Source organism: Notamacropus eugenii, chromosome 2 (assembly GCF_028372415.1).
Source record: "Notamacropus eugenii isolate mMacEug1 chromosome 2, mMacEug1.pri_v2, whole genome shotgun sequence".
In the NCBI taxonomy this organism is placed as follows: domain Eukaryota; kingdom Metazoa; phylum Chordata; class Mammalia; order Diprotodontia; family Macropodidae; genus Notamacropus; species Notamacropus eugenii.
In genome coordinates, this window is record NC_092873.1 from 20,959,730 (window position 1) to 21,213,011 (window position 253,282).

The 253,282-nt window shown below is 46.4% G+C and overlaps 7 protein-coding genes, 1 long non-coding RNA gene and 1 other non-coding gene across 19 annotated transcripts; 3 read left to right on the forward strand and 6 right to left on the reverse strand.

Moving 5' to 3' along the window:
• Positions 1–1,208: 1,208 nt before the first annotated feature.
• Positions 1,209–46,917, reverse strand: TESMIN (testis expressed metallothionein like protein). Of its 5 annotated transcripts, none has more exons than XM_072639383.1 (11): positions 46,561–46,917; positions 44,312–44,884; positions 37,160–37,318; positions 36,035–36,155; positions 34,580–34,659; positions 26,247–26,338; positions 17,185–17,256; positions 11,560–11,662; positions 9,788–9,925; positions 7,145–7,320; positions 1,209–4,702 (listed from the first exon to the last, which is right to left on the reverse strand). In XM_072639383.1, exons 1-11 carry the CDS (start codon positions 46,915–46,917, stop codon positions 4,510–4,512), a joined length of 2,064 nt encoding a protein of 687 aa, XP_072495484.1. In that variant the 3' UTR covers positions 1,209–4,509. The 5 variants fall into 5 exon arrangements, with proteins under 5 accessions (XP_072495484.1, XP_072495487.1, XP_072495488.1 ...); XM_072639386.1 differs by lacking the exon at positions 46,561–46,917 and adding an exon at positions 46,314–46,420; XM_072639387.1 differs by lacking the exon at positions 46,561–46,917 and adding an exon at positions 45,515–45,603.
• On the forward strand, positions 46,897–49,658 carry LOC140524682 (uncharacterized). Its single transcript, XR_011973797.1, has 2 exons — positions 46,897–47,515; positions 48,491–49,658. It is a non-coding gene; the product is annotated as an uncharacterized lncRNA (long non-coding RNA).
• On the reverse strand, positions 48,758–125,769 carry CPT1A (carnitine palmitoyltransferase 1A). 3 transcript variants are annotated; one of them, XM_072639381.1, is made up of 19 exons: positions 125,474–125,769; positions 95,846–96,000; positions 93,745–93,884; positions 85,388–85,559; positions 80,961–81,062; positions 79,891–80,028; positions 78,832–78,909; positions 76,643–76,750; positions 76,084–76,171; positions 73,774–73,969; positions 65,188–65,376; positions 62,638–62,743; positions 60,934–61,050; positions 59,366–59,530; positions 55,594–55,728; positions 53,630–53,782; positions 52,471–52,584; positions 51,935–52,027; positions 48,758–51,050 (listed from the first exon to the last, which is right to left on the reverse strand). In XM_072639381.1, the coding sequence occupies exons 2-19, from the start codon at positions 95,984–95,986 to the stop codon at positions 50,964–50,966; spliced, it is 2,322 nt and encodes a 773-aa protein (XP_072495482.1). In that variant the 5' UTR covers positions 95,987–96,000; positions 125,474–125,769; the 3' UTR covers positions 48,758–50,963. The 3 variants fall into 3 exon arrangements, with proteins under 3 accessions (XP_072495482.1, XP_072495481.1, XP_072495483.1); XM_072639380.1 differs by lacking the exon at positions 125,474–125,769 and adding an exon at positions 121,721–121,885; XM_072639382.1 differs by lacking the exon at positions 125,474–125,769 and adding an exon at positions 99,596–99,762.
• A 16,190-nt stretch (positions 125,770–141,959) lies between these two features.
• On the reverse strand, positions 141,960–165,102 carry MRPL21 (mitochondrial ribosomal protein L21). Of its 3 annotated transcripts, XR_011973798.1 has the most exons (8): positions 164,887–165,074; positions 162,806–162,863; positions 160,769–160,854; positions 158,755–158,918; positions 153,877–153,929; positions 153,302–153,405; positions 152,659–152,772; positions 150,891–151,014 (listed from the first exon to the last, which is right to left on the reverse strand). XR_011973798.1 is itself a non-coding variant. In XM_072639391.1 (7 exons), the coding sequence occupies exons 1-7, from the start codon at positions 164,987–164,989 to the stop codon at positions 142,390–142,392; spliced, it is 621 nt and encodes a 206-aa protein (XP_072495492.1). In that variant the 5' UTR covers positions 164,990–165,074; the 3' UTR covers positions 141,960–142,389. The 3 variants fall into 3 exon arrangements, 2 of the variants coding, with proteins under 2 accessions (XP_072495492.1, XP_072495493.1); XM_072639391.1 differs by lacking the exons at positions 150,891–151,014; positions 152,659–152,772 and adding an exon at positions 141,960–142,442; XM_072639392.1 differs by lacking the exon at positions 152,659–152,772 and having other exon boundaries at positions 164,887–165,102.
• On the forward strand, positions 165,103–182,588 carry IGHMBP2 (immunoglobulin mu DNA binding protein 2). 2 transcript variants are annotated; one of them, XM_072639388.1, is made up of 15 exons: positions 165,103–165,201; positions 165,345–165,514; positions 166,356–166,545; positions 167,593–167,690; positions 168,940–169,103; positions 171,944–172,138; positions 173,504–173,651; positions 173,795–173,969; positions 174,600–174,782; positions 175,396–175,514; positions 176,957–177,051; positions 177,297–177,420; positions 178,511–179,356; positions 181,442–181,614; positions 182,142–182,588. In XM_072639388.1, exons 1-15 carry the CDS (start codon positions 165,122–165,124, stop codon positions 182,337–182,339), a joined length of 2,958 nt encoding a protein of 985 aa, XP_072495489.1. In that variant the 5' UTR covers positions 165,103–165,121; the 3' UTR covers positions 182,340–182,588. The 2 variants fall into 2 exon arrangements, with proteins under 2 accessions (XP_072495489.1, XP_072495490.1); XM_072639389.1 differs by lacking the exons at positions 165,103–165,201; positions 165,345–165,514; positions 167,593–167,690 and having other exon boundaries at positions 166,379–166,545.
• Positions 182,589–193,184: 10,596 nt separating this feature from the next.
• Positions 193,185–194,932, reverse strand: MRGPRD (MAS related GPR family member D). The gene has a single exon (XM_072639377.1). It carries the CDS (start codon positions 194,910–194,912, stop codon positions 193,932–193,934), a length of 981 nt encoding a protein of 326 aa, XP_072495478.1. The 5' UTR covers positions 194,913–194,932; the 3' UTR covers positions 193,185–193,931.
• A 2,548-nt stretch (positions 194,933–197,480) lies between these two features.
• LOC140530499 (U6 spliceosomal RNA) lies at positions 197,481–197,587 on the forward strand. The gene has a single exon (XR_011975937.1). It is a non-coding gene; the product is annotated as a U6 spliceosomal RNA (small nuclear RNA).
• Positions 197,588–216,601: 19,014 nt separating this feature from the next.
• Positions 216,602–232,852, reverse strand: MRGPRF (MAS related GPR family member F). 2 transcript variants are annotated; one of them, XM_072639378.1, is made up of 3 exons: positions 231,540–232,852; positions 225,396–225,523; positions 216,602–219,209 (listed from the first exon to the last, which is right to left on the reverse strand). In XM_072639378.1, exons 2-3 carry the CDS (start codon positions 225,441–225,443, stop codon positions 218,232–218,234), a joined length of 1,026 nt encoding a protein of 341 aa, XP_072495479.1. In that variant the 5' UTR covers positions 225,444–225,523; positions 231,540–232,852; the 3' UTR covers positions 216,602–218,231. The 2 variants fall into 2 exon arrangements, with proteins under 2 accessions (XP_072495479.1, XP_072495480.1); XM_072639379.1 differs by lacking the exons at positions 225,396–225,523; positions 231,540–232,852 and adding an exon at positions 222,810–225,346.
• A 7,280-nt stretch (positions 232,853–240,132) lies between these two features.
• Positions 240,133–243,455, reverse strand: LOC140523421 (mas-related G-protein coupled receptor member H-like). Its single transcript, XM_072638299.1, has one exon. The coding sequence runs from the start codon at positions 243,192–243,194 to the stop codon at positions 242,199–242,201; it is 996 nt and encodes a 331-aa protein (XP_072494400.1). The 5' UTR covers positions 243,195–243,455; the 3' UTR covers positions 240,133–242,198.
• Between the last annotated feature and the right edge of the window lie 9,827 nt (positions 243,456–253,282).

Below are 253,282 nucleotides of genomic sequence, written 5' to 3' on the forward strand. Positions count from 1 at the left end.
TGCCATTGAGTTGATTATCCATAATGCTGGTAACCCTCTGGTGCTGGCATCTGTGAGCTGTAGGTAGAGTGCTGTCTCATGACAAAAGCTGGGAGAATGACTTTTGGCAAGGACTGATGTACGATTCTCCTGACCCAATTTCCCCAGTATGACATTTTTTCTTGAATGGCAAGTTTCCCACCTGGCTGACTCTAAGCCTCGCTATGACATTTTCTTAAGTGAATTGGCTGTCCATATGATTCTAGCCTGGAAATGACATCAAGTTAGGAGAACATTTTCCCCTTGCTACAGGTATGTTCCTATTTTCTTTTTATGGCAAATTACTATAATCATGGCCGGCGATCAGTAGAAGAGATGAACGTAATAATTTATCTTCATTTAATAGACCATAGCACATCTGAGCTACTAGAAAGCTGAAGGTTATAAGATCTGAGCTATTCAGCCTAGATTTCTAATCCTTTCTATAATCCTAAACAACTAAGTGGATGTGTATTTCACCTTATCATCCTCCTGTTACCCTGTATAAGATAAGGTCCTTTAATATCTCATGATGGCATGAGACTAATTAGGCAATGCTATAAGAATTTGTGAGATTGTAATAGTATAACTATTAGTCAGTGAGGTTACAATCATAAACATTTTCTGTTTTGTGTTAGAGAATTTCAGCACAATTAGTTATCTTGGGTGACAGTGACTTGTGGTCTATCTTGTGTGACCTTAAAGAGACATCCAGCTTTACTCAAGATTATAATTTAATGAAAAATCAACACTTGTATATAGAGCATGCTTTGGAAAGCAAGAAAATTACACAAGAGTATGAGGATTTGTGAGCAGCCATCCATGTGGGTGGAATGCCCGGTTCATTTGAATGTGGTTGGTAACTGAACATGTCTTACTAGAGACAACTCTCTAGACACAATCTGGAATACACTCCATCTCTCTCTTTGGTTACAACTGGAAAAAAAGAAATGTCTCTTAGGTAATTCATTGTGACCGTCTTGCAGAGCGCTGTAACCTATGTGCTCCTGCATGAGATTAGAGCCTTAGCAGAAGCTCATCCTTCTAAGGATGCAAATAAATATCTAAATAACAGAAACCTAAACTAAATAAGGACTTGCCAAACATCAAGCTAATTAGCCTCATAGCCTAGTAGAAATGTTTAATAAGAGAATTAAAATATTTAATATTTGATAATAAAAACACAGTCCTTAAAATTGTAAAATTAACATTTATTTTCTAAATAAAAATACCAATAGATATAATTTTCTCTAGCAATAAATAATTTGAGTCATAGTTAAGTCTAAGGTGTAGATTACAGACCTACTAGGTGTTAAATATTGTCCAAATCAAGAGCACCTGAGCATTCAATCCTAGGTAATTTATACTAGCAACTGAAGCACTAAGAAAGAAAACTGTCTTGTTTTACTTTATTATATTGAGGGGTAGCCCAGATAATAATTTTGCTTATTTAAAATAATATATTCAAAAATAACAAGAACTAACGAAGGAAAAAAACCATTTCAATTAGCTATCAGTAAACTGATACTTTTACCAAGTTAGTAAATAATGGCAGTTACATGGTTAAACCTGCACTAAGAAGAAAGAGCCTCGATGTCGGAAGGATAGCAGAGGCCAGTGTGCTATGACCAAGAGCATGGACAATCTTCTCAATTCAGACAACCACCTCAATTTCTCTTCTGCACGAAAGCAAACCACACTGACTGCTGACCCCCCAAAAAAGCCCCTGGGCCGGGGATGACTTGGTCAGCTCTGACCCTCTGCTATGGTCTGTCAAAGGGGAACTGAGAAATATCCATGCAGACATGCCAGCCCAGGGTCCTGGGAGCACAGCAGCTCTGCTCTGCCCATCCCCACCCCTCCCATCTGCCCCTGCTCCACTCTTTGTACTTTTCCCACAGTGGATTAAGCCTCATTTCCTTTGCAGGGAAAGATAAAGGGAGCAAGGTCTGCACTTTGGGCTTTGCATGGACCCAACCCACCCAGAGAGGAGGATGAGTCAGCAGGGAGCCTTCCTGGGAAGCATGTGATACTAGTGCTTATAGGCGCTTCTCGGCTCCTTCTTTAGGACTGAGATATTGGGGTTCATATGGTTAAGTAAAACTAAATGCAGAGATGATTGCAAGAATGTACGTTGGGAAGGATGTCCTGGACCCCAAACTTCATGCCCAGATGTACTTGCATCCATCACACATGCTCATGGCAGCCCATTTTACCTCCCTGAACACCCAAGGCAGCCAGGAGAACTGAAGGCCTAAAATGAGGATTGAAAGAACAGGCCAGAGCTGCCAAAGGCGGCCAATCCCAGTCTCCTGCCAAGAATGAGTGAAATGTTTGCCCAGAAAGGGAGGGCTGGAGGAGAAGCCTGTCAGCATTCATGGCAGCGGTTCCAAATGTCCTGTCCAGTTCTGGAGAGGAACCAGGCTAGGCTATTGTCTAAATGGGGGTCCCGTCCTCTTCACAATTCCATGTCATGGGTTTACATCACCTGTGCTTTTTGGTGGCTAGTGAGAAAGATGCCTGACCATAGCATGAAATAAGGGCATGATGTTTTTAGTTTTAAATAAAACTAGCAGTTTTCCCCATTGAAAATAAAGTGACTTGTAATTGTAGTTATCCACGATATTAATTTTGGTCATTACTGTAGTATTTCATACATATTTGTATTTAGAGATTTTAATCTCAGATTTAACTTTAAAATAAGCTGGTACATGGCTGGCTCTTGCCTCGTATGGATTCAGTCAGGTTCTCTCTTTCTAGAGTGGTCTGGTAGGAGGGTGCCCTCCCTGAGGCAGAGGAAGATAGCTAGCTCTTAGGCCTTCCCAAATTTTCCAGCTTTGGTTGAGGGATGCCTGGCTGCAGCTGGCATCACAACCACTGCTCCCTGGGTGCAGCTCAGCTGTGGGCAGGGGATGCAGTCCCCAAGCTCGTTCTGAGAAATCCCTGCCCTGGGGGGCTTATGCCTGGAGGAATCCCTATACCCTAACCTGGCCTGGTCTTCAATGTTCCTCCTCTTCCTTCCTGCACAAGGTTGCAACAGATTTCTGTTTGTTGAGCTAAAGACTTTCTTCAGAGAGCTGTGTCCTTCTCTTCTCCCACCATCATGCCACACATGGTCCTATGCTGTGGTCAGAGTGGTCCTTTTCTTCAGTCAATAAATGCAGAGGATGTACCTGGGCCCCTCCCCCCTGGTCAGGGTCCATGGGAAGCCTAGAAGGGATCAGGTGTGAAGAGCCTTCGAATGTGGGCTCATCCACTCCCCCTCATCTACCTTCTGGCCTTCTAAAGGTTCCAGTCCCCCAAACATTATATGAGGATTGGAGTAGGGAAAGGACTAAGTGTTTCCTGTTTCCCTTTAAGGAGTATCTCTTTACTCTTCTCCCTGGTGGAGGGTTAGGATATGCTGTGGAACAAAGAGCCAGCCCTTCCTGTAATGACCAATTCATCTGTTTCTGTGTCCCTAGGAATAGTGGATTGTGAATGTCACTCACTTAACCAGGCTCTCCCCAACAGTCTGTCACTTTATTGAGCAAACATACCATTCTAGCAGCAGATGCTGTCACTAAGCACCACTCACTGACAGAGGGGAGTGGTTCACTACATGATGTTAGCATGTTTCACTATGAGGATGTTTGGGACCTTTCCAACACTTGTGGACGTTAGAAGACCCAATGCTAATAGAGTCTGTCTGCAGTCAATGCGGGACCACATCTTTTATCTAGGTTTAATAAGGAATAATAATGATAATACCATGCAGCACTAACAACACAGAGGTTCATGGGAAAAGGGGTCCTTTCCACAATTCAAGAGAAACTCACCAAGGGTCAGATTTTCAAGTCTTAGAACAAGTCCCAGAGGACAAAGAGGCTGCAGCTGCTACTACATCCACTGCTTATTTAAACCCTTAGAATGAATCAGCGGAGGGCAGGGAGGGGAACCACCTATACTATGGATATTCTCAGGGGAGGCTGACAATTCTCCAGCAATTTTAGCAGTAGCGCAACTGCCCAGGTGGGAAATGCACCTCCAAAGAATTTCCAAAGAGAAGACCATGACCTAAGGTTGTCCAGGCTGGGCAGTGTCTGTCTGTAAGGGAATTCTCTGGAGAGGTTCAGATTGGGAGAATTGAAGTCAACCTTGATTTTTTCATTCAAGGCCAACCCACTATTTGCCAAACTTCTATCTGGTGACTTCCCAATCCAAAGAGCCATCATGGATTTCAGGAATCCACAACCCCCACCCCCTCCCCCAGATAACAGTATTATGGAGACATTTGTTCAAGAGATGTTCAGCTGCTGCTCTGTCCTCCAGAGACTCAATGAATAGATTTCTTACACTCATGGATGCAGAAGGTGATACTGGCCTTCGTGCTCCAGGGGACAATCTGAATTAGACCTTGCCAGCATATTTCCTACAAATACCAAGACACAAATTCCATTCTGAACATTGTCATGGGAGAGACCTCCACATGCATTCCATAGGCTTCCCAGTCTAGTCAACTTTCAGCCCTTTGGATTTGAATTCTGTATGAAGAATCTGGGATAAACACCTCCCGAACTCCTCGAGGATCATCTGCTCTGCCAAGCACTCTGAGTAGTGCTCCTTCTCGGCCTCTTCCCCTTGGGCCAGCAGACAAGCGCAGGCCGCTTCCACCACTTCCCAGGAGATGCACGTGTAAGGTTGTCTGTAGGAGACAAAGAGGTTACAAGAGCAACACTCCAAGAGCTGCTGCTTCAAAAATCCAGTTGATATTCAACACAGAGTTTGAATTCATGAGTCCTACCAATTGTCATGTGGCAAGTGAGTTAAGGCTTGTTCTGGGGCTCCTGAGCCAGCACCATATACTAGTGAGACCCCATAAAGAATCTCACTACAGAAAATAAATCTGTGGGTTTCCTGACCCTGACCCTGGCAGGTTCTAAGCATCCTTGGCATAGTTTTCAGGCCAACTATTTTGCCTCTACAGAGTCAGAGGCATTAAAGTTCCCTGAGGCTAAATGCATCTTTATTGTTTAATCAGGACCTATTGCAAAGAAAGGTTGGTACAACCAGGTTAGTCACCTTTGACCTGAGGTCTTTAGTAAAGTCTATGCCAGAGCTAAAAACCTCAAAACAAAACAAAATCATTGGCAATTCTGGAGCTGTTACTCTGCCACCACAACTGCCCAATCCTCACCCACTCACATCTTACAAGATAGTCTCTATGAGATGCAGCTGGTCCCTAAGCTAAGCTCAGTTGGTCCCCAGACAACAGACCCACCCTCTGCCAGTTGGCTTAAGATAAGCATCTTCCTCACTTATTTGAAGCCCAGGATCACCCACAATGAGACATCCCCATGCCATGCATGCCTCAGGTCAGGGTCCAAGAACACACTGAATCACAGAATGGAGGAGGTGCTGGGCTCAGAATCCAGACTAAGCCTGCTACATTTTAGTTGTGGTCCAGGTCAGGGAAAGGAGGACTACTTTGACTTCCACTCACAGACTTGTAGGGAGAGGCTAATGACATAACACTGGGTAGGCCAGGTGCCCCAGTGGATAAAAAGCTGGGCCTGGAGTCAGGAAGATGTTCACATTCAGCCTATCCTTAGGCCCAACCATGGATTTGCCCAGAGCTAAGGGATGGTTATCAACCAACTCCTGTGCCCAGCAAAAGATTAAGCAAAAATCTGCACGAATGTTTCGCGAGAAGCTTAAGTGGTCTATTATGGTGATGCAGCCAAGCACCACTTGGAAAAATAGAAAAGTGAAATAGACCAAAATCTGCAAACATGGTTAAAGGCGGAGGGGGAAGCTGCTCTCAACAAAGCATTATGGGAATGCAATTCATCAGACAGATTGTGAAGGGGCATTTTATGGCTCAGTCTGGGTAAAACTGGGCAGAGAAAGCCTTCATTCTTCTGCACAAGGGCCTCTAGCAACTCTAAGTCAACAGAATATTAGCTCCCTGAGCAGGGACTACTTCATTTTTCTGCCTGCACCAAGCAGGGCACCTGGAACACAGTAGGTGCTCAAGAAATACGCGTCGCATTGAGCTGCATCTGCCAAGTGATTCCAGTGACAAGATGTCTGCCATGTTCTGGGCCACCACATTTGTCAAAGGACAGTGCTGAGCAGGAGAGCATTCATCAGAGGGCAGTCCCAGTGGTGAGAACAGGGGTTTTTCTAGACGAGGATCAGCTGAGAGATCTGGGGACATTCCTCCAGGGGAAGAGACAGCTCAGAGGCAGCACAGCAGAGGCTGGGGACAGGGGCTCGATGTGATCTGCTTGCACCCAGAGGACACAACTAGGATTAGAAAGGCATGTTTGGACCTGAAATAATGAAAAGTTACTTTCTGTGAGGGTTATGACCAAGTGGAGCACTGGTGTCTGGGGAGGTCGGGTCCCCCTCCAGGCCTTCCCTGAAGTCTTCAGGAAGGGATGGACAAACACAGGGAGGGAGGGTGTTGGCAGAGCAGGCCCTCACGCAGGTTTGGGTGGACGTGGTGACATGACAGCTCCTTAACACCTGATGGACGGCTCTCAAGTCCCTCCAAGCCTTCTCAGTCAAACCCATCTTGCTCCCCTGACTGATCCTCCTGTGACCTGGCCTCCAGGCTCTTCCATAGTCCTGGCTGCCTCCTTTGAACTCTTCTCCAGATGACCAATATCCTCCTCAAAAGTCCTTTGTGGCCCCAGAAGTAAAACACTCCAGAAATGGTCTAAGCACTGGGCCTCTGACCTCCTTGGTCCTGAATAGTTTGCAGCCCAAACCAAATTTATTTTTTAGGGGGCTGCCATGTTCTACTGTGCACACACACTAACTTACAATCCACTAGAACCTCAGTCAAAACAGATGCCTGAGGAGCAGCTAGGTGGCCTAGTGGATAGAGCACCAATCCTGCAATCAAGAGGACCCGAGTTCAAATCCAACCTCAGATACCTACTGGCTGTGTGATTCTGAGCAAGTGCCTAACCCCCATTGTCTCCAAATAAACCGATGCCCTGAGCCCTGCCTTGGCCGCTGTCACTAACATGTGCAAAGACCTAAGAAACACATCCTGCTAGGTCCAGATTAATTCTTGCCATTCACATTTTATTTGTGTTTTCTCTTGACCGTTCTCCTGCATTGTAAAGTCACCTACCTGTCCTTCCTGAATTTTGGCAACACTGCAAACTTTGACGGTGAATAAAGATGGCTGCCTTCAGCCCCTCCGATCTCCACATAGTTGGACATGTTCAGGAGAGTTTTTCGTTCCGGGCTTTCTTCATAATTTTTGCAACCAATACATTTGCAAATGGAAGAACACATAATTTTGGCCTGGCAACAGAAATGCTTTGATTAAAAAAAATTCAATTTAGAAATCACTTAGTAAGTGCTTACAATGTGTAGAAAGAGCTCCATGGATTAAAAAAAAAAAAGTTATTTAAAACTGATCAGCTCCATTTTGAACCTTGAATTGGTGAGTGAAACGTGCAAGAAGAAAGTGACCAAGGAAGAGAACTCTCTTCTGGTTCCACAGAAAACCTGCCGGTTTCCACATAGAAAGGCAGAAGATGGGGAATGGACCAGGACGAGGCAGAATGGGGTGGAGCAGCAGAGCGGAATCATGTTCTCTGTGTGAGAAGATGTTCCGTTTCATTCTCCAGAGCCCTGCATTAGTGGCGTCACGATGCAGCTCCTGACAGTGAAGTGACCACAGATGAGTGGATGTGCATGTGCAAGTGCAGGTGGTGCTTTTAGGGATGCGTTTGCATCAGCAAATTAGTCAAGTCTCAAATAAAGTGAGACAAGGGGTTGTTTGCCCCACTTCTAGAAATCCCAGCCCCCTGGGGAGGTGCAGTGGCCTTTGCCAAGGGGGCACTTGGGAGAACCATCAAAAGTTCCCAGCTGAGTCCTTCCTCACAGCCACAGCCCCTACTCTGCCTATGAACCAAGGAGATGTGACAAATGTCATTTTCCATGACATCCAGTAATTGGGACGCAATCCCAGAGCCAAATTCCACCTTATAAATAAATTTATTTATAAAGTTATAAATGAAATTTATTTTTACCTTTATAAGAGAAAGGTAGAGATTAATTAGGCATTCATAATGAAGATGATGGTTGTTGATGACCAAAATCAACTGGACATAAAATAGAACGTTTTCCTTCATGATCATTTTTAAAATTTTGATCAGAATTTGGCATTGTGAGAAACACATGCTTAATGCCAGCCATTGGGGACCCCAAGAAGAAGAGAGGGCATTGTCAGGATGGTCTCTGTGGGAGCAGCGCCATTCATCTTTGACCTTCTCTGCTGCCATCTCCTCAAAGCCTGGTGAGTCCTTAGACTTTCCTCTGCAGCTCAGGTCTCCAACAGACCATCTCTCACCACCCTGGGGTCCAGACTCGTTAGGAAGGCTGGCATAGCCTGTGCACAATGTTCATAGGTCTCTCCTCCACACAAAAGATGCCAGATAAAGCAAATCCCCTTCTTTAGGTGAAGGCCTGCTTTTAGAGAGGTTTCCTTTTCCTTCATATTTCCACCTCTGACATGGCAGGAGGTAGAAGACAGGGAGGAGGAAGAGGGAAGGAACTAGAGAAGACTGGTGGTCCTCGGCTCTACACTCCTGCCAGTAAAGTCCTCAACCCACAGCTTGGTCCTCAACTGCCCATGAAGAAGCCACCTGGCACCTTCTCATCTTGGAGGTGACAATACGTTAAGAGCTATCTTCAACCCAAGCTCCACGCCAGGGGGCATCGGAGGACCACCCCAGGGCACAGAGTTTTGAATGAGAGCAGACCAAGGAAATCTCTATTTACATACTGATGCTAATTAGCATGAACATAATACTCTCTATTAACACACTTTCACTGCAAGGGATTTTCATTGTGGAATCGCCCTAAAGAAGGTGAGGGGAATCCACAGAAGGAGATCTTTGGTTTCTGAAGGAACCAGTACCTCCGCAGAGGGGATTCCTCAGAATAACTCAGGACCTTGGAATCCACAAGAGGCCAACTCATCATGTCCCAGGAGTCACCAACAGACAAAGAGGGCTCCAACTAAGGCTGGCAGTGTGCCCGTGGCAAGAGCTGTGGTCCCTTAGGCCCAGAAGTGGCACTGCAGTAAAGGGAGGGGGCCCTACCTGAATATCATTCTTACACTGCTGGAGGTACCCAGTGGTCCCTCTGGACCCTCAGTCTCTGCACTGCTGTATAGAGGCATTCTTCAGAAGGCAACATGTGGGCAGTCTAGTGAGTGAGAGACAAACTATTTAAGGCAGCCAGCTAGTGTGGTGGACAGAGTGGGGGACTTGGACAGGAAGACCTGAGTTCAAATCCTACCTTAGACACTTACTAGTTGTGTGACCCTGGGCCAGTCATTTGCTCTCTCTTAGCCTCCATTTCCTACACTAATGGCACCTCCCTCACCTGGTTGTTGTCAGGCTGAGATGAGTTAACACCGAGAATCTTAGAGCACTTCATAGTTTTAGCTGTCTAGACTGTAAGTATTCAAGGGCACAGTCATCTTTCGTTTGTTTTTCTTTGTATCCTCAGCACTTGGGACATACCTTACTTAGTAGCAAGTTGAATTTACTTAATAGTAGATATAGCAGTAAATGTTTGTTGACTGGCTTCCAAAAATTCAAATTTCGTTTGAGAAACAAATATAATTTAGCAGCCTTTTATACGCTGTAGTCAGAAATTAGTGATAGCTTTCTTTTTTAAAAATAGGGCAAACCGGATTATTTGAGTCAGAAAAAGTGAAGGTTTTTGGAAAAGGCAGGAGATGCTAATGACTCACCTCATAGCACTCACAGTAATTCTTAAGACAGCCTGACCTCTTACAATTACATCCTTTGTTATGTCGAGGTTTAATGTCCCCCAATTTTCCTTTCCCAATCTTGGGTTGGAAGGCTTCTGGATTTCTATCAAGACAGGCCTGTGAAAGAGAAGGAAGATGCAGATGAGTAATTTCCCCGAAATTTTGGTATGTATTATTAAATAACACTTTTCAGGAATAAATGTCTCTATGTATGTATAGACACAAGGCATCCTAACCCTTCCCTGCAACACACTCCCAGCAAACAGTCGTGAACAGCCCTGGTAACTACGACAGAACGTTACTTCATCTTTTTCTTCAGTTTTGAATTTGAACCTTTATTTCCACAGTTTCCTTTGCTGCTACATTTCTAAAAAAGTGATTTTGCCCTGAGGGTGGAGTTTACACATAGGAGGCGGGAAACTGGTTACCTGGCTCTCTTTCTGGCCAACTGGTCACAGGAGAATTTGGAGGGTATTTTCAGCCACATTAAGAACTGATTTCTCCACTGTCCAAATTGGCAGTTCAATTAGTTGAAATGACCGTAACAATCACAAACCATGTCAACACATGTCATTTTCTTTTTCACATAATGAGAACTTTATTTTCAGAAGCTAGGTAGAAATGTAATAGGCTCCTAATTTGCTCTACCGTTGTCTAGCTGTGTGGGTAAGTCACCTCCCTCTCTGAGTCTCAGTGAACCTGGGGCTCCTCATTACTGTCCTCCCTACAGTGCAAGGAATGGTGACTTAAGTACTTTGTCAGCAGAGATACTGCCTTTGGGTTTCTGGGCCCGGGACCCTTCTTCCTTCTCTATGCGAGTGGGAGACCAAGGACCTAGGGTAAGGAGGGACTGAGAGGCCCAGGCCTCTGATTTTACAAATGAACACCTTCTGGAGAATAATGATGGATGATGATAATAGATAGCAGCTTTGTTCAACCGTTTTTCAATCCCTGTCTGACCCTTTGTGATCCCATCTGGGGCTTTCTTGGTAGAGATACCAGAATGGTTTTCCATTTCTTTCTCCAGTTCACTTTACAGATGAGGGAACTGAGGCAAACAGGGTGAAGGGATTTGCCCAGGGTCACACAGCTAGTAAGTGTCTGAGGCCATATTTGAACTCAGGAAGATGTGTCTTCCTGACTTCAGGCATTTCATTCTATCCACTGTGCCACCCAACAACTCTAAGAGCGTCTACATATGATTTTAAGGTGTGCAAAGCTCTACATTATCTAATTTGATCCTCACAACAACCCTAGGAAGCAGGTGCTCATTTAACAGATGAGGAAACTGAGGCTGAGAGTTAAGTGACTCACTCGAGGTCACAAATCTCCTTCATGTTCAATGCAGGATTTGAACCCAGGTATCCCTGACTCTCAAATCCAGCTCTCTATCCACCAGGGCACGTAGGTGGCTTTTAAGCCTAATCTCACATCCCCCCCCCCCCCTTTCTCCTCTGATCCCTTTTTTGAGCCTGCAGACGCCCGTATCTAAATGTCCAGGCTCTCCAGGATTGGGGAGGGCACCCACACCTCATGGAAGCGCCCCCTGGGACAGCTCCGCCCGCCTCACTCCCTTCCCATATCGGATCAGGAAGCCTCTGGGGGGCCGCCCTCCTGTCACTTGGGGGGATGTCGGTGAGGAGAGTAGCCCCCTGGCTGCCTCTGGGCGCGCCTCGCCACAGCCGCCGCCTTGGAGCCCTGAGTCCCTCCAGAGCGCACAGCCCAAGGCTCGCGATGCCAGGGCTCTTTACCTTAATGGCTTTAAACCGCTCGATTTCGTGCCGTAAGTTGTTGTAACAGTTATTGCAGTTGCAGTTGTTGCAAAAGTCTCCATTGGCAAAACAATCACAGTACCTGAAAAGAAAGCGGGGGTGAAGATCTCTGCGGCCCCCATCCGCACAGCGTAGCTTCGGGAGCTGGGAGTAGACCTAGAGTCTGTTCTTTTCTGATCCAGAAATGCCCGGACTGCGCGGGAGGGCGAGCCACGCGAGCCCCAAGCCTCCTGGGAGAGACCCTCGCTGCCTGTGCCACCAGAGCTAAGGTGTGGCCGGGCATCCAACAGTACTGGGCACGGCCGGGCGTGCGGCGACCCCGAGCCAGGGACACCCAGGAGGGCCTGTTTGGGCGGCCTGACTTGGGGTGTCAGCAGGGTAGGGAACGTCTAGCAATGCAACTCTACCAGCGCAGACGGGCTTGGGCTCTGGGAGCTCCCTGGGGCCAGGACAACCACCTTCGCTAGTGCCTCACTGCCAGTCTGGCTCAGGGGTGGGACGGGAGCCCGGGGGAGCGTCCAGACTGAGTCCCGGACTAAGGCCGAGGCCGGATCTCTTAGCTACAGCCGCCTAGTGATGGAAGGAAACTTTTCCTGTACTTTTCCTGTTCAGATTACACCTGCGGCCTTTCCAACAGAATCACCCTCTATTCGTCAGTCATTCAATGTCCCAGGCTATTAGCCGCTCACTGGAGGGAGCACCTTCAGGAGCCACCTATACTGCCAGTCCCTTCCCATCATGTTCCCCACGTGGGCATCTTCTGAGCTGAGTCCATGAAGAGGGAGGCCGATTGTGCCCCTAAACTCTCCTCTGTGTCAGTTACAGAGGAGAGAGCCATGACAGACATGAGTAACTTTCTACATGCCACATGATACGAATTCTAGCAGAATGCCAACCTGGCCATTCTGCCCCTGTGATTCTGTGTGCCTCAGAGAGAGGAGAGAGGCCCAAGGACATCCGGCACGGCCCTCTCAGACACATGAGAGCATCACAGCTGGCTCTTTAGCATGCTCCCCTAAAGGCCCAGAGACCCTGCACCCTGGGGCCCCATAATCCCAGCATTTCAGATGGGTAGGAAGGAGACCTTTCCTTACCGGCTGAGTGGTTTGGTGCAGTCACACTGCAGGGTACCCCCATCCCTCCCTTCCTTTTCTCTCTCTCATCTCTCTACTCTTGTTTTCTCTTTCTCTCTTGTTCTCTCTCTCTCTCTCTCTCTCTCTCTCTCTCTCTCTCTCTCTCTCTCTCTCTCTCTCTCTCTCTCTCTCTCATACATACACACACACACACACACACCCCCTTCTGATCTCTGACCCAAGGAAGGCTTTAGGGAACCATAGAATCCCCAGGAGTACAGGAGGCAGAGAAGACCCAAGAGACCCACAACTTTCATGAAAGTGTCACTTCCTGTTCTTAGGGCATTGGATTTGGGCTCTTGTCCCCAGCTCAGCCACAATTCCTTCTGTGACACCAGTTTCTCAAACTGTAAAATGAAAACCATGTCACATTATCTCCCAGGATTACGAGGATCCAATGAAATGATGGCTGTGTAGTGCTCTGTACAAGGGACCGTGCTAGGGTGTGGCCCCCTAGCTCCTAGCCTTGAAGAGATCTTGACTCCCACTCTCTCACTCACCTCCTCTATCCAGTCAGTTACCAAGTTACTGGCTCATGGAATGCTCAATCCCCTGCACTGTCCCCTGGCCCAGGCCAGGTTCTGTAGGGCTTGGGCTCCCTGCCTCTTCAATCCAGGCCCCAGTCTCCAGAGCTAGGTGCCAAACTGTTAGATTCTCCTAAAGTGCCCGTCTGACCACGTCAAATCCCTGCTCAAGAAGCGTCCAGACCTGGCACATTTTCCCTTCTCACCTCCATCTCTTTTTCGAGGCTCCAGAGTCACCCTTGGTCCCCTCACCATGTACTTAATTTTGCATGTACCTTTATTTTGCAGCCTGTTAACATTGTCTATCCCCCCAAAAAACTGTACAATCCTGGAAAGCAGGGGCCGTTAGTGCCTAGTACACAGGAGGTGCTTAATGAGCTCTTGTAGGTTGGATGATTGAACGCTTATTTCACATTGATTTAAGAATCACAGAATCTCACCATGGGAAGGGGCCTCCTCTAGCCCGACTCATCATCCCCTGGACAATATCTCTGCTGAATGGTGTCCAGCCTGTGCTCAGAGTCCTCCTTCGAAGGGGTTCCCATCCCCACCTTCAGGCCCATGCAGCCTAGGCCACCGTGGGGCAGTTCTAGCCTTACTTCAAGCCAGAGGCCAAACGTCCCCCAGAAAGCAATCCTCACTTTACCATCTCTGTGGTCTGGCCCACACTGTCCCCATCACTTCCACAAGGATAGTATGAGAGATGAAGCCAAGCATAGCTCATAGCAACCTCAATTAGACTTGCCAATACCCTAATCACACGGTCATGTATGATGCTACGACATGTGATAGAACATACAACACATAGAATCCTGCTTGGCTCTGAATTCTATTAATGCTTCCTGCCTGTACCAATCAATCAACAAACGTATTAGGTAAAGAAGTTACTATGCACCAGGCTTTCTTGATCTTGACCCTGGCATCCAGTATCAGATCTCCCTCTCAACTCTACATCATCTGCCAATTTGTAAGGCCACCTATATCTTCCTGTAAGCGACGAATAAAACCGACTGACAATGGCCATAGCCATGGCCACACTCTTTTCTCTGCTCCAGGCTTATTAGTTTCCACCTGTCTTTAAAACATGCCAGATTTGAAGGACTCCACTCATGAGCTCCTCGACCCAGAGCTGGGGAGCCCTTGGGGGCCCTCAGAGGCCATCCCTGTCCAACCCTCTCAGTCTACAGATGAGAAGGCAGATGACTCTCCCACCTGGGGCCAGTTCAACACCACCTGACATACTATTTCCCTTCAATCCAAGGCAAGGGAGAGAAGGAATAAATAATCTACAGAGGGTGAAGATTACTTTCTCTTTTGGTACTTTTTTTTTTACTCTGAAATCTTACTATCTTTACTATGAAATCTTATGGCCAATTTTCCACATAAGCAATCTATCTAGAACAAACTTGTCTGTTAAAAATGACAGTGACACTTAGTCTGGCAATAAACATTTAGGAAAGGAAATTATACCTCTGTCTGTGTGTGTCCATTCAGGATGGTCCCAGTCCCTGTAGGTCAGGGGCCTGTGACCTCGCTGCTCTTTTTGATAGCTGTGTTTCAATATAATTGGTTTTTTTTTTTCATTCTACTTCACCAGACTGCCACCAGTGGGGTCCAGGACCCCTTCCCCCAATGGTTCAGAACTCCCCCCGATTCAGAAATGACCTCCTCACACTACAATACAGTTCTGAAGAAAATCCCTAACTAGGAACAGGAGGCTGACAAGATCAAAGCAAGTTCATCCAGCAACGTCCATGCTAAATCACCCCAGAGATCAAAAGACTCAAGGAAGAGACTCTTTTGGAGACTTTCCAATTTCTAACAGGGAAAACTGGAGGAAGACCTTGCTCTTGATTTGAGGCAAAACCAGGAATAACATGAAATTGTAACGTATGGCTATTCTAACTACACTACAGTAATCTATTACCTAAAGCCCCCACATCCTGCAAATAAGGGACAGATGTGGTTTATCTAAAACGCTTACATTCAACCTAGATTTACTGTGAAGTGGCTTCATTGCAGAATTCATTTTTTATTATGTTACAATCAAAATGTGCACCCAAATAGTGAAAAGTCATGAATACAAATGTCCCTCCAAAAGCCTGTGTATCTCAGGATTGTCCCAAAAGTGCGATGCCCCTCTCTTTTTGAGATGCTCACTTTTCAAAGGATTGGGAGACACTTTCTTTGAACTCTGGGGTTCTCACCTCATTAGACTGTAAGATCTTTGAAGGCAGGGAAACAAAGCAGAATTCCTTGCACACCATAGGTGCTTAATACGTCTGCTGAATTACAATGAATTTGCTATCGCCCAAATGGAAACGATAGCTTCCTATTCTGAAAGTGAATTTCACATTAGATGCTGCCATAACCTTTCACCCGGAAGCACCAATATTTAAAAACTTGGAAAAACCTAAAGGAAGGACAGTGCAAAACTTGTATTTTGATGCTGGCCTGATGGGTATTGGGAATAAATGATTCTTTCTTCAATTTTTTTCCCTTTTAAGTTTTAACTGTTATTTTATTAAACTTGTATAGTTTATAGGAAACACACAAATCATTTTTTATAAATTAAAAATATCTACATTTAGTACGAGACAGTCAATAGAAACCATTCTTGCCTCCACCTACATTAAATAGAAATTCCTCATAAAGCAGAGCAAGTGTGTTTTAAATGGAGACCTGCTGCTGCCCCATGTAAGAGCTCTGATTGTAGGGGACAGAAGAAGGAGAAATCAGAAAAAAAGGCAAGTCCCTAGGAGTGTTTACCTTGACCCATTCCCCCCTGGTGAATTCTCTCTTACTGTCTTCCCTGTGACTCCAGGCCTAAAACCCCACACGGGGTATCCCGCTGCCCTTGGATAGTTCCCCTGGATTCCATAAACAGACCAACTGGTCCTCCTAGACCTTCCTCTCCCCTAAGGAGAAGCCCCATGAATCACTGGTTGACTTTTCCTGACCTGTCTCACTCTTTCGTGGCTCCAAATTTTTCATTCTCTCCATGAAAGGACACATTCACAAAGGCTGTGTTATCAATGGCTCAAAATTGCTACTTATCTTCAGTCCTATATTCCAGCATTACTTGTTGCTAATTCCATTTTCCACTAGTAAAAGTTTAGTTAGCAGTGCCTCATGGGCTTTGGAATTTGGGAAAATAAAGACAGTCAACTCACTTTTGGCCCCATCCAACATCCCTTGTTCCCTTGCTCTCTTCCCACCCATGCCCCACTGTTGCACCAAGCAGCCCCCTTTGACTTCTCAAGGAGCTCTGCAAGGGAAAAAGTACATAGAGACACGGTTAGGGTTGCTAGTCACTGGGGCCTTTCAGTCCCAAGCTAAAGACAGGAGGCTGCCCCTGGAAGAGCTGAAGGCAGGACAGGACAGGCAGGGCTGGGCCGGGCCAGCAACAGAAAAAAGTCCTGCGTGGTGTAGCGCTGTTTACAGCAGTATTCCAGGCGCACTTCCTATTTCTGTTTCTCTCTCCTTCTGGCCAATATCTGTGTGTAGGCATGTTGTCCTACCTCTCTGCTTACCCAGACTCCAAAGCTGGTAGCTCGAGGTGGGCAAGGCAAAAATGCCCACTAGTTTTCTAAGAAAGTCCATGCTTATAGTAAACCATGCCACAAAAGTTTCCAAGCCATGTGCTAACATCCAGTTCATCATATGTGACGGGTTAATGCTCAATGCGAATGCAAACGAAAGGCAAAGGAAGGTTCCTCCCCTGGGATGCAGGTGATTCCATCCGTGCCATCAAGTGACAAAGTCAAAGGTGTGTTCACACCCGAGTGTGTCTCGATTCAAGGCCCCCTGGGCACATCAGCCCCACTGCCAAACATAGCCACATGTACACTCCTTGCCAACCTGGCATGGTCTGGACTTTTCTCCATTTACTGATTTCTAAACAACCTTATTTCATATTTAATAATGAAGGATTTTTGATTACTTACAATTTCAGACACTGGGACTTGGTACAGTTACATGGCTTTTTAGACTTTGAGTCCCATGAACTAAGAGTTACTCTACAAGGATTAAAAAAGAAAATGTATTCAGATAGTTAGCCTTTTAAAAAAAGAGAAGTCATTAAGCTTCTGGTGTTTTGTATCTGTGGTAACCAATATGGAAATTCACACCACCAGAGATTAAAGTTATTGGTAGGTGTCTGATCATGGAATCTAATCTTAGAAAAGGAGAGTGGGAGTGATCTAAAAAATCGTGATGGAAAGAGTGGGTTGAAAAGTCAGTGTTGTGGCCAGTGGGTGACTCATTGCTCCCCTTTTGAAGGAAGCATTCATAAATTAATGCCATCAACTGCTTTTGTTTACACCTCTATTCTAGGTGCCCAGACATTGCTGTATTCATTTTATGTCCTAGGGCAATAAAAACCCTCTTTTGTGGTTCTCTGGAGACCAAATAAGTTGAAAGTTTAAATTGAAGAAAGTTAATAAAACAATTATTTTATGCCATTGATTTGTACTTCTAATATGACCCATACTAATAAAGCCTACTGCATGCACTCTTTTGATCATTGTGGATTTTCATCAGATCAGTCAAGACGTCATCTTCAGGTAAATTTAACAAGCATTTATGAAGCACCTAATGTGTTCCTGAGTACTGGGCTGCTGGGTGCAGGGCACGCAAAGATTAAAAAGAAACAGTTTCTGTCCTCAGAGAGCTTATATTATTATTGGTAGAAACAATTTGTATGCAAATAAGTAAATTCAAAATAAACAAAGTAATTTGGAGAGGGAGGCGCAAGCAGTAATTACTGGTAGTATCAGGATGGCTTCCTATAGGAGACAACACAAGAAGGAACCAAGGGTTGAGAAGGAAGAGCATTTCAGGCATGGTGGGGCGGGCTTGGGAAAACTGTCTGTGCAAAGGCAGGACGTGAAATGTTATGAAGAGGGAATATCATGGAGGTGTTTGGCTGCAGGGTTGCATTTGTAAGGGAGAATATCAGTGTGGAAGGACAGGCTGAAGCCTAGTAATGCATGCCATTTTTACCCTGGAAGCAACAGGGAGCCATTGAAGCTTCCTGAGTAAGGGAGTGGCATGGTCAGTCCTGTCCTCTAGGAATGTCACTGGCAGCTGAGCGAGAGTGGGGACAAGGAGAAGGAAGCAGACCCACCAACTGCCACTGCAGTAATAAAGGCGGGAAGCAATGACAGCCTGCACCCGAGTGAGGGCACCTATAGAGAAGGGGGAGAAATGTTGATAAAGAACTGACAAGACTTGGGGACCCATTGGTGTATGGGGGGAGGGGTGAGAGGAAGAGGGACAAATGACTGGATGGGTGGTAGCGTCCACAAAACAGGTAAGTCAGAAAGAGAAGGTTTAGGGCCAAAGATAATGAGTCCTTCTAATTCTAATGACCAAGCATGGCTCCAGAGAAGAGATGAGAAAATACACCCGCCTGCCTTCTTTGCAGAGGGGGACTGCTGTGGAGGACAGACTATCCACAGTCAGACTTTGCAGATGAGTTGGTTAGTGTTCTTTGTTAAAGGAGACTGGAGAAAGGGCGCTGATGGATCCATTCAGATATGGGTGTGATGGAAAACCAAAAGATAATAACAGGCAATCCAAAGGTGATGAGCTCTGCCTTGGAAATGTTGAGTTTGAGATGCCTAGAGGACTTCTAGGAGGAGACATCGCACAACTGATGAGGTGAATCTGGAGCTTGGGAGGGAGATGAAGGCTCATGATGTAGACGGGGTCATCCGCAATAAAGATGATAATAACAGATGATGATAACAGATTAGAGACAGAGACAGAGTGACAGAGACGGAAAAGGGGAAGGAGAAAGTAAAAGTGGAAAAAAAGAGAGAAAGGGATGGAATGAAAAGAGGAAGGGAGGGACAGAGGGAGGGGGAGAGAGATGGAGGGAAGGAGGCAGAGAGTGTCCTGGGATTGACCCCGACAAAAGGGATAGAAAATGAATTATAATTCTACAAAGGGATCAAAAAGACCTGGTTAGATGAGTAAGAGGAAAACCAGGAGGTCACAAAGACGTCACGAAGGGTAAGGATCGAGATGTGGTCATTAGACCTGGAAATTAAGAGATCAAAGATTGCAAGTGACTGGACTGAAGGGAAGGGGAAAAAGTGTAGTTTGCCCAAGAAAGAGAGTGGGTTCCAGGAGGTTGGTGGGATCTGGGCACGTTGGTGGCAGACTGGAAGAAGCCAGTGGATAAGGAGATACCTAAATGAGAAAGAGAATTACTGAAAGCCGACAAGGAAAGGGTTGGATAAAGTGCCTCGCTGGACAGTCTGAAGTTGGGGCAAAGAAGAAAAGAGTGGGGGTGGCATGGAAGGGACACAAGGTGCAGAACTGTGGAGTGGAAGATGGACCTCAGGTTGCTCTGGAGCATATGAGTTGAGGCAATTTCCAAAAGGGAAGCCCCTTGAGGAGGTCTGGAAGAGACCTGGGGCAGGACAGGAGGAGGAGTGGGGGTGGGAGGGAGCAGGAGTCCCACCTGTGAGGAGCTGTGATGTCCAAGGGAAGTCGATGATCAGAGCAATTCCGGGCTGAGGACTGGAAAGGGGGGCAGAGAAGAGCAAGGGGGTCACAAGTGCAGGCCAATGTAAAGATGAACTGGTTAATGACATGGTAGAGATGCTGAAAGGAGGGGCACACACCTGGGAAAGTAGGCAGGGTGGAAGGACAGAAGGCCAGGTGACCATGGATGGCATATGAAAGTGGCGGAAGGAGAGTGGACTGTGGTCAGACAGGGGAATGTCAGTATTCTGGATAATGGGGATAGAACATTTGGGAGCTGGAGGTGAGGACTTTGGGGCTCCCTCTGAGAAGCTGCCAGAGAGTTTGAGCGGGTCTCAGCATGTAGAAAGGCAGGAATAGGAGGAGAGAGGAAGTTGGCCAGCCAGAGACTGACTCTCTGAGAGGGGGAGAGAGAGTCTGGAAGGATAAGACATCCCTGAGTCTCAGAGGGAACAGGGAGTGTGGAAGTGCCTGTGAGAAGCAGTGGGCCGACGCCCATCCCTGGTCCAGAGACTGAAGGGAACCTGAGAGCAAGGGCATCCAGAACTGAGTCACACTCAAGTATGAGTGATTGCTTCATACCTTTAGCTGCAGATCTTGAACTCAGGTGTTCAACACGCAGTAGCAATCAAAAAGAAGAGAAGAGATGTTTACTAAGCAAAAACAAAATGTAGAAGCTGTGAATGTTGGACATGTTTTTGTATCTACACCTCCTAGCCAAGTGCCTTGTACACAGTAGGTGCTTAATAAATACTGACTAAAATGATGATAGTGGTGTGTGTGTGTGTGTGTGTGTGTGTGTGTGTGTGTGTGTGTATCAAAGATAAAGGCATCACCTTGTAAAAATGTGACCCTGTAAATACACGATTTCCAGTAGGATGTTTCAGGTGCTGCCAAGCTGGGACACCATGTTCCTCAGTTATTCTATGGTTATTATATGATTTCCCATCTATCTATGAGACCAATGGAATTATTTCCGTGCTCATTTGGTTATCATTAGCAACCTAACCACTCTACTCTTGTTGAAAGTCAGTCCCCTGTGGTGGGGTGGGGACTAGCTGTGTCTTTCCATTTTCATTCCAAGGGCACTCATGTGCCCCTCTTTTGGTTCTCCTCTCTTAATGGGGGTCTTTCAAATCTCTGGGGTCTGTGAACTTGAACTTGGATGGGAAGAGTACATCTTTATTTCAAACATAACTGGTTTCCTTGGTAATCTTGGAAGCCTTCTTCTAAGAAGGATCACACCATCTTCACCAGAATGCCACCCAACAGGTCCAAGACACAAGATCCTGAGTTCTTGACTCACAGCAGTTCCACTTCTGTGTCCTCGGATTAGCTGATGGTTTGGCTTCTACCCAATTCAATCTGCCTTGCCTCCTTAGCTGTTACCTTCTGGCCAAGAGCCACATCCCCAGTTTCCAAGCAGGACTGTTAGCTACTGTTTAGTGCTAATCTTTTCCCATGGGGCATCACTCCAGAAGAGGCCTTCTCCATTCAAAATCACGGCCCAGAAGTTTACATCAATGAGTTATTTCATATTTGCTCGGTTCATTTCTTTCACTTATGTATAGGAAGGTAATGGTGCTCTGGTCTCCTGGGTAAGGATCCTCAAGCACCGACCAACCCTTAGCCAGAAAGATGAGTGCCCTTGAGAGGTGGACAGTTGCTTAGGGGGTGCTGGGGCCAGTGTCTCCAGTGGCTCTGCTTTACAGGGGGGCCTCGCACTCGGCTCCCATTCTGTATTCTGTGCACCTATGTAGAGGCCTGCAGTTGCTGCCTTCTCTTGGTTATTCTCCAGTCTAGCTCCTGGGAAGGTTTTCCACACATCTCTGGGGTGCAGTGACCCTGCAGTCCCTAAATGAAGGAATACTGATTTCTTCTCCCTTCCAGGAAGAATAGAATGGGGTACTTTGTTTTCCTGCTCAGGCACATATAATGGTTGAACCTTGAGAAGAGGGAAGTAAGTCCAGTGGATATCTACAGTATCACCAAGTCAAACCTATTTATTTATTAAATTTGTTAAATGATTATCACTCACTCACAACACCAAGCTTAGAGCTAGGGAGGAGGGACAGGAGATGTGGCCAGGGCCAGTGCCCACGATCAACAGAAGAGCAACCCAAGGCAGCCAGCATCAAGGGTTTGAGGCCTGTAAAATAGGGTCATTCTTTGGCCTGGAGAGAGTCTGGATGGAAACACAGGCTTATGTGGGGGAAGGAACAGCATGTCAGGTGGGGCAATGAGCCTAAGGCACTAGGGCGAGCACAAGAATACGAAGGGAAATGACGAGAGGAAGCTAACACAACACGTGTATGGAGGGGAATCCTGGGAGGAAAGACTGGTGAGGAAGGCAGACGGTTGGCCAGGCATGGAGTTCGCCTGTCAGGGCCTCACGCTCTTGGTGGAATAGGGATCTGTTCCTTCTCTGCTGCAGAGCAGTTGGGAATTATGCAAGGAACAGGACCCATGGATCTGGCCCTGCTGGTGCCAGCAGCCTCCCCACCCATCCCACTGCTCTGCATGTACTTCCAAGGAGTTAAAAGACAGAAACAAAGACCCCACACCTACCAAAATATCCACAGCCTCACTCTTGTTGGAGACAAAGCCCAGTCCCCCAATATATCAATGGTAAGAAATTCGGAATATGGGAGTTCAGAGAAAGGGGAAGGGAAATATAATCCTTGGAGGAAGCCAGGCACCAACTAAATGAACTGAGAACAAGAAGGGACAATGAAAGGTGCCCACCCCAGCAGAGGGGTGGGGGACAACCAGGGCGGAATGGGGCAGACATCATCAGCTATGGACATTCTTTGGGGGTCTTTGCTCAACTGTTTATTTATAGCAAGGGAGGAAGGACTGAACTGGGTGGTAGGATATTTGCAGAAATGACTACAATGCAGAAACAAAAGGCATCCATAAAACTTTTAAAAATTTAAACAAATCCAACAGAATGAATAGTACAAGGGGAATATCTACAGCAAACATACCCTTGGGAGAAGCCAGCCTTCCTGAGGCCAGTGGCCATTTCTTTTTTGTCTTTGTACCTCCATTGGTCAACACAATATCTGACACCTAGAAGGCACTTCATAAATGCTTGTTGATGAACGGAATGAAAATGGATTCCTTCCACACTGGTTTAACAAAATCTACTGGACGAGCGTCAAGCCCCGGCTGGGCTTCTCACCCTCCAAGCAGAGGGCTTCCCAGTCTCCTTAGGTATGCAGACTTCTCTCTCCAGATCACCAGTTGCCTCATGGACGTCCCACCTACATTACCCATAAGCCTCACAGGCACCCCGGGTATCCAGTAGAACCATCCCTTCTCACTGCCTTGTATCTATCATGGGCCTCTTTCTACTCAAGTTCATAATCTCAAACAGCCCTTTCCCGTGACTCCCACTCCCACATCCAATCAGTCACCAAGTCTTGGTAAATCTACCTTTGCCACATGTCTTTCTGCTCTATTCTCTCCTCTTCCCAGAGACACTGCCTTAGATCAATTTGGGAGTCAGGAAGACCTCAGTTCAAATCCTGTCCCATCTACTTAGTACTAGAGTGACCCTAGGCAAGTCAGTTAACTACTCTCAGTCAGTTAACTACTCCTCGTCTGGCCCCAGGGCCCTTCCCAGCTGTAACTCTATGACCCTAACTCTGACTTCTCAACAGCTCTCCTCGGTAATTACTGTAGGAGCCTTCTCACTGGTCCCCTGCTCTCTGCAGGCTCTTTCTTCTCCTGTCCATCCCCCCCATACCCAAACAAGTGCTATTCCTATTATACCCAGGTCTGAGCATGCCACTCCCCTGCCCAAGAGACAATCGTGGTTCCCTATTGCCTACAGGACAAAATACAGGCTCTTGTTTGTCAGTTAAAGTCCTTCCCAACCCACCTGTGACCCATCTCCAGGCTGATGTCACATAATCTGCATCCCAGCCAATCCAGCCCACAAGCATCCCTTTTCTTGTCTCCCCACTCCCACTCCCTGCCCCAGTTCCTGGAAAGCTCCAGTTTTCTTTAGGGTTCAGTTTAACAGCTGCCTCCTGATTGTGACAGTTAGTAGTCTGGTCCAGCCCACATTACTTTGGATTTATTCTGTATTTACTCATCTGTTTAATGTGCCGTGCCTCCTCCCTTCCCCCATCAGAATGAGAATTCCTTGAAGGAGGGCAGGGGCTCTATCCCCAGGGCCCAGATCACAGCGGACCCTCAATAAATGTTTGTTTAATGAACCCTCATCATCAGCAACGCTCAGATTTGGAGGAATCCCTGGGCTTTGGGAATCTAATGGTAATTGACTACTAATCTACAGATACTAGGGAATCTGGGACGTCAGAGGGAATTTGAACACTCACTGCACACGAAGTCAAGCTTCTGGTCAGAATTACAACTAGGGTCCCACCTACAATAAAATCTGTCTATGATTTTAAGGAAAACTGTTTTCAAAGAAGTTGACTCCAAACTAGCAACATACATCATCACCCTCTTACTGAGTATAAGAAGCAAAAAGTGTCAGAATTCAGTGTCTGGCAAGTAATCAGAGGGTGTTCAGTCATTGTGGCTGGCTGGAATGTCAAATGTTCACTAACAAGATAAGGCAGAAGACGGTTATCATGGTGAGAAGTAGAGGGCTGCCTCATTAGTCACCACCCTCATTCCTTCTCTGTAAATAAAGTTAGACCAGGTCATTGCTCTGGGCCTGAGCTCACATGCTTCTAAGCCACTTTTTAGATCAGACACTTGTGAATCACATTGGGCTGAGACTGCTCTTCTAAGGTCCTCCAGACTAGTCTGGCTTCCAGGGCCAACTTGGGGGTCACAGAAGGATCTCCATAAATATAACTTATTCAAGAGGCAAATGAATACACTAAACCAAACATATGGGTGAAAATTTAAACATAATTAACTTATCCTTGAACAGCTTCCTAAGTCAGCCTCCCAATTACAAACCCTGACAGTAATAGTGGGGAGATGACAACTATGGGATTCCAGCATATCACCAGCATTGTAGACATAAGGGAGACAATGTTACCAGGACTATTTCAGTGTAAACAATCTCAAAGCCAAGCAACTATCTGCAGCAAAAGCAAAAAGAAAAACAGAGTCTATATCACACAGTTCCAAACTGCCTGTGATCTGCACAGTTACTGCAGAGTAAAGATGAGACACAAGAGTTGACAAAATAAAATGTGACGCAGGTTTACATTCAACACAAACACTTCTAAGCTGTGATGACGACTGTGTCTGTGTCACCACGAGAAGGTGAGAAACGCGCCACCCATAACACTCACACGAGCGTGGTGGTCAGAGGCACCATCTCTGCAGAGCAAGAATCAAATTCCCTTACATGGGTTAGACATGGAGAAAAGGTACTGTCAGCCAGAACAAGAGGAGCAGAAAAGAGCCTCCACGCTGCCTTCCTTTATAAAACCCAAACCATCGTTGGGGGCTCAGACACGCCTGTTCTCCATGTTGCTTTCACCATTTGTGTGGGTACCGGGACCATTGTGTTCAGCCTATTTTCCACCCACAGCATGCAGCAAGGATAACCACTGATGGGGGCTCATTCTCTAACAGAATGTCATCAGCCAACTAAGCAAAATTAAAAGGTCATTCTGCTGAGCTGCATCAGCTAAAGCGAGAGAACAGTCACAAATCTTGTCATTAAAGTCCATGGTCTCAGTAGTCACCCAGGTGGAGGACTCACTCGAACTGTGTCTGACATCTGCATCTAAAAGCACTTCTCCTTACACTTAACCAATGCCCCAGGCGCAGATACCTCTTAGGACAGAGACATCAGAATCCTGAGGAAACAGTGATCATACTTTACCACTTTGCCCAGTACCCCCTTTCATGCCCTGGGCCATTAGAACAGAGCAGGATGTGTGCTTATGGAGAACGCTTAGCCTCCAGCTCCACTGTCTCAGGGAAATGACAGGCTTGCAGGTGGGGAGGGCACATTTGAACTAGGACTTGCCACATCCTCCAGTTGGCTTCAGGTTTAGTTTTATTAGTGACATCTACGAACCTTATTTACACATGACAAGAGATTGTCACAGTTATATGATAGGTAACAATAATATAGCCTGTCAATTACCAGATAGCGGGTGATCATAAGAATGCAGAAAAGGCATTCTGATGGCGTCCTGAAGGAATCAGGACTGTGTGTGGACGAGGAGAGACAGCTGCCAATTAAGTGCATTAATAAACAATAAAAAACCAGAGGGGCTCAATGTAGCTAAAATAAAACCAGAAACAGAACCACTACAAACAGCACAAACTCACAAGATAGTGACAATGACGGATAATTAGTGTGGAACAAACGCAGGTCACACCCATCCACCTCTGTGACCACAAATGCCCGGGGGGGAGCAGTTGGAGGGCAGCCTCTTTGAATGCAAAGACAATTTGGGGGTCAAGTCTCAAAGGCTCTACTACAAAGTACATTTTATACTGTCACAAAGATAAATCACATACTATTATATTAAAATAACTTTCTATTATTTTTTAAAATCCTTACCCAGCTAATGTTATTTTTCCTGGTCCTTGAAGATTTGATCCTGAAGGAAAGGTGGTTCCATTAACTACAGATGATAAGGTGCCATTATCAAGCTGTTCAAAATGAAAGGCAAGAATTTTAAAGATTAAAATGTTGACTTTTAAGGAATGCCAATCAGTGAGCCTCTGCATGAAAAGTATTCATTTTTCTGCAAGTGTATGTGATCACTCTTTTCCTTAATAATAATTTGGTTTTCTTTAAGACTCCATGGAACTCTTTTCTATACATTGGGATGATTCTGCTGTACTCAGTGCTAGGATAGGTGACCTGGGCTGTTGGTCTAAAAACAGCTCAGGTTTGGGTTTGAACCAATACGTGTGAGACAACATATACAATGTATTCATTTATTTGAATCACAAGAAAAATGAGTACAGAAGCATCATCGGTTCATAGAAAGTATCACAATCTATTTCTGATAGAATTAAATCAACTGTCTGCCCCCCTCCCCCATACACACAGTGTATTTACTTAATGCTTTGGCTGTGACCTTCACAGGAGGGGAATAGATGGAAATTTACTCCAGAAAATAGTCCAAAAATATGTATAATTATTAGCATTTTGAGAAGTCTTTTATATCTAAACCTCTACATTGGCAAGACTTTTTAAAATAGAACTTTTTTTTCAATCCAACAAACATTTTCATTTAATTCTCCCATGTTCAGGGACAAATAAGCCAGTTTTTTTTTACTTCTTCCTCTGCCATTACGTTGTTCATTAGATCCTCAAAAAGCCAGTACCCAAGGAGAGAATGAAGTAAAATTGACATTCTTTTTTCTGATGAGTAGCTCAGATCAAAGAATTTGGCAAGCACAATTAAGAACTATTAGCTAAAGCTCGTCTTTGATTTATTTGTTGGTTTTCATTATCCACGTGAGCCATTTTCTTCATAAGCATCAATAATTAAATCTGGGTGTATTTAAGAAGCATTTACATAAGCCCAAAATGGATTCTTAAACTTCTTCTTTTTCTTTTACCTCTTCTGTGCTCTCCCCAATTTCCCCTTCTATCAAGACTACCTGAGTGCCCTCATGGGGCCTGACATCATATACTGCAATAGTATCTCTTAGCAGGAAATTATAGAAAAGCTTCAGTCAATGAGTTTTCACAAGAAAAAAAAAATGAATCAGCAACAGTGAGTGCAATCCAAACACTTCTACTTTTACTTAAGACAAAGCAACCAATGTCAGATCTTCCTCTTGCCTTACTGAGAAGCCATTTATTTCCTTTGTTTTAATATGACAAAGGACCCAGAGGTAAGTGTTTGATGGTGATGACAATTTGCTGGAAGGTCCATTTTAATATGCTAACTTACCTTTGCTTATTGAGACTTTCCCCAAATTCCAAAGAGACTTTTTCCACTCAATTTATTTTTGTGTGAATAACAAAAGTAGGAACTCTGAAATCTGCCTCCTCTTCTTTGCAGAAACAATATAAATAATGGCATGGGGGACATCCTTTTTCTCTGGATATAAAAAGGTGGAGGGAGCAATGCACAGAACTGCTTTTCTAAGCCTGATTTTCATCCACTGGGGAACAGCTAGTTACTGGTATGAAAGTGACAAGAACTCTGGGGGAAATGACCACTATGTGTTATGGAGGAGAGGAAAGCCAGGAAGAGGTGGACATGCCCCCTCAACTTTGGAGAAGCAGGTTCAGGGGTTCAGAGGAAGGATTGCATGGCTTAAAATTCCCCAGAGGGATCAGTCCAGAAGGGATGCAAAGCTCCATCCTCAAGAACACCTGTCTGAAGGCACAAAAGAATGAATTCTACTGGACGTGGTTGCAAAGAAAAGTGGGAGAAAGGGCTGGTGCAGGCGATAGCCATTATGATGTGGCACAGTCCTAGAAGAGCATCCCAAGTACCAGAGCCCAGATGAAACTGACGCCAGTGAGGAAAAGGTGAGGGATGGGCACTGGATTTAGGATTTCACTGGGAGACCAAACTCCCACGTGAGGAAGCTCCCTCTACAATGCAGGTGAGCATCTCTAAGGCACCCCAGCCTCAGAGAGCTGTCCAAAGCACTGATAAGCTTAAGAGGCTTGGCCAGGGCCCCACAGCACATGCATGTCCAGGTCTCAGGATTCCCAACCTCACAGTCAGCTCTCTCTCCATTGAGACCTGTTTCCTCTCATACCGAAAAAGAGGAGCATCAAAGAAGGGAGAAGACTGCTGCTCCTTGGGGACAGGTGAGATGATGATGGGAGCAGGTGGAGAAAGGACAAAAAAACTTGAACTTTGCTTCCATCTTTTTTCTGCTAAGGAGAATGACCTTCTTAGGTCAAGAGCAGAATCAAAAGGCCATTTCAGAGTCAGAAGCCAGGCAAAGTCAGGGGGACAGGAAGACAGCAGGTACCTGACCACAATGAGCTCATGTCATCAGTAGCAAGCCCAGGACACCGGAGGAACTGGTCAACTGGTGAGCCACTGGCGGTGATCTCTCAAAGGTCTTGGAGAATGAGAATGGCATTAAAGAACTAGGCAAGGGTAAAGGTTGACCAATGAAAATAAAGGTCTTCAAATGACAGGTCACTGAGCCTGACTGGTAAAATTCTGAGGTGATCCCCAACTGCCATCTTTACCTGAGTCAGGAACTTACAGACCATGAGGGCGATGAACAGATACCCTGGATCACACAACTTTGGGAGTATTGAAAACCTGAAGGTTGCCAGAATGAGTTATGAAAGCAGAAAGAAGACATAAAAAGTCAGGCCAGAATCTCTGCTGTGCCCTCCCACCCCCCAAGGTGAGCCAAGCCCAACAAGAACACAAAGTTCAATGTCAAGAAATAGGTTGGAAGAATGAGCAGAAAAAAAGAGCCTGAACGTAAAGAGCTTCCATGGTGACAGTGAAACTTTAGACTCAAACACAGAAAAAGACAATGGCTTGAAAACACCAACAAGCAAAACCTCAAAGAAAAATGAAGATTGGACACAAGTCCAACAAGAATTTCTAGAAGAGTTCATGAAAGAGATTTTTAAAGAGCCAAAAATGATAAAAAAAAAAAAAAAAAAAAGCAAATGGGAGCTGCAGAAGAGAGAAATGAAAAGAGAATTAACAACCTGGAAAAAGAGATACAGAATCTTACTGAAGAAAATAACTGCATAGATATTAGAACTAGTCAAGTGGAAGCTAACTCCCCATGAAACATTAAGAAATAATAAAACAAAGTCAAAAGATTGAAACAATAGAAGAAATTGTAAAGTACAGGAAAAACAATAGAGACAGGGAACAGATCAAGGTGAGATAATTTGAGAATCGTTGGACTACCTGAGGGCCATGAACAAGAAAGAGCCTAGATATCACATTTTAAAAAATCATAAATGAAAACTGCCCAGACATCTTAGAACCATAATGCAAAGGAGAAACTGAATGAGCCCAATAATCACTTTCTGAAAGAAAATCCAAAACAAAAATTCCCAGAAATGTTGAGTCCAAATCCACAGTTGAAGCAAAAAGCATTGCAAGCAGTCAGAAAGAAAGAATTTAAATACTGAGAAGCCACAGCCAGAATCACACAAGATTTAGTAGCTGCTTCCAGAAGGCTTACAACCAAGAATAAGCCACCTAACAAAACTGAGTTTAATCTTACAGTGGAAAAAAATGTACCTTGAATTAAGTAGAGGACTTCCAAGCACCCTTAGAGACCAAAAGTGAGTAAAAAGTTTGACTTTAAAACACAAGACTCAAGAAAAGCATAAAAAGGTAAACAAGACTGAGAAATCATAAGGGACTGAACAAAGTTAAACTATCCACATTCTTACATATGGGGAGAGGAAACATGGAATCTCTAAGAACTTTATTATCACCAGAAGTCTTAGAGGGAGTCCAACTAGACAGAGGGTCTGGATGTGATCTATTGTCTTTGGATGTTCCCAAAAGAAGAATGGAAAGGTGGGGAAGAGGAATGCACTGGGAGCGAAGGAAGGGAAGAGGACGAGTGGGGAATTTATTGTACATAAATGAGGTGTACAAGAAAGATTTTATGTGATGGAGGGGGCAATATAGAGGATTGGTTAACACCTGGCCTCACTCTCACCTGAACTGGTTAAAGGAAGCAAAAATTCATATATACCCAGGTACAGAAATTCATTTTACCAACACGGGAGTAGGAGGGAAAGGGCTTAAGGGGAAAAGGAATGGAAAATAAGGTGGGAGTGCAGATTAAAGAAGACAGTGGTCAGTAACACTCAAGGAAGGGACAGGGAAAAAAGGGAAGGAAAAATATGGAGAAAAATACAAAGTTGGCAACCATAACATGAATGTGAATGGGATGATCTCACTCATAAAACAGAAGTAGCTAGCAGAATGGTTTAAAAACCAAAATAACAAAATGTTTACAAAGAACACACATGAAATAAAAATATACACATGGAGTTAAAATAACAGACTGGAGCAGAATTATGCTTCAGTTAAAGTAAAAAAGGCAGAGGTGGAAATTATGATTTCAGGCAAAACAAAAGCAAAAATAATTTGATTTTAACATTGATTTTTAATAAAGAAAGAAGAAAATCAAATTATCAGCATTCAAAATGAAAAATGTAAATTCGCAGTCGATGAAAAAGAGATCAAAGCAATTATTAGGAGCAATTCTGCCAACGACATTGTAGATAAATATTTACAAAAATATAAACTGCCCAGATTATCATAACAGGAAATAGATTACTTAAATATCCTTACCTTAGGAAAAGAAACGGAATGAGTTATAAATGAACTTCCAAAGGAAAATGTCTCTCAAAGATCATACGGATTCACAAGTAAATTCTACTAAACATTTAAAGGACAATTCTAATACTACATAAACCACTTAAAAATAGATAAAAGAGTCCTACCAAATTTCTTCTGACACAAATATGGTCTTGACATTTAAAGTGGGAAACAGAAAAAGAAAACTACAGACCAATTTCCCAATTAATAGTGATGCAAAAATTTTAAATAAAATACTAGCAAGGAGATTACAATAATATGTCACAAAGATCCTACACTACGATTAGGTGGGATTTATACCAGGAATTATGGTTTGTTCGATATTAGGAAAACCATAAGCATAAATTGACTCTATTGATAACAAAAACAACCAAATCACTGGATTATTTCAATAGAAAAAGCTTTCGACAAAATATAATACCCATTTCTGTTAAAAACACTAGAAAGCAAAGAGGTAAATGGAGCTTTCCTTAAAATAAGTAGTATCTATCCAAAATCAAGACCAAGCATCATCTGTAAGGAGGATAAGCTACAAGCCTTTCTAAAAAGATCAGGGATGAAGCAACGATATCTATTATCACTATAGCTATTCAATATTGTACTAAAAATGCTAGCTATAGCAGTGAGGCATGAAAAATCAATTGGAGGAATAAATACAGGCAAAGAGAAAACAAAGCTATCACTTTTTGCAGATTATAAGATGGTTTACTTCAAGAAGCCTAGAGAGTCAACTTTTAAAAAATGAAAACAATGAACAACTTAGCAAATTTACAATATGTAAAATAACCCCCCAGAAGTTATCTACATTTCTGTATATTACCAACAAAACCCAGAAGGAAAAGATAGAAAAAGAAATTGCATTTAAAATAGCTACAGACAGTATAAAATACTTGGGAGTCTACTTATCAAGACACAAACAGGAATTACATGAACACAATTACAAAACACTCTTCAAACAAATTTAGACAGATCCAAATAATTGGATGGCAGGGTGAATATCATTAAAATGACAATAGTATCTAAATTAATTGACATTCAGTGTCATATCAAACTACCAAGGGCTTTCTTTTAGAGGGCTAGAAAAAAAATAATAAAACTTTATCCAGAGGAACAAAAAGTCAAGAACATTAAGAGAATCAATAAAAAAAGGGAAGGAAAGAACCTACAAGAAGCAGATCTCAAACTACACAAACAACAAGGGTGCGATCATCGAACAATCCGATCCTCCACTGGATTGCTCAGTGGAACAAGAAGGCACATGAGCACAGTAATCCAGTGTTTGGTAAGCCCAAAGATCCCAGCTAATGGAGCAACGACTCACTCTTAAATAAAAAGTGTTGGCAAAGCTGGAAAGCAGTCTGGCAGAAACTAAGTATGGACCAGCATCTCACCCTGCATACCAAGAGAACCTCAAACAAGTACATGATTCAGACATGAAAGGTGATAGCATATGGAGGAACATGGAAGAAATTATTTGTCTTCTAGGATGGGAAACAGATCATAACCACAATTAGGGAGGAAAAACGGGTAATTTTGATTACATAAAATTATAAAGTTTTTGCACAAACAAAACCAATGTAGCTAAAATTAGAAAGAAAGTAGGAAACTAGTGGGGGGGAAGAATTTTTGCAGCATGTTTCTCTGATCAAGGTCTCATTTCTAAGAAATATGAGGTACTGAGTAAAATTTACAAGAAGAACCATTTCCCCATTGATAAATGCTGAAAGGACATGGTTTCAGAAAAACTGGAAAGACTTGTTTGAGCTGATGCAAAGTGAGGTGAGCCAAACCAGGAGAACAATTTACATAGAAAAGGCAATATTAAGGGAGTTGGCTACTCTGATCAACATGATGGTTCCAAATGATTCCTAATGAAAAGTGCTCTCTCTCTCAGACAGGGCTAATGCAGGAATATGTTTTTTGTAGACTATACATATTTGTAATGAATTTTGTTTTTGTTGCCTCCACAATGGGTGAGAGAATTTGGAACTGAAAATAAAATAAAATTGAATTTTTAGAAAGAAGATGCAAGTTCAAATTCAGCCTCTGACACTTACCAGCAGTGTTACCCTGGGCAAGTCATTTAACCCTGTTTGCCTTACTTTCTTCAAGGAAGTCTCTGACTTAGTCACCTTCACTATAAAAGGGATCTTTCCCTCCTTTTACTTTTCAGTGTGAGCTTTTATAAGGTCTCTTTCCCACTTCTGCCCTCTGCCCTGGGGCTATAATGGAAGAAGGCTATAGAAAGCCTTCTTGCAGACCCTGGGGGTCAGATGACCCTGCCAAAGGGGATGTTATCCAATGGCAGTCAGCCAGTAGGAGGTCCTATGACCCCTCCCCCCCACCTCTTTTACAACCCAGGCAATGACAGAGAATCACAGAATCTTTGAGATGGGAGTAATGACTGAGTTCAGTTTGTCTCTCCAAGTAAGACTCACTTCTACCACATTCCTGGGCAGGGGTTACTCTAGGAAGTTCACTCTCTCACAACCCAGTCTCACAACCCACATCTTCCCTCTTAGCGTTGAGCTAAAGGCATTTTCATTTCTACCTCTGGGACCCGCATTTTCCCTCGGCAGTCACTTAAGAACACATCGTTCCCTGATGGGCTGAGGAGATCCTTACACTACCCAAATGCAGCTGGCCCAACCAACCCAGTTGGTCCAACAACTGGTCATTTCTGTTTTTTAAAAAAGCCAATAAACCAGCTTTTGGATTGAATTGCTGGTGGAGCCCATCAGAATAATTGATTTCAGGACACCAGGCACCAGGGCTATGTCCTTGACATTGTCCTAATCTGAAACTTTGCCTTCTTAGAAAATAAATACATGTTTTTGTAGGAGACCAAATAGCCCTACCACACCTGAGTTCTGTGTGGTCTCCAAGGAGAATGAGACCCAAGGCTCAGTGATATGCTTGGTTTCTATTTTAAAAGTGGCCCGAGGCTTACGAAAGACTTTCCTAACTACCCTGAGAAGTCGGCAGTGGATTTCTATCAACCCCATTTTACAGATAAGACTGATTTGTGATCATACACAGCCAAGAGGTCAGAACCACATTTCCTCCCACCTCAGGGCCACTGCTCTGGTGGTCTGGGATGGGAAGCAAATGGCAGAATTAATCCCTATTACATAAAAATGACACCTTTTCTAGACCCACCAACGCCACCTGGCTTCACCGACTGCCCTCTTCTACTGTCCACATCCCACCCATCCATCCAAGACCAAACTCCTCCTCCTTCTTTTCCTCCTCCCCCGAGGCTTGGTTTTCCTCCTTTTATGAATAATATTCATTGGTTCATTATTTGAACTCCTACAGGATTTGGAAGGTTTTCTTACACCATCTAACAAAGATTTTTCACTCAGTGTCATCCACATTAGTTTTAGCCCAATTGTAAGGTCTTTAAAAGGTCACTTCATGTCTTACTGTATTTTCCATGATATTTAACACATAGTAAACATTTAATAAATGCTTGCTGACTGAAAATAGAGGATTAACCCTCCAAAATTCAAATTATTTTGATGGCAACAGTCTGGATTTAAAGAGATAGCAGCGCTTGGCTTTTAAAAAAAATTAAACGATGACTCACTTGGTTTTGGGTGATAAGATTTAATTTAGCAGGTACTGGCAGAAATCTTCCAACTAAGGTAGTCAAAGGTTTAGGCACATCTGCAAGGGAAATATAATTTAAATTAATTTAGAGCATATAAATTCATCTTCTACTTTTCAATCCTCTTATATTTTCTTTACCTTGAAAACTTCCTGAGGCAACAGATTTCTGACCAGATCGGTGAACAGCTGCCCTGAAACTCCCATGAGGCATCCCCAGTCCGAGCACTCACAAAAAAATCCCCCTCCTTTCTCCTTCCCTTGTCTAATCCCTAACTTCTCCCATCTCCTTCATTAAATCATTGTTGGATCCCAGGGCTCATTAAATGGGGCATATTTCCTACATAATGATGCCCTATGGGCCTAGATTGTGTAATGCTCATATGCCCAACAAAACTGAATCCCATGGCTTCTGCCCCTATGACTCCAGGGGATGGATGCTGGTTGGGGTTGGTCAGCAAATCCAAAGGAGCCAGGAAGATGGAGGAGTGGCCCTTCCCAAGCACAGGCTGCATCATTGCCCTTCAGTATTGGGCTATGGATGCCTGAAGCAGGAGCCCAGGGAGCTGATGAGAAGGTGACTGGGCATTCCTTCAACATCCTCTTACATTTTCTCCTTGGCCCTCATCTCTTCTAAGCAGATGTTGCTGTCCTTGTTGGGAGGGATGGAGATGTTGGGCTAGAGGGGATGGGACTATTCTGGGGCCAAAGCAGCCCATTAAAACTACTGACAAACAGATAAACTCGATCAGTTAAGGCCAAGGAAGAGGGCAGTCAGTCTCATAAAAGTGTTCTATTTTCTACTTAGGTTACCACCATGTGCAACTCAATACTTTTAGCACTGAAATTGTGCTGTATTTTATCTCTGATCACTCAGAAACCACAATTAGTTTCTCATAATACTGTAGGTCATTATCACAAACAACAGAAGCTCTCCACTGTCAATTATTGTGCTGGTGAAGCCAGGAAGGGCCTTTTAAGAGACATCTGGGGTTGGCAGAATTTTTAAAAACAGCTTCTAGTATAGATAGTATAGAATCAAGAATAAAATTTCATATCCTAGAACCAGTTTTCAGTGACTGCATTCCCATTTCTAGTTAGCTTTTACCAAACTGAACGGATTAGACCTACCTACGAATATTCTATTTGCTAATCCAATTTCTATAGGTCTTCTGACCCACAATGAAGACTAGACAACTAGAGACACAGGAGCTGTCTCGCTCTAAAAGGCGTCAGTTATCCTGGGGGAAGGCAAAGGGGGGCTTTCTCCTCTTTGTCATCAGTAATCACTGCTTTCTGAGCCTCCCAGGTGAACTACTACTCAACCATCATGATCCCATCATGCTTCTCTCCCTCCCTACAGTCAATCACATTTACTCACCCAAATGTACAGACATAAGATAAACAAGACAGTACTTCTTCATTGACTTTGTACCTGGCTGTAGGTAATTATTTTGTTCTTGATACTGGGGAACCAAGTGGACAGCTTTGAGTTCTCTCGTGCCTGAATTGTTGATGCACAGCATTTGGGTGCCCCCTTTTAGCTGACATATTACCTAAAATTAAAAAAAAATCACACCACATTTTAAAAGGGTAATTACAATGATATGGGTAAATGGTAAATCTCTGAGAATTTGGAGCCTCAGGAAGTAGAAAATGCTCCTAATAAACTCCATTCTCTGCTTCTACCTGTATAATCTGCCCAGTAAACCCCCACTGTCCCTTTCCTGTACCTGAGGCATGAGAAAAGTGCAGAGAGTTTGGCTGAGTTCTCTTTAGGGAAAAATAAGACTTCACGTCATTGCATAGCTAGGTGTCACCATAGTGATTACAGCACTGGAGGCAGAAAGACTCATCTTCCTGAGTTCCAGTCCAGTCTCAGCCACGTCTTAGCTATGTGACCTGAACGTCATTTAACCTCTGCCTGCCTCAGTTTCCTCACCAAAAAATGGGGTTAGAAATAGCACCTGCTTCACGGGGTTCTTGTGAGGATCAGACGAGCAGTTTGTAAAGTGCTTAGTAGTACAGAGCAGGCACATAGTAGGTGCTTTGTTAAGTGCCGGTTTCCTTACCTTAGCATGGACCCAGCATAGGAAAGACAACCTTTGGCTTGGATCTGGGTGTCATCTGGGCTCCCCACTTCCTTGACTCCCACTATATAAGGAGGTTTTCTTTTTTCTTTTCCCACCCTCTGACTGTAGTTGCTTCATGGCCACCTGGCTCAGTTCAGAAAACACTCCCAAGATTGCTCCTGGGCCCACGGTCCAGCCTCATGATCCTGGTCCTGTTCACTTCAGGCTAAGTACCTCACATCACTCACAGTCCAGAATCCCACTTAAATGATCCCTCTGGAGATCACCTAAGTTCAACTAAAGCACTGATAGATTAGAATAAAGCCCTACATTCGTAGGACTAAGGAGGAATGCCAGTTAAGCCAGAGAGCAGACCTCAGGGAAAGGCAAACAGCAAACCGCGGCAATGAATTCATGTGTGGTTCTACGACAGAATTTCACAGACTTTGCCAATGTCACTTCTGTGGACTCGTGATGGCATTCCTTACCATTGGGTTAGATTCCTTCTTATGGGAACAGCTGGAGTTCTCCATGGGTTCCTGTGAGGGTGGGAACTTGCAGCAGCTCTCCTGGGCATGTGCATTCTGAAAAACCGCCTCCTCCTGGTTGGTAGCTGTAATGGCACCAACTGCTTCCCTTATCTCCACCTAAGAAAGGCAAAGTCATGTCAGAACCTGAGTTTTGGGCCTTGACCTCAACAGTTACGAAGGACTGAAAATTCCAACTCTAGTTCTATGAAATAGAATACTCATTAAGCAAATGTGGTCCTTAACCTAAGTGACTGTTGTCTCTGGCAGGAAGTTCTAGTACAGACCTTACTTTCCTGAGGGAAGGGGTAAGGTAGACACATCAGATAAGAGTTATCATATCCTCATCTAACAGATAGCACTGGTATCATGGAATGAACTGTAATGTAGTAAGAATCCACAGGCCTCTATGACCTTCCATCTTTACGGAGGTCAGACTGACACAACCCGTTCCCATCATACAGAGAGGTCATTAGAGCTTCCTGGAATGGACTTCTCTCCCCCTCCCTAATTATGCTTAGAAGGTTCATTTGAGGCTCAAGTCCAATTCAAAGCCATTGCCTGTAATTTGATAATAAGTACTGTGGTTTAATAACAAAGAGAAAGGGCTGTGTGGCCCAATGAAAACTGCTAGGCTTGTGGGTGTTACCAAGGAAACCACTTCTGCTTTCCATCTCCAACTACACCATGAACCAGTTGAGGGGAGGAGTCCATTCTTATGCTCATTGACATTCAGTAAAAGTCACATCACCCAGCACAAAGATGAACATGTGAGTGTTTACCATGTGCCAAGCATCATGCCAAGTGCTGGAGATCCAGACACAAGTTGCTTTCCTCCAGGAGCAGACATGCTAAGGTGGGGGTTCTTTACCTTCAGAATCACATTTGTTAAATGCATAAAACACGTAGGAGTACAAAGGAAACAAACTCCACTGAAATACAGTGATCGAGATATTTATTTTTTAAGAATTCACAGACTCCAGGTTAAAAACCCCCTGTAACATGGGAAAAACAACCTTCCCTGGAAAGTGGAAGCCAGAAAGGGGCCCCTAAATGATAGTTACTTAATAAATCTGTTGATCCAACATCCATGTTTCATTGTTATCAGCCTCGTAGGCAGTTGTGTGCCCAGCAAAAGGCTGCAAAGCTCCTTCGATTCAAATAAACTCCATATTCTGTTGTTGGGGGAGGGGCAGAGGCATCTACCACATCCACCCACTGCTGGCCCCTTCAGTGGACCAGATGTGCATCTGAAATAAAAGCTGCCCCAGATTCTCTTGTGTGATCCAAGTGGAATCACTTACAGAGAATAGTTTACCCTCGAAAGCAATGTGTCAAAATGAAAGCTGGCTATGAGGCAGAGAGCAAACACTTAAGTTTATAATGAAAGGAATATATCAGTCATGGGTATCTCTCTACAGAGACAGGTAGACAGATGGATGGAAGGACAGATTGATGGACAGATGGATGGAAGGACAAATAGATGTACAGATAGACAGATGGATGAAAGGATAGATTGATGGACAGAGAGACTGATGGATGGACAAATGGATATCTCACCCTGAGGCACAGAAGACCCTAGATTCTCAAACACTTTGCCAGCAGAGAGCAAGTCTTAGGCATGTCCTAGGAAGATGGTGTGATAAGAGAATTTTTCTGAATAGTTTTATGACCATTGTTTCCTTAAGACAGCCAGTTACACAACTAGCTGGAGCTCGCAGAATTTGACTGACATTCGATTTTAGCTCTAGTGATTAACTGTTGAGTGATAAGAAAATTTCTGGCTCAGCCTTTATTACTTTGTTATCAGCTTTATCACTTACTTAAGACAAGCACATCAAGTAACCAGGTATAGCTTCAGTCTGAGTGGTCAGCCTGCAAATTCCAGTTCTATCCCGTGTTTAGTGACTGCGTTTTTTTACCTGATGCAAATCTTCCCCTTCTCCTATCTGTTCTTCTTCTCTCTGCAGAATTCCATTGTATCCACCATGCCTTGTAACTAAAACCTCCTATCTATGCTCCATCATGTTGTTCAGTCCTTTTAGTAGGGTCCAACTCTCTGTGACCTCATTTGGGGTTTTCTTGGCAGAGATACTGGAAGGATTTGCCATTTCCTTCTCCAGCTCATTTTATAGATGAGGAAACCAAGGCAAAGAGGGTTAAGTGACTTGCTCAGGGTCACACAACTAGGAAGTGTCTGAGGCAGGATTTGGACTCATGAAGACGCCTGGTGCTCTAAGCACCATGATGCCACCTGGCTGCCCACCTATGCTCCAGGCATATAATAAATTAGCTAGTAAAACATCTCTGCAAGCTGTAGGTATGTTGGCCTCCCTACAGTTGCAGGAGTGGCACCACCAGAATGGTACCAAAGCTCTTCCTGGAGCTCTTTGGTGCTAAGAGGTCAGGACAGGCTGGGCAGAGTCGAGCCTCGGAAGCAGGGCAGGTGCGTGCGAACATCTGACTTGGAAACATCAGGCCCTATCCAATCATTTCCTGAGGAAGCTCGGTCTGCTTTGTTGTAGGAGGAGCCCAAGCAAAGAAAAAGCCGGCCTTTTGATGAAGATATTATTAGCAGTGAAATGTACACAGCAGTGACTAGCTATAAAATTTATTGATTAGGACTCCATGTCTGTTTCTTGCAAAAGACAGTCATTTGCCAGTTGAAGCAAATAGCAGGAGATGAGGTATTGTTCACTGAGACTGGGTCCCCCATATGAACTACAAGACATAAAATTCAAATTGGGCACTTAGGAAGGAAAGCAATGATCACTCTGAGGCAATTTTGCATTTGTTAAGAAAAAGTCGTGACAGACTAAACTAATTTCCTTATTGCAATATGGTGACTAGCCTGGTAGACTACAGGTAGACCTGGTAGAGACTGCTGTAGACTGTCATCAACCTCAAGTCAAGTCAACAGGCATATATATTAAGCTGCTATTTGCAAAGCATTGTGATCAAGACATGGTATTTAAGTTTCAGCTAAGCATTTGGTAGTCTCTCACTCTGGAATTTCTCGTGGGCAACATGGGCAAAGAGGGGCTGGAAGGCAGTGCTCACAGAGTTGGCAGAGTGAGCTGTCCTAGACAACCATAATTAATGGAATGATGGCCACCCAGGTCACTGGTGGTCTGCTGCTGGCCTCTGGGCTGGACCCTGTGCTAGCCAACATTTGTCAATGAGGTAGATGAAGTCACAGATAGTTTGCTTATCAAACCTATGGGTGATAAAGAGTTAGGGGATAATAACACTATTGAGTGGACCACTGATCCAAGATCCACAAAGTCTGTCACAGGGTGAGTAATGGAGCCAAATAATACAAGATGCCGTGCCACGGTGATAGATGCCAGTTCTGCCTTTGCTGACTCAGACTTGCCTCTTCTAATGCCGATGGCTTTTTACCATGAGCAGAGACACACATCGTCCATCCTTCCTGTTCATCTTCTTATTCACGTCCTCCGGGAAGTGAGGATTTGCCCAATACACCAGAAACCTTCCTTTAAACACAAGGCCCGTGGCTGCAGCTTACAATATTCCCACTGAAACATAGGCATTACATTTTAAAACTAAGTCAGCACGTGGTCAGCGGGCATCATCATGTGTGGGTCATCAGCCCTCTGTCTATTGGCATTGGATATTTTTGCTTTAAATCATCCACTAGCTCTGGGCAGCAGGGGACCCGGCTATATGGCCAGTACACCTTCTTTTTAGGTCACACACCCCTTTGTCATCACCACTGGAAATGTGCAGCCTCTCCACACTCGCCACGCATCTTCCCCTGCCTAGGATTCTTTCTTCCAGGATCTTTGTGTCCATGAATTGCAGCCATGTATCAGCACTGCCGAGAATATTGACGTTAAGAAAAGACGGTTTTTGGGTAGGCAGTCCCAAACCTTGGCATCCAAGTGCTGCTTAATGGCTTCCTTCCTTCCCTTTTCTTTCTTTCTTTCCTTTCTTTGCCCTTTCTCCTTTCCTTCCTTCCTTTTCCCTCCCTCCCTTCTTTTCCCCTTCCTTCCCTCCTTCCTTCCGTTTCTCTCCTTTCCCTCCTTGAAAGGAAGGACTTCCAAGGACTCTCCAAGACACATACCCTTTTGTGCTAATTCAGTGGACTGCCACCTAACTGTGTGCTACAGCCAGGACAGTGGGTATTCTTTAATTTATCTACTTCCTTTTTTCTATGTGGATTGTTCATTTCCCGGGCGACTGTGGTTCCCCAAGATAAGGCCCTGCAGTGTCCCGGGGCAGAATTTAATCATCACCATGTCAAAGGCAAAGTGAAGAGCTGGGATTTGGAGGGCATCACTTCCTCCAAGGAATTTTAGGTTTGGATTTCCTGAGGGCAGCGCTCCTAGTATCCTGGTATACATGAAAGCCCTCCCCCCAGCCCCAGACACCAGGCTCTCCCAAGTCAGATGCTGCTTTAAAAATCAACAAAGATGAAACAGCAGAGTCTTGGCTGCCAGCCCCCCCAAGTGCTACTGCCGGGTACCAAGTGGGAGGGCTGCGGCATCCTAAGAGAAAGCCTTTGGTGTCCTAAGGCTCCAAGGGCAAAACAAATCACCAGAGTGACCTGACTGTCCACTGCTCAAAGGGGGCTGTGGGCTGGTGCCCAGAGTGAGAGAGCTTAAGAGTTGGACACAGCGGGACCATGGTCCGTTCTAGACACTAGGAGGGATGCCGCCAATCTGGAGAATTCCACTGGATGGTAGCCAACAATGCCAGGCTGCCCTGTGCCGCAGGCGCTTCTCTGCCTACAAATCCCCAAGGTGAATAAGAGGGAAGTTGATCTCCTCCTGAGCAAAGATGCCCCTTCTTACAACTTGAGACGTGTGGGGCTGAGAACTCTGGGCTCCAGAACTACTTCCCCGTGTGCATCAGGAAAGGTTTAGAGGATCAGGGACCTCTCCTAGAGCTCCCCAAAGTCAGGTCTGAAAGGGAAAGGTAAAAAATACTCCTGATAACGTCCTCTGAATTTCTGAGGATTCCTCATCTCCCAAATCCAGCAGACTTCAATTAATCCAGAGGACGGGAGGGACATGGAGGACAAATTTCCTTGGGGGCTGGGGGGAGAGATGGCATGATGCCCAGGATTTCCTCCAATTGGCCCTGAAGGCCAGGCTATGAGGGAACTCCTGAGGAGGTCCCAGAAGAAGTTGCTGAAGGATCAGCCTAGAGGGGCGACAGTTGTCCAAGAGCTACAGAATTGGCGTTTTCTTGGCTTGACTTTGGAGGACAGAAACTAGGACCGACGGACTGAAATGACAGGAAAAGTTAAGCTCCACTTCCAATGATTAGCGTGATCTGAACAGCAGACGGACTTCCTTGGGGGAGAGTGAAAGGTTGGGCACTGGTGGTGTTCATGTGGATGCTTGATGACAACAGTGGCGATGTCCAGGGGAGGGGCCGTTCTTCACAAAGAGGCTCCAATGTCCTGTCCATCTGTAAACTTGTAGGAAACAGGCTCTGAAAATGTCCACATATGTCTGGAGTCATATGATCAGATTTACTCATGAACACTAATGCCAGCTGTCAAGGAAATCGGGGCATAATAAAGGGGTAAAGAGAACCATAGTTAATGAGTTTGCTCCCTTTTGGCCTCATGTCTGGATAATTAGAGCTGTTTACTCCCTCCCCACCCAGTCGAACATGACTGCTCATTAACCAGGAACATAGTGGCAGACTTGGCTGAGTGATATTGACAGCTCCTGCAATTATTTGGCCTTTCTAGAGAGTCTAGACGGAGGGAATTAGGAAGGACAAGATCCAAACTGCCTCAGATTCCTTTCTTTGTCTACAGAAAGTCAATGATTCGTCTATCCTCTCCCCTCCTCCCCTTCCTTCCCCTGCCACACAGCATCCCTTTCTCGTCCTTCTATAAAGGGCGTCCCAAAAGTCTTGGTTCAGTGGTAAGCTTTTGCACGAAGACTTCTGGGACACCCCATTAATTATGGGTTGTCCCTGAAATCTGATTTTCCAAGCATTAACCTGGAGCCAGTAAAGTCTAGTGTGAAGTCCCAGGTCAAAGCCATGATTTGGCGACACTGTTTTCACTTGTAAGCAATGAACACCTTTGTTGACTGAAACTCTGTTCTGGGAGAGGTGGGGGTACAACAAGACAGACAGAGGCAGAGACGAGGGAGAGACAGAGAATGGGAAGCCCCTGTAAGCAAGCAACCTTCTGGGGAGGAGACTGAGAGACTGTCTGAGCCCCGCAAACCTTTCCTTCCCAGCTCCAGGACACAGGATGGCTTCCACACCAGAAGGAGCATCAGAGCAGAAGTCAGTTAGAGCCTGCTACCTCCGACCACGCTCTCTGGGCTTGGCCTATGGTGCTGCGACCCCCACCAGAGCTGCCCCTACTTACTAGAGGACTTCTGTTCACTCTTGCCTGAATGATCTCCAATTCACTTCAAATGAGCTCACAGGATTGCCAGGATGCTCAGATGAGATCATGGAGATACAGTGTTTTCAGAGGTGAAACTGCAGATAGAATTATCAGTCACACTAGTAATTATTAATGACATTAGCAGGCTAGCTGAAAAGGAGCATGCTTGTCAACAAAGTATTCAGCCCTTTCTCTCAGACTTCCCACTTGCTTTAAGGGATCAAGAGTCAGCTGCTTCAGGGGAAATTAGCTTAGCTGGTGAGAGTGTGAGCTAATGAGGCCAAGGTCAAGAGATTAATCCCCATAAACTTCAGGGTTAGCAGGCAGCCTGACCCCCAGCCATGACAGCTCTCCAATGTGGAGGCTGGGGATGTGGAAGGACAGCTGTAAAATTAACTGTTGGCTCTTCTTACAAAGTGGGGCTCAGCCCTCCCACCTTACTGGAGCATAGCACCTAGCAGGTTATGCACAAAGCACTGAGTTTAAGCAGGTAATAACACCGAGGTCACAGCCATTTGTGTTCCCACCCACATCCCCTTGCATTAGCTATGAACACGACTACGTTGGATTAGCCACTCTGGATTCACCTGATGGGCACCAGTCACCCTACAAAACGGGATGCTGTGGGTCAACAGGGGCTATGGCATCCAGTAAGAAGCCTTCCCCTCAGAGGCCTACATGAGGATCACCTAGGTACATCCTACTTGGGAAAGAGGGAGGGACCTTACTGGAATCACTCGGACGTTGTGATGAGCTGCTCCTTCCCGGGCTGCCCAGGCTCCCAAGGGCAGGACACTGGCTGGGTTCCTGTGCTGAGTCCTTAAAGAGGACAGGAAGTGGATGTTATAGGCATGTGGCTGCAGCTGGGATGGGGAGGGCAGCATGGTCTCTTCCAAAGGGCTGAGCTCGGGCAGACCCGAATAGTCTTCAAGAATCTGTTCCTCGTTACTCTCGTCAACCAGACGCTCGACCTTCACTTTACTGCTGCAATCTGCGTTGAGGGGAGCGTTGAAGGAGGGCAGCAGCGTCTCCCGGGCGTCAGCCGAAGTGAAGTAGGCATCTTTAAAGGAGTGGAAGTCTTCATCATCGTCATGCTTACTGATCACAGCACTTTTCAGGTTAATGTTTTCAGAAATGAATTGACTGTCTTGGCTAAAAATCTCCGTCACAATTTCATCTTCTGTGTTTGAAATCCCACCAAGTAGGGGCTGGTCTTCCAGATCTACAGAAGAAATCTTAAACTGCTCATCTCTACAGTTTTCTTTTTCCAAAAGTAGTTTTCTTCCCAGCAATCCTTTCATCTAGAAAACAAATAAATACATGAAATGGGCCCAAATGACTTCTCCCCACCTCCACTTGTTTAAAATGCAGGACTCTGGGGATGTGCAGAGGCCATCGAATCCAACCCCCTTGTTTTACAGATGGAACTGAGGCCCAGAGCGCTTGAGTGATAGAGAGGGGACTTCTGGAGTCAACGAGACCAACTCTTCCATATCTGAAAAGGGAGCAGGATCCTTTTCTAACAGCCTCCCACCCAAGGGAGTTTATCTGGCCTTCTCCAGACCTCTCAGGAAGGGAAACCCTTATTTGACAGGCTTGGCTAGCTTGGACGGAGTGACCTGTGACGTTAACCCCAGTGCAGCTTCCTCATCAGTAAAATGGGTGCGTGCAGCAGCCACCTTGCACTGGGGCACTGCTGGGCTGGGCTGAGATGGTGCAGCAAAGGTCCCGCCATGGCCCCAGGGCCAGGCAGCATGTGGCCCAGCGCTCTTTTACAAGAAGCCCTCCCAACGTGCGGGTGCCCAGATGGTGCACTCCCAGGGGAAGCCGAGAGAATCAAGGGGCTGCAGAAGGCTTCTGGTCACACATGAGGCACCCGAGGCGGTCCAGCTCCGGGCCAGGCGGCCTCTCACCCCCCAGAGATGCAGAACCTGGGGCTCAAGGGCCTGAGGACCCTGGGAGGGTGTGGCAAAGCCTCCGGGACAAGCCTCCTACGCGGGTTCGGGGGCCAAGGTCCTCCCCTCTCTGGGCCTCAGTTTCCTTCTCTGTAAGAGGAAAGGAAGCCCCCCCCTGCGGAGCCTGTGATTCTCAGCCCCCCGCCCCCCGGCTCAGGATTTGGGGCTGGGGGCGTCGTTTTCTGTCCCTCCTGCCCCCTTTCCTTTGGCCAGACCCGGAAATCCCCAGCGGGAGGACGCCGGCCCTGCCCCCGGGCCTGCCCCCGGGCCTGCCCCCGCCCTGCCCCCGGCCCTGCCCCCGGGCCTGCCCCCGCCCTGCCCCCGGTCCTGCCCCCGCCCTGCCCCCGGCCCTGCCCCCGGTCCTGCTCCCGGCCCTGCCCCCGGCCCTGCCCCCGGTCCTGCCCCCGGGCCTGCCCCCGGGCCTGCCCCCGGGCCTGCCCCCGGGCCTGCCCCCGGCCCTGCCCCCGGTCCTGCTCCCGGCCCTGCCCCCGGGCCTGCCCCCGGCCCTGCCCCCGGCCCTGCCCCCGGCCCTGCCCCCGGGCCTGCCCCCCGGTCCTGCTCCCGGCCCTGCCCCCGGGCCTGCCCCCGGCCCTGCTCCCGGCCCTGCCCCCGGCCCTGCCCCCGGTCCTGCCCCCGGTCCTGCTCCCGGCCCTGCCCCCGGGCCTGCCCCCGGGCCTGCTCCCGGCCCTGCCCCCGGCCCTGCCCCCGGGCCTGCCCCCGGGCCTGCCCAGCGAGCTCCGGCCTCCCCTCCCCCCCACGACGGCCGGCCGCGGACCTCCGTGGGGAGGGGCAGCTGTGGCTTCACGGCCTTCGGGTCCTCCCCGTGTGGAAGCGCCCTCCCGCAGGGTGACCTCCCCAGCTAGGAGGGGGCAGGGGCGGCCCCTCGAAGGGGCTTGGGGGGGAGGGGCGTCCCGCTCATGCCGGGCGGTCCCAGTGTGGAAGCGCCCTCCGGGAGCCCGGGGTCACGCCGCCATTTTACACCGGGGGAAACTGAGGCCCGGGAGGGGACTCGGGGTACCCACCGCGGGGCCGGGTGCTCCGGGCCGGGCCGCGGAGGAGCCGCCGAGGACGAAGGACCGGGACCAGGACCGGGGAGCCCGGAACGACCGCGCTGCCGCCTCCGCGCGCCCGCAGCCAGCCCGGGAGCGAGCCCGGCGCGTGCACGCCACCTCTGTGCGCGTGCTCGTAAGAGGGCGACGACCGTTGGAAGGCGGGAGGGACCGTTGGGCCCCGAGGGGGGAGGGGCAGGCAGCTTCCAGCCCGCCCCTCCCCCCGAGGAGGTGAGCCTGTCGGAGGAGGCGGGAGGGCTCCCGAGTCCGGGCTCCCAGCAGGGGGCCCTGGAGCAGGCCCCTCCCCCTCCCGGGCCTCAGTTTCCCCATCGGTACAAGGAGGGGCTGGGCCCTAACACCAAGCTTCCCACTCAGAGGCCTCCAAGGCACTGTCAGAGGCCTACCTGGAAAGGGCTGCGGGTCCTGGGCACCCTTGGGCAGCCTGGGCACCCTTGGGCAGCCAGGGCTCGCCAGCCCCCCTGGCCTTGTGACGGACGAGGGCCCCGTGCCAGGACTGGGGAGACCAAGGCGAAGTCCAGGCCGGCGCCAGGAAGAGTGGCCAGTCCTGGGGGAGAAGGGGCAGCCCACCGGGCATGGACGGTCCACGGCCCAAGGACCCGTGTCTGGACCAGCTCTCGAAGGGCGGTAGATGCCAAGCAAAGGCATTGGCATTTGATTCTAGAGGTGGCGAGAAGTGGCTGGCACATCGTGGGCAGGGAGGTGACTGAGCTGTAGGAATCCACAGTCTAGGTTGGGTGGGAGGTGAATGAAGGCTTATGTGCATGGACAGAAGGGACCTCCCAGGGACAATCCATGAGACTTGGAAACCCATTGGGGACGTGGCAGCTAAGGAAGCTCTGGAGAGAGAGAAGAAAGAAGGAGGCAGGACAGGGACTGAAGAGGAGCACAGAACCGTAGAGTCCAGCAGGTGAGGGCCATGGATAGTGTCAAAGGCTACCAAGAGGTCCAGAAGGGGGAGAGTTGAGAGAAAGACCCCCAGATTTGGGCAGTTAAAAGATCTTTGGAGAAGAGATGAGAAAAGCCCTCTTGATGAAGTCCAAGGAGGATTAGTCATCTCCCAAGTGTCAGAGCTGGGATTTGAACTCAGCTCCTCTGACTCCAAATGCAGCCCTCTTTCCTAGTACCGCAGCAAACTCCTACACACCATGGCTTCCATCTACCTTTCCAGAATGTCTTCATTATTTCCCTTAGTGCACAAAGTCAGCCTAATAGCTGTTCCTCAGATTTGCTCTTTGGGACCAAGACTGGGCATTGCAGTTGCTGTGGAGTCAGCAGCCCTTTAGGGTTTTCAGGAACACAATTGTAGGCATGTAGTAGGATGATTGTGCAATGTGTTGTACAGGTATTGTACCCCTGGTTCTGTTCTTTTCAAACCAGTTCATAGAATTCTTCTCATGTTTTTCTGAAACAAGTTTTTGTTTCCTTTCAAATGTACTGCAATTTTCCATGACATCCATAATATGGTAAACAACATAATGGATCTCGAGCCAAATTTTGGCTCGAATAGATAGAATGGTGGACCTGGAATCAGAAGGATCTGAGTTCAAATCCAGCCTCAGACACTTCCTAGCAGTGTGATCCTGGGGAAGTTATTTAACCCTCATTGGGAAAAGGAGCTGGAGAAGGCAAATGGCAAACCACTCCAGTATCTTTGCCAAGAAAACCCCAGATGGAGTCACGAAGAAACAGACACAACTGAAATGACTGATCAACAACAAATTTGGAGCCAAAAGTCCTAGGTTCAAATTCCTGCTCTTTGACTTGTCCTTGGTCAATAATGTCCATTTCTAGTCAGCTGGACAAGATGACGGCTAAGTTATATCAATGGTACATCTATAATCCTATGACCACAATTTGTTCAATTGTTTCCCTATTTGTTTAGGATGTTCTGCTACCACAGAAAGTGCTGTTGTGGAGTATCCTGTATGGAGGGGTATTCACTTTCTGTCACTGATCTCCTTGGAGTTCATGGTCACTAGCGGTACTTTTCAGGAGCATTTTCCCTACTTCAGTTTTGATTCTTGTTATAACCTGAGTATGGTGGAGATTGCCAGGAAGTCTGAGCCTGGGACTCGTGGGATGATGTCATGTTTGGAAACCACGTCACTCCCCTGGGAAAACGCGCCAAACAAATAGTACTATTGAAGACTGAGGTTAATTTCTTTATTAATGAGAGTCTACATTCATGTAGCATTTCCAAGATTTACATCCCAAAGAGCATATTCTATTTACATGCAGTGGACATTCCAAGATAGCAATGAATACAAACCATCTCTCCATTAAGAATCTGGATCTCTTCTAAATAAAAATTAAATACATAACACTCTTACTGCCCCTTTCAACATGTACAATAAAAACTGACTGTGCCAATTATACTGACATTCTTTTAAAGTTGCATTGATAACTGCTCCGATGAACTACAATTACATTTGAAACATTTAAAACCTGAGAGTCAAGCCCAAACACCATCTTTAATAATAAAATCTCATCTACAAGCCAATACAAATTGAAGTCCTATTCTAACGCAGATTGGTCAGTGGTCAATATAAATAGTGCATGATTTCTGCAGCCCAGAAGGAACGGCTGCAGGGTTCTTAGAGTGGTCTCATTTAATGTGCCACTGGTCCCCTGCAGTATAGGCTTTTTCCCATGATTTTTTTTGTCCAGACACTAAACCCAATTCTTTTATTTTTACTTTAAAAAAAATTTCTTTAGCCCACTTGAGTGGGATGCCTGTAGTACAATATATACATATGCAAAATCCGCACTGCTCTTCAATAGGTGCCTTTCGTGGGCTCCAGATGCTTAGCCCTTTCTGTGTATCACTGGAGTGCAAACCTCTCCACGGAGGTGAACCCAAGCAGGGCCAGGTGATGAGATACCAAATTAAACACACCATTGGAAGAAAACGAACCCTGTCAGTGCAGCCTAATGGTAGTGGTCATCGAGTTTCACGAGCCTTTAACTCTCATAAAGACCAGAGGGGATTCAGTGCCTTTCAAACAAAAACCAGTCAGCCCCTTCCTCATGAAGTCAGCTCTATCCCAGCATTCACAGGGTTCTAGGTCCTTTTAAAACCATAGTCATCTAGCACCCTGCCCTGGTACTGTCTTCCTTTGGGAATGAGACAGATTGGCATTTTTTCTTCTGTTCCATGGTTCTCTCTCTCTCTCTCTCCCTCCCTCTTCACCCCTCTCCCTCTTCCCCCACCCCCCCCTTTCCCTGCCCCTCCCTTCTCTCTCTTCTTATCATTTAAGGTCCAAAAAATGATCCTGCTGGGATGAAGAGGCTCCACTCTCAATCATTTGGAAGCCCTGTTCTCTGCTTTTCTTCCTTCCCTTCCCATCATCCTCTCTCTTACATCAGCCACCATGTTACATTTGCTCCTACAGAGTAGCGCCTGGCTGCTCTGCTTCTCTAGCTAATGCCACACTCCCATCTTGGGGAGGAGGGGATCCTGAACAGGGAAAGCTGATGTGGCCTCTCTCCCTGCCACACAGAAGCTGGACTCTGTGCGAGGAGAAAACCAGACACATGTGCCTGCCTGTAAAGGGTGGCTCATTCCAGGACTGACCCCAAGTGGGGAAAAAACAAAAAGATGAGAAAATGGAATTTGTAATCCCACAATTCAGCAATAGACTTTACAGTTATAATACAATCTATGTAAGACTTTTCTTGTGTTTAGGGCCTTCCATTGTTAAGGCACTGGGGTTATAAATACACTCAAAGTTTATTCCCATATCAATAAAACTAGAGATGAAGCAAATAGGGGGCGGCTATTCTCTTGGGCAGTGTAAGTAACCGAGCTATCGACTGTGACAAAAGCTTGCTCCAAAGAGCTGCCCCATTCTTGATTAGTGCATGAAATGGATCTGTCCATTGGTTACACTTCCAATCTACACAATTTCAAAAATCTATAATGCATATATAATTGTTCTGATAACAGGAGTTAAATGCCCGTAAGTACCAGATATACAGTCACAGTTGAGGAAACATATTTCTGCTCCCAACATATATATTACATCAAAATTCCTCTACTTACATTAATTTGACAATACCTCAATCCCTTCATTTATTAAATTTAAACAGGACAAAGACTTTAGGGGGAAGATCAAGCATTCACATCATTAGAACATTCCTGGAAGTAGCAAAATTACACTTCTTCATATAATATACTCTGCTCTCCCTCCCTCTTCTTTTTCTGAAAAACAACAACAACAACAAAAAACCTAAGAACAAAATCCTCTCTGGAAAAGAGCAACTTCTGACCTTGGACTACAAAAGGGAATTCAATGTCTATCCTTATTTGGTTTCTCAGAAGAGTTCCATTTCCTCCATGATGGGCACAACTGGAATTACTTTTTGGCGTTCAGATGTAATCCAAACAGGGTGATGATGTCGATCATGGCTTGCCTCAGGTGAGCTCCAAACCGATGAGAATCCTTGAATGTTAATGGAGAACAAAACAGAAGGTGAAAACTTGCCACATCAATGGTTTCCCAAAATTGACATTATTCTGAAATCCTTGGAATTAGGCGCCACCCACTCATTCAACCTCCAAAATCAAGTAGTCAGAGAAATGACAGCTTAGAGGCGGTAGCCGGCTATTTGATACTCCCCCGCCATGCCCAAATCCCCCGTGCAAAGGTATATATATTCTTCTCTCTTTACAAGCAAGGCAAAGTCTGAAACAGTGACCCTTGAAAGGTTCCATCAAAGGTGAGTCCCTTCTTAACAATGGCAGGGGCTGCTGGTGCCTGAGGCTGCCCACACTGAACTGGGACTCTCCCCTCTAGCCCATTCTCCAGGTCTTGGGGAAATCTTTATCCCAGCTGGGTCATCATCTACAAATAGCCTTTTGGCAGTGGCCCTCAGGGACCCTGACTTCTAAGCATGCTAATTCTCTAGTGCTTGTAGCTAAGAGAAATGGATTATTTTGAGTACAGAATATCCCACATCTTCATCTTAGACTCCGTCAAATGGGACTTGGTTGCTAAAGGGCCCAAAAGAATCTCATCCATTTTTGAGGTGGTTTCCAACTTGGAGACATTCCCACAACATGAATCCCAAGGTTGGCATGTTAGTGTAGACCCACTCTAAAGTTTTGCTACCAATAATGATTGAATCAATTACTGAAGGCAAAGGCTCCCTTCTTTTTGTCTTTGCAGCCCTTCATGCAGATTAGGAGTTTAATAAATGCACAGTTCACTAGCAACAGGATATAATTTAAGTAAGATATCAGACATGTAAGAAAAGGCACACTTAAAAATAAAGACAAGAAGGCAGCATGTGTCACAGCAAAGAGAGGGACCATCTTCACACTTACAGTCTCAGGGCTGGAGAACTTGGAGGACACATGGAAATTGATGAGGTTCTCCCCTACTAAAATATAGGATACCCCATAACCGTCATCAGCAACCTAAAGGAAAGAGGCACAAAATCAGGAATCTGCTTAAAGATGGTGAAGTAAATAGATCTGGGTGTGGGCGCGTGTGTGTGTGTGTGTGTGTGGGGGGGGTAAGTGGTATCTGAAAAACAAGATCACTCAGCAACAAAGGCATTACATGCTATCGGTGTATCTGACTCTCCTTCAGAATACTTGGCACATTTTACCAGGTGGTGGAGTGCATAGAGCCCTGGTCCTGAAGTCAGGAGGATTGGAGTTCAGATTCAGCCTCAGACACTTACTAGGTGTGGGACCCTGAGCAAATCACTTAATCCTGTTTGCCTCAGTTTCCTCATCAGTAAAATGAGCTGGAGAAGGAGATGGCAAACCCCTCTAGCATCTCTGGAGAAAGAAAATCCTAAATGGGGTCATAAAGAATCAGACATGACTGAATAGCAACAAAATATTTCACTTACCGGTCCAAAGCCGCCTCCACTGGACACATATTCTGGATTCCTGTCTAGATCAAAGAGTTCTACCTGCTGTTGAGGTGTCTGACTAGTTGACAATCTCCATGGATCAGATAAAACCTTTAGAGCAGAGGTTGGGTAGAATTTAGGGATGTACAATGACACTTCCCTCCACCTCTACCTAGTATAATACATGGAGAACTTTGGGGGTAGGGGCAGAGCCAAACTGGGGGGAGGGGAGTGACGATTAAAAGGTAGAGGAGTGAAAAGGTCCCTGACAGCTCTGTTCTGTCTCTTGGCCTTCTTCTAGACACAGAGGGCTAACACTGCCCCCAGGAAATGCTCATCTTCACGTAACAGAACTGTATGACAGTCTCATGATGCTCTCAGCTGTGATGTTCTCCCACCCCCACCCCAAGGACTGTGTGTGATATAAGACTGAAAGAAGACCTCAGTGATCACTGTCTGCCTTCCCCCCTTCCCACCCCATTTCTAACTGATGAGAAAAAGTGGGGTCCTTAGAGGGGAAGGGATTTGCCAGAAATCACATAGGCCGTAAACAAAAGACAGGACATGGATCCAGTCCCCGGGACAACTGAGGCAGGCCAGTATAACTGTAAGCTCTCTGTAGCAGTGTTGGAGAACTGGGTGAGAACGGACTGGATGCCACATAAAGCATTTATTTTGAGGATATTGACAAAAATCTGAATCCTACAAGAATATAAACTTGGAGACATCCTAGAGGTTCCTGACCTCATCTATTCTCTGAAGATTCTACCCAGGAAAGTTTAATCACCTTTCTGTTGGAACCGATCAGCACAGCAGAATTTTGTTACCCCACACAAATGTAACTAGGCATTCACTCTTGTATTTTGTCAGAACAGGCACCTTTCTGATCACTTACAAGGAACTTTAATACACTAGAATTCTGGGTCATATTTTTTATTTTTAAGATCCCTAATCCTAAATTCTGGCCTTTTCATGTTAGAATAAAACTCTTGGAGGGGAGTTTTTGTTTTTGCCTCTGTACCCCAGGTGCTTAGCACAGAGCCTAGCTACCTTCTGGCATTTAATAAATGCTTGTCCATCAACCTTTTGGATGCCAAAGGTGGGGTTTGGTTTAGCTGAGCTAGATAAGTCAAATAGCTCTGCCAAAATGACTTACTTCCTTCAGGAAAGGAGAATCAACAGCCAGATATTTGGAGACCACATAAAGGCAAAAAAGGTGGCGGTCAATGCCAGCGCCAGTCATAGCAAGACGGTACATGTGTTGGTGTTTAGCAGCTGCAATTTTGAATAACTTGAGTTTTTTTTCAACCTAAATTACAAAGAGAAAGAGGAAAAAAACCATGATGCGTGTGTGGTTGTTTCAAACTACAGTGTGTAAACTGTCTTCTAAGGCTGCTGGACAAGTTAGCGAGCAGGTTCCAAAATAATGGGCCCCCATTGGTGATCGATGGACTGACGTAGTAGAGATCGTCCCATGGAAATGAGGTGATTATTTGTTCCCATTGCCTATTTTGTTAGAACAAATACTGAGATTTTAAGAAATATGAATTGTTATGATGTACTCAGCCCTCTGCAAAAGCCCTGCTGCTGATGTCTCATTGGGCTGTAGAGGTGACCAGACTTGGAAAGCACTTCAGCAACAGAGCATATGGTGAAATTGAAAACTGGAGCAATTTCCTGCATGAGGCCAAGGATGCCCTGTCACCTGAGGGAGGCAGAGGGTGGGGTAATTCCTCACACAGAAAACTGGCTTGGCTGGTCCCAGAAGAAGGAGTGGAGAGTTTTTAACTGAGTCAGCAGAGGAAGCCCCAGTGTTCACCAAAGTATGCTCCCCATGGCTCCATCTTTATGAGACAAGACACCAAACAGTCCATGGTCCAGGTGTCCTCCTTCTTCTCCTTCTGATGGAGGCCTTCTCAAGGCTCACCTCTATTCTTACCCTAACCATGGAGAGGGCCAGCTAAGCCTTTGTATGGCCACACTGATCATTAAGGTGCTAGTAGAATTATATAGTAAATAATTCTTTGGAAAACAGCCCTGCATATTAGACCTGTATCCTCTTTCACAAAATTACTTGGGATATATTTTATATTTGAGAAGCAGTGTGGTATAGTGGATAGTGAGGGGGCCTTAATGTAGGAAGTTCTGGCAGACACTAGCTATACAACCTTGGGCTAACCCCATGCCCTCCTGGTGCCCTAGGCACCTTGTTAGGACAGTTTCAGAGAAGGTGCCAACCTCCATAAGCAGAGAGAGTTTCCCTGAACCAGGAAAGCACTGGTCCAATTCCTATCTCCTCTAGTCAGCATTTCCCTCCATGTGTCCAATGGAATGGAAGGTCTGTGAGGACAAGGGCTCTTTTATATTTGTCCATATATCCCCAGGGCCCAGCATGGGCCTGGCACACAATAATCCATTCAGATGATTGAATTCCCTAGTTTCTCAGCACCATCCACCCACACTCATCTTTGCCACAGGCTAGAAGTAAACTTCCAAGGCTGGTTTAGCCAATAATGGAATATTTCTAATTAAAATGCTGTTTTTAGTTATGTTTATATTCAATTAAAAACAAAATTTGTTGGAACACAGACATACATAGAAATCATTGGACTGAAAGGAACTTTAAGAAATGTCCTGTCCATTGGCTAAGCAGGTCATTGACCAAGACCCACACGAGTGATGACTCCTTCTCTGACTTGTGGAAATGCTTTGTGAAAGGAGTGGCACCATCTCGCTGGGCATCCTCAGTGTGCAGGTGCCACTGCAGGTCTAATCTGACTTGACATGCCAGTTAGCCCTAATGCCATTCCCTTCTCTTCAGGGATTGCCCTCAAACACTTCTCCCATTCTCCAGAGGCACATCACCCCACACGCCTCTTTCACTTGTACTGGTCCAGCTTGGACGCCTTCAGCTTCAAGAGGCAGAGGTAGGCCATCACAGTTTAGAGCATCAAAATGGAACTGACGAAGGACGACATGTTTGTGGCACCCCCTTCTATCCATACTACTTGTGCTGCAAGGAAGTATGGGAGCAGATGGCTGAGAACCTTGGAGGGAATAAGTCATGGGTGAACTGAAGGGAAGTGCCTAGGAGCATGGTCAGGCATTCTGTCCACTCACCGGCTGTGTGGGGTCCACCATGGTAAGTACAAAGTTGCAAGACTCTGCAGTACAGGAACGGACGGTCTCTGTTCGTCCTTCTCGGAAGAGGCGGGTCATGGAAGCCTCATATGTTAAGCAAAATTTGCTCTTGTCCTAGCAAGGAAAAGACACCCCACATATGAATACCACTTCATTTGCAATAATAATTCTTTTTAGAAAGGGTAGCGATGAACCCTAAGCTTTTTCACCTATGGGCTTAGAACATCCATCTAATGTGAATGTATTACACGTGTGTGCATGTGTGTTCTTCCCTGGGCTCGGTGAGCTCAGCCTTTGGAGGCCCAGGGTTTCCAGGAAGGCCTTTCCTGACTGAACACACTGACCAGTGCTTGTGTGGGAGCGAGAAGGGGTAGGGAAGGGAGATCTCCTATATATATGAATGCATGAAAAGATGGGGAGGATCCTTAGCATGCAAACCTATGGTGGCCCAAGGAGGGATAGAAGACAGACACATACATTCATCACTGTCCCTTTCCTGATAGCAGATTACACCTATGTGGCACACATGGTTTCCTTACAACTCTGTATGGAAGTTCCAGAGAGAAAATATTCTTTGCTTTATTTGGGCCTGGGACTTAACTGACAGAGGGGACCCTGGGAGAAGTCCCTCTGCCCCTGCTGATCAGCAGATGTTCTGAGACAAAGAGGCCCAGAGAGCTTTTGGGCCACCAAGAAGGCTTGTCACATGACTAGAGAAGTGTGTATTGGAATGAGGACATGCGCCCCAGTCTTCCGACTTCGAGGCCAGAACCAAGTCAGCTCAGGGTTTTCTTGCCTAGTGTTTTAGAGCAATGATCCCTCTACTGAGTGACAAGAGGGCATAAGTGAGCATGGGACCCCTGGTTTCCCAACAAGCTCCAGATGGCATGGCTAGAGTGCTCGAATAAAGGGCACCCATGCCTCCAACGAAGTGAGGCTAGTTTAGACTTGAGAGGGTCAAGGGGGCAGAAGGGAAAAGGGAGGCTGTCCCAGTAAGAGTCACTACTTCAGGTGTGGAAAACTCCTGCTTTGGGGGCCAGGAGGAAACAATCCTCATGCCTTACCCTTCATCAGGCCAATATGGACAACTTTGTCCGAGAACCTAGACCCCTCTGCAGAGATCTCCTGGGCAGAGGATGCTTGGACCCCAGGCTGAAAGGCAGGAGCACTTAAGTGGGGGGTAAGAGGCTGGAGACCTCATCTCAGGTCCTCTGACCAGCTTTGAAGGATGCATTGGAGCCTTGGATGTCCCTTACATGCCTCCCAGGGAGTGGAATGGGCAAGCAGACACCAACATTCGTCATCCCAGTTGGCAAAGGATGACCCAAAGGTTGTGGAGGAAGAAGGCTGGCACCACTTTCCAGGGGCTTTTAACGGGATACAAGGGCTCTCAAATGTTTCTATGCTCCATTCACCAAGGCTAATCTCACTCTCCTATGGTGGGAAGCACCCTAAAACCAGTGTCGATGTGCAGTAAACCATGGCCAGTCTCCCTAGAACGTCAGAGACCTTCTCCCAGGCCTGGGGGTGATGGGACAGCCTGCTGGAGAGTGAGCCCCTTTCCAAATTCCAGGGCTTCATGAGCTACCAGGATGGATTTTCACTGGGGTGGGGGGAAAGTGGGGAGGAGACCTAAGGGAGTCCTGGCATAGGGAGGCTGATCAGATTTCTGGTCTTAAACCTCCAGCTATCATCACAATCAAACCTGCCCAATGGGTCCATCACAGGGAAAACCAACTTAAAAGAGGATTCTTTTACCACCCCCTCCCCATGAACTGAGCTTGTTGGGGTGGGGGAGGTGGAGGGTGTACCCTCCCCAGGGACCCAGTGACTTGGGTGTCAGGGGAGGATCAGGAAGGGGGCTCAGTGCCATATCCAAAGGCCTTTCTAAAATCATCACCATCAAGAATGTCATTCTACAAACCACCGGAGTAAGGAGGGAAAAGGAGCATCTGGAGTGGGGCCTGAGAAGCCAAACTGAACACTTGGGCAGCTTTAAAACGTAACTTGGAAACAAAAGATGCCAGCATTTTCACAGGCCAGATTTTCAGTGCAGAGCCCAGATGCAGACACAAACCAGACTTGCCATGCATTCAAATCCAGTCTGAAAAAGGATGATCTAAAACCCTGCTTGCTTGGACCTGGGAGCACGGACTGCAGATTAGTAAACAGACGCCATTGAAGCTGAGGCTGCGCCAAAGGGCTGACTCACGTTACTGCTTAAGCTGCTGCCTGACCTGATGTGCCCAGACCTCACTGCGGGCACCGAGCAGAGAGGCAACCACGGGCAGGCAGCCCGGCATCACCAACTTCTACCGAGGTGCACCAAAGCAAACAGCCTCCTGGCCCGAATCCATGGAGACCTGGAAATCTGAGGCCCGAGCACAGGCCACAAACCATCAGCCACCTGCAGATTCTCCCTGGGACAGGCAGGGTCTGCTGAAGAGAATCACAGGTCTGGTTCTAGCCTCAGCCAAAGAAAACATATCCAACAGTGATGGTAGACTCAATTATAAACAATGGTGGACTCTCGGGACAGGATAGGACCTTGGAGGCAGGAGTCCAACCAGTCTGGGGGACTCCATCACCTCCCAAGGGAACCCACTCTGCCCGGGCATGGCTCTTACTCCCAGGATGTTCTCTTGACATCCAACTCCTGCCCACTGTCCCTGGCTCCTCCATCTGGGACCAGGCAGCACAAAGCTAGTCCTTCTCACGTGTGAGAGCTCTTCAAAGTCATGTGTTGATAGGCAACCCAGGGATATGGACTTTTAAAAACCATCCACAGGCCAATTTTCATACAAACATTTCTCAGGATAGAAATGTAAACTATTTTGAAATGGGAAATTTAAGAAGTAATTCTTCAATGAAAACACAGGTATTATCCTGAGCAAATAGACCCTAATTGTTGCCCCTAGAGGATGGCAAAGAGGGAACCACAAGATGAGTATGGCTGGCCCAGTCAGCCCCCTTCACAAGAAGTCTTATACCCATTTACTAAAGTGGCCAGCTTGCTCATCAGGGCACTGCTTCTTGGGATGTGCACATTTAGAGAGGATAAGCCTTTCTTCCCCAGAGAAAAGAAATGTTATCGATGGGCATAGTGATACATGCTTGTAGGCCCAGCTACTGGGAAGGGGGAGGCTAGTGGCTTGGTTGAGCTCAGGAGCTAGGGCTTGAGCTGGTCAGGGTGTGCAGTCTGGCACCAGCGCAGTGAGCCCATGGATGCAGAGGGCCACCTGGCTGCCCTGGGAGGAAATGAAACAGGAAGCTTCTGTGCTGATCAGTAGTGGGACTGGGCCTGTGAGAGACCTCTGTGCTTCCAGACTGGATGAGATGGATGGATGGATAGAAGGTAGGAAGAAAGGTAGGAAGGGAGGGAGGAAGGGAGGGAGGCCCCTAAGTCCAGTAAAATTGTCTCAAATGAGGGCTAGCTTTGCTCATGTGTCTCCCAGGCTCTTCTCCTGAGCTCAGGTCTGCCTAAAAGGAAAACCAGGAGAGGTCCCAGTTTCTATCACTCCCTACCCTGTCTATTTGTCTGTCTGTCTGTCTCTCTCATGTGCACCCTCCCCCCTGCCATCACCCATTTCGTAGCTCAACATGGGTAAGTTCAAACAGAGGAGTATATGCCAAGGTCTACGGACTCTGCCCTCACCCAACACTCGCATCCCACCTGGAGTGTTTCTTCCCTGTTACATCACTGTCCCAGCCTGGGATGAGGAACAGGAGGGAGCAGGGCTCTGGGTCTCACCTTGTAATGGGCCAACTGCAGGGCCAGCTGTACGAAGGCATCTGGGCTGGTTCTACTTTTCTTGATTAACCCTTTACCAAAAGTGTCAAATGGAAAGGAGTGAAAATCCACATCATTGGCCAGGGTGGAGGCGAGGCTCAGCGATCTCTCAATGATATCTTGACACTAAGAGAAAGAGGTTAAGATACCTTACCAAGAAGTTTCCCATAAGGAGAGCCAAAGTTCATTTCTGGTGGACAATGGGAAAGTAGCAGAGTCAAGATGGTCAAGAACTTTGACCCCGCAACAGGCTGTTATGATACACCTGTCACCATGAGCCCCAGCTTGGTCTTCACAGACCCCCCCCGTTGGGGTTCACCATACAGAAAAGCCTCACTCCTGAAAGGGAAGTCTGAGCAGCAGCTGTGACAAAGACTTATGGTTCCCTCGTGCACTGCACTCCTCTGTTGTACAGTACAATAGAAGCTTCCAACTGAAACGAGATCCTTGGGAGATCCATTCATACAACAACCCTGCTGGGAATCCATGCTCTCAGTCACACAGGGACACTGCATCCACCTACTGTGCAGGTGAGGCCAAGGCCAGGTCCCTGGGTCCCAAGACCCTGTGGCCCCTCTGTTCTTCCTCCCTCACCATATAACTGACTCATCTCCTTCTCCAATCACACATGGCCACCATGATACCCCACACTGCAGCTTCTATATAGGTGATCATCACTGGAAGTGAGCTGCAGCCACCTTATACCTCCATGCAGGTCTCCAATTCCCTTTGCATTCTCAGCAAGTATGATTTTTTAGAGACTGCAGTGTTCTGAGATTCACAACTACACAGCAGCACCAGGACAACATTTGTAGGGGGCAGCAACTTGGAGTGACTGAAAACAGTTATCCAGGTCCACTCTAGCCTGTCCTCTTCCTTCACTGGCAAGGCCTTTTCCAGACATTTCAGTTGATTCAATGGACTGACCATCCAACTGAATGGTATGGTCTAGACAAGAGCGATTTTTTTATCCATCTTGTTTTTGCTGTTTGGATTATTAATCAGATCTCTTTTAAGTAATGCTAAATCTCATTGTGGCTACAGAGCAAGAGGTCTTTGAATCTACTCATTTGGACATGTTGCCAACCTGATTTCCTTTAATTATGGTAAAAAATGAACTTTCCAACTCTTTACACTAAAGGGTCAGATAAGTAATGAGCATAAAGCATCTCAAAGACAAAATGCCCAATCACTATATGTTACCTTGAACGTCATTATTCTTTGGGTAACTACAGTCTCAGTTGAGCACACAGTAAGCACTTAAATGCCTTTTTCTCTTCCGTCCTTATTTCCCAGAGGATGTCTACATAGACGTTAGCTGGTACACTTGCCCACTACTTTATCCAAGATATTAAGGCAAAGACTATAAGAAACAGGCACTAAGCTCCAGTGGAAGACACGGCTTTTCTTCTGGGGCATGCTAAGCACAGACAGGATGGGAGAGGGGAAAGTTACTGGAGCCTCTCCCAGGTCCTGACTCAACCTGCTTTCCCGTGACTAAGAGCCCATCCCACTCCCACCACACTCACTTCTTCTGGGATGTCCCACTGGAGTCTCGTGGGGAATGGAATGTTGGGATTGGTGTCTCCCTTGCAGTGACCATCTTCTGTGTAGCCGAGTTGGAAGCTGTCTGTAGCCATCACATACTGCAAAAAGTGAAACCATGTGGGTATTTGTTTAAAGACAGAAGGAATTTTATAGTTGATGGTACTCTCCAGGGATTTAAGTAAAAATATTTGCCTGTTTAAGGAGATACACACACAAAAAAATGCTCATACAATGTAGACAAATTCCAAATCTTAAAATATTCTCTTAAAAAGCATGATAAGTAGAAAGAGAATATTTTAAATCAATCACAAACCCATACATGTCTAAATGAAACTAATTAGAGGGTCAAAAAATCAGTATAGCTCAGCAAAGAGGAGGAAATATAAGCTGAGAGTGGAGAGAGGGGAGCAGCGGGGAGAGAAATGGGAAGTCAAACTGGTGTTCTAGGTGTTTTTCACACACATCACGCCATTTCCCACCTCCCACAGCCATCACCCATGCCTAGAATACATTCCCTACTTAGCTCAACAGAGTCTGAGAAGTGGTGAGAGGGGGGGGGGGGAGAGAGGGAGAGAGAGAGAGAGAGAGAGAGAGAGGGAGAGAGGGAGGGGAGAGAGGGAGAGAGAGAGAGAGAGAAGGTGGGAGAGAGAGAGAGAGAGAGAGAGAGAGAGAGAGAGAGAGAGAGAGAGAGAGAGAGAGAGAGGAAGATGTAAGACAGATGAGCAAGAGGGGAAAAGAGAGAGTTCACAGAAAATGGCCTCAAATTTTTTCAGTAAAATATAAGATGTTTCTTAACTGAGAGAGCGGGAAGGTGGCGGGGTGGAGGAGCCATCGGAGGCTTGAGGAGGGAAGAAAAGGTTTGGAGAATGAGTTAATTAGGGAAGTAGAAAAGTATCGTTTTGCTGCAGTGAGAAGCCCAATTGAGATTAGGTGAAATAAATTTGTAGTGGATCCAATTCATCCAGTTTTGTGATTTTCTCCAGTTATGTTCAGCAGGATGTGAATAGGAGTGAAAGCAGCGGATGATGGGAGTAATTCAAAGTTGGGGCTTGGCAGGGCAAGTCTGGGGCCAAGGGACAGTTGGACTGCTTCATCCAGGAGTCAAGATGGGGAAAGGAGGAGAGCACAGCCAGTACAGCCACGATGGCCTGAGCATGATGAGAGGACAAAGAAATTTGAGCCATTGACCACCGCTTGAAGAAATTCTTCCGATTACTGACAGTAAGAGAAATGCAAATTAAAATAACTCTGTGGTTCTATCTCACACAAAAAAGAGAGCAAAAGAGAAAAAAATGTTATTGTTGGAGGACATTTGAGAAAACAGGCATGCAAGGGCACTGCTGGAGGGGCTGTGACCCAATTCAGCCATCCTGGAAAACAAGTTAGAACTAAACCTCCAAGGCCTGAATTTGACTTTGTGTGTTTGATACCACTACTGGCCACAGATGTCAAAGAGATTTTTTTAAAAGGCAAGAAGAAAACCAATATATCCAAAAACATTTACAGGAGCAGGAAAGGGCAGAAACCAAAGTGAGTGGGTCACCCATAGATCACTTGCAGGGATGGCTTGTGAGCTGTATGGGCAACTAATGAAATATTTTCCCTTTAACTTTCCTGTCACTTGAACTTGGACTTTACAGAATAATAAATAACTCCTTTTTCACTTTTAAACTACAGCCTCTTACCTCCCAGAGATGACCGACAATCGGGGCATCTGCCCAAGAATGCTCTGCATTCAGGCCCATTTTACCATTCTTGAAGACGATGAACGTAAACGTTTTGTCAAACCACCTGAAACCCAAAGAAAGCCAATTTAGTTCCCCCTCAAGAAAACCATAACCAGATAGCCCAGGTCAGTTCTATGCTCCCTCTCTTGGAGACCCCATGTGCTCCTATGAACTAGAGTCTCAGTTCTGTGCAGGAGACTCCCCTGTCCATCTGTGTAGCCCAGGCCTCTCTCCCGAGTCCTAGACTGGAAACACCAACTATATCGTGGACAAACAGATATTTCAAACTGGATTTTGAACAAATGTATTAGACTCAATATGCTTGGAATACGTTGAAACAAAGAGGCAGTGAGGCGTGATGTTCAGAGTACTATACTTAGAGGCAGGACCACCTGGGTGCAGATCCTGCCTCTGACACTAATCGTGTGACTCTAGGACAGTCTGAGGGGACTTGGAGGGTCCCTTCTGGCTCAGCAGTCCTTTGACAAAATGAGACTCACTCCTCTCTCCCCCAAATCTATCTCTCTTCCTAATGTAGCAGGCACCCCCATCCTCCTTGTCACCTGAGTTTCAGCATCATCCTCCCCTCCTCAACCTGGCCGACAAGATGCCAAATCACACAGAGCAGGGCCCCGTCTCTCCCTTGAAGTCACTGACTCCCCAGCTCTGCTCATCACCACTCCCCTCACCACTGTGATCACCTTCTGGATGGTCCCCTGCCCCAGGCTCTCTCTAATCTATCCCTGCCTCAGCTCCCAAAGGACCTTCCTAAAGGGTGGGTTGACTGATGGTTCCCCTTCTGCTTGGTATGCACTTAGTTACATAAGAGTAGCAGACAGGAACTGAGGGCGGGAATTCCTTTCCGCCTTAGTACCCCCCAAAATCCCCAGCACAGTGTCCGGAACGTAGTAGATTGTTAATAAATGCTTGCTGATTTGGTCATCAGCAACTGTCACTGCCTGAGTATGCAGCCTCCAGGGTAGTGGGTGGGACCCTCTGTGGAGGCAGGGGCAAGACTCACAAAGAGAACAGAATCCTCACTGAGGTCAGGGTTCCCTTATAGTCTTGTAGCCCCTGTGGTTTTGTCAGGGGAGGGAGCTCAGTCACTCTCTCTCTGTCTCTCCATCTCTATCTCTGTCTCTGTCTCTCTCTTCCTCCTTCTCTCTCTCCCCCTCCTCCTCTCCTCCCTTTTCTTTCTTCCCCTTCCTTTCTCTCTTCTCTCTCTCCCTCCCCTGTTCTCTCTCTCTCTCTCTCTCTCTCTCTCTCTCTCTCTCTCTCTCTCTCTCTCTCTCTGTCTCTCTCAATGGGTTTGTTTCAGCCAGCTTACAGAGCTGCCTTCTCTCTAATGTCTGCCTTTGGGTAGGGTATGTTCATTTCCAGCAGTGCCTGGCGCACAGTAGGTGCTCCCACAAGGAGCATTCAAGGAATGTATTAGGTGGGGAGGGGAAAGAGTATTCTGGAGTCTCAATTCTATGTAAATGGGTGACCTAAAGCAAGTAAAGAAAATTCTGGTGCCAATTTGCCAGGCTTTGAGCTTGGGTAGCTGGGAGAACAACTGCAGGGAAGGCAGGAGGAGATGTGGCTCCTTTTGATTTATCTAATTCACAACTCTATTAATTATGCTGATTTGCTAGAGGAAAATCACCATGGCTCTCATTAAGATAAAAATATACAAGGCTTTTATCTACAGTATCTTATTCCATACAAAGGACAATTTGTATACATAACCTCATTAGAGCCTCAGCCAACAAACCTGTGGGGAAGGGAGGAGGCAGGTCATGCTCATTTTATAGATGGGGAAACTGAGGCACAGAGAATAAGTGACTTGCTCAGGGTCACGTGCTAAATAAGTGTCAGAGGCTGGATCTGAGAAGTTCAGGCACTCCTCACTCCACATCCAGTAGACTGTTCACTCTGTTTATGTTACATGAAGTCCTAGGGCCTAGAGCCTTTCCTTTGACCTTAGCCAAAAGGCTTAGTGGTTTTGTTTCCTATGTAAGAACCATGTGGTCTACTGCATAATAGAATTGTAGGGAGGGGAGAAAAATAACCATTTTGTTCAGACTAATTTTATTTTTTTTTAATATAAGACAGCATGAAATTCTTAATGAAATGCTAGGTTTAGAATCAGGAAGGCATGAGTTCAAATACCACCTCTAAAGCTACTTCTGTGACTCTGTACTTCAAGCCCCCCGCCTCCCCTCTGCCCCAGGACTGATTTCCTACATCAGATATGGATGCTCTGCCCCGGCAGAAAGCGTTCCCTGCCCTGACAAAACCAGAACTCCCAAACAGGGTCAAGGAGAGTTTTCTGAAACAAGTTTGAAGAGATCTGTATAAAAATGGCCAGAATGCTGAGCCTTCTGTATCTCCTACTTGTTTCTTCTAAATTCTGGCAGCCTCACACTCACCTAGATAACTGACACTGGTTTTTCCCATTGGCCAGGAAGCTTTCTCAGAGATCAAAGCATGGGCTGCCCAGCATCTCTGGGCAGGCCAGCACCATACCTGTCGTAACATTTGCCATGGAGCAGAGACTTGGCGTAACTATCCATGGAGGTGACTGGGTCCTTTTTGTTATAGCCCTGCTCAGTGTCATCCAATGTCACGATGAACGCTGCTTTCTCAATGGCATCAAGAGACTGCTTGTTCTTTCCTCTGGAAAAATAGGTCTGGCGAGCCTTGGCCCAAGGCACTCTGCAGCAAAGATCAGACACACACGCAGTCATCAGAGGCAAACATCGAGGGGGAGTCACTGCGTTTCCTATTATCTCTTCAGTGACCAGTGAAAACATTCTTCAGTGTTTCTATAGGACTCTCACACCAAACCCAGGAGGAAAAGAGAAAACATTAATGAAAACAACGGGGGGCGGGCGGAGCCAAGACGGAGGACTAGAAAGACACACTTACACAGGGTCCTCCCCACAGCCCATAAAGTACCTGTAGAGAGGGACTCTCAATACATTTTGGAGCAGCAGAAGCGGAGAACAACAGAGTGGAGGAGATTTCCAGCCTACAGTGACCTGAAAGGCTCACGGAAATGTCGGTTGCGCTGGACACGGAGCAGAGCGTGGAGCCCAGCCCAGCCTTGGCCAAGCGGCGCGGTACAAGGAGACTCTGGGAGGAGGACACCTCAGGGGCGGAATCTCCAGTCGCAGTAGCAGGGCCTCAGATGTCTCGGCCCACAGACACCAAAGGTCAGGCTGGCCAGGAAGGGAGAAGGGCTTTCCCATAGCTCTGGCAGCAGGCAGCAGCCACAGAGGGTGCACAGCAGCCCGTGCGGGAAGCTCCATTGTGGGAGCATAAAAACCCCTGGGGGCACTGAAAAGCTGAGCCTTACCTCAGCCCTGGGTGGAGGCCCTGGGAGAGCTGGTCTTTGTCTCACCCTGAATGGTGGCCCTGCCCATCCAGCTTATCTGAAAATCAGCCCCCAGTGCTGACTTGGGAACTGGAGGCCAAGTGGCTGTGGAGAGGTATCTGCAAAGATTCTGGGCACAAAAATCCCTTTCTGCATCCAGACCAGTACACGCTTGATTGTGCCACCTTGGAGGAACTGAGATCTTACAGATTCCCAGAGTATATCCTACTCTTGACAAAGGACCCAAAAGTCAAGTAACAGATTGGGAAAATGACCAAAAAAGGGAAAAAAAGTAAGACCATAGAAGGCTACTTTCTTGGTGAACAGATATGTCCTCTCATCCTTTCAGATGAGGAAGAACAATGCTTACTATCAGGGAAAGACATAAAAGTCAAGGCTTCTGTATCCCAAACACCCACAATAAATATTCAGTGGGCTCAGGCCATGGAAGAGCTCAAAAAGGATTTTGAAAATCAAGTTACAGAGGTGGAGGAAAAACTGGGAAGAGAAATGAGAGAGATGCAAGAAAAGCAGGTCAACACCCTGCTAAAGGAGACCCAAAAAAATGCTGAAGAAAATAACACCTTGAAAAATAGTCTAACTCAATTGGCAAAAGAGGTTCAAAAAGCCAATGAGGAGAAGAATGCTTTCAAAAGCAGAATTAGCCAAATGGAAAAGGAGATTCAAAAGCTCACTGAAGAAAATAGTTCTTTCAAAATTAGAATGGAACAGATGGAGGCTAATGACTTTATGAGAAAGCAAGAAATCACAAAACAAAACCAAAAAAATGAAAAAATGGAAGATAATGTGAAATATCTCATGGGAAAAACAACTGACCTGGAAAATAGATCCAGGAGAGACAATTTAAAAATTATGGGACTACCTGAAAGCCATGATCCAAAAAAGAGCCTAGACATCATCTTTCATGAAATTATCAAGGAAAACTGCCCTGAGATTCTAGAACCAGAGGGCAAAATAAGTATTCAAGGAATCCACCGATCACCTCCTGAAAGAGATCCAAAAAGAGAAACTCCTAGGAACATTGTGGCCAAATTCCAGAGTTCCCTGGTCAAGGAGAAAATATTGCAAGCAGCTAGAAAGAAACAATTCAAGTATTGTGGAAATACAATCAGGATAACACAAGATCTAGCAGCTTCTACATTAAGGGATCAAAGGGCATGGAATAGGATATTCCAGAAGTCAAAGGAACTAGGACTAAAACCAAGAATCACCTACCCAGCAAAACTGAGTATAATACTTCAGGGGAAAAATTGGCTTTAAATGAAATAGAGGACTTTCAAGCATTCTTGATGAAAAGACCAGAGCTGAAAAGAAAATTTGACCTTCAAACACAAGAATCAAGAGAAGCATGAAAAGGCAAACAGTAAAGAGAAGTCATAAGGGACTTACTAAAGTTGAACTGTTTACATTCCTATAGGGAAAGGCAATATTAGTAACTCTTGAAACTTTTCAGTATCTGGGTAGTGGGTGGGATTACACACACCACACACACACACACACACACACACACACACAGCACAGAGTGAGCTGAATAGGATGGGATCATATCTTTAAAAAATGAAATTAAGCAGTGAGAGAGAAATATATTGGGAGGAGAAAGGGAGAAATGGAATGGGGCAAATTATCTCTCATAAAAGAGGCAAGCAAAAGACTTTTCAGTGGAGGGAAAAAGAGGGGAGGTGAGAGAAAAACATGAAGCTTACTCTCATCACATTCGACTAAAGGAAGGAATAAAATTCACAATCATATTGGTATGAAAACCTATCTTACAATACAGGAAAGTGGGGGAGAAGGGGATAGAAGCGGTGGGGGGGGGGGATGATGGAGGAGAGGGCAGTGGGAGGAGGGAGCAATTTGAGGTCAACACTCTAGGGGAGGGACAGGATCCAAAGAGAGAACAGAAGCAATGGGGGGCAGGATAGGATGATGGGAAATATAGTTAGTCTTATACAACAAGACTATTATGGAAGTCATTTGCAAAACTACAGAGATATGGTCTATATTTAATTGCTTGCTTCCCAAAGGGAATGGGTGGGGAGGGAGGGATGAAGAGAAGTTGGAAGTCAAAGTTTTAGGAACAACTGTCAAGTATTGTTCTTACTACTAGGAAATAAGAAATACAGGTAAAGGGGTATAGAAAGTTATCTGGCCCTATAGGACAAAAGAGAAGATGGGGACAAGGGAAGGGAGGGATGATAGAAGAGAGGGCAGATTAGGGGCAATTAGAATGCTTGGTGTTTTGGGGAGGGGGGAGGGGAGAAATGGGGAGAAAATTTGGAACCCAAAATTTTGTGAAAATGAATGTTAAAAGTGAAATAAATAAATAAAAGAAAACAGCAGCAGGGGTGGTAAACAATAACCCCCCATCTCCAGAGCACTTTGAGGCTGGTAAAGTGCCTGAGCCTGGGAAGTCCCAAAGGATTCCTGATGAAAAGCACTACCGAGGGAGTCTGGATGCACATCAAAACTGACTTTTTTCACTTAAATTATTATTTTTTTTTTACTTTGGGTCTATGTCTTCTTTCACATCATGACTAATTTGGAAACACTTTGTATGACTGTACATGTATGACCCATAGGAAGTTACTTACTGTCTCAGGGGAAATGAGGAAAGGAGAGAGAAAATTTAAAACTCAAAATTTTTTTAAGTGAATATAAAAATTGTCTTTATATGTAATTGGGGAAAAAAATTAAGCATTATTTAAAACATTTTTAATGCTTAAAAAAACCCAAAGTAGCAACTTAAGAAACAGATGCTACTATTATGTATATTTAATAAAGACACTGAGGTTCAGGGACTTGCTTAGTATGTATATGAGGCAGAATTTGAACTTGGATCTTCTGGACTCCATGTCCAGGACTCTATCTACTATGCCAGAGGTGGAGACTTCAAGGCCACAGATTCCCCACCCTGCGCTGTGCTATGCTATCTAGCTGCCTCTAGGCAATTTCAGTACTGAGGTGGATCTAAAGACACCTCGACATCTCCTACTCTTTCCTCCTTTCCCCTCGTCTCTGACAAAGAGGTGGATCTTCTCCTTGCCAGAGTCAACTCTGGTCTAGGCGCCAGACCCTTCTACTTCCTCCCATCTTCTCCAGCACACTGAATCTTCCTTTAGGGATGTGAAGGGGACACCCCCTTCAAATGTTCAGCCATCCTTTATCAACTATTCCTTCCCTATTACCTCCAAATATTTCCGACCTTCTTCCATCCCCGCCACCACCCAATCGATGGTCTCTCTCTTCCCTTTCTGTTTCTACCATCCGTTCCCTCTCCTCTCATTCCTGAGCCCTTTGAAATCGATCTTCTGACCTCGCCAACATCCAAAAGAAGGTGCTTCTACATCACCAAACCCAATGGCTTTTCTCAGTCCTCCTCCTCCACTCCAGGGCTGCCTTTGACCCTGTTGTCCCCCTGGAGCCTCTCTCCTCTCCTGGCTCTCCTGACCTGCCTGATACCTCCTCGGCTTCCCTTATAGGCTCATCGTTTGTGTTCTGCCCTGTAACTGTGGGGGTTCCCAATGATGACATTTTGTTTTCCTTTCCTCTTCCAGACTTCCCTGTTTCTTCCAAGGGCAGCACTGTCCTTCTGAATTGGTGTTTCTGGTTCCAATCTTAGCCTTACCTGCAGCTCTTCAGGGCCCCCTCCTCCATGGATTCAAACACCTGCCGGATCTTGCCTTTTCTACTTTCCAGTATCTCTCCCATCTGACTCCTTCTCTCCTCCCCTACAGCTCCCACCTTGCCTCATTCAGGTCCTATCACCTCTGGCCTAGATAACTCCAACAGCCCCTACCTGACTCTCTCCTCACTCCAGACTGTCCCACACACCGCTACCTGCCAGCTGCCAAATCTGTTCCCTTGAGTACATCTATGACCACATCACCCCTCTCACTTAAGCAGCTCCAATGCCCTCAATAGAAATGCTCAAGCTTAGTTTGGAAAGCCCCCCACAAGCTGGCCCCAGCCCATCTTTTCAGCATCAGTGGACATTACTCTGGCCTCTGCACTCTGGGATCCAACCAGACTCTCCTAACTGCCAGCGCTGCATCTTCTATCCCGAGCCTCCTCAAGCCTGGAATGCCTGCTCTCTTCACTTCCACCTCCTAGAGATCCTCCTTCTTTGAAGATGTAGCCCAGGCATCACGTTCTGCATGAAGCCTTCCCTGACCCTCCCCAAAACTTGGTGTGCCGGCATCTGTATGTAATCTCTGCATCTCCCTGGTCTATGTTCTGGCTGTTTTCTGTTAAGAGGTTGGCTCCCTATCAAGACGTGCTGTTTTAGTCTTTGCACTGATATCGCTGGTGCCCAGCATGCCTGGAGTGCTTGGTAAATGTTTGCTGACTCATTAAAAAAACGTGGGCCGAGGTCAAAAGCCTAGAAGCCTTCACTGCCCAGGCTGCTCGCTTCCTCTGGCCCTTCAGTCTTTACTTATCCTTGTTGTGATCATATATTTGATAAGTACCCAGATAAATAAAATGGGCATTCCCGGACCAAGGGCAGTGAGACTGAGCAGGCTAGGAGTGGCTTAGGAGGTGAGCTGATAGCCATCCCCAGTCACCCAGACAACAGAGGCTCACATCAAACATCCTGGCTACAGTGACTCAAAGGAACCCTCCTCAGGGCACCAACACCCTCAGTAATGCTGAGTATGGGAGGACTGTGACTGTTTGAGCTTTCTCTGTACCATGTGCAAATAGGAAAAGGGTGCTGCCTTGCAAGTAGGAATAAGGGCTCTTAGATGCTCCTGTTTGCAGCTGATACTGGGGTGATCGCACTGAGCCCCTGAATTGACCCCATATGGGAAAAGTCAAGGAGATGCAGAACTCATCCAGATGGGGTCAGGCAGTCCGCAGAGCTGCTCTCTAGATGGCCCTCCTATCCTGGACAGGTAGATGCTGCAGATAGATAGTGAACTGGGCCCCAAACCAAAGGGGAGAAAAAGGGTCAGTGAAATTTAATCAGGGAAACTGTTAGCACTTTCAGAAACTCCAAGCTTCTCCCTGAAGCTAAAACCCATAGATCTGGCTACAAATCACATCACCCTGTCACCAGGGAAAGCATGGAGACATGGGGGCAGGGGCAGAGAGACTGCAGCATATGACCCGTGGCCAGTCATCTCTTCCAGGTGACACAGAGGATCTCCTCAGAGGGAGACACAGAATGAGAAAAGAAGTTGGGCATGGCATAGGACACAGGACAGAGCAATGGTTACCAAATGAACAAGCCTGCAGGCTGCAGCCCTGCCCAGGAAATGCTGAGGGCCCGAGAGCAGGCTTGGGGCTGCATGACAAGAACAAGATGGGACAATATGAGAAGGTTATGGCCTGTGAGAGTCCCATGTCAGTAAAATCGAAGAGCCACTTGAGGTAAAGGGTAAAAAAGTCTCTTGACTATGGGCATCCTCTGCACTGCTCGTTGCTTTCTCGGGGCTATAGGTGGGAGTCAAAGGCTCACCCCTACCATGAACGTGCACTTGGCTGGAACCCAGGCATTTTTACAAGCCGCTGCTTTACTGATATTCTTCAGTCACTAGGTGCTGAACTTTCTCTCCACCCTTATGGCCAAAGAGCAGAGTGGTGTACGACCATTGGGTCTAATAAAATTCATAAATTCCCAAGCACCTCCTCTCTGCATAGCACTGAGGCCCCAAAGAATCCTCAGCGATACAGATACTGCTCCACAGGAACTCGTGAGTCTTTTAGGAAAGAAAGACAGAAACCAAGCCTTATGATAATAGTGTAGCTGAGGGGTGGTACCCAGGGGAGGCTGACTCGGTCACCTCATTTATACCCACTTTGCAGGTCAACATGTTTCCCTGGAGGGCAACCATATGCCTACTCCTCTAACTCTCAGGGTCCCAGGGATAACTTGAGGGTGAGTATTCTCAACACTAAAGCTCATAAGTCCCTGCCAGTATATTTCCCATGAACAAAGCAGTCACTAATATTCAATTAATCTTAACCAAAATATTTATTGGAAACGCAAAGTAAACACAGTATATTTACATAGCATTACACCCATAAACCTTGATTACAATTTCTTCCAATGCGATGGGGAGAATGGGCAGTCTAAAGTCTTAGACTAGGAAAGCACCCATACATAGGGAACACATATGGCCAAGGCAACTCAAAACCCTAGAACTGGAGATGTTGGCGTCCTTTTTCAGTCTCGAGGACTATCTAGAAAAGTTTCCTGTCTCAAACAGATGCTTTCACAGCTGAACTGAGGCAGTCTGTGCTTAACCATCATTGCTCTACTCTGACTCAGGCTAGCTGACCCCTGGGCAGCTTCTCCGATTCTCTGCTTCCAAGCTGGACTGGATCCTTGACAGCAGCTGTAGGATCCATCACTTCTACCTTCAGCCTTAGCTGATGCCTTCAGCTAAAGCAGTGCTTTATTCTTGGAGGAAGAGTCAGCGAATGATTGATACGAAGGCTGACAAAAACCTCTCCAATTACTCCGTTGCAGGATTATTCTTTTCTTTTTTCTTCTCCATCACTTATCAGCAACAGGTGACAATGCAGACAAACATTTTCCTGGTTCCCGTCTCTTTTCTGCTCAGCCAATGACAAATGAGAACAGAATTCATTCTTTCTGCCCTCTATTCCTCTTCTCAACAACAGGTGTCAGTAGAGAGCACTCTGGCCTCTTACTGGGCTGTCAATCTACCTGGCAACAAGTGATGCTGCAGAGACCATGAGCATCCTCTCACCTCGCTTTTCTTAGCTCAGCAGGTGGCTCTCATCCATGAACAAGCCCAGCTTAGCGTCTCTTCTCTCCACAATCAGGTCTGGAATTACCTCTGTCCCACACTCAGTGGGCAGTCCTGTTGTCTGTATCTTCCGAGGGTCTAGGAGCTCCCAATTCTTCATATGCGAGTCGCTAAATTCTGAGTTCTGGGGTGCTCCTATGGTTCCACAGCTCATCAAATGCCCACAAGCAACTGCTGCCTCACAACTGTGCGTCAGACTTGGCTCAGATGCCATCTTAGGGAGGGAGGCAGACCTTGGCCTCAGAGAGACAGACAGACATCACTCAGCGATGCCTCTCCTCAGAGTGGGAGGCAGCAGATATCGGCCTCAGAGAGTGAGCTGCCAGGGGCCACCCCTTTACGTGAGGGAGAGAGACCAGGATGCAGAGGTGCATCTGGGTCATAAAGAGGGAGCTTACTGCTGTGCTTCTGAATGGGACCTTGAAGAAAAAGGCTTTAGCAGTTCGAGGGTGGCCCAAGATCAGAGGACACAGAGGACACACTGTGGCTGAGAGGAGGGTGGAGCTGCTACTGGTTCTTACCTGGAGCGCAATAAATTTGTCAGAGTGTCCTTCACACACACAGAGGCTGGGCTGGCCTGACCTTTCTTCCATCCATCTGTGAAGAATGTTTGACTTTTTCCAGGACAGGAGGCAGGCTTCTACCCTATTGTCCTCCATTGTCCTTGTAAGCAAGTCAGTGCCAAGGTCAACCCAGAGTAGAATGCAGCTCCCCATCCCAACATTGTAAATTCTGCCCTGCACCCACCAAATCACAGGGGGACTCACAGAACATCTCTGCCTGGAAAGGGATTTAGAGACTAGCCAGCTGGACTCTTCCCTTTTATAGATAGTGACCTGGAGGCCTCAAAGGAGAGTGGCCAAGCAGGCTTTTGGTGGAGACCAAGGCACAGCAGTTTTAGAAAGAGAAGTCAGGCACAGGCTGCAGTCAAGCACCCACCTTTCCCCAGCTGTGAGGGCAGCCAGCTTCTCTTCCCCGGCCTGAGGCGTCGAAGGGTCATCAAGAATTCTCTGGATCTGTTGCTCAATTTCCCGAGGTTTCAACAACCTGCCGTCATGATAGAGCCAGACTTTGAAGTAGCGTCCTTGGTGGTACACCACAATGTGCTTACTGTCCTTTACGTGCTGGATGGTATCTGAAGGGAGCATGAAAGGGTGGGGGGGAGGGTATCATTAAAAAAAGGATGATCTTCACTGAAAAACGCATACTCACCAGTTCTGGAAGACAGCAGAAATTGACTGCTGGTGTTCATCAGTGAAATGCCAGCTACTACAAACCTTCTCTTCCCATTGGAAAGCAAATAGAAAACCATTCGTGGCAAAGCAGTATCTAGAGGTGGGGATGAATTCTAGATCAACTTAAAAGGGCAGAAGGCCTTGGGGATTGTGAGTTGTATGTACATATATGTAAGTAACCAAGGGATGAACAGCTGGAGCCTTGTCTGAAATCTGAACTCATCAGTCGCTGATCAAATTGAGTGAACAATTCACTGATGTCTGCAAAGCATGGACAGTCTTCTCTCCCAGGACATTCCTCACCACAGTCCTGTAAGGGAGGGGCTTCAAGGTGCTCTTAGCCTCATTTTACAGATGCAGAAACTGAGGCCCTGAGAGATCAAACAGCTTGCCCTAGGAAACAGCCAGCAAGGATGGGATGAGAACCAGGTCCTTTCCATGTCCCCACAGCATGCCCATCAACATGGCACAGTGGACAGAGCACCAGCCAGGTCTGGGTTACAATGCTGCCTTGAACACACACCAGCTCTGGCAAGTGCCCTCATTTCTCAGGGCTCCTGGCACCAAGGCTTTAAATGGTGGCTACCTGCATTGGTAGGTGAGCTTGCACACCTACAAGTCCCCTGTGCCAGTGAAAGCACAGGGTCAGTCCCTCTCTCCATTCTTCCTTCACATAATGGATCAGCAGGAAGAAGGTAGTAGCTGGGTTGCCATTTCCTCTCTGACAAGGCTTTCCTCCAGGCCTGATGGGGGTGGGGGGTGGAGGGAGGGGACCATTTTCCTGTCCTTTCTCCATGAGCTGGGGCCCTGGATTTGGAGTCAAGAGACCTCCACTGGAATTCTGACAGTACTGTATGGTGCTGGCCAAATCTCCTGTCCTCTCTGAGGTTCAGATGAGGACAGTGGCCTCCTGCCTCACTAATTCCCTGGGAGGCTGTGAGGGAAGGGCTTGGAAAGGAATGGACAGGAGGTAACGTCATCATTTCAAGCTGTTCCAGGTCTGCAACTCTGCCAGAGGAATGCCCACTACAAGCCAAGTTTCCACTCAAGACAAGAACTTTCTAGCCCCCAAATGCAGGGTAGTGAGCTCCTTGTCACTGGGGTTTTTCCAAAAGAGGCCTCATGGATAGCCACCAGAAGAATTTGTGCCCTGGCACTGAGGGCACTCAGTGGCTCCCAGGCCCTTTCAACACTTGGGTTCATAGATTCTAGACAGAAGGAAGAGGTAGGGATGGGGGAGGGGTGCCTGTGGCCTTTGCTGCTACACCAGGGGGCCTGGCTAGTGACCTCTGCTAAACTTCGACTTTTCCTCCTCCTTTGCTGAGCTCTGGGCTTTGGGCCCAGAGCAGGGGAGAGGGAAAGGAGAGATTCAGACACAAACGTGATGGGAAAATGGAAGAAATCAAAGCCAAATTCTTTCAGATAAATACAAAGACAGATGGATTAGCACGACAGTGGTAATAAATTACGTCATCAAATGATACAGATCAACAATATTGCCGCCACCCTGCTTTCCGCTACAGTCGCAGCCAACACGCTGACAGGGACCCGCTATTGCTGGCTGACTGGGGGAAAGTGAAGGATGGAGGCTCTGCAGGTCAAGGAAGCCTTAGGATGTTAGGATTACAGGAGCATTCCCTGTTAGAGCTAAAAGGCCCCCTCTCAGAAAGAAAGTGAGGAATCAGAATCTGAGGTGAAGAGACGTGTCCCAGATTACATGGCAAAGTCGTGGCCAAACTGGGTGTCCTGACCACGTGGGCCAGAGGTCAGATCGGATCGAAAGTCACCAAAGAAACCACACTGAGAAGACAGAAGACAAACCAACCTTTCACCAAACAGATCTGGTCAACACAACTAGACTAAAAATGCCTAAAAAATCTCCTGGAAGTGCATGGAGATTCCAGAGGAGACATACTGACACCACCTATGATACAAGCCAAGGCCTGTTTAGGTCAAGACATGGCCAGGGTAGCTTTGGGCCCCCCAGAAGCCACACCTCCCAGACATGACTCACCTGTCTCCTCTCCTGGGATTCGAGAAGTATTAAACATCCGTTCCCACTGGGCTGAGCAGAGGGGCACAGTGGACCCCAACAGAAGAATCTGTATCACAAATGGATGTTTCAGATAACTTTTTAAAGAAAAAAGCAAGCGATAACTGGGCTTCTTTCCCATCACTGTCCCTTTCTCTCCATTACATCACATCCCAAGATTAGCACAACATCGTGGCATCACCTGAACTGACAATAATGTGATCTGGCTTCATTTTTTTTCCAGCTCTTTAATGAAAGAAAACAATTTCGTGCCATGTTCCAGCAGTGTATTTATTTAAACTGGCCTGAAGATGTGCTATCCAGTTTCCCATTCAGCCATTTCCTCCCGAATACAGCCTATTCTCCTGTATTATTTTAAACCAACTCTGAAGTAAACTAATAATTAACCATGTAAGCTTTCTGTTGTTCACAGAAACTGGTCACTACTTGGCTTGACAAATGCCCTTCCAAAGCCAACACTTTCCCTTAAGGAGAGCTGCATCCGAGGGTGGGGCCTTGGGCTCAACTTAGATTTACTTACAGGTTTGATTTCCTCTCGGTCCAGCTTCCTCCGGTACAGCAGGATGGAGTGGATGCCATTGCCCGCCCTAGCTGCCTGAATGTTAGTTGGCAGGACGTATAATAAATCCTAAGAAGGGTGTGGGACGTGGACAGAAAACAAGAGAGAAAGTCAGACATAAGTTCTCGGGGAGACTGGGTTTAGATTTGGAGAGAAGATGAAGACACAGAAAATGCCTTCAAATGCATCACTTCGCCTCTGCTACGATACGCTGCCCGGTGCAGAAATGAACCTCATTTCTTTATAGTTGTCTGTTCAATCACTGGCGACTGCAAAGATGTTACAGCCATTTTCATTGCCCTACTCATTTCTGAAACCCTTGTTCACATCTCAGAAGAACGATGGTTTCTGTATTATAAGTTAAAGATCCTTTCCTAGCTAAAGTTTGTATGGATGTAAGATTAGGGTCAAATGAAAGAGACGCAAATGAGGGAACTAACCAGCCCAGAAATGCAGAGCAGAGACAGACAAGACAGAAAGAAGTCAAAAAAGTCTCCACTTCCCTGCCCCGGGATTGTGATCTGAGCCTCTCCCTCTGTGCCACGGACCTCCCCCAAATATAGTGGCTTCAGGCCATACCACAGGGGCCCTGATGCATGGGAGGGCCATATATGTGCCAGGTCAGGGCAGGGGGTAGGGGGGGAGAGTTGAGAGACAGAAGGATAGAAGGAATATGGAGCCTTGGGAAAAGACCCTGGGGTCTTCTCCCAGTCAGGGAACACTGCCAGCTTCCCAGGATGGCCCAGTGCAGGAGAAGAACTGGGTGAGATGCCTACCCTGGGCTCCTCCTGTTCAGTCCTGGGGCTGCAGTGACCCACCCTGGGTGGGGCTGGCTGGCCTGGGAGGGGAAGGGAAGTTGGGGCAGACACAGAGAGAGGAGAAGGAAAGAAGGTTAGGCCAGGCAGTTTGCTGCCTCATTCCAAACTCACCAGCCCTGGGGCCGATCATCCTTCTGAGCTGCCATCTTTGTCTCTCTCCTCATTCTTTTCAGAGAATAGTCCCTTAAAAACATGCCTGCTCTACCCTTGGATCCTGGACCTGCCTGTCAGGCACTCAGATTATGCTGATCTGTAATCAACCACCCCTAGGACAGAGGACTCAAGAGCCACTGTCCCAAGACTCCAAAGGGGTCCTTCTCAAAGTCCTTCCTTTTTATAGACCCAACTCTCACATTTACAAGCAAACAGAAAGATATTTTCAGCTCAGCTCAGAGAGGAACTTGGCCTTCTGCAGTCCCACAAATGGAAAGCCTGTGGTTTGTCACAGGAGCTAAAGAACATGGACTCAGGATGCCAACTTCAAAGAAACCAGGAGCCCCTAAAAGCCCGCAACCAAGGACAAATCTGTGCCACTCTGTGCAAGCCCTCCCAGCCTCTGGGCCAAATCCATTTGTAAATACTGAGCCAAGGCCAGGTGTGGTCACATGGCTGATCAAGACAATCTGTTAATCTGTAACAGTGGCACCATAGTCTGGGTGCTTTTGGGCCAGGCTATGCCATTGCCAGTGAAAACTTGGCAGGCCCAAGTCCCCTCTGACCCACATTGGCCACGTGACTCTGGCCAGAGTCTATGGGACTTGAAGTAGGCAAGGGGTTCCCTGCACCTGTGAGGGAGCTGCCTCTTACAGAAGTACCCTGGGTGAGCCTTTCCCTCCATCCCCTGTGTCTGCCGGCTTCTAAAGAGGGGCCTGACCATGAGAGTGTGAGAGCAGACTGAGCTCTTTACAAAAAATGGCTGTCCTCTTTCTGAGGGGTCAGAAAAGCTTTCGGACAGCTTTTCTCACTGTCCAGATGAATTCTATCCACAGAGACATCAAGGGCATGCCAACTCCCTGATCCTGACCTCGGTGGCTGCAGGGTAGGGCCCTGAGCTGATGCACTTCCTGGTCCCAGGCCAGGGCTGGGCAGAATTAGCAGGCATCAGGCTTCCAGGCCAGCTTGTCCTTGCAGGACACAGAGTCCTTGGGAAGGCAGTGGCTGCCTCCTAAGGAGTCTGGTGCCCGGGAGGCAGGGTCAGGTCATCCAGGCGCCTCAGGAGTTCTCCCACCCCATAGGGCCCATCACACAGAGCTCAGTCTGATGATGGCTGAGAAGAATTCGTCCCGACCATCAAGGACACGTGACCAGATTCTGTCCAACCCACAGACTCACCATGGCGTAATAGTTACTGTTCACCATAATGGGGCCTCGTCCTCTAAGGTAGACGTACTCTTCCCACCAGTCACTTACCTAAATGGGAGACACAGAAGAGACAAGCATAACAGGAGTGTCCCAGCCATGTCCAGGAGTCAGGGAGGCTGGGCTGGGCAGAGCGAGAATGGACGTGCAATCCAACTATGCTACGACGTGAATGTTTTGGAAATGGGATCCGTTGGACAGATAGCCCCAATTCCTCCTCCACCTAGCTGAGGCCTAGATGGGGAGCACCATTGTCCTATGGGTGAACTGGCAGATGGTGCCCGGCCATCGAGTCAGGTTTCCTGGCTTGTTGAGGAGTCCTACTCAGCATTCATCAGGGATTTCTCCTGGTTTTACACACACTCCAAGTGCTTGGGAAGTCACCAGCTCTCCCCTGCAGGCACCTTGTCCTCCCGTCCCGTCCCTGAGATTTCCTAAGCAAAGTTCTTGAGGGTGTAGTTCCCAGTTCTTGCCCCAAGGCCTTGACTCTCTCTCCAAAGTGACCAAGGATCTCTTTGCTGCTAAATCTCATCCTCCATCTCCCTGCTGCATTTGACCCAGGGGACGGCCGCTCCTCCTGGATCCTCTGGGGTTGGTGCCACTTCTCCTTAGTTCTCCTCCTGTTTGTCTGATTGTCCTCTCCCTGGTTCCTTTGCAAGCTCATCATCCACATCATACTTTCCACTAAGGGTGTCCCCAAGCTTCTGTCCCAGGCCCTTTTCTCTCTACCCTCCCCCTAGGTACCTCATTAGCTCTTAGGGTCTTATGACTCCCAGGGATTGTTTCATGCTTTACATTTGGTTCCCCGGCACTTAGCCCCCAGTTTGGCATATGGTAGGTGCCTGGCACTTAGCCCCCAGCCTGGCATATAGTAGGTGCCTAATTAGTGCATGCTGACTGACTGAGGGCAGGGACCAGCTCTTCTCATTCATTTCTACTTAGAACATCCAATCACTGCCAAACACCAGAGAGAGGGACTAGGGATGACGACAAGTCAGGAAGATACGCTGCCGGCCTACATTACACACTTACATAGTTTGTGGCCCACCAAGATTTCAGCTTCAGATACCACTGCAGTCTTGGACCAAGATTCACGGAAAAGTCTTCAGCAAGACCCTTCATTCTCTTAAAGTCTTCTTTATCCAGAAGAGGCTGAACAGATTCTAGATACTGGATTTAATTAAATGAAGCAAAGAGAAAATCAAGGTTGGGGAAGATGACAGAAGGGGAAGTCAAAGTTAATTTATGCCTTAGCAATTCCCAGCAGCCTTCAAGTCAGGGAGACCTGGGTTCAAGGCCTCTCTCTGCCACCCATTAGCAAAGTGGACAAGGCTGCCAATCTCTCAGAGCTTCCATTTCCTTAACTTCACAGGGTCTTAAATTTCTAAGATTTTATATCGACAAGCAGCCAATCTGTATCCACTAGAAGGGGAGTTTCCACACCTGAAGATCCCCACACCCACAAAGTCAAGGTTCTGGACCCAACCTTTGTCTCCCAAATCCCTCAGGAAAGACAGCGCTTAATTCTTTTGCAAGATTGGATTGGTTGGTTTACCTCCTGTTTGTAACAACACCATCAGAGGTGGTTTAAGTCAGAGATGTTTTATTCTCTGACCATGTGAGGGGATGAGTGAGGTAGGTACAGTCATCCCCTCTCTGAGGAAAGCACAGGAACAGCCTCATCTCTTTTTAAAATCTGGATCCCAGCCACTCCAAATGGACTCTCTCCTCTGCCCCCTGTAAGATGGTGCTTGTGAAAGGTGGCAGCAGCACCTGAAATCAAGACTGTCTTGCCAGGTCTCTCCTCCCACCTAGGGCTGGCCTGGAGGAGCCAGACAGTGAAAGAAGGGATTTCTGTGCATGTTCATCTCTACATCACTGGCCTCCAAGTAATCACTCCCCCAGAAATAGCGTCTGCTGAGACAACCTGGCAGGCAATTTATCCCTCGGCCGCTGTGACGATCCCAGCAATGGTGCAGAGAGATGATTCCTGCATTCTAAGCACTGCGATGACATTCAATGCCCCACTTCAAACCCCAACAAAAAAATCAAGTGAATGAAAGCATTAGAATGTAGAGAAAGCCATTACATTAGAAACCTACCCTGTTGACAGTGTCTTTGACAGCTGGCACAGGCAAGCGGGGCAGGGACGTCTGAAAACTGTACAGCATTGGCTTACGACCCGAGAAAATCTTCACCATTCCCTGAAATCCAAGAAAAGCCAATTTATCATCAAGTACCTGGCATACCATAGGTACCTAATAAGTGTTTGCAAAATGAACAAATAGGTTTTAAAATGAGATTATGGAAAAACAAGAGCTACAACAGCTCTAATTTTAGTAGGATCAGAATTCTATGCTTCTGGTAATTCTCTGTCACTTCTCAGTGGAGGACGGTAGGGGTTGAGGCAGTCCATGGGCATGGATACTGTACAGAATGGCAGATTTTTTTCAATAGATTGCTTAGTTCTGCTGATTTTTTCCCTCTTTTTTAAGAGAGGAGGAAAGAGAAGAGATACAGAAGGAAATTTATGTGATGTCAAAAATAAAAGATACCAATAAAAGTCTTTTGAAAACAAAATAAGTCTCATCTCTTCTCAATTATTTAGGTGAGGGTTATTTGGGGCAGTTTTTTTTCCTTCTAAAAAACCAAGCTTCCCCCTGCCACCCTTAGGAGCCCAAACATCATTTGAACTGAAATAATGGAATGTTTTGGGAAAACAATCAGTTTGAGAAGGGCAAGAAAGCCAATGTATTTTCTATGAGATGATCTAGCCACACCATTCCCTTCCTAGAAATGGGCACAGCATAGATTTGGAGCTAGAAAGGCCCAGCCTTCTCATTTTACAGGTGGGGAAACAGACTTCCAGGCAAGTTCAATGACCTGCTCAGGGTCTCAGGCAGGCTCTGACACCGAAATCACACCATCATGCTACCTCAGTACTTAAGGGTGATTGCAAGGAAAAACCTGGCTGGCCCATTTGGGTATTGGACACCAACCCTCCTGCCCTTTGTTCTGTATCCCTGATTGGTTTCTCTCTCCTAAGGTAAAAAAGGATAGAAACCAATGGAAATCTGGTTTTGGCCTATACAGAAACCCTACCTCCAATGTGAGATCTCTCTGATAAAATACATGAGAATGCATTAAAGTTATTCCCAAATCACTGTATACAACACATAGTTAAATAGGTTTTTTTAGAAGATATCTCTTTTAATTCAAATAAATAGGAGACCCTAGACTGAGGTTTTAGTCAATTTTATCCTGATGGCTCATTATCTTTGCTAGCTTCATTACCGGTGTTTTCTTTCCATTTGATTAGCTCTTCCTTTTAGGGAATTATTCTCTCCAGTTAATTTTTGAACTTCCTTTTCCATTTCTTCAATTTTCTTTTTCAGGGTGATGTTCTCATCAGTGAATTCTTTTTTTATAGTTTTAAAATCATTGGCCAGTTTTTCTTTTATATCCTTCTTCAGACGTTCCAGGTAATCTAGTTGTGCTTGCGAGAAATTCATAGTCCCATCTGAGGTTTCAGATGGAAGTACAGTCTCAGCTCTAACCTCTTTGGTGTTTGTGTTTTGGTCCTTATCCCCATAGAAAGATTCTATGGTTTTTTCACTTTTCGTCTGCTTTTTCCAATTCATGATGTTGGCTGAGTGTTGTAGCTTTTGGTTCTTTCAGTCAGAAGGTACAGATCTTTAAGTTGAGCTGATGTGTGTCTGGGCTAAAAGCAGGCTTTTGTTTTTTGTTTCCCCGATCAACCCTGGGGTTAGCTTGTTAGGTGTGTGGGAGGTGTGGTCTGGTCTCAGGCTATCTCCTCAGCTGACTTGAGGCAAAGGCAAGGTCAGGGGATGGTAATCCCAGCTTCCCTATTGTCTTCCCTTTTCCCCTGGAGGGCTGGGGCACGCCTAGAAGCTAACGCGTGTTCCCGCCCCTCCTGGGGCTCGTCTCCTGGCTCTGAGGCTTGCCTGGGTCTCAGTGAGAATTTTCTCTGCCCTGGGTCGTCTGTCCCTCCAGATTGCCTCCACCACAGTAGGAAGAATCCCCCTTTGCCACTTTTCCAGCCTCTGGTGTTATGAGACCACCCGCCCCCTTCTGCTGTTCCCGCTGATCCAGGATTAATCTGGGGAAGAATTTTATGGTTCCCTCATGGTCATCAGGGGGGAGGAGAGAGCACTTACTGATCACTCTGCCATCCCAGTTCCTGGAAGTTCAAGTAGTGACCCACCGAAGTCCGTCTTCAGGCTGAATATTTCAAGGGCTGCTGCGGTGATGTCTGGCACTCAGCGGCTCTCACCGGCTCGGCCTGGCTTATCTCCTGCTTCGCTGGTTTCGCCCGCCACTCTCGGGCTCCTCTGGTCCCCTCCGCCCTGCCACGCCGACCGCGCTGCACTGTGCGCCGGGGTCTTACCCCCGCGGAACAGATCCCTCCCGTGGACCCTCCGGTCCAGCCTGGGCTCCGAATCCATCAAAGTCCGTCACCCACTGGATTTTACACCTCCAAAGTCTGGTCAGACCCTCCCCCCAGAGATATCCAGAGGAGTTTTTCCAGGAGCTTAGGTGAGTTGTTGCTTTCACTCCGCCATCTTGTCTCCATTACCGGTGTTTTCTTCCTGATTTTTCTAAATGCATGGAATTATAAAGAACACTTGGGGGAAAGTATGGCCTACAGGTGGATGAAAGGGGTCATTTGTTCTGTGAATGCACTGAGGACAAGTGAAAGGGATGCCGACTAGGCTGGTACATATGTCCAGGCCCATCACACCTTGAGGGGGTGGAGGAAGGGGCCTCATGCCCTGCATAGGAGCTGAACTAGCTGACCCCTGAGCCCCATCCCATTTCCCCATCCCTCCTCGGATCACTATCTAAAAACAGCAGCTAGCCAGGCCCCCATGACAGACCAGTACATGTCTTTGTGATTCCTTCCATTTGATTATAAGCTCTGTGAGGGTTTTTTAGAAAATTAATTCTATTCCAAGGACTTAGCATAGTGCCCATACATAGCAGGTGCTTAATAAAAGTTTATTGGATTGGATTAATGGTCACATGACAACGGGTCTTCTGGAGCCCTTAATTTAAGTAAGCTCTCCTTGAGCTGTGAGTGTGACTGGCTCCCCTGAGATGGAAGAAGCAAGGGAAAGAAGCATTTACAAAGCACCTACTACATGCCAGGCACTATAGGGTCACATTGGATCATCACAACCACCTTGGGGAGTGGGTGTTATTATTATTTACAGATAGGGAAACTGAGGTAAACAGGTTAAGGAACTTGCCTAGGGAAGTGTCTGGGGTCAAATTTGAACTCGGGTCTTCTTGACTCCGGGTCCAGCGCCCCACACAACTGACTGACTTTTCAACACTATAAAGGATAGCAGGTCAGGTCCCAGTGGAAGCTTCCTCACCTTGTCAGGGTCTGATACCTCCACTCCCACCAGGGGGCAGTAAGGGCTAGGGGGTGCATCCACACAGTACGCAGGCCTCTGCTAGGCTTTAATATGGAAGCAGAAGCCTCCCTTTCCATAGCCTCGCTTTTTATGCACCAAAACCAGTGTTTATTTGGTCCACAGCATATATGTAAACCTCCCTTTACCTATGAACCACAATGTATCTGAATTGTAGCCAAGACTTTTAAAAGAAAAAAAAAATCAAACAATTAAGTACTCAAGTATTTTAATTTTTTCTTTAAATATTTGTTTCCTGTTCTCCAAAGGTCAGTCCCATTTGTTAGAATCTCAGAAAGCAGCCACTTGGACCTTGTAAATGACCTTTTAAACACCTCTTGACTCCTACTTTACCCATTCCCTGTCCCCACTCCACCTAGCCCTCCTGCTCTCTCCAGCAGCTGAGCTGCAAACCTTCCCCAAGAGCTCTACATTGTTAAAGGAAAATCACATCACGTCATTGTTAATAGTAACTCTAAGATGATGTCATCACTAAGGACGAGGGGGTGCCATGACTAAACTTGAAGCTAGGAAGATACGTGTTACAACTCTGCCTCTGTGTGACCCTGTGTAAGTCTCTTCACTTTTCTCAGTCTCAGTTTCCCCATCTGTAAAATGAGAATAATATGAACACCTGTGACAAATGAGATGCGTGTGCACTGGAGCGCTCTATAAAAGCTAGCCATTGTTATCCTTATTATTAACTGACACCGCATAGTGTGTGCATATGCACATATGTGCCTGCCATTCACAATAGTCTTCAAAACCAGCACAGTTCTCATTCTTGGGATTTCATTATGGAAAAGAAACTGTTTAGTTCATGTTTTGTTGGAGAGTTTTAAAAATTTCAGGAAGAATGAAGAAGCCAGCTGAACGGGAGAAAAGAAGGGCTAACTCACGCATGCAGACAACTCAATCCTCAGAGAATGAGTCTGTGACCAGTTGGGATGGGTTGTGACAGAGGAAAGGCAATGACATTCAAATGGGAAAAGGAAGGAAATGGGACAGAGGGCTCCACAGAAGCCACTGCTTTGAAAGCCCCACCCCTCAACCCTCAGTGTGATGGCGCCATCACAGCCAAGCATCATTACCATCCAAATTTTAGTTGTTCGGCTGACTTTTCCGTACTCGGCAAACATCCAGCCATGGTAGGAGAGCAGCATCTTTAGGGAGTACCGCATGGTCATGATAAGGGTAACCCATAGCCCCGTGCCAAAGAGGATGCCGCTGACAATGTTCTTGGTCTGGTTGGACATGGAGCCCCTGCAAAGCAGAGAGGAGAGGAGAATTCTACATTAGCCTACAGGCAGTAGGGCAGAGTGGATACTTGAGCACCCAAAGAAAAGAAGCCTTCCTGGTCTCCAAGGCAGAGAACATCCCTCCAGAAATAGGGAGAAGGGCTAAGAAAGAGCACTAACGCTGTCCCATATGGGGAAGCAAGTGGGGGGTTGGGCCTCTTTGTAATTTCTTCCATCCAACAGAAATAAATTCTTTCCAAGCTGCTGCTGCTGTTTTAATCCAAAGCCTGTCGAGCTTCACTTTAGTCAGACTAATGAAGTGTCTTCAAAGGCATAATTTAGTGTCCCTGAAAGCTTTATAAAGCCTCAATGGAAGGCAGGTGCACAGCCACCAGGGAAAATGCTGCTCACCCCAGTGGCTTTCATTGACCACACCTCCTGAGCACATCCAATCTTTGTTTTCTACGAGTGTGACTGAAAGGAGTTCTCTCAAATAGAGTCACTGCCAAGAAGGAACTAGGGTATCATTGGGTCTTGATGCCATTTTCTCTTCCATTTTTGTGGACATGTCCCTTTATCTAAAAAGTGAACTATGAAATCGCCACAGAAACTCAATCTTTTTACTGAGGGTGGAGTTTCCCAATTAGGTCTAAGTAACATGTTTTGTAGCTCTCCATTGTAGATAAATGATTTAGCAATTTAACCTATTCTAAACACAATCAACATTTTTCAAATTAATTTTCAAATATACAAGTGTGGTTCATAATTATCACCTACATCGTCACATAAATAACATGAAAGATTTGTGCAAAAACCATAAAAGCTTTCCAAAATTTGGGGATTAAATTTCAAACAAGAAATACTCTTCTCTAATGGAAATAACCACTTCAAAACTCAAGTCCTTAATAGTCTATCAGAATCAAATCTTAGGTTTCATTTACTTAAATTTTTTTTCATTTTTTTCCCAGACCAGTATAAAGACAAAACATCTGGGTTCGTTTTTCTAGAAGATATATTGGTAAATCTTCATTTTGGGGTTCTTGTATTGCACCACTGGGGAGAAATAAGCTGCAGAGACAAAACAGCATATGAAATATTTCTTAGAGACAGAGAAGTTTTATGATAAGAGATCCATTAGAAGTATGGTCTTTGATGAAAGGCAACCTTCCCTCAAGAAAGGGAAAGTGACTATTACAAATCCTAGCACAGAGCAAAGGAAAAGAAAAGCCAGCTCTCTTGTCTCAGGTGGGTCTTGGCTTTGGGAAGATCAGGTTTCAGAGTTCAACAAAAAGACAGACAAGATCCATGGCCTGAAATTCTATGAAGGAAGCCAGTCTAGAACGACTGATGATATTCTTAATATACAAAGTGAAACAATTCTAATGAAGAAGGAAAGTAGGTGTTGGCTGAAGAGACCAATGTGAATTGACAAGAAACTTGTCTACCAGCTGAGATCTAAATAAGACAGGTAACCAAAGATGGATGCTAGGGCCGGGACCTGAGCGTGAATACAAAATGGCGCAGGGTTCATATAAGGTCACATTGGAGTCATGGCTGTGAGGAGGAGCAAGGAATACCCTGGAAGAGTCCTTCCAGCCAGGATGTTTGGCAAGCCCAGGTTCAAAGGAGGATCTGCTCTGTTACCTGGGGGCAATGAGAATGATTGATGACTCAAAGAAGGCAGAGATGCCAAGTCATCTTTGGTTTCTGTTTTCTCCACTAAGAAGAGTCTTGGAGATGAGGAAGAAAATAAAAATGGTTAATGGGGGGCAGACACAAGGTAAATGAGCTGACTTTCGAGAACCTACCTTGTTATTCTTGGATCCAAGAGGGTCAGGTGTGGGACAGACACTCCCTGTCCTCTCTTTGGTGGCTAAAACACCTTGAGAAACTTTCCTGACAAAGGTGACTCCACTTCCTTTCCTCTCACTCTCTTTTTTTTTTTTATTTTTTCATTCTCTTGGTAATTCTCTGCAGTTTGGCTTCCAGCCTCATTATTCAACTGAAACTGCTTTCTCCAAAGTGATCAGTGGTTTCCTAATCACCAAGTTCAATGTCTTTGCTTGGTCTTCATGCTTCTTGACTTTTCTGTAGCATCTGGCTCTTTCAATCACCCTCTTCTCTAGGACGTCATGACACTGCTCTCTTGGTTCTGCTGTTATCTGCCTGATAATTTCTCGATATTCTCTGTTGGCCCCCTTATCTTCCTCCACTATTCCACAATTTTCATAGATTTCATCAGTTTCACTTATCTCCACACTGATGATACCAGATATAGATGGATGGATGGATAGATAGACAGATACATAGATACACAAACGGACAGATTGACAGACAGATACATAGATACATAGATGGATGGATGGATGGATAGACAGATACATAGATAGACAAATGGACAGATTGACAGACAGATACATAGATACATAGATGGATGGATGGATGGATAGATAGACAGATACATAGATAGACAAATGGACAGACTGACAGACAGATACATAGACAGACAAATGGACAGATTGACAGACAGATACATAGATACATAGATGGATGGATGGATAGACAGATACATAGGTAGACAAACGGACAGACTGACAGACAGATACATAGATACATAGATGGATGGATGGATGGATAGACAGATACATAGGTGGACAGATTGACAGACAGATACATAGATACATAGATGGATGGATGGATGGACAGCATCTCAAACTCAGCATGTCTAAAACAGAGCTCATTATTTTTCCCTCCAAACCCTCCCTTCTTTCAAATTTCTTTATTATTGTTGAGGGCACCACTGTCCTGCCTCAGGCATTCAGACTTATAACCTTGGTGTCATTTCTGAATCCGTTGTTGAAACATCACACCATGTTTCCACACTCACCAGCCCTCATTATCTCTTGCCTAGATCACTGCAATAGTTTTCTAATTGATCTCCCTCCCTCAAGTGTCTTCCCTACTCCAATGCATCCCCCATTCATCTACCAAAGACAGTGCAGATCTGACCATATCCCCTCCTCCCTGCTGCCCAGCATCACCTACCATGGCTCCCCTATTACCTCCAGGACCAAGTATCAAGGCCTCTGTCAGGCACTGAAAGACCTTCCCCACCTGATCCTCCTTCCTTTCCAGTCCTCTCACACTCTGTTCCTGGCAGGGTCAGTGGCTCTGCCTTCCTTTCAGTTCCTCAAACTCAGGGCTCTATCATATCCTTTGCCTTTTTTGTCCCCATACCTGGAATGCTCTCCCCTCCTCTTCTCTTCCCTGCCCTCAAGACTTGGCCCACATCCCATCTTCTGCAGGAGGCCCTCCCTTGCCTGCCCTGCTCTGTCCCTCCCTCTCTGAGATTACCTCCATTCACCCAGTCTGGATCTTGTATATCCCTCCCAGGTCACCATCACATTATTCTAGCCCATCAGAATGTGGGCTCTTAAGAACAGGGAGTGGGTATTTGCCACTAACAGCTAATGAGCACTTAATGACCGACTGGTTATAGTCAGTGATGGCCTTCTTCCACTTTCTTAGAGTGCAAATGGGAAGAGACCTGCTTTGTCTCTACTTGACCTATAGCTAACTGTAATAAAGAGAAGTTGCAAAGAGGCAAATTGAATGTTCCTATGGGCTGCAGGTTCCATGTGGCCCTCTAGGTCCTCCAGTGCAGCCCTTTGACTGAATCCAAACTTCACAGAACAAATCCCCTTAACAAAAGGATTTGTTCTGTAAGACTTGGACTCACCCAAGGACCTAGAAGACCACAGGTGACCTTGAGGCCGAAGGTTCCCAAACCCTGCAGGGGAAAGCATCCTAACCATGAGAGCCTCCCCAAGTAGAAGGGGCTGCAGAGGGCTGCAGAAGTCTCCCTGGCCTGGGATTCATGCAAGAGCTGGAGGATCACTGTCAGCGGATTCTGGTTCAGGGCTGACTTAGCCTAAACAGCATCTATGATCTCTTCCCCCTGGGTGATGGTACCATTCTGCCCACAGCCCCACCCTGACACCCACCCACTACTGTTACGGAGGCAATGACTTGAGACCCTCTTCAGGAAGGCTGCTCCAGAAGCGGCCCTTGCAGTGAGGCTGTGGTCCTGGCATTTCTAAATTGGAAACACAAAAAACCCAACTTCTAGTAGTGGAAAGGAGGAATGCACAAATCTCATAAATACTCAGATTATAAAAGGCTTTCAATGAAGTGATGGCTTCCATTTAGCCTCAGTCTTACAAGGCAACATTAGAAAAGGTATAGTTCATATTAAACTTTTCATGAGCTCCATGGAAAAGGCTGACTACCAATGAGAGCAAACAGCAGATCACTGAACTCACATACCTTCAGCTGGAAACCTCCAGCAACTTCAGGAAGGGATGTGGGGGGAAAGCAACCTTGTTCCTTAAGGCTGAGTCACCAGTGGAGTTACTGGCTTGACTTTGTGAGTCCCACTTGGGGCCAGGGAACACTGGCCTACACCCTCTTAATATAGGGCCTCATATAGCAGGGCCCTCCAAGACTTAGGAAATTTCTAATTCCTTTGTAGGATGTTGCAATACAGCCTTTTTTGTGGATGAGGAGACTCATGTTCCTCAGCTAATGTGGGGCCCCCAAGCTCACAACAGGCATGTCTCTGCATCTCCAGAGGCCTTCTGCAGGGGGACAGGAGTCTTCTGTCTTCTTCTGTCTGAAAACCCCCTTTTCCATGCATACTGATGTTCAAAGGCTGGGAGAAACCCATCATTAGTAATGACTTGGGTGCCAGAGTCAGTCCATGTCAGGAGGTCTCTGAATCTGCTCACCTTCTATTTCTTGTTTGAGATCAAATTAAGTCTACTCTTAAAAGGAACTTCCACTTTAGCTCAGTCTAGTCACTACAGAATCCTCTCTAAATGGCTGACATTCACTTCTAAATGAACTAGGTGTCCTATAAAATCCCTCCCTCCCTTTTAGCTTAGATTATTTAAAGGAGGCACATCAAACACATCACCTGTGGACAGCCCACAACACTTCTAAGTGAGGTGGGAGCTAGATTAAAATGTAACTCGTAAATATTTAACCAAAAAGAGTAAAAATACAATGAAACACAGATAAAGTTAATATGTGGTATTCTAAGTCAACTTGTGGACTTAGGGGATCCCTGTGGCAGTTTAGTGGCCCCCATCTCTATATGAGTCGACACCACTGATTTAAAGCACACAACATCCCTTACATACGTGACCTTGTGTCTGCATGTGTCTCTACCCCATATACCCAACTTTGAGTCTGACAACATAGTCAACTAGGAAATTAACAGCCAAACATTCTTTTTACATGTTACTCTGGCTAAAACCTTACTATGTTTATAAATGTTAACATGCAGCGGTAACTCAACAAGCCTTATAGTGCCTACTATGTGCTACTAATACAAACAGAGTCGTGTACTTTTCAAGGAAAGAAATAAGGAGCTAAATAATTCCATAGAGAATACACATGGAAAACAGAGACAAGTTAATTGGGGGGGGGGCGGGGTTAGTGGTCATAGAGCAGCTGGGAAGGATCAGGAAAGATGTTGTGAGAAGGTGGGACCTGAGTTGCTTCTTGAAAGAAGTGATTCTATGAAAAGATGGACATGGGAAAAGTGTTTTTCAGGCATCAGGTACAGCCAGTCCAAAGATTTGAAGACTAGAGAATGTTCTGTATGAGGAAAGCCAGTTGGGCTAGATGGAAGAGAATAAGAAAGGGAGTCATGAACAATGAGATAGCTCAGCACCTCCATCTTCAGTCATTCTGGTTCCATCCAGGTTCCACTCCCTACCACGGACCTAAACTGAGTGGTTCTGAGTGGGGACAGCTAATAGTCTTACATTTAGACACTGCACATGAGAGGTAAGGTCAGAAAGCAAAATGCCTGCCTCCAGGGATTCCCATTCCTTTGTGACCCCTGGTGCCCCTTCTCTGAGTTATTGGCTAGATAGCAGGGCCTAACAGATTCTTCTGGTCTCTTCTAGTGGGAAAGATTAAGCCCTTGGTCTTTGGTCTCGCTGGGAGTCTTCTGTCAAGACAGCAGAACCAGCAGCCCTACCTAAGCTGAGCTCTCCTACTCTCCCTCAAGGACATGAAGGACATGAAACAAAAGAGAAGAACATCAAGGAAAAAAGGGAGAAGACAAGACAGAAGCCCTCACCCCCACACACAACTTTAAAGCAAAGCTATGAGAATGGCTGGAGAAATGAGCCAACAGGAAAAAATGGAAAAAACCAGAGCTGGCAGAAGAGGGTAAACATTTTTTAAATTTCAAAACTAGAAGACCTCAGAGCTCTACAAACCAAACCAACAAATCTAGGGGACAAAATTCCATCAGATGATCTGAGAATTATTCATCTTCCAGAAAAATATGATAAGAGAGTCCAAATACAACATTTCATGAAATCAAACAAAATAAAACTTCCTGTAAGTCCTGGAAACAGACACCAGAGCACAATTCAAGATAATGCACAGCAATGGGGACAGGGAGGAATCCCAAGTTAACTTCACCAGCAATGATGTTGTCAAGTCTCAGAGCTTCACAAGCAATGAAACAGTCTCCTGGGTAGTAAGGAGGAAGCAATCTAAATATCAAGAAGCAGAAATTCAAATTGCACAGGAATATTCAATAAGGATAAGAAATGAAATAAGAACCTGCAATGTGTTATTTGATAATTGAGAAATTGCCCTGTACTCAAAGCTAATATACTTCATCATGGGAAAAGACAGTTCATTGATTAGGCTTCATCTGTTCAAGGTGACTTTGGTTACCTAACTCTACTTTCTAAATCTTTGCAGATTGTGAAACCAACTCATCACACTTTCTGTGTCTCCTTATCTTTCCTGATTTCTGAGCCTGCTTGCGTCATGAATTCTGAGACTAGATGCAGCAGGTTCCTAATTACCCTCCTTCACCCCCTCCCCCGCCACATTTTCTATAATGACAACTCTAACTGTATGTCCAAATCTAGCAGCAGAACGTTAAGCCTAAATCTGCCCTCAGCAGTTGCCAGTTTTGCACTCAGGATCCCCAGAGAATAAATCTTGAAAACTTTTTAAATACCTGAAGACAGCTATCGCACCCTAGACTCATTCGCCAGAATTTCACGTGGCATTGGAAAAAGTGTCTTTGGGCCACTGACTGCTGATTGGATTGATGATTTTTGATTATCTATTATGCTGGTCGTAACCCTTTGACTGCTCTCCTGATTAACTGTGTGTGTGTGTTCATCCTTCATTGCCGAAGAAGACCATGCCATCAGAGAAACAATGACGTGACTTTGCACTTGACTTTGTTTTGAGTGAGGGAGGGCTGTGCAGGTCACCAGTCTCACTTCTCCTCCAGAGCCATCTGAATCCAGTGTCCAGATGTTCATCAGGATGACTGGAGATGACCCAGGATGAGGCAACTGGGGTTGTGACTTGCCCAAGGTCACACACGTATTGAGTGTCAAGTGTCTGAGGTGAGATTTGAACTCAGGTCCTCCTGACTCCGGCACTGGTGCTCTAGCCACTGCACCACCTAGCTGCCCCCAGATTAACTATATCCTTTATAAAACGTGGTGCCCAGAACTTAATGCATCTGACTATGGCAGAGGATTGGAGAACTAAACCTTCCCTAACCCAGGACCCACTCAGTTCCTTGCTATCTAACTTGCCCTCACTTCAAAGTCACATACACAAAGAAATGCAGATAATATTTCTCGTGTGTCCTCAAAAACAGCATACACCAAAAACTGCCCAAAGACATTTATCACCATCTTCTCAGAGCCTGTGTCAACCCTGAAAATTCACACAGTTAAAACAATAACCGTAATACTGACTCTAATCCTAACCCACTTTGGGGGGAACCTCCCCAAAGATGCTTCAGGACAGTCAGAGTTCCTAAGAATCCTGCAACGGGATGCTACCATGTCAAGGAAACCTTAGTACCAGGAACCAGCTCCTCAAAACAGCATCTCCTACAGAGGCCTCTTCTGATTGGAACCCCTAAGGCCACATGCTGCATTCGGCCTATTCTGATTCCAAAGAGAAAAGCAGGGAGTGGGTCTGGATACACCCTGTCAGACCAAGCCAATGACAAGAAGACAGAGAGAACAATGTACATCTTAGATCAAAATCCACGTGATTTTAATAATCTTTACAGATTTAAAAGAATTAACGTCAGCATGTAAAACTCATTAGCACATGAAAATTGGAAGCGTGAAATCCTCACTTACGTGGTTCCAAGAGTTTGATTGATCTTTGCTATTATCCCTAAAGAAGGATCGACTTTGGTGTACATGGTTGACATCACCCCCACCACCACAATAAGCCAGCTGGATGGGCTCGCGGGATACACGCCCGTGATGATTCCATTCTAAAAATAAACACACAGAGGTAGCTTTGGAGACCAGTCAGCACTGGTTCACTCAAGGCATCCCACGACCCTGGCATTTCTAAGCAGCTTATCTTGAGCCAAGGGTGACCCAGAGTTACCTTTCACCAGCCCCTGGTTGGACACTAGGTCACTCACACTGAACCCAAGGCAAGAGTCCCCAGGAGGAGAGGGGCTCATGGGTCGGTAGTGCCAGCAAAGTCTGGAGGTTTTCCAAAGAAAATGCTAGTGATTTTCTGATTATTCAGTTAGGGACTAGCCTCACCTCTCCACCCTCCATCAGCATGAACCCCTCCCCATCTACACCCCTGGTCAGCCTCCATCACAGGGATACAAAGGACTCCACCCTTCTTCAGAGACTTCCAATAAAGCTCTCAGCCTGGCTCTTTGATCTGCTGGATTTAAATAGGCATTCCCACTGAGAAATGACTAGATTTACCTGGCTAAAAAAGCAGAAGCTAAAACTAACAGTCCAACAGTGAGTTAAGCCTTGGTGTAAACCTGTCGTCCTTTTTTAAATTCTCAAGCTTAGGTTCCTCATCTGTATAGGACACACTCCTTGTCTAACAAGGATGCAGGAAGGATGAATATGAAATAGCCAAATTAATAGATACTTTTATTTTTTAAATAAGTGGGTCTTTGGATTTTTCCTGCTTTCTAAATTAAACTAAAATTTCTAATTAAACACTATTGCCACGAATAACTTGTTGGTGGCACTCAAAAAGTTTGCTATATGTAAGTCTTAATGGAAATGCAATTTTTACTTGGGAATCCATTAAGCAGATGTACTCTAGGTCTCTAGCTTTTTAAAAAGTCAAAAGAAACTAAAGCAAATTCTATTTCCTAATGTAATGCTTTCATCAAAAACTAGCACCCTCATTCCCATGGATACAAACAATGCCCCAATAGACAGTTCAAACCATGGACAAGAATAGGCTCCAAATGGAGGTGGGGGTCCTTGCATTCGGGTCAATTCTTTCCTTCCCAAGGCCCAGGGATCTCTGTGCCCTGAACTTCAATGTCTGTTCTTGATATCCTTACTCTTACCTGGAGGCATAAAGGAAGGTACCCTGTGTGCAATCAATCAACATTCAGTAAGCACCTACTATGTATATGCCAGGGACTGTGCTAAGCTCTGGGGATACAAAAAGAGACAAAAGATAGCCCCTACCCTCAAGGAGCTCTCCGTAATGCCTCCATGTGCAAAACTTTCAGCAGTCATATAATCTCATCATCTTGAATAAGCATCTTCCTTTTAAGATTGATACAAAGTGCCATATCAAAGAAAAGTCTGTTTATTCCTATCCTGTCTGGTGTTTTAAACAGAAATGAGGGTCATGTTTCATCAAAAACACGTATTGATATAATCATGTGATTTTTTTATTCTGGTTATGTGGGCTATTATATTTCATAGATCATAATCTATGTGATTTTCAAAATCACAGAGTCAGAGAGTGGGGGCCATTTGCAAAGTCTATAAGCTCCAGTGTCACACACAACCAACGATGATGGCTCCATCTAACATGGAATTTTCTCAGATCTGAACAGTCCTGCTTCAAGATGACCAATTATACAAAAAACTTTGATCATCCATTATTTCCTCAAGAGGATATTGAGTAAAATGGGTTTTACTTAAAAGCAAGGCCTCTATGTTTTCCAGCTTTTTCAGGTCAGCCCCGTGCTGACACTATTACTGATTTTTTTAGATGGGTGGCCCAGCTCGCTCTTTAAGATGTATTCCCAGAAAGCTTCCAAAAAGCATTGGAGACAGCTAGGGAAAGCAAAGGCAAAATTAAGCCTGAGAAAGGAAAAAACCACTGATAATGGAGGATTTCTAAGATCCCCTCCAGTTCCAAACTTCTGTGGCTCTAAATACTTTTTTCTCATGCCCCAATACTCTTCTCTAGCATTGTTGATTGAAATGGGCCCCCAAAGAGAAAAACCTTGAATCGGATGAACTTCTTCTTCCAAGAGTGGAGGCCAGAGAGGTATATCTGTTTCAGAGCTTCATGACTCAGGCGTAGGTCAATTCCATCAGGAGTGACTGTGAACTGGAATGCTACGGCTTGGTGAGCTTCTGCCATCTTGATTCAGCACCCTGATGAAAAGAAAAGGGTTACAAATAACTACAGGAAAGTAGAATCTTGTACTTATTCAGGGAAAATCCAACCCTAAAATTGATATTTCTGAATTTTTATGTTCTTCCCCTAGAAGAGTGCTGATTTTTAAAAAAATTTCCCTTTAATAGCACTAGAGGCTAGCTAGAGACTAACACTTAAAAATGCTCCCCATATATGTCCTCTCTGCCTCAAGTACATGTCTGCATGTATAGGTCTGCCCAGGATATTTTTTAGACGAACTGAATCAGGAACTAGACAATGGTCCCTATGGCCCTTCCCTGGCATCCAAACAGCTCAATTGACCAACTCCTAAAGGTAACTCTCAGGTCATGCCATCATTCTAGACTCTATGGCTTCTTAGACTTTTTCCACTGGGGATCCCATATAGGGTCACAACCCACAGTTTACGAAATGCTGAAGGAGGAATAACATACTCACTCAATTTGGTATCAAAATCTATCTTACACTACAGGAAAATAGGGGAGAAGGGGACAAGGAGGCAAGTGATAGAAGGGAGGGCAAATGGGAGGAGGGAGTAATTAGAAGTAAACACTGTTGGGGAGGGACAAAGTCAAAAGAGAGAATAAAATAAATGGGGGGAAGGATAAGAAGAGGGAAATATAGTTAGTCTTACACTACATGTCTACTACAGAAGTCTTTTGCAAAATTATGCATATACAGCCTATATTGAATTGCTTGCCTTCTCAGTGGGGCTTGTGGGGGAGGGAGAAAGGGAGATAAGTTGGAACTCAAAGTTGTTTTTGCAAATTGTTTTTGCATACAACTGGGAAATAAGAAATACAGGTAATGCGGTATAGAAATCAGTCTTGCCCTACAAGAAAAAAGATGAGGATAAGAGAAGGGAGGGGTTTGATAGAAGGGAGGGCATATTGAGGGAAAGGGTAATCAGAATGCAAGGTGTTATGGGGTGGGGGAAGGGAGAGATGGGGAGAAAGTTTGTGCAAAAACTTTTCAATTTAATGCAATCAAAATTTTCCATTTTGCATTTCATAATGTTTTCTATCTCTTGTTTAGTCAAAAATTCTTTCCTTCACCATAAATCCGATAAATACACTCTTCCTTGTTCCACTAATTTGTTTATAGTATCAGTCTTTATACCTAGATCATGTACCCATTTGGACTTTATTCTTGTGTATGGTGTCAGGCATTGGTCTATGCCTAGTTTCCACCATACTGCTATCCAGTTTTCCCAGCAATTTTTGTCAAACAGTGAGTTCTTATCCCAGAAACTGGGGTCCATGGGTTTATCAAACAGTAGATTGCTATATTCATTGACTACTGTGTCTTGTGTACCTAACCTATTCCACTGGTCTGCCCTTCTGTTTCTTAGCCAGTACCAAGTGGTTTTGATAATTGCTGCTTTATAATACAATTTGAGATCTGTCAGAGCTAGGTCACCTTCCCTAGTATTTCTTTTCATTAGTTCCCTTGATATTCTGAACCTTTTGTTCTTCCAGATGAATTTTGATATTATTTTTCTAGCTCCACACAAAAATTATCTGATAGTTTGGGGAGAAAATTTGGAACTCAAAATTTTGTGGAAATGAATGTTAAAAACCAAAAATAAACAAATAAGCAGTAAAAAAAAAAAAAAAGAAATATCAAAAGAGCCTCATTAGGATTCCCTGCATGCCAAAATCTATTCTCATTGGGAACTGATTCAATTCAGATATTCATTAAATGCATACTATGTGCAAGGTTGCAGCATTCTAGAAACTTCATCATAGAACCCCAGAAAAATACTGGCATTAAAAAGATGAAACTTTGCTTCAGGGAAAAGCTGCTTCCCAAAGGCAATTGATCCCATTCTCTTCTGGCTCAGTGCTAGGCTCAGTAGCTTCTTTTCCACTGGTCAGTGTCTGTCAAAGATGCCTGCACCACAGTAGGATTCAGTTGTTTGTTCAACAGCAGTCTGGACAACAGGCATTCTCATCCACTTGACTTTTCCCATGTGGCCAAATGGGTTCTTCTAAGCAATTACAGATCTCATTTAGGAGACCTACAGCTGAGGCTAACTCAGTGGAGAAGGGCATAAGTAGGCTGCAACTCATCCCAAAGAAAGGGCTTAAAAGTCATCAGAGAAATGCCTGACTAGAAAAGATGAGCCCTTCACAGAGCTACAACAAAGGATAATCAATCAGCCAATCAATCAACAAGTATTATTAAATGACTGCTTTGTGCCAGGCACTGGGCTGGGCACTGGGCACACAAGTACAGAGAATGAAACAATCCCTCCTCTTAGGGAACTTATATTTGAAATAATAACTAGATAACCAAATGACAGCTCATCCACTCTTATTGCATCCATTCCCCTGCAAGACAGCCAGAGGCTGGCCTCCAGCAGGTGTTAGGCAAACCCTGGTGGCAGAGCATGGGAGAACATGGGTGACCCTACCCTAGAATTAGTTATGATCTTTGTCTTTAGAAGGAATACACAGATGTATTAGCTCACAGCTCTGAGTGCAGGGCATTGTGTCAGGCCCCCCAGGAAACAGACAAAAACCCAGCTGGTTCCTGGCCTGGAGGAGCAGATATTGCCTTAGGGTTTGGCTCATACCAAATCTGGAACTTCCTCTGAGCCTAAACCTCCTTCAACTAAATTCATCAAACATTGATTGAGAGACATGACACACTAGACGGAGACCCACTCTTCAAGCTAAGAAGACCTGGGTTTGAGACCCATGATGATGAATATATATTATACATGTTATCTGCACAATATAATACATATGTTTTATAATACAGATACAGTATATAGGGCTCAGATAGCCCTCGGTATTCAGTCCATGTCATTGACCACCAACCAACCAAGCTTCAGAGATGCTATGGCTGATCTAGAGCCTCCCCACTACTCCGGGGGTCACAGCTGGTCAAGGTGTATCCTTTCAGAAACAGACGTCATCCCTACACACACCCAGCACAGTCATCACGTTTGTTCTTGCTTTTCCTGGCAGCCGCCAGTACTCTCCAGGTCAGTGCCCTCCCTCCACCTCTTCATAAACACCTTTGGAATGTAGGGCAAAAATCAATGATAATGGATGAATCAAGAGGAAGAGGGAAAGGCAAACAGCCCTGATAGTAGGGGAAAGGCACAAAGAAATCTTCCCAAGTCCAATAAAAATCCTCCCACTGTTCTAAAGAACCACTTAAAAACCAAACAAAAACGCCATTTTGAAAAAGATAATTAGTGCAAATGTCTACCCCATTGGCAGATGAGATATTTAGACTCTGAGAAAACAATGAAAGGGAAAGACAAGGGCAGCCATCCTGGGGCAAAGCACTTCTTGGACCCCTCTCCTGCACTGCCTCCATCCAATCGGTGGCCGAGCCTGGGAGATTCTGCTCCCACATCCCCTCTGCATCCATAGCATCTAGTTGTCTCCACTCCCAGACCCAACCCTCTGGCATAGGTGCCACCTCTCACCTGGCCTATTCCAATGAGCTTCTCAGTAGGCTCCCTGCCTCAGGTCTCCCCCCTCTCCAAAGTCCCCTATGGCTCCCTGCTGCCTCCCTTTGGCATTCCAAGTCTTTCTCTATCTGGTTCCAACTTACCTTTACCAGACTTCTCATCCATCACTTCCCCTCAGGTACTGTCAAAGTATACATTCTGCTTTTCATACAAAACAGTCCATCTCCAGCCTCCCTGACTTTGCACAGGCTGTATCTCCAATTGTCAAAAGCACTTCATCACCTTAACTTCATTCAAAGCTCAGCCCAGGAGCGTTCTACATGTGACCTTTTTTCATTCCTTCCTAATAGTCATGCTCCACACACCCCCCATCACCTTGTATATATTTTGTATCTGCTTATACACATTGTATCCTCCAAAGACTGAAAACTTGGTGCTTGCTTGGCAGATAGGATATACTTAATAAACCCCTATTAGTGGGGAGGTTGGTTGAGTGACCTCACCCAGCCTCAGCTCACCATATGCACCATGCCACCACTAAGGCACCTTCTAGCTCTTTGACTGTGACCTTATAATGGTAGCAACCCCCATGCCCTTTGCCCTGGGGGGCATGGATCTCAGCCCAGAATGATTCAGGAAGCAAGTGCTTATTGACTGATCTGATGCCTAAGCAAGGCTTGCAAGGAGAAATAGAGAATAAATTCTTTCATCTGAGGTTCAGCTCAGGTGTTCCCTCCTAGCGAAAGGCTTCCACAAACCATTACCCTAGCTTTTCATTTGCAGGTGATATATTTGCATGTGTTTGCATTTACATGGGTACATGCCCTGTCTTCCTCATTTTTACAGGTACATGTTTTACACTCCCCAGCAGAATGGAAACTCCTTGAAGGCAAGAACCATCTCATTTATTCTTTCTTTGTATCCCTAATGAGGCACCTGCCTGTTGGACTGGATTCATAGACCCTCAGGCCTCTTCTAGCCCAGCGGCTCTCTCTTCACAGATGAAGAAGCGCAGGCAGATGACAGCAGTACCAGGGGCAGGACTTGATCTCGGGTCTCCCTGACTCCAAGGCCCTGCATTCTGTCCTATGCACCTGCCTCTAATAAATGTATACTATCTTAAATGACCCTAGGGAAGGTGCCTGCCTTCTGATGTACTGCCATAAAAATAAAGACAGGAATCACGAAGATAAGAACCTTGCGAAACACTCCTGTGTCGACTTCAATAAAATGTGATGTGGTGGGTTACTATTTAACCGATTGGTATGTGGTCTACGAGCTCTTCTGTGGCGTGGAGGTCAAGTATAGGGAGCGCTAGACAGAACGAGACCTTAGGAGAGGCTCTCTGGTATTCCCTGGTTAGCTACAATGTAGCTGCTCTCTAGGCACCCCAGCCTTGTGATTGTAACTGTTTCCTCAGGATATGCTACATTCTGGATCTGAGGGAGAGGACAGCCTCCCTGGGAGGGGAGACCATGCCCTTTTATTCTCATTTCCTCAAAACCAAACCAATGGCCTTCACGGTTCATGGGGAGGGGAAGAACTTTCAGTTTCCTTTCTGTTAGTGAGAAAGGATGAATTAAAAGGAAAGCAGACCCCTCCTCCCAATCCCCACTGTCAACCACCACCCAAGAGTCACAGCTGCCACCCGCCTTTCTGCTGGACACTTCACTGTGGTTCAACCAATGGGGAATGAGGTACCCTCTAAGGTCCTTCCCAGAACTTTCTTCAGCATTTACTAAGTAATGGCTACAATATACAAGGCACCTTGCCAGATCAAACAAAACACTCTCCCTGCCCTCAGAAAATATGCAGTCATTGAGGACATCCAACATTTACACCAATAAGGAAACAGAAGATTATTTGAGTAGAGGAAGGCTCCCTGAGTGTCAGTTTCTTCACTTGCAAAATGGGTTTAAGAATCCTCTCAGAGATACTAAATGTAAGAATTAAATGAGATAATGACATTTGTATGGCATACAATAGAAATACTAATTATGGCATTTTAAATTAGACTTATTTTAGTGGATTATTTGATAATCATCCACAGTCCAAGTAGCACTGGCAGACAGAAGTACAATCACAGCAGGTGTGGTTGGTAAATATCCTGGTGAGATAAACAGCTGCTGCCTCCAAGCATCACAGAAATGCTTGGTCCTCAATGAACTATCCAACTGATTAACTTAACAAGATCAAGGTTGAGCACCCAGTGACAAGTCCACACCTCCACATGGCCTTCCTCCTTACTATTCCCTCCTTATTCAGGCTGGGAGGAAAGCGTGCTTGCAACAGTTACTATTGATAATCACTTTAAAGCCAGGAGAGTCCAGAAGAGCCCTTAGGCAGGGGCCCATGGGTGTCCCAGCTTCAGATGCAGAAGGTTTAAGGTGAAGGGGGGAAGGGAAGGGGGAAGGGAAGGAACTAGCCAGTAAAACCCAGTCAACTGGGCATCTTTTGGCCATCCAAATTTATCTTTCTTTGGAGAGGAAAAGGAAGGGGAGGAGGAGGCAGACAGGAGAAGAGGAACTGAGTTACCCAGCCTGAAGTCTTTCTTTTTCTTGGTCTCATTAAAGGGGCCATGCCCTGGCTACTTCTTAAACAGTCCTATTCAATGAATGGGCATTGCCTCACCCTAAGTGAATACCTGCAAAGACTTTGGGCTAAAGGGGTCAAGGTCTCCCAGTGCACCCTAGGTCTCCTCCAGTCATCCTGATGAATATCTGGTCACTGGAATCAGATGGCTCTGGAGGAGAAGTGAGGCTGGTGACCTGCACAGCCCTCCCTCACTCAAAACAAAGTCAAGTGCAAGTCATGTCATCATTTCTCTGATGGCATGGTCTTCTTTGGCAACGAAGGCACAGATAATCATGTCTGAAATAGGGTATACGTATGCCTATTGGTGTCAGCCTCAAGACCAGAAAGATCTGACTTCAAGGGTCTCCTCAAACACCTATACTGATTGTGTGGCTCTGGCCAAGCCCTTTACCTGCACCCTTCAGGAGCAGATCTGCATCTGGGAGTTCCTTGGCCCAGTGAAATCACACAGACACATCCTGGCTTCTTCCTTTAACACTGGTGCCCATTGACACTTTCCACTAATATCTGAAAATCAGATGTTAAAAACTCCACTGGTTCCCTCCTATCTTGCTCCCCCAAACTTTCTCCATTGCCCAATTGGCCCTGACTGACATCATGGTGGTCCCAGTGCCGGGATCTGATGCCCTCACCTCCTCCAGTCTCTGTCCATAAGTCCTGTTAATTTGTATTTGGACCTTTCTCTTGGCCCTCCTCCTATCTAGATGTTTCTATAGCTACCCCCATAATTCAGGCCCTTCTCTACCCTGCAATCAATCAACTGCAATTACATCCTAACTGATCTCCCCTTCTCCAAGCCATCCCACAGACAGACACACTTCCCCAACTTCCACTTTCAAACATGCCACTCTCCAGCCCAGAATATGGAACAAGAGGCTCCCACAAACAGTGACATCAACAAAGTGCTTTAAGACTGGCCAAGCTCTTTCTACATATTATTGCCTCATTGGAGGAGGCAGCAAGTACCAAAGATATCATCTCCTCTTTACAGATGAAGAAGAAACAGGCTCTCACCCAAACAAGCAGGCACCTCAACAATGGTGGCCACTGGGGAGGCAGAAACTATCCCTGCTCTAAGAAGCATACATTATTCTCCCAGGAAATGGTGCTTCTGCAAATAAGGAGACACACAGGGAAGGAAGCGCAAGATCATATCGGCAAACAGGAGCTAGCAGGAGAGGTCTCTGGGAGAAGGGAAGATGAAGGAAACTAGATGAGGATGAAAGCTGCCCCAGGTATGAGCACAATCTGGGCAAAAGAAGGAAGGCCCTGTTATCAGAGGTCATTCTCCCCTCAATACACTCCAATGGCTCCTGAATGTTTCTGGATCAGATAGAACCTCCTCTGTTTAGCAGCCATGGGATATATAACTCCCCCCTCAATATGCCATGGATTTAGCCAAAAGAGCCTTTTCTCTACTGGTTGTACAGAACACTCATTTCCCATTGCTGTGCCTTTACTCAGGCAATCCTCTATGTCTAGAAAGCACTCCTTCCTCCTTACCACTGCCTCACAGAATCCTTCCCCTTTCAAGACCCAGATTAGCATCTGCCTTCCACCCAACTAGAGAGCTGTACTCCCAAAGGAAAGAAGATACCAAGAATAATGTGACAAATGACTTCTGTGTTAATAAACTCGATGGTTTTGGCTAAATATGATCAATAATAATTAATACGCATTTTAAAAGCACCTATTAGAAACTGTGCTAAGTGCTGCAGATACAAAAAGAGGCAAAAGACAGTTCCTGCCTTCAAGGAGGTCACAGTCTAATCGGGAGACATGTAAACAAACATATTCAAAGCAAGTTCAATACAGAATAAATAGGAGATAGTAACTGGGATTAGGATGGGGCTTGCTGTATTGGAGTGGGGTCTCTTCCAGTCACAATTATGGAAGCCTATAACATGACAAAACAGGAAATGATAAATATTTGAGAAGATGCGGGAGAATTGGAACACTAATTCACTGTTGGTGGAGCTGTGAGCTGCTCCAACCATTCTGGAGAGCAGTTTGGAACTATGCCCAAAGGGCTATAAAACTGTGCTTACCTTTTGACTCAGCAATATCACTTCTAGGACTGTATCCCAAAGAGATCATAGAAATTGGAAAGGGTCCCACATGTACAAAAATATTTATAGCAGCTCTTTTTGTGGTGGCCAAGAACTGGAAATTGAGGGGATGCCCATCAATTGGGGAATGGCTGAACAAGTTGTGGTGTATGAATGTAATGGAATACTATTGTGCTATAAGAAATGATCAATAGGAGGACTTCAGTAAAACCTGGAAAGACTTATATGAACTGATGTGGAATGAATCAAGCAGAACCAGGAGAACATTATACACAGTAACAGTCACGGTGTGTGAGGACTGATTTTGATAGACTTAGCCCTTCTCAGCAATGCAAGGATCTAAAACATTTCCAGAGGACTCATGATGCAAAATGTCATCCACATCCAGAGAAAGACCTGTGGAGTCAGAACGCAGAATGAAGCAGACTATTTTCTTTTTTGTTATGTTTCATTGTGTTTTATTTTGCTCATGATTTCTCCCATTAGTTTTAATTCTTCTATGCAACATGACTAATGTTGCATAGAAAATGAGTTTAACAGGAATGTATGTGTAGCGCCCATATAAGATTGAATGTCATCTTGAGGAGGGAGGAGGACAGGTGGGGGAAAATTTTAAATTTATGGAAATTAATGTTTATAAATGAAAACAAATAAATTAATAAATTTGGAGGAAAAGTTATAGAAGCCTAGACTTGGAAGGGACCTTAGAGGCTGCTCAGGCCAATGCCTTCATTTTGCAGATGAGGAAACTGAGGCCCAGAGAGGAAAAATAACTTGCCCAAAGATTAACAGGGAGTCATAATTCAAATTCAGGGTATGTGATTCTAAATCCAACCCTCCTTCCTATTTGTTGGTTTGTTTTGAACACAAATGGATACTGGTTTGTTTCTGTGTTTAATCAAAGGTCCTCTCTCTACATATAATTAGATGATCTTACCGTCTTTTTCTCGTTAACATAATTTATTGCAGATTAATTTCCTGCTATTAAATGATCCCAGCCTTCCAGTAGTAAACTCTGCTTTGTTGTGAGAATGCTTCTGATGAGTTGGAGGTGATACTTGCTGACTTTCAGTCATTAATTATTTTAATACTCACTAGTAACAACAGCCTTTCACTTGATCAAGCGTTTTACTGACACTGCCTCATCGGATTCCCAAGAACAATTCCCTTAGGTATGTGCTGCAGATACAATTATGCCCATTGTACAGATTAGCATTGGGAAAAAAAACCAAGGCTAAGAAATTTCAAGGGACTTAACCTTGGTTAAGTCTTTTGTTGTAGTTGTTCTCATTAACTTCAATGTTCATTTTTTAAAATTTTGAGTTCCAAATTTTCTCTCTCCCTCCCACCCCTTGAGAAGGCAAGCAATATATTGTTTATACATATTTAGTCATGCAAAACATATTTTCATATTAGCCGTGTTGTAAAAAAAACAAAAACAAAAATAGAGGAAGAAACAAAAAAAAATGAAAAAAATATCTGCTTCCATATGTACTCAGAGTCCATCTGGAGGTGGATAGCATTTTTCATCATGGGTCCTATGGAATTATCACAGATCATTGTTTGATCAGAGTAGCCAAGTCTTTCACAGCTGATCGTTGTACAACTCTGCATATATGGTTTTCCTGGTTCTGCTCACTTCATTTTGCATCAGTTCATGTGAGTCTTCCCAGGTTTTTCTTAAATCCTCCTTCTCATCATATCCCATAGCACAATAGTATTCCATCACAATCATATGCTACAACTTGTTCAACCATTCCCCAATTGATGGGGATCCCTTCAGTTTCCAATTCTTTACTATCACAAAAAGAGCTGCTATAAATATTTTTGTACAAATAGGTCCTTTTCCTTTTTTCTCCTTGGGATATAGACTTAGTATTGCTGGGTCAAAGGGCTTGCACAGTTTGATAGGCCTTTAGGGTATAATTCTGAGTTGTTCCAATAGGGGGATTGGATCAGTTCATTCCACCAACAATGCATTAGTGTCCCTGCTTTTCCACATCCCTTCCAGCATTTGCCATTTTCATTTTCTGTCATGTTAGCCAATCTGATAGATGTGAGGAGGTACTTGAGAATTGTTTTAGTTTGCATTTCTCTAATCAATAGTGATTTAGAACATTTTTTCATGTGACTATTGATAGCTTTGATTTTTTTCTGAAAACTGCCTGTTCATATCCTTTGACCATTTATCAATTGGGGAATGGCTCTTATTTTTATAAAGTTGAGTCAGTTCTCTACATACTTGAAATGTGAGGTTTTTATCAGAGAAATAGCTAAGAAATTTTATCCTTAGTTTCTGGCTTTCCTTCTAATTTTAGCTGCACAAAATTTTGTTTGTACAAAAAAACCTTTAATTTCATGTAATTAAAATTATCCGTTTTATCTCCAGTGAGATTCTCTCTTATGTGATCATAAACTCTTCCCTTACCCAAAAATCTGACAGGTAAAGTGCTCCATGCCTCCCTAATTTGTTTATGCTCTCACCCTGTGTGTTTTACATGTACCTGTTTTGATCTTATCTCAGCATATGTTGCAAGATGTTGGTCTATGTTTGGTCAAGTCTTATGGGCCAATGCAACACAACCTTCAAGGACCAAAGACAAGACTGGATCCAAGAGTCTCCTGCCTCCAAGTCCAGAAGGAGTGGTCTAACACTAGTCAGCCCTGGCCTCTGGGTATGTTTTGTTCTAGTTTGGGTTAAGTTATGTGGCGCCATGGTGGAGAAAGACTCATCTTCCTGAGTTCAAATCTGGCCTCAGACACTTACTAGACACTTACCATGACCCTGGGCAAATCACCTAACCCTGTTTGCCTCAGTTTCCTCATCTATAAAATGAGCAGAAGAAGGAAACAACAAACCACTCCAGTATCTCTGACAAGAAAACCCCAGGTGGGGTTGTGAGGAGTTAGACAGGACTAAAACAAATGAATAACAATTGGGTAATGTTTGGGGGGGAGGCCCCAACACAACACAACCCTCCTTCTCCTACTTGAAAAGAGTCTGGGTGGTGCCTTCACATGGTGGTAGGCACGGAAATATTCTGGAATGACCCCTGATCTCATAATATGCCATATCTGCCAGTATCTCTGTTAGGGAATTGCAATTGATGGCCAGCATCCTTCACTTCTGGTAAGAAGTCTCTCCAACATTTCTGACTGGGGCATTTTCTCTCTTACAATAATCTCTTCCATCAAAGTATCAAAGTGCTAAGGCCCCAGCCCAAGATTTTGATAGAGGCACCTTCTAGTGGAGAGGCAGGGGAGTACAGTAAGTAGAGAGCCAGCTTGGGAGCCCAGAAGGTGTGCTGATCAAGTCCACCTCTGACATATCCTTCCAGGACCCTGCATTAGGCATCTGCACAATCAGCATTGTCTATGTGTATGTTAACTAATTCATAAATTATATTTTTGTATCTGCATTGTCTTCTTCTATTAGACTAAGCTCCATGAGAGCAGAGACTGTTTTTCTTTTTCTTATTTGTATCACCCGAATTTAGTGCCCACCACATAGTAGGTGCTGAATGTTTCTTCACTATGACCATGATCAGGAATCATTGTACTAATAATTATGTACAACATAAAAGCACATGCACACACAAAGGATTTTTAAAAGGATGAGGTGAACATGAAATAATATTTTATTCTAGCAACACTAGGGGACCACTGGAGCTTACTGTGTAGGGGAGTGACCTGGCCAGAGCTGCACCTCGGTGGCTCTATAGAGTAATCTGGAGAAAGGTCGTGGGGTAAGGGCACCAGGAAGGAAGTTAACGCAGAAGGGCAGGCTCTGCCAGGGATGCATAAAACATGCTTGTTGATTGATTGATGGCACCAGCCTGCACCACTGGAATGAGTTTCCTCACTTGGCCTTCCAATGAGACCAGAGGTCCATCAGGTCCCCATCCCCATCCACTGGAATTACTGGATTACAGACAGAAACTGAGGTTGCTGCTGCAACAGCCACTGAGTTCATGACAGTTGGCAGGAAGACCACAGAATGACAAACACAACACAACCAATGCCAGAAATCTAAAATGATTCATATGCTTAGCCATTCCCATATGAATTACATAATCCACCCTAAACTAGTGCCGATTTTGCCTCCTGTAACAGCCAGCTAGGAACCAGCAGGCCCTTCCAAGCCGAATGAATGGGTAGTGTAGGTAAACAGGCTGAGGATCCCTGGAGTACATGATTTGTTTAATTAAACTGATTAGAGCCCCCCATGCTCTACCCCCAACCCCCCACTCATCCTATCCCCATGCCCTCTGGTCCCAGGAAGTCACAGGGCTACTGCTCCCTGGCCCCAGCCTGGCCAATTCATAAAGGAATGAATGAGGTGAAGATGTGCATGGGTCAGCGCAGGCTCTCTCTCACTCTTGGGTGGCAAAATGTCAGGAGCAACAGCGTCATCCAGGAAGCACAATGTTTCCAAGATGACAGTCCTTTTTGTGGGCAACCACACTGATGCCCAACAATTCCTGGGAGAGTTTTGATTGGCTAGGCAGATAAGGCAGATTCTGGGACTCCTGGGCAGGTTCTGCTTCAGAGAAGCTCCCATGGATACAGCCAAGTCAAGACTTTAGTTAGGGTAGAGGTGCCATGCTGGCTTTTCTACCTCAGAAAATGAACAAGCGGGAGCCTGAGAAAGACAAGAGAATCCTTAGTCCTCAAACCTGGAGCAGCAGCAGCAGCAGCCAGGATCCAAAAGGTTTCCCCTACCCACCAGCTCTGCTGGACCAGACAGTTGGCTTCGAAGATGGGAATGGGCAGAGCGGGAGGCATGCTGGTCCTCAGGCCCATCATCTCCATCCAGGTAGGGACTACATCCCTCAGATATCAAAGAGAATCTCCCAGTATATGGTAAGATGGATACGAGAGGCATAAAGAGAGAGTGAGGGGAGATTTGAATGGGAGAGGACAATGGCCAAGGGAGGTGCTGGGGCTGATTGTTTGGGTTCAGGACCCTTGAAGGAGGAAGGAAGTTATCCAATGGTAGAGATACTACAAGAGGGAGAGAGAAGGGGACAGGAACATCTACTACTGTGTGATCTCAAACAAATGACTTAACCTTCCTGAATCTCACCTTTAAATCCTGTGTAAGAGGGAAAATTGTTGAGTGGTGTCAGGGCAAGAAGAGAGCTGAGTAATACTGGAAGGTAGGGGATTTGGGGAGACATGATAGAAACACAGGACTTTAATGTGGTTCAGTCAAAGAATCCCGATCATGAAACCACAGACGTGGCCCTCCTGCCACTGACTTTCTGGATAGAAAGATACAGCCCCTGAGGCAAGTCCAAGCCTCTCTGGGTCACAGCTTCTTGGCCTGTTCAAAGGAGGGCTTTGGCCCACATGGTCTCCCCCTTCCTACTTTAAATCTAGAATGTCATCATCCATGATCTGTAATGTCATCAGTCTTGGCATCCTCCTTTTCCTTCCCTTCCCTGGCTCCCCTGGCTTTTTTTTTTTTTTTACTATGTCAGAAGTAACTTCTCAACCCATGAAAGAACCAGGGCAAGTTAATTTTTTTTAAAAGAACCTGGAGGGAGACAGCTAGGTGGTGCCGTGGATAAAGCACCAGCCCTGGAGTCAGGAGGGCCTGAGTTCAAATTCAGCCTTAAACACTTCCTAGCAGTGTGATGCTGGGCAAGTTACTTAACCCCAATTATCTCCCAAAACAAAAGTTTTTAAAAATCCCACCTGGAAAGCATATGCTGTTCTTGGAAGTGGTGGGTAGGGACAGGATGAACAGGATGGGAGTCACATAAGTAGGAACTGAAGGCATTAGTGTGACTTAGGGGATTTCCCTTGAGCTCTGCTCATATTTAATGAATTGATAAATATCTACTATGTTCCAGGTACTCTTCTAAGAAATGGGGGTAACAAGTCAAAATTAAGACAATACCTGCCCTCAAGGAACTTACATTCAACTTTCCAAACCCTACTTTAAACTTAAGCACCAGGTCTGGAAAATATTCAATGAAGAAAGCATTTATTAAGCGCTTACTACATACCGGGTTTTGTACTAGGGGTTGGGGATCCAATAATAAAGACTGAAACAATTCTTACTTGGAAGGAGCTGACATTCTAATGGAGAGACAACAAAGCTGTGGGAAAATGTATACAGGAAAAGTGAACAAGACATTAAACAGTCTGCTACACGGTGAGGGAGAGAGGGCGGGGCTCAGAAAGGGCTTTGTCCCGGAGATGGCGACCAAACTGCATCTTAAGAGAAGAGAAGGATTCTCTGAGGTGGAGATGAGGGGTGAGTGTGCTCCAGGCATCTGGACAGCCAGCACAAAGTCCCAGAGGCTGATGAGAGAGAGCATGTGTGAGGAAGAGAGAGAAAGCCAGGGCGACTAGATCTCCAAGTGTAGGAGGCAGAGTACCATCCAATGATGCTAGAAAGATGAGTCAGGGCTTTACATGGGCTTTACAAGCTTAACAGAGTTTAGATTTTTCCTGGAAGCAATAGGAAGGCACTAGAGTTGACTGAGGAGGGGAGTCACATGGTCAGAAACTTGCTCAAGGAAAATTTCTTTGACAATAGTGCCCAGGCTGGATTGGAATGGGGAGATGAGGCAGAAAAGCCAAGAAGAAGGCAGTGCAATAATCTAGGTGAGAGGTGATAAGGGCCTGAATTCTTGGAATGCTGTGGGAGGAGAGGAGGGGTCAGATGGGAGAGATAGTGGGGAGGCAGGTGGTGCAGAAGATGGAGTCAGGAAGGCTCCTCTGCCTGAGTTCAAATCCAGCCTCAAACACTTCCTAGCTGGGTGACCCTGGACAAGTCACTTCACCCTGTTTGCCTCAGTTTCTTCATCTATAAAATGAGCTGGAGAAGGAAATGGCAAACCACTCCAGGATCTCTGCCAAAAAAGGTGGGGTCACAGAGAGTCAAACACAACTGAAAAATGACTGAGCAACAGTAACAGAAAAATTTAGCAGCTGACTAGATATGTGGGGTGAGTAAGCGTGAGACAGTCTATGATAGAATGGAAGGATGGCACCTTGGGTAGAAATGGGGAACTTTGGGAGGACCAGGAGAGCACTTAGGGACAAAGAGAATGAGCTCTAGCATAATTATGTTGTGTTTAAGATGTCTCTGAGACATCCAGCTGGAAATGTCCAAAAGACAATTGTTGATGTGAGACTCATGAGAGAGTAGGGCTGGATATGTAGCTGTGTGTGTGTGTGTGTGTGTGTGTGTGTGTGTGTGCGTGTACATAGGTGAGTAAGTGTGATCATGGATGTGGATGAGTATGTGTGTGTATGAATGAGTGTGAGTGTAGACATGGGTGAGTGTGTGTCAGTGTGTATGATTGTGTGTGAATATGTGTGAGTGTGAGAGTGTGTGATTTTGAGTGTGTGAGTCAACTGCATAGAAATTATATTTGTGAAAGATAAGGTTACCAAGAGAAAGTATATAGAGTGAAAAATGAAAAAGACTTACTATGTGTTAAGCACTAGAGATACAGAGACAGAAGCCAAATGGTCTCTGCCATCAGTGAACCTACATTCTAAAGGGCAAGGGATGGCCTGCACACATACAGACATATTAAAACACACACACAGTCACCTTGGAGGGAAAGGAACAAGTAGTTCGGGCTTTTACTAGTAGGAGACATTAGTCTTCAAGTACAATGAGGCATTTGCACTGATGTGTCCTTTAGACAGTAACCCCCACAGACTTCTTTCTCTTCCCTCCTCCCCATCTCATCTCCCTCCTCCTCCCTCCCTCTTTCTCCCTTCCTCTCTCTTTCTCCTCTTTCTCCCTTCCTTCGCTCCCTTCTTTCCCCCCTCTCTTCCCTCCCTCTCTTTTTTCTCTCTTTTTATCCCCTTCTCTTTCCTCCTCTCCTTTTCCCTTCTCTCTCTCGCTCCCTCTTTATCTTTTTTCTCCCTCTCCTCCCTCTTTCTTCCCTCCCCCTCTCCCTTTCTCTCTTTTTCCCTGCCTCCCTCTCCTCTTTCCCCTCTTTCTCTCTCTCCTCCTCTCTCTGCCCCTTTCCATTCTTTCCCCCTTTTCTCTCCCTTTCCTTCTCTTTCTCCTCTTTCTCCCTTCCTTCGCTCCCTTCTTTCCCCCCTCTCTTCCCTCCCTCTCTTTTTTCTCTCTTTTTATCCCCTTCTCTTTCCTCCTCTCCTTTTCCCTTCTCTCTCTCGCTCCCTCTTTATCTTTTTTCTCCCTCTCCTCCCTCTTTCTTCTCTCCCCCTCTCCCTTTCTCTCTTTTTCCCTGCCCCCCTCTCCTCTTTCTCTCTCTCCTCCTCTCTCTGCCCCTTTCCCTTCTTTCCCCTTTTTCTCTCCCTTTCCTTCTCCTTCTCTCTCCCTGCACACATATCAATGAGTATTTAGCTACAAATCACCATTGCCATTAGTCAATAAGAATAATGTTGGCAAATGCCAATTGCTGTTTTATTTTTCGCTTTGAGATGCTGCCTGATTCTGATCTAGGAACATAGTGGAAAGAAAGATGGCCTCTACTGAGGGGAAGGTGATGCACCCGAGGGTTCACGGGCACAAGAAAGGACATGGCCCTCAATTCACTTTCTCCAAAACTGAATCAGGCAAGAGAACTCCTTGTCTGGGGAACAACACGGCCAGGAGCATCCGGGACTGGACAGATCCCAGGTCACTGCCTGCTCATTCAAATTAAGTTGACAGAAACCCTCGAAGCGGGGAAAACCCAAACAGGTCCCAGCTGACACCTCTATCTCCCTCTCTGCCAAGACTGCATCAGGCTGGATGCCTGGCGAATGAGTTTTAGTTTCACTGCGTAGAATGAATGTCAAAATATCATTTTCAAGCCACTTGCCAGAGTTTAAGCCTTGGGACGAGTCTTTGGCAAGGTCAAAGCTGGACTTGTCCACCTCCTGCTGGTTTGCTTCAGTGGTAACCACGGCTCCTTCCATCACACACACCATTCATCAGCCTGTCTTTCTGAGCTTCCATCATGATCCATAACCAAAATCTGGGGGGGGGGGGGGGAGGGCCTGACACCACAGGCTGAGCTCCATTTTGTTGCATAAAATATGCCCAAATGAGGGATGGCAAGGGGCCTTTGGGGCCTGGTGACCAGTCAAACCTTCTTCCTCTCCAGGAAAGCCAGCTATGACATCATGGGGAAAGCACCAGGACAGGGGTCATCAGACCAATGAGGGGAAAGCAAAGGCTGGATGGCTATCTGCCAGGTGTATTAAGGAAGAGAAGTTTGTCCACAGACAGGCCGGACTAGACAGCCTCTCAGGCCTCCTTCAACTCTGGGACTCTGTAAAATTCTGGGAAGTGAGATTTGGGGTTGATCTGGCTCTCTCTAGTGGACAAATCTAGGCACGGTGGAATCACTGGGAGGTGCTGAGTGATGGGGGTGGCCCGATCAGATCTACAGTCAAAGATTCTCTCAAACATCTGGGTCAGAGAAGAGGAGGATTGGGATTTGGGGAGTAGCAAGGGGACCCCAAAAGGCAGGGCCAGAAGGGTAATGAACCTAATATTTGCTGAAGAGCTGAGCATGAAAAAAAGGGAGAGAAAATGGTCCTGAGCTGGCTCAAACTTTGTAAGATTCTACTTTAAAGACAGAGAGAACCATTTAAAAAGGATGGATACCAGGCTTGCTCAAAGGCAAATGACTCTTTTTAACAACTATTTATCTTATCCCAAGGCAGAAATCTTGGACAAAGCTTGACACCTTCTCCCACTTCGGGGGGAGGTGGGGAAGAAGGAGGAGATTTTGGAAGCAGTGTGCCCCTGGGTGAGGACACCACCAGCTTCTGCCAAATTAGAAGGCCATTCAAGCTGGGCTTTTGGGTTCACTCATGTCTTTGACTGGTACCAGCCTCACTGAGACAGCTACAGCACTCTAAAAAACCTTCTATTTAGACCTGCATCAGTGGAAGGAGAACTCCCAGGGTCAAAATTAGAGTCTGGAAGGATTAAAAAAGATGCCATCAAGGCCCAGGGGCTGAATCTTGGATTTCCCATGTTTTCATCTCAGGATACTTTTGTCCTCTTAAAAAAAAGCCTGATGCCCTGACCTTGGGTTATATGAACCAATATTTACCACACCAGAAAGGAAAACATCTTAGTATTTGGATAAAAATAGTTTTAGCCTCAGGACCCTCTAAAAATCTGGGGAACCCCCAAGGGTACCTGAACTACCCTTTGACAACTACTGGTCTAAGCAACTCCTGAAAGAGGAAAGTCCCTCCACCAATGCAGGTCAACCCCCTTCTCTGTGATTGATAGTCCAAAGGGGTTAAGCAGTTTGCTCAGTATGTGTCCGAAGCTGCTGATGCCCAGGTCCTCCTGACTCCAAGGCTAACCCTCCATTCTCCCTGCCCTTTATTTCAAGAAATAAAGTCTAATGAAAGTAAGCAGTCACATTATTTGTCCAGACTAGGTGTCTAACCAGATCTTTTAAACACTTTACACTTGCCTTCTGTCTTTATTGTGGCTTGTGTTTATATCCTGTGCCTAGTATATGATAAACACTTAATAAATGCTTGTTGACAGCAAGATTCTTTTGAACTACTCTTTTCACCCTTTTTGGCAGGGCAAATATCTAGCCCTATTTTCAGATGGGAAAACTAAGGCACAGTGGTTCAGTGACTCCACCTAGAAACTTGTCAAGGTGAAGAACTTCAATCTTGTGGCCCGTCTAATCAGCCTGCCTCCCACTGCCCAAGGGGCTCCAGGAGAATGAGCCCTATAAGCGCTGACACAGACTCAGTGCCCTACTGGAGAGCCGGTCTTCATTCCCTCCTCCCCACCCAATACCACTCACAATGCCCGTCAGCTTTGGGCACAGATCCTGGGCTGCCAGAGTGGCTTGGGTGGCAGAGTGGGGATGAATACTGATTTGGATCTCTTCACTCTGGGGCCCTGAACCTCAGCTCAGGTCCTCCTCACCTCTCACTTAGCCTCCAACCTCTCCCTTCCCACTGCATCCCACCTGAAGCCAGCCATTTAAAGCTCTCCTCCAACTATGTCTTGCCCTCAGTTTACAAAGCTTTAGTGGCTCCAACTGGGGCTAGAAGCAGAGGAAGACAGTGGTCAAAGCCCTGCCAAATATGAACACTAATGCACCCACGCAATCCCACACATTTTAATGTCCTGCCAAACTGACCTACTAGCCATTCCTCACACTCAACTCTATCTCCCATCTTTGAGCCTTTGCACTGGCTGTGCCTCATGCTGGAAGTGCACCCCTCCTTCTCATCCCTGCCTCTTAAACTCCTGAGTCTCTTCCAAAGCGCAGCTGAAGGACCACTCCCCACACAAGACCTTTCCTGGCCCCCAGCTTTGTATAGATGTGGGATTTACTTATGCGGTAGAGGGTGTTGCCTCCTTAGATTGTAGATCAATTCCTTGAGGGTAGGGATGTGCTTGCATTCCCAGCACCTAACAGGGCTATAGGCAACAGACCTATTACTTCTCTCTACAGTCGATTCCACTGTGAACAGCTCCAACCGTCAGCACTTTTCTCCTTAGATTCAGCCCAAATCTGTTCCTTTGTAGCTTCCTCTCATTACCCTCTGTTCTGGCTTCCTAGGATAAGTGGAACCAATCTGATCCACCTGTACTGTTTCAGTCTTTCAGGCATAGCCCTGCCCTCCACCCCCAGCCTTCTCCTTTGGGCTAAACATTGATCAGGACTGGGACTCCAGGTTCTTCCTGGTCCTGGCTGCCACCCCTGGATGCTCCCCCACCTATCAACGTTCTTAATCTGTGGCAGGTACAAGTCAGCCCAGGACTCTGGACCTTGAGTGGCCAAGGCAGAAGATTCAGAACTCTCACCCTATCGGTCATCCCTGAATGGAGCACCTTGTGCGGCAGCCCAAGATCTCATGAACTCATCTGGTCATCCTATCACGTTGATTATTGAATATGCAGGTTAATAAAACCCGGCTCGATATTTTCCCATTCAATCTGCCACCTCTTCTTATCACCTGAAGTTAACTTTTTTTTTAACTCAAGTTCAGATCTTCACATGTATTCCTATTAAATTTCATCCAACTAGAGTGGACCTCATGTTCTAGCCCAACAATATTGCTTTGAATTATGTCACCCCCGTCTATGCCTCCCAACTTTGTTTTCTGAAAATCTGATAGGAATTCCATCCGATCATTGATAAAAACATGAAATAACTACTCAGGGTCAACATGGATCCCTGGGGCTCCCTCTGCCCTCCCCCCCTTCCTCCCTCTCCTTGCAAGTGGGCAATGAACCATTAATATCTACTTTGTGGTCCCAACCCATTCATGTAGATCTCATTAGAGCTTCTTGAGACAGGAAATAGTTTTTGCCTTTCTGGGTATCACCAGTGATTAGCAAAGGGCCTGGTAGATAGTATGTACCTAATAAACATTTACTGACTAATTCAATTAAATTAATTCAATTTACTGACTAAACAATTACTGGGAGTGACTGGGCAAATCCATCTGTCACTTTACTCATTAGGAGGAATGGAGTTCATCCTGACAATTACCTTGAACTCATTCAGGGCAGGTAGATGCCGCCTGGTTGTCTCCTTACTTACTCTGGGCCTCAGCTCTCTATTAACTACTTCTTGCTGAGTCTTTTCGAGTCTGTGCTCCATGGCAGTGGGAAGAGGACCAGAAGGGGAGGTGCGGGTCGCTGACTTCTGATGTCAGGTACCATCCTGTCCAGCCTGGGTAGTGGTCCTGCTCCCACCCTGACCTTATTCCCTCTAGCTATGAACATAATCCCCAAGTCCCGGTATCTTCAGCTCTCCTCATTGGCCATGTCTCATTTGGCCTTCTTGGCACTATTTTCAGAGCACCAGTCCACCTTTTTGTGGCTTCCCCTCAGGCCCAGATTTACTCACAAATAAATGCACCATTATTCCACTCTCCTCCCTTCCCCAAGCCCCCAATATTCTCTTGTTTCTTTTGCATAAGACAAAGTTAGACTGAAGTCATGGGTCTCATCCCCCCAAAGCTCAGTGATAGAGGAAGGCCTCTTCCTGGGTTATGATCTCCAATTCCAAGGCTGTGGGGTTTATTACCAACTCATGTTTCGTTCATGTTGGGTGTCCCTACTGCTAATCTTGAACCAAGAGCTTTCTATTCCATTACTTGGAGACAAGCACTTTCCTGTACAATCTTTGTCAGTCCTGCTACTGAGGTGAGAAAGCTCGCTTTATTTGGTGGCTGTTAAGCTTCAGAATAGAATTTTTAAAAGACAAACACTTGGCTAAATGAGATCTTATCTGTAAAGAGCCTAGCACAGTGTAGGCACTTAGTAGGCGCTTGGTCAATGTTTGTTCCTTCCCTGCCTCCCATACCCTCCATGTAATCTAAATCCCTCAATGTCCTGCTCAGATCCAGTGCCTTCCCAGAAGCACTCATGCCTATCCAATGATGTTGCTCAGGACCATGGGTGGTGGGTGGGGTGTCTGACCTGTGAACTCCAGAACACTGTTTTCTCCAGCCTCCCCCTCAGCCTCAGAAAGACCACAGTGGCAGATTTTAATAACTGAGGATTCTGAATGATGATCTATCTTCTTGTTCCTAAAAGACTTCTGGGGCAGCAAATGCCACGTGAATGGCTAATAGCTAATCCTTAGGAAAATATTTTCCAACTTCTCCTAGCATGGCTGATGAGGGGGTGTGCTGGACATCTGGGGGGGCTGGGGGCTCAGATTCCAACAGCAGTACCTCTCTCCTACTGGTTATCATAAAAAAAAACACACCAACCCACATTTCTGAGCCTAAGAACACACGAATGTTCAGTCTCTGTAAACTAATCAATATTAAAGAATGAAAGGCAAAGCTGGACATTCCCCAGGATCTAGGTTCATGGGCACATGTGACTCAGGTACAGCTTGGATGAATCACCTCCTACCCTGGGTACATCCAACCAATATTGACTCTTCACCATTACTGAAATTTGTTAGAGGGAATGAAATATCAGAAGCAGAAAAATATTAACTCCTAGATCTCTGGGCCATTTTGGAGCATGAGGAAATGGAGTCCTAGAAATCCTTCTGGAGTCATGATTTGAAACTGGGTTCTCTGACTCCAGAATCTTCTCTTCATAGCTAGGTGGCACAAGTGGATTGAACACTGGATCTCCAGAAATCCTGAGTTCAAATCCTACCTCAGATGAGTACTAGCTGTGAGACCCTGGAAAAGCCACTTAAGTTGCATGCTTCAGTTTCCTCCTCTATAAGATGGAGATCATAATAGCTAAGGATAATAGATAGTAATAGACAATGATAATTGGAGATAATCTACTTCCCGAGGTTGTTCTGAGGATCACATGGGATAACAATTGCAAACCTTAAAGTGTGAGCTACTTTGTTTCAACGCATAGTACAGCTCTGATGAGAAGGACAATTATTCTCGGACTGACTCTGGGCCTTCAAGTCAGAAAACAGTAACATCCTTCCGAAAGTCATCATGAGCTTGTAAGACACGACTTAAGGTGAACAATGATTTCTAAGCCCTGGACGCTAGAAATCTCAGTCCTGGGTTGCCCACATCGGGACATCTTTGACCAAGACTCACTCCACTGAATGACTACACAGTTTTTCCTTTTAAGAAGAAAAAGAAAAAAATCAAGTGATCCGAGAGGCCAAGAAGAAAGGATATCCCTTCGCGGGACGGTTGGGAGAGTGGGTGCAGCCGCAGCAGGAGCCGGGGCGGAGGCAGCTGCAGAGGCCGCCTGCACTTGAAGGGCAAGTTCAACGCCGCACTGGTTGGCTGCCTCACTCCTCCCCCTTCCCCCAGGCTCGGGCGTCACGTGACGAAGTCAGAAAAGTAGGTAAAAGGTTATCCCGCCGGAGCCCCGCCCAGCTCCAAGGCGGCCAAGGCCAAGGCCGGATCTGTCGGTTTCAGGTCCGTCTCCAGGCTAACCAGAGGGAGGATCTGGGCCCGGAGGCGGGGCGGCGGGGGGAGCGGGGTGCATCCCGAGAGCAAATCAAGGGCTTTGAAGCCCTGGGAGATGAAGCCTCAGGGAGCCCCCACCCCCAGCTGGAATTGCTTGGGACCGGTCCGATGAATAGGGGAGTTGGGTCCTGCAGTCCGGAATGCCAGACGTGCCCTCTGCAGCTGGACCATCATCCCAGCCTCAATTACTGTCTGGGTTGTAAAACTGCCATTTCCACCTCCCACCCAACCCCCAGTCCCAGAGGAGGGGGGCACCGCTCTGCCGGACCAGACCCATCCCAGCCTGGCTCCGCCCTCTCCCAACCTCTGCAGACACATACAGGGCTGTCCTGATGCCAGGCTTTTTTATTTTTCATATGAACCCAAAGAAAATACCTCCCAAAGTCTTTCCTTATTAAAGTCTAAAGAATTTTTTTTTTTTTATGTTAGAAAAGGCAGTCATTTCCGTGGGACTCTGAAAAAGCTCTCTTGGGTCTGAACCAGGGCCCACAGGCAAAAAACCGACCAATAGACCTCAAATAGATGAATGTCACTTCAGCTCACGGGGGACTCAGACAAAAATAGGAGAAGAATGAACAATCCCCAAGAAGCAAGCAGCCCAGATCACCTTACACCCTCGAGTTCTGCCACTTGGAGTATCACTAACATTCAAGGGTGACGTTGGCAGTCACGTTAAATTAAAAAAAAAAGTTCCCGAGGCTTAGTCCAAGGCACTTTTGAGCATGGGCACAGAGTGAGGGCAGGTCAGACATTTTCAGTAATTTGTTCTGCTGTTTTAAAGGAAACAAACATGCCTGTCTATCTGGAATGACCAGAAACCAAACTCCCCTGGAAGAAAATAGTCTAACAAAAGACAGGTTTCCACAAGGTTAAACAGATTTTCTTTTTTCCTTAGTACCCTACCAAAACACAGACAAAAGAGTTCCTCCCGGAAATAAGCTTCTTGCTGTTGATAATATGCCTACATAGAGTACCGGTAAGTCAAAAGCCATCCTGGAATCCCAACTGTTATATTTATTCCGTATATTTTAACTTGGGAATGACTGGAAATAGTGACAGGCGGGAAGCAGAAAATTCAGTCCCTGCTTCCTATTTTGGCTTCTATTTTAATCAGCCTTCATAAAGAAGTTCTAAGTCTTCACATTACAAAAACTTTGACTTGCTATCCTCCAAGCCAAACTGTGGCAGAACAAAAAGATGACCCAGGAGAGAATTTCGATACAATCAGATTGATTGGATTCTACTCTTATCGTCAAATCAATGAAATCTCAAACATTTATTAAAAACTAAGTTTAAAACGTAAGAAGATCTTGTGGAAAATATTGAGAGTAAGGCAAAGTCAGGACCACAAGAAGGAGCTGACCACTGGAAGAATGTGGAGATTAAGGTGTGTTCCGTTCATTTGGAGCTAGGTGCTTGGACCACAGTAGGGGTGTTTCTGGGTGTTGGCTGTGCCCCATCAGGAGGGCCTCTGGGACAGAACTAAATGTTCCTTTGCCTTATCTTGCTGTATGGGCTCCAGGTGAGCATTTCCAAGAATTGCTAATCCCTCAAAATAATCTTTTGCATCTTTTCTTCTAGAGCATCACCCGAGTTTAATTCAGTTTGGGTAACCTGTATCAGAACCAGGAAGGGGAGACTAACTCTTTCTCTCACCTACCAGCTTCTTCCCACTCCTTCCTAGATTCCCTAGCTGACCTTGGCTTTCACACTATGCCCATTTCTTGGTAAACTACCTGCCCTTTGCCTCCTTCTTAGGGAGGCTCAGATCTGCATAAGAATGTGGAAAGCACTTTGGTCTCCTCAGACAAAGCCCTGCAGAAGCCGTTCTCCCTTCCAGAATGGCAGGTGGAGGGAAGCTCCTACCACAGAGGTTAGGGACTTCTAAACTTCTGAAGAAGGAGGACAGTGTTGCTACCTGAATTTGCCCAAGACCATCCCAGCTAACCCTTCAGTGAAATGTAACATCCCCATCTCACCTGCAGCCTTTCTCCTCAAGCTACAAGATGGGAGGGAGGGAGGGAGAGGGAGAGGGGGAGGGAGAGAGAGAGGGGGAGGGAGAGAGAGAGAGAGAGGGAGAGAGAGAGAGAGAGAGAGAGAGAGAGAGAGAGAGAGAGAGAGAGAGAGAGAGAGAGAGTCCGTGTGTCTGTGACAGACAGACCCCTCAAGTCCCTTTGGCACAAAAGTTTCCGATTCTTTACAAGACTGTCCATTTCCTGGATGCCAGAGATGGTCATTCTTTTACCTCCCACATCCTTTCCAAAAGGGATAGAAAACAGAGGAGAAAGGGGGAGGGCAAAGTCCACTGCAGCATCCTCCCCATCCCCCTCCTTTGGCATCCACGACCCTAGATCTTCTCTCCCCGAAGACTTCTTACAGACGCCGACCAGCCCCTCCCTCGGTTCAGGACCCTCACCACCCACTGCCCTTCACGGCGCGAGCCTAAGTTCCTCCCTTCGCTTCGAGACACCCCGCCTCATCTTAGGAGCCCAGCTGCTCCCTCCTCTTCAGGAACAGGACCCCGAGGCTCCCCATCACTAGTTTCTAACTTTGCCTCCCTCGTTTCAGGTCCCCCAGAACAAGTTCCTAATCGTGCCCTCATCATTACAGAGCCGAAGGGTTCCTCCCCCCGCAGATCCCTTCCCAGGCTGCCTCGGACCCCCCAAACCCCTGGGCGGGGTCGGGCCGGCCGAAGCCCCTTACCGGAGACAGTCTGGGGGACCCGCCCGAGGGCGGCGGCGGCAGCTGCAGCAGGAGGCGGCGGGAGCGGCGGCGGCGGCGGCGGCGAAGGGGGCACGGAGGGGCCCGGCTCGAGCGGCAGGGCACAGCAGAGCGGGCTCCCTGCCGGCTGCGAGCCCATTGGCTAGGGCGCGCCCTGGGGGCGGGGCGTGGGGAGCCGAGGGGGGCCACGCTCCCTGACGCAGTGGGGGGGGAGGGGAGAGGGAGGAGCCGGCCGGAACCCCGCAAGTCCAATCCAGTCCAGCCCACCCAGGAGGAGCACCTGACCCTAGAGGGAACCTGCTGGAGGCGGAGCGCGGATAGAGGCCCTGAGCTCACCCCCTCACCCCCTTGGAGACCGGGCTCTCGGAGGGCAGCTGGAGCGCAGGGGCAGAACGTGGGACGGCCCGGGCCATCTGCCATCCTTTCACTCCCGTTCCTCGTTTCTGCTTTACAGAAGCAGGTCGTTTGTGACCTCCAGGCCAGCAGCACTAGGTTAGGTGCCTTACCCAGAGTCACAGGTACGGGCTACGTGAGAGCAGGACTTGAACTCAGATCGTCTGAGAACCAGGCCAGTTCTTTCATCATTACCCTGAACTGCCTCTCCATGGGCACACAGTAGGCACTTAAAAAATGTTTCTTCATTGGTTGGTTGACTCAGAGCAGTCTTCTAGTCCAAACTCCTCATTTTACAAATGGGAAAACTGAGGCACAGAGCTGTGAAGGAACAGAGTGAGTTAGTGGCAGGATCAGAAAGCTGGTTGGGTGATTACAGCAGTCAGAAGACCTGAATCTGAGGACTGCCTTAGACACTTACTAGCTGTGGGATGCTGAACGATCACTTGGAAGGAGATCTCAGCCTCTGTTCCCTCCTCTGTAAAATGAGCCCCTTTCTTCCCAGGGTTATTGTGAGGATCCAGTGAGATAGAATTTATAAAGGTCTTTGCTAACCTTAAAGGGTTCTGTATGTGCTATTTATTGTCTCCAACCTCTGAATTTAATTGTCTTTCTAGTAAAATGAGGTCTGTTTTTAAAGCAAAATACACAATCAATAGCGATATCTGTTGTGGAAGCTCTGTGAAGCACCTGACATCCTTTAGCTCATTTGCTTCTTACAACAAACCTGCCAGGTGGATGAGTTTTATTGACCTCCGACTGGGGAGAGGCAGGCTCCATGGGGCGACATGATTTCTCCAGGATCGCGCTGTCTAGTGTAGAGAGAACCAAGTCTATCATCATAGTCCTCGTGTCCTGTTGCCTGCTCATTGTGTTTGGTCATTAGCATCCTAGCAGCTGTATGGGAGAGTAGGGAGACCAGTTTGGCATCAGAAGGCGAGAATTGAGATGCTAGCCAGGCTGCTCCTGGCTATGCTGCTCATTCCCTTGCTCAGGCTCAGTTTGCTTTCCTGTCAAGCCAGGATTGCTTCATTAAACAGCCCCAAAGTTCCTTCTGGCTGTAAATTCTATGATCCTAAGAGTCAGAACGAGCTTTGGGAATCATGGAGTCCAATCTCTTCTTTGACAGATGAAGGAGCTAAAAGGTAAAAAGAGACCTCCCAACCACGGTCATACAGCCGCCAAGTGTCAGAGCTGGCCTTGGAGCACAGAGTGTCCCGACTGCTGGCCCATGGCTTTAGCTGCCATACTGGTTTTCTCTCCAGAATCTCCTAGCAGCTGTGATGATTTAGAATTGGAAGGAGATTCCACCATCAGATTCTCCCCTGCCCCAGTTTTTAACAGTGAGTAAACTGAATGCACAGAAGGAAAAGTTCTTTGTCTAAGGCCATATGTGTAGGGAATAGGGCTGGGTTTGGAACATAGGGTCTTTGACTCTAAACCCAGCAGCCTTTCCACTCCATTTTTCCCCAATGGTCTGGCAGCATCTGTTACGTTACCATGGTCCAGGGTGGGGTTAGAGCAACAGGCCTGCCCAGTGCGTCAGTAAAAATCATGAGAGCTAGCACGCTAAAGTTTTCTAAACATTTTACAAATATTATCTCATTTAATCCTCTCAACAACCCTGGCAGGGAAAGACTATTAGTATTCCTATTTTACAGGTGAGGAAACTGAGGCAGACAGAGGTTAAGTGACTTGCTCTGGGTCACATAGCTAGTAAGTGTCTGAGGCAGGATTTCAGGTCAGGTCTGGGAGCAGGTCTTAGACCCAGGTTTTGAATGGAGCTGAGGCTGGGTTATCCTCTCACACCACCCCCAACCTGCAGCACAGAGACAACGTTCTGCTAAACATCACTTTTATTTGGTACCTTGCTTCCTCCCAAGCTTTCTTTTGTCCTTTCCCCCACCCGAACCTCACACACACGCACACACACACACACACACACACACACACACACATACACATACACACCCCATTCCTATACATATACACATGATATGCATACATAGACACACACATCATACCTATACATACACATATCATACACATACATAGATATACACACATACACACACATACATGCACACACACACGGGCAGCATTCAACAAACAGAATGGTTGGCTGGAGAAGAGAGATAACCTATCAGTGTGGTCAGGTATGTGAAAGGCTGTCGTATGGGGAAGAAATGTCCTCCTCAATTCTGCTTGGCTCCAGAGAGCAGACCCGAGTTGGAGTGACAGGGAGGGATGGGCAGAGAAGGGTCAGGTTTAGGTTTTAAGTAAGGAAGTTCTTTCTAGGAATTAGAGCCATCCCCAAGTGAAATGAACTACTTTAGAAGGGAAGGAATGAGTCCCAGCCATTTGTGGACGTTTTCTCTGGGCACCGACGCATTGCTTATTAAATTTTGGGTGGTTCATTGGTTCAGCTAGAGGTGCAGTAAATAGGGGCAGGAGTCAGGAAAACTTGAGTTCAAATTCAGCCTCAGATACTAGAAGTGCGCTCCTGAGAAAATCATGTAATTTCTATTTGCCTCAGTTTCCTCATCTGTAAAATGGGGATGGTAATAGCACCTGCCTCCCCAGGGGTTGTTGTGAGGATCAAGTGAGACAATAATTATAAAGTGCTTGGCACAGTCCTGGCACAGAGTAAATGCTATGTAAATGTGAGATATTATAATTAGTCATTATTTGTCAGGTATGTTGTCCAGGGAATGTCAGTTCAGGTTTAGGTGGGACCAGGTGGAACTTAGAGGACTATTCTAAGAGGCAGAGATCCTCCTGCCACCTCTTGCTTTCTGTTGCTTTCAAACATCTGAACCCTGCCTTAGGAGAGTCCTGGTTTTATTTTTCTGAAAAGTGTGGGTCTCTTTAAACAACCTCATGGAAGGTGACAAACCCTTTCCAGTAGCAGCCCAGTCCTGCCAGAAGCAAAGAACCTCAACAACCTAGAACCCTACATTTTGCTAGTGCCTTAATTCAGCCTTATACAATAGGTGTGACAGACCAATGCAAGTCTTGGACAATGCTGTTTCTGTTTTTCCCAAGCAAGTCAGCTTTCTACTGGCACCTACCCACTAAACCACGGCCCTCCCTTCCTTGAACTCTTCCTCCAAATACACTTCTGTCCCACCCCTGCTAGCTTTTTCTGCCCATGGCTCCCAGCAGACTCAACCTCTCAATTCTCTGTTCCTTTCATATGTAGCCCTCTCTACTCATAACTGGAGCTATTTACATATTCTGTCTTATCTGTGCTTATATATTTTCACAAGTCTTTGTTTGTCTGGGAACACACTCCATCAAGCTGACCCCCACCAAGAGCCAGCCCGCTGCTCCCTGGGTCACCTGCCGTTTCAGTTCTTCTGGCGGTCGTTGTATTCCACGATTTGAAGCCCCAGAGATTCTGCAGAAAGATGAGAGAGATGGCCTTTGGCCCTAGCCAATAGGTGAGGATTCTGGAGGTCCCTGGGCAGTTTCCGAGTTCAGTCCAGCCTCATCTCTTCCTCTTCCTCCTCCTTTCTCTCAGTTGACTAACAAGAAGAAGTCAGGGTCCTGGGAAGAAGTGTGGCATTTTCACCTTTGTGCCAGTGACAGTGGGAGCCCAGAATGACTCACGGTACCCAGGTATCGTGCTTTTGCTCCAAGCTCAGCTTGCATCCAGGCCCAAGGGACCTCCTTCCGGTGGGAGGGCCCTGTGTCCCTGGCTTCCTAGCGCCCTCTCTCTGGCTTTCCTCACAGGCTGAATTCTGTCTAGGGGATTTAGCTATTAATAGCCCAAAGGAGCTCATCTGCCTTGTGTCTCAACCTTCAGGTCTCCTAACATCTACAGAATCGGTCTGGCCCTATTCCTAAATTCCCTTGAGGTTCAAAAACATCGTGGTTTCTTTTCCTAAGCCAGAATAGCCTCCTCGACCTCCCTCACCACGCCTCTCCCCATATCAGTCCTTTGCTCAAGCATCTACTGTGTGGATGCCCTGTTCCCCGCTGGGTCCGAATCTAAACTCCCTTCAAGGTCTTTGGGGGTGCAGCCTGAGTCTCAGATCACCCTTGCTTCTCCGTACTTGCCAGTGCCCAGAGTAGGAAAGGGCTGTGTTCCCAAAGTTCACTTGCTCGCATGTAGGGTATTTGGGACATAGTTTCCTATGGAAACAATGTTTAAAATGGTGATGAGCTTCCCAGGCTAGCCCACAGAAATCTTTTTAACCCTGAAACTTGGTGGCCTGGAAAGAGGGCAGAAGACCTGGATTCCAGTTCTACCTCAGACTCTTACTAGCTAGCTAACTATGGAGAAGTCCTTCATAGAGAGTGTTTTCTCACCTCTAAAATGGAACTAGTAATCCTTTCATTGTAGACACAGTACCACAAGAGGCAGTCTAATGTAAGGCCCTCCAATGAAGGCCCACAGAGACTCAGTTCAAGCCCTCTGTCTGCCACACTCCCATTACCTCTCAGTCTGTCCTGGTGGGGGACCTGCCTCCCCACGGCTCCCAGCATGGAAGAGCCATAGGGCTGGTTACAAAATGTGGGATGCCAGATGTAGACATGAAAGGACCTCCAAACATCATCCACTCTCACCCCTCATTTCATAGATGAAGGGGAAGAAGTCCCTTGGTCTGCCTAAGGCCATTCAGGCAGAAAGCCCTGCCGGTGGGATTGGAGCTGCGCTCTGCTCTCTTCCACCAGGATGCTTTTTGCTGTGTTATATATTTTGTTAAGAAATCAATTAAAAAAACCTTAAAAGCACCATAATAATAGCAAGAATTTAAACCCCCCCCAGCAATTTAAGGTGTGGGAAGAACTTTACAAAGGTTATTTCATTTTATCCTCACAACAGTCCTGAGAGATAGGTGCTATTCACATCACCTCCATTTTAAAGCTAAGGAAACTGAGTCACTGAGAGTTTTAGTGACTTGCCTGGGATCACATAGCTAGTAAGTGCCTGGCTCCAAGTCTAGAATGCCATCGAAGGAACCACCTAGCTGCCTACGATTATCATTTTATTGTGACCATCTGTATCATTTATAAAATAACTAAAAAATATCAGTGTTATAGACCTAAACCTGAGACTCCTTAGGTCCTCTGAGGCCTACTGATAAGCCTTTCAAAAGCCACACTCACTGAGCCCAATCCTTCATCACCACTGGTCTCCTAGGGGATCAGAAAATGGATATATCATGGGGATATCATTATGGAGTCCCTGTAATGCTATCAGACTTGATAGAGCCCCACAGTGTTAGCTGAAAAGAGAGGTATCTGTAGGTCCTTCATGTCTTTATAGGGAATCCCTCATTCTGTTCCACATTCCATCTTTCCTCATTCATAAGACATTCCATTTTCCACCTTGGTTCCAAGCTCTATGCTTGACCTACTCTCACTCCTCAATTTGGTACCTTAGAATATGCCTCTCTTAAAGGCTCACACCTCTCCGGTTAGTGTTTTTCCCCAAATTACATTGTATTCACTTACCCACATAAATGTTCCCAGTAGAATGGGAACTTGAAGCTACTTGGGCTAAGCTGGCATGAGGTATGCCAAGAAAGGAGGTGTGTGACTGAAACCACTCCCTGCTCCCACTACCACCCTCAGGGCAGTAATCTTGTATGTGCTTTCCCCACTTTGAGTGCCTTCCTGGGAGCCTGAAGCCTTTTGCCCAGGGCATGGGGATGAGGGTAGAGTTTTACCTTTGCTAGCCCAAGTCACAAGACTGGTAAGTGTCAGAGCTGAGATTCGAATCCAGATCTTGTGATTCCACACATGCATTCTCTCCAGGATACATCACACACACCCTTCCTTCATGCTGTGTCCACAGCAGATTTTTCAAGAAGTGGTGCTGACTAGCTGACCAGTGAATTATCAGATGACTTTCACACCGAGGAGCCTGTGCCCATGCCCAGGCAGCAGTGGGTACCTTCACAACCAGAATTCATTTCTTTCTTTTCCTGGCAGCCCAAAGGAGCTAGACTCTGAATCAGGAAGCATGGGTTCAAGCCCCTTTTTAGATTTTACAAAACCTGGGCATATAGTGTTTCTGAGCTTTAATTTTCTCATCTGTCAAATAGGAAATCATTATCTTTTTCATCATCATAATTACACTGTCCTTCTAATCTGTGTGCCCAAGAATGGATCACTATTCCTTCCAACATTTATTAAATGTCTACTTTGTGCCAGGATGAAGAGGTACAAAGATAAGAAGGTCTTGTCCTCAGGGACTTTACATTTTACTGAGGGATATAATAGGTACCCAGAAAATTGTATACAAAATGTGCACATAATATGCACAATTATATATAAAGTGTATACGTATGAATGTTATGTTATGGGGAAGGGGAAGGAGGGTCAGTCATTCTCTCCATAAGCGTTTTTTATTTACTGTGTGTCAGGCAAAATGCTGGGCATACACAAAAAGGGTAAAATCGTCCTTACTCTCAGTGAGCCTGTAATCTATTGGGGGAGACCAACATGAAAATGAGCAGGTACCTATGAGATGGAAACAAAGTTAATGGAGGTGATCATGGAGGGAGGGCACTGGCGGCTAGTGGAAGCAGAAACATCCTTCTTCAGAAGGAGGTTACCATCTGAGTCTTAAAGCAGCCCAGGAAGATGTTGGCAGAGGCAAAGAAGGGGCATTCCACGCGTGGAGGGCAGTCAGCCTAAAGGCATGGCGATGGGAGTTGGAGAACCAAAAAGCCAGAAGAACCGTGTCATTGGATTGTGGAATCCTGGAAGACTTCTGAGCAGAGACTGCAGCCCAACCGTTTATCCAGTTGGCTTTGATCGCCCGCTAGGAAGGGTAATAGAAAATAATCAGACACTTGGGACAAATAAATGAAAAAAAATTAAGGACCTGTGGTTTCATCATTCTGGGCTCTGATGTTTATGTCTACTCCTAGAAGAATGTGTAGGCTCTAAGAAGTTAATGGGAGCGAACCGTCCATTATCACACAGTTCATAAATGCCTGACCTGGGATTTGAACCCAAGTTGATTCCAAGTCGAGAATCTAGTCATTATACCCTCCCTCTCTAGTTGGAAACAACACGCTTCAAAATCTGGTTGCTAATTTGGTATTTTTTTTTCTGTGACAAGAATAATGCTTTCAAGTGTATGACAACCACAAAAACGCATAGGAACTTTGAGATTTATCTCTCTGTTTCCCTGCTCCCTCCTCATTTGTGCATGCTAAGTGTCTATGCAGCCCCCCTCCCCATGGCAGATCCCCCTCATGGCAGCTCTGGGGTTCTTTGTAGCACGAGGACTTGAGTATCTGGGTTAGAGGAGGTCTCAGGATTGTTTGTTGCCAGGACTTGGCACAAAGCTCTCCTTGGCATGGCATGGTCCATTCTGAGATTCCCAGGAGTTCTGACTCTAGAGCATTAATGGGTAGTCAAAGTTCTGTGGGACCACCCCAAAACTCTTTGGAAGCCCCCGGAGGGGCTCTGGCACCCGGATACCCTCTGGGAAGTCTGGATATTCAGCACGGGCACAACCTTTAAATGGATAGACTGTGACAGATAGTCCTGTTTGGGTCTGTTTTTGCAATAATATTGTATTCTGGTTTTGAGGCAATGGGAAAAAAAAAAGTATAACTGTGTATTTCCTTATTTTTAACTTGTCTGCAGGCAAAGCCCTAACCAGCAGAGGGTGGGCGATGACTGCATTGGGGTGGGATCTGTCTTCTTCCCCCAGAATTGTCACAGCCTACTTTCCCTCCAAGATTTTCCAAGGCCTAACTTCCCACCTCTGTCCCAAACAGGTAAGGGCCAGACTGTCCAGCGGAGGAGCTAGCCCTCTCCTATCCTGACTGAACTGGAATCAGACTATTCTTGGGGTAGTTGTCTGACTCCACTGAGATCCTCTCTGGTAACAAGTGTGCTTATTAACCCTTCTCTCCCAAAGGCTTAGACTATGAGGTGGAGATATTAGGAATAAAAGCCAACATTTATATAGCACTTCAAAAATATTATACTCACAACAGTCCTGGGAGAGGCAGTGCTTTTATTATCCTCCTTTTATAGATGGAGAAACTGAGGCTTAGATGGTTAAGTGACTTGCCCAGGGTCACACGAGCTCAGGGGTCTTGGTGACTCCAGGACCAGAGGTCTACCCACTGGGTCACCTAACTACTATTAAACAGGAAATGCTTGTTCTTGTATGTCTGGCACAGTAGTAATGCTCTGGGGTCCCTTGCATCTCTGAGGTTCTGTGCTGAGATCTGGGCCTCAGGGAGATATTTCAGAGGGGTGGTGTGAGGCTGGAGGCTGGGAGACCACTTCTGGGTAACAATTTAAGGTACCGCTTAAATTTTCATCTAAATGTCATTGAAGCTAACACTAAGCCAGAAGAGACCTCAGAGACCAGCTGGTCCAACTCCCTGTTTTTGCGGCAGAAGCAACCGAGGCCCAGAGGATTAAAGTGCCTTACTCAAGAGTACAGAGTATGTAAGTATCAGAGGTAGGATCTGAACCCCAGATCCTCTTGTTCATTCTTGGAAACAAATTTTGGCCAATAAAGTCAAGGACACTGAGGCCTGAGAGTAAAGAGCAGGAGCTGTCTGCAGGCAGGTGTGGGTTCCCCAGGGCAGAAGAGCACAGTAGGCAACCCCATGCATAGGGCATCTTATGTAGCCCTTAGAGGAGCTGGTGTCATGCATGTAGAGAAAGATTAGACATGGTCCCTGGGCTTACAGTCCAGGAGGGGAGTTAAGGCTATTGATAAAAGCCAACTTTGGGTGTTTGACCTACTGTGAGTTCATTCAATGTCTAAAACAATCCTGTCAGCTGTTATCAATATTGTCAAGTCCCCTTTTATAGGCAAGAGAACTGAGACTCAGAGGGTTCTAGCCCCACCAGGGTCACAGTAGAGAGCAATCATTTCTTTAACAACCACACTAATTCTGGTCCTAATTTTTAGTCATTTTTGCTGCCACATTTTGTTTTTCTGTCAGTCATTTTGAGATTTACCAACCTTATTCCCCACCCACGCTAAGCTTTTATAATAAGCAAAAGCAGTTGTGAAAAGATTGACACAGGAGAGAATCTGCAGGGAATGAGACATCTCAGGTGTGCCTCTGCAAGGAGGTTAGGAGTTGCATTTCTTCATCACTCTGCAAGGTTTCCACTTACTTCACTCTGCATCAGTTCATACATGTCTTCCCATGTTTCTCTGAATTCTCTTATTTGTTTGATCTTGTTTTAGTGTTGTTTAAAAAAAACCTCTTTTGTTAATACTTTTGTATTCACATTACTGTCAGTTCCTCTTCCTCTTTCAACCTGGAACTAAAAAGTGCAGTTAAGGAAAATAAAGCAACATGTCTGAAAATGTATGCCACATTCCTCCCCTGTGGTCCACCACCTAGGCTGAGAAACCAGAGGTATGCTTACCCTCAGTTCTCTGAAGTTATGACTGGACATGGGGCTGATGAGAATTCTAAAGTCTTATTTTTGTTTCTTTCTACATTTTTGTTGTCATTTTGTCAATCGTTTTCTTGGTTTTGCTTACTCATACAAGGCTTTCGAAGCTTCTCTCATAATCACTTTTTATGCTATAAGCATGACTTATCACACTCATATGCCACAGTTGGCCTGCTTCTTTCCAAATCAGTGGGCACCCACTTTGTTCCCTGATTTTTAATAGCACAAAAGTGCTGCCATTACCATTTTGGTAAAGACGTATGAAGAGACAAAATGTCAGTTCTCAGCAGAGAAGGAGAGTGAGAGCCAAGTCCCTCTGGCCTCCCTCAGGCATCTCTGGGCAGTTCCTTACCTTCAATGTCACCTTCCCCAGCCCCTCCCCCCACCGCCGCTCAATCTCTTGTCTTTATATTGTCTGTGTGTGTCGTTGTGTTCTCAGACAGAATATGAGCTCTCAGGGAAACAGAATGATCATCCGTGCCATCTTATCCCCAGGATGCTACCTGGCACTAAGGAGCCATTTGGTAGCCAATGATAATAGTAGCTAACCTTCCAAAAGTGCCTGAAGGTTTGGGAAGCTCTTTAGAGACATTGTCTCACTTTTTTTCTCACAACCCTGTGAGGGGCACTCTTATTACTGCCATTTTACAGTTGAACCAACTGAGGCAGAGGTTAAGTGCCTAGCCCAGGGTTACGTAGTGAATAAGTGCCTGGGGCTAGATTTGAACTCGATCTTCCTGACCAGGTTGAGGGTAACGAAGAGTTCTCAAACCCACTGGTGAGTTAGGGGGGTATATACCCTACGCATGTGAAGACTTCATCTGGTGGAATGAGAACTTTAGTCATGAGGGCTTATGGAAAATTATGTCAAAATTTGGTTGCCTGGAAAAGTTCATCAATATTGTACGTCAATTTCCTGATGGCATGTTTGCCCAGTTCTGGATAATGGAGAGTGCTCTTGTGTCTTCCCAGTCACCAATGGAGAGAAACAGGGCTGTGTGCTTGCTCCTGTGCTTTTTAGCATGATGTTTTCAGTCATGTTGATAAATGCTTTCAATGAGGATGAACACGGCATCAGGGTCAACTATTGTACTGATGGTAAGTTCTTCAATTTGAAAAGGCTACAAGCCAAGACCAAAGTGGAGGGAGTGTTGGTGCATGATTTTCTGTTTGCAGATGATTGTGCATTCAATGCAACCTCTGCAGCTGAGATGCAACAAAGGATGGATCAATTCTCTGCTGCCTGTGCTAATTTTGACCTAATAATTAACACCAAGAAAACACAGGTGCTCTATCAGCTACCACCACATCATCCATACATGGAGCCATCAGTTACAACAAATGGAGAAGTTTTGAATGCTGTGGATAAGTTCACTTACCTTGGTAGTGTACTTTCCAGGAATGTACACATTGACAGTGAGGTTGATGCATGCATTGCCAGAGCTAGCTCAGTGTTTGGGAGGCTCTGAAGAAAAGTTTGGGAGAGAAGAGGTATTAGACTGACTACCAAACTGAAGGTCTCCAGAGCCGTTGTGCTGACCTTATTGTTGTATGCCTGTAAAACATGGACAGTCCACCAGCACCATGCCAGCAAACTGAATCATTTCCATTTGAACTGTCTTAGGAAGATTCTGAGGATCACCTGGCAGGATAAGGTACCAGATGCTGAAGTCCTTGCTCAAGCTGAATTGCCAAGTATTCAAACTATGCTTCAGAGAGCACAACTCCGACGGGCTGGCCATGTGGCTTGAATGCCAAATGTATGCTTACCAAAAAGGCTATTTTATGGAGAACTTGAATGGGGCAGACCATCACATGGCGGCCAGAAGAAATGATACAAGGATATTCTCAAGGTCTCTCTCAAGAACTTTGGATTTGATTGTGCAACATGGGAGAGACTGGCACAGAACTGCTCAGCATGGCATGCCCTAATCAGAAAGGGTGCTGTGCTCTATGAGCAAAGCAGAATTGAGACAGCACAAAGTAAACGCAGGATGAACAAATTTGGGATATCCACCCCAAATATTCACACAGACTATCTGTGCCCAACCTGTGGTAGAGCATTCTGAGGTCATATTGGTCTGATCAGCCACAGTAGGAAACACTGAAATCTCAGTTTACAATGGTGATGTCATTTTGGTCCTCTTCGAAGATGAAGGACAACAACCAACCAATGTGTATATGTGTATATGTGTGTGTGTATGTGTGTGTGCAGGTGTGTGGCATGTATGTAAAGCAGCCTTCTGGAGATCCACCTTGCCCCTGCCAGTGGGGGTTGGGTCATCCACAGCCTATGGAAGGGAGGCTTCCTCAGAGAAGGGATGGTTTCATTTTCTAGCCTTTCTCTTCCCCATGCTCAGTGCCTTGCCAGGTACACAGCTCTAGTACTTATCAAGTGATAAAAATATAAAAAGCAACAGAAAAAAATCTTCTAAGCACATGGACAAGAGACCAAAGTGGGCCAGAGAAGCAAAAAGGGAGGCTCCTGGGACTGTTTTGGGGTCACATGTAATACGTGTACATCGGTGTTATATATATATTTTCTCTTTATCAAACCATGAACAAACGGTCTAACAGCACTCGTTATGCAGCATGTTTGTTGGATGATTGCCATTGAAGGCTATTCAGTTAATCATTTTAAAAGGTTATTTCAAAGAGCTGGCACCACAGCCGAGGGCCTCCTCTCTCCTCTTTCTGGAGAGCTTGGGATTTCAGGATGTTTTTGGATCCCACCAGGGAGGATTTGGTGCCAGAAATAGTTGAGAACCGGCATGTTTTGAAACTAAACAGGACTAAGCACCAGAAGAAACACCACTGGAACAGAGCAGAAGGGTGTGTGCTCAGCTGGCCCTTTCCATGCGTGCTGACAAGGTTTCAAATAAAGATGCAGGCCCAAGAACAGCCCCCAACCTGGTCCTTTAAGGCGGATCCAGCTAAAGCAAGAGAGGCCCCTAATAAGCATGTTAGGTAGTAGCGAGTGGTTCTGCCTGATTCTTGCCCATCCCCCACCCCCTATGGACCAGAAGTTCTTCCTCTTGCCCCCTAAAAGGCTTGTCCCACCTCCTGCCTCCACCCCCAGCCCTTTGGCTGCCCTGAGCTCCTTCTGGTTACATTATCAGACCAGGCTTCATCTTCTTTCTGGTGTCACATCTGGGTAGCAGCTGGGGCAGCCCACAGACCCCTCCTCAGAATAAAACAAAGGACACCAATTATGTAAATTATCAAAATAATTTTTAAAAATCACAACCACATGCATGGATGTCCAGCTTTCAAGGACTGTGCCATGCTCATACTACGGGCACTCGCTTCCCTGTATTTGTAGCTGACTGTTTTTCTAAGTCTAATTCAGTCGGACTTGCCACCATCTTCCCATGGATGCTGTTAGACAGCCCCTTTCTTCTTGCCAGAAGGGCCCCTGTTCCCTCTACTGGCATTTCTTCCTGTTCACCTCTCATCAGCTTGGGCTGGCTTCCTTCTGAGGGTCTTGGGCTACATGACCCAAGCTGCCCTGTTTGTAAATCCAGGGTGAGGCCACTTGGGGCCAATTTCTTCTCCTTTTCCATAAAAGATAGTCAGGGACAGCTTCCTGGAAGAAATGGGGTATAAAGAAGGAGGGCTTGAGATCTGGGGAGGCAGAGGGGGCTCACGAGCATTTATTAGTCAACCAACATGTGTTAAGCTCCAGGCTCCATGAAGATAAATCTAAGTAAAAAGCAAGCCCTGTCCTCAAGGAGCTTATATTCTAATAGAAAACATAGAACAAAACAGTGTAAAAAAAGAGAAAAGGAGGTGCTGTAGGGTGGAGGCTTGTGGGGATGAGCTGGTAAGTCAGAGGAAGGAGGGAGGAGAGAGGAAAAAGGGAAGAGAGAGAAGGAGAGAAGAGGGGGAGGAGGGGAGGGAGGAAGGAGGAAGGAGAGGAAGGGGGAGGAGGGAGAGGAAGGGGGAGGGAGCAGAGGGACTTTCAGGGGTGTGAGGGCACCAGGCCACTGAGTTGAAAATAGACATGGGGGCTGGGGGGGGGGCGGGTTGCAGGGGAGAATGGGCTGAAGCCTGAGGCCTCCCCCTGCCTGAGCTGGAAGGTGGGGATTGGGGAATATCACTGGATCAGAGTCCTAAGGGTCTCAGAGCCCAGCTGGTCCAACCTGTCCCTGCACAAGAACAGGACCCCTTCTCCAGCTCTAGTACCTCCCTCGAAAGTGAGTGGGCTGGATCCCGGGCTGGATCCCCTCTCTAATCTCCCCTGGAGTTCTGGCATCTTTCTAGCTTCATTCCCCTCCTCCCTACCACCCACATGCACCCTTGAGATAGCAGCCCGGTGTCCTGTTCCTCAGCTGTCTCCGGTATGCTCTCCCTCCTCACTTTTGCCTATTGGAATCCCAGGCTCCCTCCCAGGCCTTCCCTCCTTCTTTCCCTAAGGATTTTTGGGTCAGAGGCCAAAGCAGGAAGACAGATCAAACTTCGCTTCCTTTCCCAACAGTCTTTTGATCTGAATTGCTCTCTCTCTTTGTAGCTTGAGTAATATTGGGCTCACAAATAATTTTGAGTAATTAGAGGGCTGAATGCTATCAGTGTGAGAAAGTTAACCAGGCACCTGCTTTCTTAGTCAGCATAAACTGATTCCAGGGAGCTGGAGATGTCTGGCAATTAGCTTCACCCAACATACCACGGGCAGGCTGGGCAGGTTTTGTTTGAGCTAGGTCATTTCATTGGTAACTGATTAAAATTGCTTGGCACATGGGCTGAAGATTGATCAGAAAGTTCACGAGACTTTCTTACCTCATCCATGATTAGGACGACCAAGCTGACCCTGACTTATGGCTAGGACATCTGATTTGTTCCATTGACAACTGGGCTTCAAGTTATCAACCTGGCCCATCTTGGAAGCCAACATATTTCACTGAGTACTGCCCACTGACTTCTGCCCTTGTTGACTTATGATTTCTATTGGACAGAATCACTGATTCTCAGCGGGCAGGGACCAGTCAAATCCCACCTGTGAAGAGAGTCCTGCCTATCCACCAGATACCCAACAAGGGGTCATGTGGCCTCTATCTGCCTGAGTGGGTTTTCATATTTTTGTGTCCTGAACCCTCTGGTGAAGAAACCAATGGTGCTTTCTCAGATTAATGTTCTTAAATCCATAATAAAACATATGAGATTACAAAAGAAACTATATTGAAATACAGTGATCCAAAGAAACTATATTGAAATACAGTGATCTAGATGGCTAGATACAATTATTGATTTATTGAAGTTCATGGGCCCTTGGTTAATCACCTCTACTCTATCTGAGAACCTCCCATGATGGGGAGCACACTCTCCTGGAGGGAGGATCCTTGGAAACAGTGCCCATGCTTAATTTTTCCCAAATCTGCCTCTTGGCAGCACCCCCTGTGTCCATTTTCTGTCTCCCATTTCTGGGGCCAGGAAGAATGAGGATAATTCCTCTTTCAGGAATTTCAGGTAGCCTTCTCAGTCCTGAGAGGTGGCTGTCATGTCCTGGCTAATCCTCTCTTTTTAAGGGAATGAATAATTGAAAAAAATTTAAAAGGTATGTCACTTACCGTGTGCCACTCCCTGTCACATGAGCTGGTGGAGAAGATGATCCCTACCCTCCAGGACTCACATTTAAGTTGAGAAGGACAAGCCCTCTGGGGTGATGGTGACCAAGGACACTCACTTTGGGCAGGGAAGTCATAAGGAAGATGAATGTGAGGGGAAGGCAATTGGTTGACTCATCCTTTCCCGGAATAGGAGCAGTGATTTGATTACTGGGTTCAGAGCAAAAGTGGGAGAGCAGAAAGCTGTCCAGGATATCTGGGTCTGGGATAGGGATGCGGGGATGGGAGGAGTACTCACTGGCTAGGGTCCCAGGATCCCAGGACTCCAGGATCCTTGGGGCTCCAAGGCTCCACAGCAGGAGCTAAGTATTTCTTTTTTTTGAAATTTTATTAATTTATTTTTCAGTTTTCAACAATCACTTCCGTAAGTCTTAGATTTTCTTCCCCTCCCTCCTCCCCCCTCCTTTCCCAAGATGGCATGCAGTCTTATATGGGTTTTATACATACATTCTTATTAAACACATTTTCACATTATTCATGTTGCATAGAAGAATTAAAATGAATGGGAGAAACCATGAGAAAAAAACAAAACAAAACAAAACATAACCCAAGAGAAAAGAATCTGCTTTATTCTGCACTCCGATTCCATAGTTCTTTCTCTGGATGTGGCCTCAAGAGTCCTTTGGGAATGTTTTAGGTCCTTGGATTGCTGCGAAGGGCTAGATCTATCAGAAACAGTTCTCCCACACTGTGGCTGTTACTGTGTATGATGTTCTCCTAGTTCTGCTCATTTCACTCAGCAGCAGTTCATATAAGTCTTTTCAGGTTTTTCTGAAGTCTGACTGTTCATCATTTCTTATTGCGCAATAGTATTAAATTACATTTAAATACCAGAACTTGTTCAGCCATTCCCCAGTTGATGGGCATCCCCTCAGTTTCCAGTTCTTGGATACCACAAGAAGAACTGCTATAAATATTTTTGTACATATAGGACCTTTTCTGATTTTTATGATCTTTTTGGGATACAGTCCTAGAAGCAATATGGCTAGGTCAAAGGGTATGCACATTTTTGTAGCCCTTTGGGGATAGTTACAAATTGCTCTCCAGAATGGTTGGATCAGCTCACAGCTCCACCAGTGATGAATTAGTGTTCCAACAAGGAGATAAGTATTTCAAGATCAATAATCCAAGGTCATTTATCAGATGCTTGTATCCTGGTCCCTCATCTGGATGTTTCCTGATCATTAGAGTCCTCTGAAAATGCAGTCTCCTGCCCTGCAAGGTGCCCCATAGTACTATGTGCTCTAGTGTGATTCAGATCACATCTGGGGAATTTGGTTCTGGACGTGCCCCTTTTGGAAAGACATGAACAAACCAAAATGGCAGGAAGCCTGAAGCCCCAGTACAAGGACTGGTGGAGAAGTGGAATTGGAGGATTTGCTTTTACTTTTGGACCCATCGGTAACCACAGTGGGCATTATATTTGAGCAACTTTATTGTTTTAACATAGTTAGAATCAGTGTACACATTTTATTTTCTTGAGTCCAGAGAGAGAGAGAGCCTGAAGATCTTGTGCAACTCTGCCTCAGTTAAAACCAATTCATTTATAAGTCAAGACATTGCCCCGTGAAGTCATTGGTCCTCTCTGAAAACAAGAATGAATAACAACTTTCAGCAAGTCCTCCTGTGTTTTGTATTTCATTTTCATTGCTCTATGGATTTGGGAGTCAGAGAACCTGGGTTTGAATTCTGTCTTGGCTACTTCCTAGCTGTGTGACCCTGGGCAAGTCACTTGATTCTCTGGGCTTCAGTTTCCTGCTCTGTAAAGCAAGGGGGTTAGGTTAGAACCTGTTAGAACCCTCACTTCTAGATCTCAGTTGACCCCCAAGACCTCAGTGTGCTCTGTAGAGTGATGGGGTAGGGCTGAAAGTTTCTGAAACCCTAAGTAGCTCTAATCCTCCAGTTCCATTATGAATTTGTGCCAAAGGTCTCTCTTTCTGTGTTCTCCATTTTGTCAACACCTAGTCACTGTCTTTGGACTCTAAGTGGTCATTGTTAAACACAAATTTGATGTCATCAAAATGATGTGGAAAATTCTTGCAGCTGCTGAAAGTGACAGTCAGAACCTGGAGAATGGTCTCCAGAGGACACCTGGGGAGAGCATTGGTCTTAAGAAGGGGCAGAGAAGGCACCTGCCATTTGAGAGCCCATGGCCTACAATTCTTTCTCAGGACACTGGTGAAAAGGAGGTGAGGTTATTTTTTTTGTTTGTTTCCTGAAGATTTCTGGGTCATAAGCAATACTCACTGGGTTGGGCTAGTTATACCTTCAGGCTTTGGGGCATTCTTTGAGCAGGTTTTATCATCAGGTTATGGAAATCTCACATGGGAAGTGGAAATCAGGATAGGGACTGAAGATTGCTGGTACATATGGGGGAAAGAGAAATTGTTGTATCTCCCATCTGGCTTCCATGTGGTTATGGACACAGAACCACCCTGGCCTCTCTGTTTTGTTCTTTCCTGATTTCAGACAAATAGGCAAGGGGGTGTAATGTTAGAGCTAAATATCTTCCCCACCCCTTAATAGGCCTCAAGTGAAGCCCATTCAGGGAAGTTTGATTAGGAGAGGTTTGTTTTGCAGGAAGGTACACCCCTTTTGTTAATTAATGAGGCACTGGGTAACAAGGGTTATACCTTCTGGCTCTGAAAAGTGTATATATACTCTGAGGTGAGGTTCTACTTTGAGGGCTTGGAAGAAGGTTCATGTGCCAGATGAGTAGCCATTAAGGAGCACCTCTGCCCCCACTTTGAAAACCCAGATGTTGGTACTTCTCTCTCTGGCAACTATGGATGTACGTAATGGTCAGACAGCTGGAAGCCCTGTCTGTTGGTCTTTATTTCCTCTGCTTGTATTTTCTCTGTTGGTATATGTGATTAAAGAAGATCGTTGACCCCTTAAAAGTTGCTTTCCTTTGAGAAAAGCAGATCTAAGAACCTGTGTTAGCAGGCCATCCTGGATGTGTCAGGGTGCTTGCTGCTACAGGGGGCAGGGTGGGAAGGAGGAAGAAGGGAGGGAACTAACTCTTAGGTACAGTTTTGCTTCAGAACTGGCTTGAGTTCCTCTCCCGCTCACTCCCAAACATTTCCTAACCTTAGCTTTGATTTCTAGCAAAGCTCTGAACTTTTAAATGCAACTTGTCTAAATGACAAGCAGGCCATGAAGAAAGGGAGTGTATTCAGGGAATCTTGGGGAGATTTTATGAACTGATACACAGTCAAGTGAGCAGAATAGGAAGAACCTTGTTTATAATGACTACAATACTGCAAAAGAAAAACAAGTATGAAAGACTTATATCCCCTGATCAATGCTCTGACCAGTCATGACTCCAAATGACATGTTTCTGGCCTCTTGGCAGCGAGGCAATGGCCAAGAGGGGTAGGATACAATGTACATTCTCAGATGTGCCCAGGGGATGGATTTGTTTTGTTTTACTATAATTATTATTTGGAAGGGCTGTGTGTGTGTGGGGGGACGGGGAGGTGGGGAAGGTGATAATGATACTCTCCCAAAAAGAAAGAAAACATCAGTGAAACATTAAAAATCTACTGAAGAAAGCAGGAGTTTCAGAAGGGGGCATAGAAAAGCCTGGCACTGTTGGCACAACTGGGGAAAATTTAACAAATGCTTTAAAAAATCCAAGCTGAATGCAATAGGGATGCCTGACTTCTTTGTCGTGCCTCCTTTTTACTTCTTTGTATGAGGAAATGTTCATGCTTGTGGATATTTCTTACATCTGTAATAAAAGATACAATTTTTAGAGAACCAAAGCAAAGGGGCAGGTTTAGTATGGCATCCATGGTCCCGAGGTCAGTAGGCCTGAAGTAATGTCTCATCTGCAGAGACAGTGAAATCCCATTCGGATGTTATAGGGCCATAGATTTAGAATTGGAAAGGACCTCCTCAGAGGACACCTGGCCCAAGCCCCTCCTCTCCATAGATGAGAGAACAAAAACCTGAAGGACAAGAGGGACTTGCCCCAGTACACACAGATTGTGGGTGGCAGAGCTGGATTCAAATACAGATCCTTGGACTTGGAATCTAGTCTTTTCCTGGGTACCACACTGGGTTCAGTAGAGAGCCAGGGAAAAGATAATTTTGTGAAGACAGAATGGTGGGAGCAATGAGGTCATTGTGTGCTTTTCTCTCTTGGCTTAGGCTCTTGCTAGCCACCTGGCAACTGCCCACATGCTGATACTAATTAAACATTTTTTCTCCTAGCCTCAGCTGGGCTCCTGAATTATTGACCTCCAGTCAAAACTGGCCAGTGTGGGAGGAATTATTCTTTGGTAGGATCTCAGGTGCTGTGGGTGGAGGAATTCTGCAGCACACTCTACACATCTCAGTCTTCACCCTGGCAGAGATGACCAGTGCATGCTGCCAGCACTCCCACTTATCTCAGTTTCTTATCGGCAAAATAGAGATAATAATAGCCTCTATTCCATAGAATTCTTGCAAAGGTTAAATGAGTTGACGTAGGGAAAGTGCTACATGAATGTACTGGTTAATATTCATTTGTCTGGGGTCTAGCTGCCTTGTTTGCCCAATCCTCAAGATTCCCAGTAGAATTCTACTTTACAGATGAGGAAACTCTGGGTCAGAGAGGGAGCCAGTACATCAGACATCAGGCACCGAGTATGTAATTGTGGATGGATTCCATGTGATCTTGAATAAATAAAACTTCCTCTCTCTCGGTCTGTTTTCCTATGTTCAAAATGAGGAGGTTCAGTTGAATGACCTCAGAGTTTCCTTCCACCTTGAGATCCATGCTCCTAGGAATATGAATAAAATTCTAACGCACTAAATATTTTTTGGAAAACTTTTATGTTTTATTTTTTCTCAGTTACATATAAAAAGAACTTTTAACATTTTTTTTCAAAAAATTTGAGTTCCAAATTCTCTCTTTCCTTCCTTCCCCTCCTTGACAAGGCAAACAATTTAACATAGCTTATCCATGTGCAGTCATGCAAAATGTATTTTCATTTTTGCCATGTTGTGAAAGAAAAAAGACCAAAAACAAATTAGAAAAATAAAGTTTAAGAAAAAGGATCCTTCATTCTTCATTCAGACTCCATCAGCTCTTTCTCCAGAGGTGGACAGCATTGTTCATCAAAAGTCCTTTGGGACTGTCTTGAATCATTGCACTGCTGAGAAGAACTAGGTCCTTTATTTATTTTTTTAATTGTACAATGTTGTTGTACAATGTTCTCCTGGCCCTGTTCACTTCACTCTGTGTCAGTTCATCTGAGTCTTTGTAGGTTTTTCTGAGAGCATCCTGCTCATCATTTCTAAAAGCACAATAGTATTCCATCACAACCATATACAACATGTTCAACCCTTCCCCAATGGATAGGCATCCCTTCAATTTCCAACTCTTGGCCACTACAAAAAGAGCTGCTACAAATACTTTTGTACAAATAGGTCTTTTTCCTTTAAAAAAAAATCTCTTTGGGATACAGACCTAGTAATGGTTTTGCTGGGTCAAAGGTTATGCAGTTTTATAGCCCTTTGGTCATAGATACAAACTGCTCTCCAGAATGGATGGATCAGTTCACAACTCCACCAAGAGTGCACTGTCCAACAGTCCCAATTTTCCTACATCCCCTTCACCATTTGTCATTTTTCTTTTCTGTCATATTAAGCAATCTGATAGATGTGACGTGGCACCGTAGACTTGTTTTTATGCGCATTTCTCTAATCAATAGAGATTTAGGATATTTGTTTCCCCTAAGACTATAGATAGCTTTGGTTTCTTCATCTGAAAACTGCCTGTTCATATGTGACCATTTATGAATTGAGGAATGGCTCATTTCTGTAAATTTGACTCAGTTCTCCATATATTGAGAAATAAGGCCTTTATCAGAAAAACTTGCTATAAAATCCCCTTTTCCCTTCCCCCACCCATTTCTGCTTTTCTTCTAATCTTGGCTGCATTTGTTTGGTTTGCACACAATTTTTAAACTTAACGTAATTAAAGTCATCCATATTACATCCCGTAACGCTCTTTATCTCGTTTGGTCATAAATTTTTCCCTTATCCATAGATCCAATAGGCAAAGTATTTCACGTTCCACTCATTTCCTTACGATATCACTCTTCATGTCTAAATCATTTACCCATTTTGACTTTATCTTGGTAAACAGTGTAAGATGTTGGGCTATACTTATGCCAAACCGCTTTTGTTTTCTCAGCAGTTTTTGTCAAATAGTGAGTTCTTGTCCTTAAAGCTTGAGTCTCTGGGTTTAATCAAACACTAGATAACTATGGTCATTTACTGGTGTGTATTGTATACTTAATTTATTCCACTGATCTACCACTCCATTTCTTAGCTGGTAGCAGATTACCACTTTATAATACAGTTTGAGATCTGGTATGGCTAGGCCACCTTCCTTCACATTTTTTTTCATTGATTTCCTTGATAGTCTTGACCTTTTGTTCCTCCACATAATTGCTATTCTGTACAAAATAATTTTTTTGATTGTTTGATTGGTATGGCACTGAAAAAAAAATAGACTTAGGTAGAATTATAATTTTCATTATATTGGCTTAACCTACCTGTGGGCAATTAATATCTTTCCAATTGTTTAGATCTGACTTGATGTGGAAAGTGTTTTGTAATTGTGTTCATATGGTTCCTGGGTTTGTCTTGGCAGGTAAACTCCCAAGGATTTTATTTGTTATTTTTTAAATTTATTTATTTAACTTTTAACATTCATTTTCACAAAATTTTGGGTTACAAATTTTCTCCTCTTTTATCCCCTCCCCCTCCAAACACCAAGCATTCTAATTGCCCCTATGACCAATCTGCTCTCTCTTCTATCATCCCTCTCTGCCCTTGTCTCCGTCTTCTCTTTTGTCCTGTAGGGCCAGATAGCTTTCTATACCCCTTTACCTATATTTCTTGTTTCCTAGTGGCAAGAACATTACTCGACAGTTGATCCTAACACTTTGAGTTCCAACTTCTTTACCTCCTTCCCTCTCCACCCCTTCCCTTTGGAAGGCAAGCAATTCAATATAGGCCAAATCTGTGTAGTTTTGCAAATGACTTCCATAATAGTTGTGTTGTATAAGACTAATTATATTTCCCTCCATCCTATCCTGTCCCCCATTACTTCTATTCTCTCTTGATCCTATCCCTCCCCATGAGTGTCGACCTCAAATTGCACCCTCCTCCCCATGCCCTCCCTTCTATCATCCCCCCCACCCTGCTTATCCCCTTATCCCCCACTTTCCTGTATTGTAAGATAGGTTTTCATACCAAAATGAGTGTGCATTTTATTCTTTCCTTTAGTGGAATGTGATGAGAGTAGACTTCATGTTTTTCTCTCACCTCCCCTCTTTTTCCCTCCACTAAAAAGTCTTTTGCTTGCCTCTTTTATGAGAGATAATTTGCCCCATTCCATTTCTCCCTTTCTCCTCCCAATATAGTTCTCTCTCACTGCTTGATTTCATTTTTTTTAAGATATGATCCCATCCTCTTCAATTCACTCTGTGCACTCTGTCTCTACGTGTGTGTGCATGTGTGCATGTGTGTGTGTGTAATCCCATCCAGTACCCAGATACTGAAAAGTTTCAAGAGTTACAAATATTGTCTTTCCATGTAGGAATGTAAACAGTTCAACTTTAGTAAGTCCCTTATGAATTCTCTTTGCTGTTCACCTTTTCATGGTTCTCTTCATTCTTGTGTTTGAAAGTCAAATTTTCTTTTCAGCTCTGGTCTTTTCATCAAGAATGCTTGAAAATCGTCTACTTCGTTGAAAGACCAATTTTTCCCCTGAAGTATTATACTCAGTTTTGCTGGGTAGGTGATTCTTGGTTTTAGTCCTAGTTCCTTTGACTTCTGGAATATCCTATTCCATGCCCTTCGATCCCTTAATGTAGAGGCTGCTAGATCTTGTGTTATGCTGATTGTATTTCCACAATACTTGAATTGTTTCTTTCTAGCTGCTTGCAATATTTTCTCCTTGACCTGGGAACTCTGGAATTTGGCCACAATGTTCCTAGGAGTTTCTCTTTTTGGATCTCTTTCAGGCGGTGTTCTGTGGATTCCTTGAGTATTTATTTTGCCCTCTGGTTCTAGAATCTCAGGGCAGTTTTCCTTGATAATTTCATGAAAGATGATGTCTAGGCTCTTTTTTGGATCATGGCTTTCAGGTAGTCCCATAATTTTTAAATTGTCTCTCCTGGATCTATTTTCCAGGTCAGTTGTTTTTCCAATGAGATATTTCACATTATCTTCCATTTTTCCATTCTTTTGGTTTTGTTTTGTGATTTCTTGCTTTCTCATAAAGTCATTAGCCTCCATCTGTGCCATTCTAATTTTGAAAGAACTATTTTCTTCACTGAGCTTTTGAATCTCCTTTTCCATCTGGCTAATTCTGCTTTTGAAAGCATTCTTCTCCTCATTGGCTTCTTGAACCTCTTTTGCCAATTGAGTTAGCCTATTTTTCAAGGTGTTATTTTCTTCAACATTTTTTTGGGTCTCCTTTAGCAGGGTGCTGACCTGCTGTTCATGCTTTGACTTCATGTCTCTCATTTCTCTTCCCAGCTTTTCCTCCACCTCTCTAACTTGATTTTCAAAGTTCTTTTTGAGCTCTTCCAGGGCCTGAGCCCATTGAGTGGGCTGGGATATAGAAGCCTTGACTTCTGTGTCTTTGCCTGATGGTATGCATTGTTCTTCCTCATGAGAAAGGAAGGGAGGAAATGCCTGTTCACCAAGAAAGTAACCTTCTATAGTCTTATTTCTTTTCCCTTTTCTGGGCATTTTCCCAGCCAGTGACTTGACCTCTGAATATTTTCCTCACACCCACCTCGCCTCCTGATCCTCCCAGCCAGCGTTTGGGGTCTGAGATTCAAATGCTGCTTCCAGCCTTAGGGCTTTTGGCGGGGGCAGGGCTGCTATTCAGTGTGAGATTAAGTTCAGGTGCTCAGGTTAGGGCAGGGCCGCCTCTCGGGCTCAGTTCCCTCAGGGAGTTTATGCACAGACCTTCTACAATGGATCCAGGCTCCCGCCTGCTTGGGGAACCCCGGTCTGCCGCCGCCTCTCAGCTTCTGCCTCCTGAGGGGGCCTGAGTTATGGGGGCACCCCACTCCCCTCTCGACCCACCAAAGAGACTCTCTCACCGACCCCCATCACCTGTGGGTGGAGGGACTTGTGCGGCCGCTGGAGATCCCGTCCTTGAAGCCTGCTCGGATCTGTTCCTCTCAGTGCCATGGCTGCAGCAGGTCTGGGCTGGGCTCTGCGTCTGCAGCGCGACGGACCTTTTGCGAGAGGTTTGCAGGTCCCTCTGGAACAGAAATCTCCTTCGCTCCACTGTTCTGTGGCCTCACTGCTCCAGAATTCGCCGTGAGTTACTTTATACAGATGTTGTATGGGTTGTGGGTTCGGAGCTAAGTGTATTTGCGTCTTTCTACTCCGCCATCTTGGCTCCGCCGTATTTGTTATTTTAATTGGCATGTCTCTTCTATCTCTTGTTGCTAGGCTTTGTTGGTAATATATAGAAAAGCTGATAATTTCTGTGGGCTTATTTTATGTCCTGCAACTTGGCTGATGTTAATTTCAACGGATCTTTTAGTTGATTCTCTAGGATTCTCTAAGTATACCCTGTTGTCTGTAAAGAGGGATAGTTTTGTTTTCACTAAACATTTTTGGACAGTAAATTGACCGAGGCATCAATTACTTTGTCCACCAGGTAGCAGCAGTCCCAGACACTGCCCAAAAGATAGATCTCAGGCAGTCAAGCTGATGTTACCCATTAGATCTCAAGGGCTGGTTTGAGTCACTGGGTCCAAGATGCCAAGGTTGAAAGTCTTGGCATCAGGGCAAGGTTTCTAGATGCCATGTAGAGAACAGGTTATAGAACAATTTGGATGTGGGGAGGGTGAGACAAAGTTTATCTTCTTTGGGGGAGACCTAATTTTATTTTTTAAAATATATGTTCAATTTGATAGTGGTGGTCTGTGAGCATCCTGATATCAGTCCAGTGATCTGGGCTCAAATCTGGCTCTGTCACTTCTAAACTGCCTGACTTTGGGCAAATCATTTTCTTTCCTCCCTTCTTCCTCATGTCCTGTCACACAGGTATCTTCCTACACTCCAGTCTCAGTTGGGTAGGTGGTCTTCTCCACATGCCCCCTTGATCCTATTTTCTCCAGCAGATTGTCCCATCTATCATCCCTTTCATCTCCAGTCACTCCCTAATTACTTGCTCCTTCCTTCCCTGCTGGTTATGAATACATCCAAGTCTCCTTGGAGAATTTATCCCTGGTCCAACCACCCCACTGGCTCTCATGCTCTATCTCTCAACACCTTTTCAGCTAAAGTCCTTCAAAAGTTACCACTGTTTGGCGGTCCCCTCCCTGCCCTTCATCTCCTCTCTCTCCTGGCTTCTTTATTGAACTGAAATAGCTTCTTCCAGTTACTAGCTCTACACTGCTGGTTCTGATATCTGTGGACCCAGCCCTGATTTCTCCCTCAGATCCAGTCACACCTCACTACCTTTTGGACAACTTGAACCGGGTGTCCCACAGGCACCTGAGACTTAGCATGTCGAAAAGGAATTTGTTATCCTTCACTCTAATGCTGATTATTAAAGGCACCTCACTCAGGCTTTCTACTTTAAAGTCTTCAACTCTTCCCTGAAACTTGCCCCCCACATCCAATCTATTACCAAATTTTGTTTCTGCCTTCCAAATGCTTATTTATACTGCTACCACCCTGGTGCAGGCCTTCATCTTCACCCTGGATTACTGCAGTAGCCTGCTGACCAGCCCTGCTCCAGTAGAGCTGCCAAAGTAATCCTGAAAAAAGGGAGGTCTGACCATTTTATCCTTCTCCTTGATCAACTCCAGGGCCCCCCATAATCTCTAGAATCAGATATAAAATCCTCCCTTTGGCATTTAAAGATCTTTACTTCCTGGCCCGTTCTGGTCTTCTATTCCATAGTTAACAAGCATTTCTAAAGTGTTCACTGTGTACCTGGCCCTATACTAAGTACTGAGACAGAGAAAGGCAAAAACACAGTCCTGGTCCTCAAGGAGATCACGTTCCAACGGGGGAGATGTGTAAATAACTATGAAACAAGACACAATCTAAATGGTAGGTAGTCTCCAGGGAAAGGTACTAACACCAGGTGGGAAGGGAAGTGGGCTGGGGCCTGGCAAAGGCGTCTTGTAGAAGGGGGGATTTTAGCAGAGTCTAGAAGGAGGCCAGGAGCTGGATTTGACAGACCCAAGGCTTTGGTTGTTGCTCTGACCAGTGAAAAGGCTGGCAATCAAGTGCATGCACCTGTGCTTCTGGGAAATGAGGCTCCTGCCTGAGAATGAATGGTTATGGAGTGGACAGGTGAGGATGAAGGACAAAGGTACAAACAAGATGTGGGGAGCAGCCAGCATCGCTCAGGGCAAAGAGCCAGAGGAGGCTGGGGCAGGGGGGATAGCTATACCTCTGGCCACAGTCCATGATGTCGGCTCCAGGGGATCCACTGAAAATACTATCTGCCATCAGCAAAAACCTTGCAAGAATGAACCTGTGGTTTCTAAACTTTTATATTCACTAGTGAACACAATGACTGGATTTGTCTGTATCATTTATGCACACACGTGCACAAACACACATACACACACACACACCTTTCCCTTTGAGCAGGGCAAATTTTTAAAGTGACAGCAGAAAAAGTTAATTTGTCCAGCAGCAAGTGTTCAGGGTTCTCCTTCTGTCGGTGCACAGAAGGTAATGGGCACAAGGCTACTCAATGGCTGTGCCTGGTTGTACATTAGATCATGAGACAGAGGTCAACCTGGACACTTGGTTAAGGGGCAGAGACAGGATTCAGGCTCTGTGGACGACACTCAGGCAGCACAGGCATTTAGTAAGCACCTATTACGTGCCAGACAATGTCCTGAGGGCTTTGCAACTGATTTCATTTAATTCTCACAACTCTGAGGAAGCTGCTGTTATCCCCATTTGACAATGTTTAAGTGACCCATCTAGGGTCATGCAGCCAGTGTCTGAAGCTGGATTTGAACTCAGGTCTTCCTGACACCAGGCTCAGCAGTCCCTCCGCTACACCATCTGCTACCTGTCAGTCTGTAGGGAACATGACCCCAATCCTGAAATTGTTCCTGAATCGCTATGCCTCTAGTTCAGGGAATCTTTCTTTTTTAAAAAAATGTTTTTGTTGATATTTTCTGTTGCCTCATTTTTCTTGAATGACCATCTTTTTCACATACATCCTGAGCTCCCGTGCTCCTGGGAACATATTATTCCATTCCCCCTAATATTGCCTGGTGGAATGCATCACTTGCACCTCCTTCCCTCTGTATTTGAAAGTCTTTCCCTTGATCATTTACAGGACTTGTTTCTAAGTTGGACTGGTAAATTCGAGCACAATGTATCTCAGAGTTTGCAGCACTGGGTTGTTTTTCTAGAGGTGGCCTGCGAATTCTTTCAATTGTGTTCCATTTTCTATTTTCAGAAATTTTAGGCAGTTTTATTATTTCCTGTATCATGGCATTAAGGTTTTTTGTCCTGTCCTGCTCTTCTAGGAGTCCCACGATGCTCATGTTGTCCCTAACCATTTCTGTCCTTGAAGTCAGTCTGTTTTGCTTCCATAGTGAGCATTTCCTTCTGCTTCTCTTCTGCTAGATTTTCCTTGACATCTGTGGATTTGCATTCCCAATACACTGATCTCGTTTCTATGGCGAGACTTGCCATGGTGGAGTCCAATTTTTTTGTTATTTCTGCTGAGTAGGTCATAAATTCTTCTCTCATCACTCCCATTTCTCTTTTGAACCACTCAGGAATGATGTGCTGTGATTCCATGTTCTCATATCACACAGGTGTGCGGATTTCCCCTTTTTTTGCACTATCTGTTCATAGATGCCTGAACTTGTTTATAAGAACTCATGATCATAATGTTTTCCCTGTGGATTTATCTGCTTATATTCAAAGTCTGAAGTTTTTTTCTTACTGAGCTCTTGGGCAATCTTCCTCCTTCTCCCACCCCACAATTCACTTTCTGATTCCTTCCCCTCTGATGGTGGTTTCCTTCCGGGTTGGATCTCAAAACACCTCAGCCACCTCCCTCATTGGGCAATCCATGGTTCACCAGCCTAGAGCTCTGCCCAAGTGGCAGCTGGAGGCTGTGCTCTTTCCCTCAGCTTAGGAGAGTATTGCACACATCCCACTCCTCTTGTTTCTTAGTTCTCTGGCCCATCTCTGAGAGTTCAGTGTTGGTGCTCTAGGATATGGCCTCTGGAGCTGGGGTCTCTATGGCACTGGAAAGAGGAAGGGAGGACCACCTGTCAGGCTGGGTACTGTAAGCCTGTGTTGTATCCTTGTGTCTGCTGGTGAAGCCTCTCTGCTGGTAAGGGGGAGGTAGGGGAGGGGTACTGAGTAAAGGTTCAGTGGGCCTCAGTTCACTTTTTTCCTAAATTTTCTTTTGGATTCTGTCTTGTCTGAGGCTGTGGAGGTAGCTGAAGCTGTTTTATCTTTGGTGGGAGAAGACTGAGAGGCTGTGGATATCAGAGAAAATATCTAGTCCTCCATCTTGTGGCTCACATGACCCTGGAATTCCTGGACAAGTCAAGGATCCTCATTTCTAACTGGGCTGGACCACTTTTGGTTATGTTAAATTACTTTTGTATGAAAGACTTTATTATACAGAATCAATCCATAAAACAAATATCAAATGATGCACAAATAACTTAATATTAAGAAGACATCAAAATAGTTCCTCATTTAAAAAAAAGGAAAACAGTTTATTTTCATACTTAGGTAAATATCAGCCAAACAATCATGACAAAGTTGGAGCAATCTCTACAGTGTTTATCCGAAGGACAGTTTGTGGTTTTATAAAAACTGAAAAAGATAGAAAACAGGATTTCAGGATTTAATCCTCAATTATCCTTATTACTAAAATCAGCTATTCTAGAACAAAAGGAACATTCTGTTGGACAGTTCCAGAAGCAATGCTTCTAGATCTTTTCCATTAAAAATGAATGGTTCAGCATTTTTTCCGAGGCCTGGAGGTGACCCTGGTGTGGCACAGTGAGAATGATACCTTGGCGCCTGATCACTGTGGACTGCTGTCAGTAACATGCACTACTCTGTATAATTGAAAAAAAGTGTCAGCTGCAAAGCTGGCCTGAAACAAGCTCAATTACTGGACAAGTCTCAGCACAATAGAATGAGCGGTCCCTCGAAGGGAGTGGCACAACACTACTGCCCTGCAATAGGCAATGTGTTTGAGGATGCTGCAGGAGGGCCCAGAGTAAACAGGACTGTGCTTCAGTACAAACCTGCCATGGATCAGATGTTTCTTTCACATTCTATTTTCATTAACAGCCAAGTGAGAAAAACACATCACATTTCTGAGTGGTCCTAAAACTATCCTCCTCTCTCTTGATCTATATCCAATGAATGGACCCCCTTGCCTCAGTTTCTCTGGTGATGGTCCACAGAAGCTGGGCCCAGGCCATGCGCCCACTGGGCAGGTCAACTAACCACCAGCTATCTCTAACACTACCTGTCCACAGTGACTTTCTATTACTTTGGGAAGTGGTAAGTTTAAGCACTGAAGACTCAGAAGGTATGTATAGTTAAGGTCAGGATCTGCCTGAGTTGTTGCCCCACCTTGACTGGCACTTGGGAGAGTGAATGACCTTGGTAGGTCAGGTTAACCAGGGTGTACCTGCTCAGGAATGTGCCAGAGGCCTCCCTCCTGGATCTTGGGGAATAGGAGAGGTGAAGTCTGGAACTAAAGCCACTCCTGAAGGCTCAAGGGAGGAGGGTTGCCACTGGGGTGAGGGGAGGGGGTGGGAGGGCTCTATCTCCATCTCTTAAGGATATTGCAGCCTCTTCTCTCAGGGAGGTAGCTGTGGTGTACTAGAAAGAGTACTGGACTTGGAATCAGAACACTTGGGTTTAAAAGCAGACTCTGACCCTTACTGGCTCAAAAACTCAGTTGCCTCATCTGTAAAATGGGAATAACTACCTCTGCCCTATGTCCCACACAAGGTTGGTGTGAGCTGGGGGCTTTGGGCCCCGACAGGCACCAGAGATTGGGAGCTTTTCTCCAGAAGAGATGAGGGTTCAGTCCCACCACCCCTTGATGACTGGTCTGAGTTTTTTCAGGGATTGCCAGGAAGCATCCCCCAGAAACAGGCTTGTGCCGGGATGTGGCTATGAGCTAAGACAACTCTGTCCCTCTACCTTTCCCTCCTACTGCTCAACATTTGGTTCAGGGTTGTCCATTCCTGCTCTGCTATGGGTGTGACCCAATGCCTTCATTTCAGGTTCCTGGATAGAAGAGGGTCCATCCCCCTGGACCTAGGGGCATGAGGGCACTGATCTGAGCTTTCACTGTCAAGGTCCAAACCGTCACGAACAACTCTTTGGACTCACAGAATCGCCACTTTGGAGAATGCCCCCACTACACCAGGACCCACAGGTGGCCACTCAGAAGTCACCCTGTAACTTCTAAGGAGGGGCAGCCCCTTCTACCTGGGGACATTTCTCCTGGTGACAAGGTTCTTCTGACATGGAGCCCAACATTCCTTGTCTTGCCCTCTGGGTCCAACAGAAGGAAACTCTCCCTTGTGAAAGCCTTTCAAACACCTGAAGTTATCAAAAATAAAAGCTATGGTGTTGCTCTCCCACGCGTCTATTTCCTTACCCATCTGACATGAAACCAAGGCCCTTCCCCCTTCCTGGCTGCCCCAAGACATGTATCCCCGGGGCACTCCCATTTTCACTCAGTCTAAATTGTCATCTTGTGCTAGATCTTTCTGTGCATGTCTTCCCTTCCTTCTAGATTACCATCTCTGGAGAGGTTCCTGGCATATCAGTGATTAATCTTTGCCTCCCCAGAATTAAGTATGGTGACTTGCACACAGGACATACTTGGGAAGGACTTAGTAATAGGGCTAAACTGAACTCTGATTAATTCAAAGGCCTGGGCCTTCCTGCACCTGCCCCTCACCTGCCTGTGCAACCTCTGAGCTCCACACGACCCTGTCCCAGGGCCCCTCCCAAGCCCTGGGTGGGAAGCACTCCCACAGGTGGCCAGGCTACAGCAGAGCCCACAGTCAGAACCCAACTGTAGCTGTAATGAATTCATTGGCAAGTTCCAATTTTTCCAACTTACTTTTCTTTTTTCTGAAATTTTTCCTTTTCTTAAACTTCATGTAGACTCTTGGCCATGACTCAGTTTTTTCAATAATTGTGGCTTCTACGCGGACAAGATCCAGTCTACAAGGCAAGTAAACTGTATTTAACCTTTTAAGACTCTTTTCTAAATTTAGTAACAGCCACCACAACAATGAGGATGAAAACTAGCATGCACATGTTTGCAAAGTTCTTGACAAAGCAGCCTCCCTGAATCCTCCTAACAAGCCTGAGAGGCAGCTCTGTTAGCATCGTGCTCAGCCTGCCTGTCTGTACAGGCATGTATAGTCCTCAGAGTAAGCCTGGCACAGGACTGCTAGTCAGAGACCAGAGTGTGAATCCTGGCTCTGCCCACAATGATGTTCTCTGACCTTGGGCAGGTCCCTTTGGCTCCCTGGGCCTCACTTTTCTCATAGGTAAAGTGATGGGCCCAAGGGCTCTTCCAGCACTACTGAGGAAACATGTGGACAAGGAAGGCCATGCAAATGCTCCTCCCCCCCACCCCCAAAGCTACCAATGCCTACCTGCACAGTCATTAGATAAGGAGCAGCTTACCCAAGGAGCGGCCTTCCAATTAACGTGAAGTCATCAGCGCCAACCAGCAAGACCTGGAAAAGTTTGATGGAATACTCTGTTGCCAGTATCCCACCCACAGATCAGTGATATGTCAGACATAGGAAGTGGCATTCAGTTTCACACAGATCTTCAGGTACCCACTCTTTGGCTCACCACTAAATCCATCCATTAGCAGGAAAAAAAAAGACCCTCCTAGTGGATGCTCTGATGACACAGAAGCCAGATAGGGTGGTCTCCTCCACGTGCTGCATCTCAGCTGGCAGCAGAGAAGCGGGGACCATGAGCTCTGGGTGCTGGGGATATCCCAAGAGAGCCTGCACCAGGGAGGAGGAGCTGGTGCTCCAGGCCAATTCAAGTCTTAGTCAAAGGAGTAGGACTGAAGTCCCACTTTTTAAAAGGAACTTCTTTTCCTTTTAACCAAATCAAGTCAAAATCCTCTCTAGTAATTTGTGTTTGATAAATGTGGTTCAAGAAAAGATTCTCCCCACACAGATTCATAGAAGCCTCACCCTTCAAAGGCACAAACACCTTCTTTAGCAAAGAATGGGGAGGTGCTGAATGTGACAAGCACCAAGGAATATAGCTGTGAAGGGGAGAGGTGTGTGTATGTGTATGTGTGTGTGCGTGTGCATGTGTGCATACCTGTGTGCATTTCCATGCAAGGCAGAAATGGCCTTGCTGAAAAAACCAGAGCTGAACAGAAAAACTGGTCAAATACAAGAATCAAGAGAAACATGAAAAGGTAAACAAGAAAGAGAAGACTTAAGGAACACATTAAAGTTGAACTGTTTACATTCCTACATGGAAAAATGATATTTATAACTCATGAGACCTTTGTCAGTATTAGAGTAGTTAGAGAGAATATGTGTGTGTGTGTGTGTGTGTGTGTGTGTGTGTAGGTGAGTATGGGTATGTATGTATGTGTACATTAAATACGTGTGGGCAGGTATATGGGTGTACACACACACACACACACACACACACACACACACACACACACACAGAGTGATCTGAATGTGAAGGGAGAATACCTAAAAAATAAAACTTATTGTTGAGTTTACATACTGTTAAATGTACAGGAGTAAGCAAAGGGAGAAGTAGAATGTAGCAAATCACCTCACATAAAAGAGGCAAGAAAGAGTTTTTACAATGGAGGGGAAGATGAAAGGAAATGAGTGATTGGATATGGAAATCTATTTTACCTCGCAGGAAGGCGGGGGGGGGGGGGGGAGGGGATAGGAGAGAGAAGACAACAGAAGGGACAGCAAATTGGGGAAAGGGATAATCAGAAGCAAACACTGAGAATGGAAGAAATGGAGGCAGGACAGGACAGGGAAGTGTGGTTCATCTTTCACAATGTGACTGTTAGGAAGTGCTCTGCATGGCTACACATGTATATCCTATATCTAACTGCTTGCTTTCTCAATAAGAGTTGGGGGGGAGGGAGGATGGGAGAGAATAAGATGCTCTAAGCTTTAAGAATGAATGTTAAAAATTGTTTTCACATTTAAATGGGAAATAAGATGTATAGGCTATGGGGTATAGATATCTCTTTTGCCCTACAGGAAAATAGAGGGGAGGGGGATGGAAGAAGCGGGGGCTGATGGAAGGGAGGACAGACTGGTGAAGGATTGGATGGGGTGCACACTGTCCTGGAGTGGGAGAGATGGGGAGAAAATGTGGAATTCAAATTCTTGTGGAAGTGAATGCTGAAAACTGAAAAATAAATAAATTATATATTAAAAGAAAAGTTAGAGCCAGGATCAGGAAAGGCTTCTGGTAAAAGGTGGGACTTCAGTTGACCCCTAAAGGAAGCCAGGAGACAAAAAAGGTGCAGTGACACAAGGCTGGGCCTGTTATCCACTCACAGTACCACCAACAATGCATGAGTACATTGTTTTTCCAAAGCCCTTCCAACAACTGCTATTATTCTTTTTTGTCATCTTTGTTAATCTCATAGGTATGAGGATGAATCTCAAAGTCGCTTTAATTTTCATTCAACAGTGATTTGGGGCATTTTTAAAATATGGCTGATTGCTTGGGTTTCTTCCTTTGACAACTGCTTCATCATGTTCTTGGACAATTTATCTTACTGAGGAGTGACTCTTCTTATATATTTGAATCAGTATCTTGGCAATGAGACTTTTACCAGAGAAACCTGTTGCAAAGATTTTTTCCCCAGTTAACTGCTTCCCTTCTAATTTTAACTACAAGAATTTTGTTTGTGCAAAACCTCATCAATTTTCTGTCATCAAAGCTGCCTGTCCCAATCCTGAGTTACTGAAGGTATGATACAGTCCTAGAAGCACCTGGAATTTATCATGGTAATGGTGCAACATCCTGGTTTAAACCTCCTTTCTGCCAGACTTTCCGGCAGTTTGCCAAATCTTGGGTCCTTACTACACCAGGTGGAAATTGTGGGGTTTTCAGACACTTTGCTGCTACATTTACCTTGGGCCAGGCGTGTGCTGTATAACCTGCCCCCGACTGTCCTCCTGTGTCCCATCAGACAGTCTCGGGTCCATTCCTACTGTATAACACAGGCGACATTGGGGACAACCAAGGCTACTTTCCTTCCCACCTTTTTCATCACTCCCCTTGAGAACCACACTCTTTTGTTCTACATGAATCTTGTTACTATTATTTCTGAACTCTTTGATAGGATACTAAAGTAAATTTTAATTTAGGTGGTATCAGCATTTTACTCTATTGGCGTGTCCCATAAGGAGTGATGAATAACTCCAGGACGTCAAGTCTATTTCTGGGAAGAGCACTGTAGGTCTTGTGGATGTTTAGGCAGGTAGACTCCCAAAATATTTTATTCATTCTGTTTTTAATCAGAATTTCTATTTCTAGCTCATTATGTAGGGTTTTGTTGGTAAAATGCAGAAAGGCTAGTGATCTGCATGGACTTTTTTTTCCCTCTACTTTGCTAAAGTTATTCTTTCAATTAACTTTTAGTTGACTTGGGTTTTGTTTGAAATAGACACATTTCAAGTAGAAATTCATCTGTAAAAATCTTATGAAGAATGACTATATCACCTAATAAAGCAGAGTAAAGGAGTGCAGGATTAAACCAATTTAAAGAAAGCCTGATAACATATCCAGCCAAACCAGGTCATCCCAAGGGCATTGAAGGATGAAAATGGGGGATATTACAAAGAAGAAAGCTGAAGACTGGAAACCAGACTAGCTAACAGAGAATGAGCACAAAAACTGGGCGTGTCCCTCTAGTTAGGAATGCTCAAAGTCAAAAAGCTGACGCTGGTGAATGAAAGAAGCCAAGGACATCTACAAGGGGTTTCTCAGTCAGCTTGGGAGCCCAGGAGGACTTAAAAAGGAAAGCAGCTTGAGTCGCAGGGGCCTGATGGAAGGATCCTGGCCCATGCAGAGCAGGCGGAGCTGCTAATGACCTTTGGGTCAGAAAGGACAGAACCAAAATGCCTAATTGGGGCTTGGCATCCAAGGCAAACAGAGAGAAAGGATGAGAGCCCCAATACTCCTTGACTGAATTGAAGTCCCCAGGCCCAGAGATGAACCAGGGTCCTGAGTCACTGTTGGCAATTTCTGGAAGAAGAGGTAAACGGCAAAGGGGGGGGGGGGGGGCCCTTTCAGAAAAGTTTGGAAGACAAGAATCTGTAAACAAGAGGGTAGCAAGCCTGGATGGGAATGCTGGGAAAATACTGGTATGCACGTGGCGATGCCAAAGACTTGCCATGGGTCTAGTCAGAACGGACCAGAGCAGCCTAAGCTCTGCTCAGGAGGCGCCGACCTTAAGAAGACTTGGGAGGTTGAATGAGTATGATGACCACCTCCGAGCCTCTGAAGACTTTTTATAGGGGAGAAGCCAAGAGTCTTGGGAAGAGCCACACACATTAGGGGTACCATGCTCACCTAGGTTTTAGCAAAGTTTCCAACCAGGTCTCTCCTGTTCTGACCTAGATGATCCTGCAGGGAGGTAGGTTTGGAGCTGGCTCCACGGCCAGACGTCAACTGTAGTTCTTTGTGGAGCACCCCAGAGGTCTGTGGGTGGTCCCGAGACAGTACACCTTGTTAGCAGGGTACTGGCAGTGGTATGGAGACTGGCTGAGCTGGAAGGACCCTGCTGGGCTACAACACAGGGCCAAATTTAAGGAGATGAAAGTGGAAGACCCAACTCATCTGGAGGGGTGCCCCACTCCAAGAAGGCTGTTAATAAGATGGGTACTGTGCCCAGAGAAGGGTATCCAGGATGGTGAAGGACCACGAGACCGTGCCATAGGAGGACAAACAGAAGGACCTTGGGATGTTTAGCTTGGAGAAGGCTCAAGGGGGACCCCATGGTAACTGAATTCCAGGATCCAAAGGGTATTTGTATGGGAGATGCCTGGGGGGACACAGCCTGGAGCTGCTCCTGTAGGCTGTGTAGTCACAATGATGGACACCCAGAAAGGAAAGTTCTCCTCCCACAGTTCTGGGCCCTGCCAAGTCTGACACCAGGACCTGAGAAGATTCTATCAGTCGAAATGGCACTAACAGGGAGGTAGGACTCAGTGATACCCCAAGGCACAATGGGCTGCTGCCAAAGGTGGTGAGCTCCCTGTTCTTCCAGGGCTTGACCTCTGTGTTTCCTTTTGCTGCTGGAGCAGCCTGCCAAGGAAGGCCGGCTCCAGTACAAGGGCCCCAGCATGGGGCAGGGAGGGAAACTGGTGGGAGAATGGGAGTCCTGGAAGGATGGACAGGATCCTCTGAAATATGCCAGCCCTGGCCAAAAGGCCCCAAAAGTACCTGCTCTTAGTAAAACCCTGTCCCATGTGGGGAAGAAATGCTCTGCAAAGCCTAGGGTAAATCCTGGCCCACCTGGCCCTGCACTCTCACCTTCTCCATTCGAATCCTTTCTCCACATTTGGCCTCCAGCGTGTTCTCAATCAGAATCAGGTCCCCATCGGTCACCTTCCACTGCCGGCTGGCAAAGTGGACCACAGCAAAGAGCCGGCCATACTGTCCGGTGGCGATCAGTTCATTCACCTGCTGGAGCACCTCTGAAAACAAATGAACAAACAAAGGTATGGAGCCCTGGTTAGTCCCTGTAGAGCAGATGCCTCAGCAGGCCCCTGAGAATGCAGTGTTAACATTAAGACCTTTAATGGTGATGGCAACCACATTGATGAGAGAGAATGGCTGGCTTTTGTTACATCCTCACCACCGCCCCAGGAGAGAGGTGCTGCGATGACCCCCATTTCACAGATGAGGAAACTGAGGCCGACTGAGCAGGAATGACTTGCCCAGGGTCCCCCACTCAGTATGTGTCTAACGCTGGATTTGAACTTGGGTCTTCCCAACTCAGGCCTGGTGCTTGGGGTACTGCGCCATGCAGAGACCTTTCTTTCTGAAAATGAAGACAAGAGCTAAGTGCTGGGTCTCAGACTATTTTATATGAATACCTAAAACCTCAGCCAGTTTGGACAGACTCTGTGGGCCCCTCATACACTTCTGCTGCACCACCATTAGGAGGTGCCACCATAAGCACAGTGCTGGGCCTAGAGTCAGGAGCCCAGTGGAAACTAGACTCAGAAACCTACTAGCTGTGGGACCCTGGGCAAGTCACTTCACGACTGTCTGCCTCCGTTTCTTCAACTGTAAAATGGTTAATCACAACAACACCTCCCTTCTAGGGTTGTTGTGAAGACCCAATGAGATGTTCATAAAAATTCTTAGCACGGTGCGGGGCAACACAGACAGCATGTAATACTCCCCCTCCTCACTACTTTAATGGAAACGAGTGCCTGTCAGGAGCTAGAAAACAGCATTCCATTCAATGAGCCCCATCCAGGAATCAACCCGGTGACAGTGTGGGGGCTGGGAGGGTGGTGCTTGGGTCCCTGTAGAGACTCTGAAATGGGGAAGAAAGCCCAGGGTTTGCTGGAAATAAAGAAAAACTATCCTGTGAATAAAACAGCTCCTTTCACGGTTCTCAAGAGATCTGCAACTGAAGATTCAGGTCTCTCCATTCAGAGGCTGGCTTCACCCACTGAGGAGGAGGGGGTGTCTCTGATTCACAGGACTGAAAGTCCTGCCTCCAGCAGCATCTCCTCCTCTCTGGGATGGTTAAGCACAGGGCTAAGCCTCAGGGTGGGTCACCAGGAAGCTGAGGGACCTTGGGTAAGTCACTGGCCTCCCTCATCTCAGAAAGGAGCTTCCATAGCTTTGCAGAAGAAACCCCAAATTAGCAAAAAGAAAGAGGCAATTGTCTCCCTCATCTGCGTCCTCAAAAACCTATTCACCAGCTACACCCCTGCTTGGAATTGTCTCTTTGCTTCCACTCATCTTAAGAAGCAGTTCCTGATCCCCAGCAGTTCTGACTGGGATCCCGTCTATTGCTGGTTTGTACACAGATGCTTGCAGGTGTCTCCCACATTAGACTGGTAGCTCCCTGAGGGCAAGGCCTGGTTGCCACCTTTCTTTGTATCCCCAGCAGCTAGGCTTGTGTCTGGCACATAGGAGGGGCTTACATATTTGCTGACTTGAGTGAAAACGACCCATGATGCCTGGACTCGACCTTCAAACCCCTTGAATTAGATAATGTATCTCTAATCTGCAAATTTCTAAGTCTTTTACTTCTCAATTTCCAGGGAGAAATTTGATTATTAAGAATGTTCCATGTAATTTTTTCCTCACACACTGAGAATGGTTTGGTTTTTTTTCCTGTGGACATGGGATGGTTACAATTAAAACGTGACCAATGTCATTTGTATTTTCTGAAGGAAATGAGCAAAAGCTTTAGTTAAGTTTAGAGGCTACTGTGACTGCAAATTAGAAAGCTTGATGTAGGAGGGCAGGGTCAGGAGGGAATCAGGCTTTTGGTTGCTTGCCTTCTAATGCAAACATTTACCTTGGTGCCGCTCAGTCTCTTCCTTGGGATCGGGCAGTATGATTTTAGGCCACGGAGGTGAAATCAATGACGTCTTAGGGAGGACCCTGTGGAAAACATTCCCAGTGAGGTTAATGCAGATTCCTGCCGTGAAGAACTAAGCAAGTACAAAGGCAGACAAAAATGTGAGAGACTGAATGTGAATGAAAAGTCAGCCTGGGCCACTGCAGCAGTAAATCACTTGGTGAGCTGTGGATCTGAATTCATTAGAAAGGTGAAAACCTCTCTGAGAGGGGTGTGGGTTGGGGAGAGGTGAGGGAGGGACAGAAGAGGAGGGTTGGGAGGACACAGGAATTCTACAGACATTCCTCTACACGTTCTTCTTGTACCCTCATGCAGAGGGGCCGCCTGGGTCCCACAACACTCCTCAGTGTGACTTGAGCCAGATTATTTAACCAAATAAAAAGGCAATAAAACAGATGATGTTACATCTTGGAATAAAGTCAATGTGTAGCAGGGACCCTCTGCGTGGTTTAGTGGCCTCCCGTGTTCCCACACCAGCAGGACTCCTCCACTCAGGGATGTTCCCCCGGATCTGCTTACTGAGAAATCACTGTCTTTATTTCCTAAGTGGTGCACAAGGTGAGCAGGGCAGTGACCTTTCTGGCCTCAGCACCGCCACTGGCACAGCTGGGGAAGGGCACAGCGGCTGCATTAGATTAGCCTGAAGCCCTTTCTCCTGGGCCTCTGTACAATGGGGAGGCCCAGCTTGGGAGGAGTAAATAGAGTCTGTTCTCAAAGTGGCCAAGGGATGAAGGCATTAGAAGCTTGGGGGCAGAGCAGGCCAGATCCTCCAGTCAAGGATGACGACTCACCTGGTGGCTTAAGGAATCACAGGACTGTTCTTCTGACCTCACTGTCCCCCATTCAACAAACCTCGAGGCTCCACAAGGGTTATGCACATCAAATATAACATTCTCAGCCCGGCCCCACAGACCTTTCCGGCCTGAACCCACAGGTCCACCCCATCCTGTTCCCTGGGGCAGGGCTGGCTCCTCATCCCTGATTCTCATCCATGCCAGTTCCCATGTCCGGAGAGCACCTCCCCACCCCTCTCCTCGCCTCCACCTTTGGGAATCTCTGGTGTCTTTCAGGCCTCTGTTCAAGCTCATCATTCAAGGCTGGGGAGAGGGGGGTGGAAACCCAGGACAGATGAATGTGTTTTAAGAAACATTCAGATATTTCAACATAGATGGTTTCTCCTGCATTTTGCTGGGTGCATTTAAAAACCTGATTCTCCACCAGAAGGGTTCACAACAAAGAGAAAGTAAGTGCCTCATTCTAGATGAAGCCTTTCCCACTCGTTGGTGACTGGTGTCATCCCGTTTTATCTTCTCTCTACTCAGATGCACGCATATTATTTCCCCCATGACACATGAGCCTGGTTCTCCTTGTGCCTGGTTAAGCATGACCCTAACCGTGGTTGCCCTCCTTTCTTCTCCCTCTACAACATGTCACTTGGAACTCATCCACCATCACTGATTCAATGACCATCTCTCTGCAGGTAATTCTCGATCTCTCTACCCAGACCTAACTTCACTCTTGACCCCCAGTCTTGCTTAACTGTCTACTGGATTTCTTGACCTAGATGTCCTATTGACACCTCCAACTCAACCTATCCGAATATGGAGGAGAGAAAATGTAAATGGCAAGAAACAAACTAAATTCCCAGAACTGGGTGGGAATTGTTTGTTTTCTACATGTGGCTTCTCGAGCAGTAAGTCCAGCACCATCTCCTCACAGGAACAGCTAATCCTGAGGATGACACCAGGTTTATGGGCTCAGAACCAGAATGGGTCCCTAGCTGGGCACAACAAGGCTATGCCACAGCTCACTACTCTCTTTCTTTCTGGAGTTTTATGTGCATTTTCCCCCAGACGCCTAAAGAGATACAGTATCAAATGAAGGTCTGGGGAAAAACCAGGCAATTCTGTGCACCTAAAGACACACAGCATCTACTTTTACAAAGACAAACCAACAGAACCCCATGTTCTTTACCTTTCCTGAGCAGAAGTACTCTGAGAACTGTGACTTTGAAAAGCAGGCCAAAGATGAACTAAAAGGAAAAAAAACACACAGGCAATTAGTAGTTAGAAAAGCCAATCCAGAAACACTGATATGCTCACAGGGTCCCTCAAGTCTGAGTGGGAAGGAAGATTGGCTCATCCCTGGGAGGGGGAAGACACATGAAGCCTTGGCAGAGGGGCTGCAGCTGGGACTGGAACCTGGTTGTTCTGCTTGGCTCCCAGCCTTGCATGTGGTAGGGATCTGACCAACGCTGGTGGAGGGGAGCCCTGTGGCCCAGCCCTCTTGGCTATCCAAACCCCCCACAGTTGGTGGGGCTTACTGAGTCAGCCATTGCTCACCTCCATCTTTTCTGGGGCAGCTTTTGCCTTTCCTGTGGGGCTAATACCTGTTCTCAGGCTAAAAAATCTTGTCATTATTTTAAAACACTTAAAAATTCACATCGTGTGTGTGTGTCTGTGTGCGTGTGTGTGTGTGATTGGCATCAGTCTCCATGACAAATAGTCCAAGGTTCAGCTTTGGGCCAGGCTCCCCCTGCGGCCCCGCTGACCACTCTCCAGTCTGGAGGCGCCATCGGCCCAAACGCAGGGAGGATCTCTCCAGCTGCAGGGTGACTCAGAAAACCACAGATGAACCTCCGTGCTGTCTGTACTTTTTAATTCACCTAAACATTTCCCAATTACGGTTTAACCTGCTTCCTGCAGGCTGGGGAGCTGGCAGGGACTCTGCTCCCTCTGCTATGTGGCATGCGCACCGATGGCTGCTCACATACCTGTTTTCTCCCCAACCAAACAAAAGTTCCAGGAGGGCTCCGTCTGCATCTACAGGTTAATCCAACACCCACCAAGCCCTTACTATGTGCTTGGGAGGACTAAGACAAAAATCACACATCCTCTGACTTTCAGGAGTTTAAAACCCCCAGGCTTTCACTGCTCTTTTCTTTTTAAAACACCAAGTCTCCCTGTTTCCTTCCATTCTTCAGAACAAATCTTTTTTTAAATCTAAAGATGATGAAGAGAAAAATAAATTTCATCCAAACCGATGGAACTTCTGACCAGATCTGCTGTGACAGGCAGTCTGGGACCCCGACCTTGGCCAGACCCAGGAGGTGTGGCCAACCGCTGTCCTCTGTCCTGGACTGTCCTCGGCCTCCCCCCCAACGACAAGTGGGGCACAGGGGGTGCCCATTCCATTCCTCCCAAGTCGGGAAGAGAACACGCAGGACCCCCGGGGACGGCAGTGGGCGGGGCAGGGGCACCCCAAGACCCTGCTCCAGGCTGGGAGGTGCCCCCCCCCCCCCCGAGGACAGAGAAGCCCGAGTGCGAATCCTGCCTGGGGCCTGGGCTGCCTGCAGGTCCAGAATCACGGACTTTGGAGGAGGAGGGGCCTCGTCCAACCCCGCCCCCCCAGCCAGGCCTGGGAGGATGCCCTGATGTGAGGGGACCCCGAGGCAGTGTCCCCCTGCCCGAAGCGGAGTCTGCGCCGTCTGTCTGCAGCGTCACCGCCCCCTCCCCTTCCGAACCCCACTCCTTGCCCTTTACCCCCACGATCAGCCAGGTTGGCCTCCAGCTGCTTCCCCACCTCCAGCCCCGGGCCCACGCCGTGCCTCTCGCCTGGGACTTGCGGCAAGGGCCCCGCCACCGCCAGCTGACCCTTTGCTGACGTCACCGTCCGCCCAGGTTTGCCTTCCCTGGTGCCCCAAGTGCTCGGCACGCTGTCTGGCATGCAGTAGGTGCTTCCTAAAAGCCCTGGAAGGAGGAACCCCCGACCCCCTGTCCCGAACACCCCGGGACCCTCAGGTTTTATGAGGCCTTGGAGAAGGGGGCGGGGGGAGTCAGTCACTGTACACGGATTATGCCCCTACTGTGTGCAGGGCACTGGCCCTGGGCTCAGTTTCCCTTTCTGGGCCGCCAGGGCATCTGCTCGGAAGGGATCCCCGGGAACCTGGGGCAGGCTCGCGAGGGAGCGCCCGGGTCAAGGGGTCAGAGGTCGGAGCCGGGCCACGGACGCCCTCGGGCTGCGGGGGTTCGGGGAGGGCCCCGAGTATTTCTCACCGGCTCCGGGGCTCGCCCCCAGCCCCGCCGCTGGCCCGGGGGATGCCGGGAGGCGGAGCCGCCGCACGAGGGCCCCGAGAGCGCCCCGAGCCGCCGCCGCCATCCTGTCCTCGCTCCGCTTCCGCTTCCGCCAGTAGCGGAAGCAGACGCGGCGCGGCGGCGCGGCGGGAGGGACTTCCGGCCATACCACTTCCGGCAGGGCGGGTCTTCCGGTGCGGCGGCCTGAGCCGGCGTCATGGCTGCCGTGGAGAGTTTCGTGAGCCGCCAGCTGGAGCTGCTGGAGCAGGAGCGGGAGGCGGAGATTCAGGAGAAGAGGTAGCGACCCCCCCTCCCCCCAGCCCCTCCCCAGGGTCACCCCGGGGCTGCAGCCCGGACCCTGCGGCTCGTGAGTCACCCCTGAATTCTGGGGGGACACGCGGGACCAGCTCCCCAAGTGAAGGCCTCCTCTGCCCCGCCAGGGCCTGGCAGGAGAGCGCGGCCCCCCGGGAGCTGCAGCGCCGCGGAGTCTGCCTGCTGCAGCTGCGGATCCAGAGCCAGCGCACGGGGCTGTTCGGGAGGACGCTGGTGGTGCTGGAGCCCGGCCGGGGGGAGCCCGGGGCCCCCCTGCCCTGCAGCAACCTGGGGCCCGGTGCGTGCGGGGGGGGGGGGGGGCGTGGGGGAGGGGAGGGGGCTGCGGGTGGGGGGAGGGGAGGGGGCGATCCCGGGCGGGGAGGGGCCGCGGGTGGGGGGAGGGGAGGGGGCGATCCCGGGCGGGGAGGGGCCGCGGGTGGGGGGAGGGGAGGGGGCGATCCCGGCCGGGGAGGGGCCGTGGGGGGAGGGGGGGCTATGGGGGGAAGGGAGGGGAGGGGGCGATCCCGGCCGGGGAGGGGGGCGATGGGGGGAGGGGAGGGGGCTGCGGGTGGGGGGAGGGGAGGGGGCGATCCCGGGCGGGGAGGGGCCGCGGGTGGGGGGAGGGGAGGGGGCGATCCCGGGCGGGGAGGGGCCGCGGGTGGGGGGAGGGGAGGGGGCGATCCCGGCCGGGGAGGGGCCGTGGGGGGAGGGGGGGCTATGGGGGGAAGGGAGGGGAGGGGGCGATCCCGGCCGGGGAGGGGGGCGATGGGGGGAGGGGAGGGGGCTGCGGGTGGGGGGAGGGGAGGGGGCGATCCCGGGCGGGGAGGGGCCGCGGGTGGGGGGAGGGGAGGGGGCGATCCCGGGCGGGGAGGGGCCGCGGGTGGGGGGAGGGGAGGGGGCGATCCCGGCCGGGGAGGGGCCGTGGGGGGAGGGGGGGCTATGGGGGGAAGGGAGGGGAGGGGGCGATCCCGGCCGGGGAGGGGGGCGATGGGGGGAGGGGAGGGGGCTGCGGGTGGGGGGAGGGGAGGGGGCGATCCCGGGCGGGGAGGGGCCGCGGGTGGGGGGAGGGGAGGGGGCGATCCCGGCCGGGGAGGGGCCTCCCGGCCTGCGCTGAGCCCCGGCTTCGCCTTCCCTGGCAGGCGACCTGGTGGGGCTGTACGGCGGCGCCGCCCTGCTGGCCACGGGCGTCCTGACCCGGCTGACGCCTCGCTCCGTGAGCGTGGCCTTGGACGAGGCCCAGGAGGCCCCGGACCCGGGCGGCCTGGACCCGGGCTGCCTGTACCGGCTGCTCAGGCTGGCCAATGACGTCACGTACAAGCGGCTCCGCAAGTAAGGCCTGGGAGGCCCCCCGAGGTGGGCGGGGCCGGGGGGACCTTGACCTTGACTGGGGGTGTCCTGGACAAGCAGCGCTTGAGATGAACTTTGAAGGGAATCGAGGTTCTTGGAGGCATGGGATACGGCGTGTGCAAAAGCCTGGAGATGAGAACGTTCTGCGCGAGGCCGCTTTGCCCTGGGCCGCCAAGGCTGGGCCTCTGGGAGCCAGAGGAGTTTGTGTGGGCATGGGGAGCGGCTGGGGTTTGGATGATGGAGCCAGGTGTCTGTAGGGCGGCCAGATTGAAATGTCTGTCATCAGGGGTCTGCTGTGTGCTGCACTTTGGCTGTAAAGACAAAACGAAACTGGGGCCCCATGACCGCTGGGCACCAAACCTAGGCCCTGACACCAGCCTCGGCTCCTCCCTGGAGCTGATGGGGAGCTGGGTCAGTGGCCGTGGCGGGGTGGCAGAGTGAGATGGGGCCCAGGCGTGGCCCAGCTCCACAGTCTGGGGCAGAATTGTGTCTGGAGGGAGGCGTCAGGTGAGGGTTTGGGTTAAGGGAAGAGGTAGAGGTAAGAAATGAGTGACTCAGTCCACAAGCATTTAGGGAGCACTGACTGTGTGCCAAGAGCACTACTAGGTGCTGCGGATGCCAAGACAAGAGCCTGCCGCCTCCTTTGGTTGGAGGGACAAGGGATGATGGGGGTGGGGCTGTCTGCCCATACTCTTGGAGGCCCCAGGGAACCACGGAAGGTGTTTGAGAAGAGCAGTGACAGGTTCAGACCAGCGACCACAGGGGACTGCTCTGGCTCCACCTATTTTCCCCAAAGCAGCCAGGTTTAGTTTAAAAAAGGAAAAGTTACCAGTCAGGTCTGAGTGGTATTGGTTTTGATCAGTGTCTGTTCTGGTCCCCAGTGAAGGGGGTGCAGGTGCGATGTGAGTGCGAGTGTGAGAAGGGGGCCCCACAAAATGCTGAGAGGTGGGGGGCACAGGGCAGCCCCAGCCTGGGCCAAGGGTGTCTGGTCTGCACTGACGTCTTCATTTTGGCATCCTCTGTTGGCAGAGCTCTGAACACCCTAAACCAGTATCGCTCAGGTCCGGCTGCATCTCTCATAGACGTTCTTCTCTGTGCTTCTGAGCCGAGCAGCCCAGCTCCAGCACGTAAGGACGGCTCAGTGCTTCTCTCTCAGGGCAGAAGAAAGCCCCGTTAGCCTGCTTGAAGGGCCTCCTCTGCCCCATGGGCTTCTCACAACACATTCCTTGAGATGTTGCTTTTGGGATCACAGTGGACTTCCTGTCCCTTAGCCCCTGCTGAAGTGGAGGCCAGGGCTTGGACAGCTGCAGCACCATTTTTTTTTTTTTTTACAAGGCAGGCAGGGTTAATTGACTTGTCCAGGGTCATACAGCTAGTGTCAAGATTTGAACTCAGATTCTCCAGACCCGGTAGATGGTGCTGTATCCACTGCATCACCTCTCTGCCCCAGCGTGTTCTTTGTGAGTGTCCTGCCAGGCCCAGCAGGTGGGGCCGACCCTCCCCTTTGCCCTTGGCTGGAGCTCAGCATTCCACCAGGATTCTGCTGCAGCACCAGCTGAGTTGCTAATTTGACTTATTGTTAGACTATTAAGTATTCAATCATTTCAGTTAATCCCAAACCAGTGATTTCGTTAAGTGATAGGTCCGCATCACTTCTCCTCAATATAGCTGGTTTGGATCACGCAGCAGAGAGGAGCTATGAACGTAGATTTTCATCATCAAGAGCAGGTTTTGTCTTTGTTGTAAATATCAAATAAGAGACAACGGTGCGTGTGTCTTGGTGGCAGCCTGGTGTGCTGGGAAGAGTTGGGAGGGTTGGGATCTCCAGGAACTCTGTGACTGGGTGGGATTTACTTGTTTGTAAACTGAGGGAGCTGGATGAGCTTGCCCTGCAGCCTTTCCACCCTGCCCTGATGACCTTCACAAGCCTGTTAGGATTCCACAAACCACCTTGGCTGATGGCTCTAAGTCAAGGTACAGGAAGCACAGAGTCTTGTGGGTTTTACTGAGACCTGTCACTTAGGAATTTGATCATCGTTGTTCCTTCCCAGCCCCAGGAACAGCTAAATGTGGGGAGATAGTAGAGCAGAACTAGAATGGCAGCAGGCTTTATTTTGGGAGTTGGTGTTTGAAGCCATGTGTTCAGAAGAGGTAGACCCTTGAGAAGCTCTGTCTAATCAGGGAGAATAGACATCCTGCCCTGTAGATGCAGGATGATGGCCTGAGGGAGGCCCAGACAAGTGCTTTGAGGAGAAGGAGCTGGATTTGCCTCTGAACCTGGCCAGAAAGGGAGACAGTGTGGGTGGGGAGTTGGGGGGGAGGGAGTGCGCACGAGAGAGGCTGACAGGAATCCGCATCGGGCTGTTCTTTCCCTAGAACCACTGACATTCTGCAATGACTGCCTGGATGCATCACAGAAGGAGGCTGTTGGCTTTGCACTGACCCAGAAAGAGCTGGCCATCATCCATGGCCCACCTGGCACTGGCAAGACCACGACAGTGGTGGAGATTGTCCTGCAAGCTGTGCAGCAGGGTCTTAAAGTGAGCCTGCAATGGGGGATGGGAGTGGGAGTGTGGGTGAGTGAGAGTGGAGGTATATGTGGGTGTGAGCGTGAGTGTGGGTCTGTGTGTGTGTGTACTTTCATGTACAGCCATGACTGTCCGTCTGCACATGGAGAGGCCCTTCCTTCATGCAGTGATGTCCGATCCTGTCAGTGGTGGTGTTCCTGTGTCATCACACACAGCAGCGCCTCCTTCTCTTCCTCTTCCATGGATTTTTCCATCTCTTCCCATCAGCCCTCCCCATGGGGTCTATGCCAGCCCCTCAAGGCCACTGCTCATGAGGCCTCGCTCTCTGTTGTCTCTCACTATGAGATATCCACTTCTTTTCTCAGTCTTCCACTTACTTAGTGCTGCCTTCAATGCTGGTGGTAGTACATAAGTCCTCTTCAGTCTCATGTGGCACCTGCTTACACCATTGCTCTGTGTGTGTGTGCACTCCTCTCTTTGGGCCATCCACAAGTTGCATTTTCTAAAGACATTAGTGACAAAAAGATGAAGAGGGTGCAGCTTGAGATCATTTAAAACTGTAATTTTAAAATTGTTTTCCATTCCCCCCACCTCTCTTTCTTCTTTCTGGGCCCTGCAGCCTGTCCTGATGGATCTTGCTTCACTTTTTGTGTGGTCACATGATTACACGGGCAGAGTGCATCTTGGGGCAGTCTGTCCATCTGTCCATCCCCCCAGTCATGGCTGTGGATGGTGCTGAGGCTGCTCTGTGTGTTCTCATATCAGGCCCCTCCCTGGAGGCCCTTCCCTGGCACAGATGATTCCTCTTCCTGTGGATGAGGAACCCAAGTGTTCTCGTTGTCTGTGATTTAGGCCTGGGCGGCACTGGGTCTCAGGAGAGGCTGTAAGGTTTCATTTTGCACTTGCCAAGTGACAGACGGTTTCTGTTCTTTCCCCTTCTGGTCACTGGTAGCTCGAGAAGCCACGGGAAGGCACGAGAAGTGTCCCTTGAGGACCTGGCCACTCACTGAGTTTCATCAAGGCCATTGATCTCATAAATGTTTCCTAGAGATGAGAAAGAGAGAGTTTGCCTTGGGGCTTCTTGTCTGTTTGATGAGTCTTAGATTGTTTTCTCCCTTCCTCCGCTGCCTTTTCCACTGGGAGAAATTTTGGTGGTGAGGCTGCTCCTTTTGCCTTCGCTTTTCTGAGGTCCGTCCGGCTTTGCCCTCAGTGCACATTGGGAATGTGGCAAACACTAGCTGCCTGGAGGAGGAGGGGGCAGATGGCAGAGGGTGGATGCCCTTCCTGTTTGTCCTTACACTCTGGGTTGTTGCTTGGGCTGTGCGGGGCCATGTGCTAGGCTCTCTGGGCGTGGGGAGGAGGTTCTGCCTGGAGTGTCCATCCTCACCTCTTTCTGCTAGCCAGGGCTGTGACAGCAGATCAGCTGCTCCAAGAAGTGGGTGACTATCAGGCTGTTTTTACTTTAACTTGTTGCCTTGATTGATCTGGGTGCCTGAGGGTGACCTTTGTCCTCCTTAGTTGAATTTGGAAGTGGCTTCTCTGTTTCCTGCATTTGTGAACTTTCTGACATTGTTTCCTGTCTCTGGCTCAGCCAGGTGCCTTGGAGGCAAAGAGTGCGACCTGAGTTCACATCCTTCCTCAGACACATCGTTAGGCTCAGCCTCAGTTTCCTCATCTGTTCAATGGGGATGACAGCACCACCTGCCTCCCAAGCTGGTTGTGAGGACAGAGTGCTGTTTATGGAGCATTTCACAGGCTATTGCCTGTAATTGTCGTTGCCAGTAATTAATTAGCATTCACTGTGCTGAGAACTATGAATTAACCTTGCTTGCTCCCTTTCCTGAGTGTCAGCCATCTGTCCCTGCTTGAAATCTGATAGCTGCCCCCGCCCCACATTGGAGTACATAGTACTCCCCCCACCCCATATTGGGGTACACAGTGCTCTAAGGTTCTTCTCCAGTCATGGGCCCTCTGCCCTTAACCTCTGTAATGTTCACACTTACCTGCCAGGATCTCAGGGCCTTGGGGCAGGGTCATCCTTGGTGCTGACTAATGCTTTTGGAGACAGTGAGAGAGGAGTGGTCTGGCCTGCAACCCCTTCTAGCATCCTCGCTACTGGCCTGGTCCAGGAGTTCTTAGCATGGTGATTGGAAGCTAGGTTAGACAAATTGAATTTTATGGGCAGCAGTTCTGTCTTGAAATCTCCTGGCGTTTGTGGGGTTTCTTTCTCTGGAGACATCTCTACTGGTCATCACCCAAGTGGCCCTGGTTGGAAGAACCCTGTGCAAGGCCATTGGCCAGCCTCGGACACTTGGCCTCCAAAGGTTGCCAGCTGGGCCTCCTCCCCCTCCTGCCCTGATTTCTGTTGCTCTTGGGGTGCAGGGCAGGAATCTTTGACTTCCTCCCTGCCCACCCTGCCATGCTCTCAGTGCCCCTTGGGGCCAGTTGCCTCTGCTCTCCACGTCCCCAGAGGAAAAAGACCTTGGGGGGGGGGGGTCTCTCGGCAATGTCCTCACTCACTCTTTGGTTTTATTAGGTTATAATGCAATTAAGTTCGATCTGATTATAATACAGGACTGTGGTGCAGGCTTTACTTCTTTTGGTTATCGGGGGCTTCAGTTTAGTGTCTACGCTATTTTAAATTTCCATTCCCAGATCACGTGAATGTTTTGTGACTAATGAACGAATCTTTAGAGACAGAAAATGTCTGGCTGGTTTCCTACTCCTTTTTAAAAGGTGACGTGGCTGTGCCATTAAGTTGTGTGGCCCTTACGTTCTGCTCCCCCCATCCTGGCTTCCCTCCTGTGATGAGATGGGCGATGATGAGGCTCATTAGTCACCTTCTGCCCCAGGTCCTGTGCTGTGCCCCTTCCAACATTGCTGTGGACAACTTGGTGGAGAGGCTGGCTGCGCAGAAGCAGAGGGTCCTCCGCCTCGGGCATCCTGCACGCCTTCTGGACACCATCCAGCACCACTGCCTCGATGCCATCTTGGCCCGCAGCGACCAGGCCCAGATCCTGGCAGATATCCGCAAGGACATCGACCAGGTCCTGGTGGGCAGAGAGTGGGGGTGGGGAGCCCTGGGTTGTGAGCTGTCCATGTCGGGGGCACTGTAAGGGTGAGGTTACAACAAAGGAAAAAGAGGGAGTTGGGTTTTCTCCTACCTGACCATGAATGGGAGCCCCGGGGCATAATGTGCTAATGTTAGGGGAGCCCTGGGGCCCTCAGAGATTGGGTGGAGAGATTTCCTTTTGCAGCCTTGGGAGGAGGGTGGTGACTGCTGGCTTTTTTCTGAGAAACCTCCTCCGATCCTTACCCTAGCCCTGGGAGGTCGACGAGCTGAGGCTCAGGCAGGGAGAGCTTCTAAATGTGGGAGGAAGGATTGGAACCCAGGTCTTTCCTCGACCAGATGCCTTTCTCCATCTGTTAGCTCACATGGCCTCCCCGTGATGAAAATGTGATGATATCGGGCACCCTTTAAACCTTATGGAGGAATAGTGCCCACAGGGCTAGCCTCGGAGCCAGGAAGACCTGAGTTCAGTCTGCCTCAGACGCTAGCTAGGTGACCCTGGGCAGCTCACCGTACTTCTACTTAAATCAACATCTCACACCTGTTTTGTGTCTGGTGCTGAGCTAAGCTCTTGGGATGCCCTCGGAGCTCATGGTCTAATGACAGAGACAGAATGCAAACAGCTTTGTGCCAGTAAGCTCTAGGACACAGTGGAGAAAATCCATGCAGGGAGTAGCTGGGGGTAGGCAAAGCTAGACTGTGGAAAGTAGGGCTTGAAGGAAGCCAGGAGACCTGAGGAACAGGGAGAGGGTTTCAGGAATGGGCCCACCAGGACAAATGCCCAGAGTCTGGAGATGGTGTAGGGGAACAGTAGCCTGGAAGCTGGGGCATGACTGGGAGGGGCTCAGGTCGAGGCAGGCATGTTCTGAGGGCCTTTCAAAGCCAGAATCCTTGAGGTGAGAGAGAGCTGGGGGCTCCTCTGTAAACTGAATCTCAAGAGAGGACCTGCTTCCTGGGGTCAAATTGAGAATTTAATGGGGTGACGTGGGCCATAAAGGGCTCTGTGAATGTCCACTATGATACCCAGGCCAGGGGGAATGGCAGGGTGGGGTGAGAGGGTGTCACTGAGCAGATCCTGAGTAAGGGATGCCATCAGAGAAAAGGTGGGGAGAGAGAAGGATGACCAGACAGATGGTGGGTCTTTTACAGCCATCCTAAAGAATGTCAGGAGAAAGTGAGGAAGGCGATGAGCCAATGTGAGGATGGAGGAGTGGTGATCTGTACCTGCGGAGGGAGCACCCACACTGGCAAGTTTGGGGCCAGTAGTGAGTGAAACTGAGTAAATCTATCACTGTCTCTCCGTAGCCCTCAGTGAGAACTAGGCATCTGTGCCCATTCACAGGTGAAAAGCAAGAAGCCTCTGGAGAAGAGAGATGCTAATTATGGTCGAAATGAGCTGAAGCTGCTGAGGAGAGAGCTGAGGGAGAGAGAAGAAGCTGCCCTGCTCAGGAGCCTCTCTTGGGCTGACGTCATCCTGGCCACGAACACGGGTGAGAGAAGGCAGGCACCTGCGGGAGCAGGGCAGCAGTGAACCCAGGGGGCCCTCCAAGCTCCTTGTCCCAGGGTGAGGCCGTGGCATGTGTCTGGGGGTCCCAGAGCTTCCTCAGAGGCTGAGGGGATGTCTCTGGATCAGGTGCTTCCCCTGATGGCCCATTGAAGCTGCTTCCAGACGATTACTTTGATGTGGTGGTGATTGACGAGTGTGCCCAGGCCTTGGAAGCCAGCTGTTGGATCCCCCTTCTGAAGGCTAGAAAGTGCATCCTGGCTGGAGACCACCAGCAGCTGCCCCCCACCGTCGTGTCCCAACAGTAAGACCCTCTTCTCATGGAGACTTGTGGGTGTAGGGTGGGTGCCCTTTGTGTGCTCGCTCCAGGTGTGGAGAGGGCAAGTGTCCAGAGCTCATTCAGTGCCAGGAGGCTGACCTGGCATGGGGCCCAGTGTGGGAGGGCAGGGCTGGCAGAGCCATCAGTGAGGGAAGCGTGTCTTAGAACTGACCACTAGACCCCTTGGTCATGCTGAGAGTACCCAAAAAGGAGAATTCCAGAGGGTGGCTGTGGCTGGAGGGCATCAGCTCAAGCTCTGGGGTCTTCCTTGACCTGCCTTGGCCATGCCCTGTCTTCGTTCACACGGACCACAGCACTTTGCTTTCTCTTTAAGATCTTGATCATATGTTCTTTGTGTATTGGCCACATCCTCTCATGTGGTCATGGGGGGGTGGGGCGGGGTTAGGTTACCTAGATTTTGTATCTCTCCTTCCCCCCCAATAGCAGTATGCTCTGCACACAGTAATTGTGCTTAGGAAATGATTGCTGAGTTCATTTGAATTGGCCAGTTCTGGGGTGTCCCTGTATCTCATTTAGGAGTGCCAGGCTGGTGTGCATTGCTGCTCCCGGACCCTTCCCAAGCCTGGCTTCACCCGGACTTCCTCTCTGATGCAGAGCCGCCAAAGCGGGGCTGTCCCTCAGCTTAATGGAGCGCCTGATTGAGAAGCACGGGCAGAAGGTTGTGAGAATGCTTACGGTCCAGTATCGCATGCACCAGGCCATCATGCAGTGGGCATCTGAGGAGCTGTACCATGGACAGCTCACTGCCCACCCCTCAGTGGCTGGCCATCTTCTGAAGTAAGTGGGTGTGAGGGTGGGGAAGGGGTGTGAGGTAGAGCAGCCGTGGGGTGGGGTGGGGAGGAGGTGGGGCCAGGCGGGGCAGCTGGGCCCCAGGAACAGGTTGTCCTCCTAGCAAGCCAAGTTCAATGTGCTTTTTTCAACACTCAGTCATTTGGATGATAATGATCGCGTTTTAGGTATAATTTTCCTCTTTTCTAAAAACGACCCCTTGAAAAAGGCAGTGTCATTGTACACCTGCATGATGGGGGAACTGAGGTTGCCTTGGGTTTGTGGTGGAGGCTTGGGCTTGCGCTCTTCCAATCTGTGCCTTCTTCCTTGGTGCTGTTGACCTTGGCTTCCATTCTGGGTGGGGCAGGACAAGCGGGCCAGTGTGGGCTGCAGTGGTGGTCCCATGCAGCCTATGATGCCTCTGAGTGCGACCTGAGCCAGATGAAAATGGGAAATAGTCTAAAAATAAATGAAGGCGCAGCAAAGCATAGCTCCTGCTCTGTTGAGCTGAGGGAACACCTTGCCACAGGGATCCCCAGAATCTGTTTGTGTGGGATCCCCTGGTCTTGAATGCAGCTTTGCTGGGGCTTAGCTCGTAACTCATGTCCACCTGCTGTCCCAGGGACCTGCCAGGGGTTGCTCCCACCGAAGAGACGAGCATTCCACTGCTGCTCATCGACACTGCCGGCTGTGGCCTGCTGGAGCTCGAAGTTGAGGACGAGCAGTCCAAGGGGAACCCAGGTGTGTGTGGGGGCGCTTCCCCCCAAACTCTGAAGTTAGCTTCTTTATTGTTGTCTTTTGTCGTTGTATCACGGGGCCTCTCCCAGCATCTGTGCTTTTTCTGCCTGCCAGAAAACCATCCCCTAAAACAGTAAAAAAAAAAAAGAACAGTGCTTCAGGAAGACCAGCCAGCACATTGAAGAGGTCTGCCGCTGCTCCCAACGTTCCATCCTCCCTGTCCCCCCCATTCCCCACCTCCGCAGAGCATCCTTGTCAGGGCCTGTGTTGTCACAGGTGCCTGGAGGCCACCCTCTTTTCACTCTTAATATTGTCCCTCTTGGTTTATTGCTTACACTCACAATTTTTAGTTACATTTTCTTCCTCCTGAGGTCTTGGGCAATTTCAGTGCCTTTCCTGCGGCTCGCCCCCTCAGACTCCTCTGTTGTTTACTCTCCGATTCGTCCCCCTTCGGCCCTTTCAGTCGCAGGCTGGCTGAGGGATGGTGCCTGCTCCTGTCACTGCCTCATGTGATCCCAGGGGGGACAGAGCTGCCCCCAGCTGGATGTTAAGTCCTTTTTTTTTATTTCCAATTTTTTTTAGCACTTTTACTTAAAGTTTTGGATTCAGAATTCTGTCCCTTCCTCTCGTCCCTGCCCCAAGATGGTACAGGTGGTGACGTGCAATTACATGGCAGACTCAACTGACAGGGAAAAGTGAAAGAAAGTGGAAGGTAGCTTCAGTCTGAATTTAGGCAATAGCAGTTCTTTGTCTGGAGGCGGCTGGCCAGCTTCCTCATTGGTCCTTTGGGACCGTCTCATGGTCATTGTGCTGCTGAGAAGAGCCATGTCATTCCCAGTCTGGCTTCTCTCCGATGCCCAGGGTCACCGAGCCTTTCCACACCAAATGTCACAAAATGTGCCTTTCTCCCAGTTCACGTCTCTTGTCTGTGGCAGAGCTGGGCTTAGAATCCTGGTTCCCACTTGTCCTTTCTGAGCTAATGCCTCATCTGCTCCCTGCCCACCCACCATTAGGCTTGTCTGAAATGCTGCCTGATGAAGGAAGCTCCCTCAGTGCTGGTGACCTCAGCCATGCCCTGGCCTCAGTGGGCCCGTATGTAAAAAAAGAGAACATTCGATGAATGCATTGCACGTAGCAGCATCAGGTTAATAATTACCATCTTATATTTTTTAAAAATTCCAAACTAAATGGCATTAAAAGCTATAACTTAAACCAAGGACATATATGACAGGAAAAGGTGGGGGGGCGGGCAGCAGTCATGTGCTGGGAGTGAGAGCTGACAGACAGCCAGGCGGGCGACCTGAGCATGGTCCTGGTGTCTGTGAACTGTACAAGGCCAGGTTGGCAGTGGGGACGGCTCTGGCCCAGACCGCCAACCTGCCTTGTGGCTGGGCCAGTTTTCATTCAGGGTCTTGTTCTCATGTTCCCCTGTGCTTTGTCACCAGGTGAGGTCCAGATCGTCAGTTTGCACATCCAGGCCTTGGTGGATGCTGGAGTCCGAGTAGGTGACATCGCTGTCATTGCTCCCTACAACCTGCAGGTGAGATGCTTGCTGGGGCCTCCGTAAGTAGATGAGCACCCCATGTAGGTGGCGCAGTGGACCGAGGCATGCCCGCCATGGATAGCCCAATGCCCATGCCCTCAGCGACCTGACTGTTGTGGCTGTCATGATGATTTTCCATAGAAATCCTGCCTAGAGCCCACCTGCAGGCCCTGGGGGCAGGGGACACAGTGGCTGATGTTTTTTGTGCTGGCCTGGCCTGATTTGGGGTCTCCATGGTTCAGGTGGACCTGCTCAGGCAGCAGCTTTCTCCTAAGTATCCTCAATTGGAGATCAAATCTGTAGACGGCTTTCAAGGACGTGAGAAGGAGGCGGTTATCCTGTCTTTTGTGCGCTCCAACCGAAAGGGTATGAGGGCCTGATCCAGATGCTTGGAGGGGTGGGGGAGGATCTGCTGGAAAGGGCTCTCTGCATGGGGGAAACGTGACTTTAGTGGGATGAGAATGAAAAAGGGCTTTTGGATCAACCGAGGGCAGATCTGAGATGAGAGGAAGCAGTTAGAGCCAGTACCGGTTTTATTCCCTGCATACCTGTTCGAGGTGGGACTGCAGCCCGTCCTCTCTGGACATGAGGTTTGAGGAGGGGGTTGTGGTGGCAGAGAATTAAGGTGGGTCCTGAGGAAATGGTGATGGTCCCTGCAGACAGTGTGGAGACCTCCAAGGGAGAGGGGACCCCAGTTGTGTTAGAAAGAGTGCCCCCCACCCTTCTTGCTGTGTGGGACCCCATCTCTAAGGCTGGGCAGGCAGGTAAGCACAGTGGGGTGAGGCTTGCTCTGGACAGGCATGCTCAACCTTCGCCCAGCTCCTGCCTCTAAGGAAGCCCCAGAGATGCTCATATGGGGAATGGAGGGGAGCAGGAACACCCCTGAAACATGGTTATCAATAATGCAGTGTCCTCACGGGGTCCCCAACCTGCGCTCTGCGGGAGCAGGGGTTGCTTCTTTTGGCTCAGTTCCAGTCAGAGTAACTTGTCCCAATGGACTGGATGGAGCCCCCATGACCCCCTGACTCAGGATGGCCAGAATTCAGGCCATTGTCTCTTATGGACACGCCATCCTGTCGTGGGGGAGCTCTCACTTGGAATAGACTTGTGGGGGTGACTGTCTCGCCTTCCTCCTGGCCAGGAGATGGTCATCCCACCAAGTTGAGGAAGGGCACTCTTCCTGAGTCTGGCTGCCCTCTATTCCCTCCTGGAGCTTCCTGTCCACCAGAGAGCTGTGATGGGCAGCGTTGCTTGGGCTGTGCCTGACAATTATAGACCAAGGGGAGGAGGTGGTGGTGAGCCCCCAGCCCTGGGACACCAGGCCTCGCCCTGGGGAGCCTGGAGGGGACAGTGCAATGCAGAAGGGGCACCAGCTTGGGCTCCTGACCTCAGAAAGAGCACAGGGAGACTCTGTCTGCGGCCTCAGCTGTTCACCCTTCTCTGCCATTGTTTTTAGGTGAGGTCGGTTTTTTGGCGGAGGACCGAAGGATTAATGTGGCGGTTACTCGTGCCCGGCGCCATGTCGCCATCATCTGTGATTCCCGCACCATCAGCAACGATGCCTTCTTGAAGAAGCTGGTGGATTACTTCACTCTGAGAGGCGAAATCCGCACAGCCTTCGAGTACCTTGATGACATTGTCCCCGACAACTACTCTCACGAAGGCTCTCAGGGTCCTGGCCAGGCGGGCAGGAAACGTGGGGACCCCGCTCAGCCCAGCCCCAGCGTGCAGCAGAAGAGCCAGAAAGCACGTGGGGCCCGGAAGTCTGGCAGAACAGTGGAGGGCCCCGAGGTCGGTGGTGGAGGCCAACCTAAGGGCACTGAGGACCGCTTCAGAACCATGATTGTGGACTTCCTGGAGAGCAGAAAGACCCTTCTTGAGTTCCCTGCATCCCTGAATGCCCATGACAGGATGCTGATCCATCAGCTGGCCGAGGAATATGGACTGAAGCATGAGAGTGTTGGTGAAGGAAAAGAGAGATACGTCTCTGTGCGCAAAAAGGGGGCCCCCACTGTGACTGCTACTCCTATCCCTGCTTCTGCCACCAAGGCGCCACCTACAACAGGGATGGAGAGTGAGGGGCAGGAGCCTATGTGCCTGGGCCTGGAAACACCAGACCTGGCCCTGGGTGAGCAGGGTACCCCCAGTGGCCCCAGGGACAGTCTGAATCAGAAGGCCCTGCACCAGGAAGGAGGACAGAGGGGGAAAACTGGGCCCAGCACGCTGGCCAGAGAACGCCAAGGTGCTGCTGGCTCCAGGGCACCAAAGGTGTCCGGAAGAAAGAAGGGAAAGGAGAAGAAAGGTGAGGGCTTGGAGCTCCCAGAGAGGATGGGGAGCTCATCCCCTCTCCTTGGAGTGGTCTCTGGGTCAATGGCTAGGAGCAACCCCTGAAAGGTTCCTTATAAGGGATGCGTGTTGTCCAGGAATAGCAGGGATTTGATCTGCCTAGGGTGGGCCTGGTTACAGTCCCTCAGGTGTTGCCTTTCCAAATGATGGCCCCATTTCTAGATGCTCTTCCTGTGGACCTGAGACAAATGAGGGGTTCCTAGCTTTGGGGAGTCTTCTTCCTGAAACAGGAAATTGGGAATTGAGTGGAATTGATCTCACCAGGTAAACGCTGTGAACAGTGAAAGGGCCAGGATTTCATGATCATTCCTCAAAGGGTCCTGGACTCTAAGGACAGGTTTCTTCTCTCACATCCTGGCAGCAGGTAGAAGGAGGCTCAGGCTTCCTGATGGGGAAGCTGAGGCCCAAAGAGGTGGTGCTGTGCTCCATTGTTGTTGCCCCACCCTGTGGGTCTATGTTGCAGGCCCGACCAGAAGCCCCTCGCTCTCGTTTGTGGCTGCACCGAGAGCTCAGGGACATTTGTCTGAGCAGCTGCCACCCCCTCCTTGTTCTTGGAGTCTGGGGTTGTAGGCTCCGAGGCATTCAGTGTAGAACGGGGCCCCAGAGATCCTTGAGACCAGTGTCTTTGTCCTACAGGGCAGGAAACCGAGGCTCAGAGAGAGACCCATCACATGTGACTCCATGTCCGCACTCTTCTTTGAGACACATGCACACACGTGTGTAGACACATGCACACACCTATGTAGGCTCTTGTATACACGTGTGCAGACACACACACTGGTCAGGAGTAGGTCTGTCACTGGAGGCCATGTCTGTCACTCAGTGCCCATGCTGGAGACTCAGGTTGGTGCACATGTGGCCTATGCTCAGATACTCCCTGCCCTCCTGGGAAAAGAGGCACACGAGGCCATTGTAGGTTCATGGGCTGAGGAGCTGATGGGACTTGAGGGTTCCCCAGAAGAGCCCAAGCTTCCCCAGGGCCAGGGAGAGGGATCTCTGGCTGCAGGAGTTGGTGGGGGGGCACAGTACGGGGCACAGTACTGGGCACATTCTGACTCTTCCCTGGGAAAAGCAAGTCCATCCTTGTGGGCATGGCTGATGTTCTGGCACTGGGTGTGGGTGAAAATGCCACCTTCCCTCTGAGCTGCAGTTTCCTCATCAGGGATGTGGGCATCATGTCAGCACTACATCATCTCCCATGGTTGTTTTGTACAAGTGAAGCAGTGGGCAGGCCCTGGGTGAAGCAGGGGACCCTCCTTTCTACAGGCTTTTGACACATGGGTAGCCACCTGGGGGCCCTTTTGTCGGTCACCCAGGGACCCCCAAAGGGCATAGTGGTCACACCTTTGGAATATCCATTTCAGCTGAGATCAGTGGTCAGAGGTGCAGGGGCCTGGGGTCCCTGCTGTTACAAAATGTGGCCACGGCAGGCTTGGGCCTGGCTGCCTCTTGGCGTTTTCCAGATTCAGTCACTCTCACCCGTGACCCTTTGCTCCAAAGAGGAAAGTGAGAAGAGATCTCCAACTTCCCTGCCCTCTGAAGCTTGGGGGATTCCAGGTAGAGCCCTGGCCTCTTCTCTCTTAGAGACCTTAATGCTCTGGGTGATCCAGGAGTCAGTCCCCATGTGGGTTATTTGACTTTACTTTATTCCGTGCCCCCCAGCTGCACTCGGCACTTCAGGAAGAGGTCCAGTTGCTTACAGTGTTCTTCCAGTATCCTTGGGTCCTTTGACTGGGGCAAAGCAGAAGCAGTTTTGCCTCAGAGAAGGGCTGCTAGCCTGGGTCTGGACAGTCCATACAGGGTCTCAGTGCCACACTGGACTCTAGTCCTCTGGACACCTGGGCACTTTCTACAGGGGAGATCATTGAAAGTGGCTGCCTTCTTGGACCTGGCCACCAAGTCTTGTAGTTCACAGTCCTTTTTAAACTAGTATGGAGTGAAGGAGAGCTAAGACCTGCCTCTGAACCAAGGCTTAGCCAGGGGAGCTTGGGCTGGTTTCTGGGCCCTTTTCCCCTCTAACTATCCGTGGTGTTTCCCACAGGCCACACAGGAGAGAATTGTGTAGCTGAGGAAGACTTTGATGCTTTGGTCTCTGCTGCCATCAAAACTAATAACACCTGTGGGTTCCCCAGGTGCAAAGCCAGCGTGGTGACCTTGGGCCTGCTCTGTCTGCACTGTGGTCAGCGCTTCTGCCTCAGCCATCACCTCCCTGAGGTAGAGGCCTGGGCCCGGCGGGGTGGGTGATGAGAGTGTCGGCTTTGGGGAGTTTTTGTTTATTGGTTAGAGGTTTGGTCATGGCTGGTGTTTGTGCAGAGCTGATCCTAGGAGGGTGACTTGGGCTAGATGTAGGGACTTGCTCACACCCTGGCATCGAGGTTAAGCCATCGACCTTGGATGGACTCCCTGGGCAGAGGGGGCTCAGTGAGGGCCAAAGAGAAGTTTGGGAACTGTCCTCAAAGGGAACGGGACAGAGTCAGTTACAGAAAGGACTCAGTTGAGATGGGAGAAAGGGGCAGAGAGACTCTTCCAGGCATGTTCAGCTCTCCTGGAGCAGGCATGTGATGGGGAGGTGCGTAGAGGGAGGGCAGCTGAGCGTGAGCACTTGGGAGGTGTGGGGCCTTGGCCCAGACGGGCCAGCCGTGTGTGCAGAGTATCCCCCCATTGGCAGCTCACATGATCCTCTGGATGGACAGGGCCGGATGTCAGAGTCGTGCCTCTAGGCAAGTACCATGTCTCCCCAGGTCCATGGATGTGGCGAGAAGGCGCGAGCTCAGGCCCGACAGCAGATAAGCAGAGAAGGGGTCCTGTATCCCAGCAGTGGGACAAAGAACAAGTCTGTAGACCCTGTGAAGAGAGTTCACCTCCAGAAGAGGCTGGATCAGAAGCTCGTGGAGCTGAGTAGCCAGAGAAAAAGCAAAAAAAGAGACAAGGACAAGTGAGGAGCAGCATCCAGAGGCCCCCCTCCCCCTAGGCGAGCAGACCCAGCCTGGGCCCCTGGACAGTGGTCACATAAGAGTGGGGTGATGGTGCAGCTGGACCTGGGGGGCGTGTGTGTGCGTCTGGGTGGCCAGCCAGCTGGCCCTTTGGGGCTTTTGGGTGTTTGGGCATCATCCTCACTGCTCCACCAGATGTGGAGGAGGAGGAAAGGCCCTGAGTGAAAGGAGCTAAATAAAATCTCTGAAATACTGGACAGGTTTGGCTTAATATGGTTGAGGGGCAGGCCTGTGGAGGACCTGAGAAGAGGGAAGGGACGTGTGAACCACCATCTGCATTCCAGCCGATGCTTCGTTTTCTAGAACCTTCTCTTGGGTGTGCTAGTGAGCACCACTCAGAACCAGGAAGGTCTGGGGTCCAGCTCCAGCTTGGGCCCATCCTGGTTGGGTAATCCCGGGCTAGTCACTGAACTCAGTGGCCCAGGCAGGTTCAGAGAGGGTGACCGCTCACCTGAGGGATCCCTCTCCTTTACCCTGTTAGGGACATGAAGGAATCTGGAACCCTGGCACCTTCCCTGTTCCTGGCCTCCGTTCTGAAGAGCTTGACCAGTGACGTTTCACTGTTATTTAGTCTGTGTCTTTTACATGGAATTTCTTTTGCATAATTTATTAAAATAGACAACATTTAACATAACTGAATGTCACCTGTATCCTCCAGACCTCTGGCAAACACATCGACCAGTTAATGGTGACAGCTTCTGGCAGTCGTTGGTTAGCTCTGATACTCGGAATCATGCTACAAGATCCAGGAGCCTGAGACATCTCATAGCCCAGATGAGGGTGCTACTTGGGAATGGCCATGGAGGGATGGCAGAGAGCAGACCGAACTGTATCACCCTTGTTCTGGTCCCAGATTGTCCAAGTGTGGAACCAGCATTGGCTTTTTTTGTTAGTACCCCTAAATAGTTTTTGTTTTTCTTATCCATTGGAGCATTTGTATGTATGTTTTACACCCTTAGAAAAAGAATCCCAGGTTTTTCCTCCTGTTTGTTTTTGTCTTCCTTCCTCATGGTTCACGATGCCAGCTGAGGTTGCGAGCACAATGAACCCAAACGGATGGGGTGGTGGCCACTTTGGATAGAACATCAAATCTGGGGCTGAGAGGTTCACAGCAGTTGTTCCTACTCTGTGATCATCAGTAATCTCAAATTCACCAATGGAATCATTCTTCATGAGTTAAGAACCAGACGAGTACTTGAGAGCGCGGCCCAATGAGAACCAGGTGTTTTCCTCGCTTTTCTACAGCTGATGCTTTTGAGAGTGTTGGCCAGGGCACGTCATGTGCACCATAGTGGTGGCGCTGCAAGATGGTGGAAAGAGCCTCTACATAGTTTTAAAAATTAACTTTTATTTATTTATTTTCAGTGTTCCACAATCACTACCATACAACCTAGATTTTTTCTTTTCCTCCCCCCTCCCTCCCCAAGACGGCATACAATTTTATATACGTTCTACACATACATTCCTATTAAATATGTTTCCACCACAGTCATGTATAGAAGAATTAAAAAGAATGGGAGAAGTCATATAACAAACCAAAACGTAATACAAAAGAAAATGATCTGCTACATTCCGTGATTGAATTTCATAGTTCTTTCTCTGGATGTGGAAGGCATTTTGCCTTAAAAGACCATTGGGAATTTTTTAAGTCCTTGCATTGCAATGAAATTCTAAGTCTACCAGAAAAAATCCTCGCACATTGTGGTTGTTGCTGTGTATAAAGTTCTCGTGGTTCTGCTCCTTTCGCTCAGCATCAGTTCATACAAGTCCTCCCAGGCCTCTTTGAAGTCTTTCTGTTCATCATTTCTCATAGCACAACAGTATTCCATTACATTCACATACCACAGTGTATTCAGTCATTCCCCAGTTGATGGGCATCCCCTTGATTTCCAGTTTTTGGCCACCACAAAGAGAGCTGCTATAAATGTTTCTGTACATGTGGGACCTTTTCCCATTTTTATGATCTCTTTGGGATACAGTCCTAGAAGCGATACTGCTGGGTCAAAGGGTATGCACATTTTTATATCCCTTTGGGCATAGTTCCAAACTGCTCTCCAGAATGGTTGGATCAGCTCACAGCTCCACCAACAATGAATTAAGGTTCCAACTCTCCCACATCCTCTCCAACTTTATCATCTTCCTGTTCTGTCATGTTAGCCAACCTGATAGGTATGATGTGGTACCTCAGAGTTGTTTTGATTTGCATCTCTCTAATCAATGGTGATTTTAGAACATTTTTTCATATGACTATAAATATCTTTAATTTCTTCCTCTGAAAACTGCCTGTTCGTATCCTTTGACTATAAAATTAACTTTTATTGGTGTCTAGTTTGTACGTCACTCATATTTCCCAGTGTATCATTCCTCCCAAATAACCTCCCCTTATATAGCACGAAGAAGAAAAAGAGAGAAGAAAATTTCAACAGAACTAACCAACGTATGATAAAAAAATCCATCCTCTGCGGGGTTTTTAAAAAGACTTTATATCTGTCCCTATTTAAATGTGTTTGTATTTGATTTGCCCTTGATCATTTTAAATCTTTATCATTGAATGTATTAGCTATCCCGTCCAGGTTTGAGTTATTTTGAATCTCATAAGTCTAAGTGTGCATCAGCATTGGAGGAGTGCCTCTCCTCACATGGGATTTCCCTAGACCAGTGAACCAGTCTTTCTTTTTTCCTTTCTTGGCTCATTATCAGCTGCATAGCAGGGGTCATGTGATCCCCAGCCAAGTTGTCTTTTCTGAACCTTCTAGAGTCAGGATTGAAGATTAGAATGTGAAAACTCCATTTCCCACCCAAGTTCCCCTGGTTGGGAAAGGGTTAGTTTCTGGTTCCTTCCATGACCTTAGAGCCAAGGGTGGGCAGGATATACCAAAGCAAGGAGAAGACTTCCTCGAGCCAGACTTCTTCCTTGTGAGATGCCTTGTGTATTGTGAGAACCTCCTTTCTTCAGCCCTTTGGGGAGGACTGGACCCAGCATCCACATTAGCTGCTTGGATGGGTCTGTGGCAAAGTCATGTCAGCTGTTTGGACATGACCCTGTCCTCTGGGGGCCTGCGTGCAGCCACCCTATCTCTCCTAAGCCGGACCCCCTCCTTTCCTGGCCTGACAATTTCCCAGCTCTCCTTGGCTCTAATCTGGAGGGTCATCGCTGACTCCTCTTCCTCCTCAACCTGGCTTGGAGGCAGCAGATGCTTCAACTCCCCCACCAATGAACCTCCAGTCTGTGTTTAAGTAATTAGTGTGGCTCAGCTCTGGGGCTGCATTGCTGGAGGAGTCACCACATTTCAAAATCATTCTCTAAAGTGTATCTGAATGGCCCCTGAGAGCTCATCCAGTGCGAGTGAGGGGTAGATTGTTCTGTTGAAATGCTTAAATACAGATGGTCTGCATCGAGATGTATGTCAGTCTCCTCTAATAATACACAGAGGCCAGCGGAAAGGGGAGTGTGTGTGTGTGTGTGTGTATGCACGTGGGGCACACACACAGGCTACAATGTATAACCAACAAGGGCACCAAGGAAGCTGCAGTGATTAGGGAAATGTGTGCCAAGACAACAGGAGGGTGCCCACATGCCCCTCAGCTGCCCTTGTGATGTGGGAAAAGGTGAGACAGGCTTCAGGCATGGAGCAATGGACAGGGATGGATGGACTCTGATCTGCCTCTTGGGAGGAGCTCCTGAGTCGATAAAATCACAGAGTAGGTGATTTGAGTGTATCCTTTGAATGTTGGTGCCCTGGGGCATGGCTCCCCTCCCTGCCCTAGCTACAGCCCTGATTCCCCTTCCTGTGCCCACCTGTGTCTCTAAGTCACCTAAGGCCTTGGTACTTTGGAGATGGTGACTTGCAATCCTAGAGCATCATTGGGAGAGGGAGAACTCAGAAGCTCAATCTGTGGATGTTCCTCTCCCAGTGCAGATTACGACCCGCCCATCCACACCTGCCCAGACTGTGTGACCCTCGCTCACCACAGTGGTTCCACCCAGTGTGCTAGAGGCTTTCCTGCCTCACTTTCTCCTGAGATTGTGCCAGAGGAGCCCCCATCCTTGCTACATTTCACCCCCTCTTCTCTTTCTGACATGTGATTTCCTTGGTGTCATCTTTGAGGTGTGTTCTTCAGAAGTTCTCCTTAAGGAGATGTTTTAGTCTGCCCATACCCACCAGAAGGTTTTCTGGGGGTTATTCATTTTAATTCATTGCCTATCATAGTACCCCATGCCTTGCTGCCATCATTAGAGTGTTAGCACAAAGAGACTTTGCTTTTATGGAAAACTGGGGATCATTAAGGGAACATGACAGTTTCTTGAAAGCAATCCAACCTGCTCTTCTGTCCAAATAAATGTGTATTGAAGTTCTTTATTCACTTGGTCTTCCCTGTGTGGATGGCCAGGCTCAACTCTGCTGAGTAATTACCAGTCTCTCCCAGTAGACTGCAGTCTTTTGGGTCACAATTCCATCTTCAAGCAGAAGCATCTGGGGGACTTCACCATCCATGGGGAGTGTACCCAGAGGATACCGCATCCTTCTGGCTTTCTTGTTTTCCTTTGCATTCTCCTTGTTGGACTAGGTGCCGTGTCCTGACCCAGCTCCAGCAGAAGTTTTGTGATGTCAAATCCAAGCTTTCACCTCTTTGCTAGCACCCAGCCCTGGGCTCTGTCCACAGTATCCATTTCAGAAAACTTCATTAAATGTACTGATAATCTGATAAACTGAGGCCTGCACAGGTGGGAACCCCTGAATTAGTCTCCCTCCAGTGGATCCTTGTTAACTTGGCCACTGGAGCAACTCCAGATAGTGAGACTCGAGTTTAACTGGTATTTGTCGAATGACTAGATGAGTGAGTGACTAAGCAAGAGTCTTTTGGATGGAACAGGCTCCCATCTGCTGGGTGTGGGGTTTAGGTCAGGTTCTAGTAGTCCTGTCCTGGAAGCTTGGCAAGGCTAGTGAAAGGAACCTGCAAGACAAGGCATCCTCTGGGCATCTGGCCATCCTCATTTAGCTGGAGGACATTGCCCAGAGGCAGGGGGTGGTGGAGTTAGAGGTTAGAGCATTGTAGATTTACAGCTAGAAAGGACTCAGTCCAGACAGGAAATCAAGACCCAGCGTGGTTAAGTACCTGTCCAAGGTAGTAGAGTCAGGATTTGAACACAAGCCTTCTGCTGGCTCTTTCTGCTGTCCCGGAAGCCTCCTCCAAGCTTGGCCTCTGATTCTGTCCCATGTATGCAGCTCAACATGAGCTTCTGGGCAATGGGTCTCTAGTGGAGCAGAATGCTGAGTGCTTTGGCTTTGTGGAATCCTCTGGGTTCTGGCTTCTCCCAATTCAAGTTAGTTCAGTTGTAGAAGTTCGTATTTGAAGGTAGAAGCTCTATGCTGGGTTATAGAAGGTGATTGTGAGCCAGCTTTCCACCTAACACAGGGTGGTGGTGGTGGGCAGAGAGAGAGAGAGAGAGAGAGAGAGAGAGAGAAATGGAGAGAGAAGGGGGAGGGAGGAGGAAGAAGAGACAAAAAAGGGAAGGAGGAGAAAAAGGAGGGGGAGAGGGAGAGTGTGTCCTGTGACAGCCTCCAGCCAAGACTTTGGGGCCCCCATGGACTCTGCCCTTCTGCTCACCCAGTCATCAGAAACACTCCTTTCCACTCCCACCCCCCTTCCATGGCTCTAGGCTGAGAAAAGCTAGCTGAGCTGGTGAACCAGGGGAGGGTGGGGTAAGGGAGGGGAAAACCAGCTGAAGGTCACAGCCCCCAACCCTGATGCTCATTTATTTCATTTTGTTCTGTATCCAACGCAGCTCGAACCAGATGTGGGCTCAGTTTCTGTGCAGAGCTGCCTGGAGGGCGGGGGAGGAGGTTTGGGGTCAAGCTCTAACCTGGGTTGGGTGCCAGGAAGACTGAGAAGCAGGCGGCCTTATTTGGCCTGGAAACCCTCCTCTGAGATAAATGGGAGAGGGCCAGCCTTCTCTCTCGTGGGTGAAGAGGACCCTTTTGGTCTTCCAGAATCTGTGAATTCTTCAGTCTGTGAATAGTTTGCATCCTTTTTCTCCCCTGCTTCCCTGTCCTAGGGTGATGGCTCTGAAGTAGGGTCCACAGGGTCCCTGAGGTGCCCTGCAGGCAGACCTCCCCCCAGCTAAGGCAGGAAGGTGCCCTGCTTGCTCAGACCCCTCTTGCACCCGCGAATTGGTGTAAAGAATCCTCTGTTCTAGTCTGTTAGTTTATAGCTTTTGAGTCCTTCAAGGGAGAGTGTGACGTTTCTTCAGCTTTCATTTTTTATTTTTACATTTTCTCTTGGTGTTGTCTTGGTGATCTCCAGTGCCTGGCATACTGCGGGCCCTTGGCAATGCTTGGGAGTGACCGATAGTTTGTTTGGACAACATGATTCGAATGCCCTCTGGGCTGAGTCACCCTGCACTGGACAAGCTCCAGGAATTCCTGGCCAGCAAGCCAACCTCTGTCCCCTGAGGCTGGGTGGGGCATGTTCTTTCCTCGGAGGACCAGCCTCCTTCTCCCAGCAACCAGATGACGAGGTGATCATGAAAACAGCAGGCATGTCTCTAGCCCTCAGGATTCTTTCTCTCTGTCCTTTGTTGTTACTTAGGAATGCTCTCCCTCCTCATCTCTGTTTCCCAGCTTTCCTGGCTGCCTTCAAGTCCCAGCTAAAATCCCATTATTTATGGGAAGCCTCTAGCCCCTGCTTGGGAAGCCTTGACCCCTCCCAAGGCAGCACATTTCACTCTGGGACAGCTTTGGTCCTTTCTAGGTCTGTTCCCATTTTGTGGGTAAGTAAAGACCCAGAGTGACTTGTCCAAGGTACAACTAGCATAGCTAAAAATTCGAACAAACCCAGGTATTGGGACACCGTACCCAGCCCTCTTTCTCCCATGAGGGGTGCACTGTTTCCACTGAATACAGATCTCTGACCCAGCTCATATTGCGGTGCTCAGAGTCTGAAACACTCAGTCACTTACTAGCTGTGTGGCCGTGAATAGCCCTGGAGGCTGTGGGGTTACATCAGATGCTGTCCCATCCAGGGTCTGTGGGAAATTTCTCTGCTGATGTGGATTGCAGCTTGCCTGCTGCTCACTAACTTTTCTCAGCTAGTCTGGGCCCTGGGGCCAACGTGGGCTTGGACCTGTCAGAACTTAGCAAGACTTGCCGGTGGGGTCCTTCCCGTTACTGGACCTGCATGCAAAACCTGTCCAAACTGGAGCCTGAGAAGCCAAGGCATCCTGAGGGCTTGGCCAGCAGCAGTCTGTCAAGTAGTGAAGGAGGGAGCTTGGAAGTCTAAGACAAAGACAGCCTGGACCAATTCCTGGGAGGAGCTGGCATCCCAGCAAGCAGAGGCTTTCCTAGGAACTTTAAAAACAACTGGCATCTTTCATCAGCCAAATAGAGGACCTTGTGAAGCAGTGAGCTCCCCATCACTGGAAGTATTCAAGCAGGCTAAATGATTGATCATCTGCCTATCAGGGAGGCTGTAGACAGAATACTTTCCTAGAGTGGTTACTCTAAAAGCCCTTGGCATCCCCAGGGAAGGATGTGTCTTACACCCTGAACACAACCATTTGGTCGTCAGCCTCCTCTAAACCTTAGGTCCATCGCTGGAATTCGTGGTTGCCTTCTTCCATCCAGGCCCAGTGGGCAAAGGGAGGCAGGTCACAGCTCATGGCCTGAGTTCCAGGTTCAGGAGAGCCCCAGGTCAGGTGGGGTCATTCATTTTTCTCCTCTGGTTTCTGTGATTTGTTTCTATGATGATGGAATGCAAGGACTGAGCTTTGGCTACTGAAGACAGAGGTGAAGGGTTGCTGGAAGTCAGGCCTGGTCCTCACCTTGGGCCCTTTTTGGGGGAATAAGGTGTGTGTGTCAGCCATATTCCCCGGCTGGGCCTCCCTGTCCTGAGACCTGTGCCTCATGGGAAAATAAACACTTTGGCCAAACTGACCACACACTTGGGCTACGAGAGTAAAGATTGTGTGTTATCTCAAGGAGTTTTCTTTCTAGTGGGGGGAAATAGTGCCTGTCAATAACCAATAAATCATTTATTGAGCGCCTGCACTGCATTGAGGGCAATGGTGGCCAAGGCAGGGAGGCCACCGTTAAGGTCAACATAAGACCCTGTGAAATGGGTCTTGAACCTTTGCCTTGGTCATTCCACTGTGCCTCTCTCCCCCTGCCCCCATTCTAGGAAAAGAAATTGGAGGCTCCAACCTTGTAAGTTCTGAAAGGTGAGGAGAATGTGCTTCTGAAGGTCTTGGCATCCAGGTGTATACCGAGGTGTATACCAGGTATACCAGCTCACCGTTGATGCCTCAAGGAGAGAGAAGTGACTTCCAGGAGTGAGTGACCCTCAGGATCCAGTCCCACGGGAGCTGAGACAAGGACTCCTCCGGAGGTCATGCCATGTGTGAACATGGATGTGGAGGGACTGATGTTACAAAGAAGCTGAGCTGAGTGTGCTTCTTCTCCTTGGAGACCAAGGTGGGATGGAGAGGGCAGTCTCCAAGGGGTTTTAAAATGTTGGTACTTTGGCTATTGCTATTTCTTCAGAGTGAATATGCCATTCTTATTTAATAATTAATTAAAAACAAATGATTTATTAACCTGTGTGTAGACTGTGTAGACCAACCAAATTCTCTAGGCAGGTGGTGATAGAGCAGTGGGTAGAAGGCAGCCCTTGCTGCCATCTTGTAAGCCATGTGACCATGGGAAAGAAACTCACCACTACAAACCTGTTTCCTTCTCTGTGAAATGGGCTCCTACTACTGCCTGTGGTTTTGGGGAGGCTCAGATAAGACAGTGAATGCAAAGGACTTGGAAATTGAAAGTGCCACGAGGACATCAGTTATTCTAGAGCTGTTTTGTTGTTGTTCAGTCATATCTGACTCTCTGTGACCTGGTGGACCATAGCACGCCCAGTGCTGTCCAAGGGGTTTTCTTGACAGAGATATTGGAACAATTTGCCATTTCTTTCTGTGATTCATTTTACAGAAGACGAAACTGAGGCAAACAGGATGAAGTGACTTGGCCAGGGTCACCCAGCTGGGAAGTGTCTCAGGCTGGGTTTGAACTCCAGGGCTGACTCCACTGAGCCACCCAGCTGCCTCCATGACACTATTTACCTCTATGACATTAATGCATTTCTTTGGATGTTTGGATTTTCATATTTGTCCAGGTTTCTTAAAGTAGAGTCCAATTGTCTCCCTTGGAATCGCTTCAAGACCAGGGTCAGGTATCCAGCTCCTGGAAGACGTTCATTTGGCAAGGACCTTTTATTGTTTTGTTTGTCAGATAATTTGTTGTTGGGGTCTTAGTCATGGGCCTGGTTACTGTCCAGGAGGTGAGCTTTTGGAAGCTTGAACAAGTAAACGCCTTTTGGCAGAGTCCATCTGGGAAAAGTTCCTGGGCTGGGCTGGGTGAGTGTTAGGAACAGCATTTGATTCTGGGGGAGGGATGCTGAGCATCCTGAGCTGCCCAGAGGCCTGGCTCCCCTGACCTTTCCCCCATTTGTTTATTTTCCTTTGCATGCATGGCTATGGAATTGGACCAGAACCAGGAGAAAGTTGCCAGAGTTATAATTGGAATTCCCAAGTTATAGATGGAATTCTACTTGGGCACTTAAAAGGAATTGTATTATGAACCAAGCTCAGAGACAGAACCCTGGCCTTATTTGGGATTGAAACTGCCTCTGAGGGCCAAGAACCAGCCCCGTGGCTGTGGTAATCTCCTTACCATAGTGTCCCTCTCCCCAAGGAAGAAAAGACAAGGTAGTGAGCTCCCTGTCCCTGGAGGCACTAGGATCACAGATTTAGAATTAGAGAAGGATCTTTAGACATCATGTGGTCAGATCTTCTCGTTTTACACAGCAAGAGACTGAGGGCCAGATGAGGAATTCAGCCAGGGTTAGAGAGCTTTCAGTGTGCTTTCCCATGATTCTTCATTGAGACCACAGGCCTGCGGCACTAGATTTCTGAATATGGGAGTGAGGAATGGGGGGTGGGGTGAGGAAGTTGCCCACAGTGCTACCATTCAGAGTCAGAGGACCTGGTTCAAATTCTGGCTTTGGGATGAGTTAGCCAGGTGACCTTAGACTAGTCATTGCCCTCCTCTGTAAAGGGAAGGATTTGCAGAATCCAGCCCAATGTGGGTTGTGGGTTGTGGGGTGGGGATTCCTTTCAACTCTGACTCTGAGCTCACCTTAAGTGAGGGCCAGAGGTCAGCCCCCTGGCTCCCTGACCCCTAAATTTGCCTCGGAGCTCTGAGCCTCTGGGCGGTGGATGGTTGGTGGAGGGTGTTCCCTCACATGTATATTTCTCTGGATAGAATAAAGAGCAATACCTTGTTTAGTCAGTCAACAAGTGGTTCTTGAACCCAGTCTCTGTGTGTGCTCTGCACTGTGCCATGGGGAAACCTGGGGGGGGGGGGGGCAGGGTGGGAGCGACCCCAGACGAGGCTGGTCTGTGCCTGGAGGATGCTGCAACAGTGACCCCTCAGATGGGAAGCTAGTGAATGTCTGAGGTCAGATTTGAACTTGAATCTTCCTGACTCCAGGCTTGGTCCTCTCTCCACATGCCACAAGCTGCCTCTAATGAGAAAGGCCACAAGACTGAGTACTCTAGTGTCTCCAGGAGCATGGGGTGATAGAAAAGAATTAAACCCATTTGCTCTAAATGTTGCCAGTCTAGGGGTACAAGAGATTCCAAGCAAAATCAGTTTCTCAGGTCACCAGCCCTTAGCTGACATCTATTGGTTCAGTCCCTTCCCATCAAGTGCTGGTTACACAAAAAGTCATCACCAAGAGTGACAATTGAGTAAACCTGTTTATTGAAGCGAATCAGCAAACAGAAATTGGAGAAATTATTCAGATTTGAACATGCCAGAAAAATCTGCAAGAGGAATGAATGCTTCTGATGACAGCAATTTACAATTAGCTCAAATCAAGAGACAGGGTCTGAGGCTGACCAAGGGGATGTCCTCTGAAGTCTCCAGGGAGGGCAGGAGTTAGCTCTCTAAACAAGGTTACATCTCCCTCAAAGGGTTCTAGGGGTACCTCTCCAAGGGGCTCAAGCCCCTAATCTTATGTTCTCCCCAATATCAATTGACAGTGATTAGTGCCCAGTATCTTTTAACCAATTAATATCAATTAGCTTTTACAAAGAGATATTTACTGAGAATATATAGCAATAACAGAAGTACAAATATTTCCCGACTCACCTGGGGCACACTCTCCCCTATATGCCCCTAGGGAGAGTGGCCTCAAAGTTAAAGCTACAAATTAGTCACATACCCCCAACACCAAATTCACTTCTGAAATGCAGTAGCATGGCTGATGATGACTTGCTTCATTTTGCAGGATGAAGCTTCTTGGCATCTGGGTCAGTTGGTCTGGGTGCCCGTCACTCCTTTGGTAGCTTCAATACTTCTGGTAGCAAGGAAAGCCTCAGATGAAGAGTTGGGGCAGGCAGATCGAAGCTAGGGAAATGTCTGTGGGATCGAGTGGGCACAGGCTGGGGCTGTCAGACAGATTGGGGGTCTCTGTATTTGGCAGTTACCCTCGGGTGTGCCTCAGTTGTGTCTTCACCTCCACTGGAGCCCCACGATTCTCCGATCCCAGCTCTGAGGGAGATGTCTCTTCATCCTGGAGAGCCCTCTCTAGCATGACTTTGAGAGGCTCATGAAACCTTTTCTTCCTCTGACTCCCAACCATGAAGTAAATGATGGGGTTGGCAGTGCTGTTCACACAAGAAAATATTTTAGCCACACCACAGAAAATAATATTTGGTCTCTTCTTCGGGTTGACTGAGTAAATAATAAACCAATGGACTGCAAGGGGCAGGGCACAGAAGAGAAACACCAAGATGGTGGCCAGGATGATAATGTAGAGCCTGGCTGGCTGGTGTTTTTGGGAGACCCTCTGGACTTTAATGAACAGGGTCAAGCCAGATACACACATTACTGGGGTGAGGACCCCAAAAATCAAAACCACAAAAAACAAATCTACTTTTTGACATGAATCCTCATTTTTATTTTGTATAACACAGAAATACACAGCTACCAGATTCTCCAGGATGGCCAGAATCCACAGTACCGCACACACCAGGGCAGACAGATTCTTGGGACGGTGACATCGGTACCAGATGGGGAAGAAGACAGAGAGACAGCGCTGAGTGCTGATGGCGGCCAGCAGACTCAGCCCCAGGACATAAGCAAGGCAACTTACTCTTCTAAAGATTTCGGGAACACGCCATGACCAGGGACCGAACGCAGGCCTGTTCAGAACACTGGACAGAGCCATGCAGAGGAGGAAGAAGAAGTCAGCGATGGCCAAGTTGAAAATGTAAACAGAATAGGGGTTCTTCTTTACCCCAAATCTGAGAAGCCATATGATGGTCCCATTCCCTACCAGGCCACACAGACACACCAGCAAGATGAGGATGGCTATTCCCAGAGGAGATACGTTCCCTTGCTCGGTGGAATTGGTGGCTGTTGGTATTGTAACCATCATTGTCACCTTGGGAGGGTGGACCATGAGACTGAGGCAGGAGCCCTGCTAATGAAAAATAAAAATAAAAAGAAACAAATTATATCTCCATGGCCTAGGAGACTGAATGAGGTTCTGTCAAATGCACTTTTAAAAAATTCAATTTTATTTTCTTTTCAGTTCTAAGTTCACTTATTCCCCCTCCCTCACCCATTAGGAAAGCAAGAAAAAGAAAACTCATTATAAATATGCATAATCATATACAAATTCCTATATTAGCTGGGTCCAAATAAGGAAAAAGAAAAGAAAAAGAGAAAGGAAGAAAAAGGAAGAAAAGAAAGGAAGGAAAGAAGGAAAGAAAAAGAAATAAGAAAATATGCTTTAATTTGTCGTCTGTGTCCATCAGCTCTTTACTGGAAGGTAGGTAGATGGCATGTTCCATCATGAGTTCTTTGGGATTATGGTGTGTCATTGTGTTGATCAGAGTGGATCATTGTTAACAATATTGTTGTTACTGTATACAATATTCTCCTGGTTCTGCTCACTTCATTGTATCAGCTCATAAAAGTCTTCACAGGTGTTTTTTCCCCCTGAAACTGGATCATTTCTGGTCTTCCATCACAATCATATATCATAACTTGTATACTTAGAGATGGATCCTTTACTTTTCCTTTGATCTCTTTGGAGTATAGACCTTGTGGTAGTATTGCTGGGACAAAGGGTATGCACAGTTTGATAACCCTTTGGGTGTAGTTCCAAATTGTTCTCCAAAATGATTGAACCAGCTCACAGGTCCACCTACAGTGTATTAATGTCCCTATTTCTCCACATTTCCTCCAGTATTTATAATTCCTCCCCCTGCCCCATCTAAGCTGATCCGATGGGTGTGAGGTTGTTTTAATTTAGTTTAAAATTTTAAACTCAAAGTTGTTTTAATTTACATTTCTCTATTAGTAATTTAGAGTATTTTATATTGTTATTGATAGCTTAGATTTCTTCCTCTGAAAACTGTTTATTCTTATCCTTTGACCATTTATCAATTGGAAAATAATGCTTACTTTTGTAAATTTGTCTTAGCTCCCTATGTATGTTAAAAATGAGATCTTTATCAGAAAAACTTTCTACAATATCTTCCCTCAGTTTCTTGCTTTTCTTCTAGTTTTAGCTGTGGTAGTTTTGTCAGTGCAAAAACTTTTAAATTTTATGTAATAAAAATTAATCATCTAATCTCCCATGAACCTCTCTAACTATGGTTTGGTTATGAACTCTTCACCTATCCATCTATTTGAGGGGTAATTTCTTCCATGCTTTACTAATTTGCTTACAACATCATCCATTTTATCTACATCAGGTCCCCACTTTGACCTTAAATTCATACGCAGTGTGAGATGATGGTCTATAATTAGTTTCTATCAGACTACTTTCTGGTTTTCCCAGCAGTTTTTGTCAGATAGTGAGTTCTTGTCTCAAAAGCTTGGATCTTTGGGTTTGTCAAACACTACATTATTATGATCATTTGCTACTGTATATTACGTACCTAATCTCTTCCACTAAATCACTACTCTATTTCTCAGCCAGTACCAGATTATTTTGATGATAACTACTTTGTAGTACAGTTTGTCATAGCTAGGCCACTTTCCTTCATATTTTTCCCCATTAATTCCTTTTATATTCTTGAACTTTTGTTCCTCCAGGTGGATTTTGTTATTATTTTTTCTAGCTCTATAAATTTCTTTGATAATTTGGCATGGCACTGAATAAGTAAATTAATTTTTGTATAAATGTCATTTTTATTATATTGGCTCAGCCTTACTTATAAGCAATTAATATTGCTCTAATTGTTTAGATCTGCCTTTATTTATGTTAAAATTATAATTGTCATTATAATATCATATAATCCCTAGATTTTCCTTGACAGGTAGACTTTTAAGTATTTTATGTTGTCTGTGGTTATTTTAAGTGCCATCTCTCTTCCCATCTCTTCCTGCTGGTTTTTGTTGGTAATACATAGAAATGCTTATGGTTCCTGTGGGCTTATTTTATATCCCAAAACTTTGAGGAAGTTGTTCATTGTTTCAATTAGTTTTTTAGTTGATTCTTTAGGGTTTTCTAAGTAAACATCATTTCATCTACAAAAAGTGATAGTTTTGTTTCCTCTTTGCCTTTCTTATTCCTTCAATGTCTTTTCCTTATCATATTTGCTATAGCTAGCATTTCTAGTACAATACTGAATAATAGTGGTGATAATAGGCATCTTTGATATTCACCTTTGATCTTATTAAAAGCTTAGTTTATCCTTATTACAAGTAATGCTTGTGCTTGGGTTTAGGGGGCTACTACTTGGGCAGTGAGAGGGTGACATAGTGCACAGAGCACCAGGCTGGGAGTCAGGAAGACTCATCTTCCTGAGTTCAAATCTGGCCTCAGACACTTGTTAGCTGTGTGACCCTGGGTAACTCACTTCACCCTGTTTGCCCTGGTTCCCTCATCTGTGAAAATGAGCTGGAGAAGGGAAGGCCAAATCACTCCAGCATTTCTGCCAAGAACAACAAAACATTGCATTTTAAAGAAATTCCATTTATTCCTATGCTTTCATTTTTTAAAAATTTTTGTTTAGTGCTTGCTTCGGCAGCACATATACTAAAATTGGAACGATACAGAGAAGATTAGCATGGCCCCTGCGCAAGGATGACACGCAAATTCGTGAAGCGTTCCATATTTTTTATAGAAAGCTATCTGCCCCTACAGGACAAAAGAGAAGATGGAGACAAGGGCAGAGAGGGATGATAGAAGAGAGAGCAGATTGGTCATAGGGGCAATTAGAATGCTTGGTGTTTGGGGGGGGAGGGGATAAAAGGGGAGAAAATTTGTAACCCAAAATTTTGTGAAAATGAATGTTAAAAGTTAAATAAATAAATTTAATAATTAAAAAAAAATAAAATAAAATTTTTGTTTAATAAGAAAAGGTATTGTATTCTATTGTCTCAAAGTTTTTTTTTCTGCATCTATTGAAATAATCATGGCTTTTGGTATTTTTGTTATTAATATGGTCAATTACGCTTGTGGTTTTTCTCATATTGAACCAGCTCTGCACCCCTTGAATAAACCTAGACTGGTCAAAGTATGTAGTCTTTGTGATAAATCTGTGCTGGTATTTTGTTTATTTATTTGCATCAACATTCATTAGAGAAATTAGTCAATAGTTTTCCTTCTATTTAGACTTTTCTTAGTTTAGGTATCATGACTGTATTTGTATCATAGGAGGAATTTGGTAGGATATCTCTTTGCCTATTTTCCCCAAACAGTTTATGCAGTATTGGAATTAATTGTTCTCTAAATGTTTGGCACTTATTAACAACTATCTCATTCTGGGGTTTTTTTCCCTTGGGAATTCATTTATGGTTTGTTCAATTTATTTTTCTACAATAGGAATATTTAAATATTATGTTTCCTCTTTTTTCAATCTCAGCAATTTGTGTTTTTGTAAACAATAACCCATTGATTTCACTTAGATAATCAGTTTTATTGGCATATCATTGGGCAAAAGAGCACCTAATAATTGCTTTCTTTTTCCCTTTTTTGGTTGTGAATTCACCTTTTTCACTTTTGAGACCAGTAATTTGATATTTTTCTTTCTTTTTTAAAAATCAAATTAGCCAATAGCCTGTCTGTTTTATTACTTTTTAAAAAAAAACCAGCACCTACTTTTATTTATTTATTCAAAGGGTTTTTACTTTTAGTTTTATTAGCATCTTATTTGATTTTTACGATCTCTATTTTGGTATTTGATTGGAGTTTTCATTTGTTGATTTTCTAGTTTTTTAGCTGAATGCCCAAGCTACTGATTTGTTCTTTCTGTCTTTTATTGATATAGGCTCTAGAGATTTATGTTTTTTCCCTAAGTCCTGCTTTGGTAACTGCAGCCCGTCAGTTTTGATGCATTGTCTCATTGTTGTCATTATTGTTAATGAAATTATTGCTTATTTATTGACCTATCTATTCTTCTAAGATTAGGTTATTTAATTTCCAAATAACTTTTAGTCTCTGCTTCCAAGGCCCTTCATTATATCATTAAGAAGAAAGAAACATTAAGAATATTAATATTAGGGAAAATATAGTATTAAGAAAGATATATTAAATGAATATTTCTCTTTTTCTGTGTGACTCTTGATGAGTCAGTCTCTTGGAGCCTTAGTCTCCTTATCTATAAAATAGGGGTAATGCCAATTGTCAATATATATTTAAGCTCCTACTACGTGCCAGACTCTGAGATAAGTACTAGGGATACAAAATAAAGGGTAAATGACACAATGTGCCCTTGAGGGAAAGAACGTGTGTATAACTGTGGACACACAAGTTTTATACAGGGTAAATAGGAAGCATTCAACTGAGGGAGGGCACTAGCATTAAGTGGGATTGGTAAAGGCTTCTTTGAGAAGATGAGATTTTATCATCAGAACTATCTGGTACTGGGCAAGAAATAGAGTAGTGGATCAGTGGAACAGATTCAGGAGTGGGGAACCTGCGACCTCCAGGCCACATGTGACCTTTTAGGCCTTTTGACTGAATTTTACAGAACAAATCCTTTTATGAAGGGAATTTGTTCTGTGAAGTCTGGATTCAGTCAAAGGGCTGCACTTGAGGACTTAGAAGGCCACATATGGCCTCAAGGCTGCAGGTTCTCTACCCCTGGAGCAATACATGGTAGTCAATGGCTATAGTAATCTACTGCTTGATATACCCAAAGACTCCAGCTTCTGGGATAAGAATTCACTATTTGAAAAAAAATGCTGGGAAAACTGGAAAAGTGCATGGCAGAAACTAGGCATAGACCAACACCTTACACCCCAAACCAAGATAAAGTCAAAATGGGTACATGGCTTAGATGTAAAGGGTGATACCATAAGCAAATGAGGAGAGCAAGGAATACTTTACCTGTCAGATCTATGGAGAATGAAAGAATTTATGATCAAACCAGAGATAGAGAATATTATGAAATGCAAAATGGAAAATTTTGATTATATTAAATTAAACTAAAAAGGTTTATACACAAACAAAACCAATGCAACCAAGATTAGAAGGAAAACGGAAAACTGGGAAATAATGTTTACAGTCAGTTTCTGATAAAGGCTTCATTTCTCAAATATATGAAGAAATGAGTCAAATTTATAAGAATACAAGTCATTGCTCAATTGGTAAATGGCCAAAGGATATGGACAGGCAGTTTTCAGATGAACAAATTAAAGCTATCTACAGTCATATGAAAAACTTCTCTAAATCACTGCTAATTAGAGAAATGCAAATTAAAACAACTCTGAGGCACCACCTCATATTTATCAAATTGGGTAACATGACAAAACAAGAAAATGATAAATGTTGGAGATGTGGGAAAATTGGAACAGTAATGAATTGTTGGTGGAGTTGTGAACTGATCCAACTATTCTGGAGAGCAATTTGGAACTATGCCTAAAGGGCTATAAAACTGTGCATATCCTTTGATTTAGCAATACTACTACTAGGTCTGCATCTCAAAGAGATCGTAAAAAAGGGAAAAGGATCCAAATGTACAAAAATATTTATGACAGCTCTTTTTGTAGTGGTGAAGAATTGGAAATTGAGGGGATGCCCATCAACTGGGGAATGGCTGAACAAATTGTGGTATATGAAAGTAATGGAATACTATTGTGCTGTAAGAAATGATGAACTGATGGACTTCTGAAAAACCTGGAAAGACTTATATGAACTGATGCTAAGTGAAATGAGCAGAACCAAGAGAACATTGTACACAGTAACAACAACATTGTGCGATGATAAACTATGATAGACTTAGCTTTTCTCAATCTTACAATGATCGAAGACATTTCTTAAAGACTCATGATGGAAAATGCCATCCACATCCAGAGAAAGAATTTTGGAGTCTGAATGCATATCAAAGCATACTATTTTCACTTCCTACCCCCATGCCCCCTTCTCATGATTTTCCCTTTTTGTTTTGATTCTTCTTTCAGAGCATGACTAATGTGAAAATATGTTTAATATGATTGTACATGTATAATCTATATCAGATTGCATATCATCTTGAAGAGGGAGGGAGAAAAAATTGGAACTCAAAAATCTTACAAAAATAAATGTTGAAAACTATCTTTACTTGTAATTGGAAAAAATAAAATATTATTAAGTAGAAAAAATAAATAAAATTGTCTAATGGTTTATCTAAAAAGAAAAGAAGATGAGATTTTATGTAACTAGTTCATTGCCACAGTTAGTCTTCTGGTTGGTCTGTCACTCCCAATATCTCCCCATTCTCTTCTATTCTCTGCTTAGCTGTCAAAGTCATCTTCCTCAAGCTCTCCTATTCACTAACCTCCTGAACCCAATCTAAAACCCTCATAGCCTGCCTGCTTCCTTCCCCTCCCATCTTCCCAGCCTCCTTCCATCTTCCACACACCCACATCCTCTTCGATCCTTGACCCTGGCCTCCTGACTGTTCTTCAGACAAGACCCTCTGAGTTCAGACTCTGGGCATGTTCATGCTCTTCTTCCACTCTACCTCTTGGCTCCCCCCAGCTTCCTTCAAGTTCCTGCTAGAATCCCATCAGAAACAAAGAAACCTTTCTTAATATCCCTAGGGCTTAGCACACTAGGTATGGCACATAGTAGGTGTTTAATAAATGTTAATTGATTAACTGGGACTTGACAAAAGCCAGAGAACCCCCAAAGTGGAGCTGGATAGAGAGAGCATTCCAGGCACAGCGGACCGACAGTGGAAATGCCTGGAGTCTAGAGATGGAGGGTCTCATTTGAAGACCAGTAACGAGTCCAGTGTCACTGAGTCACAGAGTACATGGGGGACAGGGGAATATGCAATATAAGAGAACTAGAAAGAGCATATAAGATCTTTCAATTTGGATAGATGAGAACCTATTTTACAGATACATCTTCCTATTTTACAGACAAGGAAATCGAGGCCCAGAGGCTAAGGGCTCAGACCACACAATCTCTAAATTGTCCTCCTCCAATATCTTATGACCTTGAAAAGAGAAGTCAGATGCCCCTGTCTTCCCTCACCTTGAAAGAAGGATTAATTTCTCTTTTATTTGCTCAGGGCCCCCAGTCACCTCCCTCCAAGTTGCTACAGTCACTGTCAGGCTTAGACCCCCTGGATTTGGGGATTGTTGAGGAAGAGGTCAGCCTCTGGATGAGGCTGGGGAGGCTAGGCTAACTTTTCACCCTTGTCCACTCATTGACTCAAAGTACATCTCTGGGTCAGTCTGCTTATCTCACTTTCCAGGTTTCCTTTCTTTTGATGAGATTAGAACTCTGCACTTGAGATCTATTACTGACTCCACTCTAAACACTGGATGCACTTTGGTCCCCTTCTCACAGTATAGCAAAGCACGAAGTACTTGTTAAACAGCAGACCTCATCATGCCTCTGTTTACATTTTTTATCAGTGGGAAGGATTCTGTATGTCCCTTCTCATCAATTCACCTAGTTCTGTCTGCTGGGAGAATTCATGGGCTTTGCATAACAAGTCCCCAGACTTCTTAGAGGTATGCATGCTACAAAAACCCATTGATTTGATCACTTGGTTAGCACCCTAGGAATTTAGCTCCATTTCCTGGCACTGAGGATGGCTAAATGCTTAGAGTTGGTTTCCTCAACACACACATTCTCTAGCCCACCTCCCTCTCCCAAGCACACTCTGACCACTCAGAGTACAACTCCAGGCCATTTTCAATTCAATTATATTCATAGAACATCAGAGTTGGAAAGGGCTTCAGAGATGGCTAGTCCAGTCTCTCAAGAATTCCACCAAGGACCCATGGTCCTCTAGCCCAGTGGTATCCAATGCTAAGAAAGAGGGTCATTCACGGAGGAGGAACCAATAATGGAGTAATAGCAGGGACTTGCTAGAGCTCTCCCCCAAAACCCAGCCAAATACCTGTAAAAAATGACTCTAAACAAATTCTGGAGCTGCAGAACCCACAGAATGAAGGAGTGAAGCAAATCTCCTGCCCAACACAGCTTGGAAGGTCACTGGGAAGTATCTATCATGCAGCACTGGGAGCAGAGCACAGTCTAGTGTGGGCCATGCCAGCACAGATAGGACATGAGCAGGCCTTGGGGAGGACTGAATCTCGGGCACCTGTGGCTGTTTCCAGACTTCACAACCCCAAAATGCTGAGGACAAATTGGAAAGTGAGTGGAAAAATCCTGTGGGACCTGTGTGAGAGAGTAGAGTGGTCTGGCTCCAGCACCAGGGTAGGGGGTGGAGGAACCTGCAAAGGAAGAGCCCATGGCAGCAGCAGCGGGGGTAGAGGCAACAGCAGTGACAGCAACTGTTTTTGGAGCTCTAGGCCTACAGATTGTGGGGGGATTGAGCAGCTGACACTACAACCCCTCACTCCCACTGGAAGCAGAGAACTACCTTGACAAAGAGCTCAAAAGTCAAGTAAATAGCTGGGAAAAATGACCGAAAACTGGAAAAAGAATAAGATTATAGAATTTAACTTTGGTGACAAGGAAGACCAAAATATACAAACAAAAGAAGACCACAAAGTCAAGACTCCTATATCCAAAGCCTCCAAGAAAAATATTAATTGGTCTCAGGCCATGGAAGAGCTCAAAAATGATTTTGAAAATCAAGTAACAGAAGTAGAGAAAAAATGGGAAGAGAAATGAGAGTGATGCAAGAAAATCATGAAAAATGAGTCAGCTGCTTGCTAAAGGAGACACAAAAAATGCTGAAGAAAATAATACTTAAAAAACAGACTAACCCAAAAGGCAAAAGAGAACAAAAAGATAATGATGAGAAGAATGCCCTAAAAAGCAGAATTGGCCAGATGGAAAAGGAGGTCCAAAAGCTCACTGAAGAAAATAATTCCTTAAAGATTAGGATGGAGCTGATGGAAGCTAATGATTTTATGAAAAATTAAGAAATTATAAAACAAAGCCAAAGTAATGAAAAAATAGCAGACAATGTAAAATATCTTATTGGAAAAACAACTGACCTGGAAAATAGATCCAGGAGAAACAATTTAAAAACTATTGGACTACCTGAAATCCATGATTAAAAAAAAGAGCCTAGCCATCATCTTTCAAGAAATTATAAGGAAAACTGCCCTGAGATTGTAGAACTAGAGGGTAAAATAGATATAGAAAGAATCTACTGAATGCTTCCTGAAAGAGATCACAAAAGGAAGACTCCTAGGAATATTGTAGCCAAATTTCAGAGCCCCCAGGTCAAGGAGAAAATATTGCAAGCATCCAGAAAGAAACAATAGTGGAAATACAATCAGGATAACACAAGATCTAGCAGCTTCTACATTAAGGGATCACAGGGCTTGGAATATGATATTCCAGAGGTCAAAGGAACTAGGATTAAAACCAAGAATCACCTACCCAGCCAAATTGAGTATAATAGTTCAAAGGAAAATATGGTCATTCAATAAAATAGAGAACTTCCAAGCATTCTTATTGAAAAGACCAGAACTGAATAGAAAATTTGACTTTCAAACACAAGAATCAAGAGAAGCATGAAAAGGTAAACAGTAAAGAAAAATCATAAGGGACTTACTAAAATTGAACTGCTTACATTCCTACATGGAAAGATCATATTTGTAACTCTTGAGACTTTTCTCAGTATTAGGGTAGTTGGAGGGATTATACACATATAGACAGAGGACACAGAGCGAGTTGAATAGGAAGGGATGATGTCTAAAGAAATAAAATTAAGGGGTGAGAAGAATATATTGCGAGGAGGAGAAATAGAGTGGGGCAAATTATCTCACATAAAAGAGGCAAGGAAAAGCTTTTTCAATGGAGGTGAAGAAGGGGGAGGTGAGAGGAAAAGAGTGAACCTTTCTCTCATTGCATTTGGTTTAAGTAGGGAATAATATGCACACTCAATTTGGTATGAAAATCTATCCTACATTACAGGAAAGTAGGGGGCAAGGGGATAAGTGGGGGTTGGGGGATCATAGAAGGGAGGGCAAATGGGAGAAGGGGATAATTAGAAGTAAACCCTTTTGAGGAGTGATAGGGTCAAAAGAGAGAATAGAATAAATGGGGGGGCAGGATAGGATGGAGAGAAATATAGTTAGCCTTTCACATCATTACTGTTATGGAAGTATTTTGCATGACTACAAATATAACTTATTTCTAATTTCTTGCCTTCTCAGTGGGAATGGGTGGGGAGGGAGGAAGGGAGAGAGGCTGGAACTCAAAGTTTAAAAACAAATGTTAAAAATTGTTTCAGCATATAACTGGGAAATAAGATATACAGGCAATAGGGTATAGAAATCTATCTTGCCCTGCAAGAAATTAGAGGAGAAGGGGATAAGAGAAAGGAGGGGTGTGATAGAAGGGAGGGCCAGTTGGGAGAAGGGGTAATCAGAATGCATGCTGTCTTGGAGTGGACAGAGGGGAGAGATGAGGAGAAAATTTGGAACTCAAAATCTTGTGGAAGTGAATGTTGAAAACTAAAAATAAATAAATTTTTTTTAAAAAAGAAAGAAGGTAATTGTAACCATAAGAATCCCTGTGGGCCTCAGACCACATTAGAAAACCCCACATTAATACCATCTGTGGCTTATTGTATTTTTGTTCAATTTGTTAAATATTTCCCCATTACCTTTTAATCCAGTTCCTGAACCATGTGTTGAAACCTCCAATGACGGAAAACGCTTTGAATCTGTAGAGCTTTCTGGAGCCTATGAATACAAGAGGGATATGGGAACATAGAGAGATGGCAGTGAAATGCCAAAGCCACTAAAAGTAGTCCTCCTCTCACCTGAACTTTCTTTGGTCCTTGGTTAAGTAAAGAAAGGGAGCTTTTGGGGGCCAGCAGAGCGTTGGGGGGTCTCTTCCCTTTGCACCTTCATCTTCTATGTCCTGGAGATGATCGATACCCCAGCCTGGCCATTGAGGGATGGTCCATCTCTCATCACCCGAGCAGCGCAGGAGAGGAGGCCCATTTACCAGGGGCAGGGACCTAGCTTGCCTTTCTTTGTCTCTCTAGAGTGAGAGTGAGTGGCCCATAGTGATCTCTTAATAAGTGTGCGTGGATTAAGTGACTGATACTGGAAAATAGGAAAAGGCTTTACTTGCCAGTGTGGAAAAATGGGTTAAATGGACAATGTAATGGAGGGCATCCAGAAATTCTGTCCCAGAGGAGGAAGGGGAGGAGGAGGGGAAGAAGGTGGCCTCTGCATTAGGGGCCCAGCACAGCACCTGCATTAGGTGATTACAGGAAGCCAGAAAGTAAGTGCAGCCTAATGGACCCAGCCCAGTTCTCAACCCCCTGTTTCCTGCCCCTCGGGAAGCCAAATGGACAAAGGGGAGCTCTCCTAGCTGACCATGAAGCAGGAAGGAGGAAAATTGCTTCAATTGCCCTTTGTTCCTGAGACCCAGGCTGGAAGGACCCTTTGCTGAGCATCAGAACATTAGCCCAACACCCAGCTGCCCAGCCCTGGACTCCCAGGGTTGGGCTGAGAGAGGGAGAGATGAGGATGGTCAAGGAAGAGAGAGGCAGGAGACAGGGTTTCAATGACCTCTAACCTCCTCCTCCCAAGGCCAAGCACAGTCATCATTTATCCATTCATGCAGCCTTAATAACTAGAATTCTGTTCCCTAAAAGGAATGCGTCTCCCAGGCCCTGAAGGCAAATTCTCAACCCCAGTTTTCATTAATCTTCTCCAAACAACTGAGGGCATATTCATGATGTCCCCCTGTAACTGCTGTCCCCCAAACTGCACATTCCCTCTTCTAGCTCAGTTTCTTTTCCCTGGCTCCATCCAGTGTCTGGGAGATCCTCCTTCCTCTATCTCTTGGAATCTCTGACTTCCCCCTGTTGCTCATCTTGGGACCCATGTTGCACTGGAGGCCTTGCCTGATTTTCCCTCCTGTGATCTTTTCCTGCTAGACACTTGTATCCCCTAGAAAAATAGAATCTCCTCTAGAGCAGGTACTCCCTTTTAGAAATGCTGATGGTTTGTGTGGGTTTAGTTTATATCCTGCAGATTTAGTTACAATCTCCCACCACTAAGGCTCAACCAAACATGTTAGTGAAGTATTTTATACTTGGAAATATTTTAGAAACACTCTCAGACCAGGAAGACCAGGAACACTCTCAGGCCTCCCAGGAATGAATGAGAAAACTCTGCTGAAGAGGAAGAGGAAGAAGCAGTCAGCATGGCCAAGCTGAGAAAATAGATAGAGAAGGGACTGCTCTTTGTGCAGAAGCAGAGAGACCACATGATGACCCCGCACCCAGATAGACAGCTGGGAAGAGAAGGATGGACATGGCTTCACCATCTCCACTGGAGGGAGTCACTGCAATTGTGACCATGGGAGGGTGGCTTTTGGGATCATGGCATAGTCCAAGGATGTTTCTGCCTCTGAGAAGGAGATGGACAGGAACTGTGGCCACATTGAGAAACTCAGATACTTCTCTCACATCTTTGGGGGCAGCTTCTCTCTTCCTCCCACCCCATGGTCCTCCCTTGTCTAGTCCATGTTGTTCATACTTCTCTAGGGTGTGAGGAGGGCATCTGGAAAACTAGCCATAGGCAGTGGAGATAAGTCATGAGACCAGCCTGACATGCTCGGGCCACTGTTTCCATTACCTGGGGATCACACCCTAGGAGTTATTCTGGCCTCATCCCTCTCACCTCCCCGTGTTCATTCCAACCAAGTCTTATCGATTTTGCCTCCCCAACTTTTCCTCTACCCACTGAGGCAGTAGGTAGATAGAACTCCCGGTCTAGAGTTGGAAAGACGTGAGACCATATCTGTTCTCAGACACTTATTAGCTGTATGACCCTGGGCAAGTCACTTCACCCTGCCTCAGTTTCCACATCTGTAAAATGAAGATAATCAAAGCACCCCCCTCCCAGGGTTGTTGAAGATTAAATGAGCTAAAATACTTGAAAGAGTGCTTAGCATAGTGCCTGGTGCACAGTAGGCATTATTTTCTTCTTTTCCCGTCCCCCTCTCCAAACACATCACAACCACCCCAGTCCAGGTCCTCATCACCTCTTGCCATGATTATTATAATAGCCTCCTAATTGGTTTCCTGGCCTCCAGCTCCTCCCCTTTCCAAACCATCCAATCCAATCTGCTCAGTTACCAAATTGATTTTTCTAAACCACAGGCCAACAATGCTGCTTCCCTGTTCAAGAAACCTCAGTGGCTCCCCATCACCTTAGGTCACCTTTTGGTCCCTTTGCCATCCATCACCAGGCTACCTTTCACTTTACTACTCTTGATATGTCAGTCTGTCTCGTCTGCTTGCTCTTTTCTGCACATGATGGCCCAGATTCCATCTTTGCACAGACTGGCCCCCATGCCTGGCATACTCCCTCTCCTTACTGCCACCTTTTGAAGCTCTTGGCTCCCAATAAGGCTCAATGAGCATTTATTAATCATCTGCTATTTTGTTGGGGCTCAGGAAAACTAAATAAAAAATGAAACAGGGCCTGCCCCAGAAACTTACCTTTGACAGGAGGATGGAACATAGTCACTGATATGTAAATACAACATATGGACAAAACCAATGCAAATGAATTTGGGAAGGATCATGGAGAAGGGGGTGGATCAGGTAGCCCTGGAAGAAGGTGACAGCAGAGATGAAGTGTCATGGGAGGGTGGCACTATGAAGGACATTCTTCCTGGACTCTGGAGAGTTGAGTGAAGGGAGTGGTGTATAGGGAGTGCAGAAAGGTCACCAGGAGCCACATTAGGAGGGTCTTCCATGTGTTAAACAGAGAAGTTTCCATTTTATCTTGAAGGTAATTGGGAGCTTTTGGTGTTTTTTGAGGAGGGAGGAGAAGCCCAGGTGCTTTCAGAAAATCACCTGGGTAGCGAAGTAGAGTATGGCTTGGAGATGAAGAAACTCCATGAGGAGGTTATTACAGTAGTCCAGGGGAGAGGTAGTGAACATGGGCCATAGCTATGGAAAATGGAGGGATACCAGGGCTATTGTGGAGGCGACAAGATATGGTGACTGATTGGCCACTGTTGGAGGACCAATGACCTCACAGACTGATGATTTGCTGTGGTGCCTTGGGAGAGATGGAGGGAGGGGCTGAGGAGGACTCCAGCTGGAATTTATCTCTGTACCCTTCTTCCTTTACAGAGTGTACAGAGCATACAGAGGTGGGGTGTCTAAAGCATGGTACCACATGGCAACTGGATTCATTTGAGAAGTGTAGATAGCTGAACAGGATAATTCAGTCTTTTGAGAGGACTTTTTTCTTTCTTGTGGGTTAGACATCCAGTGTAAGCAAATAGTGACCCCATTTCCATGTTTCTCAGTAATGGAGATTTATTTCTAAGATATCATTTTGTTCTCATTACTTCTCAATCTTGAGGATTATCATATTTTTCCTAAGAGCAAGGCATCCTCTTACCTGCATCTTCCTTGTTCCTATGACATTTAACAAATTTGAGAGATGTAGTTTCTGAGTAATTAATCATTTTATGAAAAATGCTAACGTTTTGTTAATAAAAGAGTTAAGTAGCACTCTCAAATGCCAAAGACCCCTTGTGGAACCCACTCAATGCTTATATGCCCTTGGAGGGTGGCAGTTGACTCTGATTGGTTAACAAATAATGAAAGAGAATGAATATTATAATGAGGGTTGGGCTATAATACAATGAGGTACATGACACTGAGTACCCAAATCTTGGTCAATGAGATTTATCAATTTCCATATCACCTGTCTGACAAAAAGAAAAATCCCTATTTTCTCTGTCCTGTCTGAATAAACATAATGAGAAGGGATGCCTCCATCCACCTAAACAAAAAATTTCTTTACTATCTTTGATTAGATCTTAGCCTGGGTAAGTCTTTGCCCAAGATTTCCCACACTGGTTGATTTCTGGATGAGGAAGATGAGAAAGGGAAAATTCTTGGTCCTAACTCAATAATTAGTTATTAACATGAGAGCAAAATATCATTTCTCTCATTCCTAAGCTGAGACTGTCCTCTGAGTGCTTGGAGATCCTAGGGGGGCTGGGTACACTTTAATTTGGCATTTCATCTTTTGGGCTCTGGAAATGACTGTTCCCGCGATCCAGATAGGGAGGGGGGAGAAGGTGGTAAACATTCTCCTGTGACTCCCCAAGGCCCTGCCAAGGATTAGCCTGTGAGGGAGGGGAAGGTCTTTAGCTGTTAATGTGGAGGATGAGTGCAAGACTGTGTGAAGGAGGGCATTGGGCACTTGTCCAAAGGGGTAGGAGGAGAAGAGGGAAGGGAGGAAGACCTGCCTTAAGACCTGAGTGATTCCAGTAAGTTTTTAAATTGAATGTGACTTAATGGGCCCTGTTGCATCTGCAGCGCTCCTCATTCCCCCTGATCTCAGGAGAGGGGTTTGGAGCCAAATGGATGAGGGGGATTTCTCCCAACTGGGAGAACAGGGCCATTACAACCATATCCTTCTATGATTGCTCAGGTGGATTTTTAGACTTGTTTTGGTTAAAAATCCATCCTGCTGAGGCCAAACTGGTGAGGAATCTTTCAGAAGTTAGTCTGCTCCTGGGAATGGTTAAGAATCTCGTCTGGCTCCGTTGTACTTAACAGGGTTCCTTTCTCTCAGCCATAGCCCCAGGGAGCCCAGCTAGGTGCTAGGAGAGAAAAAATCCCCAGGTGGAGAATTCCCCCTCTCCCTTCCTCGGAGATAATATTGTAAAACAAGCTTTTAGCTCACAGCCTGGTAGATAGTAGGAGTTTAATAAATGCCTGGACCCTTCCCTCATCTCCCCTAGCTCCTCCCTTCAACTGCTGTTTGTGTAGCTAGGGTCCCAATACTGGTTTATAAGACTTCACCAGTTGGAGCGGGGTGCTGGGTTGGAAAATATCTTTTCCTCTGGTTATGGGAAGATGGGAACAGAGAGGTATAAGTGAAGGAACTCAGCTGAGCAGTTCCAGACCACTGGGGTCCAAGGCAAGCCTGAGCTGGAGACGAAGCCCCGACCCAATGCTAGATTACGACCAATGTCAGCAGGATGTAGGGGGCAGAGAGCTCTGGACATGGCATCAGGAAGACCTGAGTTCAAATCTTACCTCAGACGACTGGGGGTCCCTGGCAAGCCACTTAACCTCTGTCTGCCTCAGTTTCCTCATCTGAAAATTGGGAATACTAGTAATTAACTACCTGTTTCACAGGACAATGAAATGAAGCAGTGAATATAAGTCCTCATTCTCTCAACCCGACCAGAACTCTGGGGCTGGTGCTGAGTGTGGAATTTGGGGGAGACTCCAAGGTTAGAATACATTTGGGAAAGGGTGGAGTCAGTAAGGTGAGAATTAAGGTGGGAAGGGGGACTGTATCTGGGCACAGTTTCTTAATCAGCATCTCAGCAGCGGCTGCAAACAGCAGACAGGATGGGGCCTGGACATCGTCATCAGGCTGAGCTGAAGGACAAGCCGGGGGGCCGCCTTAAAGGCCCAGTGATTGTGGGAGGATGCTGGAAGTCCCCCCCTCTTTGTTCATGTACAAAAAGTCTGGGGTCCCAGAACTGAGCAGATGCCAGCGCTTTCTTTGGTTCCCTGAGGACAGTGAGATGTTCGGGCTCAGGATGCAGAGGTCTAGGAATTTGTTCTTTGATTGAAACAACAAGAGGTTTAGTTCTTTCACCAAATGGTGGAATCTACCAAGGGCAGAATCCCACGCCTCCTAAAATGGCACATACTTGCTTTTCATCTTAGGAATCGCCATGTACTGAGTTGTCCGGATATGTTTCTGAGAGACAGAACAAACCCAAGGTACTGTACCTGACCCTTGTGCCCAAACACCTTGGGTCTGGATACCTTGTGATCGTGCCGGAGGAGAAGAGGAGGACTATCCCTGTGGCTAGATGGGGCTAGTATGTCCTCAATATATCGGACTCAAACTGAGCCTGTGAAGACAACAGAGGCTAAATCTTGCAGTAAAATTTGAGATAGTAGAGTAGGAGACTCACCACATGTAGTTTTGAGGTAAATGAGTCCATATTCACTGCTAATTATTCCAGGGAACTGCAATCTGGTGACTGGATGTGGGACTTAAAGAAACCCTAAAACCTGTGACTCAGACCTATTTCTACAAAAGAGGCAGCTCCATGGGGAATGGAAGAAAAAATTGTGGCAGGTTTGGGCACCGCAGGATGCCTTGGGATAACATGCATATAATGTGGAAACAGGTTTTCCATCTGGGCCTGTCTAGATTCCTTGACTGGCAGCATAGGAATATTGCTGGGACCACAATCCTTTGCTCTGTTAAAGAATTAATGATGGGGTCCATGCCCTCAGTGGCCTCCCTAGTCAGGGGAGACTGAGGCATGGATGGTGGCAGTTCCCCCTATGGTAGCAATGGGGTTCAGGACTGCTGACTTAGGAAGGTCCACATCCATGGGAGAAGGGGCCCACAAAGAACTCAGGATATCATGGGAAAAAACTTGGGCTGTTGTGAGGGTCCTCTTGAGGAAAAAGCAAAAGAAGCTCATTCCTAGAAAAACATTAAAAAAAAATCCGTCAATAATGAGAACTGAGAGGTGGGGTTATCCAGCCACTGTTGGGTTGACGTATTGTCTGGGATATATGGACTCCCAGTGTTAAATTTCCCCTAGATCTCTTCCTAGCAGGTCAGTGGATGTTGGACACCCATAAGAAGGAATGTAAAACAGAAGGGAACCCACTGTGGCCTCCTGTGAGGATGGGAGGAGGGCCCATGCTGTGCCCCCACTACTTTTATAGATGGAACACTGGTACAGTCAGAGCCCAGTTTTTTAATTGGGACAGAATGAGTGGCTCCAGGATCAATGAGGCAAATTTATGATTTTCAGAGCAATATTCTATTCTCCAGTTAGGGGAGAGGCAGAGGCAACAGGGGCAGGTATTCGACATAAAAATACTGTTCCCTGCCTCTCCCCACAGTTTTCCTGTTGTTCAGATTCTCTGTATTCCACTCTGGGACTTTCCCACACACACAGTTCCCTTCTACTTGATTTAAGCACTGCCAGAATCTGTCCCCCTTTATGAGTTATAATTTTGCCTCTGAGGACAGTTTAGGTCTCACCTTGGGTTCCCCTTATGGGTTCCATCATGGTGTCCTTGGCAAAGCACCCTCTCTTTCCACAATAAAAACTGCTTAGGACCTTTACTGGGATGCTGAGTGAACAGAGACTGGAAAGGGAGTACTGGAGACCAGATGCTGCTAGGAGAGGCTTAGATTGAATCTTTTGTCTGTGCATCAGTCCTTCTCCCTCTGTATTCGCTCATTTGGTATTCATGGGGTGATGGGACCTGGACCCCCAAAAGGAAAAGACCCTATCTTTGAAAGCAATTCAGCCCCTGAATTTTCCCATCCATTTCATCAGGCGCCTCCACCCAAGGCAGTCCACCCCAGCCTATCCGCCATTGCCCAAAATGCGGCCCAAAGCTTTACAACGAACCTCCAGTAAGCATCTGCCTCATGCAGCTGCCATATCCATTCAGGCCAGCCTCATCTCTCTGGACTTTGGCGGTAATCTTGGCCCCTCCCCTCAGCTGCCCTGGTCTGATCATATCACTCTTCTCTCCTTCCCCCCCCCCCCAAAAAAAAAAAACAAACCAAAAGCCTCTCTAGGACTTTCAGGGACAAATGGAAACTCCTTTGCTTGGCTTTTAGAGCAGCTCATAGCCTAGCTCTTCTCTCCCTCTTAAATCTTCTCATGCTACACTTCAAACATATCCAGCCAGGCTGTCTGCTTGTCGTTCACTCTCCCACCTCCCTACCTTTGCAATGCAGTGACTATCCTCAGGCAGGGCTGTTAATCCCCCTCACATCCACCTGCCTCCCTTGAGGAAGCTCCAAACCCAGCTCCTTGGGCTCCAGGACCTCATGTTATATAAACAAGATGTGGGCAGGATACACAGGAGATAATTGATTGAACTAAAGGAGATCAAGAAAAACTTCCATAGAGGATGGGATTTCAGTTGAAACTTGAAGGAAGGTAGCTGGGGAAGCTGGGAGGAGGAGATGGGGAAGGAGGGCATCCCAGACATGGGGGCAGGCAGAGAAAAGGTCCAGAGTCGGGGAATTTTGCCTTTCTTTGTATCCCTACTGCTTAGCACAATGCCTGACACATGGTAAGTTTGTAATAAATGCTTGTTCTCTGACTGACTGGGACAGAAAGTCCTCCGGGAGAACATGCCTGTGTGCTTCTCCCCAGGTGGGTCTGCCTCCTGTAATCAGGGTCAGGTTTATCCTATCTGAAGCTCTTAGAAGCTTTCCCTTGGTGGAGTTTGCCCTGTTTACTCTGAGGTCTCTCTCTCCTCCTTTCCTTCCACAGTTAAGTACATAAGAGAACACTACACCCCTCCCTGCCTGTTCTTCCTGAGGATCGGTCCCTTCTTTGGCCCCTCCCTGTTGGTTTCCTCCTCCACCTCTCTGCTGCCCTGGCCCTCAGGAAGGGGCACCAAGGGATGGTCTTTTCTTCCTCCTCAGACCTCTTCTTGTATGTCTAGACACACAGGTGTCAAACAGGAGCTGGTTAAGGGCCTCAGGTGTCCCACAGCACTCTGCCCCACAGCCAAAAACCAATCAAAATATAATTGGGAAACATTTATCAAAATACATAAAAATACAATATAATAAAGATAGTGTCACATTTTAAAAGTAAGCTAGTTTGTAGTGAGTAGCCTGCAGGAATCCTTATGGACAGATTGGTCCCTCCTTTTCTTTTGGAGTACATCTGGCTGACCACTGTCTCCTGGAATCTGTCTCCTCCCTTGTTTTCCATGACTTTGGACTGTTTTTTATTTTACTGCCCTCTCTGTGTTGTGCTGTCCACTCACCAAAGATCTACTTGATGTTCTGCACACTGACTCACCCTGTTCCAACTCTATGCCTTTCTCTTGGCTGTCCTCCAGGCCTGGAATGTTGAAATGTTCTCCTTCCTTGCCTCCACCTCCTGGTCCAGGAAGACTGTCTTGGTCCTCTCCCTACCCTACTGTCAGAGCCTTGCCTTGGAGATGAAATAACTCTGATTTTACACACACACACACACACACACACACACGCACATGCACATTTGTTATTGTTCAGGTGAGGTCAGTAAACTATGGGTTGAGCAGACAAAGACTAAATCATCCTTCTAAACAGATAAACTCCTGGGAAAATAATAAGGCTGCTGAATGAGATCAGTTACTGATGACCGGATCCCCTACCTGTTTGAACCACACTAGCTGCGTAACCATGAACAAATCGTTAACCAATCTGATGCTCAGTTTCCTTGTCTGAAAAAAATGGATAAAATAATGCTTCTCTGTCTGCTAGCCAGTGTTATGGGGGTGGGTGGGGGATTTCCTAAGCCTTAGCAAGTTAAAGAAATGTAAACTACCATTATGATTTTTAACCTTCAGTCGGTTTCATTTCCACTCCAAACTCGGAACCTCCCATCATCACCAGCAACATTTTAGAGTTTGTGCCCATCAGTCCAATGAAGATTCTTAGCACTTGACTTATTTACCTATTAAAAAATAACACTGGCTAAGTTTGTCTTTTGTATTGGCCCCGAGGGTCATTTCGATAGCCTGGATCCCACCTCCTTTTCAGTCTGATTTCATGTTACTTCGCTCTGCAAACTCTCTGTTCCAGGTTTTCTCTCCCTCCTGACCTCACCCTCTTCATAGCTTTAGGCATTTTCAAAACATAGCCCACATGCTCATCTCTTACAATCCCCCCTTGGAATATTAGTGCCCTTTATCTCTTAAAATTACATTGCCAGCAGCATTTATAAAAATAAGAGCCATTTCCCAGCTGATAAATGATCAAAGGATATGAGCAGTTTTTAGAAGCAACCAAAGCTATTGATAGTCACATGAAAAATGCTTGAAATCACTACTAATTAGAAGAGTACAAATTGAAACAGGTCTGAGGTACCACCTCACCCTTATTAGATTGGCTAACATGACAAAACAGGAAAATGATAAATCCTGGAGGAGATGTGGATCGAGAATGTGGGTCAGTGAGTTCTTGGTGCTAGACATTCGGGCCAAGAAGCAATAGCAGAAACGGGTCAGAGCTCAGTCCTGGGGAGGAGCTGGTTCTCAGTGTTCCCCAAATCCTGGCTCTCCTGTGGGATGGGCATGTTTTGGCTTTGCAACCTCAGCCCTAGACCACAGCACTTCCCCAGGGAAGCTTGTCCTGTCCTTCTCTGTAGGAGGCAAGTGGGGGCTGAGGCTCAGCCTTAGTGGGGGAGGAGGACCTCTAACACCTGAGAGGTGTAGGAGTGGACTGAGGGAAGAGTCTAGTATGTGTCTGGAACATGATAAGTACTTAATAAATGTCCTTCCTTCCTTCCTTCCTTCCTTCCTTCCTTCCTTCCTTCCTTCCTTCCTTCCTTTCTTCCTTCCTTCCTTCCTTTCTTCCCTGTCATCAGATTCTGCTTGTTGGATGAGCAACATCATTGTCCAGATCTAGAGGAAAGAGCCAGGCTCTAACTGTCTCTGCAAATAACTAGCTGTGGGACTCAGGGCTGCACTGTCCTTGTCTGTACAATCTGTGTGGGTATGATGATCTCCAGGGTGATCCCTCTGAGTCTGCGCTCCTTGTGGGACTTGGAACAAACACCCAGCTGTGGAAAGTTGGGGTTATCTTGACTTCAGGGGACAGAAGGTAAAGCACTCTTCCTCCTCCTTCCTGGAAGAGAGTGGGAGACTACAGGTGTGGAAAGGGGCATGCATCGTCGGACATAGCCAATGTGTTGAGTTGTTTGACTTAACAATACTTTATTACAAAAAAGAATGTGGGACAGATGGGTCATTTTTGGAATTGACAACATTGTAAAAAATCAATAAAACTTTGTAAAAAAAAAATAAGTGAGCATTGAGAAAAGCTGAGAACTCTTAGACCTTCCTTTTCCATCCACAGAAAACTAGAATGTGGCCTCCAGGAGAAAGGGCTGCCTAAGACAGAGCTTCCTTGAAAACATTCAGAAACAGCCTCTTAGCCGTAAGCTGGCTGTGACTCTAATGGGCAGAGATGGAAAGGTTAGCCTGGCCTGTTGGGAAGATAGAAAGTGAGGTGGTGTGTCCCCAGTCCTGCCTCCAGGCTAGGTGGTCTTGGCCTGGCTAGCTGATGAGGCTGGTCTAGACTGGTGCCTAGTTATCTTTTTTGGCAGTTTTCTGGAGTAGACAGAGGCCATTTTTGGAGGCCTCCCCCGGTGGCAGGCCCTGTGGATTGGGGGTTGGACTCAGTGACCTCTAAGGTCCCTTATGCCCTTGATCTCCTGTGATCCTCAGTAGGAGAGCTCCCTGAGGGTGACATGATGGAGACTGAAAGATCCCCTCACCCAGAATCCTTTCTTCTCCAGGAATGCCCTTTCATGAAAAATCCCCTCTTTGGTTAAGGCGTGGCCACGCAAATGAACCTAGGAGGGTCTTGGGAAGAACAACAGATTGAACTATTAGCTGCTTCTCTGTCCGCTCCCTTCCTCTCCAAATTAATGAGAGTTTATTACTCTAGCCACTAGGCTAATGCTAGTCAGAGGCTGTAGCTGAGTCCTGCTGGACATTGCAGAAGGTGGTGTGACTGAAGGGTAAAGAAAAGCTTTTCAGCCCCCATCTGCCAAGCACGGTGGGAAATTTCCACCATTCTAGGTACCAAGTGGCTAGAACAGAAAGGTGGGACTGCTGTCTCCCGAGGGCTTAGGTTAAACCTGCTACTTTATCCCAGAGGGCATGGGGCAAGTGAGACCAGCCAAGCCTCACTGTCATTTTAGGCTGCTTCTCTGGGGGACTGTGGAAGGGAAGGCTCAGGGAGGGCAGACCAAAGCCAACCAGGGGGGTGCTGGGGATGAATGCTGGGAGGGGAGGAGGGGAGGCAATGCCATGTTTGGGGAGGGCACCAGAAGGCAAGGGCTGAGGGCTGCCTGAAGACAGCTTCTCAGTTTCACAATGTTGTCAAGGGCAGGCTGCTTGCTAGCAGGGGAGAGCTTATGTGAGACCTGAGGATAGCTGGAATCAGTCACTTGAGGAGCCGGACACCAGTTGGATGAGACAAGAAGCCATGATGTCTCCTGGGACTTCCGGAGAGCTGCCTTTCATTAGTTCCTGTGACTGTGGAACATAAGCTCCCTGAAGGCAGGGACCATGCTGGTTTTTGTCTTTGTACCCCCAGCGGGGAGCACAGTGCCTGGTGTCTCTTGGGGGCTGCAGACATGTTCTATGAATGAGTGAATGAATGAATGAAAGAATGAATGAATGCAGATCCCAGAACCTCCAGTCAGAGGGAGATTCCCAACCACAGGGAGGGGGGGATGGGTGCAAATACAGTGTGATGATGGTGTTGGGGGCAGAGAAGCGCCCATGAGACGCAGGAATAGCTGCCCCCCAACTTCTCAGGAGGTGGCTGCAGCTGGCTGCATCTCCATGGTGACTGTGTTAGGGGTGTCCCCACTCTCCTTCAACTCTGCTCCGTCTCGGAGGGCCCTCTGGAAAACCACACGGAGGGGTTCCCAGAACCTCTGCTTCTTGTCCCTCCCCACCAGGAAGTAGACAAGAGGCTTGGCACTGCTGTTCACGCAGATGAACATGTCCGTGACGTACTCAGGGAAGGGTGCGGGGATCTCAAAGACCCAGAAGAGGAACCAGTCGATGCTTAAGTAGATGGAGGAGACCAGGAAGACAGAAGTAATGGCCAGGATGACGTTATTGAGTTTGGCTGACTGGTGCCGGCGGCTGGCCCTGCACTCTACCTTCACCAGGAGGACCAGGCAGGCCAGGACCATGAGTGGGGCCAGGATGAGGAAGAGCAGTATTCCCAGGAAGATATCCATGTAGGTGCAGTCTCCCCAAGAGGGCCTGAGGGTGATGTACACACAGAAGTAGGTGTGAATAATGGTGAGCAGGGAGGCCAGGGCCCAGAGCAGGGAACACACCAGGGCCGACAGGTGCTTGGGCCGCCGGTAGCAGTACCAGGTGGGGAAGAGGACGGAGAGGCAGCGCTCGGTGCTTACGGCTGGCAGAAGGCTCACGCTGGTGAGGAAGGCCGCCAGGCCCAGGATTCGAGATACGAAGCGGATGTAGGTGGGAAAGGTGCCTGGAAAGGCCCCAGCCTGCAGGATGGAGAGCACTGCCTTACAGAAGAGGTAACCAATGTCAGCCACGGCCAGGTGGAGGAAGTAGATGGAGAAGGGGTTCCTCTTAATAGAGAAGCCAAAAAACCAGAGGACAACGCTGTTCCCTACCAGCCCGCACAGGCAGATGAGCAGGAAGATGTAACTCATGATGAAGGGAGGGGGGAAGGCCTCAATCTGCTGCATTGTCAAGAAGCCTCGGCTGTAGAGTTCTGGGGCTTCGCTTGCCCCTGGGCAAACCTGTGGGCAGAGAAGGAAATGGGCATTAACCTACCTCCCCTGGCTTGTGCCTGAGTCCCTGCCACACGTGGCACCTAGAGATGTCTCCAGCTTGGGTAAACAAAGGTAAAGTCCTAAAGTGGAGGCAGAAATCTCCAAATGAGCTGAAATATCTCAAGCTGGTGGCAGACTTTATAGCGCTATAGAAATGCTGGTGGCGATGAGGGCGATGGAGGCTGTATAGGCTTGGCACCTTTGTTCGGAGGGAGGAGGGCAAGAAGACGTGTGTTGACTAAGAGTAGACACTGATGAGTTCAGATGTGGAAAGAACTTTCTCAACCCCTGGGTTTATCCTGACTGACCTGAGATGCTGGGGTCTGGTTACCCTAGAATTCAGTTCTATGTCATCCAGTATTTCCCCTAAGATCCTGGGGTCCCTTTGGATCAGTCTGCAGCCCTGGGCTGTGACTACAAAAAATGTCAATGAGAGGTAACTAGTGACTAGCAGGGATGGGGACCCTGTGGCCCTCTAGGTCCTCAAGTGCAGCCCTTCGACTTCATAGAACAAATACCCTTCATGAAAAGTTTTGTTCTGTAAAACTTGGACTCCGTCAAGAGGCTGCACCCAAGGACCTAGAAGGCCACGGGTGACCTGGAGGTCGCAGGTTCCCCACCCCTGAGCTGGAGTCAGGAAGACCTGAATTCAAAACCTGCCTCTGATATTGACTAACTGTGTCACCCTGGTTGTCACTTAATTTTTCTGTGCCTCAGTTTCCTTATCTGTAAAAGAAGAGGTCAGAACTGGTCTGTCTTGAAGGTCTCATCCTTCTCTAAACCTATGATTCCATTTTCTCAGGCTGAGAACAATATCAAGACCTGGTGCCTGGGTGTGATCGAGGAGTGAAGTGGATATGATGCCACTTGATGCCTTGAATGGTGGGGGCCCAGGCCATACATTTTCCTGGATGTTCCCCTCCCCTTCCCTCACAGGATGTAAGCTGCCCAAAGGCATGGCTGTGATAGCAAGTGTGTCCCTAGTGGTTTGGACATAATTACTGATATGTTTAGGAAGTGGCAAAAGTTTCTTTGCCAAGAAGTCCCCAAATGGGACTGAGACATCAATAATAATGTCCTCGGTTACTTTCTTTGTCTCTGCCTTCAAGATTCCAACCTGGGCTCTCCTATCCTTCACATCTGACTCTGTAGCTCTAATTTCTCACCTTTCTATTTCTCTGTTAATTGACCTGGATTCTTGGTGTTCGATCTCAAGGAGCCAAGCCCACCCCTGAAATGCCAGTGTCTTGTCCTTTGAACCCACCAAGGACTCAGGTAGGGCGGGAGGCTTGCAGAGGCAGACGCCAACAGGTCAGATCTTGGAGTCTCCTGCCAGCCCCCTCCCCAAGTTTTTGCCTCCGAGAGATCCATGTCTTCCCTCGATTTGCCTGTCCAATAGCATGCGTCATTGGACTACTTATCCTGCTTCACCCCGATCCTCCATGCCACCAAATCTCAGTGGGACTGATGCCCCTTTTTGGTGTGAGAAACTCATATAGGGTTTAAGATGCTGTTGGTGTGTGATGGAGAGATCCCTAGATTTTCTGTCCAAAGACCTGGATCTGATTCCTAATGGTGCCACTGAGCAGCTCTATGTCTTGGATAGGTCCCTTGACACCTTTGACCTGCAGTTTCAGCATCTGTAGAACGGAGGTAATAATGCTTGTGAGAATGGAAGGAGACCACATCTATAATGTGCCTATGGAATGCTTAGAATGTTGGCCATCCTAAGATAGGTAGTGTGTCATGAATGGAGAGTCAGGAGGGTCCAGGGTTCAAATCCTGACTTTTCTACTGTGAGACTTTGGGCCAATCACCTCAAGCCTCACTGTCTTCGTCTATAAAATGGGCACAAGACAATTTATATCACCCACATCAAAGGACAATTGTAAGGATCACACAAATACAAACTCCCCAGCTTAGCATTTAAGGTCCTTTACAATGTCCTCCAGGGCATTGAATGAGTGGAGTGCCAGCCTGGATTCAGAAAGATCTGAGTTCAAATCTAGCCTCAGACACTTCCTCATCTGTAAAATAAACTGGAGAAGGAAATAGCAAACTACTCCATCATCTCTACCAAAAAAAACCCAAGAAGGGGTCATGAAGAATCAGATATGACTGAAATGACTGGACAACAACACAATCTCTTCCCACCTGCCTTCTCACCATTCTTTCTTACTGTTCTGCACTGCACCCGTAGAATATTGCAGCCAAATTGGATACTTCTTGCCCTCCACACCTAACATCCCATCTAGACCTGCATGTGTCTCCATGCTTGAAACATCCTCCCTTCTCAGCCCTGCCTCTCAGTACCCACATGTTCCTTCAAGGCTTAGCCCAGCTTCTCCAAAAGCCTTCCTTCCATCCCCTCCCCTCTACCCCCCTCCTCCCAGTTGTCAGTACTCAACCTGTCCTTCCTCAAATTTACCTGTATTTACCCATCAGTCTGTGTGTTGCAGCCTTCCCTTCTCCCCACAGTAACCTATTTGAGGCCAGGGATTTTCTTCATTTTCTATCTTTGAATCTCCAGTACCTAGGACAGTGCCTGGGACTTGAAAATGTTGAGGTCTGGACTTGTGACTGCACTGATATAGCTTGTAGGAAATTTCCTGGGAGGGCCTCTCTCTAGAGATAGAAATCATCTCTTCTCTGCAACTGAGAGCATTGGAGGGCTGGGCGAACCACTGATTTGCCTGGGTCACACAGCCTAAAGTGTGAAAGTCAGGAGTATAGGAGTCTATAGGAGTCTGGGAAGCCTACAATTCCTTCCTTGGGGGGGGAGAGAGAGAGAGAGAAAGAGAGAGAGACAGAGAGAGAGAGACAGAGAGAGGAGAGAGAGAGAGAGAGAGAGAGAGAGAGAGAGAGAGAGAGAGAGAGAGAGAGAGAGAGAGAGAGAGGGAGGGGGAAGGAAGGTCCCTGGGAGGGACTTTCACATTGGCCAGTTATATATTGGCTTTTAAAATTCTTTCAAATCTTCAACTTCTTGGGGTCTGTGACAGATGGGGTCAGCCCGCCATCTCCAAATCCAGCCTGTTTGCCTCAGTTTCCTCATCTATAAAATGAGCTGGAGAGGGAAATGACAAACCACTCCAGGATCTTTGTCAAAAAGACCCCAAATGGGGTCCCAAAGGTTTGGACTGAAAGGACTAAACACCAATCACAAACACACCCCCCCCACACACATTTAAATACATAGTATTTATTCACCGTTCTTGAAGAGGGTCAATGACATGCATGTGAATTGTCAAGACGAAAGTCAAGCCAACTGGCCAAGGCCAGGGATACAGTGGATGACCTTGACCTTTCTAAATTAAGGTCTTTCCCAGAAACAACAACAATCTAAATATACACACAACACACACATGTATGTATTTATATATACATACAACACACATATCTGTACATATATGTATGTATACATGCCACAGAAATATGAGAAGACTCAATAATGTGAAGAAACAATGCCTTACGTAGTGATTTACCCAGTCACATAAAGGAGAATCATCCTAAAAGGCAGAACCAACAAGGAGACCACCTCCTGCCTCCGTCCTTTGGGTGGTGACTTACCAGTATTACACTACTGGTGTTTAGTCATCTTCTGTTGTGTTCTGGCACATGTTCCCATTCAGCTGTATCTGACTTTTTATGACCCCATTTGGAGTTTCCTTGGCAAAGATCCTGGAGTATCTGTATCACCATTTTCTTCTCCAGCTCATTTTACAGATGAGGAAACTGAAGCAAACGGGGGAAAGTGAATTGCCCAAGGTCACACAGCTTCTAAGTGTTGGAAGAGGACTCGAATTCAAGAAGAGGAGTCTTCCTGACTCCAGGTCTGGTGCTCTGTGCACTTCACCACACATCTCTCCCTGTATATACTATTAAATGCCCTTACTGTGTCTTTTAGTTTTGCTTACATGGTTTTGTTTGTCACAAAAAAGTTTGATTGCTGTGGGCAGGGCAGGTGGATTAAGATGAAATGAAAGAATATAAAAACAAAAGGTACTAACATCATGCCTGCAACTTTTCCCTCCTGGTTCTGACCAATGACCTCCCTGGCTTCCTTTACTTAAGTAAAGTTAAGAGTTAACTTAGTTAACTAAAGTTAAGACTTAACTTGGTCTTAACTAAAATCTCCAAAGCTCTGCCCAAAGGGAATGTAAATTTTAATCTCTGAAACTTTTTTTTCTCTTAAAGACCAGTCTTAACCCCAAATCACTCTGGTCCCAGAACAAGCCCTGCTTGGTCACTTTTTGGGCTCTGATTGGCTCAGAACGAATGTAAACAACAAATATTTCTGTTTTGGCCGGAAACCCTCAGTCTTTCCCTCTTAGATCTATTTTTTTTTTTAAAAGAGGCCATTCTTTGCCTCATTTTAAAAATCCTTAGTCACGTGCCTCCATCAAACTTAGACCTGTTAAAACCTTAGCTGGAAAAAGCCAAAGTCTACTATTGCAGCCAGGGCCATCTCCAATTGTCCAGAACTGTATCTGGCCACTGGACTCAGATGGCTCCAGAGAAGACAGTGAGTCTGGTGACTTTGCATAGCCCTTCCTCACTTAAATTCATTTCACTTGCATGTCATGGCATCACCTCCATGGCTCATTGTCCTCTTGAAAACAAAGGAGAAACAGCAGACAAAAATCCCACCATTTTTAGAAAGTTTCCTCTTTGTTGTTCAGTCCTCTCTGATTTGTCACCCAATTTCTTGGCAAAGAGACTGAAGTGGTTTACCAACCCATTTTACAGAGGAGGAAGTCTTCCGTAACCATTTTTAATCCCAGCATCTTCCCTCAGTTATTATTTCCTTTTTATCCTGTCTATGGCTTGTTTGTATGCATTTCTTAGATTGCAAGTTCCTTGAGGGCAGGTACTAACTTTTACTACTTTTTGTTGTCTGGCACATAATAGGTGTGCAATAAATATTGTGTTAAAATTTAACAACAGCCTTAAAATAAAACAGGGGTTAGCCCAGATAATTGCTTAGGTCCTTTCTAGTGCTCAGGGTTGCTGAGCTTGTAATTTTAGGATCTAAATCCAAGTGATGGGAAGGCTGAAAAGGAGCGGCCCCGAGGACTCTGAAATGCTGGATTTGGAGACCTGGGTGCAAATCCTAACTCTACTACTTTCCCAGGTGCTAACCCTAATTATATGACCTTAAGTGACGCCCTCCCTCTGGATTCAGCTTGCTCATCTGCAAAATGAGAGGATTGGAACAACTGGCCTCCCAGGGTAGCTCTAAATGCCCATGTCCAAATGAATATGATAATTAGGGGAGGTGGTCTTCCTAGTCACTGTGAGCTGTCATGGCCCAAAGAAGGGAGAGGTACCAGGCTATCAACTCTCAGTCAGTATGGGCCAGGTAGATAAGGATAAGACTGAGGCTATGGCAATCCCTGGCACTGAAGTAGTAGGAATGGAGGATGTAGTATGGGGAGGGATGCTGGTGGGAGAAGAAGTCACTGCTCCTACCTTGCTCCCACTGACCTCCAGCTGAGCTGGGCATGTGGCATCTGGGAGTGCCTTAAGTGATGGGATGAAAATAACATATTCCTCAAATATACCTCCATTGGCTTTTGGAACTAGAAGGGACCTACTTAGACCAGGAAATTGGTTTTGAGGAAGGAGCTGTCCAAAGATGCTAGCTAGATCTAGAATGGAAGGGGCTTCTGAGGGGATCTAGTCAAGCCCTTCATTTTGTAGGGGAGGAAACTGAGACCCAGGGAGGTATAATGACTTGGCCAAGGCCTCAGACATAGGAAGCACTGGAGATGAGATTCTTGGACTCTCATTTCACAGAGGAGAAACTGAGGCCCAGGGAAGTAAAATGAGTTGGCCTACACCACTCAGGTAGTAGATATTAGAAAGAGGATGTGAACTGGTCTCCCCTCACTTTAGGCTGGAGGTCTTTCCCTTGTACCATACTGCCTCCTTCCCCAGTGCACACAGCACATCCATGGCAGTGCCAGGCTTAGAGTATCCAATGTCCGGAGAGCCCATAGCTCTGCCAACAATGATGGAGGCAGAGAGGGATCCCTTCAGTAAGAGAATTTCATGCCCCACCAGCTGACCTGGGCCAGGGCTTGAGACCTGGGGCTGCTTAGGACAGGAGCCCTCCCTGGCAGAGCTGGCAGATGTTACCTTCCCCACACTTGCCTTATTCCTGTTCTGTGCATGGATCTCCCACGAACAATTCCAAGACATGTCTTTGGAGTGGGTTGGCTGGTGGTGGGCAGACTTTTCCAAGGTGACTTCCGCAGGTATCTCTCCCACACTCTGACAACCTGTCAAGTACAGAAAGAAACAACTTTCTCTCAGTATGAATTTGGTTTGTTTTGGGCCAAAAGAACTGTCTTCCAACCCACTACCACTAGTCCAAAACAACTTAACCCTTCCAATAAGCACTTATTAATCAACTTCTGGATACAAGACCTTGGAGACAGAAAAGAAAAAACCAACAAAGACCCCTTCCTGTCCTCAATTTACATTGTCCTGGGTAGAGGTACAACATGTGAATACAAGTAAATGCATGATATTTTGGGGGAGGGAGAGAATACTGACAGCCAGGAAGATTAAGAAAGGTTTTGGAGAGGAAAGGGAGCAGCGAGGCTCTTCTCTACCCCCTGAATTCCCCTTCCTTCCTAAGCCTCAAGTGAGAGATCATTGTCTGCTTCTCCAGGCTTGGCTGCCTTGCCTTTCCCATCTGCTTTGTGGCCAAGTCTTGTCATACAGACCTTCCCGATGTGCCTCATCTGCACCCCCTTCTCTCCACACACAAAGCTGTTATGGGGGTGCAGGCTTATTTCCTCCTCCCTGGCTCCTGGTAGCCTCCATAGTCTCCTGGCCATGTCTCTTCCCCACAGACCACCTTCCTTCAGCTGTCGGACTGATCTTCCTAAACCCAGGTGTGAATGTGTCATCTCCAGAGGTTCCAAGTTCCTTCCAGGTTCAAATGCAAGCCACCATTGAGTATTTCTAGCCCTCCCTAAGCTGCTCCTTCTGACCTTTTCCATCTCCTGCCCAATGACACTGGCCTTTTTGAACTTCTGCAATGAAATATTCCATCTCCTGACTCCATGTCTTTGTACTGGCCATCCCTCATGCCAGGAATGCCCTCCCTCCTCACCTCTCCCTCCTAGCTTCATTCCTTCTTTAGGGGGTCTCAGACTTTTACCACTTCATGCCTTCTTTCAGAGAGTCCCTTCCACGTATCCCTTCTATGGCTTGTTTGTATATAATTATTGGTCTGGTGTCTCCCCATTACACTGGGAGATTTGGGAGGCCAAGGGCTGGCTTTTGCCTTTCTTTGTATCCACTGCTTGGTACTGTGCCTGGTAAATAGTGGGCACCTAAGAAATGCTTGTTGCCTGACTGACTTATTGTGCCCAGGACCTTGTGGAATTGTAGAGTATTATAGCGGGATGGCGCCTCCAAGCCCAGCCCCTCATTTGTCAAAGGAAGTGGCTGAAACCCAGGGATGGGAAGAGACTTGCCCAAGGTCACACAGCTTTAAGTCAGGCTCTGGGCCAAGGCCAGGATTCTTCTTCCTCGTCCATATGTCCTCACTCAGCCTGTTCCGAGCAGCAGCTGGGGCCCACCCTGGCTGCATGTTTCTCCTCTCTGGAGTCTCCTCCTGCCTCCAGCTCATGCTGTTTCCATGAGAGATGCCACATCACATCTTCCATGACCTCAGCCCCACACACTCCCTTCTGGAGCCTTCTCTCCAGCTTCTCCCATCACCCGTTCCTCTTGTCCTCTCTCCTCTCTCAGCCTTGTTGTCTCTACACTCACTGTCCCTAGATCTCAGGGCCATGGGGGGGGTGGGGGGTGGGGTGAGGTGCGTAGAGGGACTGGGGAGGCAGGGAATGCACACTTGACTTTGTCTGTGCTCCCATTGGCCTCTTTGTCTTTGCTTCTGCCCTTTCTGTCTTCTCTCTTCTACCCTCCCCGGTTCTCTTGCTTTCTTTGCCTTTTGGTGTTAAAGTTAGAGCTATGTATTTGGGGTCAGGAGATCAGAGTTCATGTCCCAGCTCACTGGCTATCTGATCTTGGCCAAATCATTCGGCTGAATGTCCCCTCAGGCTCTTTTCAGAGCTAACAGCTGATCCTCTGCCAGCACCTTCCTACCCCCTTTCATCCTTTCCTTGCCTAATTCCATTCCTTTCCTCTCTTAAAGCCCTATGAATGTCCTGCTAGGATGATATCATATGTATATGTGTGCATGTATGTGAGTGTGTATGTGTGTGTGTACATGCACATGTGAGTACATATGGGGAGGGTGTGCCAGGATGGCTCTCCCGAATATCTCTTGTGTCTCCTAAATGAAGTGTGAGATTCCCTGCATGGGGAGACAAGAAAAGCATGTAGAAGGTCCCTACCAAGCACATATGGACACGCCAAAGAGTGGGTCTATGTTTGCATGTAAGTGTGCACAAGTGTGCACAGTATGTCAATCAGTCAGACAATAAACATTTATTAAGCACCTACTGTGTGTCAAGCCCTGTAATTTGTATTAGGGATACTAATAAAAAGACAGTCCTGCTCTCAAGGAACTTACAATTGAATGGAGAGGACAATATACAGAAGGAAGCTAGAAAGCAGGGGGGAGGGGTGGGGAGAGGTAGATGGAGAAGTCCAAAGATATCCAGAAGAATGACGCAAAAGTGGGAAACAAAGAGATGAAGCTTTGAAGTTCATGGCTCAGCCTTCCGATCAGAGGGGCATGGATACTGGTGAGGGGTGGGTAGTACTACAGCTGAGGGTATACACATACCAAAAAACACTTATGGAGCAGCTACCAAGTGCCAGGCCCTGTGTTCTGAACTAGAGATGTAAAGAAAAAATCCAACAGTCCCTGAACCCAAGGAGCTGAGTCTATTATGGATTAGTCTACAGTATCTACCCAGATAAATATAATACAAAATAGGCATTGTTGGTAGCAGAGTGATCTGGCATAAGGGGAGCAGTGTGTGAGCAAAGAGAGAGTACTAACAGCTATGTACTTTGTGTCTCTGTGTTGGAAGCACATGTCTACTGCTCCAGCCTTATTTCCCCTGGCTCACCAACACACACCCTCTACTTTCATTAGCAGTCCCACGAACAAGGCACAGTCCTTCCCACTCCCATCTATCTTTGCTCATATTGTCTCCATCACTGGGACTGCATTTCCTCTTCTCTATCTACCCCAAATCCTGCTTATCCTTCGGGGCCATGTCCTCCAGGGAGCCTTCCTTGACTATACCTTGTGATTTTCTTCCTGTCAACTCTTACTGTACTTGTTCCAAGTTCATAACTGTACTTTGTTATAGGCTGCCCTCTGTTATTTCCTGTCTCTTCATGTGTTGTAAACTTATTTTTCTCATTAGACTCGACAGTCTGGGAAGGCAGGGACTATGTCTTATTCTTCTCCCTAATTGTCTAAAATCCCTAGCATGTGCTAGGAGCCCAAATGTACTTATGCATTGTTGAGTTGTTGGGTATGTCTCTGTGTGTGTGTCTTCACCCACCTGCTATCAGGGGCCTATTTATTCATGCCCCAGAGCCCAGGGCCAAGTACTCAAAGCAAGAGGGTTGTAATGTCAGATTAAAACACATTGTTGGATTCCGATGCTGGGCAATGACTGAACAAGTTGTAGTATATGATTGCAATTGAATGCTATTGTGCTAAAAGAAATAATGAGCAGAAAAACCTGGGAAGACTTATATGAACTGATGCAAAGTGAAGTGAGCAGAACCAGGAGAACATTGTATAGAGTAAAAACCACATTTAAATAATGATCAGTGAATGACAACTATTCTGATACAAAGATCCAAGATAATTCCAAAGGACTTATGATGAAAAATGCCATGTGCCTCCAGAGAAAGAACTGATGAAGATGGAATGTAGATTAAAGCAGACTTTTTTAAACTTTCTTTATTATTCTTGGGTTTTTTTTTGTCTTTATTTTCTTTTGCAACATGGCTAATATGGAAATGTTTTGTATGACTGTATGTGTAGCATTTCTATTGAATTCCTGCCTTCTCAAGAAAGGGGAGAGGAGGGAGGGAGGGAGAGAATTTGGAACTCAAAAAATTTTTAAAAGTATATTAAACAATTTTGTTTATGTGTAATTCAGAATAAAAAAAATACCTTGTCAGAGCTCTCTGGGACTCAGCTGTGCATTCATGTGCCAGTCCTGGGGTAGCTGGAGTTGAGGACTCACAGACATGAGAAGGTATCATGACTGGGAAGGATGTGACTGCAAGTAGGAGGGCAGAGGAAAGGCCAGATTGGGGCTTGATCTCCACCTGGCTGCTCTAATGAGAAGCAGAAGACTGGAGCTCAGCTCCTGGGTCCTGGAGTCACAGACCAAGAGCTGGGAGAGACCTCAGAGGCCATTAAGACCCATCCCTCTCTTTGCAGATCTGGAAACTGAGGCCCAAGGAGGTTAAATGGGTTACTCTAGGTCACACAGGGAGTAAAGGACAGACCTGGACTTGACCTCATGGTCTTTGCTATTTATAGGGAGCCTCAGTTTCCTCATCTGTAAAATGAGAGGGATTGGGCTGGGGGGAGGTCTCCTTGTTCTAGAACTGTGCCAACAATTGACAGTCCTGAAGACTGTAAAATCTGCAGCACACTTTATCTCCTTTGTTGGTATCATTGGAGCTCTTGACCAGGTGAGGCAGGGAGAACAGGTGTTCGTATGCCTATTCTATTAACAAGGCAACTGAGGCTCAAATGGTGGGATGACTTGTCCATGCTCACACAGTCAGTAAAGATCAGAGATGACATTCAAGCTGATGTGCTTGCAGCACTTGGGTTCATGTTCTGGTTCAGCACTTGGGCCATGCTGCTCTGCCTAGGGAGCCTTCCCTGCTCTGTGAGCCCGTGATTCAAATCTAGACTCTCACAAGTCCTGAGTAAGTCATTTTCACCCCACTGAGTCTCAGCATACTCATCTGTACAATGAGGATAATAATGCTTAGACTACATACAATTCAAGGCCATTGTGAGAAAAGAGCCCTTAAACTTTAGAGGGGAAGCTGTTCTCCTTCCCTGGGAAAAGCAAATTTTGCTCCTATCCTGAGACCTATATCAAGGAAATCACCAGCACACTTCTTTTGGCCCCCTATTCCTAATCCTTAAGATCTAGAGACTTTCCAAAAAGCCTGTTCTTGGGCATTGGGACTCAGAGGCACAGGGCTGGGACAGGGCTTGAGGGACTGAGGGGAATCAAAATTTCACTTTCAGCTGGTGTTCAGATGGCTGCAGGGATACATGGGCTGTTTGGCACCAAGTCTGCCTGGATGTTTGCCTTGTAAAAACTTCTAGAGAAAGGAAGGGATGGGGAGTGGATGGGAAGATGGAGGCAAAGCCAAGTTAACTAGTATTTATTAAATGTGTACTATGTGCCAGGCATTGTGCTCTGTGCTAGGGATAAAAAGAAAGGCAAGAAACAAAGTGAAAGAAGGAAGGAGCTCCTAGGAGTTAGCCAGAGAGGCAGAAGTACAGTTTTGCGGGGGGAGGTGGGGAGAGAGACAGAGAGAGGAGAAACAGAGAAAGAGGAGAGCTAGAAAGTCAGAGGCAGAGAGAGGTAGGAAAGGACAGGACAGGAGAGAGAGAGAGAGAGAAAGAGAGAGAGAGAGAGTCAGAGACAGAGAGACATAGAGAGACAGAGAGACAGAGACACACACACAGAGACAGAGACAGAGACACACACACAAAGTGAGACAGAGACAGAGACACACAGAGACGGAGACACACATACAAAGTGAGACAGAGACAGAGATAGAGACAGATAGAGACAAGGGAAGACACAGGAGGAGGTAAAGACACGGAGAAGAGGACTGGAAAAGATAATGAGAAAGAGGAAAGAGAGAGAAAGGGAGGAAAGAACTGGGGAAAGCAAGTGAGAGGTGGCTGCAGTCCAGGGAGTGGAGGGTTAAGCTGAGTGGGAGAGTTAGCTGGGATAGAAGGAATGGATGGGAGTTGCAGAAGTAAAACTGGGGAAAGCTGAATGTGGCCAGCAGAATCCTGCCGCCCAATGGCCAGTGCCCTGCAGGGCCCAGACCCTGGCCTTCTCCCAGCCAGCTTAGAGAGGGTGGGGCTCACCCAAAGCTGGGGAGTGGCTGGGTCCTGAGGCTGAGGGTCTGTCTCCAGGAGGGGCTGCCCTCCTCTCTTTCCTTTCCTTCATTCTTCCTCTTTGCTACTCCCCCCCCACCCCAGATTACCTCCCTCATCCCAGCCATGGAGCTGAGCCCACCTGTGGATACGCTGTCCCCTGCCCCCACCCTGAGTACAAGATGCTTTTTACTTACAGTTGGGGAAGCCGCTTTGGGATCCTTAGGAGAGGAGAGCACAGGGTGTGTGTCTTCGGCTGCCTGAGGCCCGAGACTTCAGAAGCAGACAGGGTCCTGAGCACACTAAACAAATGGGAGCGTAGCAACTTTGATGGGAGGGAGCTGGCCAGACCAAGTCACCCTGGAGCTGAATTTCCACACGCCCCAGGACCTGCAGCGAGCTTCCCAGAGAGGAAGGGAGTGATGACACTTGGGAGAGGAATGCCTGGGCACAGGAGGAGCCAGCAGCCCCCCGGGAAGCAGGAGAGTAGGCTCTCCCTCCAGCTCCTGACGTCACATTGGCATTCACAGAGGAGCTGCTAGCTTTTCCTCCCATTCTGCAGCAGGGCAGAGCTCACAGTGGCCAAAGGAAGGTTGGGGTAACTGCTGGGGCCACTGACTGGCCCATTGGGCTTTGAAAGGAGAGCCAGTTGGCCAGGACCCAACCTTACTATCAAGGAAACTCTTTCCTAAAATACAATGCTGATCATTTAGCTCCCTTGCTCCAGAAACTCTAATCACTCCCTATTACTTCAAGGGTCAGTTTGTCAAAAACCTCAGCTGGATTTACTTATTCACTGCCATACCAATCAAACTACCCGAAAATTATTTTCTAGAGCTAGGAAAAAATATCAAAATTCATCTGGAAGAACAAAAGGTCCAGAATATCAAGGAAATTAATGAAAAGAATTGCTAGGGAAGGTGGTGTAGCCCTACCAGATCTCAAATTGTATTATAAAGCAGCAATCATCAAAACCACTTGGTATGGGCTAAGAAATAGAAGGGTAGATCAGTGGAATAGGTTAGGGACACAAGACACAGTGGTCAATGAATATAGCAATTTACTGTTTGATAAACCCAAGGACCCCAGCTTCTGGGATAAGAACTCACTGTGGTGGAAACTGGGCATAGATCAATGCCTGATACTGTACACAAGAATAAAGTCCAAATGGATACATGATCTAGGTATAAAGGCTGATACTACAAACAAATTAGGGGAGAAAGGAATAGTGTATTTGTTAGATTTATGGTGAATGGTGAAATTTATGACCAAACAAGAGATAGAGAACATTATGAAGTGCAAATTGGATAATTTTGATCACATTAAATTGAAAAGTTTTTGCACAAACAAACCCAATGCAACCAAGATTAGGAGGGAAGCAGAAAACTGGAAAAGAATTTTTGCAACTAGTGTTTGTGATAAAGGCCCCATTTCTAAAATATATGGAGAACTGAGTCAAATTTACAAGAACACAAGTCATTCCCCAACTGATAAATGGTCAATGGATATGAACAAGCAGTTTTCAGAGGAAGAAATTAAAGCTTTCTATAGTCATATGAAAAAATGCTCTAAATCACTATTGATCAAAGAGATGCAAATCAAAACAGCTCTGAGACACCACATCACACCTATCAGATTGGCTAACATGACAAAGCAGGAAGATGATAAATGTTGGAGAAGATGTGGGAGAGTTGGAACATTAATTCAATGTTGGTGGAGCTGTGAGCTGATCCAACCATTTTGGAGAGCAATTTGGAACTATGCCCAAAGGGTTATAAAAATGTGCATACCCTTTGACCCAGCAATATTGCTTCTAGGACTATATCCCAAAGGGTTCATAAAAATGGGAAAGGGTCCTACATGTACAAAAATATTGATAGCAGCTCTCTTTGTGGTGGCCAAGAACTGGAAGTAGAGGGGATGCCCATCTATTGGGGAATGGCTGAACAAGTTGTGGTATATGAATGTAATGGAATCCTATTGTGCTATGAGAAATGATGAACAGGAAGACTTCAGAGAAGCCTGGAAGGGCTTATATGAACTGATGCTGAGTGAAAGAAGCAGAACCAGGAGAACATTATATGCAGTAACAGCCACAGTGTGTGAGGACTGTTTCTGATAGACTTAGCCCTTCACAGCAATGCAAGGACCTAAAACATTCCCAAAGGACTTGAGGCAAAATGCCATCACATTCAGAGAAAGAACTATGGAATCAGAATGCAGAATAAAACAGAATATTTTGTCTTGTGCTGTTTTGTTTTGTTTTTTCTCATGATTTCTCCCATTCTTTTTAATTCTTTTATGCAACATGACCAATGTAAAAATGTGATTAATAAGAATGTATGTGTAGAATCCATATAAGATTGCATGCCATCTCAGGGAGGGAGGGGGAAGGAGGGAGGGGGAGAAAATCTAAGACTTGTGCAAGTGATTGCAGAAAACTGAAAACAAATTAACTTATTTTAAAAAACTCAGTTGGGCTCCAACCAACTTTTCCAGGCTTATAGCATATTACTTTCCTTTACACCCTCCGCCATCCAGTCAAGCTGACCTTCATGCTGTTCCCGCATATGGCATCCCCATCTCATGCTTTGGTACTAATTGTCCTCTAGGGATGCCTGGAATGCACTCCATCCTCACTGCCATTCCTTAGAATCCCAAGTCTCCTTCAAAGCTCAGCTCAAGGGCTGCCTCCTCCATGAAGCCTTTCTTGATTGCCCCCTCCCCATTAATACAATTGCCTCATATTAATTTTGTTGCTACAAAATCCAGGTTTCTCCCTAATACTGTTTCACTTTTGTCTTTGTACAAAAGCAAAGTGTCTGGCAAGGGTGGACACAGTGGAATGATAGTCATAGCTTGCCTTTATACAACACTTTAAGGTTTGTGAAGCGCTTTATTTGTGTTAACTCATTTAACAACCCTGGGAAGTAGAAACTTATTACTAACCCTATTTTACAGATAAGGAAACTGAGGTTGATAGAGTTAAATGATTTTCAAGGCCATGCAGTCAGTAAGCATCTCAGGAAGAATTGAAACTAAAGCCTTCCTGATTCCAAGTCCCACATTCTGCCCACTGACCCATCTATAGGGGTTTCATAAATGGGTATTGATTGACTAAATCATAGAGGCATCGATTTAGGACTGGAAAGAAACTTACAAGCCAACCAGTCCATTTTACAGATGAGGAAACTGTGGCCCAGAGAGAGGAAGGAACTTGCCCAACTAGGAAGCAGAAAGACTGGAGTAGAACCTGATGGAAGGCAAGGAGCGCAGACAAAGCTTTCTAGATAGTAGGTGTTTAACAAATGCTTCGTGAATCAAATTGAACACAGAATCTAGGTCTGGGAGGGACTTCAGAGATCATTTAGTCTAATCCTTTCATCTTATAGGGGAGGAAACTGAGGTAGCTCTGATTAGGACAGCGAATTGACACAGCTTCTCTCTCTCTCTCTCTCTCTCTCTCTCTCTTTCTGTTTCCTCTTCTCTCTGTCTCTGTGTCTATCTCTCTCTGTTTCTCTTCTCTCTCTGCCTCTGTCTCTCTGTCTGTCTCTGTCTCTCTCTCTTTTCAGTTTCCCCTGCTGGCCTCAGAGGAGGTGGACAAAGATTGGTGTCATCCTTTCTCTTTCCTTCTCCCTTCTTCCATTTTTCTCCTGCTCTAGTTCCCCAAAGGAAGTAAATTGTCCCCAGGCTGGCCAGGGCCCTTGGGCTCTAAGGAAAGACCCAGGAATTCCCCCTTCTGGGGCCCTAATAACAGTCACATGGCCCAGTGGAAAATCTAAGGAAAAACAAGGAGAGAAATTGGCTGGGACTGGGAATGCTGAGCTCACCAGTAGATGAATCAGCCTTTCCCCCAGCAGAGAGCCATCCAGGGAGAGTTGGAGATGGGAGGAGAGGGAGGGGAGAAAGTGCTGGGAGAAGGGGGGAGCAGAATGAGGAGCACGGGGGAGAAAGTCGGGGGAGCATTGAGAGAGTGAGCATGGGTGGAGGGAGGAGGGGGAAAGCACTGGAGAGAACAGGGGAAAGAATAGGGAGTGGGGCCAGAGGAAAGGAGAGAGAGAAGGGGGAGCATTAAAGGAGAAAGTGGAGGATAGTTAGGGGAAGGAATACTGTGGGGGATCCTGAGACATGAGGACTGTTTAACCTTCCTGGAGCTGGTGCCTGAGGTCTGGATACAGCTGGCAGCCTCACTTCCAGGCTCCCCAATGTTCCAGGTCCACTCAGCTTTCCCAGGAGCCTTGAACTCTGGGGGCTTTTTGGAAGTGGGAATAAAGTTTTCCCCAAAGGGAGGCTCTGGGGCTTGTGCTTTGCTGACTTCTAGCAGGACCCCCCCCACCCTCGTCCCCTCCTCCCACCTCACCCTCCCTCACTCCCCCCTCTCCAGAATGGGTCCAAGGTGGAGTAGAAGACAATGAGGTTCTTGGAATCACTTGAGGCTGTCTCTTGGGCTGCTGTACAAGAGCCCAGTCACTGCCTGGGTGCCCGGAAGTGGGGAGGGGAGAGGAAACTGATCGCTGAGTTGTCCAGCCCTGGACATACCACCTCTGGGATACCACCTCCTCCCTGAGCTCTCTTCCTAGAGACCATGGGACCCTGGCCAAGGGATGTCTATCCTTACCTTGAAGGCAGAGAACTGAATTCCAAACTGGCAGAAATTCTTACTCTCAACTTCCCTGTCTAATGACTATATCCTACTGATAACCACCTGGAATCCTTCCAGTCGTCCTCCCTCCACCCCCGCCTTACCCCCACTCCCCACATATAAAAAGAGGGAGAGAAAAAGAAAAGGGAAAGAGACAGGATACGGAGGAGGAGAGATAAGGACTGCAAGAAAGGGAGAGAGGGAGCTGGAGTGGAGAGAAAAAAGTAAAGAAAGAGAGGAGTTTAAAGGGAGAGAGAGAGTAGGATATTGAGGTAGGAGAGGGAGGGGAAGAAAGGAACAGAGAGGCGAAATGGGAAATGGATAGAAAGAAGGGAGACAAGGAGGGAAAGAGAGGTGGAGGTGGAGGGGAGAGAGAAAAATCAAGGAGAAAGAAAGAGAGAAGAGGGGAGAGAGACAAAGAGAGAGACAGAGAGAGACGGAGAGAGGGGATAGGGAGAGAGGGAAAGAGAGAGAGAGAGAGAGAGAGAGAGAGAGAGAGAGAGAGAGAGAGAGAGAGAGAGAGAGAGAGAGAGAGAGAGACAGAGAGACAGAGAGAGAGAGACAGAGAGAGAGACAGACAGAGAGAGAGAGAGAGAGAGAATATTCAGCTCTCTGGGCTCTCATTAAGGCTACACTTACTGAAAGCCTGAATCAAAGCCAAAGATCAGGGCAATGTAACTTGGACACTCAGTAGGGACTATATTCAGAGGCCAGGGCTCCAGAGCTGGCAGCCTTATTTGGGATGGAAATTCTTTCTTTGAAAATAAGTAAGCGATGAGTGTAAATGGGGACATCATTAGCTGTTGGAATTCTCTTAGGCCAATGGTTCTCTCCACCTCCTCCTTCCCTTCTCCTCCTCTCCACTCCCCTTCTCCTCCCCTCCCCTTTCTCTCTTCTTTCTCTCCTTTTCCTTCTCTTCTCTTCCTCCCACCATTCTTGGGGGGTGGGCTGGGATATCCAGATGATGACTAGTTCCTCTCCTCCCTTTCGGGGGCACGTAAGTCAGACTTTGGATGATGCCCACAAGGCCCTCAATATGATAAACCCAACACCAGAGCCCCTATTTTACTTGTAGCCCCTCCTCTCCAACTACTGCCCTCCTCTACTTAATCAGCCAACAGTCTGAAAGTCCCCCCAACACCTACCACACAGCAGGAAAACACCAATATTTAGGGAAGGAACATTTACTATGTACTCATGACTCAGGAACCTCAACCCATTGTGGTCCCCCCTTACACCTGACCATGTCCAAACCTGTGTCCTTACAAATGAAAGAGACAAATGGGGACAGGGGAGAAGGGGCTGAAGGTCAACCATCTAGCCCCAAGCATGGGCTCCTGTCTCATCCTTACCTGGCACATAGGCCATGGAAAGGGTCAGTGAAGACCTCCCTCCAACATTCTAGGAAGGAAGACTGCAAGGAGTGTGGGGAATTGCCCAAGGAGGTGAAATACTTCTCACAAGTTACTCAGCTCATAGATATCAAGTATGGTTTGAACCTGTACTTCCTGATTCCAAGGCCAGCCCTCCACCTACTCTGCCCGGAGTCTCCTAGGGCACAGAGAAAGCTGTTGGTGGTCACAGATGGAATTTGGAACCATGGAGGAAAAGCTCAGTCTTAGGTATCTAGGGTGTGAGAATCTACCCCTTGGGGGTGAGAGGGGTTGTCCTAGATTTAGAGATGGGAGAGACTGATTGAGTGCAAACCCCTCCTTTTATAGGGGAGGAAACAGGCAACCAGTGACTTGCCCAAGGTCCCACAGGCTGCAAGGAGGGGGCTCCTCAGGAGACAGTAGTGAAGCAAGAAGTTCAGAGCAACTGTATCATTTGAGGTAGGGGCCAGAGGAATGAGTCTCTGCTCTGTTTGACTTGGGGTCTTATAGGTCCTTGAGTTCCGGGGCCTCTGAGCTGCTGATGAGTCCAGGAAGTTTAGGCAGCTGACCTCAGGACTCTCCTTGTTATCTGAGAGTGGACTTCAGGCTTCTGACTTTTTAAAAACTGAAGTTTGAAAGCTTTTTTTTTTTAAACTTATTTAGTATTTTATTTTTCCAAATTACATGTAAAAAACAATTTTAACATTCTTTTTTTCAAATTTTGAGTTCCAAATCCTCTCCCTTCTTTCCTCCCCCTCCCATCACTGAAAAGGCAAGCAATTTGACATAGTTATACATGTGTAGTCATGCAAAGCACATTTCCATGTAAATCATTCTGTGAAAGAAACAAAGACAAAATAAAGCCAAAAAAAACAAAGAAAAAGTGTCCCTTTCAGTCTCTTCCAGTAACTTCTCTGGAGATGGACAGCACTTTTCATCATAAACCCTACAGAATCATTGTGGATCATTGAATTGCTAAGTTATTCATAGTAGATCATGATACAATGTTGCGATGTTGCAGTGTACAGTGTTCTCTTGGTTCTGTTCATTTCACTTTGCATCCGTTCGTGTAAAAGTCTTTCCTTGTTTGCCTGAGAGCATCCTACTCATCTTTTCTTAAAGCTCAATTCCACCACAATCACATGCAACTTGTTCAGCCACTGTTCAATTGATGGGCATCTCCTCAATTTCCAATTCTTTACCACTACTAAAAGTACTGATATATATATATATACTTATACACACACTCACATATATACATACATAATATGTCTTTTTCCTTTTTGTTTTTTAATCTCTTTGGGATACAGAACTAGTAGTGGTATTGCTTGGTCAAAAGGCATGAATGGTTTTATAGCCCTTTGGGTATAGTTCCAGATTGCTCTCCAGAATCCTTAAATTAGTTTATAACTTGACCAATAGGACATTAGTGTTTTAATTTTCCCACATCCTCTACAACATTTGTCATTTTCCTTTTATATCATATTAGCCAATCTGACAAGAGTAGCTCATAGTTATTTCGATGTGCATTTCTCTCATCAATCATGATTTAGAGCATTTTTATATGACTATAGATAGCTTTGATTACTTTGTCTGAAAACTATGTCTTCATATCCTTTGACTATTTATCAGTTGAGGAATGGCTCTTATTTCTATAAATTTGACTCAGTTTTCTATATGTTTAAGAAATGAAGTGTTTATCAGAGAAACTCACCGTAAAATTTTTTTCACAGTAATGGCTACCAGCTTTGTATTTCCCTCCATTCTATTTCCCTCCTGTTTCTCCTTCTCCTCCTTCTCTCATTTAATTTCTTTCTCTCTCCCCTCTTTTACCCTGTCTGTTCTCAAAAGTGTTTTGCTTCTGACTTTTACCTCCCCCAAACTGCCCTCCCTTCTATCAGCTCCCCCTTTCTCTTATCTCCTTCCTTTCTTACTTTCCTCTATGGTAAGATGGGTTTCTATACCCAGCTGAGTGTGTATACTATTAGCTCTTTGGGCCAATTCTGATGAGAATAAGGCTCATGTGTTTCCTGCTTCCCCCATTTTCACTTCCATGGTAAGATTTCTTTCAGGCTTTTATGTCAGATAATTTATCCCTTTCTACCTCTCTCCTTTCCCTTCTCCCAGTGCATTATTATTTCTCAGCCTTAATTTAATGTTTTTTAAATCATCATACCATCATATTCAATCCACACCTCTGCTTTCTGTCAATGCATACTCCTTCTAACTTCCCTAGAAAGGAGAGCGTTTTTAAGAGTTAAAAATATCATTTTCCCATGTAAGAATATGAACAGTTTAACCTTATTTAATCCATTATGATTTCTCTTTTCTGTTTTCCTTTTTACGCTTCTTTTGCAGCTTGTATTTGAAAGTCAGATTTTCTATTAAGAACTGGTCTTTATGTTAGGAATCCTTGACAGTCCTCTGTTTCATTGAATGTTCATTTCACCCCTTGAATTATACTCAGTTTTGCTGACTAGGTGACTCTTGGTTGGTATTCTAGCTCTTTTGTCCTCCAGAATAAATATTTTTAGTTCTTCCAAGGTGGTATGATCTAGGGAAAGGTGTGTTTTCTACTCTCCTGTACAGTGACTGGTTTATGAGTGGCCACAAGTGGTCTTTTCTGCCCTGGCACTGCACAAAGTTGTGATGACTAAATGAGATAATATTTGTAAAATCCTCAGCACAGTGCCTGATACAAGTAGGTGCTTAATAAATGCTTATTTCCTTCCTCCCTCCCTCCCTCCCTCCTTCCTTCCTTCCTCCCTTCCTTCCCATTTTATCAGTGCCACAAAAGATGAAAGGATCCTAGGCTCAGAGCTAGAGGGATCCGTAGAGAACATTGAGTCTACTCTCTCATTTTATAGATGAGGAATTGAGACTCACCAGAAGAGGGCAAGGATTGCCCAAAGTCACACAGCTTGCCCGTGGTCTTCGAGCTTCTTTTTCTGATTTCAAACCACTCTCCAACCGCCATGCCAGCCTGATTCTCAGAGGCAACTTTACAAAGTAAACAAAGATTCAGAACAGCTTTGGGAGGTAGTAAGAGTATTGCTGTTCTCCATTTTACAGATAAAGAAATAATCATAAAAACCTAGCCACTTGCCCACAAGCACACACTAAGAAGTGTTGGGGCTGGGGACACTGGAGCCTAGGACTTCTGGTGCTATTCACTGCTCTGCCCCCTGGACCACACTGCCTTAGTCAACCAGTTGAACAAAATTTTATTAAATTCTTACTATGTGCCAAGCACTATGTTAGGAACTGGGGAGACAAGAAGGAAACAGCCTCTACCCCAAAGGAGCTTCCCTTCTACCATGTTCTAGTCCATTGCTGTTTGTTTTGGGTTCATTATCATCAGTTCATCTCTCTTTCCTCAGGTGTTCAAGGTCTTTAGGGCAACTTGGCTGTCCCATGATCCATGTGTGTCTGGAGTGGATACAAGACACCATTTCCATTTGATTGGAGCTCATGCTTCCATCCATTCCTCCCTTCTGTTACTCTTTGCTCACGTGAAAAATCCCATCTCCCTTTTCATCCTGGCTCAGTCTTTGCTTGGGTTTAACCCTTCCAACTTGGGAATCTGAGCTCCTTCCATGTCCCTGGAAACTGTGACAATGATGGTGATACAGACATGTTCTGGTATCTCTTGAGTCTATGTCAAGTTCAAGAAAAGACTGATTGTCCTCCCAGGACTGATCACACTTCCAGGCTCAAACATGTTGCCATCCTCTTTCCAACTGGCTGAATTTCTCTTGGGTCTTTTCCAATTTTTTAATTAATTTCTTCCTTGGCTTTCAGGCCCCTTGCATGATTATGGCAGATTTTTTTTCTGTCTTTCTGATCTGGCCACCAGATTGTTCTGGAGAGCTTTGGTGTAGGGAAGGGGAAAGAGAAAGTCCCCCTCCAGAGCATCTGCCCAGTGCCACTGTATGAATTCTAGAGTCAAGAGTCCTGACTCAGCCTCCAACTGAGAATTTCCTGGGAAGACTGGGCTCCCTGACTCCCCATTTGGGTTTCCTAGGACTGGTTTGACCCCAGAGATGTGGTAGGGTATCTTGGGCAAAACATTAAGTCCCAGAATTTGTTCATCCTTAGACAGGGTTGGGGGAAGGAGAATTCTAATGACCCATAGGTTATAGCTTAGTCCCTTCTTTGGGCCTTGGTTTCCTCATCTGTAAAATGAGAGGGGTTAGATGACCTCTGAGGTCCCCCCCTCACTCCAGCCTCTAATCTTTGGTTGTGTTCATGGAGTACCTCCTGTTTATCAGGTACTTCTATGACCACCTGAACATAGGCTGAACTCAAGGTCAACCTCTGAGACTTAGTGACTAGTTAATTTAAGAAATGTTTAAAGACAGTCCTTGCTCATGGTCTAGGAGGAGGAAAAGCATCACGGGATTTCACTGGAATTGAGATTTTCAGTGATGTGCCATTGTTCCACACATGAGGGGCAGCATGGCATTATGGATAGAGACCTGGGCTTGGAGTCTCGCTGTTGGCATTTGCTAGTTGTGTGACCCTGGCCAAGTCTTTGAGCCTCTGGTTCCTTCTCATGTGTGAAATAGGGATAATCTCTATGGTACTGACTTGACAGTGTCGTCCTGAGGCTCAGGTGGGATATATGTAAAGTGCTTTGAAAACTTGGAAGAGTTCTGTGAATTTCACTTAGTACTATTGTTATTCTTTGCCCCCAGATTATGAATTCAATATCACACTAGCCTTGGTTTCCTATGGGAAAAATATGGAAGGGGTGGTGGAGAAGTCGTCTTCTTTTGCTGAAGACTTGGAAAGTTACAAAAGATCTTCTGCAGTGAGAAAGCCTTCACACTCATGTGGTTTCAGGACTCCTTTTGTGGGTCCCTGCTGTCTGTGGTCTCTGAGCTGGCAGCAGGGAGGGTTATTCTCTCTTCTCTCCCTTGAAAATCCTCCTTGAAGGCTCTCAAGAGAGTTAACTTCAGGGACTTTCCTTTCTTATTCTTCCAGAGGTTGCCAACAAAGAAGTAAATGGCAGGGTTGGCACTGCTATTTATGCAGGAGAGAAGCTCAAAGATAATGGACACTGACTTGCTGACATCTACTTTGAACCCAAAGTGAACAACGAACCAGATCTTCTGGGGAAGACCGAAGATGAGGAACACGAGAATGGTCACCAAAATGGTGATGTGGAGCTTGGAAGGGTGGTGGAGCTGGGATCGCTTCCAGGACTTCAGGAAGAGAATCAGGCTGGAAAGGACCATCAGGGGTGTATACATCAGGAAGTTGAGTACACAGCTAAAGATACTGATGATGTATCTGCAGGTCATGTAGATGTCCCCCATGTAGACCTCAAAGTAAAACTCCAGGACAGCCATGAAGACTGAGAGGGACCAAATGAAAGCACAGATTGAAGAGGATTTCTTTTTCAAATGGTGGTATCTGTACCAGAGGGGAAAGAGCATGGACAGACACCTCTCTACACTGATGACCATCAGGAAGCCCAGCCCTGTGTTGTACATAAATATGTTGAATACCAGAGTTCCATGACATATATAAAACAAGTGGTACTTGGTAAGAAGCTTGCTAGTATATATATGAAGAATCCTGGCAAGGTACCAAATTATTCGCCCCAGGAGGAAGCTGAAGTCAGCGATTGTCAGATTGAGGATGTAGATGGTAAAGTGGCTTCTCTTGATGTGGAAACTGAGAAACCAGAGGACAATGCCATTTCCCAGCAGCCCACACAGGCATGTGATCAAATTAATGAAGATCATGATGCGGAGTACTGTATCAGGATCAGTTTTTGGGAAGCAGGTATCACTTTCCTGGCTACCGTTACTGGAATTGTTGCAGTTCATCTTTTTAATAGGTAGGGATTGTAAATTTGTGAAAAGGCAAGTGTGCTGCTTCAAGAGGAGTTGGGTTCCCCCTTCTCAGAAGTCTTCACGCAGATGCTGAATGACCACTTGGGTATGTTACAATGGGGATACCTTTTGTGTGTGAGTTGGATTAGATGGCCTCTGAAGGTCCTTCTAATTCTCAAATCCTGTGATTCTGTGGTACTGGACTGGTCTTGTCTGGAGGTGGTGGGATGTGGGATGTGGGACCTTCTGGATCTCTCATGCACCTACTATAAATGAGAAGAGAGATGTGAGCTGATGACTCTGGAGCTGGCTTTACAGATTCTCAGAAAAATGGCAGTGTACCCAGAAGAGGGATGAATAAAGCAGAGAAAGAGATCTATATTACATTCTCAGTAATAAATGTGGATGCAGAAATTTAAAACAAAATGATTGCAGAGCAACGTATTTGTTATACTTATTCGTAATAACCACGTTGGATTTATACAAGCTATGAAAGGATAATTCAATATTAGGTAAACAACTGGCATGCAATAATTGTTCATGCAAACAACAAAGTAACAAAAACATGGTGATTGCATCTTTTTCAAAAATAGATCTGTGATTTCACTGTCCTTGGGTACTCCAGATGAGTCCCCAACTCCCTCTACCAAAGCAGTCAATAATTGCTAGTATAGTATAGTTTTAGAGCATTGCCTGAGGCAAAGAGAAGCTATGTGCCTTGCTTAGGGTCATACAACCAGTATGCTTCAGAGTCAAGACTTGAACTCAGGTCTTGTCTCTGATATCAGATCTCTATCCATAATGCCACACTGCCTCTCACCATCAATAAATACAGAATACAGCACTTAACTTCCAGTTAAAACATTAAAAAAAGTGCAGAGATGATAGGTCTCCTCTTCATTATGAGCTGGTCTACATGTAAAAGGAAGAGGTCTTGTTATGTCCCATGGGGAAACACTGGAACCTTTCTCACTAAGTAGAAGGATAGAGCAAGAGTGAACCTTATTCCCACCACTTTTGGACACGATTCTGGAAATGCAGTGGCAGCGATACAAGAGCCAAGAGCTAAAGATGAAAACCTCCACAAAGAAGAGATACAATTATTCTGTTTTGTAGATGACCTGATGGTTTAACTTTTAAAAATCCAAATAAATTCATGAAGAAACTAACTGAGTTGATTAATACCCTCAGTAAAGTAGAACAAAACAAATAATCATTAGCATATCTGTGTAAGTCATCGCCCACTTCCCCAACCCCACCATAAGGAAACCAAGGTAAGGGAAAGTCCGTTTAAAATAACTACAAAAGACATCAAATATCTGGGAGTTTGAAGGAAAACTTATGGACAAATTTTGATTACTTATGGATGAGCCATACCTACATAATAAAAAGTGTACCACACCACTGTGGCAGGAGCAACATCCTAAAATGCCCTTTCCCTCCACCTTGATGCAAGTTGGCCACTGAGTGTCGTTGAACCTAGAGTCAAGAAGACCTGAGTTCAAATCCAGCCTCAGATACTAGCTGTATGACCCTGGGCATCACTTAATCTCTGTCTGCCTCAGTTTCCTCAACTGTAAAATGGGGATAATAACAGCGTTTACCTCTCAGGGTTGCTGTGAGAATCAAATGAGATAATATTTATAGTATCTTGCTCTATAAATGCGTATTCCCTTTCCCCTGGCCCCCATCCTCATGTAAGATAGGCTAGGTTTCGTAATTTTAGAATGTGTTGAGACATTCCTTGAGACTTGGTGGCCTGAGGGGACTAAAAGTTCAGACTATTGACCTCATTTCCCGATGGCAATGCAGGCTATGCTCAGCTGGATAACTTTCAAGCCTCCTTGGTGCCTGGCCTTCTTGAATGTTCTTCTTGAGCTAGGGGCAAGCAAATCTTGTTGTTAACTGTTCAGCCGGCTCAGGAGTATCTCCTTCTGTCCCAGCATCACTGGAATCCATTAGATTGTGAGATCCTTGAAGGTAGGGACTGACTTTGGCCTTTTAAAATCTCCAATGCTTAGCACAATGATTGACACATAGGAGATACTTATTATCAACAAATGTCTATTGATAGATTGATTGACATCAAAACTAAACTAGTGGGGGACTCACAGGTTCAACCTAGGCTGGACTTATGATGCCCAAATAAGTCCCTGGAGTGACGTGAAGAGACTAGGATGAACAAGGATTGGCCGTACTCTGCTGGATGACCTTTAAGAGCTCATCTTGTCAGTTCAAATGGAAAGGAGATTCAAAGAGGAAACCAGACCCTACCAAGGCATGTATAAGGTGTATGGATCTGGCATCGATCTGGTCCATCAGCTAACACGTTTGTTAAATGGCTATGATGTGCCAGGCACTATGTTGAGTTGGAGAAAGGTGAACAGTGAGAAGCCACGTGGAAATGGGTAAAGGTTGGGCAGAGATAGATACCATAAGAAGACTTCAGAAGCAAGGGATTGTGGGTAGCTCAGGTGTGAAGGGTGTTGGGACAAGCTGTGTTGTTGAAATCTCCCCTTCCCCGCACTACCCACCCCGAGGTGTCAATTCTGTATCGCCTTTATCTCTTTCAGCATAGAGAAAGTCTGTTTACTTTCTTCGTTTTAAACATTTACTTTATCTTTATAAACAGTGTTAACCGCAGGCATTTGCTAGTTGGGGTTTGCTTTGGGAACGAAGTTAAGAGGAAACTGAGAGGAAGCATTTTTAAGGGAAGAAAAAGAGATCGATAGAGTGAGTGCTGTTGCTGGCTGGGGCTGCAAAGCTAGAAAAGATGAAGAGTTAGGGATTTTTTGACACAACGTCCTAGATTAGGAAGGAATATTGATACTTGGAAGCTCACGGAGCAGTGAGTCAGAAGTAAGGTTAGAGGGGGTAGCCAATGGGAGTGGTTCTCACCAGCCCACCTCAGCCCAACTAGAGTAATGGAGACAATCATAAATAACCCAGATTATTGTGATGTCCAATCTCAGACCCAGAGAACTAGTGCTGAGGTGGGGAGCTCTGAGTGTAGGGTGGGACATACGCTCTCAGTCTTGGTCACTTGTGACTGCTTTACATAAAATTTTTCTTTGTTAATAATAATAGCACTTTGAAAATGTCATCTTATTTTATCCTTACAAAAACCTGGGAGGTAAATACAATTATTATCTCCATTTTATGTAGGAGGAAACTGAAAGCACCAAAGGTTGGGTGACCTGCTCAGGATCTTACAATTTATGCACATTTGAAGCAGGATTTGAACTCATCTTCCTATGAGATCAGCATCCACTGTGTTCTGAGCTGCCTCTTGAGGGTATGGGAGCATAGGAAGGTGGATATGATTATGACGTACATCATTAGAAAGTCTACCTCCACGGGTAGGGAATGAACTCGCAAGCTGGGCATGGGTGGTAGTATCTTCCATGGAATTGCAGATTTAGAGACAAAAGGGAACATGGCAGTCATCATGTCCATTTTATAGATGAGGAAACTGGAGCTCAGGGGGTGGAGACAAGGTCACAGACAGCGAGCAGCTCTAAACTCTGCTAAACTTTACAGTTTAGAAACCACAATGACCAGAGAGGGAGGTGGTGAGGACATTTTCCCCATTAGACAGATGAGGAAACTGAGGCCCAGAAAGAGGAAATGATCAGCCCGAGGCCATACAGCTAATGAATGGCCAAGGCAGAACTAGTATCCAGCAAACATAAAATGAAGACGGCTTGAATGAAGACATTGGAGAACAGCTGTTCCTCCTCTGGGAGCTGTTTCTGGGGGCTTTTCTGGTTCATCCCAAGGTGTGTGTGTGTGTGTGTGTGTGTGTGTGTGTGTGTGTGTGTGTGTGTGTGTGTGTGTGTGTGAAGATCAGGGGAAAGCCTAGGTTTGGATCTAGACATATGGGAGTGGTGGAACCTTTAGGAGATGGTGAGATCATTAATAGACAGAATGCAAAGAGAAGAGGGCCCAGGACAGAGTTTGGGGGGATCATCCACAGTCAAAGGAGGGCGGACCTAGATGATGATCAGGCAAAGGAGACTGAGAAGCAGATAGGGAGGAGAACTGGGACAGGGCAGTGTGGGAAAACCCAGGGGAAAGAGGGTAGCTAGGAGGGGGTGGCAGCTGTTGATCATTCACTTATTTGTTGTTTATTAAGTTCCTACTGTATACCCGAAGTACAAGTACAATGGGAATAAAATAATCTTTAATGACAAAGAGTTTACATTCTAATGGGGGAGACAATGAGGACGTGTCTAAATACGGAGTAAGTATAAAGAGAACAAATGAGAAATTTAAATTCAAGGCAGTATGGCAGGGAGGCCACAAGTAGTGGGGGTGTTTGGGCTGTGTCCTAAAGGAAAAGAGGGGCTCTATGAGGAAGAACCCTTACCAGAGAAATCTAAGACAAAGATCCCCCCTCCCCATTTAACCACTTCCTTTCTTATTATAGATGAATTAATGTGCAGACATTTTTCAGTTTTAAATAATCAGTTATCTATTTCATCTTTTGTAATTACCTCTCTTACATGATTAAGAATGTATCTCCTGCCCATAGTTGTGAAAAGTACACGATCTGTTTCTCCTCTATTTTTTCAATGCATAATCCATATGGTTGCATATACATTTAGTGTAAGGTGCTGCTCTAAGCCTGATTTCTCTCAGACTGTTTTCCAGTTTTGCTAGAAGTTTTTATCAAATAAGGTGATTTTTCCTAGGTAATTCATGTTTTCTACTTTATTAAATACTGAATTATTGAGTTCTATTATGTCTGATTCTCTCGTTTAGTCTATTTCATTGATCTACCTTCTTTTTTAACTCCTGTTACATATGTATGTATGTGTGTATGTGTCTGTGTATATGACTGCCATTTTATAACATAATCTGAGGTCTAGAAATGTTATTCCCCCTTCGTTCCAATTTCTTTTCATCATTTCCATTGATGTTTTGTTTTCCTAAATGAATTTCATTATTATTTTACCAAGCTCTATAGAGTATCCCCTTGGTAATTTGATTGATAGGCAATGAGTTCCATTTTTTATTCATGTTGGGTTTGCAATGTCTCTAGGACACTCATTTTGCAATGTCCAATAGCTAATTACTGCTGCAGGACTGAAGTTCAAGGGACAGACTGGGACTAGATATATAGAACTAGAAGTCTTCTGCATAGAGATGGACTTAAACCCATGCAAATTGATGAAGTAATCAAGAGAGAAAACATAAAGTGAGTAGAGAAAGGGATCTAGGACAGAACCCTGGAAAGCAACCAGAGTTAGGGGGTGTGACGAGAGCCAGCAAAGAGTTAGAGGAGTATTTGAACAGGTAGGAGGAGAATAAGGAGAAAGCAGTGTCATGAAAACCCAGAGAAGAGAAGAGGGTGTCAACAGTGTTGAAGGAACAGTCAAGATGGCAGAGAAAATGTGCAACTCTCCTGAACTCTCCCCCAAATCCCTCTGATCACCTTTCAATAATTCCATAAAACAATTCTTGGAATGGCAGATTCCACAAAAGTACGGGGTGAAATAATTTTCCATTCAAAGACAACTTAGAAGGCCAACAGGAAAGGTCTACATATCTGGGTAAGAGTGGAGCACAGTCCAGTTCAGGCCAGGCCAGCACAGCCCCAGCCCTAGCCCAGCAAACCAGGAGCAGGCCATGGAGCGACCACATTTGCAGTGGCAGCAACTGCTTCCAGAGCTCTCAGTTCACAAATGGTAAGTCTGAACAACTTGTCAGAGGGAGATTACAGGGGTCTCTTTGCTGGCACTGGGGGCAGATCTTTGCCCATACTTGGATCCAGGTCACAGCCTGGGTGTCAGTCCCAGGGCAAAGAGGATCACTAGCACACCAGAGCTTGTGAGCTGCAGTGTAATAGGGACCTTTGTCACAGTTACAGAGCAGAAAAGAGTGCTGTGTTCTCTCACAGACCAGAGCACAGGCCAGGAGAGCAATTAACACATCTCTCTTTAGATCATACCACCTTGGAAGAATTAAAAATTCACAGGTTCCTAGAAGTATCTCTAAAAATAGCTGCACAAAGCCCTTGAAGCTTGGGATAGTGTGTCTTCCACCCTGGAAGCAGAACTCTACTTTAACAAAGAGTTAAAAGTCAAGAAATAGCTGGAAAAATGAGCAAACAGAAAAAGTTCTGACCATAGAAAGTTATTGTGGTAATAAGGAAGATCAAAGTACACACTCAGAAGAAAACAAAATCAAAGCTTTTACATCCAAAGCCTCCTAGAAAAATACGAGTTGGTCTCAGGTCATGGAAGTGTTCAAAAAGGATTTAAAAATCAATTAAGAGAGGAAGAGGAAAAGTTGGGAAGAGAAATGAGAGTGATGCAAGAAAATCATGAAAAAAGAGTTAACAGCTTGGTAAAGGAGACCTCCCTCCAAAATGCTGAAGAAAATAACACCTTAAAAAAACAGACTATGGTGGCCAATAACTGGAAATAGAGGGGATACCCATCAGCTGGGGAATGGCTGAACAAGTTGTGGTATATGAGTGTAATGAAATACTACTGTGCTATAAGAAATGGTGAACAGGAGGACTTCAGAGAGGCTTGGAAGGACTTGCATGAGCTGATGCTGAGTGAAAGGAGCAGAACCAGGAGAACATTGTACACAGCAACAACCACAGTGTGTGAGGAATTTTTCTGGTAGACTTAGCCCTTCACAGCAGTGCAAGGACCTAAAACATTCCCAAAGGACTCTTGAGGCAAAATTCCTTCCATATCCACAGAAAAACTATGGAATTGTAATGTAGAATGAAGCAGAATACTTTCCCTTGTGTTATGTTTTGTTTTTTCTCATGGTTTCTCCCATTCATTTTAATTCTTCTATGCAACATGACTAATGTGAAAATATATTTAATGACAATGATGCGTAAAAACCATATGAGACTGGATGCCGTCTTGGGGGGTGGGGCGGAGAAAATCTAAGACTTATGGAAGTGATTATAGAAAACTGAAAACAAATAAGTTAATTAAAAAAAACAGACTAGGCCAAATGGTAAAAGAAGTAAAAAAAAATCCAATGGAGAGAAGAATGCATTAAAAAGCAGAATTGGTCAAATAGGAAAAGATATACAAAAATTCACTGAAGGAAGAAAACTCCTTAAAATGTAGAAATGGCCAAGTGGGAAGGGAGGTACAAAAGCTAACTGAATAAAATAGTTCCTTAAAAAATTAGAATTGAGTAAATGGAAGCTAATGACTTTATGAAAAATCAAGAAACAATAAAACAAAATCAAAAGAATGCAAAAATAGAAGATTATGCAATATCTCATTGGAAGAATAACTTGACCTGGAAAATAGATTTAGGAGAAATAATTTGAAAAAGATTAGACTTTCTGAAAACTCTGATCAAAAGAAGAGTTTAAACCAGGGGTGGAGAATTTGTGGCCTTGAGATCACATGTGGCCTTTTGATTGAGTTCAAGTTTTACAGAACAAATTCTTTTATTAAGGGGATTTGTTCTGTGAAGTTTGGATTCAGTCAAAGGGCCAGACTTGAGGACCTAGAAGGTCACATGTGACCTCGAGGCTGAAGGTTCCCTACCCCTGGTCTAGACATCATCTTTCAAGGAATTATCAAGGAAAACCTTCCTAATAGTCTAGAACTAGAGGGTAAAATAGAAATTGAAAGACTCTACCAATCACCTCCTGAAAGAGATCCCAATATGAAAACTCCCAGGAATATTATAGCCAAATTTCAGAGTTCCCAGATCAAGGAGAAAATATTGCAAGCAGTCAGAAAGAAACAGTCCAATTATTATGGAGCCATAGTCAGGATAACACAGGAGTTAGTAGCTTCTATATTTAAGAATTGGAGGGCTTGGAATATGATATTCCAGAGAGCAAAGGAGCTAGAATTACAACCAAGAATCACTTACCCATCAAAATTGAGTATAGTTCTGCAGAGAAAAAATGAATATTCATTGAAATAAAAAAACTTTCAAGCATTTTTGATGAAAAGACCAGAGCTGAATAGAAAATTTGATTTTCAAATACAAGACTCAAGAGAACATAAAAAGGTAAACAGGAAAGAGAAATCATATGGGCCTTAATAAAGTTAAATTGTTTACATTTATAAGTGAGAAGATGATATTTGCAACTCAACAGAACTTTCTCATTATTAGGGCAGTTAGAAGGAGTATATACAAAAAAGTAGAGGTGTGAGCTGAATGTGAAAGGATAATATCTTAAAAAGTAAAACAAAGGATGAAAGAACTGGGAGAAAGGGAGAGGGAAAGGTAGAATGGGGCAAATTCTCTCACATAAAAGGGACAAGAAAAAGCTTTTACAGTGGAGGGGCAGAGGGGGAGGTGAGGGAGAATAAGTGTACCTTACTTTCATCAGAATAAGCTCAAAGAGACAATAACATATACATTCAATTGGGTATAGAAATTACCTTACTTTATGAGCAGAAGGGGATAAGAGAAGTTTCTCTGATAAAAGCCTCATTTCTTAAACATACAGGAAATGGAGTCAAATTTATAAAAATAAGAACCATTCCCTAATTGATTGATAGATATGAGCAGTTTTCAGATGAAGTAATCAAAGCTCTCTATAGTTATATGAAAAAATGTTCTAATTCACTACTGATTGGAGAAATGCAAATTAAAACAATTCTGAGGAATTACCTCATACCCCTTAGATTGGCTAATAGGACAGAAAAGGAAAATGACAAATATTTGAGAGGATATGGAAAAAAATGAGACATTAATGCATTGTTGGTGGAGTTGTGATCTGATTTGACCATTCTGTAGAGCAATTTGGAATTATGTCCAAAGGGTTATAAAGCCTTACATATTCTCTGACTTAGCAATATGCCTACTAGGTCTGTATCTAAAAAGAGATATAAAACAAAAAGGGGAAGGACTTATATGTACAAAAATATTTATAGCAGGTTTTTTTTGGGGGGCAAAGAATTGGAATTTGAAGGGGTGCCCATCAATTGGAGAGCAGCTGAACAAATCATGGTATGTGATTGTGATGGAGTAGTATTATGCCATGAGAAATGATGAGCAGGATGCTCTCAGAAAAACCTGAAAAGACTTGCAGAAGCTGATGCAAAGTGACATGTACTGTGTACAAATTAACAGCAACATTGTAAGATAATTGACTATGAATGACTTAGCTGTTCTCTGCAATACAATGAAGAAAACAGCTCAGAAGGGTTTATGATGAAAAAATGCTCTCCATTCCCAGAGAAAGAACTGATGCGTCTGAATACAGATTGAAGCAGACTGTTAAAATTTTCTTTATTTTTCTTGAGTTTTCTTTATGTTTTCTTTCACAACACAACTAATATGGAAACCTACATTGAATTGTTTGCCTTCTCAGTGATGGGGGTGGAGAGGGAGGAAGGGAGAGAATTTGAAATTCAAAGTTTTGAAAATGGATGTTAAAATTGTTTTTATGTGTAATTGGGGAAAAATAAAACACTAAACAAAAGAAAAAGCAGCAGAGACTTCAAGTAGGATGAAGGCTGAAAAAAGAGCGTCATATTGGCAAGGTCAGAACAGCTGCCAGAGGACCAATTGGCATCCATCGCTGAGCCTACCACTTAAATCCAATTCATGTACAAGTCAAGACATCTTCGTGCCTTTGGTCCTCTTTGAAAACAAAGGATAAGAAGCAGCAACATTGTAACAAGTCACAGCAGCCAAGCCCAGGGAGGAGCCAGCCTCGAGGAGGGACCTGCCTGATGCAGTGGATTGACCCAGCGGCTAAGGTGCCCTAGGGGCCAAGTCATACAACCACTCCCACTGGAGATGGAACACTCAGAAATGAAGTGGTCTGGGGCTGGATATTCCATAGTCATTTTGAGTTTGAGTCTACTCTCTCCAGGGACTGAGTGAGTGTGCAGAGGAGAGAATGTGCCCTGATTCAAGGTCCCATCTGCTGACCTCATTCCTTTCTCAATGAGTCTAGTGCTAGGCTCGCTGTCTGTCTCCCCTTCCCAATTCCCGCCTTCGTACTGGAAGACTTCAACATATGTAGTGACTCCTTTAAGCACCAAAACCTCCCAGTTCCTCAACCTACTCCTTTCCCATGACCTCCTCCTCCATCTCACCTCAGCTACATATAGAGATGGAGGTAC

Excerpts from the sequence above, each read along its gene's own strand:
- MRGPRF (XM_072639378.1), bottom strand. The coding sequence starts at position 225,443 with ATGTCTTGGAATTGTTCGTGGGAGATCCATGCACAGAACAGGAATAAG. Across the intron at positions 219,210-225,395 it reads ATGCACAGAACAGGAATAAG|GTTTGCCCAGGGGCAAGCGA; the intron begins GCAAGTGTGGGG and ends CTCTGCCCACAG.
- IGHMBP2 (XM_072639388.1), top strand. The coding sequence starts at position 165,122 with ATGGCTGCCGTGGAGAGTTTCGTGAGCCGCCAGCTGGAGCTGCTGGAG. Across the intron at positions 165,202-165,344 it reads GCGGAGATTCAGGAGAAGAG|GGCCTGGCAGGAGAGCGCGG; the intron begins GTAGCGACCCCC and ends CTGCCCCGCCAG. Across the intron at positions 165,515-166,355 it reads CTGCAGCAACCTGGGGCCCG|GCGACCTGGTGGGGCTGTAC; the intron begins GTGCGTGCGGGG and ends CTTCCCTGGCAG.
- CPT1A (XM_072639381.1), bottom strand. The coding sequence starts at position 95,986 with ATGGCAGAAGCTCACCAAGCCGTAGCATTCCAGTTCACAGTCACTCCT. Across the intron at positions 73,970-76,083 it reads AATCCCAGGAGAGGAGACAG|ATACCATCCAGCACGTAAAG; the intron begins GTGAGTCATGTC and ends TGCTCCCTTCAG. Across the intron at positions 53,783-55,593 it reads TGGTGGACCCCACACAGCCG|GTTGAAAAAAAACTCAAGTT; the intron begins GTGAGTGGACAG and ends TTTGTAATTTAG.
- MRPL21 (XM_072639392.1), bottom strand. The coding sequence starts at position 164,989 with ATGGCGGCGGCGGCTCGGGGCGCTCTCGGGGCCCTCGTGCGGCGGCTC. Across the intron at positions 160,855-162,805 it reads AGTACTTCTGCTCAGGAAAG|GGTCCTCCCTAAGACGTCAT; the intron begins GTAAAGAACATG and ends TGTTTTCCACAG. Across the intron at positions 153,930-158,754 it reads AAAGGATTCGAATGGAGAAG|GTCTTGCTGGTTGGCGCTGA; the intron begins GTGAGAGTGCAG and ends AAACTTTTCCAG.
- LOC140523421 (XM_072638299.1), bottom strand. The coding sequence starts at position 243,194 with ATGAACTGCAACAATTCCAGTAACGGTAGCCAGGAAAGTGATACCTGC.
- MRGPRD (XM_072639377.1), bottom strand. The coding sequence starts at position 194,912 with ATGGTCCACCCTCCCAAGGTGACAATGATGGTTACAATACCAACAGCC.
- TESMIN (XM_072639383.1), bottom strand. The coding sequence starts at position 46,917 with ATGGGGAAACTGAGGCCCGGGAGGGGGAGGGGCCTGCTCCAGGGCCCC. Across the intron at positions 44,885-46,560 it reads CCGGAGCACCCGGCCCCGCG|ATGAAAGGATTGCTGGGAAG; the intron begins GTGGGTACCCCG and ends TTTGTTTTCTAG. Across the intron at positions 34,660-36,034 it reads AAATAATTACCTACAGCCAG|ATGTGCCTAAACCTTTGACT; the intron begins GTACAAAGTCAA and ends TTTCCCTTGCAG.